The following is a 288,358-nucleotide window of genomic DNA, read 5'->3' on the forward strand; positions in this document are numbered from 1 at the left end:
TCATCACCTGCAACTCCAGGATCCTTTCTTCCCTTGTGGCCACTCCCCACCCCCACCCCCTCCAGGCAGGGATTTGGGGATTAGTAGCAGATTTCCACTCAAACTGTAAAGCAGAAACCTGCCATTTTGGCTCAACGTAAATGAAAATGCTAAAATGTCTGAAATTTAAAAAAATAACATACCTGCCAGGCCCTGAGATGATGATGATTCAGTGGTCCAGATTCAAATGTCAACAGAATAGCAGCTGATGACCTCACAGCAAGAGACACTCAAGGTGCAACATTTAAAACGAGCTTTTGAATGCATCAAGGTCACATTGGTTCACATCAAGAAAGTTTAGGCTGACCCTAGAATCAGACAGGGTTTGCTCTCTTCTCAGTCTGGGAATTGGTGATACAGTTATCTCAGACCCTCCTTATGTCTCATACCTTTTGTATATTTGCCTTCCCAGAATGGAAACACTTGAATCTCTAACTGCACCATAATTAGATTATATAGCACGCTGGCCTATGATGTAGAGTATATCAGAATGGCCTAAGGGACACAATACATCTCATGGTTTGACATGTTTCCATTGAATAAAATCTATAAAAATAAATCCCTTTATTGGATTGCTAGTTTCACAATAATTCAAACCAACAAAATCCTTAGCTACCTTTCCAATGCTTACTTCCCATTCCCTATGATGGAGAGAGGTAAATAATGAGGCAATATTTTACTCTCCAGGTTCTGCCATTGGCAAGTGCTTCAAAATGCATTCTCCAAATTTACGACCCTGGCAGCAGACTTCGATGGCATGCCATGTAATTAATCACTTGGCTTAACAAAGAGGAAAGTTTCACTGGTCTGATTAGCACCAGGTGAAGTAATTATCACAATTAATCAGGTTCTGAGAAGGAGCAAAGCCGGATTCAGGCAGAAAAACTTTTTTTGGAAAGCAACTGTCTCCTGCTCCTATATTTGAAAATATTTCTCTTTATTTCCCTCTAGTATAGTGTCACTTATTTTGCTATAGCCTTCTGCATCATTTGGCAGGAGACTCGTATGCAAAAGCAACTCAAAAAGCAACATTAATGGTCGATGTATGAATTTGTCGTCAATTCTGTGGCTTCCAGTGACATGGAATGAATCCCTATGGAGAAGGGTCATAGAGGGCAGTGGTTTACTAGATGTTCCATGGTTTGGATGTCTTCTTCATATCCACATATACAGCTGTCCTTCATTTTCCATTTGGCAGTAGATAACTGCAGTGCGCATGTAAGGTTCTGATGGGATTTGCTGTGATCTGTATCTTATGTGGCATGGTGAAGCCAGGTGGTTGGTCTGTAGGAACTGTAATCAGGTCATGATTCTTGACTCTGCTCTTTTCCCACAACCTCTGCCACTTGTCTCTTGGTGACAGTCCTGAGTTTGTAAGAGCTTTGGTTGCTAACCAGGAGGGGTCTCTGGACTTAAGGCAGCATCATGTGGCAGGAGACTCAGATGGAAATGTCAGGGTTGATAGGCCCCTAGCTATTGTTCTTGGCAAAGGCCATGTAATTCCTTAGCAATGCATATATTTAATGTATTTCAGTGTTGTTGAGTGTCCTCTCTCTCTTTTTTTTTTTAAATAAAATGCAAGCAGCCCAGTGCTCATGAACAGCCCTGCAATAGCAATCCAGAGTTCCCATGCAGCTAAGGGGACAAACATCTTTTTAAATAACCAGATTCCTTTGTCATGCTTCAAGAAGGCTAAACAGCAATGACAAAAATGTATTTTCAAACTATGAAAAATATCTTGCCTGTTACATCTCATCCCCTGCTCTTTTTACAGTTTTTGGACTTTTTGGAAATGTGTAGGTGCCTGGGTGGGCTTGTGCCATCTACTCAGTTCAAACAATTCCTGCTGATGTATGCTCTGGGGGGCAGACAGGTGAGAGAGCAGTGCACACATCACCTCTAACCCATTCCACAAAAAAATAACCACAACCTTTCTAGGGGTTGGTAAGGAAAGGAATCCCACGGACCAGTCACCGTGAGGTCCCTGGAGAGTGTGATTCTCATTTCTCACCATGTGCTCCCACGTGTCAGATTCCATTTTCTTTCCAACAGCGTTCTCCCAGATAACTTTCTGTCTGCTGTTGAGGGTCTCTCCGTAATCAAAGGCAGGGCCTGTGAGTGCCAGCTGGCTTTGTGGCTGGGTGGAGTGTGAGCACCTCTTCAAAGCGGGCACTGAGGGTAAAATTCACCCAAGTGCAAAGCAAAAGGCCAACTTAAGACCTATGTGCACCTCTTGACTCCCACTTGAGCCCCCAAATCAGCCTTCAGGTCTCATGCTGCTTCTCTGCACCAGAGTGAACGTCCCTCTGGAGGGGGATGGAATCTGTAAGTTGCTGCGTTATGGTCTAAATAAGTTTTATTTCCACTGTTCATTTCTTATCACTGATACTTTGGAACTCAGTAACATTTACAATATTGCCAACATCAACCAAAAAATTATCTCAAAATCCTGAGATATGGCTTACAAATAATAAGATTAAAAAAAAAACCCACCAACATTTGGGGTTATTTGTGTTTGCCTACGAGCTTCTGGGCCTTAGATCACACTTGGGTCATTGTGGCTAGATCCAGAGGCCCCCACTGGAGGCCTCATGGCCCCGCATCACCCTGCCCCAGAATAGAGCAGCGAGAGGTCCTCCAGGCAGCCTAGAGTGGCTGCAGAAGACTGGCCAATCAAAGGGGCTGCTGGAGGGACCAATAAGGGGCCAGAAGAGCCAGTTAAAAGGCAAGCAGCAGAGCCTTCAGTTGCCGTGTGGAGCTTGAGGAGTGCAGACTGGGTGGAAGAGCAGCAGTACTGCGGAGAGCTCACTGCAGACAGGACTGAAGCCCAGGGAAGGCTGCTGAAGACCGGGTGCATGGCTGGAAGGAAGGAAGAGCAGCAGGACCAGTGGAAGGTCAGTGTGGGCAGGCTGAAGCCCAGGGGGATGGGGCACAGACTCTGGCCAGGCCAGCGAGGGTATTGAGATGGGCCCTGATGGTCTGGTTGAAGACTGAGCCCCGGGAGGCCTGCTGAAACACCACCCGTTGTAGGTACTGAGATGGGCCCCAGCTGGGTGGTTGAAGAAGGCAGGCTTCTTCCCAGAGGCACTAAGAGCTGTGACCCTATACCAGGGCTTTGGTAAGAATTTGGGACTGTATATCCTGGAAGTGGGGACAGCATGTGTGGCTTGGCGGGAGGGCTGAGCAGCTGAAGACCAGCCGAGAGAACCAGTGGCTGGCTAGTGAGAGGTAGGTGCCACCCTGATTTAAGACCAAAAAAGAATAGTAGGCTCACACCTAAGCAAGAAAAGGGGGGCCCTCCACGAGAGGTGGATGCTTCTCTCCTGAGAAAGAACTGTGTTTGCAGGCACTATTGGCCAGAGAAAAAAAAAGAATGTTCATGAGAGGTGGGTGCTGACCCCATTACATTCATAGAATCATAATCATGTTTTCAATCTTTTCACCAGGAGGCCTACGAATACTCACTTCTGAATGAAAGTGGAGATTGTCTCATCATCAAGTGACTCCAGGAGATGAGGGTTTAAGAAAAATAGCAAATACCGTAAGAATCATCATAAATCCAGGAAAGATACAGCCTGAGGTTATGAAGGAGGGCACACTCCGTGACTGCAGGGGTCCATTCTCACTTTGGAATCTGTGACTCTATGGTATCGGCAACCTTGCAATTGTGGCAAATGAAAGAAGGGCTGAACTGTGGGTCAGATTTATTTGATGGGTTGATCAGCCACCCTGGCTGTGGAAAACTCTGCAGGTTCCTTGCGTAAGGCTTGGATTGGAATGCAACATTCATGCAGTGTTTTTCAGCACCACTGAATAGCACAGCTGCCCAAGGAGCTAAATGGATGAGGCTAATGAACATGTGCACAGACTGATGGTTCAGGAGCTAAATTGCCTGGGAGCAAGCAAAACAGAATTAGGCAAGCAAAGAACCTGATTATTTTTCAAGTGATAAAAGATTGTCATGAATTACGGGAGCCATTAGAAATGTGGAAGATATGTAGATTTAAATGGATATATTTGTTTCAATTAAGTGAACACGGAGGATGAAAATGCCGGTTCAATGATATCATATACTGTAGTTTTACTCAGACTGCTGGGATAAAAATTAATATGTGCTGCATACTGGGGTGGGAAACTAGTTTCTTTTTGGAAAAAGAACAAAGAAAAGGTGCTGGAGATGATGGGAGGCTGGATCCAAAGCTGGAGTTGTTGACAGACAAGCTATTACAAGGGTCTGGCTGGGTTACCACTTCCTCTGGCAGATCAGAGACCGAGTTGAGTGAAGCAATGCCCACGACATGCCAGCCAGTGTAGGTCCTACAAACTCCAATGAAGAGATCGGCTCCTCTGATGACGATATTGTTTCACACTGTAAAGCATGTTTGAAATTAGTAGCCATTACAAATGGGCCCAGGTCACAGAGTTCAACTTCAAACTTGCCCATGTGTCAGAGGCTTTTGGTTCAGGTTGATTGCCCAGACCGGGGGAGTGTAAACCTATCTCTAGGCTTGGGATGGGGGTGTTCCATGGGGCATCGTAACTGTGTCATTATAGAGCACTGTATTGCAATGCTCCGTGACTGCATAAACGCACGCAACGTTGTGTTTATTGGCCAGCCACATACATGTAGTATCAGGAATAGAACTCAAAACTGGAGCTGGTTAATAAAATGGAAAAAAATTGTTTCTAGTGAAACATTTCAACATTTTGAAGGGTTCAAAATGCACCTGTTTCCTGTGTTGTTGCAAATTTTTCTGTGATATTTTTAGCAAAATTTTAATGGAAAATCTTATCAACTTCAAAATCATCATCATTATCATAGATTTATTTTTTTAATGATAACATTTTTTCATTACAAACTAGTGGGGTTGGGTAATTTACATTTTTCTATAATTTTGAAAATGATTTCAATACAACTTTACTATTTCAGTAAAGGAAACAAACTGCAGAAACCCCCCCAGGAAATTTCCATCTGGAATATTTGTCATGAAAAGTTTAATTTATTTTGGAGACAGGCCATTTTCCAACAAAATAACTGTGTGTGAAAAACTTCGAATATGTCTATTTGCAACCTTTAGCTTCAAAAACACAGGCTTCCTCTTAGTGAGCTGTAGGGACATCTCTTGTGCTGGAAAAGGCAGGAAACACATTACAAATTGGGATACCACCCATCCAGTAGAGGGCAGCAGTCCTACAGGACAGTACCTCACAATTTCTCCCATCAGCCCCATTCTTCTGAATATTGCCTAACAGAAATTAAATATATTATTCGCTGAACCCCAGAGACTTAAAAAAAAAAAACTCAGTTGGCTCTTTTGCACAACTGTTTATTTGGTGGCTTCCATCCTGCTCAGATCTCGAGATAACTATGGCATTGACTGAACAGGACATTCAGAGGGAAAATAAGCCCCCAGAAGATTGTGTGTGTGTGAGAACATAAGAAATATACGGTGTTCATTCACTGCAAATTCCTCCAGGACCATAGTAGCAGGAACAGACGAATTCTTATGAAACAAAGATTCTATTTTCATGCAAATATCCCTCAGTAATAAAATACCACGGGAATAAAAGTGACAGGAAAATATATGATGTACAAGCACAACCATTTGCAAAGCAGTGTATTTTCCATAAGGCTTTAACTGTTCTTTACAATGTATGCCATGTTAGTAGCAATATACAAAACAAGTTCAGACTCACGCTAATGCAGGCAGCATGGTGGGGAAATTGATTGTTGCTGATGTTCAGGCAAGTTCAAGTTATTTGTTTTTGCAACATTCTCTGACTAGAAGCAGCTTCTTCTCTGGTCATGTAGGAAGAACCTTGGTCCAGCTCCCACTGACGATGATGGAAAGACTCCTGTTGACTTTCAGTGGGAGCTGGATCAGCACCATAGTGTTCAAAGCTAATTTTAGCTCCTCAAGAGAGCAGTGAGGAGAGAACAGCTCTTGGGTGAATGACCAGAAGGAGGAAAGGAAGCACTTTGGGGTGTTAGAGTAGAACCCTTTAGAGGAGATTTGCTGTCATGAATATGGCTAGGCAAGCTGAACGGGAGCAAACAACTCTCCCCGCCCCGTGTTCAACAACCTCAACTTTCATACATTTATTAAAACTGGACTTGAACTCCCAAGTTTTGAGTTTCTGCAAAATTAGGATAATTTCTGAGTCCTTTTCAGCATCACAATTGTCCCCCTGGCACCTGGACAATTCTTCTCGGCACCCTGGAAATACTCATGATAGAAAATAACTCAAGAGAAGCTGTTTTCATAGAGTCCCCAGGCAGGACCGGGAGTGAATTCTCCCAAGTGACCTTGTGTTTGCAAAATTCCCAGGCCCAATTTTGTATACTCAGGAGATTCTGAGAAACTTTGGATAAAGATTGCTGTCTTGGTCATTTGTCCTCCCTCACCTCTTCAGCCTGGTTCTGTTTACTATAATATAAGATGACACAGCAAGAGGAGAGAACCATTTTGGGGCATGCATGCTCCTTTTATTATAGGTGTGAACAGTGCCTAGCACGATGAAACATTGATTGCTAATTGGTGCCCCTGGACTCTACTGCAATACAAATCATTATTATTAACAATAAATAGTAATCCCATCTTTTGAGTGCTTATCTTCACACAGACCTTTGGAACTTCACCTTTGTTCATTCTTAGAGGCTCAGAAACAGGCTTCTCTGCTAATAGGAGAGAAAAATATATAGTGTGCTACTAATAGGAATTTAGCATAGACTTGAACAAACTTTCCTTCATATTCATCAGCGGCAGAAAAGAACCCTATGTCCCTCACAAGCTCCCCTGATACATCCTGATGTGCTTTTAAGAGCAGTAAGTTACATCTTTATTTTTACACACTAAAGAAAACACACCGCTGCAGATGATAAAAATCTATTTATCTGCTGTAATCCAGGCTCAGCAATCTTCCCCAATCTCTTGTATCGAGGGAAAAGTGCCCTCACTGTTTTAATATGATCCAGAAAAAGCTGTTCCCTTCCCTAAAGGCAGCTGATAAATTACCAGAATGTGGAACATCCCCTGCTGCCCAAGCTAATGATCACTTTCCAAATGGCATATGCATTCTGGAGGGCGTGAGGTGGACTCGGCGCTGCTGGAGAAAGGGAATAATCACAGCAAACTAAATCTTGAAAAGTGCTGTGGGTATATATCATTTTTATTATAAGGAAGATTAATAGATCCTGTAGTGTTTGTTTTGTTTTAGTGGAAGGAAGTGTTTAAATTGCTAGTTTATGTCAAACTGTTACCATCATCAGGGGCTAATAAATTTAACTGGAGTTCGAGAAACCTTCCATAACCCCAAAGCTTGATTTCTGAGCAGTTAAGAGTTTGCTAATCCCAAATCTTGGGGAAGGAGAACATCAAGCTGGAGCAGAGGGAAATGATCCCATAGTTGGAACCCTGCTTCCAGATGATGTTATGGTATCGTCTCAAAGTGAGGATACCCCTGACAGGGAGGTGACTCCAATTATTAGGAAGAAACTGGTTATAGTAAAATATAGAGGGGTTTGTGATGACCAGGAGAACTACATGGTGAATTGTATGGTGGGTGTGAAGATTGCAGACATCTAGACAGATTTATGTATAGTCCTGGGGAGGAGCTGGTGGTCATGGTGCATGTAGGTATCAGTGACATAGCCAAAGGTAGGTCAGAGGTTCTGGAGGCCAAATGTAGGCTGCTAGGTAAGAGATAAAGTCCAGGACCTCCATAGTAGCATTCTCTGAAATTCTTCCAGTTCCACATGCAGGGCCAATGATATAGGCATGGTCTTAATATGTGGATGAGATGGGGTTGTTGAGAGGAGGAATGAAGGTTTATTGGGAAATGGGAACTATTTTGAGAAAGGAGGAGTCTACACAGGAATGAGGGGCTCCACATAAAACAAAATGGAACCAGATTGCTGGCATGTACAATTGAAAAGGTCAGAGAGGAGTTTTTAAAGTAAGGACTGGGGGAAAGCCAACAGGTACAGAGGAGCACACGGTTTGGACAGACACATTTCTTAGGGCAGGATTCATTAAAGAGGATACTTTATAGCATAGTAAAGAGGAGAGGATAGAAGCTGGCAAAGTATCGGTAGGAACTGAAGAGAAACAGTCAAACAAACAAAGAGTCCCATTCAGCTACGTCACATGAAGGCAGACAACTAGCATGGACCCAGCATGGACAGTCTGATGTTCTAAGCATGGCAAGGACTGTCAGTTTTTACCTCTCTATTCAGTATCTAGCAGCACCACACGATTTTGATTGGGGTTCCTTAGGCGCAAATATCATAGATATAAATAATTACAGTGTTCACCTGCTCCGTCAAGAAACGTCTCAGTTAATTTGAGCTAGTTTGCTGTAATGTGGCAAGCTGCTACTTTTCTTTCCAGGTTGCTATCTTGTGCTCCAGAAATCTAAAGTTTCATTAAAAACAAAAAAACCTCCAATCCATTTCTAATCCAAATATGACCTAAATGACTTTAATGGGACCTATGAAAATCTCTAATTGTAAAGTTCTGCCATTCTAATGTTGTATAAGCAAATTAAAGCATCTTAAAAAGGGGGAAGTGGGTATTTATAGCCCTCACATACCTCAGAGCAGTGAATGGATTTTGCTCAAATGTTCACGAATAGATCATCTCTGGGCTTAGACCAAGCATGAAAAATTTCAGCCTGAAAGGAGAATTTTTCAGGAAGCTGTGAGAATGTGAAACCATGGTTTACAATGATTTCCTTAAGTAATCTTAGCTCTAGCTTTTCCTTTTTTGTGTGTGGATAGACATAATTTTGAGGCTTGCAATGTGGGTCCCCCCCATAAAATTACATCTTTCAATAACATTGTCATTCTATTCCATTAATATATTTTTGACCCTGAATACTGCATAGAGAAGAGTGCATTATCTCAGAGGAAGAAGCAGCAGCCCAGTAATGTATTCTGACTATAATGTAGTCTCATTGACTATGCAAAATGCAGAGTGTTGGAGATGTGAAAAATCAGGCAGACTTATTTAATATTGGGTTTGAAAAACAAGTAAATCAGATGGATAAATTATCCATAATCTTTTAAACCTGCCACTGGCTTATGTTAATTCTTTCTTTTATTTTTTAAGGCTATGTTTGAAAAGATGATTCACTTCTGAATTAAAAGGCCTTTCGGTTGCTACTCAGAGTTAAATATTAAATTCCTTGGAAGGCTTCAGAAAGCAGTCTTGGCTATTTAAAGCTGGATGTTAATCAACTAGGATGTTGCACTCTTGACCCCCTGCCAAACAAATCTCTCTTGCTCAATTAGCAATGGAAACAGGGTACTAGCAACGTGTGAGTCCATAATTGTCAGCTCATAATTTTGAGAGAGAAGGGAGGAAAGTTGCATTCTGAGACTGTACGTCTAACATTTTGCAACATTTATAATCTATGGTATCTTGATAAGGGAAGTATCAGAGGGGTAGCCGTGTTAGTCTGGATCTGTAAAAGCAGCAAAGAGTCCTGTGGCACCTTATAGACTAACAGACGTATTGGAGCATGAGCTTTCATGAGGGAACACCCACTTCGTTGCATCCGACGAAGTGGGTATTCACCCACGAAAGCTCATGCTCCAATACGTTAGTCTATAAGGTGCCACAGGACTCTTTGCTGCTTGATAAGGGAAGGTTTTTTAATTCTTTTTCTTTCAACTCCAGAATGAATGCTGCCTATAATGACATACAAACTTAACTTGTCCCCTTTCCCCAGCACATGATAATGTCACACACATCAGGCATGGGACTTTGTCAAGAACAATTTGTGTTCAGGTTTATCCTCAAGGAATGAATGTATTTAATCAATGAGAGGAATCACGGCATTGGGTGAGTAACTACATAACTCAGCATAAGGGAATTAATTGCCTGGTATTATTTTTCACTCTTGAGACATTTCTTTCCAGGCTGTTGCTTTTCAAGAGGCTGTAATGCGATGCTCTTCTTTCTCGATGTGGGTTTTACTAAGCTCTAGCTCAGAAGCAGGAGTTCTGCCCCCATAGGCCTTCTGACGAGGAATGGAAGTTCACGCTTGTGGCTAGCGCAGTTTGACTGCATTGGCAGTCACAGGGCACAATCTGAACTTCATAGTTTCGAGGAGGGAATGAAGACTGTCCAGTTTGGCTGAAATGAAGATGTCAGTCTCATTACATGGCCTCCGGCACTTAGAGTGAGCACTCCAACAACTAAGATCTGAGTGACATAACTTCACAAGTGGCTCCCTGGAAGTCTTATGAGTCAGTGTTCATATTTAAACTCAATGGGACAGATGTATTCCTTCACTGAAGGTGATGGCTGTTAGCTGTCAGGGTGAGATAGGTGCCTTGGAGGAGAAGCATGGTAGACGCTGGAATTATTTTTTATAAAGTAATTAAAGATATTGAAGAACAAAGTGCTAATTCTGGGCAACCTCTGAGGTTTGTTTAAATTTGTATTATGTATATTATTTAACAGGGGCGGCTCTAGACATTTCGCTGCCTCAAGCACGGCAGCATGCCGGGGGGGCGCTCAGCCGGTCGCCGGTCCCGCGGCTCCAGTGGACCTCCCGCAGGCGTGCCTGTGGAGGGTCAGCTGATCCCACAGTTCCACCGAAGCCGCAGGACCATTGGACCCTCTGCAGGCACGCCTGCGGGAGGTCCACCGGAGCCGCGGGACCATCGGACCCTCTGCAGGCATGCCTGCGGGAGGTCGACCAGAGCCAAGGGACCAGTGGACCCTCCATAGGCAAGCCGCCGAAGGCGGCCTGCCTGCCGCCCTCCCGGCGACCGGCAGAATGCCCCCCGCGGTATGCCGCCCCAAGCACATGCTTGGCGTGCTGGGGCCTGGAGCCACCCCTGTTATTTAAATAACAAAACCAATGGACATTTTAAAAACATTGCACAAAATGTCCTTACCCTTTTCTCAGCTGAGAGAGATTGTTGTGTTAGATGATGAATTTGGGTCCAAAATGCTTAATTCAGTCAGTCTCTCTACACTTACGTTCCTTTTCACTTTGCATCTGTTTCCCTAAGTGCTCTTATATCTTTGCACTTGCCATTAAATCTGTGCAAAACATTTGCAGCCAACAACACAGCATTGAACTTACCTGGTGTTGGGCTGGGGGCTAGTGCTTCTGGGGAGTTTGCCTCATTAGAGTGTGGAAAATGAGATGGCTTCAGTCCTATGAACCAGCCTGGCCCATGTCTAGTAATGATCCAGTGTGAAACAGAGAGATCCCTGGAAGAGAGAGCAGTTCCATTTCATCCAATGTGCTTCAGACAAGTCTCTGCTATAGGCACACAGCCTTTGAGTTAATACCGTCAGCTATTTTAACAGACACATCACTTTAAAGGGAAGTCTGACCCATCTGCTCTTCCCTCTAATTACAAATACAAGAGACAGCAGCTCACTGCCACATGCCAATGAAGTAACCTATGTGACTGTTGTGCATCTCCATCCATGGCTGAATATAGTTGCAGGCATGTGCTCTCGTTTTCTTCAAGTTTCAGATCGTCCTGAAAAAAACTGCTTCTTCCACACCGCACTTGGATTTCCTGATCTAGACTCCTCCTCCCCCTGGCAAAACGGCAATTAGTTGTCTGGAGAATTTATCACATTGTCTCTTGTTCACTGGCTGGCTTGGAATAATGCAGCTTCACCAAGACTTTGCGGGAAACGGGCCCACTTCTGAGTAGGTTCACAAGTGGGGTTTTCTAAAACTACTTTGTGCTCAGAATCAAGCTTCCCTCACTTTCCCCAGGTCTGGATTTGGCCCACACCTCTTCTTTCTGACCCTGTTCCAGCCTTCTGTGTGATTACAGGCCGCTCCCTCGCTCGTTGGCTGCCTGCATGAAGGATCCCTGTTCCTTATTACAGGTTAGTTACCGTAGCCACTGGAGGTAATTACAAACTGTTCCAATGTTAATCAAAGCTCTGTCTGCTGTATCTGGGGCCTTACGAGCATGGTTTTAAACTTTAGATGAAACTAAATTAATCAATTTATAAATTAATTACTAGAAATGTCTTTGCCTCAGAGGCTGTCGTGGGGGAGGAGGGGAATCTGAATGCCGAAATTAAAACCTCAATTATAGTTTGAAAATAATGGATAATTACAAGTTTTACATTCACATTAAATTGTGAGGAAATGTTAGATATTTAACTGACATTTATCACTATAGCCCACAGCAAGATAGGTAGCAGCTACATGCCTTAATGAATGTCACCATTTAAAAATTAATTGCTACACTATCTAACTTGCTGTGGGCTGTCTTGTTAAATATTAATGGGCTGTCTAAAATATGTTATGAGTTGCAAGGATTATTTGGATACAGTATGGCTGGATATAAAGCACCCGCTGCCTGCAGAGGGGAGCCATGTTTAGGCAACATGAATGAATACGACTCTCTCTGGGGAGGCGGTGCTCCCAGAAATATGGCCCAGTGCCAATAGGTTGTCTCCAGCCCTGAGAAGGACACTTCCAAGGTACCAGGTCTGTGGAGGTGTCTGCCTCTTCCTGCACTGGGAAGGTGGGGCAAGTGCCAATAAAGTCATGGTTTCAGGAAGTAGGGGCGAACCACCAGGGCCCATTGGATAAAGATAAACCCCAGGAGGAGACCAATGGAGAAGGAAACTCTCTGAGGTTCCCCTCTCTGAGTTCCTCTATATTCTTCGGGGGAGGAGGACTAGATTTTCACCATGTGCAAGAATCAGGGGCTCTGCTGCTCCCTGAACCCCAAGGATTCCTCATGATCCTTATGGGTTTCAGGTGATCTGCTAGATGTGCAGTGCAATCTGCATGCCTGACCAGTGTCCTCACCCTGGCTCTGGGGCCCAGCAGCACAGATCCTGGGCGGGGGGACGTATGAAATGGGTGTTACGGTCTGTCCACCAGTATTACCCTGCACATGGATTCTCTGCAAGGCTTAAGGTGGGGAACAATGTGTCCAGCCCTAACACACCCCCATCCTCCAGGCTGAGCCAGGGTTAGGGCAGCAGAGTTCAATGTCCTGCTCTGCCACAGACTTTCTGTATGACCTTGGGCAAGTCACTTAGCCTTTCCGTGCCTCAGTTCCCCATTTTACGTATGGGGATAATAGCCTTTCCCTACTTCCTGTGGTGGTGGTGGTGATAAATACATTACAGATTGTGAGGTGCTCAAACACTGGTGACAGAGGCCATCCAAGCATCTTGGATAGATAGTTCGGGGCAGGGCAATGCAATCCCAGAGTGGCAACAGGTGCAGACGCAGGGGAAGGGGCATGTGTAGATAGGGTAGAAATGCAGGTGGAGATCCAAGAGGAAGGATCCCGTCCATGATTATTCTTTTTATTTATTTAGTGTCCAAAGTGTGCTAAGGGCTTGGCAGAGAAAGACGCAGCTCGGAGCACGAGGTGTTTGAAGAGCAGAGGAAGCACTGGGAGCAGATACTCTTTTTCCAGCTCACTGATACAAAGTGAAGGTTTTTTTTTTTTTCTTTTGTGCTAACTCAATATCATCTTGTGAATAATGCATGATGGTCTCCTGGAAACACAGGATAAACAGAAACCGTCCTTGTCCAAGACAAACACAGGCTGCATTACTGTAATGGAGCCTAAAGACTAGTCACATCGACTCTCCCTGTTCTAAGCGAAGAGCTGTGCAATGCGTTCTCCGGTCACTCACCGCTTTATGGCCAATGTTCTGTTAGACCCCGAACCCTAATAAAGTGTTTAAAGTGAGCGAGCGAATGAGAGAGTTTGCACGCAGAGAAAAGGGAGTACCGCTTGGCTATGGAGGGCTTCTTGCCACAAGACTTCCTAGAGATATAGAGCCCTGCAGGAGATTCCCTGGTGAGTTTTGGGAGAGTTGGATGCTTGGTGCAAAAGTTATTTATCTCTAAGGCAAAGGAGAAAGGCCCACGTTTCCCGGCTTCCTCCCAATCTCGCCTGTGGGATGACAGGTGGCCCACTAGAAGAAATCAGCTGATTATGCTCCATGTGCTGGTAGGAGCAGATCATCTCACATTGGTAAATGAGACATGCACCAGATGACCCTAACCGATTTCTCCTTCTCTAATGAGCAGCCATTGGAACAACCCACCGAAGAACTCTCCATCACCTGAAGACTTTGAATCAGGACTGGATCTCACTCTAAAATATATACTATGGCTGAAACACAAGATACAGGCTTGATGCAGAAATTATTGGGTGAGTTATCTGACCTGCGTGATGCAGAAGATTAGACTGCATGATCATAATACCCCTTCTTGCCTCTCCAGCTTAGCACCCATGCTTTGAATGAAAATGCAAGTCCCATATGTAATGCTTATAGGATGTTTATTTCAGCTCACGAGATAACCATTTACAAAGGGGATTGATCTTGGTGAGGTATTTTGAACCATTTCCCCCTTCTTTCCCCGAAGCAAGCCACGGATTGCTATTTCATTCATCCCGTGCGCTGTCCGAAGGATAAGCAAGACTCACTGGTGCAGGATTCAGCAAATACAATTGAAGGCTCCTTAGTACATGCAACAGATTTAATTCGCATTCACAGGAGCTTGAAGTTGTTGAGAAAGTATAGATTTGCATAAAAATAGGTTATATCTGCAGTTTAAAGTGGAATAAAGCAGTACTGTTATGAAGAATTCAATGAGTAGTTGCATAATGTTCTTTATAAACACCAGCCTAGTCAGAAAATTCTATTAGGAGATAAAAACTAGGTTAGTAAATGCAACCAAATACAGCACGGCACAGCCCCGTGGTTATGGTAGTTGTAATTTGCTGGTAATGTCATTCAGTTAATCTGAATGGGAATTGCATGTCTGCAGTGGATGTGAGAAGAACTGAAATGGAAATCCCTTTTGCGTATTATCTCATTTGTGTTAGCAAGAACATTGCTTTCTCAGCTACGCTTGCTATGGGGTGAGGCATCCCTGAGCCATCTTTAGGAAGTGGGGGGAAAACAAGTTAATCTATTGTAAAGCTTCATATCCAGAGGGCCTTTGGCCTGTCTGTATCTAGATTTGAGAACAAAAAGTGTGAAAAAAAATATTTGTGCACACGTGCATGCACACGCAACCTGTGCTCACAAATACTCATTTGCATGTACAACTTTTCCTTCACTATCTTCTTCATTTCTCTTTTCTTTTCCTAGTTAATTATGCACAGGGCCATATGGTATTAACTGTATTCTATTAATCTGCACACCAATACGGTGTTAAACTCACCTTTAAAAATATAGCGTTACTGTCTACTTTGCTTTAATACTATCAAACATTTTGTATCAAATTCATACTTCCTTTTAAAGCTTTCTCCACCCTGTAATGTTGTTTGCTCATATACAGAGAAGTTTCTATGGATAGATACTGTCCAAAACAGCTTGTCTGTAAATTTATATATTGTTGTATGTTTATGAAAAAAGTAAACCTTTTATTTAAAAAAAAATGCATATGCACAAAGCAGAAGACAATGTGGAAAACTATTTATTTTACCCCATTTTCTGTAGTAATAGAAGTATTTAGAGTCAATATCACAAGTGTATTGTGGAACATTGGCAACACATAGTATTGAAATATATTGTATCAGTCAATAGGCTCTATATATTTGGAACATGTGTGCAATGGGGATATTTTGTTTCTCTACGGCATTCAGTGTATGTCATATAATACACATGCTTAAGTCTTTTGACGGAGTAATGGGTGACACCATTAGCTCCAGTTTCCTGTGGTTTTTGTTACCATTTTTTGCAGTCTTGACAGTGGTGCTGGCTTTCAGGATCTGCTGCTTTGGTGAGGGCTGGTTACCTCAAAGTCACCTGGATTTTTATGTGAGGTTAAGAAGAAGTTCATTCAGCCTTGTCTGGCTTGTTAACTATCAGCGGGAAGTGAGTGTGGGGATATACCAAAAGAAGGGAAGCCAAGAATGCATCCAAAAAGACAATGTTCTAAGAACTCCTTATGACCAGATTGTGAGATTCTTGTGCAGGTCCCAAACCAAATAGCTGTTGATAATCTTTGGATAGCTTAGATATGTATCCAGACATAACTTCTAGGCTAGCTTCTTGTCAACTGTTGAGATAGCCCACTTCCACCTTAATTGAATTGGCTCATTAGCACTGACCCGCCACTTGGTAAGGCAACTACCATCTTTTCATATGCTGTGTATTTATACTTCCCTACTGTATGTTCCACTCCATGCATCTGATGAAGTGGGTTTTAGCCCACGAAAGCTTATGCCCAAATAAAAGTGTTAGTCTCTAAGGTGCCACAAGGACTCCTCATTGTTTTTACATATTTTGTGTTTACTTGCTGCAAATATTTTGGTGGCTGAGTTTACAGGCAGACTTGTTTGCCAGAAGAACCCATTTTATGCAACTATTGCATAGTACTCATGGAAAGCAAATTATGAATTTGTACTTCTGTGCACTGGAAATGATTCTAAAAGTTGCATTAATCCAGTTGGAGAAGTCCTCAAACCAGGCAGCTCAAAGAGCTGCTTATGAACAAACTGCGGACCAAGAATTATCAGTAATTTTGGCTACTTTGGCTAATGAATACACTCAAGACAGTCGCAGTCTTTTAGGGAACAGAAAGAGAGGGGGAATTAATCAGATGTGTTATTTATTACAAAGAATTTTCCCAACTCAGGGTAACAGAGTTTTGCCTGAGCTTTCCATTACTTTCCAGGAAAATGCTGCTTATAGGTCACCCCTGGAGAGACACATGTCTGGTGATGTTCTGTCCTACAACACCAGAAGGTTTTTGTATAGAATTCTTGGGAACTATGTCCATTTATATCAGCTGAGGATCTGGCCCTCAATTTTTTGTTCCACTACCACATAAAAGCCTCCGCCTCAGCCCAGCTAAATCAGTTGTAAACATTGTAACCTACTTACAGCCTGGCAATTTGGTTGGCAAAATTTCAGTCTCCAGTGAAATGTAATGACAGAGCTGGGTAGGGTTTCTTTGGAGCACTCAGCATTTCCAGTGTGCACAGTTTTCTCCTTTCTTCAGACACTGATTGCACTGAGAACTCAGATGACGCACAAAGAAATCACAATAGTGACACTTATAGAAAGGTAAAGGCTACACACACCACACCACATGGACTGAAAAGAAACAACCCTTGAACATTAGGTTAAGCTGATAGGAAATCATTTCCTAAACCATTTCTGGGTTTTGTTCTTCTGAACCTTCTCCTGGGTTTTGAATTCTTCTAACTAGTTTCCAGCCAGGAACTTGCCCTAATGTGCCTGTCACTTTAACTATTAGCATTTCCGTGTGATGTGATTCTGCACAAAGACTACAGAAATGTTTCTTACTAGCCTTGATTTCCTGTCCCCTGTTGATACTCACTTTCCATTTCAAGGGCAGAAGGACAACTAACTCTTGCAAAGAACAGTGAAAAGCTTAAAGGCTTTTATGACATTCTGCTACGTGCATCTCGGAAAGGAGCAGTCAGATATTAATTACCCGTAAAAGTGTTTATACTGAAAAACACTCCCCTTGCCAGCGCTAAGAAAAAATTCTTACTTGGAGGAACAGTTGAGTGAAACAAACAGCCAGATGGAGAAACTGGGACAATTTTTCTGTCTCATACAGCAGTGTAAATCTTGAGCTCCGAGGGCCAAATTCTGCTCTATTTCACTATTGCAAATCTAGAGCAGTGGCGTTTTAACCAGTGGAGTTGCTCCAGATTTACACCGGTGTAATGGAGAGCAGAAACGGGCCACTGTGGGTCTGAGCCAAAGCCAACGGAACTTACCAGTGGAGTGACTCCCTGTGTGCACCGTGTGAAAGCAGGATGGCTAGTGTGGCCAGACGGGACAACTTGAATGAATTATGTATTGCTATTATTGGTTCCTATCTGCATTACGGTAGCATCTAGAGGTCCTGACAAGGTCAGGGCCACACTATGCTGGGAGCTGTAGATAGACTGGTTAGAGACAGTCTCTGCCATGAAGAGCTCACTGTCTAAAGAGAAAACATGAAGGATTTTTGTCCATCCCCATTTTACTGATGGGAAGTTGCAGCACAGAGAGATTGTGTAACTTGCCCAAGGTCACACAGGTAATCTGTGGCAGAGCCAGGAAACTAACCCTGCTCTCCAGAGTCCTGGCCCAGTGCTTGAACTCCAAGAGCATTCTTCTCCTCTAAAGACGGCATACTCCCATCTCTGCACAGCCTGCCTACTGACGCACTCCCATTAATGCCTTGACTCTCTGCCGTCATGTTGCCCCAGTCTCCTTCCTTTAGAATCTGGTTCACTGCCCAGTTTCTCTCAAGAAAGACTAATAGAAATGAGTTTGTTTTTCCAATGTGTTGCCTGACTGCCCCCTCAGACTGATATGCAGCTGGGCTGTTATGGGGTGGGGTTGAGAGGGGAAAGTGTTATTTGAATAAATCAACAACATGCTTAATTCGAAGAACAGTAAATAAAGAACTAGCTTTCCCTATAGGGAAAGTGTAAGATGGTTGATGATATAATAGATGTCTGATAAAATATTTGAATGGAATTGCTACCTGCTGCCTCTCGTAACTGATGAATCAAGGTGCTGCAGCTGTTAGTGAGTTTGTGCTCATGTGACATCAGGAACGTCAGTTATTATTTCATACCTCTGGAGGTCACTCTAACAATGGGAGAAAAACACAGCGGCTGGGATTTCAATTGCCCATTCGGCTCTTTGTGTTTGAAGTGACCCTCAGTCTTGGAGAAACAAGGGGAATTCTATTCTCAGACAATGCCGTTTTTAATGTCTCTGGTTTTGTAAGGGTAAGGGCTCGATCCTGTCAGGTGCTGAGCGCCCTGTCCTTGAGCCCTTAACTAAGCCCCTAAGTAACCCCACTGAGTTCACTGGGCCTACCCACATGCTTAAAGTTAAGCACAGATTTAAGTGCTCTGCAGGATTAGGGGCAGAGTGCTCAGCACCTGGCAGGAGGAAGCCCAAATTAGGGCAGACACAGCTAGTGGCTCCCACCCTATAACTGCTAGCGTGTGGCAGACTGGCGTGCCCGCAGGGTGTCCCATGGAGGCCGATGGGGCTCTGCACAGATGCAGCTGTCTTCCCTTGCATTCTCAGGGCCATTGCTACCCCTGTGAACTCTCCTGCCCAGGACGCTGGATTTATAATGCACACATAGAAAGCTGGATTCTCATACACCCCACGGCAGTGTAAACGGGCCTCAGAGTGTTCACAACTTACATTCCCACTCTTCGAAAGACCACTTTACATTGCCAGAGTGGTGTAAATCAGCCGTAGTGCAAATGAGCATTCAGACCTTTGAGAGAGATTGACTGATGTGTTCCCGCTGCTCTGGTGGTGCTAAGCATTGCCGGAGCAGCACAAATCCCCTGGGATGCCCTAGATGACTTTGGCTTGTGTGTCCCCTACATGGCGTGGGAGGTTTAATACTTAGAGCAGGGGTCAGCAACCTTTCAGAAGTGGTGTGCTGAGTCTGCATTTATTCACTCTAATTTAAGGTTTCGCATGCCAGTAATACATTTAACGTTTTTAGAAGGTCTCTTTCTATAAGTCTATAATATATAACTAAACTATTGTTGTATGTAAAGTAAATAAGGTTTTTAAAATGTTTAAGAAGCTTCATTTAAAATTAAATTAAAATGCAGAGCCCCCCCAGACCGGTGGCCAGGACCCGGGCAGCGTGAGTGCCACTGAAAATCAGCTCGCGTGCTGCTTTCGGCACACATGCCATAGGTTGCCTACCCCTGAGTTACAGCATCACTTCAAATCACTTTTCAAGAGCAAAGAAAAACTCACTTCAAACAAAAGTTCTTGTACTGTGTGTACAACCCCCAGCCCAACCCATGGCTCTGTCTTCCAATGCAACCCCTCCTGCTGATTGGACCAGAGGTCCCGGAAAGAGGTGCACATGCTCTTATTAAATCTAAATGCGACTTCCACAGTTGTAGAGATTTTGTGCAGTAACCCTCAGTCCTTAAGTCATCAGTCTCCCAGGACTGTCCCACCCTTGTCAGACCAGAACTGGTTCTATACTTGAGTTTAATTGCTGCTCATAATGTCATCAGCTTGACGTCTAAAGGATGTAGGGCCTGATTCTGCAACCCTAATTCGTGCTGAGTGATACCTTATCCATTAAACAGCCCCACTGACTTCAACAGGACCATTTACAGAGCAAGGGAAGCAGTGTTGAAGAACTGAACTCCTCATCCTTTCAGGCTAGATTCTGTCACCCTTGCACATGCTTGCTGAGTAATACCTTGATCATCAAGCAGGCTCACTGACATACACGGGCCCATCTGAAGACTAAGGCGCTTGCTTTACAAGAAAAAGCCGTTTGGACACGGTGCGCAGCTGGTGTATCTTGTAAAAGTACAGAGCGTGCCCTCTAGGGATCCCAGGGCTTTTTAATAATATCGCTATTTTTAAAACAGTCTCCTTTTTGGTTAAATAAGCCTTTTTCCACCCAAGAAGAAAAAAATGGGAGACACAATCACCGATTCTTTTCATGCTGGAAAAGAAAAAACCTCCAGTTAAAATTTGCACATCCATTACTGCACCTTCCCAGTGTAAAGATTTTTTCCCAATTGTCAAAAATGGAATATCAAGCCTGGCATTTTACATCTGACCCTTTAAAGTTACATATGCATGTGCCTAGCTGAGGCATTCATAGGCACTGAATCCTCCCAGGGGAATTTTGCTAAATAATTATGGCTGAGTATTCCTTACCACGGCCTGCAAGCTGGACCATTAGTGTCTTAAAAGACGTGGTTTTAAAAAGGCAAATTATTAAGGCAAATTAACTCTAGTTAGGAACTAATCAAATCCACAACATATAGTGTTAGCAAGTGAAGTAACAAGTGGAGCATCTTAATAAGCTAATGAAAGAGGCACTGACAAATACCAGCCTAAATTGCAAGTCACTTATCAAGTTTTTTCTGAGGTACAAAGGGTAAATCTGAACTAGGCCTGCTTCGCAGATATGGCTGCAACTTTAAAGATTCTTTCCATTGCTAGTGCTGGGGTGGAAGAGCCTCAGTGAAAATGAGAATGAAGCCCATTGAGTATAGAGGGGGGTAGGTGTCAACATGGTGTATTCCAAAATGGACCCCCTCCTTCATTTTATTGTAAAGGCTCCACAAGTCTTTATTTTATTTTTAACATAATAATATTTCAAAAGCCAAAGCTCCCTGCCCCCCACTAAGGAATGGACAGTGGAATGAAATCATCGTACGGTGATGCAGGGGAAAAATCCACTTAAAACAGAAACAAATAGGACAAAGAACTAGACTGTGCCATTAAGTCCAGGAGCACCAGCCCCTGGGAACGCAAACACCCTGAGATGCATAATTATGTCCTTCACAGGGCCGAGTAGTAATTTGCTACTGGCATCTGCCTTTGCCACTAAAGTGTCAGATCGCAGAGGCTGGGTGGTCTGCACTGGGCCATTCCCTAGTATCAGGTTATAAACACCCCTTGTTTGTTCTGGAGCCCAATGTTCTGTGGGGCTTGACTGCAAAGGAAACTGCCTTTGTAAGAACCCTTCACCTTATGCATGGTAGTATTGGTAATCCTTACCGTGCTTGATCGATAGCATGGCTGCGCAGTGCAGGGGATGGTTCTTATTGACCCTGAGTGTCTTGCATCCTGTAGGATGTCCTGAGGCTGAACTTGGTCTCAAACGTAGGGAAAAGCGAACAAAGGCACATGCACTGTGATATAAATGTATGAACTTGTGCCATGAATAAAACATCATAGGCAGGTATCCCTTAAAATAAGCTTTGTCCTTTTATTTTCTCCACACTCCGGTGGTTGCCTTATTATCTTTCTTAGGGAGACACCTGAATTCATTACAGCTACTCGTGAGCAAAGGGTGGCAGGGAGGAAGTTGTCAATTCATGGGACGTGGGTGTCTTGTTCCATCCCCCTGGAGGCTACTAGATACGAAACATGATAAATGCACTGCATGGAGACATAGCTAAACAAACCAGAAACACCTGGGCTCCGGATGCTTACCAGGGATGTTTTGTCAACATTTGCAACAACAAATACATTTTGAGTTCGTGTGTGCAGGGTGCAAGGGACAGCTGAGAGAAAAGGTGTGTGTCCACAGCCCCAGACTGTTCTAAACCAGTGAATAGACAAAGGGACAATGTAGTGGCTTAGAGGAAGGAGTCTAGTAGTTGCCAAAGGGATTTGAATTAATTAATATTCTCATTAAGGGAGTAAACAGAACTTGAATGACCTCCAGGCTGACATTGCAAAGGGAGGAGTTGCAAATACCAGTGAGGAAGAGCAATAAAAGTAAGGGTCCTGGGGAGATTAGAAGCACGAGTAGGAAAGAAAACACCGAATCTTAGACAAATGAAACTAAAAAAAATGACCACAAAATAATCTCAAATGCAGAGGAAGAAGGGGAGAGGGGAGACTGGTAAGTAATAGAGGCTGAGACATACATGGAGCCACATTTTCAAGAGTTTGTGGCTAGGTTTTCAGGTAGGGCTGGTTGAAAAATATGATTTTTTTTTTTATTTTGTTCAAAAATTGTTGATGATTTTTTTATTTTTCAACAAAATGGTTTTGGGGTTTGGACTTTTCTCTCTTTTCTCCCCCCTTTTACTTAAAAGGGGGGGAAATCAAAATTTTGGCCAAAATGAAAATTTCCATGAACATTTTTTGTTTCCATCAAACAGCCATTTTTTATCAAAAATATTTTGAGGGAAACATTTTGACCAGTTCTGTTTACCAAGTTCTCAGCACCCACCAAAGAAGGCAGATTTCCAAAAGAGCTCAGAGCCAATTTACAGCTACCATGTACCATTTAATCATGGCCCAGATTATTATGATATCATAGGACAATTCTGAGACCTTTATTGTGTCCAGGCCAGTGATGCACAGCATGGCCTTTAACTCCTAGTCGTCTCAAAGAAGGTTCATCTAAACTTTCACATAGATATGGTGAGGTTATAGTACAGAGAAGCAGGATTTCCCATGCTCGGAGGTTACTGCCTGTCCATTGTTATCACCTGGAAAGTATAATGTATATTTCCCGAAACTGACCTGTCAGGGCATACATACTACTCTATGTGTGATGGCTCAGGTTGACTTTTCAATGACTAAAATTTACATTGTTAGTTTTCAATCATGCAAGTTTATTCTTAGGCAAACTTCAAATGAATTTGATCTGTGTTCATGTAGTAATTTCTCAGATGAGTCTCAAAATGTTAGTATTGTTAAACAGACAACATATTTTTCATTTGACTAGACACCGAGCTTACCACAACTGTCTGGATTTCAGAATTATCTGAACAGTTTTCTCGAGTACTGGAAGTTTACCCTTGAATATGACAGGTATCAAATGCCTCTTCTGTATTTGCGGATCTTTCGTTTGAGTAATTGTTCTGTGGCATTACAGCAAGCCTCAATTTCATATTCTGATACTTACAGACTGGATTCTGGGACATCTGTCCTTCCAGAGCATGACTCAATTATCTGCTGTCTACAGGAAACCCAAGGAATAGGATATCCAGTAATAAAAGCCTTTACACAGGATGCCGATGTTCTAATTTGCCTGAGTCTTCAGATCTAATGATCACAAAATGGCCAGGGCTAAAATTGTTTTCAAGGACAGTCAGAGAGCAAGGGAGAAAAGAACTGGCAAAGCTTGCAGCCTTAGTCATGTCACTTAACATCTTTTCTTGAACATGTACATTGATGTTTTAGGTGTTGGTGCTCATCTGGTTAAACGTCTCTGATACTGTGAAGGAATTAGCTCCATAAGAGTGTAAAGTAGATGCACGAGGCCACTGGAGAAGACGGGATAACTCACATTGTTATAAAGCAAAAAAGAAATGGGATAGGATTTTCCTCCCAATTTTTGTTTAAATTACTGAGCAAATCTAAGGCACTGAAATATGAGGGACTCAGAGCACTTGCTAGAGCTGGGCATTGTGTGGCGTGTGTGTTCTGCATTCTTGGTCAGTTTATTCAGAGCAAGACTGTGACAATCCCTAGGCAGGGGAGCAAGGCTCTATTAGTGCTTGACCTGGGGTCTCAGGCCAAGGTCAGGTGTGGAGTGAAGCTGCTGCACTTTAGCTGCTCTGTCCAGCAAGCAAATGAGCAGAGAAACCATGGCTCTCTGCCCTTGTCCCGATGTACTGGCCAGCGGAGTGGGGGAGCAAGCGACACCTTTTGCAGGGCTCTAGCAAAGTACCTCCCGCTGGAGCGAAAAGGGAGCACGTGTAGCTCCCTCTCTGTGACTCTGTTACAGCATGGCCCCGAGGCTCCTCTTGGATCAGTGCTTCCTTCACATCACTCCCATTAGCCAGGGTTGTGCCCAAGGCACCCTCTTGTGCTCCAGAGATTGCATTCAACCAGCAGCAGCATTGACAAAAAAAAGGTTGCCAGATTATTTGATGCAAGATGGTAACATTTGCTGAGTGATTTATTCCCTTACTGATGTGTGACTTACACCAGCCTTTGCCTCACTGCTGTATTTGACCCGGTGTCTCCAAAGATGAAAGGTGAGAACTCTGACCGCCCTGCCTGCTATCTAGCTGTCTGCTTTGTCCTCGATGTCGTGGGCATCTGGGGGCACGCACCCCAGGGCTGGCACCGTGCTGCGTGAGGAGGAAGTGTGATTCTCAGTTGGTGCTAGATTCTGTTTTTATATCAAAGGGTAATTAACAAAAACAATGGCTTGTGTTTGCATTTCCCATGCTGCAATTACAGATGATGGGTGTGTATGACATTGAAAATTTCAGGAAACCCGCTATCATGTTGTGCACTGTACAAGACGCTAATCAAAGGAAAATTTACATGCACTTCTCCTGAGATAATCAGTTCTCTCTCTCTCTCTCTCTAGTTTTATGCCACCCTTCATTCCCCAAAACAGGGAGAGCAACTGATGTTAGGCTCTGTCTTGTTAAAAGTCTAATCAGCTGAATGTCTTTAGTAAGAACCATCAAACTGTGCAGGGTAAACAACATGCATTGTTCTACTTCAGTAGGAGACCTAACTTGTTATGCCTCATGGCTATTAGCTGTAAAGAGGAGAAAAAAGACAAGGCATTAGCAATGATCTGGGCACCTGTGAAATACAAAACGGCTAAATAATAATAATCAAAAAAAGAAATTCTCCAGTCTAGAGATGAATCCTTTTGAAATGAGCATGAAAAGGGAAGGGAAACTCACCAGGAAGTAAAGGAAACGGAACTTTATACACTAGGCAACTCAACGTGGCAAGTCTAACCTCGATTTAAATGAACAGAATCATACAAAGTGCTCTCAACTCTTTATTGGGTTGCTCAGGCGGGCACTTGTTTTAAGTGCTACCATGAAATATTCATTCCAGGATATGGCCCTTTTTTCACTGTCAGTGAAGTGTGGCCATTGCAGCAAGCAGTTCAGATGCATGGTCAGTTCAGCAGAGCGTGACTTTCCAGACGCAAGTGGTGGCGGGGGAAGAGATTTGTAGGAAGCTTGAATGGCAGCTGTCAAATGTGCAACTGAGACCAATGGTTCTTTAATTTGACTCCAGAGATGAGAAATTCCTTGGCGACATTTAGTGATGTCTCTAAAGGTGGTAGAGGTTAGGTTTTTCTGAGACCACTTTTTTGAAGTGCCACAGAATAAGTATTCAATTTCCTTCTCTCCCTGGAGACCTTCGGGATCCTCTTGAAATATCAAGGAGGGAAAAGTGGAGAGACAAAAAATGGTCATTAGAAAATACTGAGAAAGTGGCATTTAATGGCTGGAACTGACATGTCAAATAAAGCTCAGGCCTTAATATTAACTAGTTGTTAATGTATATTTGAACCACTAGCAAATATCATTTTAAAAGATCAGTGATCAGGAATGTAGCAACTCTCCAAATTTGCTAATAGGTTTTATTTGGATGCTCTCTATCACCAGAAAAGCACAGGGAAGATAACATTTCTCTCGTGTTATATTTTAATAGATATAAAGTAGATTATTTAAAGATTAAGAATGGGAACCACAAACAACACAGGGCCCCTCTCAGCATTCTTTACTGAGGCAAAGCTCCCATTGAGTTAGGGAGAGGTTTTCAGAGAGAGAGAGAGAGAGAGAGACGTCAGATAAAGGTTTTTTGGCCTCTTTGGGTTCCATTCATTAGGGGTTCCATGCAGTGTTTGCAGGACATATTTCTCTTAGGACCTGATCCAGAGCTCACTAAACTCAACAAAGTTCTTTCCATTTAACTCAGTGGACTTTGCAGGCAAGCTCTTGGTGCCCCTGTGGGAGCCTCTTGCAGAGAACATTGCTAATGGGAAAAGATGAGCCTCATGCATGAATGAGTGTCTGCAGTCTGCCCCCCACCCCGCCTGGCTGGTCAGGGACAAAAGTTAACCTGCTGCACCAGTGGGAGTGCTGGACAAAATCCTGCTCTCCTATCCCCTGGCAAACTAAAGGAGAGCAGAGCATTGGCATCAGGAGAGCCATGCTGCTGATCAGAGAGGAAGAATTTGCTGTGACAAAAGAGATGTGCTTTCCAACATGGTCAGAAGTTGGGAAAACTTGGGCTCTGAATCCCACAGCTGAGGATTCCAATGGCTGGAAGATAATGTTGGAAAAATTCAGAATGAATATAAAATGCAATTTTTAAAACAATTAGGGTAATTATACCGTGGGAGAGATTATCAAGGGAAGAAGCAAATTCAACATCACATGGAGTCTTCAGATCAAGACTGGATGTCTTTCTGAACCATCTGATCTAGTTTAACCACAAGGGCTTGCCTCAGTAATGTAGCAGGGACGAAGAATTCCCACCACTCCATGTGCAGGAGTCACCAGGTGGAATTCTCTGGCCTGGGCTGTGCAGGAGCATGGGCTGGATGGTCAGAGTGGTGCCTTCTGGCTCTAAAGCCTATGAATTCAGCAGACCATTTAAGTTGTGCTGAAGTTGCACCGAAATGCCTGGGACTTAAGAAAGTGCATAAATGCTCTGTTGGGTCGGGTCTTTATTCTCCTGTAAAAACTCTCACTTCTCAAGAATTCCATTCTAGGAACTGTCAGTAAGATATCCTGCTGCAGGCAGTGATATTCTGTCGTGATGGTGGATAGTGAGAGATACACAGTCTGTCAGGCATCTGATCCTCAGAAGCAAGTTATTTATTGAAGGAGATATCTTAGAATGTCAGGGTTAGAAGGGACCTCAGGAGTTCATCTAGTCTAACCCCCTGCTCAAAGTAGGGCCAATACCCAGACAGACTTTTTTACCCCAGTTCTCTAAATGGCCCCCTCAAGGATTGAGCTCACAACCCTAAGTTTAGCAGGCCAATACTCAAACCACTGAGCTATCCCTCCACCCTATTATAAAATAGCCAGCAATAGCCAGCTAATATAGGAAGTTTTGTGCCATGGGTTCATTCTCCTTTACACACATGTTCAAAATATGGTAGGCTCAGTCGGAACTTTAAAAAAAAATCTGTATACAATTTTGACTTTTTATCAAAAAATTAAAACCTCAATATGGGGAAAAATAATCTCTTTTCAGCAACCTAAAGCTGAAAAATGTTTGGCCAAAAGCTGCTGAATACTGAAAATTGTTCAGGTTTGGGCTGTAATTTAGGGGTTTATGATTTTTCAATGAAATATCAAAAGTTTTCATGGAGAGCAGACACTTCACAAAACTTTTCATTTAGTCAAAATCTCAATTTTCTGTTGAAAAAAAGGTTTCAACAATTTATTTTGTGCTATTAGCCAAGAAAAGCTCGCTAGAGGATTCCGCCCCCCTATCCTCCATGCCTAATGTGACCAAAGTACAGAAGTTTGGGTCTGTGGATATCTGACATCAGAATCCACTTCTCTCCTATAACATATCTAACAGAGGCATTCTTTTTTTTTTCTGTCCAGGAAATATGCTAGAGTCTTCATCAGCCCCACCTTTCAAACTCTTCAGATATAAAAATTATAGAAGAGATATTGCAAAAATGAGAATCCATCAGTTATGTTTCAACTGGCATTTGAAAGGCATCAGCTTCTGCACAGGCTGAAAGTTCCTCTTAGAATAGCCCAAGGAAAAGGCAAGAGAGGAGTTAAACATGAACCCAAGAATTCATTCTAAGAGACTCGGCTTGCAGCAAGATGCTGATCAATGGTGAGCACAGAACAAAACAATGGGAGAGTCCAACAGCTAAGTAGGTCACCAGTTAACAAGACAGAGTGACTCGGAAAGTTTAATATTAAAACAGCAAACCCCATTTTTTTTTTAAAATTATACATGTTTTAAATTTAACTGCAGGTCAAATAAAAATAAAATAGTCTATTTCATGTTTTTTTACTCTAGTGTTTGCAATAATGTTATTATAATCAATTATATAAAGTTTTAATACATGTTATTATTTAAGTCTTAGAGTAAATATATTTTACTGTAATCTCATGCCTCGGTGACTGCTTGGAAGAATGTTATCATTGTTAATTCTTTGTATTACAGTAGTGCCTAGATGTTCCTCTCAGGAATCATGGCCCCAGCGTGCTAGGTGCTTACATGGTATAGCAGGTATTTGATAGGATCTGAATGCTGAAAAAATGTAATTAAGATTAAAAATTATTAAAATTATTTCCCTTATAATTGCTGTTATACATAAATAATATAAATGTTAGCATATGGTTGACAAGCTTTTCTTTTTTTCTTCACGAACAATTCTGCATTCAGCCAAAGTCCAATTAAAATTAAAATCTTTCTGGTGATAATTAGTATTTTATCCCATTGGTTGACAAATAAGATACACAAGGCTGTCTTAATGTCATTTAGCGATAAAACACTGTGCAATACCAGTTGACTTTGTGTTATTTATTAATCATGAGGACATTAGCAGCTCCCTGCTTATTCCTCTCCTCGCATGTCAAAACTGCTTTTGTTTTCTTTTGGGGTGAATCCTATGTGGTGGCATCTAGTCACATGGCTGGCAGCTCTGATGCTCCAGACCTGGCCTGGCTGTGCTGTGTGTAATGCCAGTTTTGCTCTTGGGAATGTTTATTACCATGTTATGACTAACATACAAAAACTCTGTTCCTTCTATTTCTTAAGTGAATTTTGTGTTGGTGAAAGGTGCCACCCAGCTGCCAGGCCCGAGGAGAGAGGTACGTTTAGCCACAGAACAAATGCAGAACAGGCATCAGCACTCCAAGCTTCCTTGTCCATTATTCCATAGCATTTGTGGTCCCCATCTGGGATCAGGACCCCTTTGAACTAATTGCTGTATGATCACATAGTAAGAGACAGTCCCTGTCATTGAGAGCTTACATTCTAAATAGACAGAGAGTGAGTGGGACAGGACACAAAGAGACAGACTGGTTTGCCCACAGCAGGTCCAGAAGAGGGTGGAACCCACATGTGCTGTCAGTTCACTAGACCATATTGTTCTTAAACTGATTTAGTTAAACAGGCGTGGTGATGCTTTGATTTTGGTTTAAGAGTGGCTTATTTTGATTTAGTTTTAAACCTGTTCCCAGTTTCAGCAAAACTGCTAGAAGCCACTCAAACTGAAATACAAGTGATCACCTGGTACAAAAGTTTAACTTTCTTGTGTAGAGAAGCCCTAAATTGCAGGTGAAATCTTGCTATCACATTCTTAGTCCTCTGAGCTTCATTTCTAGGAAGCACTTGAAAAGACAGAAGATTTGAACCCTAGCCAGACACTGCTATAAATGCAAAAGAGACAAAGCATTTGCAGAAGCTCACCACCATGGGAAAGAATGACACTGAAACTAGGTGAGTATTTTAAACACAAGCAGAGCAATCGGTATGAAACGTTTCAAACAGCTCTGCATGTAAGCAATTCCTCATCTCAAACCTTTCCAATCAAGACCATCTGCTCCATATAGTCAGTCCATATGCATATTTCCCATTAACATTCCTGGCTCGCCGAAGTATCAGACTTTCCCAGTGTATTAGTTTATTTTAGTGACATTTTATTGATTGCATTGTTTTCCCCAATCATGCCTATGTGAAGTTCTCGGAGCTGAGTGCCTGCCATTCCCACTGTTGTCAATCAGCCTCAAAAAACGGCAGTGGGATTTACTCATTTCTCATTAACCTCGGCACCAACTGAGACGTTGGGAGTGGAGTGAGTTCAAATCTTGGACTTTTTGAAATTTCAGCAAAGAATTTTATTTTTTTTGCAGATTTTCTTTTGCTGTTTTTCAACCAATTTAGAAGCTGGTTGAAATATTTTTGAAAAGTCAATTTTTTGACAAAAAAATATTAGCACCCCTCCCCCCAAATAAATCCCTTGCTTGTTTATGGGAAGCTCTAGTTGAGAAACTGGGGCTTTGTCTAGACTCTGGGAATTTGGGCCTGTGTAGTTACATCAACATGACCTGGAGTAACTGTGGGAAACCTCTTTAGCACGGACACATTGTGTCTCCAGTTGGGGGATGCACCACTGTGTTGTTCCATAGGTGCAAATTTCCCTAATCTAGACAAAGCCTAATCGAGACAAGTGGTCTGATGCAGTGTCTGAAAGTTCTCCTAGGTGACCTTGGTTTACTTGGGCTGAATTTACCTGTCTTTGGTTGCATCATTGCCTTCCCTCAATAGCCTTTCGAACTTTTTCCAGGTGAGTGTAGCATTGGGATCCCTCTGCTGATCATCCACTAGGGAATGGGCCAAAGCAAAGGATTTATCTGCCAGCTACGGCGTCGTAGGCACAAAGAATCCTCCTTCCCCGGGAGCTACAGCAGCCTTTTGTGGAACCCCCCCGAATACACCATTGACCTCACTCTTTTGGGATAACAGGAAAGGAGAAAGATGCTTCCCACAGCCTATGGCAGGGGAGGACTGGAAGACCTGTGCAGCTATGGATCCTCTGGCCCTGGCCTGCCCTCTTACCTGATATGTGCCCTGGGCCACTGAGTTCCTTACCTGTATGGAGCAGACACCCTCAGTGAGTCTCCCCGACTCCAACCCCACCTCGCATGCAGTGGAACCATGCTGGTTACATCAGGAGAGGGGCTTCCATTGACAGCGAGGGCCCCCAACGCACCTGGAGGTGCAGCAGAATTACAAATGCCTCCCTGAGATTTCTGACACAGCCCGAAACCATTTGTTCCAGGGGAATCGACAAGCTTCCCATGAGGCTGTGGGGCACTCCCTGTTAGCGTAGGGGAAGGATGGCCTTGTGATTAAAGCACTGGCCTGGGACATCTGGGTTCAAATCCTGGATCTGCCCCAGGCTCCCTGTATGACCTTGGGCAAGTCACTTAATCTCTCTGTGCCTCAGGCCCCCATCTCTAGAATGAGTTTAAGAGTCTGTCTAGTCTATGTGGATCGTTAACTCTTTGGGGAAAGGGCTGTCTCTTATTCTGTGTACATCCAGCACAAGGGGATCTTGTTTGAGGCTGCTAGGAACATGGGAAGGAATCTCTTGGTATATGGACTCCAGGCAACCCCGCCATATAATTTTTATTGATGTCAAATAATAATAATATCAACAGGCACCAGGCATGCAACATTCACACTTAGAAATGAGCAAAAGTTCCCAGGGTGGGAGGAATGGGATTATTCCCCCCACCCCCAGCCACTTCTCCCATTACTATATTGCAGCCAGTGTTGTATTAAGCTCTTGGAGAGGTCACGAGACAGGCTGGGAGAGGAGGGGAGAAAGGAGTGGGTGCATTTATCTTCACTTCTGCTAGACATGCTCCCAGGCAGTAGCACAAACTAGTGAAAAACCAAAAACCTTAGAGATCATTTAGGTTCTGGACTAATTAAATGCTAAGGAGTTACAGCTCCTATTTCAACAGATATGAACCCTTATTAACATTTATAGTATCTAAGAAATACGTGGTACCATCCTTTTAAATAGATTTTTGTGGAACATCATTATAACTGTGGGAGATGTTCTGCTCCGTCCCTCTCGGAGTTTAAATAGTAATAATATGGATCTAGTCTTTCAACATTTAGACAAGATTTCTAAAAAAAGCCTCTTTTTAATTACCTTGCCAGTCTATCAGTAAAAGGCAATTTCAGCTGTTAGAAGGTTACATAAACTGCAATCAGAAAACTCAAGGAGTAAAAGTGCCTGTAGGCACCAATCTAATTAAATGCAATACGCCGAGTTTGTAGCTCTGCTCACGGCATGGGTGAGCGTGAAAAAAGTGGGGCTTGGGTTTATTTGGGGAAGGCCCTGTAAGTTCAGAAATGTATCTGGAGTGCCCCTGGACTTCTTGAATCTGAAAAATTGGGCAGGATGCTGTATGCAAACAGGCTGTCTCCACATGTGTGAAATTCACCTCCATGCAAGGTTGCAACGCAAGACCAGTGCACCATTTAAAAACCACATAAGCCCTCAAAATAAGACTTAGCCATTGCATGGGCCAATCACCTGGTCCTCTGGACAAGGTGATTTTCATCCTAAATTTCTGGCACCACTTCACTTGGTTCCAGCTATAGATGCTAAAAGAACAGCCTTTCTCGTGGTTTCTCAGCTCATCTGGTTTTGGCAGCAGTGAGAAAGCAAGTGTGGAATCTCTTCCACCCCCTAGCAAGCTTATTTCAGCATTTCACAACTAAAGCTGTGCGGCTAATTGATTTTTCAGTTTGCTTGTCTTACCAGACCATGTTAAAAAAACATTTGGGGTCAAACGACACATTTCATTTTGAAAATGAAACATTTAATTCTTTTAATTACTATTATTTATTTTTAGTTTTCTTTCAGCTGAAACAATTCGGTAAATTTGACACAAATTGTTTTGGTCGACTGAGTTCAGTATTTTTAAAAAAAATGTTTGTGCATGTGCAAAAAAATAGTTTTTGCTGAAAAATGTCCCCCAGCTCTATTCACCACCTCGTAAAAGCTTAGACTCCCCTTGCAGCTGTAAAACTGGGCAAAGGCTCCACAGAGAATTTTATTGCATCTGGGCTGTTTCGTCTGTTCCTGTTTTGTAACTCAATGGAATCAGGTAAATATCTATCTGATCAAAGGCACCTTTCATCATGGAATCTCGGGGCTGAATGCTGTGACTCACCAGAGCCAGGCACATGCCAGGGGCTTGGAATTAATTCCTTGCTCTACTTCTCAGTGCCAGTGAATAGAAGTCTTCATCCCCATCAACCTCAGCACCTGCTCTATGGACTCTAACTCCTCCAGTGGAAGGGAGGCCTCCAGGAGAGGAGTTAGCGACGACACAGGCATATCATACAAGGTCAGATGAGATGCCCTGTTAGAAATTCTAATCAGAGTGGTTTCTAGCCATCAATTGGGACGGGAAGTGCCACAGGTGGAAATGTCTGCGATGATATCACATTAATCATTTTACAACCAGTGGCTTCTTCATTTAATGCAAAAGACAGCTTGCAGGTTAAAGGCAGATAAGAACTTAGGGCAGTGGCGTCTATGCCAATGGATGGTGGCTTTATAAAAGAGCAAAGCCTATTTGGCTTCATGCCCAGAAACTAGATATGAGGAGGCCATTTAGAAGGGATCAACTTTTTTTCATCATAATATAATAAAAAAAAGTCCTTTTCCTCCCAAGCCCTCCAGGAAGTCTCTCTTTCCTTTTTAGATTAAAAATAAAGCAACAAAAATCTGGGCCTGTTTTAAGAAATTCCTTCTGCACACTTGCATCCAGTGTTTGGTTAACCTTCGCCAAACTCTCTCATCAGCGGTAATTAGGATTCCAAGTCTTTAAAATCTTTTCAATATTCCTTGCTTCAAAGTTAATTTGCTTCCTTTCCTTGCTTGCAGAACAACCCAATTAGAGGTGAAATCACTTTAAATATGCTCAATTCCATACTTACTACTTTATTTGATCATTAGATATTTATAAGCTAGGTGCTTTATTTTCTTTAAAAGGAAAATGTCACCACCCCCCACCCTCCAAGTGTTTCTCCTCAAGCTCTTTGCCATTTCATAGCTGATTATTAGCAATACAAAATGAATGTTATTACACAGTTGTTCAGACCCCGAAATGATTCACAAAGGGACATCATTGAGGCCCATCACTTGCTATTCGAGGTAGAGCTAGAGCACTTAGCAGATTAGTGCAAGAGCAAGTCAGGAGCTAGGGACCCTCTTCAGCAAGATATTTAGGTGTGGGTCTAACTTTAAGTACATGAGTAAAGCTTAAAGTTAGGCACATGCGCATAGCTTGTTGCAGAGGAATGAGGTAGCTGGTTCCAGGCTGGTATCTCTGATGCTATGGAAAAACGGTTCCTTCTTCCAGGCCGCAATCCAACAAAGCACTTTAGCAAATGCTTAACTTTAAGCAGATGAGTAATTCCATCAGCTTCAAGGGTTACGCAAAATCTTTCTGTGACGCCTTTAGCAGCTTTTCTCCCGGTTTTCAGAAGCTATTCTGACTTTAGAAAAAGTTTCAAACACAACAAAAGGGGGGAAGGGGCTTTGGCGTGTTTGAACTTCCTTGCCAATCCCCTCCTGACCCCTTTCAGTTACTCTCCTTGACACCACTGAACATGCTATAAGGCTCAATCATGACTTAATAAATTATTTACCTACTAAAAGTTTGATGAGCGAAGAGGGGAAAGTGAAGAATGCGGCACAGTGAGATGTTGCATTATTGACAAGAGAAAGAAGCTAATCACCTAATCACAGCAATCGCTAGATAAATGTGCCAAACTACTTTCAGGTCTTATTTGGAATATCTCTTTCCTTTAAAAATTAATACAACAAAGAGGGACATGGGGTCTTTAACTCTGGATCAGCTTTTCTTTAGAGGGGGATGTAGTCTTCCATTTCTTGTAAATAAATATATAAGAACTAAGTTTTTGTCCAGGGTGCCTATAGCTTCCAGAGAGGCACCACTTGTTAGATTTATGAATTAAGAAAATAAATAAATGAGAGCTAAATTAATTATACATATATAATATTTCTAGGTGATTCAAAACTGCAGGCAGCATTAACATTCTAATACTGGAATCCCACATAACTAACCCGTAGCAAGAACAGAAACTGGCACAAGTTCAATTTCAATTCATTTTTCTGACTAAGGTTGGAAATAAGAATGGGAAATACCTTCACCTTAATTCATTAGTATTTCACTATGTGAACTGTAATCTTGGAGTTATTCTTTACAACACCTTTAAGGCAACTGTGTTCTCCAGGGAATATTGAATATTTCTATGTATGGAGCAATGCTGGAAATACATGTTAAATATTGGTGCATGCAATACGATTATTAACAACACACAATCTTATTTAAAATCCAGTGGGGCACCTTTATGTGATTTAAGGTGTTTTTTTTTCATTATGCCGCTTGGCAACTGCTAATATTGTCTTTACACAAATGTTTATTAGATTAAACTGTTTGTTTGTTCCATTATGTAATCATAAATATACGCACAGAATGCCCTAGGGATACTATCAGGCCATAAGATAGGATTGCAATGTACTTCATTACCACCAGCTGTGACTGAAATAAAGAGCCTTGGTGGGTAATTTAGAAACCTACTGGACCAAATAAAATGGAATGTCAGGACCCAGTGTATGTGGAAACACAGAAACTTTCCATAAGTTTCCTTGAAACTTTTGCTCCCATCTCTTTAACCCTGATTCAGGAAAGCACATCAGAACCTCATGCTTAAGTCCTATTGACTTAGGTGGGAATGAAGCAAACACTTAAGTGCTGTCCAGAAAAAGATGCTTTCTTGATTTTGGGGCCTAAATCTCTTCTCCACCAGGCACCTTGAGAATCCCAGCCAGCAAATGCATGGGAGCTTTGTTCCTTATTGTTATGGGTTTGACAGTAGCACATAGAGGTTCTGACCAAGATATGGCCCTGTTGTGCGAGGTTCTGCATTACACAGAGTAAGAGGCAGTTTGAATTACAAAGATCAGTTAATTACAATTAGAGATGGTCAAAATGGGAAATGTTTTCATAGACATTTTAGGAAAAAATGTGTCCCCTTTGTCATTGAACATTGTTTCCTACGAGCCCTACCTCCTAGTGCAAGCTAGACAAGAAAGGCCCAGAGTGGAAGAACGGAAGTGTTGCCCAGCTGGGGAACAAAGGCACAGAGAAATTAAATGACTTGCATGCAGAGCCAAGAATTGAACCCCCATCTCTTGAGTCTTAGCCCAGTGCCATATCTACAATACTGTCCTTGAGGAGCAAAAATAGAAATCTAGTTAAGCACTTTCTTCTTCAGCCTGGCAGGAGATTCCAGCTGAGTGACACAAGCAGGCAACAAGGTTTCATAGTGTCCAAAACATCTGCACCTCACACTAACGTAGTTTCATTTTACCGGTTTCACCCTTCTCTTCTCCTCTTGCTGTCACGTTGTTGTTCCTCAGTAGCTGGCCATGCTGGAGAGTAGCAGCCTGCAAATAGTAAAGTTGCAGGAATGGCAGGGGTGCTGCAGGCTGCTCTGCGGACATTACAGAAGTTATCTGCAGAGCATGATGGAACAGGACTCGAGGCCGGTACCTGTCCCTCTCTTGCCATTTTCATCACATTTGACAGTTTTGTCCCAGTCCAATGGGCTGAGACAAGAATCTGACAGTGTGATAAAAAGCACACCCCAGCGTCCAGGACAAATTGCAATGGCAAAGCTGTGGTAATGGAATGCAGAGGGAAAGTAGAATGAATACCCCAGGAAAGCACAGGCAATCCTCATGCTGCTGGTACCATGGTCTGTCCTGCAGAGATCTCAGGGATACACATTCCCGACTCCTGCACCACTGTTCCCACCAACTAGCCTCCCTGGCAACGAAGAAGCTTGCTGTATCTGTAAAGGATCTGTGATGGGTGATATCTGAAATGGCATCAATCTTCATGAGTCAGGAGAGGATGGAGTGGTATAGTCACAACTGAGTTATCCTGTCTCGCCTGACAAATGAAGATAAATGGCATGACATCAGCTATTTATTTATACAGTTTACAGAGTATGCATGAGAGTATGAGTGAGAGAGACAGCATGTGTGTCCTTACATACAGAATACATACTGGTGTGGTCTAACGGCTTTTTATCAGCATGAGCTTTGGAGAGCTATTTCCGAGTAGCTGTCTTCTTCTTTTGTATGCATCCCACGTTGATATCTCGATTGTTCAGCCATCTGGCTGCTGCTGCATCATCCAGAGTAGCAAGGTGTTGCAGTCCCCACCCTCCCACCTTCTAACTGTGCACTCCTCTGCCACACGCACGGCCACCTGCATCACTGCCCTGCAGTCACACTGGGAAGCCTGAGTGAAGCCACATTTCTGCCCTGTGGCAGTTCCTCACACTGTTCCAGTCAGCAGCCTGGTGAGCCTAGGCCAGGATCTGCATCCCAGCTTGCCAACAAGTGCCTGTAAATCAGGGCTTCTGAGCAGAGATGTTCACAAATCAATCCGTGACTCTTGCTAGCATCCTGAAAAGCTTCTGATGGCTAATTCCTAGTTGGTGAGGTTGGGAGGTGAACCCAGAGCTCGGGATGGAAATAAACCTCTGACCTGCAGCATATTGGAAGGCTGGTTCTCCAGTCTATTGGAGAAATTCTTGGCTGTACAGAGGCCAGTACAAGGTCTGTGTGCCCTCTGCACAGGGCTGAATTTAATAGCTGTGGGCATGAAACTACCGTCTTTGGGGTCATTTGCAGAAGCTTCTGAACCGTGCCCATTAGAGCTGGCTGAAAAAATCATATTTTGAAATTTTTTGAATAAAAAGGGGACAGATTTCTCCCAGGAATTTTGGTGGAAAATTCAACCAGCTGGGATGCACCTTGGTCTCTGTTAATGTGCAATTAACCAACCTCTTCGAAAAACAAGGCACATTTTTTAGATATCTACTTTGGTGCCCCTAAAAACTACCTCCTCCATTTCACAGAGACTGCTTGCTACCACATGGGCCTAGTACATTACTTTGGCTTTGGGAGGAAAAACACCCCTCTCTCTCAATGGACAGTCTGTAAACAAGGAGAGGGAATTTATGAATACAGAACAAATATTTGGCTTCTGCCAGAGACAACATCAGTATTTCATCAGCAAGAATTCAGTCTGAGTGACTCCCCCGTGATATTAGAGAGGGGAGTTGCTGTTTGTGCATCCTGCTCCGTATCACTGCATATTCAGTCTAATATTGTGCTATGTCTAAATGATTCAAGACTGGTTCTCTGCCAAGATTTGATATGATGCCCTAGAACAGTATTTTACAACTGTGGGTGGTGGTTAGGGAAAAATCTGCTGTCTGTGCTGGAGTGACAGTCTCATCTGAAATAACTTGGTGGAGCCAAACTGCTACTGTTTGACAACTGAACACAAAGGGAACTTCTTTTTGCAGGTACAGTTTGTACTTCCAAGTAAATTGTAGATGCAAACAACAGCCCTTGTATGCCCTGTTACCTGACTTGCTCAGGCAGCTGGGTAGCTGGGAGTGTCGGCACAAATAGGCAAGTATCGTTTTTTTTAAATCTGGCCCAAAATGTTATTAACCATCCTCTGTGCTACAGCAAACTTCATCCTGCTTTAGTGAGAGCTTTGTCCAGTTCTGCGGTAACATAATGAACTCTAATGAGCCTGATTTGCTACTATTCACTCCTCAGCCTCAGCTGTACCTGGCAAATCCCTAGACTGCCTCCCATTTTCTTTGGTAACCTTGCACTTTGCACACGTGAGCTGATATGCTGCATTCTGCCCACCTGTGACAATTTCAGCAACCTTCCATCCGAAGGCAATGCAGTAAGAAAGCAGTGTTTAGCTGGCGAGCGGATTCCAAATGAGATCTGTCACACAGTACTTGCTCTCTGCTTTTTCTGGAATATTGTTCTAACTTATCTCCTTCAACAATCAGGGACTCCAAAGCCCAGCTGGCTCCACGCACTTCCCTGTGACCTGTGCCTGACACACTCTTGATTTCAGCCTTCATTAAGTCAGGCAATCCACAGTGAAGATCTACAAGCCTCACAATGGACCTACCTTCAGTATTTTGTCTCTCCAGATGGAAGGAGCTATCAATCATGCAGCAGTACCTGACTCTAGGTGCAGCGAAGGCCTCTTACGTGGGCACATCAATCATACTTTGTTGTTTTCTGTATGTCATTTACGATCACCACAGTTAAAGAACAAAAGCAAACAGTTTCTGCTTGATGGTGCATGAGCCATTTAACTATTGTTCCTTGCAGTTTTATTTGCACCAACTGACCCTCCTTTTAGCACTGCTAGCCATTAATCATCTGTTTCCTGTGCCACTCAGGGATTTGAGTCACACCTGGCAGATCACAGAACCTATGGATTCTGTTTGAACAATAATCTATTAGCATCACAGCCGAGCTTCCCAAGAGGGGCATGTTAGCTGTGATGGGGATACCTGACAGGAATTGGCTGAGAGCTCTAAGACAGTACCATTTTCTTTATTGATCGATCAGCTCTAAGATACATACAGCTGTTGAGGATACATTTGTCATTCTGAAGGGATTCATTAGCACTATGATTTTCCAACACTCTCCAGCTCAGTTCATACATAGGCTACTGAGCAGCCATTACATAGTAAATACAGACCTTGGGTGGTTTTCTGGTCAAGGCACTGGATTAGGACTCAGGAAAATTGGATTAAAATCTCAGCTCTGCCACAGGCTTCCTGTGTGACCTTGGGCAAGCCCCTTAATATTGGTGTGGTAGAGAATTTTTTTCATTTTAAAACATTTCAGTGAAACCAACCAAAACCAGCCAAGCAAAACATTCATTTTTGTCAAAATTTTCCTTGGAAATATTTTGGATTTTCATTTAAAAATGTTTGTTGGTGAAAACCCGAAAGCTTTGAATGGAAATATGGTTTTTTTTCCCATAAACATTTCTGTTTAATCAAAAAGTCATTTTTCCGAGCACCTGCTTCTTAATCTCTCTGGGTCTCAGTTTCCCAGGTGTAAAGTGGGGGTAACAATACAACCTTTGTCTGTCTTGTCTCTGAAGCTTGGTCTGTCTCATAAGACAACATCTACTTTGGGAGCTGGGGAAGTGATTCTCTGGCTCTCATGCTCGCACCAGGTCTCACCGAGCTAGCGTGAGTTTAAAGAGACATGTAGCATGGGGGCGGCAGAATGGACAGAAGCAGGGAAATCACACCCCTAACTCACAGTAGCCTTACACGGCAATTATCCCACCTAGTACGGAGGGCCTCGATCTCAGCTGGGGACTCTAGGTCTTCCCTTCTCAGAACAACAGTGGGCTGGATTTGAACCAGTGACTTGAGTTGAAAGGCTCTGAGATCCCTAACCCAGCCAGTCTGAGTCTGATTCCTTAAAAAAGCAAGGCTGGGGAATGTCTACATGCATGAGCGAACTCAGCCTCGCTTCAGCAAAGCAAAGTAAAAACAAATCAAATTATATCTGTTACTGTTCCCAGTCACTGGTTTGGTGAGCAATTGACCTGGTTTGCTTATTATGTAAACCATCAGGAAACCAGGGCTCTGTATTATTTATGCTAATACAAAGCAGTGGGCAATAACAGTAGAATTGGGTTGTTGGCGGAACTGCTGGCGGCGGGTGGTGTTGTGCTGGCTCTGCTCAGGGAGCTGCGTCTTTCACAAACACGTGTCCTGAGTGGCTCCCTGAAGAGTAGGTTCTGTTCCATGGGAGAAAGTTGCAGTCTTCAGCTGAAGTGAGTTACCCGAAGTGCATCTCAGCACTGCTGAGGAAATGGCCTCGAGGTGAAATTCACCCTTGGGCAGTGGGCTTACAAGAAGCGTAGTGGAGGGTAAACACTTCTCATCTGGGGAATGTGGACTTTGGTTTCAGTTTTCTGATCCACTTCTTTTTTCACCATTACACCCCTGGGGGCAGCACAAGAGGTTACAGAGATGAATTTCACAGTTAAAGGGAGAGGACAGTTCTAAAGGTAATGAATCACAATACTTGCGCAGACGATACAGGTACATCGGGACTGTGTCCAGATACTGCCACATCCTGGGATGATTTACTGTAACCGCTCCTTATTTTCAGGAAATAAATATCCAACCTCATTTATATTCGCACTTCCAAAGTGAATCCAATCCAAATCAAATCCAGATATGAGCTGGGCAGAAAGCCAGTTTTCTGCATGGAAAAAAAGATCATAGCTTTGTGCCAGGCCATAAAAGTGAGTGAGTTCTGGATAGTATTGGCTGTTGGTGGTTTTTTTTTCAATCAAAATGATTTTTTCAGAGAAAAATGGCTTTTTGAATGCTCTGAAAATTTCTGCAGAAATGTTTGGTATTGTTTTACATTTTTTGGCTGTTTGATGAAACAAGTCACAACAGAAAAATGTTGATTTGATTCACATGGAATTTACATGGAAATTGTTTGGTTTTCTGGTTTCATGTTTGTTCTCGCCTTTCCTTTTTGCTTACTGGAAGAGGTGGGAATAAAGAAGAAGAGGCTGGAAGAAATAAAAAAAATTCCATGTAGGTTCTAATTGTTCTGTCAAAAATCTTATAATTCTGCAAAAAATTGGAACTTTTTTTTCATTTAGTTAAAAAATGTGGAATAATTCCCTTTCTTGGACCAGACCTGGCCTTGGACCTGGGTTAGGATCGTCTTAAATTGTGAGAGTGCAGATTTTTGTGTTGGTCTGGGTCCGTCTCCCATCCCGTCCAATGTTATAGCTTTTCTGTGTCCTGTGGTACAATTGCCCATCTCTCTGTCATGACATTGCTTGGAAAGGAGTTAAAGCTAATTGCTCGTGTGTGTGTGTCTGCATGCACTGATGATCCTTAGTTATGTTTTGTTTTCATAGAGACAATGGTAACACAGGAAGACTGCAAACTATATTCTGAGAAATCTGGATTCCAGGAACAGAGCAGCTATGTGGCAAGACTCTATCAATATTTAGCAGTGCTCATAGCATACATTTAATTGAAGCAGTCAAGAGGATATAAGGAGCAGAGGGCTGGGGAAGAATTATTCTCCTGGTTTTTATAGATGCAAATTTATATTCAAATTAACCCCCAGCTCAATGGAGTCCCACTAATCCTTTTACAAAGGCTTGATGTGTTAATCCCAGCCCAGCCCTAGTCTAGTGGCTGTTTAAACAGTTACCTAGATTAGTTTTCATATTTACAAATAAATCCTGCCTGAAGTGCAATTTAACTTGGAGCTGACTCCTTGCCACCTTTAAGAAGCAAACCCTTCACCAGGGACGAGAAAAGGGTAAATCCGTGCATTGAACGTCAAGGCACAGCCTTGCTAACAGCCTAGGAATTGCTTAATGAAAACCAGGAAGCAAACTCTGATCTTGGCTCTCCATCCACGGAGCACAACATGGCATTTCACAACCTGGTTTAGTGCCACGCTGCTTACGCAGTCCACCCCCATTACACAGCTCTCCGGTGTAGCACTCTTCCTCTGGCTGCTTATTGTGCTGTCCCTTCACTTTCCAGCAGCATCAATAAAATGTATTTAAAGTATATTTTGTCCCTTTCAAACAAGATTTTAAAATTCTATGGAAGTTGCAGGTATTGTCGGAGGCTGCAGGGTCTATACTGGACTATGAATCTGTGACATGAAGATGGGGGGTTTAAAAAGGGTAGAGCGGATGTGGCTGTGGTAGGAGCTGACCCCTGGGGCCGTTATGCTGACGCCGTCCGCTAGGCCACACAGCCCTGACCCCCGGGGCCGTAATACTGACGCCGTCTGCTAGGCCACACAGCCCCGACCCCCGGGGCCGTTATACCAACGCCGTCTGCTAGGGCCACACAGCCCCGACCCCCGGGGCCGTTATACTGACGCTGTCTGCTAGGCCACACAGCCCCGACCCCTGGGGCCGTTATACTGATGCCGTCTGCTAGGGCCACACAGCCCCGACCCCCGGGGCCGTTATGCCGACGCCGTCTGCTAGGGCCACACATCCCCGACCCCCGGGGCCGTTATACCGACGCCGTCTGCTAGGGCCACACAGCCCCGACCCCCGGGGCCGTTATACCAATGCCATCTGCTAGGGCCACACAGCCCCGACCCCCGGGGCCGTTATGCTGACGACGGCCACTAGGCCACACAGCCCCGACCCCCGGGGCCGTTATGCTGACGCTGGGCTCCAGGCTGTGCTGGTTTCAGCTGAAGGACAGTCTGGTAGACTGTAACCCCAGTGGAATCATACCCTGCCCCACCCCAAAGGAGGACGGGGTGTGCATATCCCACGACGCCCCCTTTTTGCTCAGATGTGGCTGACAGCACCAGGTTCTGGGTGGTAGAAAATCAAGCCCCGAGACTATCATAGATCCAAGAATGCTCCCAGATCTGTTTTTAAAGGGAGCAGGTGTCTTTCTTTATGAAGTGGCTGAGGCTGCCATCACGCCCTCCTGGTGTCTCACTCTCCTTATCAGCCACTGAGCCGTCCAATTCCAGCATAGAAACTTCACAGCCGCCTTGTTTTTGAATTGACTCCAGTATAAACGGCAGATGAGACAAAGTCAGGGCAATGTTTGTAGTGGTTCGGGCGTTGGCTGGGCTGGCCCTGCAGTGCATGACAGCAGATTCATTCTAATACATTCAAGTGGCTACACTGGCAGTTTCCCTGCCCAGCAGTTACATGACAGCCTTCATTCCAAACAGCCTTCTAATAGAAACCTGCAATGGATTCCGCCCCCCCGCTCCCGAAGCCAACCTGCCCATCAGTGTCCCAGTACGTGGATTGCAGGCAGCTTCCACAACTGGAGAAATAAAGAGGGAATTACACTAATAGGTTCTCATACTCTTGGCTCTGGCATATAGCAGCAATAGGGATCAAAGCAAGGGAGAGAGAATGAGAGACGCAGGGGTGTTAGCCAGTAATAGCTAGCAAGTGAAGTGGTGAAAGAGGCGTACAGATAGACTGTGCTTCATCTGTTGATTACCCATTATCTTCCATCAATACATTGCTAAACTGTTATCACTAAATTATCCTGTCTAATACAAGGCTTTCCATCAGACTGGTATGAAATCCATTACTGTCTGTCAAATCACTTGGCTAATGGAAAAAAAACCCTATTATCTCCATTAGATTTTGGTCAGATCCCTTTATCTGTTACTTTTACTAACTCCTTGTAATGGAATCGGACTAATATAAAATGACAAAGAATCAATTAAAGTGACATGCAAATGAGTGAGCTGAATACACCCCTATATCACCCCTTGTTGGGCTTGCTAATGAATATGAACTCTGAATTCTTCAGAGGGGTTGTTTATTATACTTTCAACCACCCATTGATTGTGTTTTTGTTTTAAAGTAGCTTCGTCTTCCAATACTGTTTCCATACATACGTTCAGGAGACCTGAGGTCATTAACCTCCAGACTAGCTTTCCTCTCCCCTTAGGGAAGGAAAACTCCAGCAAGACAAGGCCCTGTGGCACCTCCAGCCACCCCCTGGACTCAGAAAATCGTCTGCTGGAGGCAGCCCTGGGAATGCCCCCAGTGGGGTTTCCATAGTGCTGGGGGGAGGTAGTGGGAAAGAAACAGCAGCCTTTATACAGAGTAAGGTGATGAAAGGGGACAAAATCCAGCCCTGTGCAGAGAAGCTGCATTTCCGTATACGGGTTCTAAATACTAATGTCACGAAGGCAGGCCTGTGCCCAACACCAATAACAGATTGATGGGCCTGTCCCTTGAGCCCTCAGTAGGGTATGGGGGGGTGCCCTAAATTGAGCAGGTAACGTGGCTGAGCAATGTCCTGGGATGATATTGTCATAATTCAGGGGCATGGGATCTATAACAGCAGAGCTTTAGGTAGGCAGCTGCTAGAAAGAAGCAAGGCTAACGAATGCCTTTGTGCATTAGCCACAGCACTATGCTCATTGGCATGGCTGGCGGGTGGACACCCCGTTTGGGGAGGCTGGCCCTGCCCCTTCTGTGAGGCCCTGCACTCCACAGCAGGAGCCCTAAGCCCCTTTCCCCCCTGTGCTCAGAGAAGCCCCAGGCTGGCCAGAACCCTGGGCCACCCCCACTGCCCCCCGCTGCCAGAGGAACCCTGGGCCAGCCTGGCCCCAGTCCCAGGCTGGCCCCAGCCGGCCGCCCAACCCAAGCCCTGGGCTGGCTCAAGCAGCCCCAGCTACACCGGGCAGGCCGGAGAAACGCCAGTCCTGGGCTGGCCTGAGCAGCCCCAGCCCAGCGTCCCACAGCAGCAGCTCCCTGGCCTATTATACCCACTGCCCAGGATAACTGGACTCTTTAATTTCCAGTTTATTGCTGTGATTGTTTCTTTCCTGCAGGAGACAAAAGCCATGAAACCCAATGGGCGTTCTAGCTTCACACATCTCCTCACAGATCCAAATCCAGGCCTCCCAGGCTGTCCCCCTGCCCTATTTCAACTCCAGCAATGTTTGATCTTCTTTGAGCCTCAGATTTCTCTCCTTGGACACTCGTTATGTACTCCAGCAATTCCTGTGGACTGCGGGTTCCTCAGAGAGGGAATGTTACAGCCTTTCCCCCTCTCTTCTCTTTTGCTATTTGCAGAAAAAAGAGACCAAAAAAACCCCCAAAAAAAGAGACGTGGCCAAAAGCCAAAACAAGGATAGCTGTGAGGAACAGTGAATAAGAGAGAGGAAGGCTGTTTCCTAATCACAGAGCTGCTCCTGGGTTTTCACTTCTCATTCTCTTCTGACTTTAATTTCTAAACTTTGTCAGCATTCTGGGGCTGGGCTGATTTGCTTTTTTCTTCTTGTGAATTTCTAAGAAATCTCAGCTTCCCCAGCAGAAACTTAATCCAGATCAAAGTGTGCTCATTGGCTCCACTCCAATGTATGAATAATGGTGGTAACAGTTTAGGATGGAAAGCAAAGAATAGCATAGTCAGTTCGCACTGCAGGAGGAGTCTTTAATTCCCAGTGCATCTTCAGGCTGTCCCACTCCTGACTGTGCCTGTGCTGCTGAAGCCTGAGTCATCCTTTCCTAACGAGCTTTAGGATTAAATATAAATAAGTGAATAAAATGTCTGAGTGTCTCATTGGTAATGGAAGGGTCAGCACAGATCACGCGGGTCAGTTGCGTCTTTCTAAACATCTTTGTCTGGTTTCTCGTTAATCCCCAGACAAGCTGCCAGTGCATTAGCTTCCTCTTTTTTTTTTTTTAACATCCATCTCCCAAGAGGCCAGTGGATTGCCACTGCTGTAACCAGTTGTGTATGCTCTCCCTCTGCAGATATTAATTTTTTGTTTATAGAAAAATCAATAAAGCTTGAGTTATCAAAAGCTGTGTGTGTCAGTGGGAAAGGCACAAAATCAATACTGAAATATTATGTTATTTAATGGCTGCTGTAAATAGTTCTGTTATGATTCTTTAGTAGAGGTAAATTATGAAAGCATTGAGAGGTCAGTTTAACTGTATGTGTTTCTAGCACATACCGTAGCAAGCCTATACCTTAACTGCCCTGCTAGAGATTAGTTGACAGAATTTTGTGAGATCTCAATTTCCTGATATGTTGTCATTTAATTTTGCCACACTTGGGAAAAACAAGCAGGAGTATTGGATATTTTTGACTGGGTATTTCAAGTGACAACCTGCCACTTTTTTATGGTTTATTTATATTTTTATTGCATGTAATTACCCCACTAAAAGGCCTTTCCAAAACATATTTTGCTATTTGGAAAATACTGGCATTTTCGCCACACTCCCAGAATGTCTATCGTGTCTGGGTTGGACGTTACCATGGTAATGCGTCTTTGTTTGCACCAGCATCAGTAATTGTTGTTACCGATGAGAAAAAATAAATCCTGAATTATGGCTGGATTAAAAGTCGTGTGAAGTTAGGAAATTCCTACTGTGAGCACATCCTTGAGGGTCAAACCATGCTCATCTGGAAGCAATATTAATCGATCCGATTACATATGCTAACTTTGGAGTCTGAAGGGCTCATCAGAAACTTATCGGAGTTTTCCCTGAAGTCCTGCGGCAGCTGATCAGATGGTGCATGTGTAGCCTCGGTCAATATTTAACCATAGGTCACTACATCAGAAGTTAATATCTGCTTAATCTTAGCACAGCTCTAGGAATAAAATCTCTTACCTCATTACTCGGGGGAAGGGGTTTCTTTATCATTGAGCTAATGAAGCATGGAGCATCCCAAGTTCTCATCTGGTTTGGAGGAACCACATATGCCACTTGTGTCAAGCTATTAGATATCTATGAGACTGGCTGTCTGCAACCCACAGGAGCAGTTTAGGGTGTGGCAGTCAGAAAACCACTTGCCTTGTGCTAGGTACTGTACAGGTGCATGGTAAGAGATGGACCCTAACTAGACAAGGCAGATAAAGGGTGGGAGGGGAAAGAAAGAGGCACAGCGATCGGCCAGGCATAGAACCCAGGCATCCTGATGCTCAGTTCAGGGCCCTGTCCAACACACCATGCTGCCTTCCTGACACATACCTGTCGGCGTCCTTGACTCTTGCTACTCCACTCCAAGGCTCCCCACTGTCTTTGACCTGAGGGATGCCCTAGAGCCTGATGTAACCCTTGGCCAGTGGCAAGCCAGTCCATTCATCCTTCTGGCTAGCTAGCTTCTTCTCTGGTTCCCTTCTGTGTGTAGCTTCTTCCTGCAGACTCCTCACTGTGGGCAGGAAGTAGCCAATTGAGGGAGTTTTCTTTTTATTATGGTTTTAATATTCATGATACACACAAATTAGCAAAGAGACATTGCCCCAATTAACACCAAGTCATCTCTCCCCCCACATCTCTTCTCATTTGATGTTTCTGCTTCTCTCATAAAAAGTTTACTAGTGAAACTATCTCAGACCTTGAGTTCATGCAAGAGCCCGCTGAGCTGCTGTAATTAAGCTGTGAGTAGCCAGCTATAAATACACTTTCCGAAGCCAGCGTTGCACTCTTAGGGCAACTGGAAGTAATAAAGGGCAGTGATCAGTGAACGCCAAAGTGGTAAAACACTACTGGTGAGGTATAGCCATAGCAGTGAACAGCAAATCAGTTGTAATTCCCATAGCCTGGTTTTTATACACTGTGGTAAATCTAGGAAGTTGCATCAACTTGCTACTGCTACTATTAAAAAAAGTCTCCAGATTCTATTAATGTTGCTGCTTTCAGGCTAAATGATGAGGGAGCATATTGGGGTGGCATCTCTGTGGAGATTCTGCATCACTTGGTTCCTGTGATGGGGTGTGATGAGCGGAGGAATCTGTATGTAAGAACATAAGAGCCGTGGTACTGGGTCAGCCCAAAGGTCCATCTAGCCCAGTATCCTGTCTGCCGACAGTGGCCGGTGCCAGGTGCCCCAGAGGGAATGAACAGAGCAGGGAATCATCAAGTGATCCATCCCCTGTCACCCAGTCCCAGCTTCTGGCAAACAGAGGCCAGGGACACCATCCCTGCCCAGCCTGGCATGTACAATTTATGAATTCTGTGTGCTAATGAGGGCTCTGTATATGTCTCACTCAGAGTGCAGACTCCATTTTGGATGGGGGTGGGGGGGTCTTTACTATTTCTTTTGTGCTGCTCCCTGCTGGGGACAAAAGGGCTAGCAACGGTGGGACATTGTGACACATGAAATGTTCATGAACACACTTACCTCTGGAATTAGATGTTCTGTCAAGTTCGGTTCATGGAGAATTCAAATCAGCTGGTAATTTTTACCTATCGGTGTGTCAAATACACCGCTACCTCGATATAACACCACCCGATATAACACGAATTTGGATATAATGCGGTAAAGCAGTGCTCTGGGGGCTGCGCACTCCAGTGGATCAAAGCAAGTTCAATATAACACGGTTTCACCTATAGCACGGTAAGATTTTTGGCTCCCAAGGAGAGCGTTCTATCGAGGTAGAGGTGTACATTCATTTTATGTGGTTTGTAACTCATTGTTATTTCAGTTTTAAAACACTTCAAGGAAAATGGCTGGGGATTCTCTGGTTAATGGGCTGTTGTTTGAAGAGCTGTCAGAGTGAGAATTTTCCTTTCCCCAGGCTCTCCTTGCTGCATTACTCTTATTTCTGTGTGTGCGCCCAGGGGCCCCAACCATACTGGAGTCCCAGAGTGCTAGGGGCTGTACAGAAATAATGGGTGAAAATCTGACATGGGAGTTCAGTGGGACCAGGATTTCACCCATAGCTAAAGAGCGTCCCTGCCCTAAAGAGCTTCCAAGTTGAGGGCCCTGATCCTACAGGCTCTTATGAAAGTGCCCTTGTGAACAAGTCCGAGTTCAATGGGCTTATTCACATGCTTCAGATTAAGCACAAGCATATGTGTTTGCAGTATCGGGGCCTTAGTTTATGACAAGCCATAACAAGATTGTTGTGGGTGATACACACAAACCAACAAGGGAGGGGGGTGGTTTCGGGGGTGGGGGGGAGTACTAACTGAATGAATTGGAGGAATTTCACTCCCTCATTTTCACCCTTTATCAGTTCACGGTTTTTCCAAAAGTTCCTCCGGTCATAAGGATTTTGTGCCTAGGGCTCAGATATTAAAAGGCCTTTAGGTGTTGAACTCCCCTGGATTTCAAAGGGAGTCAGGTGCTGAAATACCTTTCAAAGCTGGCCCCGAGGTAACCAGGGAAAGGATCCTAAACCCGACCTTCCCTCCCTTGTCATTTTTCTGTGTCTCTTGCTACAAAAATGCAACCAATAATCAAGAGTTTTTTGGTGAGTGTGTAGAGATTGGGTGTTTCTTTACCCCCATAGAGAATATGCACCAATACTGCACAGGGCACCGACTGGACAAGGTCCCTGCCCTAAAGAGGAGGTCAAATGCAGGACGGCAGTTAAGGGACGGGCAGGTGCAGGGATGTTGTCACAGAAGAGATCCTAGTTGACAGGCTTGGCAAAGAGCCGTTGCAGCAGGGTGATGTGAACAAGGAGATGTGGCAATTCAGTGCTGGGGGTGGGAGGTGCAAAGTGGAGCGTGTGGGAGAAGGGGAGAGGCAGTGGAGGAGCCTGGGCATTTTGTAGGAGGAAATGGGAGTTAAGACACGGCAAGGGTGTTGTACAAAGCCCTAGAGCAAGAATGGGGAGGCTGAACTCAACACACGGGGAATGGGTAAGGGAGTCACATAGGGGCAGGGGCACAGAGGCCCCCAAGTGCAGTTCAGGTGCTGTGTTATGCACAGCAGAGGTTGATCATTCCACAACAGCCCACCAGAATGTGGCTGAAGATACCTGTGAACAGCCACACGCCGAGCTGCCAGGGGGCTGTGAATCCATCCCAGATCATCACACTAACGTTTGCTTACGCTTCTACTCCCGGGCTGTGTTGAACTCACTGAAAGCATCAGCAAGTTTTAACTCAAGCTCAGGTTGCTTCAAACTAGAGAAACTCAACCAAGTGCGCGTGCATGTGTGTGTGTGTGTGTGTGTGTGTGTGTGTGTGTGTGTGTGTGTGTGTGTGTGTGTGTGTGTGTAAAAGAACCGAGCAATTCTTCCCTCGCTGCTAATTCTCCATCTGTTTTGTATCGCCATGTTGCCGGCATGTGGCTTTGAGTGGGTGCTTGCACCAGGAAGCTGCATTCAGAACCACCCCACAATTTTCCTTACTAACCGTGGTGCTATTGTTCCGGAATGGTGCTTTTTCTCTAAATCGGTGCCATCATTTCATTTCCAGATATCCCCACTTGTCATTAGGCTGCCTGGACACACTGCACAGATGCGCGAGAAGAAAAGGTAATTTCAGGAGAAGAGCAATAATTTGCTGGACACTTTACTTAAATTGGCTTCTAAAATCTATTATGTCTCCCTGAAATTCTCATTTTTCACCCCATGCTCCATCAATGCAAATGGGGCCTAACCTGCCCCCCGCTATTCCAGTCCTAGCCTCCCCATACACAGACATTTCTAAAATTTTAACGTAAGCAATTTTGTGCCCCTTATTTATTCCTGTTACATGCATTGCTGGAAAGGTTTCTAAGAGTGCCAGTCAGAGAGAAGCCTCTGAGCGTTCACCTTGCCAGGTAATTAGGCTCGGGGTCCTGAGGAAAGATTTGAACCAGCATCTGCCAGATGATGGGCAAGTAAGACATCTGTGCGGCTACCATTGCAGCTGTGGGTTCTTTAGAACAGCTTGTTATGACAGTCTACTTAAAGCTCTACATACCTCAGGGAATTCCCGGTGGCTGCCCAAGGCAGAAAGTCCTCCATTAAGTCAGGCCTGTTTTAAAGTGGGGTCATCTCATTGAAATGTTCCTCACCGTAATGCACGACCTGAGATTCCACCGTGTCCTGTGCTGCCTTATCAAAGCCACAGTCTCCATGGAGCCTCAGCAGCCTTCAAGGAGGAGGAGAAGCTAGGGAAGGGGTTGGTTTGCTTGAGTTTGGTATGGAACGGCCCAGCCACACCCGGAAAAGGGGATCCATAAGTGGCTGCAAACACAGTGCTGTCCCAGTGAAGAAATGTCATTTCCAGCAGCATTTTCTTGGCTAAGCGAACCCAGCACGTTATAGACCGAGAGGCTGGGAAGAGAGGATTTTAATGTTGTAAAAGTGCAAGGCAAATAAAAAGCCAGTCGTGATGTGAGATTCTCTCTCCAGCTCAGCCAATGCATCTAGGTCCTGACTTATGTTACCTCCTGCTGTTCAGCCCTGGATGCTCCTTTGCCTTTGCCGTGGCATCTCACGTGTATTCTGTATCACACCTTGGGATGTCTCACCGCTCCGCCAAATGCACCTGCATCCCGTTCTGCAGCATCCCTTGCAGCACCAGTCTGAGGGTCAGCTCTGTCAGTGCCCCTCAGCTGTGACCTGTGACAACGCCCTCCTGTTTAGTCAAGCTTAGTGACTCTCTCAAACAGAATGAGCCCTGACGACACCCCAGTTTTATCGAGTGTAGTGGTTCGTTGCTTTAATGGGTTTCTGAAATGAAATAGCTGCTGCAGACTGACTGGAGATCACCGAGTTCATGTTCATGGGATCTCAATCCACTTTGAGACATGATCCCCTCCAAATCGAGAAGCTCCTGTAGTCTCACAAGTATTTCTTTAAAACAATTTAGTGCTGATATTTGACTCTGGCTCGATTAATGTTGCTGATGGAGCCTTGTCTCCTCAGAAAGTCTCTTGGACAGTAATGGTACAAGCTCCTCCCAGGCCACAATATGGAGCTACCAGGGGTTGTGGGTAGCCTCGTTTCCATGCCCATGAACCATTGTAGTAAGGGTCAGTGTCTGCGCGTCTCCTTACCAATCCTCTGGGGAGATCAAATCAACAATCTGCTTCAATGGGTCAGAAACACATTGGCCAAGCAGGTCTGTGTCCCTATCTATGGCCAATCCATGAAGTACTTACCACTCCCAGAAGAGCTCTTGGGTCCAATCTCTGCTAGTAACTCAACCAGGGTGGGTCACTGTTCAAGGTTATGGCTGCATTACAAATATGCTTCCTGGAGTATTAACCGATAAAGCTTTGCTGTTAGATATGGGCCCATGCTATATAGTTTGAATCTTAACTTTCCCAGATTGTTCAGATTTGTTTTTCTGTTTGGGGGCCCATCATCTGTTTCCTACATGTGCCACTTAAAATGCCCGTTGTTATTCAAATCCAGTTGTGCATCTATAAGTGCTCCCTGGAGATTTCAAATGGGTCTGATCTGGTTAGAGGATCCATTCTGCAATGAGATGTGAGCATCACATTCATTTAAAGATGAAATATTGATATTTGGTGCTTTTGACTACAGGCAGATGCTGTTTTATCCCATTCCCCAAGCATTACAGCACTCTTACTGACCAGAAACCCATGTAATTGCTGGAAAGCAAGATAAACACACAGATGGATAAGCATGAACACAGCAAGTAGAACATATTTTCAGCTTCTGACAGAATCTGCAACATCCCCATTGCAAGCTGTGAACTCATCAGGTCCCATAAATTAAGCGGGGTTAGGCTGGGTCAACATTGAGATGGGAGAACCTTAAGGAAAACCCTGGTATCAGTGGTTCAATAGGTGGTAGGTACTCTCCCCATCAAATCCCTCTGCTTTTCTAACTACCTGGCCTCACAGGTGTCTAGACACAGCCATAATGCAGAGGCAGCACTGGGCCAATGGTCCTGTGCTCATTGAAGATCCCATGTGACTTTTCACTAGTAGAGGTGATTGAGCATTAACCTTGATGCTCTTGCCAAATTCTGTCACTGGTAAAGTATTTGTTGTTTCACCCCCAAAGGTGGATGCATTTTGTGGGTGATTCCTGCACAGCCTCTATCCCAGTTGAAACGCCCATTAGTAGAGGCTTGACTATGGACAAGAGCAAACAGTTCATAACAAATAATGGTTTTGATTAATTTAGCCTCTCTCGCTGTTCCGAAATTGCATGCCAGCAACCTACAATCTTCTCAAACGCACCAGCTGTTTGAAGTGTGGTACTGAATAGTTTGTGACTAATTCTTTGTCTGTAGCTTGCTCCCACCACCAGATCTTTGTGAGCATTCAGTAAGGGGAATTCAGGTTGTGCTGGCCGGTTTTGATTGTACATGCAGGTCACATGGAATTGTTTCTGTTTCCTGGTTGGATGAGTGTAACCTTAGAATTAGAATTAGGTTTTTCATGCAGATATTCATAAGTGCATGCTCAGAATTCACTTCCCACATATGTCCTCCTAATGTTCCCTTAAAATTTCCTGGGTTTTGTGAATATCTGACAGGATACTCAGATGCTAGAGGATTTATGGGACGTGAACTCAAAAAGAGTGAGAAATCAAGTGATGCAAATGCAACTTTTATTTGGCTAAATAGTGGCAAAACATTTTTTCCAATATTTTCCCTACCTCTCTACCACTTGCACTCATTAGACTAGTCAAATAGCCCACGGTATTCCAACTGAATAGAACCACACCGTTCAGTGGAAGAGGGAAGGTGTCTGAGTTGCTAAAAGCCAGCAAGCTATCGTGATGGTATTTGCCCCAAGAAGAAATCTTGCTAAAATAAACATAGAACCATCAAGGGACTTTGCAAAAGGTGACCTTGCACCTCTGAGGGAATGTTAGAATACAGTATTGCAGGTGAAGGATTTACATTACATTCATCACAGAAACAAAAGAGTCAAATACGAGGTTAGATATAGGTTCTATATAGGGGCCAAATCCAGCCTGTAATAAGGTACAGCTCCCGTACACATCTCAGGACCCAGTTCAGTGGGGGCGGGAGGTAAGTTATTCAGGGGCCCTGCTTTTGAAGCAGTGAGGTGAAGCGAACAGGGCATTAGACTCAGAATGAGGAGATCGGTGTCACTGAGCTGCTTGGTGAGCTTGGCCAAGTCCCTGCGTGTTCTGTCCCACCCTTTGTCTGCCTCATCTGTTTAGATTGTAAAACCATCTTGCTGGGGACTGGCTGTGGAATTTGTGCAGCAATGAGCCCAGTGGGGACCCACACTCAGTCGCGACGGTAACACAAATGATGCCAATCACTCATATCCTTGCAGAACTTGACTCAGTCTGTGTGCATTTTGGAAAACCAGAAGCACTGAGCAATTTCTGTCTCGGCATTCCCTGTCTTAGTACCAGGATCTAGCACTGGTCACCTCACTTTACCACAGTGGCTCCTGGCAATCCAGGCTGTGACTCGTTAGGTGAACATAGATCAAAACAGAACACGTATTTAAAGCACAAAAGATGTCCAAGTGCCCAGTGCTCCTTTGCCATTTTCAGTCACATCACCCCTAGTTTCATTTTCTCAGTCCAGATCCCACCTACCCTAAAATTAGCCCACGTGCCACTTAATTTTCCTTGTCAGATCACAGATTTCAGGAGAGGAATTACTAATTAGGAACTCCAGTCTCATCAAGGAAAGTAATTAGTGAGAATGCATGCAGTTTACAAAAGCTAGTTCAATTAAAAAGAATAACAAGCTTTTTACAGCAACAATGAAACAACTAAGTAGACCTCAGTGAGTAAATAAAGCTGTAATCAGTGTGATTAATTTAAAATCTCAGGAAGGGATGAATTGGATTGATATTCTAAAAAGTCTAATGGATCCTATGGGACAACAGAAGAAATCATTTTACTAAAGAAGAGAATGAGGCCTCATTAATCGTGAATAACGAGAAAAAATATATAAAACTGACAAATGTTCTTTTGCCATAAATTCCTCTTCTTTGTACACACAATGGTTTCTTTCTTTCTCTGAGGCCCATACATAAATCTACATCTATCACCTGGTTAAAATAAAATAATACGAAGGTTTAGGAATAAATTGGCCAGAATTTTATCTGAGCACTTTAAAGAGCTTTTTCTTTTGGGCCTTTAATTTAAAGGAAATTTCACCATAGAGGATATTTTTATCACGAACACAGATGGAATTACAAATGTGTCTCATAACACAAGGCTAAAAATAGGAGTTAATTTTCGATGCATTGTATTGCCACAGGGGAGAAGCATGCATGCATTTGTGTACAGGAAACAAGCCAACTGTTTATGCTGAAAGGATATTTTGGGAATAAAAAAGATACCCAAACAGTAGGGTGCAGTGATGCTTTCTGGGTGTTGCTTTCTGGGTTAGACACTGTATGGTCCCATCACTGCAGTATCTGAGATTCCTTTTATAATCAGCCGCCTTGATACTGGCTGCTGGTAACGCAGCCATGTAGCCCTCTGGAGTTCTCTGCAGCAGAGGATTTAACATACTAACAGAAGCAGTAGCCAGCAACAGGAGACTGCAGAGGTTGCTCCCTCTCTCACATACCTCACAACACTCCTCCACCCTCTGCACGACGGTAGGAGCAGTACTGACAAGTTGCAGATGGAGGAAGTTACAGCCAACTTTCCTCATAGGAAACAGCCATGATAGTATCCCTTGGAGACAAGGAGGAGTGAATTGAGTTGGTTTGTCCTCTTGAGCCTCTGCCTAACTGAGAGACTTACGGAGGAAAAACAGTATATTTTTATTTCACTGTCTTTAGTTTTGATGTTGTCCTGCTTTCTTTCATGTATCTGATGGATTCACTAATCCAGAACTACAGCGAAAAAAGCAGCAATAAAATAAAAACGAAAATTAAATTCATGAAGCTTCTCTTAAATCTGAAATTGCCAGATTGTGTTGTAAACTGAAATGTGGCTCTGCTCCCCTGTATATTTAACCTTGGGCTGTAACATGCTATACAAGAACTTGGATTGTAAATTGTAACTAACTTTTATTTAGCTCATCTTCTGTGGAAAATTGATGATTTTATTGCATTTTATTACACTTCATAATAATTTAAAGTGCAAGTTCAGTACATCAATAAAACCTATTTTGCAATAAGTTGGTTATGGGGTAGAAAATATACATTCATCTGACTTTTGCTTGGATTGTAAAATTAAATAGATAATTAAGAAAAATTGCTCTCTTTTTTGGAGGGTAAGGAAAACAGGTTTCCCCCCTTCCTGGCTTGCTTGCTTTCTTCAGGCACAATTGTTCTGGAGTATCTCTTCCCAGCAATGCGTAGAGGGCAGAGTAAAGACAACTCCAGGCTTTAGTAACTTTAGAACATTTTTTCCCTCAAAGTCATAAAAATGTGCTTCTACACCACAGGCGTCGGTTGACATTCTTTTAATTGAACATTTTTGGGAAAGAAAAATGGGTTTTGAACCAAAACAAAAATGTTCATTTTGGTTAAATATTTGGGGGTGGTGGTTGTTGTTGTTGTTGTTGTTGTTGTTTTTCCCCAACAAACAAAACCAGAAACTTAAAACTATTTTTTTTTCATTTTTATTGATAAAAGAAATAATTTTTGACAATCTTTTTTATTTAGTTAGTTTACTTTTGGGGTATGGATAGGATTTGGGGAAAAGCCACACAAATTTCACAGGAAATTTTTGTAAATGAAAATGTTAATGCAATTTCCCCTTGCAAAATAATTGGCATTTTTTTGCCCAGACCTATATAGCACAAATATCTATCTGGCTATTTATTCAGCCCTCTGTAGACCTGAGCACTTCACAAACATTGTTGGACGTAATCCTCCGAGCATGCCCAGTGACACAGGGAAATATCATTATAACCACTTTACATGTGGGAAACGGAGGCGTAGAGAAACCAAAGGCTCGACCATGCAAATTGCTGAGCACTCTGACCCCGGTCCAGCAAAGCATTTAAGCATGTTGATAAAGTTCCAACAAAAATGGTCTGGCCAGCAGAAGTGGATTTTGATTTGACCAAGTGATCAGTGTCCAGAAATGGCATATTTAGTATGTGTAGATGGGTTGTTTGTTGAAGTTTTTGTTTTGCTAAGCTTGTTAAATAGGCACCTAAGAAATGATGAGTATCTAAGGTTGTAGAAAAAAATAGGATACAATATAGTTATATTTGAAGTCAGAATATGTGATCCCGTGATTAAATCAAATGGGTCAAATTCCCAAGGCTTATCCAAACAGCTCTCCTGAAACTTTTTGCAGTTTGCCTTTTACTCGGCTTGTGTCTGAAGGCTACTCCATGCTTGTGGTTAGCAATCAAATTGCAAAACAGCAGCTCCTCTGTCCTGTAGTTGGGGAAAGATGTGCACAACTCTCCCGCTCAGACACCTTCAGCTAGAAACAGGTCATTCTGTAACCTTGACTTTACATGACAGAAAGCCCAACTGCTTATAAAGATAAGGCCATAAGAAATTACTGTACAAGAAAAAGCCACTGCACTCCAGAAGCCCGTCCTTTTAAAATTAATCTCAGTCCCCACCTCTGCTTTTATCTCGCCTTCCTTAATCCTCTGACTATTCCTCTGCTTCTATTTCTTACCATAAAAATGTCCAGCTGTCTCCTAAACCCATGTCTACTGGCTGTTCTTTGACCTTATCCGGCAGCTTCTTCTAAAGGTTTGTTTCTCTTTTAAGAACCTCCCCCCTCCCCAAACCTCAGGAGTGATTTGCCTGTTTAGGATGGTTTTGATGGTCTCAGCACCTGGAGGGATTCGTTATGTTCCACTTTATTGAACCCATTTGCAACCGTGACCTCTTCCATCTGGTGACTTCAGAATCTTCTCTGTCTTGGTGCAACTAGGTTCAGACGCTGCAATCTGTCCTCGAGAGAAATATCCTTGAAGCAAGGAAATATGCTGTTTGCTGTACAAGATACCCAGTCCAAAGCAATAATATTTATCCGAAGAGAAAGCACACAGTCCTATCTGCTTTAGGGGGCACAATGACCCTTTCACGTCCTTTGATTCATTTGGCACCCTTCTTTCAAAGCATCTCTGCATCCTGGTTATACGAAGAGCACCATGTAAAAAGCTGCACACAGTAAATCATTTGCAGCCTGTCAAAACAGCTTTCATTGTTTCTCACTCTGTTTCCTTCCACTGACCTGAGGAAGAGCTCTGTAGCTCCAAATCTTGTACCTTCCAGCAACAGCAGTAGGTCCAGTAAAAGACATTACCTCACCTACCTTGTCTCTCGCATCTCTTGGGACCAGCCCAGCTACAACAATGCTGCTATTAACATTGCTGTAAAGTCTTGAATGTCGTCCATTGGCGCATCATCTCACTATCTGCGTACATGCAGACATCTCTTTTGCAGGACACGCTTGTAACAATTTACTTTTTAAAATGTTTTTGGTCAGCTCTTATGTGATGTAGATAGCTTGAAGGATTCCTTCACAAGATCCGTATGCTGGACAACTATTCCATTTAATATGTACTCTGTATTTTCCTCCAGATCACTTCATTTGTGTTGGTTTATATTAAATAGACACGGCCAAGATATTTTTCTAAATTTGAAAAAAACAATCACCTCAGTATTGTCTAAACTTTGTCTAGACCCTAAAGTAACACCCCATAGATGGTTGAATACTGATTGATACTGGGTTTTTTTTCAGTCTATTCCCTAAGTCATCATGCAAGAGCACCCTGGTTTGTTCTTGTAGACTCATTCATGAGTGCTGGACCACACATTCTAGCTTGCTATTTTTAGGGTCACTCATGGCTGAGGGGCTATTGTTATTCTTTCATATAGAAAATCAAAAGTGAAGCATTTAACTGAAAACACGCACAAAGAAGAACATTGATTTTACAGAAAAATTTAGAAAAATCTATGCCACAGTTTTGGCTGAGCATCAAAGATGGTAAATAATTGCATTTTAATTTACTACCCTGCCATGGGAAAGGCCTATAGAAAATGAGATCCCTTCTGTAAGATTTTTTTTTAACCAATCTAAAGAATTTTATAAAAAGGGTGATTTTTTCTATTAAATTCTGTAGGACTTTTCCATAAAGGCCATACATAATCCAAAACTTTCTAAATCTTTTCTTTTTTCTTCATTATTTTTCCTGTGTAGTCAATGAAGAATCTTGCATTTGATATTTTTTTAATGAAAAACCCAGACATCTGCCATAAGAATGAAGCCCCCAAAGTGACATATCTCTCAATAAGTGCTCCAGCAACTATTTCCTGATACATGACCTCTTTTCTTAGACATAACAATATATCATGGTACATTTTGGAACAGCTAAGTATACAGATATAATGGCCCATTCTAGTTCCCTTGTCTTGCATGGCAGTGAAATCTTGGAACACATCCAGCGAGTTTGTTAAGCAAAACCTCCCTCTTGCAAATACAAATTGGCCGCCTCTCATCAAATTGTTTCTCAAGGTCTTCCCTCGCTAAGTACCACAAAGCTGTTTCTCAGCTAAACACAGCACATAACCTGCCATTGTATTTTGTGTGTTGTGCTCAGTGCCGGCATCCTAGAGGTCTGTGCAATATGAAACAAGTATCAAAGAAAACAAACCTTAATTAAAATGCAGCTGAATAAACAGAAACCTGATGCAGTACTGAAATCCACTGGTGACACCGTGAAATGAAGCCCCACCTATAGGAGATTCCACAGTCAAAGGACATTACACATTTGCGGGTACCCCAACCGGAGTTCACTTCAGTGCCCATTGGAAAGGCTCTTTTTGTTCAATGAGAATTGGATCAAGACCCAGCCCCCACAAGGAACTCTGTATAAGGCTGCATCATCCTAAAGCATATGAGGCAAACAGCTTGCTAAGGTGAACTGGCCCGAACCCTAAGGAATGCATTGCATGTGCAATTCTGTATTGGCGCAGGAGTGGGCTAGATGCCATTGCACTGGCCACCGTTACCTCCAGGGTGCAAGAACCTTTTCAAGCCTTCATAGACACTGAGGAAAACCTGGTAACCAATGATATTCAACTAAACTCAACTGAATACATCTAAACCACCTAACAGCTGTGTCAGCTAAATTCTGTAAGAGTTGGATACAAGGCAGGGAAGAAATCAGGGTAATAGAGATATATTAATTCCTATAAAGCAAAGCAGAGGAGACCAACACTTGGACTAGAATCTCCAGATCCTGCTAATTAAGTGTTTTATGTCAAAGTGGTGTGTAAAAATCAGCTAATTAATTCTCAAAACACCCCTGGGTGGTGAGTAAGCAAATATTATTATCTCTAGTTACACAGGTAGGGAAAGTGAAACAGGAAGTCCTATGTGACTTGCTCAAGGTCAGACAATGAAACAGTGGCAGAGCTGGGATTAAAACACAGAAGTCTTAGCTGAGTTAAAACCTGTGTGTAGGGCTGGACTCAAAGCCCAGTGAAGTGAATGGGAGTCTTTTCATTGACCTCAGCATGCACTGGATGAATCTCGTATTGCACAAAACCACGTGTCCCTATACTTGCCAACCTTCTAGCCTGCAGTATTTTGACACATCAAAGTTTCAGTGAAGACATCTTTGAGTATCTGCTGTGTGCTTCTCCCAGCACATAGAATTATAGGAATCAGAGATAGGAGAGGCTTATTAAGCTATTTCATCCATCTCCTTTCCAGTTCAGCACTGTGGCATTATAGAGACATCTCTGCAGGGACACAGAAGGATGCTATAGACAGCAACTAAATGTTCATCAGTGAGTAATGTTTTGTATGAAAAAAATTTGTTTAATAGCCTGTTTATCTGGCCCACATCACTGCAATATCTGAGCAGCTCACAATTTTCAATGAACACGGGCTGTAACAGGGTTGAGGGGAGCCCTGGAGTTCACCGTCTGCTTCTAAGCTGATTCTGTAACATGCCAGCCACGTTCTGTGTAACATACACAGTGTAATTGTATCCAGTCAAATATTTAACGCAGCTTGAAATGAAAATTTTAGCTTAGCCTGTTACATGTTTTTTCCCCCCTTGAGCAGCTTGAGAGTTCTTTATTAATGATCTTCCTAATCTAAACATACCATTCTTATAAACCTTGGCTGTGACCCCTTCAGGAACTTGCATCATCATTCTTAAGGGCACAATGAAAATATTCTTTCCCTAAATAAATGCCGAAGTCCAGGGAGAATCTGCAGTGTATAGGAAAACCCAGAAGAGAGAGGACTATTTCAGCAAGTTCAGAATCCAACCAACCTCTTTCCAGCAAAGGGAAATGTTGCATTGTCATCTCTGTGTCCTGTTTATTTCCACTGGAGAAAGATCAAAGTGTTTGCATTAAGTTTCCCAAACTTTTAATAACATAATTTTGCCCGAGAGAATTTTCCAGCAGGATAATATATGGTCCAGTTTTTATGTTACCTAATTCCATTTGCCTGAGATCAGTGTTTTATTGCCATATCAGTGTTTTCAAATTACTCTATATTTTCTTAGCTTGATGGGAATTTACGGCACCCAGAGTGGAATGAAATGGAGCTTCTCGGTGCGACTGGGAAATTATTTTTGTCAATTATTTCTGACTGGAATCTTTACCCTGTTGATTAATTTTGCTAATTAGTTATAAAAGAAGTGGTTACTGCAAATACCCAAATAATTATGGAGGTGATTAAGTGACTAGGAGCCCCCATATTGTCTGTTGGACTTTGCTGTGATTTTTTTTCTTGGGTCAAGAAGAAGCAAATAGATACATAAACAGGGCTGTGCAGAGAGTGGCTACTTGTTAGAACAGCAGAGGGGCACTTTAAGATCTTACAGTTTGCACTGAGCTGAAGGGAGACATGTGGTGCACAGGACTTGTGTTTCTGGCCCTCTGCACAGGGGAGAATTTTATAGTTTACATACGCCCAGTTTCCACCTGTAGGACGCACTGCTGTCCTGTGTCCCCAAAAATAAAATAAAATAAAAATTGGTGAGGCTTGAAATACTGAAAGCATAATCTTGCTAAGAATGACTTTCCCAACCCCTCCTCCTGTTCTGCTTTGGAGCCCTGTGTTTCAGGCTTGCTCCCCCCACCAACTCTGTTCTCACTGGGGTTCAGGTGTGGAATCGTGCAGGGTGATTTCTTTTCCTATACAATGATAATTGTATTTTTGGGAGTTAGGTTGCTCATTTGCTGGCTCCTGGAATTTACGTTTATGTTTCCTTTTCTAGGTTGGTTGGCAGATCTTATAAAGACACCTAGAAACCTTTGGACACATTTCCAAATGTACAATGTGAAATAAAATGTTAACAACTGTTTCCGAGGCACTGGACCTTCATCTGTTAGTGTGGCCTAGTAGGTGGAACACTGGACTGGGAAGCAGGTGACCCTGGCTTCTATTCCCAGCTTTGCTACTGGCCTGCTGGGTGACCTCAGGCAAGTCACTTCAACCCTCTGTTTCTCCATTGGTTAAATGGGGCTAAAGGTACTGTGCTCCTTTCTAAAGTGCTTTGAGATCTACTGATGAAAAGTGCTAAATAAGAGGTAGGTATTATTATTATTTCTGTTTTGGCAATTCCTACAGGAGTTTGCAGCATTCTTCCCTTCTAGATAAGAAGCTGAGAATATTTAAAGAGTGGGTCCTATTGCAAAATGGGCCTGATCCTGCAAACTCTGACTCATATGAAACGAGAGCAACAAGGGTGATGTTGTGGTGGGCATCTGCTATAGACCACCAGACCAGGAGGATGAGGTAGATGCTTTTTTTGGACAACTAACAGGAGTTTCCAGATCACAGGTCCCGGTTCTCATAGGGGATTTCAATCACCCTGACATCTGCTGGGAAAGCAATACAGCAGTGCACAGACAATCCAGGAAGTTTTTGGAGAGTGTTGGGGACAACTTCCTAGTGCAAGTGCTGGAGGAACCAACTAGGGGCCATGCTCCTCTTGACCTGCGGCTCACAAACAGGGGAGAATTGGCAGGGGAAGTAGAAGTGGGTGACAACCTGGGCAGCAGTGACCGTGAGATGGTCAAGTTCAGGATCCTGACAAAAGGAAGAAAGGAGAGTAGCAGAATACGGACCCTGGACTTCAGGAAAGCAGACTTTGACTCCCTCAGGGAACTGATGGGCAGGATCCCCCGGGAGGCTAATATGAGGGGGCAAGGAGTCCAGGAGAGCTGGCTGTATTTTAAAGAAGCCTTATTGAGGGCGCAGGAACAAACCATCCCAATCTGGAGAAAGAATAGCAAATATGTCAGGTGACCAGCTTGGTTTAACAGTGAAATCTTCGGTGAGCTGAAACACAAAAAGTGTTACAAGAAGTAGAAACTTGGACAGATGACTAGGGAGGAGTATAGAAATATTGCTCAAGCATGCAGGGGTGTAATCAAGAAGGCCAAAGCACAATTGGATTTGCAGCTAGCAAGGGATGTGAAGGGTAACAAGAAGGGTTTCTACAGGAATGTTAACAACAACAAGAAGGTCAGAGAAAGTGTGGGACCCTTTCTGAATGAGGGAGGCAACCTAGTGACAACTGATGTGGAAAAAGATGAAGTACTCAATGCTTTTTTTCCCTCAGTCATGACAGACAAGGTCAGCTCCCAGATTGCTGCACTGGTCAGCACAGTATGGGGAGGAGGTGAGCAGCCCTCAGTGGTGAAAGAACAGGTTAAGGACTATTTAGAAAAGCTGGACATGCACAAGTCCATGAGGCCGGATCTAATGCATCTGAGGGTGATGAGGGCATTGACTGATGTGATTGCAGAACTATTGGCCATTATCTTTGAAAACTCGTGGTGATCAGGGGAAGTCCCGGACGATTGGAAAAAGTCAGATATAGTGCCCATCTTTAAAAAAAGGAAGAAGGAGAATCTGGGGAACTACAGAGGGGTCAACCTCACCTCGGTCCCTGGAAAAATCAATGAGCAGGTCCTCAAGGAATCCATTTTGAAGCACTTGTATGATTCTATGAGATTTGTCACAGGAAAGGACTGCTCAGTTGAGAAGATGCAAGGGCAGGGCATGTGATGTTCATCTAAGAGGCAGCAGTGGAACCACTGATTGATTTAGGAAAATACATTTGGGAAGTAAAATGTATAGCAAGAGTATCCCAAGTCTCAAGTCAAAGATGTGCATGGAAACCTACCCTGGAGACAGTGACCAGGCAGAAAGACCAGACTGGCGTGGCCACAACTCTCCCCTAGTGAGGTCAGATAGCTGAAAGTCACTCTCCCTGCAGCTGGACAACCCTCTCATGAGGAGGAATTCTCTCTCTCAATTCAGGAGATCTAGGCTAAATTTTCAGAAGTGACTGGTGATTTAGGGTGCCCAGCATGAATCGCCTTAAAGAGGCCCAAGTTCCAGAGGGCAGATGCTCAGCACTTTTGAAAATCAGACCCTTTTCAGTGTTTAAGTTGGGCATCCAAAATCACGAGTCATTTTGGAATGCCCTATAATATCTTGCAGATAGGGGATGACCCATTCATTTGTGCTGCATCAGGTTTTCCAGTGGTCCCTTATTGAAATATTCCTTTGTAGATATCAGGCTTCTGAGGGGCATTCAGCTCCCATAGAAATCAGTCAAATCCCATTGGCTGATCACTTTCAGGATCAAAGCCTTGAGCAGAAGGTAAGGCTATTCCTGGAATGCTGACCCAAAGCATGTGCAGCCAGCTCAATTAAATGTGCCAGTCTAAGATGAGTACCCATTATAGACTATGTTCTGTGAGCCCTTAGATATATGGGTTCATTTTCTAGGTCATTACCAGAGATAATCACTATACCAGATAATTGCTGCTAATTATTACTGTGTATTGTTTATCACATTTATGTGCAGATAAAGAATAACTTTCTTTCTCTCCTCACCAACTTGAGAGCTATTAAGCCTTTTGTATCGCTTATTATATTGCAGGATGTTTTCAAACCGCACAATTAGTGAAAAATGTAATAATTTGCTCATTGTACTTGATTATAAGTGTATGGGGTTTTGTGAGCTTTTGCCCCTCTGAGTATTTTTATGTCTTATTTCCATATGGTAAATTAGTTCCATTTTACATTCAAGATTTTTCTTTCAACTTGTTAAAGCATTTTTGGAATCCTGGGCCTAGCTTTCTCATTCTCTTCACACTCAGGCAGCCAGGCAGTGCAGTGGGCAGAAACAGCTTCCTGGGAACAATTCTCTGTGTGGGAACCCCCCCTAGCCAGTGTAGAAGTGGATGGGGGGAAAGGGGGGGCCCATGGCACTAAAGCTATTCTCAGTTTATCTAAGCCCAGAGGGTCTCCTGAGGCCTGCACAGTACAGAATTGCCAATCCCAATAATTCATGTGCCAGAACCCAAAGTCATGGGATGGGCTTAAAAAATCATGAGATTTAAAAAAAATAATAATTAAAAACGGGTTCTTCTGGCTTCTGAGATTTTAGGGGTCATGTTTTCAAGCTTTTCTCTGCAGCCATGGGGCTAGAAACTTCTTTTTAATGAAAGCTGTGATCCCTGTGTAATAACAGTCCCTTGGGCTTTAAAAAACAACACCAAATATTAAGAGACTTATGATAAAATCATGGGAACTGGCAACCTCGGGAGCATGAAGACGGCTTAAGGCGACATTGGTCCTTGCTGCAAGCACAGAAATGGAGTGAGTGGGAATCTGACCCACAGTCTTATCACTTCTTTATGCTTGTTCCCACAAAGTGCTGGCCTGTTTATCTCATAGGTACCTAACTGTGTCACCACGGGGGGCTGTTGTGATCTCGCTGCCTGGAGATCTTACAGATGGCACTGCTGCTCTTTCACCATTTGAATCACAACATGACGCTCCCTTGCTGATTTCAGTCATATCACATGAGCCAGCAGTTGCTTGCAGACTCTATTATTTATTACTTTAATTGTACATCGTTTGTAAAATGCCTTAAGATGCCTCCACTCGTCTTTACAACTAATTTCAAATAGGAGCTTTTCTGAGATGCTGGAAGGTTTGAGTAGTTTTTAAAACCAAACCAAACTGCTCGTTGTGCCTGTGGTTGTTCATCAGGATTCTGGCTGTGACCAGAGCTAGAAGTGCTGAGAATCTCCTAGAAAAAAAAAAGGCTGCTCCGGAGAGATTCCCTGCACAGATCTGCAAGGATCAGGGCTGCATCTAGACTTCTGGATGCTGAGCTGAAACAAAGCCAGACTCTAAGGTTTTCTCATCACTAATACATGTATGGTACATAAATTATTTTCAGTTAGCATTTTATGACCTTAAACTTGCTGCCTGCCTGAAAGAAAAATCTCTTTTAAAAATGACTTTAAAGAAACCCCAGGCATCTCTTTGTCCAGCATAGTGATGGACTCCGAAGCAGCCATCAGACAGGTCACTTTTCAATAGCAATATTAAGGGAGATAAAGGGCTCCTCCTTTCTCTTTAGGGGTGATGACAGTTTAAAAAATGCCTTGTCCTGTCTGCACTCTTTTCATTTGGCACAATTTGGTAGTTTATATAATTTGGCAGTGATTCTCTGTCTAACCATGTCCAACATTTTATGCAATAAAGTTAATGGACTTTTCCATCTTTGAACAGCTGAATTCTTTTTGAGCAGCTGCTCTGGGTTATTGATGAACTAATTAGGATGCTGCCTTAGGCATGCCACTAGACTATGAAAGACGTTTTTACATAGTCCAGTTTACACCAGAAGAAAAATGTTTCTAAATGTTCCTGCTTAAAGGAATGTAGCTCCAAATGTTTGGGCTCACCACCCCATGCCCCGGCAGGCAAGGGGAAGTGCATGCAAGCAGCATCATTTGAAAATGTGACCAACCAGTTTCTCACTTACATTAAAACCCTGTTGATTTTTTTGTTTATTTTAACATTTTTTCGAATGAAAAATGAATTTTTGCACAAATTGAAAATTTTAACAGAAAAAAAATCATTTCTGACTCTCGGTTTTGTTCCTCCCTCTCCCCCTTTCTTCTGGTGGTAAATAAAGGGAAACGGAAGAGAAGGGAGGCAGACTCAAAACACTGAAAACCAAACATTTTGCTTTGTTGAAAATCCCCCAAATTTCCAAAAAATTCAACCAAAATGAAAGCAGAAAATATTTATCATTTTCCAGCCAACTCTTCGTACTATCCATTTATTCTTCAGCTTCTTAAATTTATTTTGCTGTCTAGAGATGATCGGCCAGATGCTGAAGTGGTGTAAGTGGGTGAACTACCAAGGATTCAAACTGCAGCTTATGGACCCAATATCCTAAAGGCCTTGGTCATCCAGATCTTGACAGGACCAGGATATGTTGTATGGGTCACCTCTTCATTGAAAGCATTTACTGCAAAGGCAGATGGTGCCGGTGTTGCTCTGTGTTTCTATCTTCACACCACCACTCCAGTTTCATGTGAGGTGTCTATTTTTATTGGAATAGGTCTCAGACAGATGTTGTAATTCCCCTTGTGAAGAGAGAGGTGTTGGGGAGTGTGACGTTGCACTCCATATGCTTTATGAAAATATGCTTATGAATGTGAATATGATGTAACTGGAATATGCTTTATGCAAAAGGTCTCTTGTAAGGTATCATTACAAAGCTTAAAATCTACCAAGTGTGTTCATCCTATTTGTTTCCATGTATTATTTCTATGTCTGGAGTTAGGAGAATAAGATATAAAATTGTATTACTGATGTAAATATATTAAGTAGAAGCCATTAAGGGTGCTCCAGAAACAATCAGTTGTAAATGGCCCTAGTTATTTGAAAGCCTCCCTGTGTATGTGTGGGCCAGCCCAGGGGGAATGGAGACTAGGGCTCTTACAGTGACATGTGACCATGTCACCTGATAATGAAATCATCTTAAATCTGGTACTTTTCCATTTTGAAGGAGGGGTGGGGACCCAAAGAGACAAAAGATTCCCGCCTTGTGCCAAAGCTATAAAAGGGGGTGGAGCAGGACAAAGGGGGCTGCCAGTCCATGAGAAAACCCCTGCCTACCACCTGAGATGTCTACTGGAACTAACAAGGACTCTACCAGGGGAAAGGATTGGACCCAGACTAGGAAGGAGTCTAGTCTGTGAAAGAAGCTTATTGGAACATCTCTGAGGGTGAGTTTACCTGTAATCGGTTTCTTAATGTATTAGGCTTAGACTTGCGTGGTTTTGCTTTATTTTGCTTGGTGACTTACTTTGTTCTGTCTGTTATTACTTGACACTACTTAAATCCTACTTTATAGACTTAATAAAATCACTTTTGTTTATTAATAAACTCAGAGTAAGTGATTAATACCTGGGGGAGAAAACAGCTGTGCATATCTCTATATGAAAATCATAGAGGGCGGACAATTTATGAATTTACCCTGTATAAGCTTTATACAGATTAAAATGGATTTATTTGGGGTTCTGGCTCCCAGAAAGGCTGAACACTGGGTGCTGGGAAAGTTCCTGTTAACTGAGAAGCCCCTGGGCTGAGTGAATCTCAGTTTCAATGAACTGCAGAGAGGCCTGACCCAACCTCTGGGTCTGTGCTGGAGCTGACTGGTGTGTCTAACTCAGCAAGACAGGAGTGGAGGAGCACCTGTTCTGGCAGGAGGGTTGTTCTCCCTGGTATCCCAGCTCATCGAGTGACAGTCTCGAGGGGAGTCTCTGTGGCCGAACCCGTCACAGGGAGGATGTGTGGGTTGCTACTAAACATGGACACCAGCCACTATTATTCCAGCACTGACTAGCAGAATGTTGGTTATATGTGTGGGGTTTTCTTCACATTTTGTGCAGCAAAACAAGGTGAAATTCACTAGAAGTAAGTCTATAATGGGACTTTTATTTTATTTAAAATGCACTCTCAGTATGTACTGGAGGGATTTTAGCTTCAGGATTCTCCATTCTTACAAAGCGGTGGGTATTGGTAGAATCCAAAACCCCATCAAAATCAATTAATTAAAGGGAGCAATAATTATAACTAACTGAGCTCCTGTGCTGATACTGGAACCAAACTGGCTTCCCTGCAGATGTAAGAGAGAAGGGACAGATTCTCCTTTCATTCGCCCAGCGACAGTAACAGTAACAACCAGGTACGGTGGCATAAGTCAGCCCCTCTGAGTCCTAGAGTGTCAGCCTTGCAGAGGTGGCTGAGTCCAGTTCACTGTGGAGGCACCTGGGAAATGATGTTAGGACCCTATCCAAAGCCCTGTGAACTCAGCAAGAATCTGTCCACTGATTTCAATGGGCTTTGGATCGGGCTCTTAGAAGATGTGGCAAGTTAGTATCCTTGCGGAGTCCGTCTGCCCATTCCTGTAAACTTGCTAATAGACTGTGCCCATGTGATGATGTCTGAGGATGTTCTCCTCCATCCTCCCCATGTGGGGCACCCCAGAAGTCTCCCTCCCTAGGTGTCACTTGTTTACAGAAGCTTGAGGGGCACAGTTAGGCATTAGCAGCTTTGGCCAGATTAATTAGCCTTCTAGCCAGTCACATCCATCACACTGCATGCCCATTTGGTGCGCTCTCTGCCCTGCCAACCCACTTTCAGGATCTGTGTCAATGCCCTGGCATGCATGGCCCCCCTTGTTATGCCTGGTGGGATATGTTTTCTGAGTAAATATCAGCTCAGAAGGTAGAGACTGGGCCCACCGCCAACTCTTCCTGTATCATCTGCTTCTGAACACCCTTTGGTTACCTTTGAAAAGGTAAAGGGAGAAAGAAAGTCTTTGTTCCAATCTCTCAGGCAAACGGGGGCTGGCACACCTGCTGGGTATTGCAATCTGGGTTAGCAGGTGGGCACCTTTAGGCAAGGTGGCATAGTACCATACCTCGGCGCTGACAGGGTCTTTGTGATACGCTTGGTTTACTTCCTGGCACATATTTGTCTCACTGCTTATCTTGCAGACAGCGAGAGGAGACTTACAAGGGCAATCATACAGACCATCAAGATCTCTCTTTCTGTGCTGGTGGGGCATTGCATTTTCCAGCCCAAGATGGGCTAGTTCAAGGCAGGGGGTGCCAGTAAACCTCATGCTAAGGAACCTTAGAAGAAATAAAGTCCAAAGTTTATTTTATGTTTCTCCTTTCAGGATTTTAACTGCGCAATGAACTCATGTTGCAGAATTTGTGGTTTCATAATCTGGATACAAACAGGTCAATACCATAATACATGAAATATGGACTCAACTAAATGTTTAATTCTAAATTTTCAAAGAGTTGCACAGGTTTTATTAGCCACCCAACTCACATTAAAGTTAGTGGGAAGGCCCATTAAAATTAACAGGATCATTAAATCAGTGGGACCTAGCGAGTTACATTCCATGAAGATCTGGAAACGTGGGGGAGAATCTTTATTTGAAGACTCACATACAGTTTCTTTGGAGTTTAAATAATATTTAAAGTCTAGATGCAGTTAGAGTCTTGATTTTCTATCTCATATGAAAGACACCTCTGGTTAGCATGATGCTGAGACATTAAAGCCCCGATTCGGGAATGCATCCATACATGCTTCAGTGCTTTCCTGATTTGGGATCTTAAATCATTCCTGACTCAAGGGAAGCCCTCTGAATACTGAGTCAGTAAAGTAACTCCTCTTGCTTTTTAACGTTCTCTTGTTAATTGAGAGAAAGTAACACAGAGCAACACTTTCACTTTTCTAGTGGTGAAATTTTTTTTTAAGGGAGCAAAAGTAGGGTTTTCTCCCCCTCATTTTGTCTCAGTCCCATTCTCCCCATCTGCTATGTCCAGTGGAAATAAGAGGGAAGATTTTAAAAGTATGGAAAAGTCAGATTTTTTTTCTTAACAAAACAAAAGAACGTCTTTTAAAAAATGAAAAAAAATTTAAAATTAATTTTTAATTGAGAAATTTTTTTTGCAAAATAAATTGAATGAAAATAATTTTTAATGAAAAATAACAGACCAGTTTCAACCAGCTTTATCTGAACCAGCTTCATGCAATCAATTGTGCTTTGTGGCGTGTTTCAAAACAGTTCGCCGAGAGTTGTTTCAGTATGAACATTGAAATTTGAACTATTTTTCTTGAACACAGACGTCACATGACACATTTTGTTTCCCTGACTGGATGAGTGTAGCTCTTACAGTGTTGATTCCGGGGTGCATACAAATCCTAAATTTGCTTCCCAGAAGTATCCTGCAGCATTCACTTAAATGATGCTGTTATAGCAAACATTCCTGCTAGTAAACGTGTTTGATGGACTCTTCTAGCTAGCAGCATACTCTGGAAAAAAACCCTGTTTTTGTTTATTTAAAAAAAAGATTAAAGAAAAAATTCCAAAGGTTTCCAAATCTCCTAGTTAAAATCCATGGCCATTAAATAGCTCTGAGTGGCCATGCTTAAAGCTTACAGAACCTGCTTGCAATTTTGTGTGTGAAGCTAAAATAGATGAGAGAGAGTAAGAGATTTATTCAAATAGCATAGAAGAGCCTTGGCCCTCCAAGAAGCCATTTGCTGTACAATGTTTAAGATAATCACTGTTTAGTGTTTGCATAAGATGATGCCAGAGGGCCCCTGTTCCAAACTGCTTTTAAGCCCAGTGAGCCTATGGTATGCACTGTAAATCCCATTCGAAATAAATAAATAAAACCCCAACAAGCAATTCAGCCGTAAGAATTTCAGTAATTTTTGTTTTTGTTATTTTCATTTGCCTGGATAATGGGATTTGTTGGAATTAGGGGTCTGGATAATAACATTTTCTAAACCTCTAGAACACACGAGAGCTGTGGAGAATGTCGATGTAAAGAGAGTGCTATATTGATTGGAATAAACTGGCCCCAGATAGCATCAATTACCCACTTCTGATGGATGTTTGCTTGCTGGCTGCCAGGTTTAGATTGCATAGCATTATCCGCCATTTCTATGTGTTTCTAGTGTTCCGATAGCGTTACCTTAGCTCGAGTTTGCTTGCGTGCGCGGCATATGAAGAACACCCCAGAAGTAGCCAGGAGAGAGGGGCTTTACGAGAGTATTATTAAAACAAGCATTAAGACTTCACAATGGCTGCCTGACAGACCACTATGGACATTCAAGGCCTGAATGACTGTGGCCAGTCTACTTAGCTAATTATTTATCTCCTAATAGCACTTGGGGGGAGGAATAGTTCAATGGTTTGAGCATTGGCCTGGTAAACCCAGCGTTGTGAGTTCAATCCTTGAGGGGGCCACTTAGGGGTCTGGGGATTGGTCCTGTTTTGGACTAGATACCTCCTGAGATCCTTTCCCATGCTGATATTCTATTCTATTCTATGACTACTAAGCACTGGTGCTGGTATGTTGGGTTTATCCCAGCTGATGGTAGCAAGGGCAAGTGGGAAGGATTTGCCCCAGTCAGGGGTGGCTCCAGGCCCCAGCACACCAAGCACATGCTTGGGGCGGCAAGCCACGGGGGGCGCTCTGCTGGCACTGCAGGAGGTCCGCTGAAGCTGCGGGACCAGTGGACCCTGCACAGGCAAACCGCTGGAGGCAGCCTGCCTGCCATGCTTGGGGCAGCAAAATCCCTAGAGCCACCCCTGGCCCCAGTGCAATCAGGGCCACTCACTCTGTCTAAGCCTTCAAGGCACCAAGAAAGTTTCAGATATTTGCTGTAGGTTGTAAATGCTAAGTGCAGATAATAACATACTAGGCTCTCATTTACACTGGTTACACACTGAATCACTCCATTCATTTCAATTAAGATATTCCAGATTTACACAGGAGTAAAGGAGAGCAGACTTTGGCTCCTGGTTAGGATGGAAGCAAGCGGTGGTGGTGGTGGTAGAAATGTTCAGATCCAAACAGGTAAATTAGGAGCTCTGTAAATGCTAAACATTATTCTTAAATCCTTATGCCACATTAGTCCTGTCAGAAGGGGCAGGCAATTGTGGGGAAATGGTGGCGGGTTTAGGTCAGTGGTTCTCAAACTGTGGGTCAGAACCCCAAAGTGGGTTGCATTTAATGGGGTCACCAGGGCTGGCTTAGACTTGCTGGGGCTCAGGGTTGAAGCCTGAGGGCTTCAGCCCCAGGTGGCAGGGCTCAGTTTACAGGCCTCCTGCTTGGGTCTGAAGCCCTGGGGCTTCAGCTTTGCCCCTCCACCTCCCACCCGGGGCAGTGGCACTCAGACTTTGGCTTTGGTTCCCCAACCCAGGGTGGTGGGGTTCAGGCAGCCTCAGGTTTCAGTCCGAGGTCATGTAGTGATTTTTGTTGTCAGATGGGGTCATGGTCGATTGAAGTTTGAGGACTCCTGGTTTAGATAATTTGCCCAAGACAACAGCAGGAGGCAGTGAAGCAGGATTACAGTTCAACCACTCCAGGTGCCCAGGCCTGTGTTCCACCCGCTAGTCCATGCCTTTCTCCTCTGTTGTTCATAAACAGAGGCAGCCCTAGAGAGGTGAGTGCCATCGTTCCTTTACAGGGGCCATATCAGAGCCTTTCTGCAGGGCAGGGAAGAAGGACAAACTTGCAGTTAAGACACTGGTCAATAACTCAGGAGACCTAGGGTCAATCCTCAACTCTACCAGTGACTTGGGCAAGTCACTTGATTCTGAGTGAGTCAGTTTCCCCTTGTGCTTTAGTGTTTTTCTTTATACGTGTGTGAGAGTGCACGCGAGTCACGTGCATATGCCCGTGCAAGAGCGAACGAGCAAGAGAGCAAGAACATAGCTTTGACAAGTGACTTTTGAAACTACCACAGGGTTTATTGAGGCCATGAAGATAGAAACTCTCCTTCATAAAACTCTGCTGCCGCTAAGCGACTTTTAAGAGAAGGTGACAATTTACAAGCGACTGGGTTCAGTATAAGTGTGTCTGTGTGAAACCAACTGGCCTGCAGTACACAGGAGGCCAGACTAGATAATCTCTTGGTCTTAAACTCAGGGACTCTAAGAGGCAGTTGTCCTCCCTGAGTATTTACCTTCCAAGGCCAGTTGATCACACAGTGTGTGTTCTGGGTGAGCAGAGAGAGGCGGACCCTGTTGGGAGACACAGGGGCTCAGCAGGGTGTCGTTGCCACAGCGAACGGTGGCTGGGCTGTTGCTCCCACTAGCAGCCATGTGCAGAGGGTCTGCGATCTCCCCTGAGCTGGGGAACAGCTGCAAAGCCAAGCTGCGTGTGGGACCAGCCCAGAGCGCTCTGCCAGGTTAGCCCCGGGGCACTGTTTGCTTTTGTTAACGCAGTGCTGCACGTGTGCTACAGGGTGTGTCTACCCATCCCTGGCTGGCCTGAGTGAGCTGACTTGGGATCTTGGAGCTCAGGCTGCGGGGCAATCCCATTGCAGTGTAGACCTCTGGGCTCGGCTCTGGGACCTCTCTCCTCGCGGGTTTTATAGCCCTGCGAGCCCGAATGGCGCCAGCTGCAGGTGTTTCATTGCAGTGTAGACATACCCAGAGGGTCTGCCACAGCCAGCCCAGAGGGATTCTTCATTCCAGCAGGGTTTCTGAGACAATGAAGAGACCTTTGCCTACATACCATCTTCTAGGGTCCTCATTGGCTGCAGGAGCCACCGGGCACCGCAGCCCTTTGCTGTCTGGTCTGGCGATGTGAGGGCTGAGCAGCACAAGCGGCAATGCCATGAATATGCATTGCCCGGGGGTACAGATTAAGAGGTAGGAGGGCTCTGGACCTTGCTGACATGGCAGAGGCCACTGTTCATGTGGAAAAATGCAGCAGCTTCTCCCCAGGGGAGATTCCAGGCTGCACAAAGCAGGGAACGGCACAGACCCAGAGACTGAACAGTGTGGAGTCACACGTCCTTTGGAACTCATGCTAGGCTCCCTCACAGAGCAAGCATCTCCTCCCATGCCCCCTGCAGCCCTGCTCCCAGCACTGTCTGGCCTAGCTAAATAACAGTCTGTGGTGCTTCTAGGGGCAATCCGAGCAGGAGGTCTCAGCCTGCTCAGGGAGAGACTTCCCAGCTGGGATGAAATTAGGGGCAGCTGAGCCTGGTTAGGCTCAGAACCATAAGTAGGAGCTGACTCCTCTCAGAGGAGAAAGGAGGGCTGGTGTTTAAAAGCTGGGGAAAGGGAGGGGGGGTTAGTATCAGCAAGTCCTGATTTCTTGCGTAGTTTTGTGTTTGTGGATTGTTTTGTATTTAAAAATTTAAGCTGCATGAAGAGGAAGTGGCCAAAGATGGGGATGAGTTTGTGGGTTTGGTTTTTGTTCTTTTCATTACACAAGGGCCCTCTTTAAAATACATCTGATTTCCTGATCCTGGGCTGCTGTGAAGTCTCCTTCCCTGCTGCTTAGGGTTGCTAACCCTCTAAGATTGGCCTGGGGTCTCCAGGAATTAAAGATCAATCTTTAATTAAAGATTATCATGCAATTAAATCTCCAGGAATACATCCAACCAAAATTCGCAACCCTACTGCTGCTGTTCCAGGCTCCCAATTATTGGGGTTCCTAGTCTGTCTCCCCCCACACCCCCTCTGTGATTCTGCAGCATATCGAACTAGTCACATCCTAAAGCCCAGCAGAAAAGCTTTGAGGCCGCTATGGAGCAGGTGGTGGGACGCAGTCTTTGAGGGTGAACATTGGTTCCAAAACAGAGCTTTCCTGTCAGCACCTCAGCCCTGACTATCAGGCTCGATGCACTGTCTGTAAAATATTAAGATGCTCAGATACCAGGGTGATAGGCCCAGCATAAGGCCCTAGATAGAGAGCACATACAGAGCCATTGTATGGCTACCTGGCATTTAAGGCAACTTGGAACCACAAAATCCCTTACATAAAAGTGAATTGTGGAGAGAGAGAATATAAGCAAAGTGTGTGTGGGGGGGTGTATTTTACAGTACAGAGAGTGGACAGTCATTCAAGCTAAATTACAAAGAAATTTTGACTGAATTATCTGCTGCAGCTGCGTGATCACCAAAGGATGGACTGGGATTAGCGTTTTTATAGCAATGCACCCCCTTAGCATAAAGGCTCCATGCCCCAGACTGTCTAATACTTTCCATGCACTGGGTGGGAGCGAGGGCTTTGGGGATCTGTTCGGCCAGCCCACCCCAGCACGCTGAGCAGGTGAGCCGCTAACGAGGCGGGCACGGTTATGTGGCCTGGTTAGCTCAAGAAGATGTATTTACAGTCCTTCACTGCCGGTTGATAATCTCAAGAGCGAGAGCCTGGCAAGAAATGTTCTAGCTGGGACTCGTATCGCTGTGCGGCCGCTCTGCGGAAGGGAATACATGGCTCATTTACATAAGATAATAGAAACAGCAGCAAAATAATAAAATTGCAAATCCCCCTTTTTTTTAATAATGACAAATGCTTTTTAAACACTTTAATTATGCCTCACGGTGCTACTTCAGCTGGGCTAGAAAAAGGGATAGTAAAATGGCTGAAGTATTCACAACAAAAAGAACTCTCTTCCTACAGTATTAAATTCTCCCCAAACAACATTTTCCATAGTTCCCCAACTCAAGAGCTGTAATGGTTGTGGGCATGCAGGGCTTAGGGGATTGCTAAGGAGATGAGAGAGAGTCCCTCATTTCTAGCTCATTGCCTGGTTCCAGCCCTGACTCAGGGCAGGCTGGGTTGGATGGTAGGATGTAGGACACAGGCTGTTGGTGGGTCATTTCATGGCAGTGGTGAGAGAGTGACTGCTCATGGGACATCATTTCTTTGTCTGGTACCTAGTGGGCAAGTGATATAGTCATTAAAAAAAAGGCAGAGGGGGATTAATTCCCCCGTTCCTTGTGGGTGGTCTGTGCAGAGAAGTAGAAGATTGACTGGGGCATTGGGATTGAACTCCTCTGTCATCCTGAGTGGGGATCCCTTCATCTCCAGATGATGGGGGGAAGTTTGCACAGATGCTGTTCGTACTCTATCTATGTGGAGGGTGAAAATGACTCCACACTGGAGGATGGGGAAAGATAGCACCGGCAATAAAAAATGAAAACAAGAATTCCCCTGCACCACTGTGGTGTCTGAGGTCGTGTTTGTGTACTGGATGCTCCCAAAATATTCTGGGATGCTCTGTGCAAGATTTGGACAGTGATGGATTTTCACTGTCTGTTTCATCAGCCTGGTCTAGTGGAGAGAGTACTGGGCTGGGAGTTGAGCTCTGCCGCTGACTCATTGTCTGCCCTTGACAAGTACTTGCCTCCTTCCCAGCCTTTGTCTGTCTGATCTGTTTAGACTGTAAGATCTTTCGGCCAGCGACTGTCTCTTACCATGTGGCTGTTCAGAGCCCGGCACAGTGGGGCCCTGATCTTGGGTGCTACTGTGATACAAACAGTAAATAAAGTCGTAACAGGGAAGATCCTACACTTCCCTGAGCAATGAACATTGTAATGGGATAGCTGGTGCTTGGCAGCATGCAGTTTTGCAAATGAAATTTAAAAAAATGGATCTTCAGGTCTGCAGAAGATGGGGAAAAAAAGACCATAAAGACAATTGGTGCTTGAGGTCAAAGAAAAAGACAGCTTGTGCTTGGAATTTAGTGCAGCAAATGTTTTGCAATGGTTCATCTGAGCCCTGTAACTGCTACGGTCACCAAGCCCTCCACTGAGCTGCTGAGTAAGTGCTGGAAGTTTGCATTAAAGTGGCACAGGGCAGCTTACGTTCATCAGAATCACAGGGGATTTTAGAAAGGAGAATGTCTGAGAGTTTGCTTTCTGGAGATTCACTCATTCCCTGCCACCTGGTATGGCCGGCCTAGATCATATTATGATACAGACCAAATTCTAGAAAGATGCTGCATGAGTGCCAGTAATAGGAATAACTCGTAGCATGAATACAGCTGTCAAGTAGCTCACCTGCATTATTCAGCTTTCCTGATACCAGTAATTTACAGTAATGACCAGTGAAGAAAAGCCACATGTGGTGAGAGAAACACATTTGAGTTTCACATGGCAACAGCTAAGAGCTATCCTGATGTGACTGAATGTGGAGGCCCGTAGCACCTAGCTTTCATTCCAAGTATGCAGAAAGACCCTCGGCGCTAGGCGAAGTGCAGCTAAGGGAGACTAGAAGTGATGTAAGAGGAATACATTTCTTGAAGACCCTGTTCTGCAGTGCTCAACTTGAGATGGTTTCTGGTGCCTTTAGTCATGGTGAGTTGTACCTCACAGAGCAAACGGCCCTGCTGATGTCCACAGAACCGCTGAAGCAGTGATAAGTATGGTGGAATCAGGCTGTAAGTAATTACAACTGATGCCAGTGTGGTCACACTCAAGCAAACTGTAGCGTTCTCCACGTAGGAAATGTGCAAATCTTGTGGTGCCAAATCAAAGCTGATTCTTTGACACTGATTCTTTGACACTGATTCTTTGACACATATCCTGCTAATTACAGGCTCTATCCCAGTATGATGAAGCATCATTTATCACAAGGTGGGATTTTGTGGATCTGCACCAAGCCAAATCCAGGATCACTGAACTACAAGCATAGGTGCTGGAACAAGGGGTGCAGGGGGGCTGCCGCACCCCCTGGCTTGAAGTGGTTTCCATTATACACAGGGTTTACAGTTTGTTTCAATGGCTCTCAGCACCTCTACTATACAAATTGTTCCAGCACCCCTGGCTACAAGCTCTGTTCGCTCAAGATCCCAGGCCTGATTCCCATTAAGTCTGCTTCCTATTTTGATACTGTGCTTTCAGTCTTTGGAATAGAGGAAAAATATTGCTTTTAGCATGGCGTTCACCCTGTCAAAGGGCAAATCCCCAGGATAGGCAAAGCCTAAGAGAATTATTGTCCTGGCAAAATCCCATTCATTCCAAGTAGAAACTAAGGAAAACGTTCTGTGTTCTCCGCAAGAGATGAAGTCTGTATAGTTCAGTGAACAGAGCAAAGAGACTACAAATCAGGATTGCTCCAGCCTTTGCCACTGATTTTCTATTTCCCCTTCGGCAAGTCATTTAATCTCTTAGTAGCTCAATGTCCTCATCTGTAAAATTAGGGTAGGAATATTTGTCTGCCTCACAAGGCTAGTATGAATACTAACTCTTATTCGCTAAGCACCTTGAGACCTGAGGTGAAAGACATTGGGTAGATACAAAGTATTATTTTTATTGTGGTTCATTTTTACCATTAGTCTTTATTATTAAACATTGATGTGAACTAGCTCATTAGCCGTTGGTGTCAGAATGAAAACAGAAGCCTCTTCCGTCGGGAAGGATCCCTTCTCTCTTTTCATACCCAGAGGACAGTGCTCCCCCTCATTCCCCACGCAGACCAGTCAGCACAAGGCTGGCCTTGCTTTTCTTCTCATGCAGGACTTCTCGGCTGCTGCTGTGCAATGTGAGTTGTATCCCAAAGTCACATTGCTAACCAACCAAAGCTATTCCAAGGCACATTATGCACGGAGCACATATGTTACTCAAGTGCTGCCAAAGGAATTCTTGTTTACTAACATCTTGCTTCACCTTATTTCCAGAGACTGCTAAATGGCCCCATTGACACCTTTTATCCTAAGTGATATTAAAGCACTGGCTGCTGTATATAAACTCCCCTGCAGACAGTGACGCATGTAAAGGCCTGGCTTTCAGAGAGCACAAACACTAACACCGCCAATGGGAGCTCCAGGGGCTCAGCACCTCAGATACATCAGGCCCAAACTTTTTAATAGTCTGGAACACATCTTATCTTGTGGACCCACCTCCTGTCCCATTGGGGTCAGACAGGCCACCCCTCCCCCATGAACATCCCTGGGGCAGCGGCAGCATTGCTCATATGGCCAAGAGTAACATTAAGAATATATTTAATGTGTTTTTAACTTTTCTTACTGCTAGTCAGTGGCTGGAAACAAGGAGGAACGCCAACACCCCTCTGGCCACTGGCATCTAAGCATGTCTTCATAGCCCCCCTCCCCCTCGTCTCTCCTCCCCCTGCAGATACTGGTGTCAGATCCCACCCACTGCTTCCTGTTTATGTAATATTAATGAATGATTCATGCTGTAAACAGCTGGTGCAAGAATGGACCCTCCTGGGGCTGTGAGGAATGGGGATGGAGCCATTTTCTTCCGTTCATGTTTCATTAGCGAGATTGCTTCCCTGGAGCAGCCTGATGTGGCAGATCCCTGCAATGGCAGTGCAGTCCTGGGCCTGATGTGAAATTCAAATTTGCCTTCACACCCCATAAATCTCCCCCTGGTGCTGAGGCTGAGCCTCTCACGAATGGGGAATGGAATCCCGCTGTCTTCCCCACCCCCAGCCTATTCATCAAAACTCGCTTTCATTCGCTTTGCCTTTGAACAGCATGGCATGTGTTTTGGGAGCAGGACCTGGGCGTGGGTCCCTTCTGCCTTCCCAGTTCCCGCTAGGGTCAGAGAACGTATTGCAAACTAGGAGATGATCTACAGAGAGGGAGGGCAGCGTGGCGGCCTGTGTCCCAGCTCTGGAAACCCACCTTCCAGTGCCAGCAGGCTGATTTTGGCCCTGGGTCCACGTGTGCTTCAGGAAGTTGATGGTGTAAAAGCTTCCAGAGGAGAGGTGAATAACCGAGCTCCTGTTGTCCCTGGCTAGACACTGAGTTTTCAAACAGTTGGTGGCCCCCTGAGTATACACTGAAAGGATGAAATTCTCTCCTGGGCAGAGAGCCAGAGCAAGGGCAATGCACCATGTAAATCCAAGGACTCACCATCAGAGAGGCCTCGTGCGAGTGCTCTGCATAGGGGACAATTTCAACAACCATGACGATGCATCCAGAGAGGGTCGTGTTCATTGCAACTGGCCAGAAAAGCAGCCCGGACACACGTCCAGTGAGCCATTTAGCCCTCCTGTGGTTCTGGAGTGGTATGTAGCGCTCCAGTGAGTCCCCACAGGACACAGAGCTTCTGCTCTGCGGTGTCCCAGCTGTTGGCCTGTGGTCCCACCTTCCATCCAGAGACGGCACGATTTAAGTAGTGCACAGGGAGCCATCAGGATGAAAGTTCACTGCCTCAACCTGAGACATTCCTATTATTGAACATTGGGTCCTGGGAAAGCCTGTTTGTGTGCAGCCTGTACTGGGCAGGGAAGAACTCCAAGAAGGGGAAACATTCAGTAGTAAATTATTATTAAATGAAGCTGTTGGTCTTACCTTGTGGGGTGCTGGATGTCAGATTGGCATTGAATGATGAGCCTTGTCTGGCCTCCAGGTTCCTGGCTGGCTCTCACAAAACTGAAAGACAATTTCTCCCAGAAGTGAAAAGGATCAAATTTGACCCAGTATTGAATTTGTGACACTCTGGCTGGAGAATCCCAGATTTCAGAGGTTGCTGCTTCCAGGGCAGAGGAAGTGGATGTACATCGAGGTTCTCGGAGAGCTATGAAAAGCAGGCCCAGACTGCCCAGAATTGTTGTCCCGCATGAAAGAACAGTTTGACATTAGGAATAAGTTAATAAGTAAAAACCAGGATGGCTCCGTCCACAGAGTCCAGACATCCCCTCTATGGATGGGAGTTCAGGGAACAGCTGATGGGAGATGGCTGTGCCCACCAATGTAAAGAAAATGATGCCAGTGCGGCCTGCTTGTATAGACGAGGCCTTGTGGGGTCAAAGGAAGGACTGACGGACTGAGAGGGACTTGGACTAGCGACAGGCATTCAGGTTAGCCAAGGAGTTAATGGGAATTAACTATAAAGCTAGAAATACTTTATGCTGCTGTACTGCAGGAGGGGCCCAGGGAACAAATTCCAGAAGTTTATGTCTTAGCTATTTCAGCTGCTTTCTGCATCGGGAAGAATCCAAAAATCTTGGGGTGTTGCCATCTGCTGGGTTCTAGACACCTACCTGGGACAGTCGCTAGAACTGTTTTTGTAGCTGGACTCCCAGCACCGTCTGGTTACAAACAGGTGTTTAAATATACAAGTCTGGCCTCCTGAGAAGTCTGATATTTCAGCTTCTGGCTGAAAATATCCAGTGCCGAGGCTGATGGGGAATTTGTTAAAAGGAAATGTCACCAAATGTCACCAGCAGATTTGGATTCAGGTTGAGTTGCTAGCAAAGGTGCAGCTCTGTTCTAATTTCATGCAAACTGGTTTGTCCAGGCCAACAAAATTCTGCTCCCTGGAGTTTAGGTCTTAATAATTTTGAGTCATTGGACATTTCGGGCCCAAGTCTGTGCTCACATGGGCAACTCCCTGTGACTAAAGGGAAAATTCATCCTTTTTGCTCCTTTTCCCGTAAGGAGTCCACTGATTGTTCGTCCCCTTGCAGCCAAGTCAGGTCTTGGTCAGTTTGATCTGAAGACCTTCCAGGTAACACGACAGGAAGGGAGGCTGTCTAGTGCTTAACGCAAAGGCCTGGGAGCCTGTAATTCTGCCACTGACCTACCATGTGGCCTGGTCAAGTCACTTGGCCTGAATTTCCTGATCTTTAAAACTGGAGTTAGATGCTCCATGGGCCAAAGTAACTCCTGGTGTAATAGTAAGTCAGTGAATTCACAGTAGAGATGAATTTAGCCCAACAATATTAAACTACCTTGTAGGTCCTCAAATGCAAGGGATTGTACGAGTACAAAGATACTTTAATTGTTATGCATATTTCCAGATCGTTGCTCTGTATCTATTACTCTCTGTATGTAAATGTAATAAACCACCTCTTGCTGCCTTGCCTCACATGCTCTTCCCAAATGAACTGTGGTTTGACCCTACCCCCTCGGGTCTGACTGTCTTCCAGAAAACCAGGCACGTTCTGCTGTGTCAGTCAGAGGTTGGTCAAACCCTTCATAACTGAAGAGGGTTTAGAAGCGAGAAAGAACAGCTCAAAACGTAACATGACAGCAGAGAATGACTGAAAATCCAGCTGCCCTTTTGCCCTGCACAGGTATAATGGCACATGCTGAGCAGTGGCAGAACAGGTGGTGCAGGCAGAGATGTGAGGTGGGATCAGATTTTCCGAGACTCAACATGAGGAAAATACCCTCCCACACCTAGAGACAAACGCCCGGATGCTACCTTCGAAAATGAGACTTGGTTTAAATACATAAACAGGCAGTACAAAAAATTGCTTTCCCTGATCATCTGAAGGAATTTCCAAAGCTTCCTGGTTGAAGAGAGGGAAGTGGGAAGATAGATGAGCAGCTTTAACCCCCTCCCCTGTCCTTCCTTTGTTCCCCCTCTCTCACGCCCTGGGACTAATTGACACTGAAAGGTGATGAATTTTCCCTTTTTGAGAGTGAAAGCTATTGTCAGAGTAATTATTTATGCCTGCCATGATTGGCAGTTTTGAGGTGCCAGGTTCACAGTCGGTGAAAGGTGATTCATTGAATGATAAGGGTAATTGCTCTCCCTCGTTACAGGGCTCCTCTGAGTAACGATTGACAATTTTTCATGTTATTCATGCAGACGTAAGTTTGTGTGGCTGGCTCAGACAAGGTCTGCCTGGCCGAGCCTGACACGTAAAGAGAAACAGCGTCTTCCCTGATGCAACCTACGCCATGCACAAGTGGATTTTGCTATTGTACACAACGCTCTCATGCTAGGTTAGGCAGCGGGAGCCTTGCAAAAACATCTGCTGCTTTCTCCCTTTTTGACATATTCTCTGCATATTGATCAGAGTTCAGAACATAAAAGTGAATCTCTGCCATCCTCTGGCACACTCTTCTGGGCACAAATTTCAAGGATGCCGTTTTCCAGGTGCTGGTAGAGAATGGAAATGAGAGAAATTTATGAGGGTGCCCCTTAAAAATAATTAATATGGAAAGGAATTGTTTGTGCATTTCCAGCGTACAATAAATGAAGGCTTTGTGTGTGTTTGGCGGGGTGGGGGTGGTTAATGCATATACATAAAAAAAACCCCTGTGTGTGTGTGTAAATTGTTGAACTTATGCTCCAAAGAAAACCACTGTGGGTAACATTTTCAAAGGTGTGTAAACAACCTAACAGCCTAAATCCCATTTTCAATAGAGACCTAGAGTGCGCTTGGGCAACTCCCATTGTCTGTCAATGAGCCTTGGGCTCCTGAGAACCTAAGTAACATTTGAAAATGGGACTTAGGCTCCCAAGTCACTTACATGGTTTTGAAAATTTGACCCTGTGCCTACGGTCAGGCCTCTACTCATGACAGAGGAGAGTCTTCCTCGGAGAAACGTCTCCGCAGAGAATTTCTCAAGATTGTGGCCTATCTTTTCAAATGCAGCCATTCATTTTATGTGAGCAATTTGAGACCCTTGGGGCCTGACCTTCATAGGAGAGAAAAATGGCCTTGTAGGAAAGGGCCTCAGGAGGTCTGGATTCCACTGCTGACTTTGCTGCATTTATGCCCCAACTAACTTTGCATAAATGACTGACTTGCTCTGTGCCTCAGTTTACCCACCTGTAAATTGGGGTAATTTTTTTGCCTACCCTTTTGTTTTTCTTGTCTCGTTAGACTGTAGGCTCTTTGGGGCAGGGACTGTCTCCCACTCTCTGTTTGTGAAGTGCCTCGTACAATGGGGCTCAGATCTCAGTTGGAGCCTCTAGGGGTTAATGGAAGTCATAGTAATCTTGCCTCCAATATTCTCTTCAGCCTACACATGCAGGGTTTCCTGTGGCACATTTCACTCAAAATGTCAGAACTGAGATGCAATGTACAGATACGAGAGTAGAATTTTCCCCCTTAAATGCCGAAATCTAAGCTCCCTGGCTTAATATAATAAAGCAGAACTGTAGAGTTCATACTAATAAACATTGGCCTTTTGAGTCCTTTAAGCCTTTATCAAGCTAATAAGATTTTTAATTGCCATTAGACTCATATCAAAGAGGGAAAGATGTAAACAGGTTTTCTAAGACTTGGAGCCCACGGGGAATCTGTGTGCCTTTCCTAGACTCGGTGAATCTAGCATCCGTTCATAATGAAAAGCACAGCTCCAGCCTGAGTGCTGTGTAATACAGGGAGCAAATGTTTACAGGCAGTTCCTTGTGAAGCATCAGGACTTTATTACCTACCCTGCAGAGCACTTTCTCTAAGGAACGGGGGTTAGACCAGGTGTGTCCCGTCACCAGTTCATGTCTCAGCAAACATAGGACAAATGTGGGAGTCTTTCCATTGATTTCAGTGGGTTTTGGAATCAGGCCTGGATGTCCAGTTCTCCAGGCTTTTCATCAGAGCCCAAACCCCTTTGATAACTTGAAGAAGAATCATAAGGAATGTTCACGGGCTGAATTCAAGCTTTTTATGGCAGGGACCGTAGCTGCTTCTGTTTCTTCTGGAGTCCAAAGCACAGTGCTCCGTGCTAAACAAATACTGATATAAAAGTGCAGCGCAGCACAGCCGGTTGGAAAACACTAAATATTATCTATGAAGAACTTCCAAAGAAATACAAAATGTTCCTCTTTTGAGGAAACTTTTTGCTGATTTTTTTTCCTGATTATTAACTAAACAAAAACTGCAGAAAAAAAAAACTGTTTTCAGTTTCCCCTCTCCCTACCTCCTTCTTTTTCTATTGGAAAATGGAGAGTAAGAGGAGAGAGAAAAGTGTTAATTTTGGGGTTTTCATTGAAAAAAAATCAGAAAAATATGGCTGAAATGAAAATGTGTCACTGAAATTTTCATTTCAGGGTAAAAAAGCCATTTTTGGTCCAAAAAAATTTTTTTTGAGGAAATATTTTGACCAGCTCAACTCTGCATCCCCAACCTGCCCACACGTGGCATGTGCATTAGTGGAGAAGGCCTGGGTGGTTTCCCAACTGGCACTAAATGACAACTCTCCTTATTGATGGGAACACTGAACTGCAGAAGTTGCCAAGCGTGTCTTCTCATGCTGTGGCTTTTACCCTTTAGCGTAAAAACTCTGCTTGGGGTGGATTTTGTTTTTGTTTGTTTGTTTGTTACAGGGTTTTTAACTGTGGGTGGGGGAGAAGAGAGGAGGGAGAACTATTTGTCTAGATGGGGAATAGATTAGAGAAGCCATTAACCAACTTAGTTGCTTTTAAGACACAGATTCCAGCAAGGCTAAAGAGGCACCTTTAATACAAACAGGCACAAACTTTTTTTTTCCTAGAAATTATTTTTTATTTAAAATTTAAAACCATATTACCTCATACAGCAAACTGTGCACTTCGATATATCACAGTGTCTTAAAAAGGAAAATAATCAGAATTTTTTTCTTTTTTTTTCTGGAAATTTTATTTACATCAGCCTAGAATGATCAGCAAGTAACACAGTTACTATGAAACCAAAATTGTTACAAAATGTTTACAAAAAACTATATTCATAGAAATTCTGCATGTCCACAAAGGAAAATCCCCTGAATGTCACAGAGACCAGTTTTTTTGAGAAACATGTCAAAGAAAATTATAGACAGCAAAGGGCATTCTACAGCAATGCTCAGCAATCCATGTCCTCCAGGCAGACTGGCTTTAACTTGCAAGGCCCAGTCATAACTTTCCAGAGCAAGGGAGCTGTGATTAAACCTAACAATGTGTTGAGTATGTTTCGACCTGGTCTCTCACAGCAGGTTGGCACATAGCACATGGCTCAACTTTGTGAGATCATGAATGCTGCATAATGACGTCCAGTGCTGGAATTCAGCTGCCAGAACGGCACTGATGGCTGCTATAGGGAGAAATACTGGAGCCCAGACCTGGCAGAAACCTCTACCATGGAAACATACAACAACATTTCTGACCCAACCCCCCCATACCTCTGAGAGAACAACAGCGATCTTGAAACATATTCCCGCCCCCCTTTGCATATTCACTCCGTTGGTGTCTATGTAGGCTGAGTGTTGGGTGCTGGAAATTTACACTAGAAATCAGCCAAAAAAAGAGAAAAAATTAAAAATGATCCAACTTTTACCATAGTGAGAGTTTGGAAGATTTTTATCCATGAAAACCCCCCAAACCAACCCATCCTTGTCTTACTTCATTGGTCTTATAAGAGACTAAAAAGGAGACATCGAATCCTGTAAGAGTGACAGTGAACTGAAACAGCAGCATTTTGTATCCACGTTTTTTCCCATGTCTCCCCCCCACCCCAAATTTGTGTGATTGATTTATATGCAGTGGAAGTTAATTACTTTGTGACATGTATTTAAGAAAAAGGTGTGTGTGCTGTGTGACAAAATGATTTGCAAAGGATCTTTAGTTTGTATTAAATTTTCTACCCATCCCAAAGTTTCCTTTCAAATGTCTGTTTAGCTCCTAGTTCACCACTTCTCCACAATCAGAGACGGCCTGGTGCACACTTTGCCTTTGCTAGCCAGTCCAAAGGCCTGATGCGCCCCAAGGATTAGTGGAGGCAAGGGGATAGGTTCTGATCTCAGGTATCTCAATCAAAGGCAGCACAGCTCGAAAGCCACTTCAGTCCGATTTATACCAGTATAACAGAGAACAGAAATTGTAAGGCCCCAGCCCTACATTTTGGTTGAAATGAACCAATCTAACTGAGGGGACCCCTCCCCGCTCCCTGCCACAAATAAAGGCAACGGGCCAGATCCTCAGCTGGTGTAAATTGGTGCTGTTCTTTGAAGTCAATGGAGTGAGGTTGGTTTACACTGGCTGGGAATCTGGACCAATATCCGTAGCTCAACGAAGGGAATGGGATTAATCGGTAACAATGAGGTGCAGCCAGGACATTCAGAGGAGCTTGAAATCGCAAGCTGCTAAACCGAATGGGTTTGTACGGCCACCTGGGACAAGAGAGGTCACCATCCAGACTCCACAAACTGCCTCCAGCCCTACCCGAGATCCCTCTGTGTCGGGGTGGGCAAGGAGGGTGGAATGACAGGAGACACAGAGACTTCTAACCTGTCCACTCTTACTGTGGATTTTGTAGCTCATTGCCAGATGGCATTAGAAAAATATGATGGCATTCTGCTAATATATACAGATAGTATTTAAAAACCTTTGTATGTGTATCATATACTTTTAACAATATATATTTTTAGGCAGGTGTGCATGTCTGACTCTCTCTATATATGAATGAGAGCAGAGCTTATGGGAAGGTAGTTGCAGTGAGAAGCTGATTGCACAGATGTGGGTGGGTATGGAAGACCTCCACTGCGAGGAAACCTATTTGGCGTTTCAGTAAAGGCCCAGGAGAATCTGCGTTAGAGGCGGGGAACAACCCGTGAGGAGGTGAGGTCTGAACTGCTGCTGCTCGTGCTGTGAATTACGTGAGAGATGTCACCCCCACCTTTCAACAGTTACAGAGTCACTCATCTATAGTGAGTGCCTTCCTCCTGGCTTTGAGCCACCCACACCCACACCGGCCCTTTGCTAGTTACACCGCTGGGTCCATATGCCCCCCCGGCCCCTGCTGGGTACACACACCAGCACCCTTAGGACTCCTTGTGGGTCTGCTGTCCATTCTGTCACTAACCTGTATGCCCATGTGTCTGGCTTCTGGCTAGTTCCTCTACATTCCAGCAGGACTTTCAGCCCTACAGAACAGTTGCTTGCTGCTGAATATGGAGAAAGGTTTAATACTCAAGATTTTAAACATTTAGAAGCATGAAATGGGCTATTCTTTCATGGCCAATTTACTGTAATTGTGGAGATAGAAGAGAAAAGGTTAATCTGCAGGGATTTTTCTTGCTGGTCGCAAGCACTGGTAATTCCACGCGGTCTCCTATAAATTTGGGACAACAGTGACAGAAACTCACTCATCACATTGTGCTAAGTAAATGGTGTTGGTTAAATTTTATGCTTTAAAATAATCTTCTGAGGAGTGAAATGGATGCTATTTTGTACAGACTTGTTACTACTCACCTTGTTGGAGCATTTAAAGAGAGAGAGAGAGAGAGGGCACTTTTTTTTTTTTTTAAAGTCCAGCAGGGTTTTGGCTTTGCTTTCAACTTCCCCATGATTGTGAAATCTATTTCTAAGAGCTTGGAAAGCCCAGAAGAAAGTGTAAAAACTGCCTGTCTGAAATGCTGCCAGACGTGCAAAGAGATGGAGAAGGAAAATAATTAGTTTTGGGAGAGGGAGGTACTTTTTCCACCCCACTTTCTGCTCTTGGTACATTTCTTCACTTATTGTTGTTTTCGTGACAGAGATGATGTTGCTGCTGGGATCCAACCCCTTTGGATCAAACACTGAATTTGAAGTCAGCCAGTTTTTTGGAAGTCAAACAAAAGAGTCTAAATTCAGCTTGAGTGAGGCTGGGGATGGAGACAGATATGCGGGTAGGAGGTGGCAGGGGGAAAAATGGCTAAGTCACCTCCTTGTCACAATTAAAGGGAGTTGCTTTCTGTGAGTCAGCAATCAGATTGGTGCCTATTGCTCTTGGGATGGTGTTTCCCCCCTCTGAAGCCTAGGCCCCACTTACGTCCCACTTCCATCCCATTCTGCCTGGCTTGAGGGCCGAAGAGGTATTTAAGTGGGGTGTGACCCACTGCACTGGGGTGAATTTCACCCTTGGTCACCAAACTCAGAGGAGTCTGATACCCACGGAGAGTTGGCAAGTTTCACCTCTAACTTGTCATGGCGTCTATGAAAAGAAAAGTTGAGAATAGTAGCAAATTCTCTCCCAAATGGCTATTTTTTTATTAGGGTCATATGCAAGAAAAGCTACCATTTTATTTCAGGATAAAACATTGCCTTTTTTCATTGTGAGAAGAAACCAAACCAAAGTACGCTCTCTGGTGAAAAACAGCCACAGTTCTCCCTGGAGCAAATGTGCTAATTCAGCCCAAACTCCACCACCCTAAAAACTAAAACTGAACAAAGAAAAGAAAGAGGACGGGCAAAACTGCAAACGGATTTGTTCCTTTGGGGTCAGGTGAAGTCTCTAAAAATGTTTCTAAATAAGAACATGAAAAATTGGATTAGTTTAGCAGCTGACTCCTGCTGTAGCCATAAAACCTTCCTAAATTCACACTATGTAGGGTGAGATTTACCCCGTGAAGAGACCAAGCACAAGGCATTACTTAAAGCCCTGCTAAAGCCCTCAAAGTAGGACTTAAGTGGTGTATAAGCTTCGTGTTGGCCCTGTATGTGGGAGGGAACATCAGCCTTGAGGATTAGCCTCTGTTCTGGTGGGAGAGAATGGAAGGTGCAGTGAGTCCCTATGGCAGATCTCTAGTGATTTTGCATTAAAAGAGGAAGCTGAGTATCGTTTTCCTCCACACTAAATCCTTCCCATAATCGGGCAGCGTCAAATCCCTGAACTCATTTTTTCAGCACATTCCCCACAACGTTTTAGAAAAGCATCTCTGCACGTTGCAGCCTATCGCTGGTTCTGCAAAGGGCCAGGAAGGAAATGAGCCAGTGAAATGTCACGTTGAACGCTGTTGTGTGATGCTCTCAGGAGGCAGAATGCAAAAAAACCCAACAACAACAAAACAAACCCTACTCAAAGATTACCTCTAAATCAGCTCACACATCTTTGGTAATTCTGACTGAATGCATCTGCAGGACCAGCCTTGTGGGACAAGCAACCTGGGGCGTGGCTGAAAATCCGAGCACCATTCATGGAGAATGTTTTAAATGGGAGTTTCATGTTTGGGTTTTTGGTGGCGTAAAATGGCAATGCAGTTGTGTGGTAGGACAGTGAGTGCACTGGGAGAGCAACAGTGAGTGCCACATTCTGGCTCATCCAGGGTGCTGTTTGACCCAAGACTGGTCCTGTCTATTTGGACCAAGATCTTCTTTGCAAGTTTGGGATGTCCCACAACCCCCCTGCGCCCAAATTAAACATTAATTTTAAATCAGACAAACAACCCGTCTCTCCCTGCCTGTCGAGAGTATGAAACCAACGCAGACATAATTCACCACCATCAAACTTGCTGGAGTGAATAACGTTTGGTGTGTCTACACTGCAATGTAAGCCGAGGGTTTGAACTCAGGCTTCAAGCCTAACCCCTTTCGGTCTACACACAAATCACACTAGCCCGGGGTCCAAGGACCCCATGGAGGTGGAGGGTCCAAGCCTGAGTCAAGCTGGGACCCAGGGCCCAAGCCCTATTGCTCTGCAGTGTAGACGCAGCCCCACTGGACTCGTCCTCTGGAAGTCTGCCAGAAATATCCCACAATCCCATAGGGCAACTTTCTTTGTCCTCTGGACAGTCGAGTTTTCCCAAACTGCACCATGAACAAATGGCTAGAGTGGCTGCATTTTTGGAGGCACTGGGAGGTCTGGGATATGGGTGGTTGGACTTGATCCCACTTAATGCAGTGTAGATGCCGGAGCCCCAGGTTGGGACCCCAGGTTCAACAATTCCGAACCTGGGGTTACAAATGAGTGTAGACACTCAAGCCCTAGCTTAACAAACTTGAATTCTATTAATCCTGGGCTTACGTTGCAGTGTAGACTTACCCATTAGCTTCCCAGAAACAGCTCCCTCACTTTCCCTTCGTGTTAATGCTGAAGTCTATAGATTTTTCTAAGGGGAACGTGACCTTCCCACAGGCTGCGAAGGAGCTGGTGACCTAAAGATCACAATCTCACCCTGGCATTGCAGGGGAAATTGGCACAGGAGGATTTTGTTTTGTGTTTTCAGATGGCAGCAGTTTCTGGTGCACTACCCTAATCCTATGCCCTGTGTCTGGGAGTCCATTAAAGATCACTTGCCCCTTCTTAGCCAGCTGTCTGACTCCGATGTATTTCCACACGCCTTTTGGCATCACACGCACACGTGGACTTCCCGCTCTCGGCGACAAGAAGCCAGCACAGCATTGAGGTAAAAGGTCATGGTGGACTGCTTTGAGAGAAGGCAGCAGCTTTGACAATCATTTTATTTATTTATATGTGTTCCCCTTCCCGGTCATTCTATCCTAAATGTGCTGTGTACGTCAGTTCGGAATAGATGCTCACATGGACTGTCATTCACTCCACATCTGTACTGTACTCACAAAATGTTTCTTTTTTATTGCCATGCTAAAGGAAGCCTGGGGTTTCGGGGGGCTCCTCGTTATCCACTGAAGGTCAGTCCGGCTTGATTCTCGCTTGCCTCCATGTGTGTTCAATATGTAAACATCAGACTCCTGGATGTGTAGTGTGTTTGGACTCCACGAGGCCTGTAGGATCTAAGCCTTTTAAAAAAAATAAAACCAGTTTACAGTCCATGCTTTGAAGTTCCCGTTCCGGCGACCGATGGAGTTGTGTTAAAGGCCTTGTTCTTGAAACTGAACCAAACCAGGATTTTTATTCCTTCCTCGCTAACGGAGAGAACATCCGATCTTATCTCCAGCAAGTCCCTCCCTCCGCCCCGCCCCCGGTTCCCTATGGAAACACGGGCGTCAGCCCAGTACTGCACGTCATGCTGTCCTTCCCCGGTAGCCGTCTGTCGTTGAACGTGTGCATATTGATCACGGCGTCTGTCTTCACCATGATGGGTGGCTGGGCTTTGTGTTTGACCCGCCGCTGGCAGGTGAGCGACAGCCGGATCTCGTCGGCCATGGCGCTGCAGAAGGAGCGCTGGGGAAGAGTGGAGGCAAAGGGTTTTGTTACTCCCAGGAAGGTGTTCCGAGAACTGCTGTGCAGAGGGCCAGCCTGCTTCCTATGTACCACTCTGCACAGGGCTATGGAGGCCATTTGTGGGCCCCTTTGCACACAGGTGAGATTTCCCCTTCAGTCTATTGAGACTGGCTAAAGAAAAAGCCGAGGTTACTGTAGTGAGTGCAGGGGCATTCCCTGTCCCCTGGGAGTCAGAATACTGTGGCATCCTGAGTGTCATAGGACTGCTGCAGCCTGGCCTGGGCTGGCTGCTTTACTGGGTTTTGCTTATGCCAACTTATTTCAGTCTCTGGTTGTAGAAGTTATTCATACACACAATTATGATGTTATGCGTAACATCGCTGTATACGCAGCACAAGGTAAAAGGGGCTGAGGGGCGTAAACCCTCTTCTATCAAGGGCATAAGCCAACCATGAGAGGTGGGCCTGGCCACACGTTCTGCTAAGATTCCATTTATAAATAGTGTATAAAGGGTTAATAAATGAGGAATAGTGCATGGAATACTATGCCAGTTCCCTGGTTTCGCCAAGACAATTGCCATAGCATGGCCAGACAATGTTGGATGGCTCCTTTACCGCTCACGGAATTGCAGCTCACTGAGCCCATTTTGGTGACCGGGTGTCTTGTTTCCCTGGGAGATGCATATTACATTGGCTACAGGGCTGCTCGCTGCAAGTCACAGGCCTTCTCTTTCCCCCCTGTTTTCTGTCCACCTTCTTCAGCACCAGGCCATACCTAGCCCAAGGCAGGTACAGTCCGTCATCCCCTCCCTGGAGGCAACGGCCTTCCAGATGGGGGATTTGGTTAGGGCATCCAAGCTATACAGTATGGGGAGAGGAGCTGTGAGTCCCACCCTATGGCATCTTATTTTATCCCTGCTCTGGGCTGCCAGGACTTCCCCCAGCGGGTGAGGCTGAGCAGAGCTCAGGGCTCTGACTCCGCCAGGGCATGCAGCAGGGGGCAATGCTACCAGCCTTCCAGCAATCCGAGCAGTGTGCGCCCGGAGCACAACTCCCAGACTCCTGCAAGAGGCCAACCGCGGGACCCGAGCCAGGCTCAAAGCCTGCAGGGCAGGGGCTGGGAGACCGACGGTGCCGATACCTGCTCACGCTCCGCTGTTTTGCGCAGCTTGTAGATGAACTCGATCATCGCCACGAAGACCGACAGCACCAAGCCTGCTGCTAGGACAATGAAAATCCCACCAATGTTCTGTATCCCCAGAGCGCTGGCCTCTTTGCTCTCCTCCTCCGGGCAGCCATTCCCTCGCCACCATTTCTCTTTCATTATGTGCAGCTTGTCTTCCTCCTGGAGCTGGAGGATAGCGATGGTGATCTTATCCCGGTACGGCGAACCTGCGGGGCAGCGAGAACGGCTGCCGTTACACACGCAGCGGGCAAGGAGGACAAAAGCCACCAAGTGCAGGCAGCATGTCTCTGTAAACAGGGCTGTGCATCCCTGTTCACCCGGCAGATACTCCTGGGTGTTTTATTCAGAAATACATGGCTGGGAGTGATTAGCTCAATGCCAGCTGTTGTGTTTATGCTAAGCAGCCCCTCTCCAGGCCGTGTACACAAACTGCACCATTGTCACTTACCCATGGGAGTTCCAATCCCATAGCCTTTGGAGTCAATCAGCCCTCCAATCTGGGTCAGGTTGCAGTTCCTTTGTGTGATATATTCAATAGTGGTGGACTCCATTAGGAGGGCGTATTCTGCAGTGAGGGCTCGCTGGATTCCTTCCTCGTTATTTTTAACAAGTGCTGATGGCTTGCTGCTCATGAAAGCCCACATCTTTTCGAAGGTGGAAATTTTGGATTTCTGGAACAACAATAACAAGCCGTCCCCCCACCAGAAATAAATTAGCCTTTTATTCCTTTGCTGCTAAACAGTGTCTGGAAGCTTTCAAATTGTGACAAGGCTACCAATAAAGTTAAAGCCACAAGAGAGAACCAAAATGTACAAGAATGTCAGTGGCGGCTTTGGGAAAGCCCATTGGTTAATGTTGGCATCCTTCTCGTTAAAAGAAAACCAGAGTAACTTTGAGGCTGTCTAACACACCAGATGTAATCACAACTATTACTAACAACTTTGCACTTAATTAATGACTGCATGATAACTGGAGATCCTCAGATGAAAAATGTTATTAACAACCGTTAGCCCCACGAGTGCCCCCAATGCCTCTTTTACCTAATAGGTAAACTGAGGCACAGAGGAGCTAAGTAGTTTTCCCATTTCCTAACTATCAGTATCCTGACCGACACTAACACCACAGGAACTCCCTCGCATTATTTCCCATTTATACTGAGGTAGCACCTGGGAGCCCCAGTCACAGACCAGGACCCTGTTGTGTCAGGTGCTGCACCAAACACACAACAAATACAGCATCCTTGCCCCAAAGAGCTTCCACCTAGGTATAAAAATATATTTGTCCATTTCAACAATGCACAATCGCACCTTGCTTTGATGCCTTGCAGAAGTTGCTATTATGATAGACTCCCAATATGTCTGTAAAATTATTCTGAAGAATAATAACCTGAATTTTGCTTATCCCTTTCTACCCACTGACAGAGGAGAGAAAGTGTTTTAGAGAATATGTTTCACTCTCTCCAACTTTCAAGCACCACAGGCAATCTGTGTCCCTTCTGAGATATGTTTAACTGTCAAACAGGCTTTACATTTTTACATAAACAGATGCAGAGAGACATTAGAGAAGCATCTACTATATTTTGCTATAGCTAAGAAATGGGGACTTTTTTTTTTTTTAACTGTTGGCAGACATTCCACTGGCATGGGGACTACACATTTTCTGGACTGGCATATGATGTGAACTTTTGTCTTCATTTGCTCATTCAAAAATCTGTTAGGATGGAAAGAAGTAGTTTTGTTTTCTTTATAACATGATCCCAACTGGCTTAAGATCGCCTTTTGAAGTGTCTTTTACACATGCTGTAACAAAAATTAGTTACGCTTATGCATTGGTTTAGGAAGGTCCCACAGAAACAGATGCACATACAAGTCCTCTTAAAACCGTTGGTTGGTTAATCTTCATTTCATGGCCAGTTACTTGGTGCAAGGACTAAATTGGAGCCACGAGTGTGTATTTAAAAGGCAGCCACTTCTTCCATGAATGATGAGACCTCACTCAGGGATGTCTGAGTTCACCCATTTGTATGCTTAGTGGAGGCGCTAATTAACCCAACGTATCAAACAGCCACCTTGCCAAATGCTGTAGCAAAAGAAATAGAAATATATGACCTGGCAAAGCCCCAGGGGCAGGCCCTTCGCTTCAGAACTGTTGCAGGGAGTGGACTGTGACGAGTGCCACTGGAGAAGGAGGGTCTGGGGCAGGTTTCAGGGTTGAATTTAGTCTGGTGGGGGACTCAGAAATACAAGCTGAACCAGGTTTCTACCAAACAAACTAGAGTCTCGGCATGTGACACTTGTCTCTTTGCATGTGCCTTACAGAGCTAGTTCCTACACCTCTGGGCTAAGGGAAATTATTCCCCTTGGGGAATGGATCACCGAGCACCGTAGCTCTTTTAATAGTGGAAGGGATTAGGGTGACCAGACAGCAAATGTGAAAAATCGGGATGGGGGTGGAGGGTAATAGGAGGCTATATAAGAAAAAGAGCCAAAAATCGGGACTGTCCCTATAAAATAGGGACATCCGGTCACCCTAGAAGGGACGGGAGGAATCTCCCAAGCTCTCTAAAGTGAGAGCTCTTTTGAAGAGGCATGTAAGGGGGCAGTGCTTGTTCAGTCTTGTCATTTATTTTTTCCATGACAAACAGTTGGAGAATCTCTCTCCTCAATCTCCCTTCCCATATGTTTGCACAAGATAGCAGCATGCATCATCCAGGCAGATACCATCAGCCGAGCAAGAAGGAGCGGATTTGGAGAACACATCACAGGTTCAGTCTGTTTCTTTGATGAAATTTACCATGTGTTGGAGAGGATGGGGATGGAGGGTGTCAAAAGATTGTGTCCTCATGCTGGATGTGACAGGAATATAAATTTGTCAAGCAGACAGCGCATGAAACAAGTCCACAATACTGTTTAAGCCAGACCTGGCTTTTTTGTGCTTCGGGCTCCTCGTTGCACGGGACACATGAGAAGGCCCAGGACTCTGGGACTGAGGAGAAAAAGTTGTGCTTGCGGTACCTGAGCATTCTGTCGCTATACATGTGATCTAAATTCTTCCATTTCTTAGGCCAGCCCCCGATGCCTAGGCAAGGCAGCAGACGTGGGTCTTGGGAAGAGAGGCACAGAAGGGAAGGCAGTGGTGGCTGTGCAATGTGTTCTGAAGTGAAGGGCCTGCCCCTGTGCCTTTGCCAGGTCATATATTTCTATTTCTTTTGCTACAGCATTTGGCAAGGTGGCTGCTTGATGCATTGGGTTAATTAGCGCCTCCACTAAGCATACAAATGGGTGAACTCGGACATCCCTGAGTGAGGTCTCATCATTCACGGAAGAAATGGCTGCTTTTTAAATACACACTTGTGGCTGCAATTTATTCCTTGCACTGAGTACCTGGCCATGAAACCAACCCACTGTTTTAAGAGGATTCGTATGTGCCCCAGAGCCAAGTTCCTCCTATCTATGGGCAACTGAGCACGTCACAGTCTTCAATGTGCTCATCTGCCCAGCACCCCTGCAAGGAAGGGAAACGCCTGCCCTGAGGGAGCCGAGGCAGAGAAAGTCTAAATGACACGGGGATTCCATGGCAGAAGGGGAATTGAACACCTGTCTCCTATCCCCGGACTCGCACCCTAACCCACACGTCTCTCCAGCAAAAGCTCCTGTGAGCAATCCTGTTCCAATGGGCCAGATCCTCAGCGGCTATCGCTCAGCACAGGATTCAGTGGCGGTTTGGCACTTTACACCAGCTGAGGATCAGACCCAGGCCTTGAAGTAGATTTGGGGCAACTACTGGATCTCAAAAAAGCAGCAGAAAATTTAGGCCACCAAAGACTATTAAATATCTGTACATTACAATGCATAAGTGACGTGAATAACACACATTCCTCCCCGACAATGACTTGTTTAACACTGACATAGTTCACATCAGAGACCTTTGAGTTCAGAGCATTCCCTCTCTCTCTGTCTCTGCATTGCCTGCTGACACGGCGCTCTTCAACAACATCAGTGCTCTCCCAGTTTAAAGCACAGAGTGAAGTAAACTGGCAAAAAATCAATCGGCTGCATTTAGGGACACTAATAGGACTTGCATGAGGCAGTCTAGCTCTTCAGGCAACTTAAATTACAGGCGACAAGCCTCTCTTCTACAGAAAAGCCACTTTTCTCCTTTCTCCTCCTCAAATCGCTCCCTTTGACTGAATGAAAAAACCTAAGAGTAGCTTGAAATGCCAGGGCAGCCCATTTCCCCCCCCCCCCCCCCCCAGGCCCATCACACGAGCTCATTTGGCGCAGGGGGGAATGTGTGCAAGAGCAGCACTGTGTCTCCCGGCTCTTCACTCTGCATCGTGAAGTGTGAACCTGGGTCAATAGCAAGTGCTCCCTTCTCTTTAGATCACCCTTTGATGAGTGCACTTCACTCTGCCACAGCTACTTACAGTCACTCATGCATGCCTAATGCACCAACAGAATTAAAGACCCAGCAACACTTGCTGAGCCAATTCAGAGAGCAAATGTGGCAATAGGATCCCCCAAACAGAGCCATGAAATTCATGAACACAAGCTCCTTCTGCCTCTTCTGCTCTCCTCCAATCCATGCTTTTAGTGACCTCACAATGTGCCAAGGCCAAATGCCACTAGTCACATTGGCCGTCTCTTCACTAGGGTAAAAGGTGTGTTCTTACTCGTGTTCGCTAACACCAGGTAACTAAGAGGAGGTAAAATGCTGGAGAAAACAAGGCAGAGTTTAATATAAGGTACCGCCACCTTGTACAGTATTATCTTTTTTTCTAAATAAAAGGAAAAAACAAATCTGTCCGTCTCTAACTAGCTAGTTACTTGCTTGGACCTGTCCAATCACATGGGCCAATGTAAGAGGGAAAAAATAAGGGCACTGGACTGTAAAACGTCAGTGCAAACTGCAAGTGGGATCCACTGCCCCTCCACTGGTCTGCAGTTGCCAGAGGCAGTTAGCATCCTGGCAGATGGGGAGGTGTGAAATCTCGGCCTTCTACTGAAAAGCACCGAGTTCCTGTGAAGACGGTGCTCCCTCCTCCTGCAAGGCTGGAGGAATTTTAAAGGCCCAGCGAAAAACTTTCATGGGCTCGTGCTCTTAATCCTCCCTCCCTGTGACTGAAAAGTCTCCATTCACACTTCAAAGAAACGTGCTCCAGTTAGGATTAGATTGTGATTAGAAGCAAATTAATTCCCACTTAAATTGTTATAGCACCTCAGAGGGTGTATTCTTCGTAATCAAAGAGTTCTTGAACATGCACAATAATTGCCTGGTATGAAACTGACAGTCAGTAAAGAAAGCAGTTAATTGTGCCTGCTTCAGAGGTAACCAGATATTTGTCACCTATTGATTTAAAGGCTAAATGATTATTATAAAAAAAATTACTGGGATTCATCAACTGTGCTAAATGGACGTTTGTAACACAGTGGTTGGATGTTAGTAACACAGTCTTACTAATGAATTGCCATTTAATTTTAATAGGGTGTTTTGTTCAAATTAAAGGAAGTGACTGAATACAGAGTCAATCTGAAGTGATGTCCATCTGCTACCTTGATATTCAGTCCCACTGGTAACATGTACCATCTGGGCAGGTGGGAATAATGGAGGATTTCTGACACGTGGTGTAGCCCCAACCCCCCAGATCAGACCTGCTGCAAAAGGTCAGTGAAGAGAAACTGCTCAGTTGCTTTGGAGTAGTAAGAGCTGATATCAAACGACCATCTTCTGGCTGTGAACTGCCAGAGAACGCTGGATTGTCAGAAATGCCTGACTAGAAAGGCAGGGGTAGTCTATGGTATCTCTAGGTAAACAAACACATTGGCCAGACCACACCAAATGTAGCTCTACTTAAATCAGTGCAGCTACATCGATTTACACCAGTGGGGTAAGCGGATGTGGCTGTTTCTCAGTTTCACCCTACCTTGTGTTCTGAACCAAATGTATTTACAAAAAAGCTGAACGAGAAGCACACTGAATGTAGCAAATGCTGTGAACATTGCAAACGACTCTGACTCTGTTCTTTATAGTCACAGCTCAGGAGCTACCTGTAATAACCAGTGTTTCAAGGCCAGTCACCCAAATAAATTAATGGAATAGCGTAGAGGAGCCAAAATAAAGGTGCCTTGCCAGACATATATGCTTTTTTATCAGTGAAATTGGCAAGAAAATAACTTTCAGGCTTATGCTTTTCAATTCCAGGCCATATAAAGAAATAAATTGATTTTCACCAACTGAAGATACTTAATCTTGAGAATTTAACATTTCTGTACAAGGAAATATATACGAATGCTGCAAAAGGCACATTAAAAGCAGCATTTTTGTTCCGAGAGAGATAGCATCCTTCTTAACACATAACACAGTATTTCTGGTATTTTCTACAAACCCTCATCTTCCAGTTTATCTGACCTGCATTCCATGGCAGTAAATGGCTTCTCATAAGCTCTTTCCACAATGATGAAACCCACCTATGAAGTGAGTTGGCAAGAGAGCAAGGCCCCGTCGGGACTGACTGATTGCAGCATCACTGACCTGAGTCAATGGGACATCGTTCCAGTGTTCCCAGTGGGCTTTTAATCAAGTCCTACAAAAGCTGCCACACACATTTTTCAAGCTATTTAGGCATTGCTGTACTCAGTGTTGACTCAAGTGCCTAAATCCCTTTTGGAGAGAGAAGATTTAGGCTCTTCACTCAATTAGGTGTTACGATGGTGAATGCAGCAACACCTAAAAACCTTTCAAAGTCTGGGCTGATGTCCCCCTGCCTACAGATAGGGACATCAGCTGGCAGGAGGAGGCTTTTGCCTTCCTTTTCTTTCTGCTTCCATTTCCTCCACAAGTGACAGCACCTTGATCGTGCGCTCCTTGCAGCAGCAGATGTTCCTGTCCTGGCCCTCGTCAGCAATTCTCTGTGACATCCCCACAGGCCAGAGACACTGCAAACCAAAGTGACGTGTTGCGTCTTCATAATGCAGTTAGCAAAGGACAACGCTAGCCGCAGCAAACCGGGCAGCAGAGGAGCTGGGAATACAGATTCCCAGGCTGAGTGGCATTTTTAGAGCTAGTCACGGAGAAGGGGAGGGGCGATAATCTCAGGGGGGGATCCCCCATCAATCACTCATGGGGCATTTTTCCTGCAGCGAGCAGGATGCGATGTCTGGTTCCCTTCAAGGCTGGCATGCCATAAAATAGACAACAGAGGCTGCACTTCTCTGTTTGTCCAGAAGATAATCTGTATCACACAACCTGCATACACTTGGTCTCCAGTTGCCCAGGAACTTTGTTACGCAGGACCCTGTGTCTCGCGAACGGCTGACACAGCATCATCCCCAATGAACGGAACCAAGAGTGGGTGTCTTTGCAAACACTGGGGCAGATCCCCAGCTGGTGTTCACAGGCATAGCTGCACTGAAGCCATGGTGGGGGCTGATGAATTACGCCAGCTGAGGGTCTGGGCCAGAGTTTGGGGTGGGAGCGTCTGGATGACAACTAAGGAAACTGAACCACATTTCTCTTTCCAGGAACAACAAACACACAGCATCCCACAGGAGCATTTTGGCTGCTCCAGCAAATAAAGCCCATGTCGGGGGGAACAGACCTGAGAATTCATCTCTTTCCAATTGTAACACAGAAAAATAAAATATATGGTGGAACATAAACAGACTCTGCCAGATGCATGATAGGAACCAAAGAATGGGTGGGATGGAGACGGCTAAGAAGCTATAAAGACACTGTACACACACACACACACACACACACACACTCTTACTTATTTTTATTTCCACATAGAACTCTCATTACAAAGAGTATTTAAAATGCAACAGTGAAAGTGAACCTCCTCCGAATGGGTCTTGTAAGCTTTTATTGCCTATGAAGGTAACACGATACGGCTGTTCATGCTAAAGAGGAGCCTGCATACACAGACTCTGCTGCAAAAAGCAGACTGACACCGAGTGGCTGGAGTTTGAAATTCTATGCAATGTTTGTACTGAAAAAAAAAATCCTATTTCCTTCTGAAGGCACATCTGCTGCCTGTCAAACTAAGCACGGGCTTTGGAAAGTGTAACTGCTGGTCACCATTGTCATAGCCAACAGCAGGCTATGAATCTGCAGGGAACTGCTCTGCTCTTTCTTCTTGTTAAAATTCAGAGCACTAGCTCCATTTAATGAGTCTTGGCTATTAAACTGCTGACTGGCTAATCTAAATGCTATTATATTGCACCCATTCAGCGTCTTACAGTATTCCAGGCACAACCTGGCTTCTAAGATGTGAAGTATTTTGTCACGTTTTGGTCCATATATTTCCAGCTGAATTGAAATGATAGGAAAGTGTAAAGGAGCTGGGGAAAGATACATATCTCACTACTGTTAGCTTGCTAACCAGATCAGAAAAGCAGCCACATTTCCACCATCCAAACAATCAAAGTCCCCATTTCTCTGAATCCTGGCATCTCCCTGCTAGCAGGGAATGCATGGATCACCCACACAGAGCACTCACTCTTTACCTTACATTTAATGTTAACAGTGAGAAAGTGCATTGAGATCCTTGGATGGAAATGTTTAAACAAGTGCAAAATATAATAATGATAATATTTGTCATTCCCTCTTCAAAGCTATAATTCTGTGCTTGGCTATATAAGATCAATCACAAATCTGGTTCTTTGCTACATGGTTTAATCGGCAGCTGCACAGTATTAAAAACACCTACCCCAGAGTAACCCATGCAAATGGTCTGTTATGTGATCGGAACCGGCTGGAGCACTAGACTGGGACTGAGGAGACCTGGTTTAAATTCCCAGGTCAGCTGTGGACTTTCTACATGAACTTGGGCAAGTCATTTCACTTACGCTGGGCCTCAGGTCCCCGCTGTGAAAACGGGGATAGGATTTCCCCACCCGATGGGGGTGTTGTGAGGATAACATTCATTAGTGATGGCAAGGTATTCAAACGTGATAGTAACGGGGGTTTGGTAAGTGTCGGTGTGATCCCAGTGTAGTGATGCTGGATTGGGATCTCCTTTTACACTGGCCACCAGACAGACAGTCATCAGAGCTAACAACTGTCCCTTTCTAAGCTCTGATGTGCTTTGGTGAATCGGAGTCTAACATACCCTCCTGGTTCTGACTGGTACCGGTGGCACAGAGTAAAAACCTGCATTCTCCAGTCTCAATCTTTTCCTTGCAAGGGAATATTAAAAAATCATCCTCAAAACATAAAAAAACAGGTCATGTTCGCAAGGGAGGCTAATTCCTAGATAAGTTCCTCCCCATTTCCCACTCTCCTTTATCGTCTCCCTCGCTCTCATTTTTAACACATACTTTTACAACCCAATTGTGGTTTCAAAGACTTTTTTAAATCTCTTAATTAATTTTCATCTTCTAAGCGGCAGTAAAATGCGACAGCTCTTTGCATGTTCTCTGCTGTGTCGGACAACTTCTAAAAAATTAATTTCCTTTTAAATAGAAGGAATTCATGTAATTTGCCTTCCATGATGTGGTTGCAATGGATTGGTGGCATTGCACTGCATGGACTTTCATAGGTGTGGCCTAAAAGCCTTAACATGGAATTGCCAAGACACAAAGCAGGCATCAGATTCCTTTTCTCTGGTTTGTTTTCTGCTTGGGTTTGTTGTTTTGTTTTCTTCCCCTTTCCTTTGCCATGGGTCTTTTTCTCCAAGGCGCTTAGTGCTTGATAAAATATTAACACAGGTTGCATGTATGTCACAGTAGCTAGTTACTCTCTGAGTCCTACCAGATGCTATTGTTCTATCTGTCTGGATTTGAGAGAGAGTGTGATGGAGACAGTGGAAACCCCAAAGCTCTATTGTTAGGCAGAGTAAAGCCTCTTCCATGCCACTTGGACAATGCTTCTCCAGCAAGTTCAACATGTGCTGAACCTTCTGTTTGTGTCCCAACAACTGTTCTGTTGACTGAAAACTGATTGATGTTTATTCTCCATGGCTTGTGTCCACCCTGTGCCTTTAGCATTAGTATTGGGAACATGATTGGAACAGTGCTGCCAGTCACACACCAGCTAACTTGTAGACTGGGGTTTAAATTTGCATCGTGAGACACCTTCACGGGGCCTGGTTTTCAGAAAGTGTCGAACACCAACACACTGAGAATCAGGCCCCTTTAAGGTGGTGCTCGTCAGTTACCCCAAATCACTAGTCGCACCTGGAAGTTCAGTTCTGGGACAATGAATGGGTCTACATTTGGCATGTTGTATTTCCTTGCTCCTCCAAAACATGCGAGAAGGGTGGGCAGAAAATTGCATTAAATTGTTTTCTGAAGACCATGGTGGAATGATCCTGGAAATATTCTTGCTCCTTGTGACTCCTAAATTCCAGCTCTGCAACCCTGTTGACCTAGTATGGATGAAATATTTGGCCCAATGTATTCAGAGATGGGGGAAGAATAGTGTTATAACAAAAACCTTGTAGCAAGGGAATAACCTGCTTTGTATGTAATAGGCCCAAGGCAGAGATAAGAGTCTTTTACTTACTAGCAGTCCATGAAGTAAGTTTATCTGATGACTTTAATCTCTTTGCGTCTGAAAACATGATTTTCTTGAATTTATTTATGCTGTTTATTCTTATGATTTGTTAAAGATGTAACACCATCAGCAGGTGCCCATCCTGTGCTATACAAGACCCGATAACAACTAAAAATGGACAGTTTCATATTAATATACACTGTAACAAGGAACAGACTACTTATTCCAACCTAGGCAGATAAATAGATACTCAATCCCTACCTAATGCTCTTATGAGTAAATAAAAAAACCTCCTCTGTACAAACCACCACCTCCCTCAGCGCCTGTGAGAAAAATGGGCCACAGAAGGTTAGCAGATCCGAGCCTTCTCCTGAACCACTGTCTGTTCTTCAAAATCATTCACCGTGCTTTGTTTCATTCTATTTGAGCTGTGTTGGTTAGTTGTGGTTGGGTCATATCAGGCATGCGGTCTTATTTCTGTTCCCTGCCTGGGTGAATGTAACTCTCAGGTTTCCAGTCTGAAAGTTCCCAGAAAGTTTGAAATTTGCTATTCGAGAACATTCATGCTAGTAAGACATGATTATGTGAATATTTCAGTGAATGCAAATGGGGCAAGAGACGTTGCTTAAAATGCAAATAAAAAAAAAGGTTGAAAGATGTTTGCAGCATTTGTCTAGCTCTAGTTTTCATTAATCTCTCTCCTCTTGATTCTGAATTCATCTAGAAGCCTATCCGTTTGTTTTCAAGGGCTTCAGGGCATTCTCATTGAGCCGGAGGAGGACAGGGACTAGGGGAGTCATGAAGGTCTGGAAGATGCCTGGGGAAAATAAGACTTTCTGGAGGAGTTTAGTATAAGCTGCACAGAAGCTCTGCTTTGATTTGGGAATACACCTTCCATCTGGCGCATCTGAGCCAGCATCACCCAGTGTCTTTGTAGCTCTGAAGCTGTAAAATCAATGTCATTTAAAATTTCTAACACCAATTAGCATCTGGCAGAAGCGAGCTATGGATGTTCCATAGCCTGGGTGACTTCAAATGGGTGTGGACAAAGTCCTAGCAAAGATGCAAGAGGGAACAACCTTGCGTTAAGAGGACTACGTGATATAACGAGTTTTTCTCTATTCTTACTCCTTCTGGTCTAAAAACATTGCTTTGGTATCATTCCTTGTGCATTTGCATTTCTGCCTCAAGGATGGAATGCATATGTTTGATCTCACCTTAAAGAAGGTCATGGTAGCTCCATCCTTCACAGCTCCATATTCTATTTTCGTTTGCTTTGCCAGATCATCTGCTGAGTCGATGGGGGATTCCATTCTCTCCACAGTCAGGAAGGCGGCAAGGTTGGCTGTGTAGGACGAGATGATGATGAGCGTGAAGAACCACCAGATGCCGCCAATGATCCGTGTAGACAGAGCTTTGGGCATCAGCTCAGATCCTGGGAGAGTAGGAAAAGCAGTTGAAAAGAATTGGAAAATAAAGAGAGAAAAGAAATAAAAAGGAAACAGTACATATTTCAAGCACTAGGTCACATTGCTGAACTGTAACAACTGCACAAATTAAGCCAATTGTTTTTAATGCAAATTACCCAGACGTCTTGCATACAAGGAAATCTGTATTTTTTTTCTGTAGCATTTGCAGAATTTTCTCTCTTTATTGCTGACCTTGGGTACAGAGCACAATTTGCAGGAAACCTTCAAAACTGAAGTAATTAACTAGGCTGCTTTTATGAGATTTAAACAGCAAGCCATTTATGAACTTTTATGAGTGTTTTGCTCTGCCATTTAAAAAGCGCTTTGCTTTTATATGAATTACTTCTCAAAGGCCTCATTCAAGGGGGAGAATTCAAATACACAAGGCTTTAAAAAAATCAAACAGTGCACGAAAGAAATGATCAGGATCCATTACTTTGAATAGCTGCTGGAGGCAGAAAAGTAGGAGATACTATACAGCATGAAAGGTGCAACATGTCTGGAATGACTTTGACTGAAAGGAGATGAAGGACTAAATGGGCTGTGCTATTTTTGCAATCTCGTGAGACACGGATTAAAAATGGGGAAAGCAGTTGGGTTTGAAACAGCTGCAGTCAGGTGACATTTCTGACCTGGAATTTGCATGGAAAGTTGGATTCTGCAAGGCAATTTAAGGAGTGTGGCATTAAAGTGTGGTAGATAATGCAGCATTTTCCCCTCATTAGGTGCCCGAGGAAGAAAGGTTGTCTCACCAAGAACTTATTCCTGCTCCATTCCATCTCATCTTTTGGTGTAGCTGAAGGCGTGGCTTTGAAAACCATTTTTGAATTAGATGTAGAATGGAGTTAAAAGCAACACAGGGGACCTCTAATTTAACTGCATCCAGTAAGGGAATGATTCATCCTGCTACAATGTCTCCCTGGATACTGACCTTGTCCAGCTCTGGGAAGAATCGTGAATAAATGATGCTACAGTGCTGGCAGGGGGACACACCACAATATTTCTTGTGGGTGTCACTGAACTCATGCTTTGGGTTCTTTTAGTTTTCCTGCCATGACTATAAGTGGATCAGGGTGAAATAATTCAGAATTAATCATGTGCGCGATACATTTCATTTCTCCGATCCGGAATTGTCTGCAACCAGATCACAATTTTCTTGAATTTTATTCCTGACTTAAAAATGACTCACCAAACAAATCCTTGCACTGGGACTCCCTTGTGCACAGTTCACTGCGTGTATGCCACCTTTGAAATTCAAACTATTTTGAGTGGCCAGCCCATTCGCATGGTATGTCCTCGTTTGGGCAAGGGTAACTCGTAGGAACAAGCCTCTGGTGTAAATGGTCATGGCTATGAATCCTTTTCAGCTGAGCATGAAGTTTTCTTTCTACAGAAAAGCTGGCAGGGTTTCTAGCCCTAGTAAGTCACACAGCCATCCCTGGCACCTCTCACAATCTGAATCCAGCCACTCCTTTCCCATTTGAGCTCCAGCCTCTCGCAAACAGACTGTTTGCTCCAGTCTGGGCAAACGTTAAAACCAGATGGTGCTTGACAAGCAGCTGAAGAGCCCAAATGGAACAGCAGAAGCTGTAAAGGAGCTGGGACCAGCCGAGTGAGCCGGACCAGGAAAAGCACCTTGCATGGTAACACGTGGGATGGGTGTGAGTTTCCCAGGCTCTTCTAGGGCACCGAGGGCCTGTGGAGCTAGACCTGAGCTGCACCCACTGTGTGCAGGGCAGGGAGCAGTGCAGGATTCAGCAATGCAGATACTGCCCAGCATTGCTCCCACGGGAACAGCCTTTTGTCAATGGAGGTTCAGGGTCTTGAAAAAAGCACTAGACACTTTGTGTACAAACTGACGTCTCTTTTCAGCTTAAAAACCTGGTTGGAAAAACATTTTTTTTTCTCAATCCACAAATGTGTGTCTTTCTTCTCTCTCACTTCTCTCACTGACCCCCACCCCCCCACCTCCACCATCAGGTCTCTTTCTGACAAATGGTCAGATATTGTTCTTCCACTGGTCCAATGTCACTCTCATTCCTGGATATGCAACCAGACAAATGACACCCAAGTAAGGCAGGGTACCGCTGACTGCTGAGCTCCAAACGCTGCTCTGCACAGACACATACCTGGGTATGTCGGAACTCATTTAAGTCATCCCTCTCAAACAGCCCCCATTTCAATCCCAAAGTTCCATGGTGGCCTCTCACTTCGACTGCAGAAAATTATTCACAGCAAAGAATAAAGCATCCTGAGGCTGAGGCTATAAACAGAGTTGGTCACACTAAGGGAAGGGATCCTGCAGCTGTTTGTTTCCTGCATGGGTAAATCTTTTATGTCCCACATTCTGGGTCTCTGCCACATACTGTGCCCCACCGCTGGGCCTTGGCAGATCATCAGGTTGAATTTACTTACTTTTAACGTTTGTCTTTGAAATTTGGAAGACTCTAAGTAAAAGAAGTCTCCTGTTGAGCCTCTGCTCTCCTTGAAACAATTCTGCTCTAGTCCATCCATCCTGTTTCTAAGGTTCCTGTCACCATGGTATCAAAGAACCCCTCAAACATTCACTCATGCAGACAGCATCGAAGGGCGTTTTGGGAAAGCGGCCTCGTAGGTTTTGTCAAATGGTGCACAGCTTCCTCAAGACTGGGACACAGATGGGATGTGGAGAAGACATGTGGGAGAGGAAAGACACTATAGACTGTACTTTCATTATACAGCTCTCCTTAGGTGATGAGCCTTTACACTGCTAGCTAAGGAAACAGGTGTTTGAAGGTCCTTTCAACTGGACTTTATTTAATTGGCAGCTATGGAGTCTATCAAAATGAGTGTTCCAGCAGGAAGCCCTATTACCACCTAGGAGTATTTTATGAATTACCTGTGCCAAGGATCAGTGGATGTGTTTGTAGTTTTTTAACTTCTTCTCAATTCACTGAGCTGAAACCCATCTGATATTTTGGATGAGGTACCTAGTGAATGACCAAAGCCTTACTCAGAGGGTTCTGTTATTTTAGGATCTGTGCATTGTCTGTTCTCCCTTCAGTGCAATGCTAGGATGGAGTAGCCACATGGGAAGAAATATTACACCCTCAGCCACATGCATTGTGTGAGAGCTGATTCTAACAGCGACCAGTGAATGGTGTGAGGCAGGTTAGATCTTCCTGAAAGTAAATGAATTGCTTAAATTATGAAAGCTGTGTCACCAGAGAAAGAGAGATGGGGAGCTTCTGCTCCACCTAGTGAATTGAAGCAGCTGAGATGGCTTGTAACATAATGTATGTACACACACACACACACACACACCCAAATGCACCTCCAGCTGATCCTTTAGGGGTATATTTTCAGATTTCCTATTTCTGACATAGTTTGTGCCTATAAAAACTGCACCCGTATTGTTGGTTTTTTGCATGTGTGGGTAAGTTAAATACTTGTTCCTACAGCCAGGTGCCGCACTGTCTAAATGGGAGATTCCGCATCCACAATAAACTACAGGCACAAAGATAAGTGGGTGCAAAACTTCATTCATACAAAGAGGTGAGGCTGGGGCCTGGCTGAATCTTGGACCCCTAAGGTTTAGTAACTCAGTTTATTTACTTATTTATTCTTTATATCGATTTAGGCCTCCTGGTAACTCCACCCCATGCTCTGGGCATAGGGTGACCAGGTGTCCAGGACTAGTACAGCTTAACATTGCCACCAGACCTTCCCACCAGACCGAAACCTCCCTTGGTCCTGCACCAAGGCCGGCTCAGACAGACGGGCTTTGCGACAAGCCCAGGAGCTCAGCAGGTCCAGGCGATTTCAGAACTTGGAGAGTAGGAAGAACATGGCAATGGAAAAGGGGCTTTTTTATAATGAGAAGGATGAAGCTGGAGGTCTCTGCTGATGGCAGATTGGGCAGCATGGCTCTAACTGATAGTCCTCATGGAAGCGCTTCTTTCATTCTGCGCTAGCTCAGCCTATCCTACTGCAGGGCAGGTGCTTCCCCAAATTAATTACAGCGACTTCTACAGTGGAAACAAGCTCTGTTTTCGATCATTCAGAGCAGGAGGTGAGCACTCTCCTGCTGCCACCCTCATGGGGAGTTAAGATGAAAAAGAACACGCTGGTCTCTGTTGGGTGAGCAAAGAAGAGTCCTCCAGCTCCAGCCTCCTGTGACAGATGAGGAACTGTTCAGTCTTTCTGGAGTGTCTCAGTACCAGTGCCTCAGGCTGAGGCATCTGGATTCATATCTCAGGCTGGGTTAGTTCTTTGCCATACTGGTTTTAACGTCCTTTCTCCCCTATTTCCCGCCAGCTACACAAAGCAGAGAATAGAGTCTACAAACGAAAAGAAAATCACGGCAAATGAATTATGCCCTACATAGTCCCCAGGACCCTCCCGAGCTCCAAGTCATGGCTGGTTTCCATTGAGCAGATTAATTCCACTTAGGCATTTATCTAATTAACCCCTTTCTGACCTTGTTTGCTCTAGGCTGACTGGCACATGTGCAGCTGGATAACGCAAAGCCCTGGGTTGTATACAACACACACAAATCCAACCAGCTCTCCGGAGAGTTGCTTCTATCTGAGTGAGCCACATGTGTATGGTACATCTCAATCAGAAAGAGTAACAGGCGAGACAAATATTTCATCCCACGGTGGATACCATGAGCAGTAAAACTGTCAGCGGAGAGCGATCTCCCAGTTCCTGCAGCTAACTGCCTACCCAGCATGGAGACAAAAAGCCGGTGTTGACAAGCACTTCTGTAATTGTTAAGAGACAAACTCCACAATTTCAGACCCAGTGTCTGTGCTTGTCAGCGTGCAGTGACACAGCTCCTCTCCACAGCTCTAGCGCTGTGTGACAACCAGGGCCCAGGGCTGCCACATTATTCTTTTTGCTACAGTCGGTTGTTTTTAACAAGCACAACTATGTTTTAACTTGCTCCTGTCAAAAACCAGGCACCAAACAAAAGCTCTCTCGCTCACAGAAAATAGGTGTGTGTGTGGGGGGGGGGGGGTCGGGTCAGGAGGAGCCAGACGTACCTTGCTGCATTAGCGCTCCCATTCCAAACCAGAAGCTGTTGAGCAGGGTGAAGTTATTCTCCACAATGTCTGAGCCCGGGTTGCAGGGGTGAGCGTCGTACCACTCGTACGGGCTGAACCTGTGGAAAACAAGAGCGTGTTAGTTGCGAGGTTGCATGAGAAGGGCCTAATGGACTGGGAAAGGCAGAGCTGTCGTGCACATGGAGCTGCTCCAGGGCGCCCGCTGACCCCTGCCATTTCTCTATCTCAAACCTAAGGAGAAGCTTGGCCAAGAATTTCCGATGTGATTAGTAGTTTGGGGAACTTCAAGTTTGGGGAGCCCAACTATAAAGAGGCCTGCATTTCTGACAGCGGGTGCTCAGCACCAGGCCCCTTTACAGCGTCTCAGGTTGGGCCCCCACAATCACCGGCCCCCTTTGAAAAGCATAGCGGAGGACTTTCCAGTCATACACCATCAACAGAAGAATGAGGCACAAACACAGGCGCTTCTCTCGCACCTAGTATGAACAAAGGGCTCTTCTGTGTCCATCGAGCAGACTCTGCAACAATTTTTCAGTGTCATCTCATGCAAAGTGTAGTATTTCCAAGGACGCTGGGGAGCTTCTTGCCCCTGGAGCACAGGAGGATCTGTTTGTGTTTTAATTGCTGTTGGAAGAGGAGTACTTTGCAGTGGGCACAACAGCACATTCAGTGGAACCTGGCACAGCCTCCCAGCGGAGGTAGGGAGCGCCTGCATCTCTCCCGCTGGAGTTATCCCTTTTCCCCCTAGAATAACTTTGCTGTCAAGACTTGCCCATGCTACTGCAATATGCCAGGGTAACTGCTATTGTTCCCCCTAAAGCAATTATAGCACCCAAGCACTAGTACAGATGTGCTCACGCTGGTTTGCAAGTCTGCTAATTGCCATTTGGAGAAGAATACGCTTCACCAGGGTTAAATACTGACTAATTCAGAACTGTTTTCATGCCAATGGGTGGTAGATGAAACTGTTGAACTAGCTGCTGACTCAGTGTCCCACAATGCATCAGTGGCCTTGCAGAATCTCCCAGAATGCTCTGTGTCAGACAGGTAAGAGTATAAGGAATATACAAGATGCACCATTTCGGCGTCTAGCAACCTGGGGAAGTGTAACCCCTCTTCCCTGTCACTGGGGTAGCTCTGCAAAGACTTACTTGCAGCTGAGATGAGCTTAACACAGCAAATACCTGCTGAGCCAGGGGAGGCTCCAGTGGGCTCCTTAACAGAAGCACTGTGTACAGCCCCAACACGCATCACAACCTGCAGCTTGGCTTCAGCAAGGTGCAGACACAGTGCAGGTGGTGAATGGAGGAGTCTGTTAATTGCACAGGTCTGTTCTCGTGCCTAGCCCAACAGTTTACAGACAAAATCAACAGCATGCTGCACTGTCGCTTCTCTGCACAGCAGTCACAGCGGAAAGCCCTGCCTAAGATGGATTGGTAAATACAGCTTTTAATGGAGCTCACTCAGCCAGGATCCTGAGGGGACTCTCGTCAGGAGAGATGCTAATATTTTTAGAGCTGTTTATTCACATTTGCTAAGAGTCCCAAATTTTGCAGTGATTAAATTAAAGACATAATTGGCATAATTGCTTTTGAACCAGACATATTAATTATTATCAGCTTGGCTTCCTTCAGAAATCCCTGTAGCTTCTGCCTCAAATCCTGCAGCCCAGTGTTTGTATTAGGAGAGGTGTTTGAAAATAACTTGTAGGTCTACACCAGGTTCTGTGCTCTTCAGGGAGATGTCCCATTTAGTTTTATTGGGCTTCCTCAACTGGAGAGGGATAGATGTCTTTCAGGGGCTGGGGAGAGGGGAATTCAGACTTTAGGCACTGAAAGGAACCTTATAACAGTGCTTTTGCAGAAAGCGGCACACCTTCACCTTGCACATATAGAACATTAAATATTAAAATTGGAAAATTAAAAACGAGACTGAACAAAGCACTAGAAAATACCCTGTAGGGAACAATCCTGAATTGCCAGGGGTATGGACTAAATGGGGCATCACAGGACTTTGTACTTCACAAAATCTTGCAAATTAATTTTGAGTATATTTGTGCCGTGCGAGGGATCTGATAGATAAATCCATCCATTCCTCCATGTTGGGAAGTTATTTTTTCCCCCGTTAATGACATTTATAGTTTTTGTCAGAACATTTCTTCAACATTTTTGGATATTAACTGAAAATCTGGCAACTGAAAATGAATGATTTCCCCCACCCCCCCCAGTGAAAACCCTTCAAAGATCAATGAAAACTGAATTATTATTATTATTATTACGGGAACATTTGTTTGGTCCGAAATGTCATGATGAAAAGCTTTGTCCATCTCTGTTCCCCATGTGCCCGTCAGTGCAGTACGTGAGTTCCTATCCCAGAGACCACATTCCTTCCTGCATTTTCACTCATATGCACGACTGGCAGCAGCAGTCCAGGCTTCCCCAGCTCTGCCCTACTAAAGTGTCTCAATCCCGACCTGCCAGAGCCACCCTTGGGGGGACATGTATGTTTCCATGACCCATCGAATCGTAGACATCTCTGCTAAGACTGCCAACAAAGGGACAAGTGGGAAAGCCTTGTGACATGGACCCCAAATTACTTCATACACTGTTACTGCACTCTCAGTTGAGAAGATGGAGGATCTTGACTCTGGAGGTCTGTGTTCAATTCCTGGCTCTGCCACAGACCTACTGTGTGACCTTGGGCAAGTTACTTCCTTTCTCTGTGCCTCAGTTTCTTATCTGTCAGATGGGGATAATATTCCATCCTTCCTCTCATTGTTTGCCTGGTCTGTTTAGTTTGTGAGCTCGTTGGGGCAGGGGCTATCTCTTACCAGTGTTTGCACGACACCCAGCACCCTGCTTTGGTTTGAGCAGTACAATGATACTGCTCTGTCTAAGTATTGATTGGTGTACCCCTTTAGCCATCCTTCTGCTTTAAAAAAAATTAGAAAGGAAGAAAAATTTTTACTGAAATCAAAGTCAGCTTGAAATAGTGCCCATTTCTTTAATGGCCTGGGCGCAAGTGTGCCAGTGCTTTAAATTGAGAGTACATAAAATATAGTGAGCAAGCCAGACCTATTGCCTGAAGCCAGAGGAAGAATTAGATAAAAACTTTCTCTGGCTCCCAACTGAAAGAATATAAAATGGAAGAGGAATTGGGAAGATCAAATGAGCCCAACAAGATGACACGCCGGAGAACTTCAAGGTCTCTGAGTGAGAACCTGGTAGTGCTGCTCAAATTACAGAGAAATATTCAGGAGACTGCAAAGCAGGGGCAGTGACTTCAGTGCCTGAAAAGGCTCATGGGACCATGAAAGCAAGAGAGACATAATGAAGGCATTGAGGGGTTCAGTCCTGGCCTTCTCTCTCACTGGAGCCATAATAAATGGGGGCTGCTAAGGATTCATGAGAGCACAGGCTTTTCTCTCCCCTTCCTCCCCTCCTCCATGTGAGGAACAGGTTTCAAGTGAAATGGTTCATGAGAAAATACAATTTTTGTTGGTCTTTCTTTGCAGGGAGAGCGGGGAAGCATTTCAAAGAAGGCTCAAGTAGAAAGCAAGGATCTATCACAAAATACTTTGAGGCTAAATTGCATCTCCAGAGAAGTCTCTCATGGGTGGCACGGCCCTTGTTAGGATTAAAATATTTAAAAACCTCTGTGCCTGATTCCCTGATTAGTAGTAATTTGGGGATCACGTCACTGAGAGCAACAGGTGACAATTAGAAGGGAACAGCCGGCTGCACTGCTGGCCTGGATCATTGTACAAGTGTCACCAGACAAATTACTGCCATGAAGCCGTTCTCTATCTCTAGCGTTTATGGCTCTTTGGGGAGCAGGGCGGTTAGAGGCAGTGGCCCCATCAAGAAGCAGGAAAGACTGATTAAAAGTGGTGATGGATCAAATACATCCTTCGCCTGCCTCTAAATAGTCCCCAAGTCGGTTTTAAGTGTCATTGACCTACGATGATAGCTTCGACAGAGGCCCCCGGTGCCTAGTCTGGGAGGCGCGTGTCTTTGAATTACAGCTTGACTGTTTTGACTGTGTTTTTCTTCAGAGAATAGAACTTCCAGAGGCTTTGTGAGGGTCAGGAGCAGGTGTTGTTTCCATTATGTCTGGAGACCATAAATAAATCCAGCATTTTTCCCATGATATCTCTCGCTCTCCATCCGCGTGCGTTAAAGGATCATTCCTGTACAACTGTAATCACACTGGATGCTAGAAATTCCTTAAAAGGGCACTAGGGCAGAAGAAAATGGCAGAAGCAGAACCTATTATTAGAAAGGGGAGGAAAGATGGAAACTGTACATGCAAAGGGGCCTATAATTATTGCATCCTGTAAGTAACCGGATGGGAAAAATGCCATATTACATTGCAGGCATCATGACGTGACTCAGGCACTGGCTTTGCTACACATCTGTACATTTTATCAGTGCAAACTAGACCGAAGGAAGCTGGATGGAAAGCTAGGGAATAGCAACTGATAAATGACATGGAAGAGATGAATGTTAACCCATTTCAACACCCAGACTTGGGCCATGCAAAGTGAGACCAAACCTGCCACTTCACAATGGGGCCAGGCTTCAAACTTTTCTGGGGCTGAGACCCTCCGCCTGAGGAGATATGGACACTATGACAGTGGACAGCCAGATTCATTGGAGACTTCAAGAGTTCAGGGTGCTCTGGTACAATCCAGTTGGCAGGACGAGCTAAATGGAAGGAGTTCCCTCATCATTCTGGCCCGGGATTTGCAGTGCACCGTGAAGTGCATTTGAGCATCCAGAGAGTCCCCTTTGGAATCATCAGGTAGAATTTAAGAAGAAGCAAATTGCAGCTTGAATTGTGAACGTGCGTCGCTCCTGTAATTTCAACGACCAGACCAGTGACATCAGTCAACGCCGAATAGAGACGTTACTGGAAATGAAGCAGCACTGATGGCCACGTGCTAATTAACTCTGGTAATTAGGATCCTGGTCCTTGCCATTCAGTGATACACGTTGTTATAACATTAATGCAGCAGGAGATGACGGGGCGGTAGGAATAATATTAACAGCAGCCGGGGCTCTTTCATGTATGGGTTCAGTTCTGATGGCAGCCCATTCCAGCCAGAAACCAGCCCCTGGATTGCTCCTGGGGGCTGTTTTAGCTCTTTTCAAAAGCAAAGCTATTTGTATGGGTTCCTGAGACAAAAAGGCACCCCAGCCATTTCCCCCCTAATGGATAAACCACACCCAGCCACCCCTGCAGCTTTCCAGTCACCCAGCCCAATGTACACAGCCCTATTAGCACTCTGCAGCAACCCTACAATAACAAACCGGGGCACTCAAGAGCACCCTTTTATCCAAGGCAGCAAAGAAATGCCGGGTAGTAGCTGAACTTGGCGTAGGGCAGGGTAACACTATGGGGGGTTACACTCTCCCACGTGCTCATTCAGCAGGAGATGCCGCAGGTCATTCTAGCCAAGACCTCCAGAAGCGGTTACTCTGCAATGGGAAGTTTGCCCAGGGAACCGAAGGCAGTCGTCAAAGCTGTTCTTTTCTCCCATTTGTCAAAGAGGCAGAAAAAACAAGAGTTAACGCTGCTAGCCCCTTCCATTGCAGGATCTCAGACTGCGTCACACACACGCTGTTACCATTTGACACCTCTTGCTCTCGGTATTCATATGGTCCTCTCACTTGCAATGCCACACCGGCAAAGCAGGCCTGAGAGGCGCAAGTGGCCTGCCCCAGGTCCCAAAGCAGAGCCACAGAGAACACAGCTCTTCGGAGTCCCCCTCACATGCTCTGGACACAAGCCCCAACAGATCCAAGCGGTCCGATCCTTTCCTATCTATACGTGTCAGAAAATGAGAGAGGACTCCCCACTTTGGAGTGTACATGCGTGTTTGTGTGCAACAGACACTGCAGCCAAAATCCCCCATCCGGGCGGTGAACAATTCCCCCTCTAGTGGCAAGCAGGAGCCAGTGCATGTCACTGGACAATGGAGATCTCAAAACTTTATTCTGCATGGGACTTCTATCAGCCTTTGTAGCAGACAGCTGCTGAATGCGTACGCCCCTGTGGATAACACAGAGGTTCATCAATGTGCATTTGGGTAAGCAGCCCCATCCATTTTACAATACACCATTTGGCCCAGTGCAAGAATCATTCCAAATTTCCTCTTTATAAAGGTCAGTTCCCTAATTCCATTCAACCTGTGGGTGAGCTGGCAGTTCATTTCCAGTGTCCTTTGTGCCTTTCATCACTGTTCATTGAAAAGGTTTTTTTTGTTTTAGGTTTAATCAATACCTTTTAAAATGTCTGGAAAGGAAAATCAGGATGAGCTTTAGGGATGTTTTGGTCCCCACTGTGAAGAAGGAAATGTAAACTCATAAATCTAAAAATGTATTAGAATTCTAATTTCAAACCACACAAGAAATCAAACACAGTCATCATGTCAATAGAGTCCATCTAGCAACGTTCTGCATTGTTAGCAGAGACAGAGAGCAGAGATAATGCTATTACTCATCACAGCGACTACTTCGCTAATCATGATTAGCCTGTGTTCATCTTCCCAGATGAACATCTCATTCCCTGCTAAATGTCTCTCTCTGGCACTGCAAAACTGCTAAGGAGCTGATCCTGCTCCCAGTAGGATCAGTGACAAAACACCCACTGACATCAGGAGGTCCAGGATAGAGCTGCCAAAGCAAAATTCTGCAGCTCTCTAGCACGTTTTTCTGTAGCTCTTCAGCCGTGCCACCCAGTGCAGTGAGGCGGCCAGTTCCCCAAAGCTAAGGACTGAAATGCTTTGGTCTAATTAAAGTCTTTGGGCTCAATGTTAGGGGTATATAGGTGAAAATTAATAGACTGTGATATACAGGAGGTCAGGCTAGATGATCTAATGGTCGCTTCTGGTCTTAAAGTATGAAGCTATAAAAGCACTATTGGTAATTCAGCAGCTAGTGTTCTCTCTCTGGCTCTACCGCCATAGCTCCCCTGCAGTTTCAATTAGACACAGTATTGAATGGAGGATATTCCTGGGAGTGAGTGACTGGTGTGATATGTACAAGAATCCCTGTTGTACAAATGATGTACAGGGATCCTCATCCTCCCATGATTTGCAGCTACCTAGGGGATGAAATTCACCAGCTGTTTATTAATTCTCTAATAGGGATTGGCTCGTAACATCACCTTGGGATCTGGACCCAAATTTTGTGGCTGGGTCCATGTCTGAATTGTAAATTCCTTCAGTATTATTGAGGGCGGATGGCGTTATATAAACGTACAGCCAATATCATTTGTGACCTCCTGGGCAAGATTCCCATTGAAGTCAACTGTGGCTCAACATGTGGAGTTAGCATGGGAGTAGAAGCCAGAAACTACTGAGTCCCGATCCCACCTCGGTCAACCTGTGCGACCTCGGACAGGTCTGGAAAATGGTTGGAAAATGGCATTAAATTTTCATGAAAAAAATGTGAATCTCCATCCCCACCAAAAAAAAATAATCTGAATTTCATTTTTTTAAACCAGCTCTGCCTGTTGCCTCATCTGCAAAATGGGGATAAAGTAATGGATAATTATTACCCTTTGTTATTTGCATTGCAGTAACTCCAGGAGTGTCAGTCATGGACCAGAACCCCAATGTGCTAGATGCTGACCAAAGAGACAATCCCTTTCCTACAGAGCTATAGTTAATGTCTGCAGAGTGATGTGAAGCTGTGAAGGGTTTGAGACACTCTAAGTACTGTCACATGCTAGAGATTCATTGTGAGGACTGGTAAGGAGAACAGTTCTCATTGTAAGACTAAACCCTTTGACTTACTCTCCAAACACTCTGGGCCTAGTTACGTCTTTTGATGTCAGTAGAGTTACTCTTGATTTACACAAGTGTAAGAAAAATCAGCTGCTTCACCAGCCCAGATGTTCCGGAGAGAACAAATATTCTGCCTGCTAAGCAGAGTTTACTTTGACAACTACTGTATGTGTAATTAGGGTATTACACGCTAAACCCAGGTAATCATTTCTAAATGCTGCAGAGAACCCAGGAGGGCTGGAACATCGGGGTTAATGGATTCTGGATACTGCAGTTTGATAATTAATCTCTGCTTTGAATATCTGATTGAAATGTCAGTGGATTAGAGGCAGGCTGCTCGTTTTGAAGGACGCTTTAAGGAAAACACCTTTCCATCCATCCTAGGAAGCAATCGGGCACTCCTGCCCAGAGAGCTGGTGCAGTGCGGGGTGCTGGAGATTTCTCAAGGCACAAATGGCAGTGAGGTACCTAACTCGCAATGGGACTCGGGCACCGAACTGCTATTTGTGCCCATAGGTAAAGCCCATCTCAGGCTGGTCTCTGGGACACAGATGGTCAATAGCTTGCAGAGGAAATGTAGCCCATCAGGATTCTATCGAGAGCTCTTCTAGGTACTGGAATAAAAAACCACAGCAAGCTCCAGCCGCATGGCACCAGGCAGAGTGGCACTTCAAAAGCACAGCCACAATGGAGCAGGCTGCTCTCCACGCTCCCAATTTATGAGCTTTGAAATGATAAACAGCAAAGCGTGGCCATAATAGCTCATTTATGTGCTGCATTAAGCACCCCTGAGGATCCCTTCAGACAACCAAAACAAGGCTGTCTCTGTATCCCATAAATATGGATGAGTGGCAGGCAAAATGGAAGCAAAGCCATTACAAAATGGCTCAATTAAGGATACTAATCAAAAGGCGAGGGAGGGCTAATGGGGGCTAGTGCCTCCGAGAGAGACCTGCCTGTTGCATGGAAGGCCCAAAAGCTTATGTATGGCCCATTGTCCAATGGGAGAGACGAGGACACTTTTGCCTGTGCACATTCTGAAGCGGCCCCAGACTGTGCATCTCATCAAACAAAGACTCTATGAAATTAATAACGCATGCAAATGTATGCAAATGTTGCTGCTTTTAAAGATAGGAATTGGTTTTAAACGTGAAGATTAGCAGCATGTTAATTTTGTAAACAGACACATTGCCCGGTCCATAGCAATAGGCTTCGCAGTGTTTTGCTATCTAGATGGTTTGGGGGATCGCTTGCAGAGGGTTCAGTGAGAGAAGGTGAAAGTGATTGAGGCTCTGGGGCGATCTGTGTCTCGGGAGAGCGGGGCTGGTTAGAGATGAATGAGAGGTGATACGAAAAAGGCATATTCAGTAATGGACGGCACAGAGAAGATAAATCAAGTGCAACCATTGCCCTTCATCCCAACTAGGGCACAGTCAGTGAAATGGAAAGGCAACAGGCTTCACAATGACAAAAGGAAATACTTACAAACAAACAACCCCAAACCACGTAATTGGCCCGGGGAACTCATTGCCACAGCACATCATTGGGGCCAAGAGGTTAATGTGATTCAAAAGAGGCTTACACATGAGAACACCCTCAGCTACTTTTTGTAGGGTAAAAAAAATATCGGAAAGGCTATAAACCAGTCTCTATCTAATGGGGGGGGAGGGAGTAAAGGGAGTAGAAGGAACTTCTGCTATGGGCAGCTAACCCAACATTTTAACTACAAAGTTTCTGGCACCTCCAAGCAGCTGGCACTGGCCAACTGTCGAGACAGGATACTGGGCTAAATGGGCTGATCCATTCTGCCAATTCCTGTGTTCCGTGGCTGTTTATTTCCACTGAGAAAAGCAGCAGCCACTGCTAGGGACCCTACAACAGCAAAGCAATGTGCACAGCATGATACCATTGCTATAAAATCCCATCTTAACTGCGTAGCATGGTCAGCCCTAACGCGGATAGGGCATCATACTGCATAATAACAAACCACCCTGCCTATGAATGACTAACCCTACAGTAACAAACCAGTGGGTAGAGAAGTAATCATCAATCCCACAATAACAAAGCCTGCTTAGCTCAGTGAGTCACTCTACAGTAAATAAATAACTCCCATCTCCCAAACAGCAGACCCAGTTATCATGTCACTCACAGAGTAAACCAGGAGTAAATTCATTGATTTAACTGGAGCTGCCATGGTGTGAAACCAGTTTAAGTGAGATCAGAATCAGGCCCTATGAAGTAACCCAACAGTACGGTAACAAACCATGTTCACTGTCTGAATCACGAGTAGCCCTACAGTAACGAAGGATGCTCAGCCTGGTGCTACAGTTATCCCAAAGCAAGGAAGGGGAAATAGTGCATGAAGTCTGACAATCACGAGCAACCCTACAATAACAACCCAGCCTGGCTCTCTGCAATGGAGGAAATGTAATTGAATTAAGGGAAGAACGGGTTGAAGTTGCAGGCTCTCGGGGGTGGGACACCAAGCAGCAAAATGATTCTGAACTCGGCAGAGGGCAGCAAGCGTGCTGTGCGGTGGCAGGCTGGAGCCGTGGCATCGGAGCGCCCCTTACCTGGCTATGACAAACAGCACACAGCTGACCCCCAAGTAGGCGAGGAGAATGTACATCCAAATGTCAGGAGACAAGGGGTTGAGGAAGGAAAACACACTGGGATTGGTCCCGTTGGGCTTCCGGTACAGAATGCTGACCCCCAATGTCATGAAAGGCTTGGAGAAGTCTATCGCTTTCTCCCGGACGTGGGTGATCGTGAGAGGAGCAACGGCCAGATCAGCTTTCTGTGCGGCAACACAGAGGGAGAGAGAGACAGAGAGAGAGAAGCCATTAGAAACCAAGGCACTTCCATCCCCAGCTAAGCACGCTGCCTCCTTAGGCCGGCCGCCCTCCCGGGAGCCTGGGCGCTCAGGGCAGGGGAGAAGCCCACCCAATGCAGGGAGCAGCAGCAAGTGTTTGGTACATTCCCTCTGATGGTTATTCCAACCTGGGGCAGGCCCGGCCTCACCCAAAGCAGAAACACGCCGGCCCCTCCTCAGCTCCCCGCCCCCAACCTGAAGACGACGACGATACCAGGATCTTAGGAAGCAGTTTGGGTCTCAAAGGGTGGAGTCTGGGCCAGCGCCACAGAAATCGGTTTAGACCAACTGTGGATCAGGCCCAAGGGTTGCAGAGTCAGGGACGTGTCAGAACTGAGCGGACGCGAAACATTGAGAGATTTGTTCTTCACGCTTTGACTCCGTTCACGGTGAAACTCACCAGAGCCAGTCCACAGGATCCCGTGCCCACCCTGCTCAGTGACACACCCCGCGGGGGGGCTCGGACGAGTCACCAGCACTCAGAGCACAGTCAGCCGAAGGGCTCAAGGCTCAGGGCAAGACCAGGTTTGCCTGGTGACAAGGGGGAGAGACGGAAGGTGGAGGCAGCGGGGGGAAGGAGATGGAAGAAAGCACCTAGATGTATGGTGGCGATGCTCTTTCCCCCAGTTCGTGTACACACTGGCCATTAGCTTATTACTATTCATCTGTATTACAGTAGCACCTAGAGGACCTGACTGAAACCAGAGTGAGGGAGAGTCCCTGCCCCCAAGGGTATGCAATATGGGAGGGGAAACTGAGGCACCAAGCGCAGCAGTGACTTGCCCAGGTTGTCACAGAAGGTCGGTGGGAGAGGCAGGAATACAGCCCAGGTCTCCCCACCCCAGCCCAGGCTCTAGCCACCAGACCACACACCCCTTCGGTTAGGGTCACTTGGGTTCGCAGCACAGGTTGCCTGGAGACTAGAGCCTAAAGCTTGCTCGCTCCACAACAAACCAACCCTGGGCCGGCTCCTTCTCCTGGGGTGGGATCCTGTGTGGTGCTGAGCACCGTCCAATCCCACTGCAGTTGCCATGCTGAACTGGGCCTAATCCACAGGCCAAATTCTAATCTTGGCCCCTCAGGAGAGATCAGCTCCAGGATTTTGCTCTTCCTTTGCATGTGGGACCTGTCAGGAGTACGCTGCTGCTGGAGCAAGAGGAGAAATCAGGCCCCCTGGCCTGCTGTCTGGGTGTGTGTCCGTCTATCCAGCACCTACATCTGACCTGGTTCTCACACCAGAGCCCAGGGAGGCCAAGTAGTAAGCATCATGAATAATAATTGCCATAGCCACAGGATCCTTCTGATGCCCTCAAGGCATCTGGGTCTTGCAGTGCCTGGCACTAGTTGGCGCAGCAAGCAGCTCACGCAGAGAGATGGATTTGTGATACAGCTTCAACTTATTATGCTTCTATTAAGCTGAACAAGGCCACAGGGAACTCCTTCCTTTTAATTATTCAGTTTACTCCTTCCCTCCCCCGCACCCCTGCACTCCCTCCCTGGTTCCTGCTTCTTCCTTCAGCCCATTTGTTTCCCCCCTTAGGATGCTAAGAACCAGGGTCTTTAGGGAGGGTCTCGGCTCCCATTAATATGGCACGGGGGAGAAGGGGGCACTGCTGCTCAGAAGCCCCAGTGATCCTGGTTGCACAGCTACTGTCTTCCTCCTCGCTGGGTGTTGGCAGGGCTATGATGCTCCCAGGGTGGCTCGTTATGGCTTCCCTGAGCAGGGTCCCCTCTGAGCCTGCAAAGTGTGTGGGGATGGACATGGGGGCAGAGATAGGGGGCTCCACTTATGCTGGTGCCCCATGAGTTTTAAGACCTCCTAGGGAGCCTCGCTGGGGACGAGATGCTTCCCCAGAATTTATCTGCACCCTGATCTGCATTCAGGGCCTGGGTCAAAGTCCCCTGAAGTCAATGAGATTCCTTCTATCTACAATGAGGTTTGGATCAGGCGTCCAGATCCCAGGCTTGGACCATATGTTAACCATGCAGATCCCAGGGGGCAGGCAGCGGGTGAGGTGGGCAGGTGTTGTGGTAATTATAAATACCTTCCATGGATAAAAAGAAATGCAGTTGGATGGTGCAGAACCTACTTAATGCATTGGGCCAGGGTCTGTATGCGGTGACACTGGTATAAATTCATGACCTTCAAGGAAGTGGCTTCAGATGTACGCCAGCGTAGCGGCAGGCAGAATTTGGTCCACTTTGTTTAATAATTACAGTCTATGACTTTACTGCATTGCTTTTCCGTTGATCCTAGGTATATAAACACTGTGCTTACCAGCGGGAGATGTTCTCTTCTGAGGGGGTTTGACTCAACTGTGATCTGCCCAGGAATGAGTTTGCATTTTTAACAGACTTCATTATAGAGCCAAAGACAATGTATTTTAAAATGTCCTAACCCGTGGCTGTGACCTTGCCTCCTGCAGCAACACTTAACAACCAGAGATTTCAGCGTGCTGCAAATGCCATCCCACATAGAAGGCATATTTTTTGGCCTTCGTTTCAATGTTGCTTCAAGTACAGAATGTCACAGAGGGAGGCCATCCCAGAAATTAAGTAGCAGGAAGTAATATTCTAGCCGCATGAGGTAGAGTGTTCATTTTCTTTCCCCACAGTCGACTGCATGGTGAAACTTGATAGGCTCTCCGTGGACACCCCAGAGAGTCAAAGAAGTAACAGAGCTCTGGGATGCTGGGGGGCGTGTCTCAGTGCTGAGTGTGAATGAAGGTTGGGACGTTTTGTACTGTGCTTTTGTTCCTCACGTCTCATGTCTTACTGCAAACACTCCCAGTGATAGGCTTCTGCTAACTCTGAGTGAAACTCAGAGCACATGGCCTGGCCACCACCTAGTATGTGAGTGGGACCTCACAGGGGTCACATCTCTTCTGCTGGCTTTCTGCACAGAGGGACTTTCACCCGAATATGGGTACTTAGAGTTTCAATGATTGGACAGGCTGGTTTGGCAAAGCCCTAACCTTTTCTATGGTCTGTTTGGGGTAGCATGAGTTACTCCTTGTACGTGTGTTTAGAGTTCAGGCAGGCACATTTAAAACAAATATAAATAACTACAGTTAAGCCAGCTGGCTGAATGGCAGCTAGGGAATGGCAAATCAGTTCAAATCCAATACAAACCAGCCCTGAGGCTCAAACCAAACGGAAATGGAAGCTCTGTCCAGGGCTCAGAGCAGTACCTCATTGATTTATTTTTGATGTCGTCCACCTCCCTCTTTCCCGGTTTTTGACTTGAAGCAGAAATACCAGGATGCCACACAAACGGCCGTTCCTGCGATAGCTCCAGCTTGTCTTAGGCTGCAAGCTTTGTGGGCAGGGCCCCTCTCTATATGTATGTACAGCACCTAACGTAATGGGGCTCCAGAAGGCCTCTAGGCACTACTGTCATACAAATAACAGTAATAAACAAGAGAAGAGAGATTTTCAGAAGTACCTAAGGGGATCGGGAGCACAAATTGCACAGAATAATAGTCTAGCTCGGGGATCGGCAACCTTTGGCACGCGGCCTATCAGGGAAAGCTGCTGGTGGGCCGGAACAGTTTGTTTACGAGCTGTGTCCGCAGGTTCAGCCAATCACAGCTCCCACTGGCCGCAGTTCGCCGTTCCAAGCCAATGGGGGCTGCGAGAAGCAGTGCAGGCCGAGGAACAGCCTGTGCGAGCCGCGATCAGCCGAACCCGCGGACGCTACTGGGAAAAAAACCAGTCCCGGCTCCCCAGCGGCTTTCCCTGACGGGCTGCGTGCCAAGGTTGCCAATTCCTGGTCTCGCTGAAAGGTCAGGAGGTCCCATGGCAAACAGGCCAGCATGGAGCCTGAGAAGTGTTTGGTTCAGCATTTCAAAATTCACCACAACTCTGAACCTGTGGAGGTTTGTCTGTCACAAATTCTCTTCCCTTTGGTCTCCTTTTGTCTCAGCCTCAAAAAGAGGGTGAAGTTTGAAATCTTTGTCCATCCACCAAGACCGAAGATGAAACTATCAAATTCCACCTGCTACTTAAGCATGATCTGAACTCAGGTCCTGGCAGTTTAAGGAAATCTGTTGCCATGTCAACGACCCAGATCACTCAATAGAGGTAATTGCATCATGTGCCCCAGATACACACTCAACCTTTTTCTAGTCTAGTCTATCTAGGTTCCTAGGCCACACTCATCACCCTAGTATCTGAGCCACTAGCGCATCAAGCAACATTGGTAACTTATGTCACACCACTGTGGAAACTCAGGCAGAGCCTCCTCAAAGTGCTGGTGGAACAATCTCCATTCTCTGAAAGGCAGTTTGCTTTCCCGGACACGCTTTATGGTAATTTGTAACAGCTGAAAGCAGGGTTTGTGTCTGAATATAAAATATCATGTAGCCAACATTTCCACAGCTTCTGACAGAGCTCACAAAAATCCAAAGCTTTTACAACCAATGTTTCTGTCATGCACAAAACCGGCTACAACCAGCGGCACATGTAACCCAGGTCACTTAGGCACACAGGATCACATTCTTCCTGAATTTCTTGATTCAATCTGGCATTGCCCTGGATTTTCACTTCTTTTCCCTGTCCGACTGAGTAGGACAGCCCCAATGTGCAGCCTTAAAACCACTGTCCTGCACAGCTTTGCTGACCAGCAATGAACAGGTGCCTGGCAACAAGAAATTCACCCAGCAAGTTTAAGCCCTCCAGGTGGAAACTGCAAAACATTCAGCTGCTCTGGATGACTGACTGAGAGCATTTCAAGGGTGCGCCAGACACCACAATCCTTGCGGCATCTCTGTCATGTGGAAACCGAGCACATACGCTGCTGTAAAACCCACCAGAGGGAAGCACAGCTGTCCTGGGGAGGGAACGTGTTCTACCCTACCTCACTGACCACGTGCTTCAGCTCTAACAGACCACCCTGGGCAGCATCCGGTAAAGAGTCTTACAAATGCAATCACAGATCAGCAGGTGGCTTGGTTTGTATGAATGTTACATCGCCCGTTCCTCAGGGCAAGTGCTGTGTCTCTGACTGGACTTTGGTCTTGTTCGAAGTCGTGCTCACTTGGTGCTTAACACACATAATTGATCCATCTGATTTATTATTTATTCTGTATTTTTTGCCCAGCATTTGCTCTTAGAAATTATGAAACCATATTAACCACTGGAGCAACTTACCTGAGGATGCTGTGGATTCGCCAGCACTTGAAATCTTTAAATCAGTGAGGATGTCTATCTGAGCCAGACTTTATGGGCTAAAAGCAGGCATCACGCGGGGTGGGAGGAGGGTTCTGTGGCCTGTGGTATCAGGAGTTCAGAATAATAATCCCTTCTGGCCTTAAAAAAAATCTATGAAAATTCCCAATGAAATCTTTTAGAAGATGGGGATTTAGGGAATTATTTTCCTCTAGATGGGGACTCCCTCATGATCCTGTATGGAAATAATCAGGTCCCTGCTCCAAACCACAGAGGTGCTAGAGCTTCTCAACAAAACAGTTGTCAGAATTTTTTAACACGGGCAAAATTACGTATTTCCCCTAACCTTGTTATGAGCAATGGCCAAGCCATTTTTGCTGAAGTGTCCCAGACAATGTCAGCCTGAAGCAGACAACCAGCATGGAAATACCTGGTAATACCATGCTGGTAACCGTAGTGCAGAACTGCACTTTGAGATCCTTTCTCATCGATGCAGATTTTCTGGAAGGTGGGTTCTAGTTAAGGATTTGCTTAGCAGGGGCAAAGCTTTCATTGTCGCGTTCTGGGATGACAAACCAGGACGTCACTTACAGCCTCGGAATGTTTCATCCACTCCCCGCAGAATTTTGCATTGCTGAACAGCAAAAAGGCTTTTTAGTATAGCCACAGAATTACTGCGAGTGCCAGCTGCGCGGGGGCCTTGACTCAGCAAAACCACTTCAACACAGGCTCGTGTCTCATTGGGGACTTACGCATCTGCTTAAAGTGAAGCAGATACCTAAGTGCCTTGCTGAATCGGAGCCAAAAGCAGAACTTTATCCAGCAGACTGAACGCCAAATGAGGAAACTTCCCCCACAGTCTTTAAAGGGGTGTGAGTCTGCTCTCCCTTACCCAGATTTCACCCCACTGAGAGCTCAGTGGAGTTAATCCTGGTTTATACCAGTGTAAGTGGATGGAGAACCAAACTCTGAGCAGAGATGTTCGACTCCTATTAAAAACCTTTGGCCCCATGCAGATCTCTCAGCTGTGCAAGGGAATGGGGTCAGAGCAGCTCTCAAACAGCCACTGTCCCTTCGCAAGGGTCAGCGCAGGTAATGCTCATTAGTCCACAGCTGAGGCATGGAGCAGCCATTCACAGCCTGTCTGGCAAACACAGCCCCAAGATACATATTTATTCAGGAAAATAGAACACTTCCATGATTATTTCACCATCCGGAGCTAGGTATTTGCATAAACTAATTATGTGTGCATTGCCTGAGAGCCAGGTAAATAATGCATATTTTATTTAATGAATTAATTGTTCTTTTGGTGCCTGACTGACAATGGCAGAGAGTGCAACTCTCGATTCTTCCTACCAAGAACACACAAAACACAGCCACTACAATGCCTCATCCTCTCCCGCCGCTCTGACCCGGTCACTTCTCTTGCCTGGCTCCATCACTGGCTTCTTCTCCGCTCCCGTGGCAAGCTTGATTTGTGCCTTCCCCATCTGTGCCCTGCCTACATCTCTGACCTAGCTTCCTCTCACACTCCCTTGCTGTCTATGCTGCCCAAAGGCTCCCTCTGTTGCCTCCTTCCTCTCCTGTCTGTTCCTCCACGCTGTCCTGTCTGCTTGGCACCATCTCCTTCCTGCTCTTCCTCCAAAGCCTGCTTCTTCCATGGGGGTGAGAGCCCCTGAAGACACCTGTCCTACTTCAAGAGTGCACCTGTTGCCAGTGCATTAAGTGCCTGGGGCTGATTCATACCATAAATGCCCTGGGCCAGGGACTGCATCTTCTTCTATTATCTAGTGAGCACCAAAAGCATCAAGGGTCGCAGCCTGGGCAGTAGCTGTGTAAGTTACTCACCCCGTGCTCCTCCCTGCCAATGAGATTCAGCTCTGACCTTGGGGAACCAGCCCGAGGGGCGAGTGGAGGGTTCTGGCTCCCCCTGCATGGGCTGATCTCACAGGAGGCCCGTTATGAACAGGACTAAGACAACCAGCTCATTTCACAGAGGCCACCACAGAGCTGAGAGATGATACGCAGGGCTGCAGCCTACTGCCTGGCCAGGGTCATTATGCCTTTGAGCACGCCACTGCCCTGACTGACTGCCCAGTGCAGAGCCCTCTGTGAGCGACTGCTCATTCTGCTTGCCTAATCCCTCAGCGCGAGAGCTAATGTTTGAATAACGGCGAGGTTGTGACCCGAGCCGCCCCGAACGTTTCCCACTCCCTGACATCGTGTGAGACTCTGACCCCTCTGGCTCTTAATGGCTGTTCTTACAGCTTCATTTAGACATTGCTTTTGGCCAGTGAACTTATTTAACCTCAGTGGTGAAGCAAACACAGCCAGGGAGGAACTCGGCTATGTGCTGTACATGGGAAATGAGCATCATCACATCCTACCAGGCTTCTTGCTACTACAATGGCTTCCTGCTTCTCTTTCCTTAATGGACATGGCCTGTTCTGCAGAGTGCTCTCATTGTTTCTAGGGCAGTACGGCCAAGTTCCCCACCTGAGATGAGGGCCACATGGTGCTAGGTGCTGTATACACTTATAGAAAGAGACTGTCCCTCCCCTGGAGAGTTTACAATCTAACTAGGCTTTACGGACAAGGGAACCAGAGGCTCAGAGAGGGGAAGAGCCTTGCATAAAGTCCCACAGCAGCATGGTGCTAGAGGCAGGAACAGAACCTAAGTCTCCAGTCCATAGCCCCATCCACAGGGCCATGCTGCCTTTCCATTGTGTTCACTGGATTTAAAAAGACGAATCCACCTAATTAATGATGCTCCAGCACACACAAAAGGCAGAAGCGCGGTCAGCCAGCTGGAAGCACAGCGTTTCCTCCTATTTTATGCCTTCTCCTTAATGCTGAATCCCTGCAGTGTAGAAATAAATATGAAATACACCTCGGGACCAAACAAATAGGTTCTTTCCATTCCTGAGGCAATGGCTTCCGAATGAATTCCCAGCTAACAGGCACTTGAAATAAACAGCCCCCTGGCACCCCGCGCAAAAGCATTAATCAGAACGTGGCCACGTGGTCATAATATGTAATTCCACCAGAATTTACTGTCAATAAATGTCCATTTATTGTGAAAGTGTTAAATCAACTGTTATAAATCGTCCCTGCAGACAGATATTATGTCTCCACTACACTTACCGGTCAGCAGGAATTTCCATTAGAAACCCTCTTATTTTTCATGCCGTTCTATTTCCCACATGAAATTTCACACCAATTTGGCACTTAGTTTCAGCACAAGAGAAGTTTTATTTTTTTGTATGTGCGTGTGCAAAATTTCAAGAATAACCCATTTTTCTGCTGCTTTTATGTCCTAATAATGCCATGCCCCACACTCTAGCAACAAGAGAGTTCAAGATGCAGTTGTCAGACAGCTTGAATTTTTAAATGAAATGTTATGGATAACGAATCCATAATGTGGTTTAATTGCATTAGTTGTCGTTGGTGTCTGGAGAGAGAGAGAGAGAGAATGTGCATTGCTGGCGAAAGGAGGTGGATTTGACAGCCATAAGGTTCTCTGTTTATCCATAGAACCATGGCACTGAAAGTGTCCACCCCTGCACCATCAGTGCACCCCAAACCTTCCCAAAATGAGCTTTGCTCATGGTTTGAGACCAAGTTCAGTCCCCAGGGGCCAATCCATTCATGGCTTCCCTGCTGAAGCTGCCAACCACGGGGTGCAGCTAGTAGCAATTGTGGTGGTGCTTTAATGTGATGAGAGTCATGTCAGCTTGGAAATGGTCTCAAGGCCACCAAACGCCTTTCACACAGACCATGCTTTTTGTTTTTAGGAGGGATGAAGATCACAGCAAACCCAGCAGGACAGGATGTACAATTTGCACCTCACAGTTGTAGGCTGTTCGCTGCAGACCCACCTCTGGGAGATGGAAGGTAGAGTCATGCCATGAGTCGCTCAGGCTGCTGTTGCTTTTCCTACTTGTGCTTAAGGCCAGACTAGAACCAAGCCAATTTTACAAAGGTTTTCAGACTAAGCCTTTACCACCTCTGGACAGCCCTGTCTGGATCCGGGATTTCACATAGCTCCAAAAGAAACAACAAGAGACCATCAAGTAAACAGCCAGAGCTCTGTCACACCCTGGAGTTTGCACCGCTGCACTGCAGACTGCTGGGGAAATGACACAATGTGTATAAAGCCCAGACGTATCTATAATTACATGACGGGAGCGGGGCTTGTGCACATTCCTTCATTACACATTTACTGCAGCGAGTGTCCTAACCCCTTCTTCTGAGCATCACGGTCTCTGACTGCAGCCCTAGAGGAGCTAATTTCCTCAGTTCCAGTCCTTCCTCTCCTCCCTTCCCTGAATTACCTGGGTCTATTCTAGTCCCCGTACTGTGCTCAGTAGCACAGTATCTGAGCACCTTCCATTAGTGCATTAAGCAACATGACTAACATCTCCCTTCTCCTTGGCTACATTTCACAATGCTCAGACAGGATGTGGCTTCTCCCATGCGCTCTTCCCCAAAACCACACCGGCTGAATCCCGTCTCTCCGCCTCAGACATTCCTAAGGCAACAGCATCTCCCATCAGTCTCAGTCATTCAAGACACTAAACAATCATCATAACATTTCAGCCTCACGTCTCAGGTAGGAGACAATTCGTCCTGTTCAGAGGGGCCGGGCACACAAGTCCCATGTCAGCCTTGCCAGGCCTAGGCACCACTAACGTCCTACTGAAGCCCTGTGCACCACTTCGGGGCTGCACCAGGACATCAGCACAAGACCCGTGTGCCCCATGTCTTCTACACGAGGTGAACGTTACCATGTGCTCAGCACCTCACAGGATCCTATGGTCCTACCTGACTCATGCTTCTCCCTTGATGCGCCCGCTTCACTGAGAAAGAGGTGGAAGTTGGGCCAGTCGAAGCCCAGGTCTCAGAAGCCTTTCAGTGACCATGGACTCCTAACCTCAGGGCCTCCCCCGGTGCCAATCAACTGCTCTTCCTTCTGTGCGTGATTTGCGGATGCTTCTCTGCTGAAGACAGGCCCCATCTGGTTGCACTCAAACAGTTTCCCTGTTTAATGTTTTACATAAACAGTTCTATAAAACGCAACGAGCCAGGGATAAAATAAATAATGGCTTTAGATGGGGTTTGGGTAATCCTGATAAATCACTCCAAGACAAGCACCCGCCAACCCAGGCCTGCTAGAAAGGAGGATTCAAAGAGCCAGCAGTGCTGCAGCTAAAACCTCCCAGAGACCAGCAGCTGTGCTTTGCTTCCCTTCTATGAGTCTTCCAAATGCCTCTTCCCTTGGGCCCAAGGACTTAGTTTAAGGCCTGCCAGGCCATGGGACTACTTAGTAGGAAGAGTGTTGCTCAGTGAATCTCATGCAACAGATTTGGGATTTCCAAATGATCCAAGGGGCTCTTTTCCCTTCACTGTGGGGCCATCTCTGTCAATCATGCAGTGAGGCAGCCTGGATGGTGCAGAAACCCAGAGCTCCTGTGTGCCGGGAGAGGGGGTGCTAAGGCCGGGCTTCCATTCGAACGGTGCCTGCAGTGTCAGTGTCACACAGACCCAAACTGGGCCAGTGCAGCCACACAGACTTAGTGTCTCTTGCTCCTTCCGAGGGAACTATGGGAGCTAGAGTGAGGCAGCAGGACATGCCCACAGCCTAGCCAGCAAAACTCAGATCTCACCAGGAGAATTAATGCTGTGAAAGGAACAGCCAAGAGAAGATGCTCTCCAAGTAGTGCCTGACACGCTCTGTTCTTTATTCAGCCTAGAGGGTCAAGTCTGCATCATTAGGGGAGAGTGGCCACTTATCTTCATGTTCCTGCCTCTTACCCATCTCCAGCACTCTCCCATCGTCACTCTAATGGGATTATACCATTAATTATTGTGTTGTTCTCTTTTACCGGGTCTGCTCCAGGAGGTCCCTGAAGTGAAATCAGCATGAGAGACACTTCAGTGAGTTGGCAATTTAGCATGTCAGATTATTGCATTTTTGGTTTTTGGTGGGGGTATCAAAGGCACGAAGTTACAATATTCCAAAGCATTGCACCACTTTCTGCACACCGTGGAGCAGATTAACGAGTTGATGGCTGAAATAAATTATGAATGGTTATGATCCTATTAATAAAGGCATTGTACCAGGTTTAACCTGACCCTATCTGTATGAATTAATCAAGGCTAACAAGGTCTCCCATATCAGCTCCTATTATAATTATTTATTTGTATTACCACAGGGTCTCAGAGCCTTGGTCAGGCAGTGCCCTCTGCCTTGAGGCTCTCATACTTTCCAAGATGATGATAAAGTCAGTGGTAAAAAAAAGACATTAGCATTGCCTAATAAGAACCAAGAGGAAATTGTGCCTAGTGCAGAGTATGAGAGTGGGAGTCAGGATTCCTACGTCCATTTTCTGACTCTGCCGCACACCTGCTGTGTAACTTTGGGTAAGTCATTTAATGTTTTCATTAAAAGTACCTTGCAGAGATGCTAATTAATGTTTGCATATTTATATACTCCCTTTATCTGAAACTTTCACAGCACTTTAAAAATTGTTATTATTTGCACTTGCCAACAGTGTGTCTAAAAAGTCCAGTCAGATTTTAGTCACACTTCAAAACCATATTGTATAAAGTGAGATGTAATATTCTTCCCATTACACTTGCAACAGAAGTGCAGAGTAGGAGCTGGGGTCCTAATGCTTCAGGAATACTGGAAGATTCAATAATATTTAACATAGCAGGTTTCTATCAATCCTGGGTAACAAAATCGTGTTTAGGAAGCACGTAAGTCTCAGCTGCTTTTGGTTCTTCCCTGTACCCCACAATCCAGCCATGCTCCAGCAAAATCCCCTTTCCTGCATTACAGCACAGCAAAGTTTCCTTTAGCTTGTAGGGATTTGCTAATGCAGGGTCCCAGACACAGAGAAGGAAAACATAGGGAAATGTGGGGCACGGGTTAAAATCTAGGATGGCTAGGACTCCTCCCACATTCCAGTAGACAGAAATGTAGCTTTGGACTGTCTATTCCATGTTCATAGATTCTAAAGCCAGAAGAGACCATTGTGACCATCTAGTCCAGGGGTTCTCAAACTGGGGGTCACGAGGTTATTACATAGGGGATCATGAGCTGTCAGCCTCCACTCCAAATCCCACTTTGCCTCCAGCATATATAATGGTGTTAGATATATTTAAAAAAAAATAATTGATAAAGGGAGGTCGCACTCAGCGGCTTGCTGTGTGAAAGGGGTCACCAGTACAAAAGCTGGAGAATCACTGATCTAGTTCTGTATCTCAATATGCTACATATTCAAATTATGTTTCATTATCCAGCCTCCATTATCTCCTGCCCCACGGCCTGACCTTCTCCTGCAACGTATGTAACATAAAAAAAAGCCTCAGAACACCTGCTCAGCCGTGTGTGTTGCATTTCAGAGACCGAGGTACCAGACAGCTCCATTAGGGGATCATGCAGAACATGCAAAGAGGAAAAGGCTACAGAGCTAGACATCTTGGCTTAGGAGGCACAGACGGAAATAATTGCATAAAAGCGCGAGGAGCTGGGCACGGTTAGAAAGCCAAGACAGGGTCATGTCTTTTCGCAGGTTTTTTGTATTTAAGGGGTTAACTCATCTTGCCAGCTGAAACGAAACAGGATTTTAGTTTCTCTAGCAAAATGAGGACTCTGTAACGTAGCCCGCCCAGCATACGGAGGCTACTGTAATCTCCCACAGCACTAGCCAGATAGGAAACCATCATAACCAGCCAGGGTCACATTTTGTGCTCTGCGGACTTCACGGGGAGCACAAATATGAAGGCAAGATTTGAATCCAAGAGTTTGCTTCTTTCCTGGTAAGCAGTGAGGGGACAGTCCCTACTGCAGCTACCTTGCCATGCCCCTGCTCCACTTTTCACCTCGCCGGTGGAGGCACTGGAAGCACTTTACAAACATTAAGCCTTGTAGCACTTGTGCGAAGCAGGCAATTAGTACCATCTCCATTTTACAGATGGGGGAACTGAAGCACAAACCATGTCAACAAAGTCACCCAGGGAGTCTGAGGCAGATCCAGGAACAGAACCCAGATCTCGACTCTCAATCCTGTGATTAACAACAAGGCAATAGCCTATTAGCTATTCACAGAGAAGCTAATTTACTGACGTGAGTCACCCAGCAACTACATTCCCCTCCCATAAGCCACAAGAGTATTGCAGCGGCTACACAAATTATTTTGCTTAGGCAATGATTTCATATTGGCGCCAGGAACTTCAGAGGCAGTCTAGGAGGCTGAATCACTTGAAAGAGATGCAAAATAGCTGTGATGCCAAGACACCAGGGCTGCTTGTCTCGCTCCCCGCACTGTGAGAAGCTAGACCCCTTTGTCATCACCGCTTCTCCTAGACCCGATTCTGGGAATAAGAGCGTCACAAAAACGCAAGATTTCCTCCGCTGTCCAGCTGGCTGTTGGGATCACAGCATGCACTGAAAGCAACGCATCTCATTAGGAAGTTGAGGGACCTCTGGCCATGAGCTGAGGTCTCAGACAATTTGCCTTTCTGGCTGCGTTGGGACTCAGTAAAGCTGCCACTGGAAATGCACTAGTGTTTAATGGGCTCTTTTAAATGGCAGTGGAAGCAAGAACGCAGCTGCTCTGGTTAGTGACGTGGTTTTTTCCCCCCCTTCTGCGAGTCAGATGATTTTAGAAAATAAGCTGAATTTATAAATAAATTAAATTGTCCCCTGCGCACCTGCTCTCACCCTCTGTTCCACTGAAGGGTCACTCCGTAAAGCATGAGAGCAGATCATTAGGAGCAGGTGATGCCTCTGGGATTCAAGACTAGAGAAGAGCCTAATCATTCACAACTGCCTGTTTGCTACACATGCTAGACAGAGCTGTGATATTGTACAGGATTCATCTGTAGCAGACGTTTGGCAGCTCTCACTCGGAGTCGCACTTATTCACCCCAATGAAACCGCGACGCGTCGCTCAGAGGAGTAAAGCTTGCAGGATTCGGGACCCTTTGCTTTCCTTCCCCACGTTTCCCCCTCAGATCCAGGGGCAACAAAGCCATAATGACGTTCTATAGCCCAAAGCATCTTTCGCTTCAGAAGTCTCCCAGGTGGCTGTGTTACCTGGGGTGCACCAAGCACACAAAGCTCTCTGCAAAGTTTTAGGCTCCACATAAAAATGGACTCTGTGTGGAGTCTGCTGGGAACGCTAATGGTGGGGTGGAGGATTAGCTAGAAAAAGAGCAGAACGTCCTATCTAGCACAATATACGCCCCTCTCGCGATGCAAATACAGACCCCTGTAGCTACCGATCATGCATTTACCCCAATGTTGTTTGTCTTACCAACGTGCCCAGGAACTCCAGCCAGGGACCCTATTGTGCTAGGCCCGGTGAGAACTCAGAACGTAGCCACTGGTCAAGAGCACCCACGGAGTCTCAACCAGCGAATGTAACAGGTTTCAGGGGTGTGTGATCACCCTCTTTTTGGGGGAGGGAGAGTTCAACAGTTTCTGTCTCCTGGGGGCAGGGGGAGGCGGAGACCCTTTGCCGTGGTATATCTCAAGTGCCAACCAACGTTGCATCCAGACACTAATTCCTAAACGAGGGGTCTCAGCTAAGGATGGGACTCAGACCAAACGCCCCCAATGCACATCTGCCCTCAGCCCTGCTCCATGTACAGAGCCCAGTCCAAATCCAACCCTTACTGCTTTTATTCTTTCCCTCATCATCAGCTGTGCTCCTGGGCTGTGGTTGAAGCACTCTCTGGAAAAAGCTGCTGGCGGGGAACTCCCAGTCTGGAGTCCCTGGGATCTCACAAGAAAGCCTGCTCCTGTGAGAATGCAGTGCCACAAGGTCTGGAGATGCAACAGGGCTGGCCCCAAACAGCAACTGTTTCATGGGGCGGGTACCGGACTGATTCAGCTTGCCCGGATGTTGAGGAGCTCCACTGATTTGGCTTATCTACTCCTCTCAGTTGCATTGCAGGCAGAACTCTCTCCACCCTGTGAAACAGGAGCCCCTGCCTCGCTGAGTCTGGATACTGGCAGAGAGCTGGGGTGCCTGCCATTCAGCTAGTACAGACCCTGGCATGGTGCATCACAAGCAATTATGAGGAAAATTCCTCCCGCCACCCAGGTGTGCCTCAGAAAGGGAAGGAGATGTCCTGAGAGTGGCAGCATGCTCTAGTGGATGGGACATTGGACTGGGTTCTGATTGTGCCACTGATGTACCGTGTGCCCATCAGCAAAGTGTTCATGCCTCAATTTCCCTGTCTGTAAACTAAGGACAGGAGCCACTGGGGTGATTTGCAGAAGTGTTGTCATGAAAGCTCGTAGAGCAGTTCGAGACAGTGGGATTAGGTTGCTAGAGAAGTGCTAGATATTATTGTTATATGTTGCGGTAGTGATCGTTCCTTCACCTCGGAGCCAGGGAAAACACAAGGTAGTGCTGCCAATAAATAAGCTTGCCACTAAGCCAGAGAAGTAGGAGATATCATACTTCTGGGCTCACCAGCAATGAAGGAAACAGCCAGTGAAATAATAAAAATAAATCATGCTGATGTCCTGTGGCTCTGGGTCACACATTTAGCTGCATTGAGCTTTAGTGTGAGGTTCACCTGAGTCAAGCCAGATAAGATGATCTGTTTCTGTAGTTCCCCACAGGGGTTTATTTACTGCATCAGTTTTCTGGACTTACTGCTGAGGAGTGGGAGGGAAAATGGGTGATGGAGCCCAGCTGGGTTTTTCCAGAGGGCGCTGGCTGCTCCCTTTAATGGGAGTTGGAAACTTAACTCCTTGCTGCCTCTTTGCAAATCCCAGACAGTGTCTGAACAGCTCCCTGGAGCCTTTCCCGCAGAAGGCTGTGAAGGGTGTAAGAGTGCAGGGTGACCACACACAGGAGTTTAGGATGGGAAGTGAGGCAGAAGAGTATCGAAAATGCCCTCTGTGAAGTTAAATAGCAGAACTGGAATCAGGTCAGGACACTGAGGTTAATGCTTCCCCAGTCTTGCAAAAAAGTGTAGTGGGATTTATTTCATGTCCACAAATGGGCCTATAATTAAGTCTCCTTTGGAAGATAAGATTTAGGAGGAATTTGATTGTTTTCTCTCTTCTGCACGGCTGGGCGGCCTGGCAAACAGTTGTGTGAGAGAGAAAGCGTGCCTTGTATCTAACAATTTCCCATCCTATTACCATGCAATCACACACACACACTCACACCCCTACACAATTATTAATCACCCAGTGGCAGTGCCCCCCATCACCCTGATCACAGGCATGGAAGAGGCCTCATTGTATTAAGACTGATGACTACAGCATCACAGTTGTTAACATGCATTACAGGATTTTCTCCAGGAGCTGTGATCAACTAAGACTTTCAAATTACTGGCAGCAGCACAAGGACAACTGTCGCGGCTTCTGAGTGACAGGAGTGCTGGGTGGAAAAAAACATCTAGGAAAGTTTAGAAGGTATAATCAAAGATTAAAGCAGGCTGAATGGACTCCCTTCTGCTTAATAGCTGGTGGCATGGTCAGCACAGCCAGTTGTGTGTAGTGCTTAGTGAAGGGCAAATCGTTTGCTTGGGATCTTTCAGCCACGGGTTGGAAAAGGGACCAGAGCTTAGACACATTGTTTGTTTCTCAACTAGGCTCTGATGCAGCAAAGCACTTCAGGGTGTGTTAACTTTCGGCACATGCCTGAGTCCCGTTGAAGTCTGTGGGATGGAAGCAAACACTCACAGACAAACATGTGCTCTGTTGAATAGGAGTCCTTGCTAAGCCAGGGCCAGTGATCCCACGCTGTAGGGCAGGCACAGGGGAGGATGGCGGGGGTGTTGCACTGTGTGGCACATAACGAAGCAGGTCTCTGCATAAGGGGATTAGCCTTCTTTGGGACCGTGCTTTTTGCACCCTTTCAGACTCAGCCTGGTTACATGATGGAGCCAAGCATGCAACACGCTTGTCCACGCTATCCCAGGCTGGTGAAACACTGCCCCTGCACCAGGGGCCATCTGCCCAGTTGGTTGGTTGCTGTACATTTGTTAGCCCAGAGGACAGGCACTCGGGAAGGGAATAGCTCCATGTCATCCTGTCAGGAGCAGGTGATATTTCAGAACTGAAGACACCAGGCGTTGTGGCCTACTCCCCACCACATCTTGAAGAACCCTCGGCACCGGGGCTTGAGGTCAGGGTGTCATCAGGGGCTTGGCCAAGTAACAATAAGAAGAGGGAGGGAAAAGGGATGTAGCCAAATATGTCAGACACTGACTGTGCAGAGAGAAACCCAGCAAATGAACTCCTCTCAGGATACAGTCGCAAGGCAGGCTCCACTCAGCTGTGACTAAATACCAGGAGAGGCTGCATGACCGCTCGCTGAGGCAGGTGTACTTAATCCTGCCTTAGCATGGGCAGCGGTTGGACCAGAGGACCTCGTAAGGTTCCTTCCACTCCTATGACTCCCTCCCCTTGGTAAGCACATTTTCTGGGACACACATTTAAATACGCTTGGCCAGAATTCACCTCCCATTCAAACACAACTTTACACTAGACATGGAGGATGAAATGTATGTGAATGGAAGGCTGAGGTTCGATCTGCATCACCCAGAAGTGACAGTATCTCCTGGGAACCCTATTACCCATATAGGGGGCTTCCCGCTCCTCCCACTGACGTTGGTGCACAGCTCAATGGGAGAAGGACAGGACCCTGTTCTGTTCTTCCACACCTCCACAGAGCTCTCCTTGACTCCAGCGGGGGTTGCTGTGCATCCCCAAGGGAGGGACTTGGGCCGCCGTGTATAATGATTATATTTAACAGCACGACGCCTATCCAAGAGCCTCAAGTCTTCTCGGGCTGTGCTTTGTGCAAGACTGAGGGCACAGAATCTAAGGCAGCCGGTTGTCTCCGTTATTCTGTACCCCGGCCTGTCCCCATCCACCCCCCAAGCCCAGGAGCTGCTGAGGGATGCTTCCACCCCAGATGTGACTTGACAGCCACCAGGAGTTTCAGCAGCACTGAGGCAAGAAACAGCCCCATGGGTCATTACGTTGGTCAGTGATGTCCAGGGCATTGCTGCACTCTGGCAAAGCCCCCGGCACTGGGCATGCCCCCAACATGCCCCCTGTGCCAGCAGCTGGAGTTAGAAGGGGCGCTTTAGAGCCAGGTTGTTACCTGGCTGGTCCTACACTGTCGCAAAGGAAGACATCTGTTGGTGGGTTAATTTATTTCTTCTCTCAATGACTGTGGAAAAGCTGGAAGAGGTCCCTGGCAACAATCAAGAATATTTGTACTATAGAGTCCATTCAGTATACACCGGGGAAGATACGGAGCTCTGGGATGCCAGAGCAGGGGGGATGTCAGCCCACTCCTGGTGTCCTGACCCAGAGTTCAGGCTGCAGCATGGCTTATCCCCTAGTTACCGGTAGCTTTACACAAAATGTCTTACTCACGTGGTCAATGAGTTCCTTCATCATGCCGTTCCACTGCCCCTTCTCATCCTGTGCTCCATACTTCCCGTCCTCCACCAGGCGGATCTCGTAGGTAAAGCCCAGGATGTGGGACAGCTCCTTCAGAAGGTCAATGCAGTAACCTTCGAAGCGGTCGTTCCCGAAGAGGGCTGCGTCTGACTTCCGAAACATGACGAAGGGTTCTTCCTGCGCAGACGGGCGAGAGCACAGCAAAGAGCCACAGTTAAGGGCAGGCTGCCAGTCCCATTTCCAGCAGAAAAGCGATGAAAGCAGGTGGCTGTTCCTGCAGGTAACCCTGCGCAATGTGACACGCATTATGCAGGCAAGGTTGGCACCGCGACATGTTGGGAATAAATTAACTTTGCATGGTGCATCAGCTAATTAGCAACCTTGTTTACCCCACTAAATTTAATTTTGTCTCTTCTGAGCAGCCAACTGTTTTCCATTCAGCGGGATTTCAGAGAGAGAGAGACTGAAAATAACCATTTCATGCTCTGCAAATGAAAACAAGGGCGTTGAAAAATAAAAATACAAAGGGGAAAAAAATTCAGCCCCAAATCCCAGGCACGAGAAACACAAATGAACCGATCCCTGGGGACTGTTGTGGACTCAGCACCATCAGGGTTCTTAAGAGCATTTGCGCTGGGTGTCTTGCCAGGACACCATGCGTGGCTAGTGGCCGGTATAAGGTGGCTTTATTTCTTTATGCCCCCGGGATAGGTGACAAAACAAGACAAAACAAAGAATGGGGCAGGGATTCTAGTGCTGGCCAGAGGCAGGTCAAAAGGAGACCAGCGCGTGTCTTAGACCTTTTCCTTTGTACCACACCAGCACCTACTCCCTGAGAGCACAGGTCTGTACTGAGAGGAGGAGGTGCCTAAGAGCCTAACCCGAACCCTAAGCAGGTTTCCTGCGAGCGGTTACAAAGGGCAGGTTTTCCACAAACACCTGGCTCTGATCATGCCCCACAGTATCCCAGGAACATCCCCTCCAGTGCTGACCCACAGCTTGATTCTGGCCATAAGGCAGCCGAACTGACTGGCAGAGGAATTGCCCTGTTCACTGGCCTAGGGCCCAATATGCCCCCACCCCCAATCTGGCTGCCGGTGCAGAGGGCATGCCCAAGAGGTAGGGGGTGCTCTGCCACTGGAGTCAGAGGAGCAGGAATAATTTACAGCAGCTCCAAGGTGGCTCTAACTTATGCTAGCCAGCAGCGGTACTGGTGGCTTTTGGCATCTTTTCCCACTCCCATGTCGCACTGAGATCAGCTCAGATGCGGCCCAGGATCAGGGCCCAGGACTTTTCAATAACCAGGCATCACCCTGGCTGCTCAAGCAACAAACCCGTGGTTCCAACCCTGGGCACCTGTAGTTAGTGTAGGGTAGATGCCCATGCACCGTGGGCATATTGCATGGAGCTGGTAGTTTCTAACAAGCTACGGCACATTACTTCAGGAAGGGCACAGCAAGCTGGCCTAAGTACCCCGCCATGTGATCTTGGGGCCTTCTCCCCCTCCTGAACTGTTCTCATTACTTTTGTATTCAGAAAAGCCTCTGAAAATTTAACAAGCTGCAGCAAAGTGCTGCCTTATTAGCTAGCCGACTGCAGGCAGCGCCAGGAAGGGTTGTAAGTTATAGCACATCTAAAAGGAATGTTCCACAATGAACTTTCTGAAACACTCAGAGGGCTGCTCTCCTCTGAGTCCAAATGATTGCACTTCCGCTAATGCTCAAAAATAGCCACTCTTTTTAGTTTAAAGATGTCCAGCTTGGATGCCTTGAAAGGTTCAGAGATATCAGGCTGATAACCCGGCTCCTGTTGGAATCCAGAATGGGCCATTACTTTTCTGAGAAAATCATGTCCAGATGCAGAAAGCAAACTATGTTTTTTTAATTGATTATTATTATTCCATTCCACACTGAAGCACTGATTAATGTCCAAGATATATGGCACACCAGGAGATCCCAGGTTGCCTGTCAAATACAGAACCACTGTTTATTACGATAATCAAATTGTCTCATTGTTACCTTCTTCTTCTTTTCTTTGCTCCAACTAGTGTCTCTCATCCTACTCTTAGACAGTCAGTTTTTGGGCCAGGACCCTCTTTTCATTATATGTGGGTACAATGCCCAGCACAATGAGGCCTTGAAACATAATATTAGCAGCCCTATAACAGGCTTCTACACAGGAAGGTTCCATCTTTCTTCTCATCGCTTGTGATGAATGAGGTCATCGTATGCCAGTGAAGACAATAAAGTATGCAATGAAAATCATAGCCTCTCACAAAGCAACACATTTGGGCTGTCAGTCATGGCAACCGAAAGGGACCAGGAAGCTGTGGGAATGGCCGGCGAGAGAAGATACGTAAGGGGAGTGCGGAGAAGCTCAAGGTGCGCGATCCAGCAGGTGAGCGCTAGGAGACAAGGGCAGGACAGGAGACTGACCTGAGGAAAAGACTATCGATTAGACTGAACCATTGGATAACGTTTCGCACAATGCTACAGTCCTAGCTTGGAGGTGCCCCAGACCTTGCCCTAGTGCGCTGATGCTTTGCTGGAATTCCAGCAACATCCCTGCCTGTGCCTCCTGCCTTGAGGGATCCACGCTCATCCAGCACCCACAGTGGTCAAACCTAGGCCATTCGCGTATGGCTGTGCAGAAGGCAGTTCGTCCTGCTCTGGGTGTTGGTGGGGAGTGGATGAGAGAGAGCACCTGGGTCTGGGTCTGCTGGATGAGAAACCAAGGCTGACAATGTCATGCCTATGGAGTTAGGGCGGTGCATGCAAGCCCGTTAAACTCCCTCTCTCTCCAGCCCTCTCCCCAGGAATTAGTGTTTTGTTTGTGAACCAGCTGAGTCTACGGATCTTGGTATAAATACACCAACTCCAAAGCAGCCATAAAATGCTATTAATTTTGGGAAGCACTATAGGGATAACATACATATTTAACAGGCAAAGCGCTGAACATTAGGATGCCACTCGCTCCGTAATGTATCTCCTGGTCTCAGACGTTTCCTAGGGGGTAATTCTGATCTCTATGAACCACTTATTCACAGACTATTTCACAATTTATTACTGAGAATGGCCAGACATCCAATTCACAAGCTCCCTCGGCTTGCTAATCGATTTCTCAGTGAAGGTGCCCTCAATTTCATAACTTCACAGTTCTTGTATTGCTCAGGGAGAGTGGCGCTGGCTGCTGGGGTAATATTTCTCTTCCAACAAGTCACCGCAATATGAGCAAAAGGCAGCGGGCGGGTGTGCGGAGGAGAGGGGAGGACAACCTTTCCTGCTTTTCCTTTTAAAGATCCCTCCTCTGGCTTTTCTACTGTCAGTTACACCTACGGAAGAGATGCAAAGGGCAGCAGCAAACGTCAATAAAGTTTAGGGTTGTATTTTACTTCTTAGGGGCCGATTTATGGCAATGCATTTATTGCACACGTCAGTGTGCCAATCCCATCGTGTCCCTCACGTCGGGGTGGCTTTGCATTAGGCCTGCCCACGCCCATTCCAGCCCACAGAGCTGAGCAATGAGAGGGTGGTGATTTCGAATTGGAATGTGAGCATAAAGCTTAGGGACCTTCCTGGCAGTAGAACTGCTAGAGCGGAGAGATTAAAGTTCTGGCTAGAAACGGGCCCCCTAGCTCTGCGGATGCACCTCACTCCTGCCTTGCACCACTCCCACTACAGCAGGGGTTCTCAAACTGGGGGTCGGGACCCCGCAGGGGTCACAAGGTTATTACATGGGGGGGGGAACGAGCTGTCAGCCTCAATCCCAAGCCCGCTTTGCATCCAGCATTTATAATGATGTTAAATATATAAAGAAGTGTTTTTAATTTATAAGGGGGGTCGCACTCAGAGGCTTGCTGTGTGAAAGGGGTCACCAGTACAAAGGTTTGAGATATTCCGGATCCAGACCCCGGCTCAGCTTTACCAATATGTCTCGCTTCTGAGCTGACGTATTCCCTCCTCCAGCATTCCTCAGTCCTGGCCCTGCAGCTCTCACTGCTGCTCCAGACCTCAGCCCCACACACCCGGGCTGGTGCAGCGTTTCAGTATTACCAGCTACCCCCATCCAATAATTTCCCCTTGTGGCACCGCGCTAGGTTTTAATTAGATACAGATGGACAAGGGCAGGGCGGGAATGAGTCTCTGCTCAATCTCTGGAGAGTTGAAAGAACCTCAGATAATTCCCCCACCGCTGATCCCTGGCCTCCACCTAGGGTTCATATCACTGGGCATGGCATTTATTTTGTATTATTCACCCAGCTCTATCTCCCACTTACAGGGACTGGCTCCAGCCCATGTAACCTTGCAGTCTTTCTGCTGGGCCCGATTCAAATTCCTCAGACCAAAACTTTCAGAACAAGCAAAAAAAAAAAATAATAATAATGTAAATTCAAAAGGATAAAAATAAAACAAAAGAGATGCCCCCCGCCCACCCAATGGCCAGAGGTAGCCCTGCAGCACCCTGCCTCTACGCCCCCCCCCCGCCGCTCTTCAGGACCCCTGAAGAACCACACAGTTCACAGCATTTCAGACACACCCCTTCTAGGGTCCAATTTATTCAGGCCTGAGTTCAACACACCAGTTCAGTGTCTCCCTCCCGGGTCCTTCTTCCCTGAGCTGGGTCCAGGTCAAGTCTCTCCCAGGCTTGCCTGGGCTGGAGTTCAGCCTCCTGGCTCTGACTTCTCAGTTCCCCTGTATCAGATTCTTCCCTGCAGGAGCTTTTTTCACTCTCTGCAGTTTCCTGACTTTCCCTCCTCCCCCACAGCTTCCTGCTGCCCTTGATAGGGGAATGAGCTGTGCTCCATCGGGCCCCGTCAGGTCTCGTGGCACGGGCGGGCTGGAGCCATTCCGGCAGTAATGGGGCTTTTCTGCCTGAGGCCTCCAGCCCAAGAGGCCAAAGCCACCCGGTCACACTGCAAAATCTGACCCTGGGCAAGGAGCCTGAGCAGAGATGTCCAGACGCTGAGTGAGCGGGAACTGCCAAAATGCCTCTTGTTCCAGCCTTTCCCCTAAGGCAGTGGTGGGCACCGGCAGCCCATCAGGGTACTCTGCTGCCAGGCTGCCAGACAGTGTTTCCATTGGCAGGGCTGCCCGCAGCTCCCAGTGCCCATGGTTCGCCGTCCCTGGCCACTGGGAGCTGCAGGCGGCCCCGCCCGCGGGCGGTCAATGGAAACACTGTCTCGCGGCCTGACAGCGGATTCCCCCGACGGGCGCTGGTTGCCCACTACTGCCCTAAGGACTCTGCAGTCGCTTCTATCGGGACCATTCTTTTGAACTACTGTAGCCAGTGGGATCCATTGTTGTTGCTCCAGATGCTAATGCAAACTGCACCAGGGTGCTTTATCTGTGCAGAGAGATCTCTACCGAGAGAGAGAAAGAGAGAGAGTGCGCGTGTGCACACACCTCCTGGGATCAGTACAGGATGAAACTCCTGAACAGGGTGCAGGGGAGATAAGAGGAGAAAATGACCATCTATTTTTACTCTGCAGTCTTCCTTGCAAAGCCAGGCATGAAAGCAGCATGGTATGGGCTAAAATAAGACAACCAGAGGCTCCTGCAGCACATTCACACCCAGGCGTTTGAGCAGAGCAACTCAACTGGGGAAAACGTTTTGTGACAACGAGCACAGAGAAGATGGAGCTGCTGTGTGCCAGGTTTGGGTTATTTTGATGCTGGGTGGTGGTTTCATTTTAGGAAGTCAGGCCTCATTACCCAAGTGGTCCATCTAATTCCATTATCCAGCCTCTTAACATGCCAAACCAGATCATTGCTCTGTCAAGTCCAGTATCTCCCATCCTTTCTGCTGCACTGGATCAGGTTACATAGCTACCTTGTCCAGCCTCTGTTGGGAGATGTGATTACACAGGGGTGTTACTGGATAGCAGTGTCACAGCACAAGTGCATCATTGGCAAGATAACGATGGAACAAATGTTTTTAATTGCTACTTTCCTTAGCTTTTATCACTCTTGGAAGGAGAGGGCTATCCCCCAAGCATAGCAAAAGTCAAACATGAAGAACCCCAAATTATCTGTTGTGCCTGGCTCAGAATGATGTTTCAGGGACTGGAATAGCAGGAGCTGCAGGCTGGGAGTGAGGTGCATTGGCAGAGCTGTGGAACTGGAATGAGAAGCGGTTCTTCAGGTGAGGCTCGAGGTGCATGAACAAATTGTTGGGCTGAGGATACATTTCACACTGCTTGTAACATGGCACTGGGACAAACACTTGTCCTTCTCTTTTATACCCAGTTCACATCCACACATTCTTTTAGGAACCCTAGACAATATGTCATAAAAGACGATACTCTCTAAACCCTACATGACCTAGCAATTCTTCCCCATCTCTAACATCCACGATTCTTTGACAGAAGAGGCTCCTTGAAGGCACTGCAAGGAGATTGGCCGGAAAAATTATTGGCATAAACAGAATTTCAAACCTGATCTACGCAACCTGCCCAAGTTTTGTTATCGTTTATTTGTTCTAGGTACTGCGTTATTTCCGGTTGCTGCCGATTGGCACAGCACGACCCAGCATTGCGTAACGCAGCCAAACACAAACCAAGGCGACTAGTCATAATTCATTAGATGTTAAATAAAAATTCATTCTGATCTGCTGCCTGCTATCAAATCCAATGGTGAAGGCGAGAACTAAATACAGTGTGACAGTTGGAGACAGAGAAGAGATCGGTTAAGTATCCATGGTTTGCTGGATAACTCAATTACTTTGGGCTAGGTTGTCACGTACGTAGTTATGAGGGGAAAGAAACCCAAGCGCTGCAGTTACAACCCGTGCGTATAAATGAATTCCGGGCTAGTGAGAAGTGACAGACTGGCAGCGCTGGAGCACGAAGTACCCGCAGAGCAGGTACAACCTAGGCAATGGCAGGACAAGGACCCCGGTGGTACCCACCCCACCTCCTGGCACGGAGCGTCAGCTCTGACCTTGAAGGGCCTCATCTAGAAGCAAGACGGGGGTTCAGTCTCTAAGGCCCATGGTCTCTCTGCTAAGATTGTCAGCAGGGCGGCTAATTTGGGGCTTTTGTGCCTTTGGAGTTATGGGGGCATCTGTCCAATAGAAAATCTGCTGAGACTGACAGGTCACTTCCTAGAGGGCTGCTGAGCAGCCACCTGACGCTAATGGCAATGTGCGACAGAATGTGCCCCTCCTTAGATCAGGGACAGAGAGGAAGCCCCTTCTTAGTCCCCCGAGCCACCAAGGCCCCAGAAGGGAGGATACTGAGGCATGTGTTTGCTCTTATTTTTTTGCTGTAACGAGAATAGTTACATCTGAAGCAGACACCCACCGCTCTCCCCTGCCTCTCCTGCTAGTCAGTCAGGCACTTGCACAGCCTGTGCAGTATGCTAGTTAAGAACCTTTCTTGTGCCCAGTGCAGGCAGCCCCTCGCTGGGCCTTCAGCACGCACCGGGACAGAGAACATACCTGAGATTCAGCACAAGCGTTGACGTGGAGGTTAAGAAATGTGCAGCAGGAACATGGCTACTGGAAGTGTAGTGGCGTCTACCCAGCAACACACAGAATCACTTAGTTGTTTGGCACGTGTGGACAAGGAGCAGCTGTTTCTCGGGAGTGTGGGAACAGCAGGGGATGCTGCAGCTTAGCACCTTACATGTGCACTGGCAGAGCTGTACGGGGGAGTTTGTGCAGCACCTGCTTGTGCCCTGTCTCAGCCCAGCCAGCACGCTCACACTTTCTCTGGGCACCAAATTTCCTCTCCTTCTCGTATTCCTCTTCCTTTCAGTTCCATTGCCCAGATACACAGGTATCGAAATGCCTCCGGGTGCAGTTAGAATAGCCATTCACTCAGCACCGTGTACAGCATTTCTAGAAAGTACCAACTAGCTCCCATAAGTGCTCTGTTCAGTCACAACAGCAAGGAAGTGCCGAAGTTCCCCATGCTTCCCCCCCCCCCCCCCCCGGTTCCTTACATCTTCTTGTCAATTGCTGGAAATGGGCCATTTTCATTACCACTACAAACAGTTATTTTTCTCTCCTGCTGACAACTGCTCAACTTAACTGATTACTCTCCTTAGACTGTGTATGGTAACACCCATTGTTTCGTGTTCTCTGGGGATATATAGATCTTCCTACTGTATTTTCCACTGCATGCATCCGATGAAGTGGGCTGTAGCCCACAAAAGCTTATGCTCAAATAAATTTGTTAGTCTCTAAGGTGCCACAAGTACTCCTGTTTCTTTTTGGAGTGACAATGGTGCCATAAACCCAGGCCTGCCTACCAGGCAATGAAAGCAGGTATCTCCACCAGGTCTTCTGTGTACCTGATTGTCTGGGAAAGTATTCAGTGGGCCAGATTTTCTCTTGGTCTAAATCAGTGCTGCTGCATTGATGTCAATGGCGCCATTTTATACCAAACAGATTGACTCAATATCTTTTATTTTAACCACTAATGCAAAAAAGGATCCTCCGCCCCCAAACTGTGAATTCTAACACCAGTGAAAATATTGCAGGATATTCACTCTTTATAGTGGGCTCTGATACCTCAGAGTCATTGCTCAGCACATCAACTAGCCTTGGCTTCTCTTCAGGTGGCTAAAGTGCCCAGAGCAGCAGGCCCAGCTTGCAGGGAGGAATACATCTGTTACCAGATGCGTTAAATGATCCCCCCAGCACATTCCTGGGAAGGGCCAGGGCTTCTGGGAATGCACTCACCATCTGAGCCTTCATGCCAGCTGCCATGGTGCAGAGCGGGATTGTGGGTAGCTCGTTTGAGATGCTGCCTGAGGGAAAGATCTCCCCAAAGAGTGAAATGGGACAGCAAAGCCATTCAGTTCTCTCTTCGGGGGCCTGGGGCAGAGAGGAGATGGTTCCCTCTGTGCAGCCTTAGGCACCAATGGCACCTTTTCCAGCTCCTTCTCAAACATGGCCTTCAGCTCACCTCCTCTCTCCCCAGCCTCTTTCCTCCAGTGGCCCCCTGCTGTCAGGTTAAAGGGGCAGGGTGGCAGGTGGCCTCTCCACTTCCCCATCCCCTTGTCCCCAACTGGTGGTCAGAGGAGCACGGAGACCCCCAAAGCCAAGTCCTTTGTGCACATTGTTCTTCTGTCTCCATAAGATGAGACACAGCTAGCAGAGCTCTGGTCGATTAACTCAAGACACATGCAGCACTCCCACCCCATCGCCTCACCCAGCCCCATGTTTAGTGTATTATGAGCGGAAACAGAGGGACGGGAGGGAGCCAGTTTGGCATGGCACCTACGGCTGAGGAATGCAAGTTGGGTCACGTGGCAACAGGACAATCACAGGCCTCTTGGGATGTAGCACCTGCCTCTACGCACGCTCAATACAGATCTCCCTCAGACTCTGTCCACCTTCTGCGTCAATTACTGCGAATGAAACATTTGGAACTGTCCTACAGAGCAGCTGCGGGATTCAGGGCTGCTAAAGCCTGCCCTGCCCAGCTGATAAACCAGGAGACACTGTCAGCGTGTGGATATGAGAGAGTGTGGAGCAGATAGCGATATGGATGCAGGTCTCCCCCTCTCTCTAGTCCAACCTCACTTCTATGCAGGCAAGGGCATGTAAGCCACTGTTCAGACAGACTCACCAGCCGGGGCATGGAAAAATAAACACCCCAGCTACAGGTCATTCCACATCCTTTCCTGAAGGCTTGATTTCCAAACTCCAGACAAACCAGCTCAAACTACTGGCTAAAAAGCACCCATGGTCTATCCAGCTCCAGCCAGGTGGGAGGAGAGAGAACACACCTTTTCTCCACGGTAGCCTCCTCTGCACTAGCTCCCCTTCCCTTTTATAACCCCACCCAGATCAGCCATGTGCTAGCAGGTGCCTGGGAGCCATCACACCTTCTCATGGGGCAGGAGGTAAAATGCTGCTAACCAGTAGAGGTTAATTGGTCACCATGAATGAGGCAATATTTGCCAACCATGTGCACCCAGGGCACTGAAATCTCAGTGTCTCTTATCTCTTGTTATCTTAAGTAAAGCGAAGAGCTGAGGTGTCTCAGGTACTGCTGTGTGGCAACTGTTGGTGTCTTATTGGTGACCAGCGCAGGTTTCTGACCTCGCCAATAGCACAGGCAGCTAGGAGAGAGCCCCAAAACATCAGGCCAAAAGCAAAGGGACTGGCAAAGCTACTGCAGCATTGTAAAGCACCGGAGAAGTCGCACATTTCCAGCCATTTATATACGGATGAAAAATACAAGCCAGCAGCCTCCTACCAGAACAGTGGTGACAATAAGAGATCTGTTGGTTAGTGAGTCTGTAACGTTGGGCCCTCGCCCCTTGGAAATCTCCGTGATGTTCAAACCATCAAAAGGATTCCACACTCCAACCTGAAATGAAACAAAGAAACAATTTACTAGACACTTGACATGTGTTGTTCAGTCTCTTCCAGGATCCCACAGGCCTGGCTGAAGAGCAGCTATTTCTGTCCTCTGCTGCACAGGCAAGCAAAGCTGAATCTACCGTGTTGGCTGACCTAAACAGAAGGGAAAGTGACACTAATCCTGCAGTTGCAGACCACTCCAACAGTCACCTATGCAGAGCGGACATTGCAAATATCTAATGCCTTTCCTTTTTGCTGCCCTCTAATGGGGGAAACTGATCCCTGTGGACAAATATGGAGGTCCCTGATGTCTAGAATTTGGGAATTCATTCAACAGTGGACAATAGCGCCATGCAGCACAGGAGCTCAGTGAACTTTGGCCAAACCTCACAGTGATTAGAGCTATTCCTGAATCAAAGATTCCCCAATGCAAATGTCTTAAGCTTTGGTGAACAGCAGGGCTGGCACCAGAAACCCCAGATTCTAACACTTCCAAACTTGTGAAGAGTTAAAAATTTAGATCATAATTTTGCAGCTTGGCCCCATCTCCTATAGGAACCAAAAAGAGGTCATGGGATGTATTCAAACAAAATACAGGCTTTGGCTGCACACAAGGGATGTGTTTAGACAGTATTTAGAGTCATTTGTGTTGGAAGGAGTCTTGTGGGTCATATAGACCAGAGGACAGGGGCTGCAGTCTCGATCATTCGATCCTTCCCGTATTGTTAAATGGGAGGGCATTGCAGCTAGGTGGGAGGAGAATTCTGGTACGGAAAAGGTTGAGAACACAGCTGGCTGGAAAATGGTATTTCTGATGAAACTTTAAAAAAATAAAACATTTTGGGGGTGGTTGCTGGAATTTTTGGGGTTTTAACAAAAAACAGGGGAGGGATAGCTCAGTGGTTTGAGCACTGGCCTGCTAAACCCAGGGTTGTGAGCTCAATTCTTGAGGGGGCCACTTAGGGATCTGGGGCAAAAATTGTCTGGGGATTGGTCCTGCTTTGAGCAGGGGGTTGGACTAGATACCTCCCGAGGTCCCTTCCAACCCTGAAATTCTATGATTAAAAACATTGGTTGGTTTCCATTTTCAAAAGTCTAAAAGTGTTTTCATTGAAAAACCAGCAAGTTTCAAAAGAAATAAAGGATTTCCATGAAAACTTGTGTTTCTTAAAAAAATTAAAAACCACAGCCAAATGTGATCGAAGTTTGCAGTGCCACTGCCCTCGCTGTACCTATTTAGTGGGCATCCTCCTCCTAGGCTTTCCATCTGGCACCTTCTCTGCAGCACTGGACTCATAGGTGCAGGAAATAGGGGTGCCGGTGGTGTTCCAGCACCTCTGACTAGACTTAGAAGTACATGGAATATATGTGACTTGCATCACAACTCATTGTGTCTCCTATGTATTTTCTATCTGTGATCGTGTGAAAAATGTGTCTGGTCATGTCAGGCTCGACCATACACACTAATAGGGAAACTGTAACCTTATGAATTCTCCTGTCTGGTTTGCATTGCAGGATTGCTATTGTTCAATTCCCCCATGGATGGAGCACTCATTTTCTCCAATGGACAGAATAATGTCCCTGGATCTAGCACACAACATGAATGTGAGAGAAGAAATTTACTCAAGTAATTAATTAAGATTTCTCCATTCAAATAATTTTGTCCTAGGTGGGAGTGTTTGATTTCACCCGGAGATCACAGTCTCCTTGCAGAGAGAAGTGCTGAGAGGCACTGGTATTAGAGAGAGAGTTCAGAAATATGAACTCCTGTAATATCCTGTATGTGGGCAGATTCCACATTCCACCAGTTCCACTCAGGGCAACTGCATCGAAGTCCCTGGAGGTACAAAGGGCATAACATTAGTGTCACGGAGTGGACACCAAGCCCATCTGCATTTAATTTAGCTCCAGTTTGCACCACCTTGAAAACTGTTAACATTGGGAAGAATATGAGCTGGACACAAAGCAACCGGCCAGGAACTCCCAGCTACCCACTTCTAGCAAGGGACGATTACCCTACAACTGCCCATCAGGGAGTTCTTGCACCTTCCTCTGAAGCAGCTGGCGCTGGTCCCTGTCAGAGACAGGATCCTGGAGTACATGGACCATGCGTCTGACCCAGTCTGGGAATTCCTACATTCCCTTATAAAGTATCACAAACAGGGGCAAAGTGTTCATTTTAATCAGTTCTCTTCTGCCGAGAGATAGAGGGCCGGGTCTTTAGCTGAGGTAAAATGTCACAGTCTCTTTAGAACCAGGGGCGCTAGGATGATTGACACCAGCTGTGGGACTGGTCCAGCGTCATCACCGGTATTTGGTCCAATTCCCTTTTAAACGAATGCAAACACACATGGCCGGCCTGCCCTCCAGCTGCAGGAATAGATGCGGCATGGGATGTTACAATTCAGCCGTCCTTTCTGTCCAGCCACCATCTATATTTTACTGTTGTTAAAAGCCTTTTAACAGCACGACTGCAAATGCGAAAAAATAAGGCAAAGAGACTTCTTGGAAAGGAAACTCTTTCAGTAAAGCGCCGCGTTTAACATCTGAATGCACTTTCCTCCACCTTCGTGGATATAGCTGGTAACAACAGGTTTACCGTATTATTATGTCTCTTAGGGTGGTGTGTAGCAGCCCTGTAGCACTAGGCGTTCTGGAAACAAAGTGCGAGACAGCCCCTTCCCTGAGGAGCTCACAGTCCAAACAAAACAGACACAGGTGGAGGGGAAGCCAAGGCCGGGAATTACCCATCATCACAGAGGAGCTTAACAGCACAGCTGGGACTAGACTCCAAATCTCCTGGATCCTGATCCAGTGCCCTATCCACTCTACCACACTGCCTCCCGGTTTTAGACCTGACTGATCTTTTGTAGAGTCTTTCATGCCGGGATCTCACACCACTTAACCAATGCTAACGATTGTCTGGTGAGACAGCATTTTACCACTGGGCAAGCTGATGCTCTGGGAGGGGAAAAGCCCGGTGACAGCCACGCAGAGTGCCCCCGGAAGAGTCTGACTCCTGGGCCTACCTGGCATAAAGGACCGCTCCAGTGACGCCATTGTGCTGTGCCCATTTACATCTAAAGATAATCTGGCCCCTCGTCGTCCTGCTGCAACCGCTACTCCGCACTCTCTCCCAGACCTCAAGAATGCGGGTGTAAAATCTCCTGGCATATTCTAACCTTGTGGCTGGTTGTCTAACGCTGCCCCTCTGAGGCTTGTTATGTCCCCAGATAGACAGAGACAGAGACACAGCAAATAGGAACCGCAGAATATCCAGGTCGATTCATCTACGAGGCCACATGAGCGATGGAAACTTGAAAACAGAGTCCACAGACCAATCCCATGGTGGAGCTAGGAGCTCCTGATTATTTATTTATTTATGGTTTTTGTTTCCTTGATTGTTTTTCTTTTCTTTTCTATTTTTTTTTAAATAATTCAACCTCCCCAGCAACCTCTGGCAAGAACCTGGTTTTATTGCATTCACAGAGCGGGTTTTTGAACAATGAATGCTGTTTGGCAAGAACAGTATAAATTTTAAAAGAGTTTTTGTGAACTTTCTGAGAATCTCTAAATATTTTACAAAAGCCAGGCGTTCCTCCATCCTTCCTTCCAATCACGCAGCAGTTAAAATATCAGAAGATTATTATTGTTAGAGGGAAGAGAAGCAATACTATAAAGAGCCTTTGGCAGTGCTACCTACTCCGCTAAGAATCCCTTGCTAAGTTTTCCTTAAGAAAAATGAAATACATGGAACTCAAGTCTGCATTAATTAACTTAAAAATTAAAATAAAGAAAAAATGCAAATATTCCATTAAGAGAACTGTGCAAGTCAGATAGTCAAACAACATGTAATTATGTTTGGGTAATACTGCTTTAATCCTCAGAACAGCCAGGAGGCAGCAGGATCAGAAGCAAATCCTAAAGCTCAACAAATATAAGCTATTATACATAATGCAAAGTACATATTGGGATTCATGCCGTTTGGCATTTCATTAGTTCAGATTAGCTATTAACAGAATCTTAGTGTCCACCGAGATTTGACATCGATACTTTAAAACCTTTCTAAAGTAGACAAAAAGCTTAAGAAAAAAAAAAAGCAGAGCTACAAAATCTTGTGTCTAGATGGAGATTAGACATAAAAGCTGAACATCCCTGAGGAATATGCTTCAGGGTTTGGCAATATCCTGTGAGCATTTTGTGACACACAGTAGTAATAAATACCACCACGGCCAGCAATTCTATCCTACAGCTGAGGAGTAACTACGCTGACTGATAGATATTTTGGCAGTACTTTAACGTTCAGATTCACATGATATCCAAAACGTTTGTCATTTTTGCCTATTACTCTACCGGGATCATTATTGGTAAGCAGTCCACTGGCTCAGGGAGCTGGGTGGGCTGATGTTACCAGTGGCACCAATCCTAGCAACCCACTTTGCAAGGTGTCAGCAACCACCTAAGGGGAAAGCAGCGAAGAATCAGCCCCCAGGGTTTCTCCCATCCCTAAGGTTGAAGGCTCTCTAACCGTGGCTAGCTAGCTCACGGAGACTGTAATGGCACTATCTGCAGCCTGCTTCGAGCACAGCGCATGTGAATAGGTGACTCTTGGTGTGCATTGTCCACGGTGCAGATCTTTGTTCTATTCAGGCAACTTGCTGCTCTGTTCTGTCCACTGAATGAACTGCTCTCCCCTTGAAAATGATGTTTTAGGAGTTTTAATGCTTTGAGTTTTCTTTGTTTTTTAAAGCGGTCCATGAAACAGGAATGAAATCCCCATGAGCACCTGAGAATCAGCCCTGCACTTCAGTGGCATTATATCCCTGTATCCAGCAGGGATCTGTGCTAATTAGGAAGATTCTACATGGTTGTGTTTGTGCAGCTACCTTGCATCCCCAGCAGCAGGATTGCTGCTGCAAACACTCCACATCCAAATGGGACATTTCCAATCAGGCCAGGAAACTAACCTGTCCTCATTTTTTTCGTACCCTCTCTCGGATATCAAAAAACAACAACAAAAAAAACCCCCCATACATTATCATCTCCTCCGAAACTCAGGCTGCAAGAGGGCCAATCAGGGCTGTAACAAACTGGGGATATTTCCAGCCTTAGGCAATTTTCATAGCAGGAGATCACACCGAGAGGGGGGCTTTAAAGAGCTGCTGTGGCTTCCGGGAAAACACTTCATAAACAAACTGTAGCGTGTCGGCAGCACTTGGGTTGGGCTTTTCCCCCTCCCATCATTGGGATGGAAAAAAAAAAAACAGGCTCCTGACTGCTCAGGAAGTTTCTTCTGCTTCTGCGGCTCCACCATTTCCCATGTGTGTTACCACAACAATCTTACATGGCAACTAATTGTGACAACTTGGGCTGAGGGCTGCGGGTTCAGGTGTGTGAATGAGTGTGTGTGTGTGTGTGTACGTCAGGAAACAGGAGCAGAGCAATTCCAGGTCAGCAAATATCCTTATGTCAAATAGGCAGATATAGGAGCTTTGAGGCTGATGCACCATTTTCCAGGGGGCCTGAGTGGATCTTTTGAAGGTTTCATTCACTCTTTAGCTAGCAGGAAGGACAAACTTTACTGACCTTTTCTAGACCATCTTCTTTGAGGCTGATGATGTCCAAGTCAAAATCTGTCCTTAATCCACTGGTTTTGTTGAAGACAATACGCCCCGTTAATCCTTCCCATTGGGCCTGTGGAAGGGAGAGAAGTCAGCACAGCAGTTACTCAGCTTCATAAATCATCGTTTGCTATTGCTGTACAGTGCTTCATTTTAATTACTCCTTACACTGATACTCTCTCCCCGACGAGCATGATTAATTAATAATCACCTCCATCATTGCTCATGCTGCAGCACGGGCTGGAGCATTCCATAAATTCTATTATACTCCTTGCCCTGATTTACATTTGCACCTTTTGTGTACAACATCGATCTCGGGACGTGTCCCTGGCATGCTGGGTCGGTGCAAAACTAGCTGTGTTTCTGCTCGTGTCTTTGCAGCTCTGACAATGTCTGGGGGAGGGTGTGTGTGGGGGGGCTTTCAGCGTTGGACAAAGCCACTCAAACACAAACAAATCCCCCTCACCTGCCTCCATGCCGGGGTAGTCCAATGTTTATTTACCCTTTGCAAGGTGTTTTGGAGTTGAAAAGTGCTGAGTATTTTCACCTCTGTTTTTCAGATGGGGAAAGTGAAGCACAAAGAGGCGAAGACCTGCTCGATGCTTGGAAGTTTGGGGCTGAATGCTCAAAGGAGGTGGGCACCTAAGTTCCAGGGCTGGGGCCACTGCAATGCATAAAACTCCACCTGAAACCGGGCAGGCATCTCAACGCGCTCCATGCTTCAGTTTTTGCAGTAAAAATTCCAGAAGCACGTCTCTCCCTTCAAGGGTTGCTTGGGCCAGAGAACAGCTGCAGAGCCTGGTGGTTTCAGCACTCGCCCAGCACGGGGAGATCCAGGATCCAGTCCCCCTGCTTCAATAGCTCGTTATTTATCCACAGTGCCACATCTTCAACAGGAGGGACTGCAGGACTCCCCCATCAGAATATCCCACAGCTCTCACCTGAAAGGAGGCAGATCCCGGCTCAAATCTTTCCCCCCCTTTCAGATGGGGGAGGGCGGCCTTGAACAGGGCCCAGGGATCTCCCTTCTCCCAGGTGAGTGCCCTAACCACTGGGCTGACTGTTCTGAGGGAGGTTGCTGTCCTTCTCCCACCTTGTCCTGGGCTTCATGCTAAAATGGCATCGGGACCTAACTCCGAAGCGGTGTCCTGGCTGAGAATCGCGCTCCCTGCCACCTGGACTGGCCCCAATCCGGGAGAGGGGTGGCACTTCGCACCTGTCTCCCACTGGCTGGCTTCAGCTTAGCCTGCTGGCTTTTGTGAATCTCAGTTTCGGTGCCTATCTCTGCCCAATCATTGTATAAAAACAACGAGGAGTCCGGTGGCACCTTAAAGACTAACAGATTTATTTGGGCATAAACTTTCATGGGTAAAAACCCCACTGGTTCAGATGAATGGAGTGAAAATGACAGATGCAGGCATAAGTGTATATTGGCACATGAAGAGAAGGGACCTTACAAGTGGAGAACCAATGTTGAAGGCCAATTCAGTCAGGGTGGATGTGGACCACTCCCAGTAATTGATGAGGAGGTGTCCATACCAAGAGAGGGAAAATGGCTTTTGTAGTGAGCCAGCCACTCCCAGTCCCTATTCAAGCCCAAACTGATGGTGTTAAGTTTGCAAATGAATGTTTGAAGTGGGTTGTTTGAATGAAGAAGTGGGTTTTTTACCCACAAAAGCTGATGCCCAAATAAATTGAGGAGTCCGGTGGCACCTTAAAGACTAACAGTTGTTTTTGTGGATATAGACTAACACGGCTACCCCCGGATACTTTGCATTCATTGAATAGGTGCCTAGGCACTTCAATCAGGCAATGTGAATTGCAGTGATCTTCCAGGCGCCTAGAAGTCAGTCGTTATGAGGCTGAGCATCACAGTCCCCAACCCCTTTCGAGCGTTTGGCCCTTTGCCACTTTTACAATGCCAGTGTTTCTAAGGCAGCAACCCTGCACCCCAGGGTAGACTCACATAAAATGCTTAGGAGAGTAACTCTTGTTCCAGTTTGGCAAAGAGAAATAAGCTCTTTTGGTACAAAGCATCTTGTACCAATATAGGAATTTTACCAGCATAACTACGTAAGTGAAACTTCGCAGCCCTAACTAGTTAAACTCCTAAATCTTTTGAAGTGTACCCCAGGCCTCAGTGACTAGTCCAGGGTGGAAATTATCTCCTCCACCCCATCCCAATTTTTCACATTTGCTGCCTGGTCACCCTAATTGGACCTCAGTTGCTCCTGGCTTCCAATCCTGTGCTCAGATAATTTGCATATGTTTTTCTCTGAGACCTGCTGACGGTAGCACCAGCCAAATGAATCATTCGATAACACCATTACAAAACCCAGCAGCAACAAAACCCTCCCACTGCTTCCCACAAACTGCTTATTTCTTCTTTTAAAAAATTAAACATAAATAACTTTTCAGATTCTTTGGACTTGGGAGGTCAGTCTCTGAACTTCTCGGCCCCAGTTCATAAGTCCATCCCTGTTCAGCAAAGCACGTGAGCACATGCTTAAGGGTTTGCACTGGCCGCACGGGCACACAGCTGTCGTGAACTGCAGCCCCATTCTGGGGTGGAGGGAGAGCCCGGCATGGTGGGAAAGGGAGATCTGGCAAGCGGATCTGGAGCCAATCCCACTTTGATGAAATGTGCAATGATATTGGCACTGCCGTTGTGTCTCAGAGCAACTCTCCTGGTGTTTTAATAAACAACAGCACAGAAATGAACCTCCCTGGTTTCAGGGGCAGGAGAGGTCTGAAGAATGGCTGCTGCTCCTGTAGGCTAAGTGGTGATTAATGTCACCGCAGTGTGCAGTGCTGGCCCTGGAACGTCTATGGACACAAGGGCCAATTTTTCTGCTGTTTCTTGTGACATTTCCTTGAATGCAGGACACCCGGATACCATCCTCCCATACACACCAAGTGAAGTACGCTTGCCACGCTCTGAGCTTTAGGCTGGTATTTCCCTGTTCCCTTTCCGAAATGCCAGACTGGTAGCATGCTTTACTGGGTTGACTCATTCCACTTGCAGAGTTCGTCTGCAGCCTGCTCTTCTCTAACAAGTGAATCTCCCTGGCGGGGATGAGCCAGAAATATCCCCTGATGATGAAGGTGGCACAAGCTGGGAGGACGACTGGCAGGCTTCCCAGATCAACCCCCTTCCACTCTCCCCTGGGATACGCCTGGTTCATTCCTGAAGGAATGCTGCCCCCCACCTCACAGGCCTATTGCCCTGGGTGCTCGGGGACGCTGCACGCAATCTGCCAAGTTAAGCATGCAGGTGGGAACTACAGCTGGGAAGTTCTCCAGGACCCAGTGACCACACACAGTGTTTGAAGTACTGAGTCGGAAACAAACACAGGTGTGTATTGAGCGCGTCACCTCCTCGCTGGGGCTCGAACTCTCCTGCTTCGCCCACCGCAGGCAGGTGACGGAGCTGGCAGAGCAGGGAGACGTCACATTAATGCAATGGCACAAGGGAAACGGAGCGCAGGAAGGGGCAGCTAGAGCCAAGGAGAGCCCCCCTCCTTTCCCTGGCAGCTGCAGGCAGTGCTCCCCCACATCTCCCTCCATCTGCTTTACCCCTGAGCCCAGAGACACGTCTCCCTCTGATGAGACACGGCACCTGCCTGTCACCCAGGAGGGTCTGTCTCCCCTTTGCTTTCTCCTTTCCAAAATAAACTTGGACAAGGAAGGGTCAGCTCAGCCGCTTCCCCCACCTCCCCTCCCCAGAGCGCCGACCGGGTTCTCCTACCCTCTGCAGAGCAGGTTGTTCTGAAGCTCATTTGCGTTAAATCTCTCGCTGGTGCTGGCCGCAGGATGCCCTGCGCTCGGGAGGCCCTCCCACTTCTGGAGCCTTAGAGGGGGTCCAGTGTGGTGGCACTGAGAAAGGAGGCCAAGGGAATATCGGCCTCACTTCCCTCTGCCTTGCCCATTGGCAGGGCCGGCTCCAGGCTCCAGCGCAGCAAGCAGGTGCTTGGGGCGGCCAACGGAAAGGGGCGGCACGTCCGGCTCTTTGGCGGCAATTCGGCAGCGGGTCCCTTGGTCCCTCTCGGAGGGGAGGACCTGCCACTGAACTGCCGCCGAAGAATGACGGGGCAGTGGTAGAGCTGCCGCCAGAGTGCCGCCGATCGCGGCTTTTCGTTTTGTTTTGTTTTTGGGGAGGCAAAAATGCTGGCGCCGGCCCTGCCCATTGGTCCTGGCTTCCTGCTCCCCTACGAGACTCTGGTAGGTGATAGCAGCCTGCTAGCCAACGAGGCGACCCGCCTGGCTTCCTCTGCCTACTTCAGCAGGATGCTGAGCTGCCCAGTCTCAACCCCGTGTCCTGTTCGGCTGCTGCGGCAGTGAGAGGAGCCCAAACCACCGCCCAGCCATTCTCAGGGCGACAGTTCCCACACAGGACGGGATGCCCTTGACGAGTGACAACAAGCCAGGCTGTGCCCCTGGCGAATCACAGCTCTGAAAAAATCCTGCTGAAGACAAACCCTCAGTGTGTGTTTGCTGGTGCGGCATGAACAAACATTGGCACAATTCTCTCCGTGAGGAACACGGGGCTAAGGGGCCTGGGCTCTGCAGTGGGACACCCCTCTGCATTTGCTGTTTTGTCCTTTCCGGCACTCAGAGAGCACAGTTATTATGTGTTTTGGCTGCAGTGGAGGAAGCTTATCCCTGCAAGTAGCTGACAGCGTGCCAGGAAGGGGAACAACAGGCGGCCACTGGAGTGGAGGGCTCAGAGTAATTTGCAAAAGGAGGCAACAAATGAAATTATTCAACAGTCTCTTCTGGCAGCCGACAGGAGCAGCTCCTTGCAGAGGGGAACAAACAGAGAGAGAGAACAGAAGATTTTCAGAGCCTGCAAAGTGGCAGTTCAATGTCCCAGTAAAACGGGGATAATCTTTCCTTTCTCCCGCCCTTGGTCTGTCTTGTCTATTTAGATTGTAAGTGCTTCAGGGCAGAGACTTTCTCCCACTCTGTGTGTGTACAGGCCCTCGCACAGGGGGACCCTGATGGGCCCGTAGGCAATACCACAATACAGATAAGAAATAAACAATAAATAATGATCTTTTCATTGACTTTTCTGCCACAGAAAGAAGAGAATTTAGTTTAACCATTGCAAAGCCTTGGAAGAAGAGAGAGAATTATTTCCATGGCTCCAGTAATAGCATAAAATACTATGGCCTGATTATACTACTCCCAAGTTAAAAGGTGCAGCCAGAGCAGTGTAAAGGAGCCTTTGTGTTAATGAGACTCCAGCCCTTAATCCCAAAGCAATCCCAAAGAGTGCTTGCTCCTATCTACTGGCAGGACCACATCCCAGGCCCCCCAACATGCCCTTTGCACAGCACTAGGGAACTGCCACTCACCCCTCACTCTTTGTTAGTGTTTTCAGGCTAGGATTGTCTCCCAGGGAGGTGAGCTACGTTACACTGGCAGGAGCCGAAACACAGCAAGTAAGCAGAGGACAGGCCTGGTAAGAAAATAGCCAGCTGCATCAGGGATTTTTTTTTATACCAGGCCTCAACATGCACAGCTCAAAGCAGCCCACCTCTAGCCCCCTGATGGATGGGGCACCAGACATCTCCAGCTTCAGATGGGGCTGACAGTGTATGTGGGGACATTCAAACAGTGACAGCAGTGGCTGGAGACAAGACAGGCAAAGGGTACAAGCACAGGGTCACACCTGAGCTAGGAATAGAAGTTCCCAGTCCAGGATCCTGTCTACTGGACCATTGTGACTGGTCAGGTTTAGCCCAGCTCTCTCTCCACCAGAGTCAGGGGTGTTTCACCAGGATTCAGGTTAGCGCAGCGATCTCAAGATTCTGGTTATTGGCCTTTATCAGATGAGAGCTGCACAGTCTGTTCTATCACCACATTTACTTTCAAGCGCATCTTATTTGGTCCCAAAGGGGCCATACAAACAATCTGACTCCTGGATCCTTGCTCCCATCCATCTCTGCAAGGGTTGTCTGTAGTGCTCGTAAGTGCGTTGTCTAGCCACTGTGCAGCTCCTAAATCTGGGCTCTGAACGGCTGCTCCCCACCCCCACGTTGCCAACAGAAGGTTTGCAGCAATAGGAAAGAAGCTTTTACCTCTTTTATGAAATTCATAAAGCGGCCCCCGAACCTCCAGGCTTTGTGTCGATGGCACTGCAGGGAGTTAACAGTCATCTGTGGGGCTCGCTGGTAGCACACTGAGACGATGTGAACTGCGTCATACAACAGGGCAGCATCTGTCTAAAATAAAGGGGAACAGCATTTGGGTTGATAACAGTTCCAAAGCAAAAACGCACTAATGCAGCAGAGTGATTTGGTGCCGGGTTCATTTGGAAAACACATGATCCATCTCATGCAAAGCTGCAGAAGCTTCTCTAAATTCTCCCTGGTCACCTCTGGCTTCTCACCTGCATCCTGACATCTTTCCTCCCTGGCGTCGGAAACACAATTGCACACGGCTCCCCTGAGGGCAGGGCTTTCTGCACTGAGGGGCTGCATCCTGCCGGTGGATCAGCCCGATGCTGCTGATCGGTTCGGGAACTGCAGGCCAGGCACCCTCCAGCACACGCACAGTTGCCAGCAGCAGGGGGCTCTGAGCGTTTATGAGGAAGGCCTGGGTACAATGGTTTCAGTGGAGAGCAGATTGATGGGACAGTTGGCACCACTGGTAAAATGGGGGGAGGAGGGTGCTGGATAAATAAAAACCAAAGCCCAAGGCAAGAACCAGCTGACCACTGCAACGACACCTACAGTCACACTGACTCCTGGCTAATTGAGGGATCTAATTGTTCAGCTCTAGATGAGTGTAATCAAAGGCCTCATATCCGGCTCCCATTGAAGTCAAATGTAAAACTCCCATGGACTGAAAGGGAGCAGAACAGAGCCGTATTCTCTACATGGTTACAATGGTGCGCTCAATGAACTTCTAGAGAGTCGTAGGTTTCAAGGTCAGATCACCTAGTCTGACCTCCTGTATAACTCAGGCCATGGGAAACCTTGCTCCATGATTTCTGCATGAAGCCCATAACGTCTGTTTGAGCTATAGCGTATCTTGAAAAAACCCACACTCTAACCAGACAAGCAGGTCCTCAATTCCCCTCAGAGGGGTAGATGTGGAACAGTCCAGTCTTTATCCAAAGAAGAGCTGATCGAAAAAAAGTAATAATGTTTCATGACTCGGTGCGGAGGGAGGGTCAGAGAAGGGGGAGATATTTTCTTTCATTTGGAATTATTCCTGAATTATTTCTGGATTTGGATAAAAAGTTTCTGGATAACATTTTTTGTTTTGAAATTTTTCATTTCATTTTGGTGGGGGGAAATCCCGCTCCGCATTTTTATGTTTTTGTTTCAAAATTGTGAATGAAAACCCACCTTCTCTCACCTTTTTATTCTTCCCTCCACCAGGGTTAAAAAAAACCCACAGTAATAATAACTGGTTGTGAGGGGAATTTCCCCCCTAATTTAAAAACTAAAAAAGTTGTCAAAAATTAAAAACTTTGGTTTAAAATCATTTTTTGTGAAACCCCTTTAAAAAAGACAGAAAAAATTTCAACCACTCTTAACCCTAACACGCTTTCCCATCAGGACAGAAAATATGTCTTCTCAGGCTGAAATTTCAGACTTCAACAGAACTTTGAAATAGCTACAGCTATAGAACAGCAAATGGGTTTGCTTTTGGGGCAGAACTTGTGGCTTTGTTGTTCTTTTCATTTTCTAAATGGATAAATATGTACACAACAAAGAAATTCTTCAGAACAGGAGGTTTTTGCCAGTAGTGTTAGGTTACATTAAAAGGCCATAGTCATCTCTGTAAATCATAGACTACGAGAATGCCATCTCTATATGTATGTCTTTTTTAGGTATCTCTAATGCATCTACCACTGTGCTGTCTACATGTCACAGAGAAAAGATTGCTAGCCCTTTCTAATGATATGTCAGACAAATAGGGGATATAAAAAGGTTTTTTTTAATGTAGCCCGTTTTCTTTGAGGATCTCAAAGCGCTAGCACCGAAAAATAATGGTCTCTCTATTTTATAGATGGGAAAAATGAGGAACAGAAAAGTTAAGTGACCAAGGTCATGCAGCAAGTCAAGCGCAGAACTCTGTTCTCCCGACTCTTAGTCCCTGTTGGAACCACTAAACAACACCGAGAAGTCAGAGCTGCCCTCCTGAGAAAACAAAAGCAAAGCGTCCCCATTTCAAGATGAAATTTCCAGGCAAGGAGTTGGACTCTGAGTAAAAAAATTCCCCCACCACCCTGGTAGTTTTTCTTGGGCACTGGTGCTGTGAAATCTTCACCCAGGTGGCAATGCTTGACAGTCCTGCTTCCATGAAATATCCATGATGAAACTGGGACATTTCAGGCAGTGGGGGCCGGGGGCTATTGCTGTACAATGGGACAGCGAGTGCGGGGGTGTGGGGTGTGATTTGGAATGGCTTTGTGACACTGCACCCCACCTCCAGATACTGACAAAGTTGTGTTTTTCCCCCCACTTCTAAAAGAGGGATGGGGGAAAATCCCACTAGTTAAAAACACATTCCTTGCTGGTTTCACAAAAATGGATGCCAAAGACCCAAGAATAGTAGCCACAGTTGTAAAAAAATCAAACAATAGAGCAAACTACAGAGCAAATATCAAACAGTAGAGAAAATGCTCTGTCCCAGCTTGGCAATCACTCCCATGACCTTATTCCTGCCAAGCGTGAAGAGCAGGAGCCTGGCCTGCATCCTGCTGGCGTCACTTTGCAGCTCTAAGGGACAGGATACTGGGTCTCGTAAGTCTGGGGGACACTGGGACACGTTTAAGCACACAGACGGTGTGTAATTATTATTTGTTTGACGGTGGCGTGTACGGGCTGCAGCTGAGAGTCCATTGTGTTAGACACTTTACAGACACATAGGGAGAGACAGGCCCTATCTCCAAGAGCTAAACAGACAAGAGAGGCATAGGGCGGGAGAGAAACATAGCCACAGATCAGGAAAGAGACTTGGCCAAGGTCCCACTGTAGGTCCCTGGCAGAGCTGGGAAGAAAGCTGGTGCCCTCCCCACTAGGCCAGGCTGCCTTTCTGTTCTGTTGCACTGTGCTGGAATACTGGAGAGGAGTAGGAGACAGCACAATGTTCTACCCCGAGCGGGCAGGGTGAGTTCACAGATACCTACAGCTAATGTGCATTAGCCAGGAATTCTCATGTGGAACCCTCCCGGGCAGTCCATTCCCCAAACCACACTAGCATGGAGAGCGCAGTGTAAGCTAACCAAAAGGTCACCAGCGGTAAAGAACCTACGTTCCAAGAAAGGATTAACGGATCTGGGCTTTGTTGTCATAGGAGAGGAGTGAGCCTCCAGGTGCCGTGGTAGAGGTTCCCAAAATTAGAAAGGCAGAGCCAGGGTGGCTGGGGATAAACTCCCCGCAAAGGCGAGGGGTGTTTCGAAAGCAAAGGGCCAGAACGGGGGGTTCAGTGCTAGCCTCCGATTTTGCAGTCATGGTTTTCCACCTGCGAATAGCGCCTGTACTCAGAGCTGCATGCCTCCGCTGGGTTATACCCACAAATCCGGGGCTGGGAGTTCAGCATCCAAATGCTACCCCATGTGCCTCTGATGATGCAAACTCAGTGAGCAAATTAAGGCATAGCTGAAAATCAGACCCACCATCCAAACTATATTTGGGAGTATAAAGAAATCAGGCAGCACGTAGCCTGCAATAAGCTACCAGAGAAGAGATCGAGTATGAAAGACACCTGACTTAGCTGCTGGAGGAGAGGCTGGAAGGACATGATTCTGAAGCATGAAGGTCGGGTGAACAGCAATTCAGACAGGAGTGGCTCATTAAACCCGTGGCCTCTGCATGCTCCTAAAATGGCTTCTGTTCTTATCATCCACCACTACGGCAGATATTGCAGAGACTCAGTATGCATTTGAGTAGAGCGCAGCATGCCCCAGTATGCTCAGGTAGCTATGGAAGATAGTGCACCCATTGCATAATCTAAAGATTGTTTAAAACAAAGAGGAAGCTCTTAAATCCCCAATGCTAGTATTCTAGGGGGTCATATTTGGTAGGGAGGAAGGACCCTAAAACCGGAGGTCAGAGAGCTTTGTGACCTTGTTATGGAGAAGAGATGGTAAACAACCAAATCTTAGTGTCCACATAACAAAGGGTTCTACTAACTGAGGTCTTGTCAGACATTCAGCGCAATAGTCTCTGCCCGGGGTCATGCGAAGCTAGGGGTATGTGCCGCATATACAAACGAAATAATTGAGAAGATATTTTGGGAGAAGTGTTGGAAGAAGAGGAAATACTCAAAAAAAGTCAGCAAAGAAAGGCAGGAAATAGGGGGAGAGCCCGCTACAAGGAAAATTTCAGCTGCAAGAGAGAGACATTTTTCACTGGGGAGCCATTCCCAGAGTCTAAGGCCAGAAGAGACAATTATGATCATGCAGGCTGAGCTCCTGCTTCACACAGGGCAGAGAACCAGAACCAGCAAACTCCTGGAGTAGAGGGAATTGTTTTTGCAGGGTCCTCCTTCAAATCTCACATGTATGGAGACGGAGTAACACTACTCACAGTTGCCCTGTTTGCGTCCAGAGCTTGGGGTCCCCACTTCTGAAAGCCTGGCCCACCGTTTTGATATTTGGCATTGACCAGAAGACATAAAAAGGGAGAGAATTCTCCTGTGTGTCTGGGTCATTTCTCGGTTTAGTAAGTGCTAACGAATGATGCAGGAGGTGGGGGAAGGGAGGGTTCCGATGTCTTGGGCAGAGATGTCTGATGTTAGAAGGATGCTGCTCTTAGCTGCAGAGAGAAACTTTCAGCTCTGCTGGAAGGAGGCTTTCTAAAGAATTTATTAGAAAGCACACCGCATGCTGGTTCAGTCCTTGCTGGCAAGGAGAGAGGCTGGAAATCACAGCCAGCGTGCGGGCAACACTGCAGAGTAGCATTTTATCATAATGCCCCATATGTGACAAGCAGAGCAGAAGATTAACAAGCCATATTGGGGAGGGGGAAGGTCACGCCAGTGCCTCTGGTTATTTCCAACTGTCTTGCTGCAATGGTAGAAGTGCTGCCGCTGTCCTCGTTTCTGCCAGCTGCCAGGCTGCGGGCTCCACCATTGCCCCAGGTGCTTGGCTCCTGACATGCAGGGGATCCTGGTAGGTGTGAAGAAGCAGGCCAGAAGGAAGCCAGGCAGCACTTATGTGGGGTGAGGCATCCTCCCAGTAATAACTATTGGGAGCGGAGCTGCTACCAACAGCAGCAGCATTCAGGGGCTGCAGGGAACCCCAGCTCCCAACACAAGCGTGTCAACTCTGCTCCCGTTCTCCAGCTCACTCGCTCCAAACTGCAGGCCTTATCCTGCCAGGTCCTGAGCTCCCAGTGAAGTCTGTGGAAGGCAGCGGTGCTGGCAAACCTCCCAGGAGGCATTCAGCATCTTGCAGGATTGTGTCCTGTGAAATATCACACCGCTGTCTTGAATCCAGCCCAACCCTCTGGTGAGCTCTGTGCAAGAGCTTGTCACAGTGGCAGGCACGTCCCTGGTGACGCATCTCACACTGAACAGCATGAGCATCCCGAATTCCCAGTGCCTGTTCTTAGGAGCAGGGTGCTCATGGGCGGTCAGCCCTTGCGGCGCCCGCCTGCCCCAACCTGAAACGCAGCTTGTGCAGCGCAATGAGGAGAGAGTTCCCTCCTCAGCCTGGGAGCACCAGGGTTTGCAGCACATGCATCAGGTACCTTTCCAGTTCAGCGATCACTGTGCATCAGGCCGGCACAGAGAAATCCAGGCGTGGAATACAGTAACTTTCTGATTAAAGAAACAGCTACCGTCCTTTGCCTCTCATTCCCAGCACATACTGTGTGGGGTTTACACTGCACCTAGTCATGGTCACTGCATGGCCCAGCCACGCGACAGCCTGAACTAACAGCTTCTGAGCAGACTACGTGCATCCAGATTTTGTGGCGGAGACATGACAGGATGTTGCACCATTAAGACAAGTCAGATAGCTGCACGGAAGCTGCGGTCCCCAGGCATGCTGGCCAACACAGAGGGACTGTAATAAGAGTGGTGCAGTACTGGGACTGAAGAGGTTAAACCATGGGAGCTTTGTTGTATTTAAAAGGCAATTACAAGAGAGGGCAACTAAGTACAGGAGGAAGGATCCCTGGGATGGGGTGTCTTGGGACAAGTTGGCTGAGATGTGACCCAATGAATCTTTTATTGTATGTTTGTACAGCACCCGCTGGAGCCTCTGGGTGCTAGAGAAAGGCAAAGAATTACTGTTATTAACAAGAAATAATCACAATACCAATAAAACAATTAGAGCTGGTTAAAATGTTTCCAAATTTCAGAATTAAAAACAAAAAAGGAACAACTTTCTTGACATTTCCAGTTTTCTTTCAGAGCAGATATAACGGGAGTGGCGTTTGTGTCAGGGCAGGGACAACACACCCGCATGCCAAAGGGATTTTAAAGTGACCATCGTACCATCATGACCCCGTCAAGCAGGCCCGACTCCGCCCTGGGTGCGGCCTGCAGCCGCTCCATGGACCATTTCTCAGTGATGGCAGACACGTGAGGGTTCTCCACGTTGAGGATCCGGAAGCCAGTCAGGTTCACTCCAGAGTAGCGGTATGGCTCCAGGTCTAGTGCATAAAGATCCTTAAAAGAGAGAAATCAGTTTTAACTTTTTGTGACTTCTTTTATTTGTCTCATTTCCTCTATTTAATGTGGTGTCTTTGTACTAAGCTGGAGAGTTCAGGATTCACAGAAAATGGGATACAAGGTGCTGCCGTACTGAATGCAGCGTGTAGAGCTCCATCCATATCATATTCTGATAGTACCCAATGGAATCAGGGCCCCATGGTGCTACATACATCTAGGAAAAGCCAATCTCCTTTCTAAGACGTTACAATCTAAACACACAGGACAAACAACGAAAAACAACAACAAAACGTTTTGTTCAACCCAAACTGAAATGTCTAGTTTTCAAGGTTTTTTTTAAAATCAAAAGATTAAATTGTTTTGAATTGAAAAATGTTGGGGTTTTTTTTCAAAATATTGAAATGAAACGTTTCCATTTTGTTCTAATTTTTGTTATTTGGCAAATTCAATAAGATTTTGCAAAATGTTTTGGTTGACTCAAAGCTGAATTTTTCAGTGAAAAACATTGACTGAAAAATTTCATCCAACCCTCGCCCTGAGACTGGTGCCTGGCCACTACACCTTGCAGAAAGAGGTGTTAAAAGGCATTGTTTCTGCATTTGAGTTTAATCCTATAAACGTTCCCTAAGGTTTTTCCTGGAGAATTTGCTTTGAGTGCTGAGTCCTGGACGGTACCTTGGATGACAGAATAACTCCAAATTTGGAATGTCAATTTGCAGATCACTATAGAAGAGGAGCTAAGATGAATTTCTTGACATTAGGACCAGTTTACACAGTCTGCAAATGAATGAGCGTGCCCTTTATACAATAAAAAAAGAGAGAGCCAGAGAAGCCAGGCAGTCTTAGCTCCACTGGCAACCCGCCCAAAGCTGTCACTTGGCAGGCAGGGAGAGAGGGGGTATTTGCAGTCCTTTGTTAGCCCACTTCCTTAATGCGTCTCTTGGCTCTGCCACATCTGAATATTAACTTCAGTACAGGGAGGTCGGGAGCTCAAACCTCAGAAACAAATCTGAATGGGTTTGGGATCCGAGACACGCCAGGCACACACCACAGCTGTTCAGCTCGGCAAAAAACAAGAACAGCTCACCCAAGGGGACTGGAAGCTGCCTGGATGATGAAGCTGAACAAGGTTTCCTGGGAGCTCACAAATGAGGGGATCGTGAATGAGCGCGGCAGAGAATGGCAATCAGGAGGGGGCTTCAGTCCTGGAATAATCTGCTTAATGAGTCGCTTTAACCATATTTCATTTTGAACAGTTTCTGCAACTGTTATTGATTTTGTAATCCCAGATCATCCCATTCCTACCATCTCTCTGCTGATTCATTCTCTAAAACAGATGAGAGGCAATAAAAAAGTACTTTGCATGCGACACATTCTCCTGGGCCAAATCCGAGGAAGTGCTGAGTTTCTGTTTTGACTTTTTGTTTCAAAAGGACATTGTTTAGAAATTAAACTAGATTAACTAAAAACCCCCACAAAACGTGATGAAAAACACCCCAAAATGAATTGTCCCAGTCATGGATTGTACACTCCTTGGGGTTGAGACTTGTCTCTGTTCTGTTTGTACAGCACCTTGCGCAACAGGGTCCTGGGACAGGGCTCGGGCTCCTAGGTGCTACTGCAATACAAATCCATTGGCGTCCCTGCCGGATTCGATTATACCCTGATACCGCCGCATCGAAGTCAGGGTTTATCTACCACAGTGATGTCAGGAACCAGACCTGGGGTGAAATGTGAGCCGTGAAAAGGATCCCTGCTGGGAAGTTAGGATCCCGCGGGATTCCTTCCCTTATGGAAAATGACATTTTCTTTAGTGCTGACTGCACCAGGGCAACTCGTCCATGAGGGCTGCAGGGCTGAGGCCAGCCAACCCTGCCTACTGAAGAGGCACCCCCCGTGGGGCCCGGGGCCTCCTTGGAGAGAGCAGTGGGGTGAAGCAGCACACTGGGTCAGAGGAAGAGCTCGGTGTGTGGCCGACTGAACCAGGGCTGGGTAGGAACTTCTGTGTTACGGGTACGGGGTTCCCTCTGGGGTCTCTCGGGGATTGTTTGAACCATAAGGCTTGTTTGAATCATTTCTGTTATTAAACCATCCCCAGGTGGGGGTGCTGTTAGCCACAAGACTGACTGCACTGGAGTTCTCAAAGGGCCTTCAAGAGAAGGCTAACAGGGGGCAGGGCACATGCAAATGACCCCTGGCCTTGAGAGGGGTCAGCTACACTGATGTAAATATAGGGTGACCAGAGGTCCTGATTTTATAGGGACAGTCCTGATATTCAGGGCTTTGTCTTATATAGGCCCCTATTACCCCCCATGCCTGCCCCGATTTTTCACACTTTCTGTCTGGTCGCCCTATGTAAATAGTCTTCAACAGTACAAGCGAGGGGACCCCCACGTTGTGTTGAAGGCAGGGAACTCTGCAATGACATGAGGTGAAGTCCCTAGATCTGCAGGACATGTGCGAGGTGTGTTGATTTAGGCATTTACAAAACCCTACAAGATTAGATGAACAGCCTGGCTGACCCCCAAAGCTAACCCAACAGGCATCTCTTCTTTGTTCAATGTCAAAAAAGTGCAAACTGAGGATGATTTTGACACTAGGCTGGAATTTGGAAAGTATGTTCATCTCCATCCCAGCCAGTCATTCTCTGCCGCGTTGTTTATGCGTACACACCGTATTCACATGCAATGCCCATTGCAGTATTTAGGGAAGATGGCAATGCCTGCTCTACGTAAACTCCACGCACCTTTATCCCACCTAGCATAATGCACCCCCTTCAGCTCTGGGACACAGCACGTCTGTGCCCAGCGGGTTTCCTCACCAGATTGAATGGAGGAGTTTGTCAAAGGAAGTAGCCAAGTCACAGATTAAATCTTGCTCTGTGTCCCAGCAGAGCAGCGCCTGCTGCTTCCCACAAGCACGTGGTCCGACCTGCTCCAGGGCCAGCTGCTACTGCAGCAGGGGGTTCACATAAGCCGCTTAGAGAGCTCCCTGCTGAGTCCATAGTCCAGTTGAGGGTGTGTCTCCTGACCTACAAAGGCCTCCATGGGAAACGCTCTAGCTGCCTGTGGTTGCCTCTCCCTCCATGACAGCTACGATCCCGCACAACGGTGCAGCTCTACACCAATGGGCGAGACCCATGGGTGCAGGGGACCAGATGTCCCCAGGCTATGGAGCTCACCGCCCTGAGAAAGAACTAACACCTGGGATCCAGCCACTCTCAGGCCTCATTTCTTCAGCTTCAGCAGTTTCTTCACGTACCCTGTCCTCTGCACACGTACACAACTCGCCCATGCAAACACAGGGAGCCCGAGGAACTCAGCAAACTATTTCTCTTTCCAGCTGGGAAGGGAGAAAGGGAGCGACTGTTGTTGTCATTTCGCCTCGTAAACCCTCCCTTATCGCTGTGGTGACAGGGGCTGTCTAAGGAGAGGGCATTTCTAGAATGTAGAGTGAATGGCTGTTCACGGGGAATTTCCACCCTATTAATCCCAGCCTCAGTGTCCACCCACACGGGCCAGTGCCTTCTTTTCTGGCAACACTTTGTTATTGTGGGTAGCAATGAGGTCTCCCTGCTATGGCTCACGGGGGCTGAAGCGATAAGGATGGGGATAGGTTTATTGTTCCCAGAAGGGATTTTGAAAAGTTGGGTTATATTTTAACCGTTAATCGATCCCCTGCTGGTGAAGTCTCGTTTTTCTGTCTGATAGTCTCTGGCAGTCCCTGTGTGAGTCATCTGGCCCAGCTTGCTTGTGCAATGAGGCAAGGATCACTGGGTACATGCTCAATGCAGGAGAGAGATGGTCCATGCAATATGCCACTTCAGCCACACAATTCCATTCTGCCCAAGGGGGAGTTAAAGATGTTTCCTGGATTGGCCAGTGTGCCTGTACAGGCAGCATACTGCAAACACACAGCCGCAGCTTGGGAGATTCCTGGGCAATGTTAATAGCACCTGTAGCAATTTGCTGGGATTTCGTTAGCTGTTCAAGAGCAGCACTGGGAAGAGTTAGCGAGGCCAGAACTCTGCCGGGTAAGGAAGCTTTGCCCAAGCATGCATTGAGTTTAGGAATAAGCTTGGCAACTCCTTAAGGGGATTCATCCAGGAGACGACAGGGAATCTCTCAATGAGGAAGCAAGGACTTGAGATATTTATGCCTTTGTGCATCTTAGTGGCGAGACACTTATCTCTCCTGACACCCAACAGGAACCAGCTTCACCATGCAAACGTGGTTTCTGGTGAAGTCACAGGCTGACCCTGATGGCTCACTCTCCCGCAAGCAGAATTTGTAATGTATGGAACAGCTAACAGAGCATTGGCCCCAAATGCAGAATCATAATCAGTGTGTGATGAAACCAGCGAATTCCAGACCTCTATGACTGCACGCTCAGTAGAAGAACTGGGAATCGTTGCAGCTATTGGGCCTTAATAAGCCTTTAGGGCCTGATTTTATTTTTAAATGCTGGCCTCCTATTTTGCACCCTCAAAGTGCACAGCTGATGCCATGTAGATGTTTGCAGGTCCAGTCACCAATCACGCCCACAAAGAACTGCATTATCAATTTTTCACCTGCAACATTTTAGGTAAAAAAACAGAGATTCGGTTAAAGAGCAGGCTGAAAAATCAGACTTGAGTGTCTTCTCATAAATGATGCCAGGTGACTGAACTCAGAGTGTGGATGTTTAATCGCAGCGGGGTTTGGATGGTTAAGATCATCTTTATCTCAGACTATGGGTTTATTAGTCTATTGCTCGACCCCGGGGGAACAGTTTTCGTATTCCTCATTCTTCCAGCAATCAGACTGCATCAGCGTTAAGCCTTAGCCCTCTTCAGAGCAGCCCAATGTGCAGTGGAGATCGTGAGCTCAGCTGGATGAGTGGAGTAAGCAGCAGAACATCAGCCCTCTTCCCCCTTTATTCTAGCTCCTCTGCTGGTGTATGCGCCTACCTGCGATGCTGCCCTGTGCACGTTCTTTCACTCTGAACTCGGTGCACGGATTCTAAGGACACTCATAGTTCGAGTCCCCAGCTTTCCTTACCTACCCTCCAACAGCTGCGTTAGGGAGACGTCTCTTTGTACGGGCGGGCGCCGCACAATCCTACAAGCTGCGGAACCACTTCTAGAGGTGCCAAGTCCCGCTGACCCCAACGGGAGCTGAGGGTGCTGAGCACCTTGCAGGATCAAACCCTAACTCATGTGGCAGCAGGGGCTATGCCTGACACCAGACAACAGCTTCGTGGGGCATCTTGCCGGCTCCCATGTCTGTTAGAAGGAAGATCACGAGGGGGCCCGACAGGTTGAACTCAGCTTTGCTGTTTGGCAAAATGGTGACGCTTTCCAGCCCAGTGTTGGTACGGTGCACTCAGCACTGACTAGGGACCTTTCAGAAACATTCCCTATAACATTAGAGACCAATTCATGGGTCTAGTACGGTCGAAGCTGGAGAATGTGCATTGTAAGCTAGGAAAACATTGCCTTCAGGAACAATAGATTAAAACGTCTTTCCCATGGTATAACTGTTATTTCAGGAAAGTGGCATTAATTGTGATTGCTTATTTATTAATTTATTATCATTTTCCCCCACCTCCAGGCTTTACCTACACACGAGATGTACTATAGGCTGAGCTGGGACTGATTAATAGGAGGTTATCTGGGAACTGCTTAAAGCTGCCTGGAATAGATAATGGCAGTAGGAGTAATTAAAATGTCTTTTGTATTTGAAAAATAAGTTTTGCAAATGTTAAGGGTTAGTTTATTATGTTTCTTTCCTGAAGGGGAAAGATACATGAGTTTTTTTTAGCATCATGCCAAATTCAGGAGAGTCCCAGACAATAACACCCTAAATTAAAACAAACAAACAAACACATGCCAAGAAAAATGCCTCCTGGAGTCGCAGGGGAACTAGCCCATGTTTAATGAGATTGAAGATCATTTCAAGTTGAATTCTTCTCATGCAAAATGATCTGCCGTGTTGAAATATCTACCAGAGCAAGGAGGCTTATGCTGCGGTTCTCAAAAGAGCATCAGGCAGGGAGGTTCCCAACACCTATTGAATTTCAGCACCCACAAATCCCATCCACAATGGCTAAGGCCCTTGTGCACATGCTCAGCTTTCAGCGTGTGAGCAGTCGCACCGAGATCAAAGTTACAGGAGGAAGAGAAGTTGAATAAATAGTGCAGGCCTGATTCTCTTCTTGCCGCCACTCGTGTATATGTGGAGTAACTCCAGAGAAGTAAATGCAGTTACACGGGTGAAAAGCAGCATACGTGAGAGGAGAATCAGCGTGTCTGTTAACATGAACAGCTCCATGATGCTTCAGTGAGAAGGCCGGTTTAAATGAAAAAATAAATGACTTTAGACCAAAGCTAAGTAAAACCTCCTAGTCACTGTTCTGTTAATACAGGTCCACCCCGCCCCTCCAGGGTCCTGGAGCTGTCTGACACACCCAGAAAAAAGCATTCCGTACGGCTCACTAACTACATGCAGCATCCGCTCACATTTCATTCACAGTGAGTGGGACAGTAAAAGGAGTTGCATTGATTTGATACTTTACCAGAGTAGTGAAGATGAAGTGGTAGTATTCCGTCATCATTCCCATTGCCATGGCCTTAAGAAGAGTGGGGGGGAAAGAGGGTTAGCAAGATGTATGGTAAAACTGTCTAGAAGAAACCGTGAAAGAAAAACACCTGATGGGCTGATACATGCAGAGAGAGATGAAACAGGAAACACATTTGGATTCTGGAATGATTCAGCAAAGTGCTTAAGCATGTGCTTAACTTTAAGTTCCTGGGACATAAGCATATGCTTATATGCCTTGCTGAATCAAGGCCTATGACCCTTGTGGCCTGTTTTAAACAGGTACTGAGCACATTCAGATCTCATTGACTTCAGTGGGGCATGGTGCTCCAGAAGTAAGAAAAATCCAGAGATTTTACTACAATACCTGGGCATCCCCACACGTCCTATACCACATGAAATCCCAACACTGACAATCAGCTGACCGCTGCTGGCCTGGCTGGGACAGAGGGAGAAAGATATGGCTGTGTTTACTTCTTGAGGAAGGTCCTCCAGATACCACGGCAATAGGCAACATTATGGAAATCTAGGCAGACAAACAGCCCACCACCAGAGTAATGCTGCCTTGTGTTGATCTTAAAAGGTGAAGTGTAAAGCTTTTTATTCCTTAAATTTGTATTGGCATTGCTGTGTATTTCCATCTGTTGCTGCTAGCGTGGGTCTTTGGTGCCTACCACATTCATACAACTCATTTTAAAAAAATGACAATCAACGGAGGATTATAATTAGCATTTGAGACTCTAATTAGAAATATTTGGGGGTCAGAAAAAGTCCAGGGCGGGAGGAGAATGGAAGGAAGCCACTCAGTCGTTCTGTATTATTCTATCAATGAAGTCAAATCCATTAGTATACATTTAAAACTGCTTGATGGGCTGAAAGGATTGCTCCAGAAATAGTCAGAGCAAAATCTGGCACCCAGGGCAATGTTTACTATTTCCAAGAAGCATTGTAGTAGATCTTAATAGTTGGATGGAATGAAGGGCGAGACAGTTTCTGGCAGGAAGCAGGAGCTGCAGATACCCAGAGAAACAAATAGCTATTTTTTTTCATAGCTGCCTTAGCGCCTTTAGTCTGGGGGAAATAGCATGTCAGCATCTTTGAAGCACAGGGTGTAAAGCAGTGTCCAGTTAATGGATGCAATATTTTAGTGTTTCCTTCTACAGCTAATCTGTGAGATGCAAAAGGGATCAGGGTAGACGAAGAAGCAGGAGTCCATATAAACGCTGACTCCCACACATCATTGCCGGGATGGATATTAATAAAACTAGACTGAATGAATAATTCACTGAATCTTTTGGACGAGAAAGAGCCTGGAGTAAATTACCAAATCCATTCCCCTTGCAACAGGGCATAGCTCTAGTTTATCTAGGAAAGGAATCCTCCTGGAAAGGTTTTCAAATAGAAGGGAGGTTTGGGGTTTTGACCTTGGGGGATGTTTGCTTCTCTCTGCTTTCTGTTTGGTTCTGCTACAATTACTAGGGCAGAGTTTAGCTCAGAGGAAGAGAAGGACAGTTTGAAAAGAAGCGGGGGGTTAGGGAACATGGAGAGGACGGGCCAATCCAGATCGCAGGGCCTAGAAACCCAGAATCCAAAGTTTTCCCTTAATTCCTTTCCTTGACCTGGATGTCTTTAAAAAACATGATGCTAGAAATGCAAAAATAATCAGGTCTTTGGTCTCAGCAGAAGATTTCAACCCCAAAGCAATGAGGCTGTAATTCTCTGAGTCATCCATGATGGCAAATGTTAATGTGCTGGGGCCCAGTCCTGCCATCAGATGCTGGTGTGATGCTTGAGTCTGAAGGCAGAAAATGCCTCTGCTTTTATAAAGAAATAAAGCAAAAAACAACCCGCAGAACGGCAGAGAGGTTATCAACAAACACCAGGAGGAGAAGAGAGTGGGAGCTGTAGGAAAGGTAGAACTGTGCAGAGCAGGAGTTCAGCAATCCAGTCACAGACAGCTGCCAAGGAGGAGGAGAGAGAAAGTTGGAAGTTCAGAGAACACATGTGATTGTAAACTCGTGATCAGAAAGACTGAGACCAGAGACACCTGGCGACAAAGACTTTTCTCAGGTGAACTTATAATGCAAGAGGATAAAACAGTAAATACTTTAACTCCCTGGTGCTACCCCAAGAAACTGCACACCTGCTTCCTGGGAATGGGATGGTCTCCTATGTGCTCTCGGTGGTGCTGAAGCTGTTGGGATAGTCCGTCGTGGGCTAGTGGGGTTTAAAAGGATTGCCCAGGGTAACTATGAGTTGCCTTGATGCCATCATCGCTATGGGGATATTTTTAATGAATGTGTTAAATAGACTGGGACCCAGATTTTCAAATGTGACTCGTGATCCAGGGTGCCCAACCTGGGCCACCTCCGAGGGGCCTGATTTGAAGAGAGCAGGTGCTCAGCACTTTCTGAAAATCAGACTGCGTTAAGGCATCTCACACTGGACACCCAAAAAGCAGGAGTCACTTTTGGAAAACGTGCCCTATATCTATGTTATTTAATGGGGCAGCTTGGCAGGATTCCTCTGCTGCTTTGCATTGCAAATGAGTCCAGTGCAATAGGTGAACTCAGAGCACTTGTCCTGACACGGGATGCAAAAGCTGCAGGTCAGGCTTGCGTGTGGGTTAATTGGCATGTTTGCTAAAGTCTCCCAGAAGGGAATAACACAGGAAAGTTGCTGTTGTTTAACAGAAAGGGTCTGGGTCCCTTTTGCACAAACGTGTGACGTGCGATGCGCTGTTCCTGTGTCTTGCACAGTCTTCTTCCTCTCCCACCGCACTAATTCAAAGTGGGAGCAGAACCCTGCCATTGCAATCTGGTGGGATTTGACAGGCACTTCGCACGGGTGCAAAGGCCTGCAGAAGTTGCAGGGGACGAGCAGATTGGACTCACGGTCTCCATTACCCTTGCAGCAGGGAGCAAGGCTCCATTGCTCCGGTGGGGGTTACCAGTGCAGCCCTAGCTTTGGTGTTCTCTGTGTGCTCTGCACCACAGCATGACCTTGTAGCATAGTTCTTTGTACAAAACCTCTATTTCCAGGTGCAAGAACCAAATGTAGAGGAAGTAGCTTTAACTCTAGCCTCAGAACATTGCCCCAAAGAGCCTAAGCAAAGCATTTGCCACTGCAAAAGTGCCGTATTTATTGTAAAGGACTTTACCTGCAGGGGTACACCACAGATGCCTTAGCTGGATTATCATCATTGCATGAGCATGAATTCCCAGAGGCTTCCCACTTTCCAAAGGACCCCTCCTGCTGCAGCCCTTCCGGAGCTCACCTGTTTGAGGATCTGAGCTGCCATCAAGTGGTTGCAGTCGAAGATGATGCGGAACTCCCGGCCCCTCTTCATCTCCTTCAGCAGGGGCCTGGCGTCCTCCGTGTCGATGGGCAGCTGGCGGATCTTCAGTCGGATGTTGTACCTTGATGGGGCCATGATAAGCTCCTGCAGCCGTATCAGGCCTTAGAGAGCAGCGTTTCAAAAAGACAAAATGCACAGCATTATCAGGACGGGCTGCTCTTGCCAGCAGCGGGTCCCTTCCACATCCACTGGGCTCCAGGCTCCTCCACAAACTTTTACTGGGCAACTGTTAATTTTCATTCACAATTTGATTTCACGAAATCATTCCCCTTCCTCCCTCCACCCCCTAATATTTAGCATTTTTTAAATGTCTACCCAAAACAAAGGATGCAGCTGGGCCATGGTTTTAAATTTCAACCACATCTAGGGCAATTGTTTTCCAACTTTTATCATATCAGAAACCCCATTCCTAATAACCCACCTTCCATCTAACTGAGATCTAACCAAGATGCGCCCTTCCCCCTACCATTTGGCCAGGTGGGATTGGCAGGGCAGTCATGACCCCCTACAACTTTGGGGTCATGCCCCTGCAAATTAAGAGCCCGTGTTTGAGGGAAAAGAGAGCATGACAACCAGCCAGCCAACAACTCAAAAATCTGTTTCATTTACTGTGTATAGATTAAAAAAGAAAAAGAAAGTCCAATTAAATGAGACTTGAGTCAAACTGAGTCTTTAGGGGTAATTAATTCCAATCTGAAGAGAAGAATCTCATCTCTATCATATTATATTACGGCCATAACTGTGGGCAGAAAAAGAAAATAATCGGAGACTTTCTTTCTACCCGTGCACTCATTTCTTTCCTCTGGAGAAAGCACAATGCCATGCCGGCCACAGCTGGTGAAAGTTCGTGGGATCTAGCGTTGCAAGAAGAAACCCAGTAGAAGGCCGTTGCAAAGGGGGAAGAGACAATGGCAAGTGTCCTCGTGCAAAATGGAAGAAGTGCATTTGAACATGTCACGGAGGGGAATATACAGGGAGCCACGTTAGCCAACAGCAGTGTCACACGGCATTCTCCTCAGCACTTCCCCTAAGGAAACTCGCTGGTTTCATGAAATTGTCTTGCACAAGCGACCCAACATGATTTTATCTTTAGAGCAGGTGCTTTGCTGGGCTTTGTTCCACTATCAACAGCTCCGACTACCTGCAAATGTTTGTAAGGTGCATTCTATGGCATGAGCCAGACAACAAGGGCTTTGTAGGCTCAGTTATGCCATTAGTGGGAGCTTTGTGCCCTCAGTGGCAAGACTACCTGCCAAATTCTCTGCTCATGTAAATTGACACTGCGCCGCTGCCTTCAGTGAAGTGGCACCAATTTACACTGGCCGAGAACTTCATCCTTCATCTGGCCCTTGTCGGCAGCCCTGGTGATGAAGGCTAGCTGATTGACAAGTCTGTAAAAGCTTTAGACGTATTCCAAAGAACCCTGTGCACTTCTGCTGTGAGTTCAGGAGGAATTCGGATCTGTCCCTGTCTCACTGCACATAACATGATTTTACTCCACCAGGGCGCATGGGAAAAGTCCCAAAATGGAACCCACAATAGATGAGCTGCTTCGCTCCCCCTTCACCTACCTGTACTGTCATCATAAACAACGGTAGCTGACCTCCATTTCAAATACTGTACAAGGTCCAGAATGGCATGGCTGAGAGAAGCATAGTCGGGGTAAAGGTTGACATAGAAAGTGTCCTTGTTATCCAAAGGGTGATGCTTCCACCGAAGTTGTATATGGGGGACTTCCAGTGCATTGCAAATAGACTGAACTGCATTGGTACAGGAGCCTTGAGAAGGCCCGAATATTGCTACAACCCCCAGGGCGAGCTGGTCACAGGCTGCAATAGAAAGGGATCGAGGCTGTCAATACACCAGACAATATCCCTCCTGGGACTGATTGACACTGGGGGAGACAAGCCCATCCAGAGCGTGTCACTAACCCAGTCATATCCCAAACAGCACAGCGCTGGGGCTTTGTCTTGGCACATGGAGAGAGAGACAGTGGCATGTATGGGGATGGACGGACAGACAGACAGAAGCCTCTGGGGACCAACCAAAATATAAATATTAGAAAAGAAAGGAACAGAGAGGAGAGGCAGAGAGGCAGGTGAGGTTCTATAGACAGACGAGAGATGACAGGTCAGGTTCTAGATCAAGGAATGATTATCCAAGCCTGATACAGCTGAGGGAATGTACAAAGGCTTGAGATTTTCAGGATTTTTTCCTTACACACAAATATTTCATTTTTTAATCCCAGCTCTGCACGGTGATAACACTGACTGCTCTTTAGTTAATGGCACTATCCTATCAACAGCGCTGGGTCACAGAGCCCTCTCCTATCTCATCAAGAGTGACCATAAAGCCAAGCTCCAGTGATGAGACATTCTCCAAGGCCTGACGCTGCCACCTTCACCTGCTCCCAGCAGCCCTTAGCAAGTAGCTCCATTGATCTTTGCAGGATTACTTGCAGGAGTAATTACTACTTAAGGAGACTGAGAACAGAATTAGGCCCTGTATGAGGGTCACTTGGGCAGTGACTGGTATAAATATAGAGCTGGGCAAAAAATTCCCACTGAATTGTTTTGAAAATGAAAAACGGCTTTTTGACAAAACTGAAATTTTCATAAAAAATGTCAATGTTCTTCTAAATTTTGCATTAAAAAAATTGAAAACCTAAGATATGGGAGTTTGGGGTTTGGGATTTTTAAAGACAAACCAGAAATTTTCACAGAAAAAGAAACCACTTATTTCCCAATCAGCTCAGTATGGAAAAGGACTGATTCCTATTTGCATGATAAACAATGTCCATTTTTCTGGGCTCCCTACTGGTTTGAATCCCATGCGACTGAAATTTACCATAGCCATTGGCGGTCTGGAAGCATCTCCCCCACACCTCTCTTTTCATACAAAAATTATCTGTGATGTATTCAATATATTTTCAGTGGCCAGAAAACGGGTGGATGGCTGGTGAGATTTTGGGATTTTGATTTGCAGGTTTCATTTAGTTTACTGTGAATGCATGATTTAAGCTTAAAATCCAGATGTTTTGCAGATGCTTAGCACAGACTGGGGCTTTGACTCTTTCATTACATTAAATAACACACAAATTATTTCATTCTGAAATGCATACAGCAATTCCTTTTTAAAAATAAAATATATTTATCTGTGTCAAGCTCAGCAGTGACCAATGGTTTAGACTGAGAGACTTGCTAACACTTACAGGATTAACCCTCTAGCCCTTACACATGTGAACAGCCCCTTTCTATTGGGATACCAGCTGACACGGAGCTCAGCGAGGCCATCGGAATATCAGGCCCTTGCTTGCATGCTTTGCTGCATGGGGACCGGATTGAGGATTGAGCCCCAGAGCAGGGTATTTTACTCCTCCATGCTGCTCTGCTCAGAGAGTTATCAGATATATGGTGACATCCTGGCCCCACTGAAGCCAGAAAGTTTTGCCACAATGGGGCCAGAAATTCAATCATATTGGGTATGGAAGTGACACCATAGGTCACCAGAGGGGACAGAACTCTAGATCTTCAGTACAAAAACCATAAGGCTCAAAGGACTACGTCTGCTAGCCGTTGGCAGTAGTAGGTTCTTATCCTCTGTGTAGGGAAGCCACTAGATAAATTACCAAATGGAATAAGCTAGCCTTTATTGGCCTGGTCCAGTACTAGCAGCTCAGACAAAAGGCTCTCTGAAGTCAGTGGAAGTTCTCTCTGATGTAATGAGAGCAGGCTTGGGGGGCGAATGAACTGAATGTCATCACCTGTGTTATAAGCATAGAACCGACACTGTGCAGAAGCTTGCATCTTGGGGCGTACAAGCTACATTCCATTTGGCAAGGCAGAAACCACGCCACTTCCTGACAGGTAGGGAGTGTGCGCACATATGGTCACTTGCACACTCACGTATGCACGCGCACGAGTGCCCCTCTATTCGTTCCTGTGTGGTTTAACATCCAGCAAAAAATTAATGCTTCAGTGAAGATAAACATGATACTTACACTTCAGCCTAGCACAGTGCAGGGGTCACAAAACCTAGGGGACCTTCCAAGATAAAACCCCCTGAAAAAAGCAAATATCAGCCTTGATTCCTGGTAGACTCTGTGACAATCAGTTACCAGCTTTGTCTATTGATGCCTCTCTGGTCTGTGAATTCGGACAGAGTCATACTTTTGCTGAGCAGGTTTTCCCCCCGCCCCCGAAGCTAATCCATCACCCTCACAAGCTAACAGGTAAACCACAACCAGAGCACTTGCTGTGCCATCCAGTTTCCCCCTCCCGCCCTCTGGACCTCACTCACTAGCAGCTCAAATCAATTGGCATCCAATAACAATAATGACTTGCAGCGGTGGGGCGAAGGGAGGTGCAATCCCTCTACACTAGAGATATGTGATGGGCAGACAAACTTTTCCATGTTTATCCAATTTCTAAGCTTTTTAGGGTCCACCGTTACTATTCCACACTTCTGTGCTTTTAAAAAGTTCACCAAACCGTCACCTCAAACATGACAGAACATCCACACAAACCACAACAGGCAAGAAGCATTTCATAACGGCACAACCCATCATTTCAATGCTCAAGTTTTACCCTTCTTCTAATGTGTAATGTGGGGTGGGGGAGGGGGGACTCTGTTTCATTGGATACTGTTCCCAGCCTTTACCTAGCAATGCAAATGCACCAGGAAGTGGTACATCAATTAAACATGAAGGAGAGGCTTAAAAACATAACTTTATTTACTTGTCATATTCCATTAATATCATGTCTAAGTGGAGCTGCTCAAGAGCCTTGCAAACTTGAGAGTTGGAAGAGAAATAGGTTAGCTGTGTAGGGTTAGCGGGTGAAGGAGTTGTGTAGTCTAGTGACTGGCATAGGATAAGGAGCTGGGAGGTGCATGGCTGAGCATCCAGTTTACAAGGCTTTTGATCTGGAATTCACTTGACCCCTTGGTGTTTCAGTCAACTCAGCTGTAGAAACAGGCAATAGACCTGCACATACTGGGTGCTACAATGGTCCTGAGAATTCTAGGAAAAGATATTCATCAAATCCAGTAAAGTGGTGGCCACTTTCCACCTGAAGTGGGAGAATCCCGATGAGTGAGAGTCAGGATTATTCTAGTTTCTGCCATCAACACCTTTGGTGGCATCTTGGAATTTCCTATTGCATGAAGTTCAATTAAATGGAAACATCTGCATGAAAATATAGTGGGCTTCAACACCTGTTCCTTTGTGTGTTCGTTTTAATAAAGAAACTATTGCCCAGGCTACAGAAGACGAGGAAGCTCCAGTCTGGCTGGCTTGAGGCTCCTGCAGCTGTCCACCTTTTCTCACTGTGGTCAGGTTATTTAAAAAATATGTGCCTGTGTGTAAGCCCCAATTCAGAGAAAGCAACGTGAGCAGCTCTGAATGCAGTGGTTACTCAGATTCCTCTGGGAGATGCAGGGCCAAGATTTTATGGGGTCCACCTGTATCAGTGGAGCCCTGTGTTGTTAACCTTTGTAGCATTCCAGGTAGGTTCTAATCTCCCTCCCTGCCATGCACACCAAGTGATGTACTTCCAGGAAGGATGCTGCCAAAGATGTCATCCAAGTGGGTATATACATGATGTCTCCAGCAGTGCATTGTTACTGTCGCTGGTCGCAATACTCATATTTATTTTTGCCACATGCATATATCAGTCACTTGTAGGTGATCTGAGCCTTAGCAGCTTCAGCTGACATGGAGTAAAATGGAAATGGGTAGAAGAGATGACATTTTTAAAATAAATAATTAAATAAAGCCATTAAAGACCTTCAGACTCCTGGCTACATGTTCAGCAGGTGAGCAGAGAGCAGTCTGCCTCTGCTCAAGCCAATTCTCCATCAGATGGGGAAACATGATATCTACTTACCTTTCTTAGTGGCTTCAAAGCTGTCATGGAAGTGTATCCTCTGAATGTCATAGGTTAATGTTGTGTTAGGCAACAAAGTTCTATTTCTATTGATAATATTGGCAGAAAATCTAAAGGCTTGCTCCTCGGCACTCATAACCTGGGCGTTGGGGCCATCTGCATACTCGAAAATTCCTCCTGCAAGACAGGACCAAAATAGTTACCAACAACATGAAGGTTCAGGAGCACCCTCTCCCACAGCGTGTCCAGAGACAAACTCCTGGGAAAAGCCGACACATTGCAAAGCTACATTAGGACTACAGCCAGTGGTAAAAAAAGAAGGAGGTAAACTAATCTCCCTTTACCCGCATTTACGCTTATCTACACTACTGGCTACAGCCACGTCTCCCCTGGATTTATCAGCGAGTGGGAACTTCCATGTCTTCCAAACTCAATTTCCCTAGGAAGCTCAGGGGAGTTTGGGAGCCCAGCCGCTCACTGCTGCGTATATGATTGTTCACATTCTGTTTTGACTTGAGCACCCAGCCCAGAGACGGCAGGCAGGGAAGGCAAGTCAGATTATGGAGACACCTAAAATCAAGAAACGGGGCCTCTCTGAGAAGGAAGGTTTCCCTGGTTCCCTTTTTACTGCTGGGGAGATGCTGGTAGCTTATGTTGGGGCTGAAACCAGGGATGCTCAGAGATAGAAACAATTCTGGAAATATTTTTTCATAAGTTTCTCTCTCCCTATCCTGCCCTGTTTTGCCATCCTCCACTTTCTGTCCCCTTCTCCTTCCCCTGACTATTTGAGATTAGATATTAGAGCCTCAATCAACATCAGAGAGAAAGGCTACAGAGGCCAGGATAGAGCGGGTTGAATTTTTTTCCATTTAAACAAAAGGCATTTTGACTACAGAACTGATATTTTCCAACCAGCTGTTGCTAGGAGGATAAGAATAAAGTGGGTGTGGAGCGTAAGGAGAACTGGTCAGGAATTTTCCAACAAAACGTTTTTTCTGCTGGAAAACACCAATTTTTTAAAACCAAAACAGTTCACAGGAAAGGGTCAGTTTCAGTGAATCTCCAAATTTGAAAAAAAAATGAAAAACAAAGTTTCAAAGTCATCAAAATGGGAAATTCTGACATTTAAAAAAATATTTTTTTGCTTTTCAAGTTGTTTTGAAACAACATTTTGTTTTGAAATTTTAGCTAATTTATACTAAACAAGAGTAAACTTTTTTTAAAAGGTCAAAGTTAAACCAAAATGAAATTTTGTTCACATTATTGGTTCACAATTTTTTTTTTTTTTTTTAGATTTTGAATTTTTGTCCCCATTTGGAACAGATTTTTTTTTTTTTAATCTTGAACATTCTCCTGCAGCAGTTAAATGGTTTCCCACGCTGCAGAGTTCTGGGAACACAATCTGGAGCCTTTACATTCTAAGTCACCAACTGGAACATGGTCCAAGTTGACAGTGACCAGGAATTGCTGCCTTGGCTTCTCCTTCTGGGCCCTACCTCCTGCCATGCTGTGATGTCTTATGTTTTAGATTCTCCACCACTGAGGCAATTGGTGTGTTGACTTTCCCCATACACAGTCATTGTGCTGTGTGAATAATGCAGAATTATAATCAATACAAGAATTGGGAGTGAAATCTCCAGCTGCTTTCTGCTCATCCTTAAGTTCCCTCTTTGTCGTTCCTTTTTTTTAAGTTTCCTCTGCCCCATCTTTATTTTTTTCCTCCTTGAATTTGTCTCTCCAAGTCCTTAGTTCAGACAAGCAGAAACTTCTGAGTTTGCCTCCAACTACAGCCTGCACTGCTCAATAATGCACGGCTTGAACGCATGCTTTTCCATGTTTGGAAATTGTTAATGCCATTCCATTTCCCCAACGGCAGCGAGCTCATGTCATGGTGTCGCTAGCTTTCTTGGCTCTGCATTTGTAAGTCTTGTCCTCAATTCCCCACTGGCAGCCTCTCTAATTGAAGTGACTGAGTGAGGGCGTAAATTATGTAATTGTATATCCTTGTCTCAGCGATGTAGGAACAATCTTTTGCCCCTAAAGAGCCCTGGTAAGACACACAAACCTGACTCTGTCTGATAACACGCAAATCAAAACACTTAATGAATGAATGAGCTCCGCAAATGCAGCTGGTAACAGATGGTCTCCAGGTTCATTAGCTGGAAGCAAGCCTTCCTCTTCGATTTAGGAAAGCCTTTGCAATGTTCCGTTAGAGATGGCAGACACCTTATCAGCTCTACTGGTATTTAAGAAACTACCTGCCTCCTCCTTCCAGGTCCAAACCACACTGTCTAGACATGTTCATATTAATTTGGTGCTGGTCAGGAGTGCCAGTCTGATGGCAACTGGGACTGAAGCCCCTAGGAGGATGTATATACAGCAAGTAAACAGCCCCTTAACCTGAGTCCCTTAAGCCGGAGTCAGCAGACACAGGCCAGCCCCGGGTGTTTAATTGCAGTGTAGAGATTCCCTAATTCATCCACAGGCCAGTAACTTAATAGGTCAAACTTCCCCCACACCATGTTGAAAATGGATCAGGGGAAAGATTTTTCTGCACAATATACATTCAGCTTGCGGACATCATGGCCACAAGATGTCACTGAGGCCAAGAGCTTAGTGAGATGAAAAAAAAAGGAACATTTAATGTCCAGAGTTGATATAGCAAGGATTCAAAAAACAAACAAACATTTCCCCCAGTTTTGGAAGGGCTCTTAACTCTCCTGCTTCAGGGCATAACCAGCTTCTAAAGATTGGGGGACAGGAAGGAATTTACTCTAAGGGCAGGTTATCAGTTTCTTATACCCTCCTCTTTGACAGTGGCCAGCACCAGCTGCTAGAGACGGGATACTGAACTAGGTGGGCACATGATTTTATTGAGTTTAGGGCAGATAATTCTTATGTTTTACAGATGGCATAAAATTGGTACCAAGTATCAGAGGGGTAGCTGTGTTAGTCAGTATCCACAAAAACAATGAGGAGTCTGGTGGCACTTTAAAGACTAACAGATTTATTTGGGCATAAGCTTTCGTGGGTAAAACCCCCACTGCTTCAGATGCATGGAGTGCATAAGAAAGAAGCACAACTCTCTGGCAATAACCTCTGGTCACTGCCAACTGGGGACAGGTGCAACCAAGTGATCTTGGAAACGCTATCCGCAGTCCTCAATGCTGTACGGTCCCCTGTTTCTGAATTCCCTGACCCCTAGATCCTTGTCCTCTAGCAGTGCTTGCTACTCTTGTATCTCAGACAATATCGTCAGACTGCTCTGCTCAGCCAGCAAAGGGTGTCCCTTCCCCAACCCAAAGGAGCCTCCACACCATACTGCTGCTTGGAGATCTCCCTCTCGTTCCCTTTTTATCTTGTGAAATATTCATAGGGCCACAGAGCCATTCTCCATCCCAGCAAAAGCTAAACTCCACCTTATTGACATTAATGATTCAGTATCTATCCTCAGGAGTCTCTCTCATTCAATTATCACATTAAAAATACCCTGCTACGAAAACTCTTCTCTCAGAGAGATGCCATCCCATCCCATCTGCTCCGTTGGCCCATCCAGCCAGGCCAAGCACAGGTTTCAACCTACTGATACCAGCTCAGCCTCGCACTGCCACAGCAGCTTGGAAGTCAGACAGGGAACGGCTTGTCGGGGGCTGATCTGACCAGGAAGCAGTACTGAGTGCTTATAGAGAGCTCCTAATGAAGGCACAGCCAGGGACCAGATACTGGGGTGGGGCAGCAGGGGCAGATGTTTGGGGAGCAGCAGGGACAGGAGAGGTGTATGGTGAAAGCGCAAGGGTGGGATACTGATCCTTAGTTATTTATGCCAGTACAAACAACAGAGAACAGCAAATGTGCAGAGGGGAAGGGATGAGGCTCACCAATGGCTTTGTCACTCACTCGCTCTCTGCTCTTGGGCAGGTCATTTTCTTGGCCCTCTTTGTGCCTCAGTTTCCCCATGTTGCACATGGGGATAGTAACACCTTGTATGTACATATATGAGGATCCCAGAAACTGTGCGTACACAAGTGGAGCATTCGAGTATGCAAAGCTACTCCCAGGCATAAGCATTTGCAGGATTGGAGCCTTAATTTGTGCTTCTGAAGGCAGGGACTTACCTTTATAAAAGTCTGCACTGCTCCAAAAGCACAGATATTACTGTAGAAATAATGAACAATAATAAAAATAAAACCCATCGGTGAGGCTCATCCCTTCCCCTTCGCACAAAGGTTTTCAACCCAGCACATTTCAGCAGCAGGATTTTGTTCTCTAGCATTATGCTGAAATGAACTGGCTTCATGTTGCATTGATTAGCAAATGGCTGACATTGTGTTTTCTCCCAGCTCAGAGCTTTCAGAGTTGGTTTTGAGTGTGTCTTACTGTGATAGAATACAGTAGAATTCGGTGTGCAGATTATCAGTGTTTGATCCCAAATAAATTAACACTCCAGACATCCATTTGGATATAATAGGCTTTACTTCGAGAAAGGATTCTCTGTGCAACCACCCAGCAACTTGAATTTAGTGCCAGGCGATGAGAAAGGAGACAGGCACAGGTAATATATTTCTGATTACAGTGCTGGCTGAAGAACGCATTGGGACAGAGGCAATGTGAAATATACCTGCATTTGCTAAGGTGTTAGACAGAGCCAACAGGTAGCAATATATGACAGAATAATCTTTTACACAGAGGCCCTGGAGGAGGAGTGGTGGTGGTGTGTGTGTGGGGGGGAAACAACTGACGACAAATCTCTTCAGTCTAATCAAATGTGCTGAAAAGAACAACTACATCCATTTGGAAATTCCCTGCTGCCTTTTCCCCTGGATTGGCATGGTTTCCTCTCTTAGCTCCTGTGTCTTTTCTTCACATACGTTCTTCACAATCATTACTTACAGAGCCTAATAACTAGCTTGGGAAGGGTTGATTAATGCATAATCTTCATCGTGATTACACAGTGTAATTGGCATTAATTTGGAGAGCCAGCTAATTACGAAAATAATTGTCACAGCTTTTCCATTTTAATGAAATGGGGAAAATGGGCTTGAACTATTGAGAGAAGTGGGGATACAGTAATAGCGTGTGGAGCCCAGGGTTATGGAGATCTGCTTCATTCCATGTATACCCGGCACTTGAGTCGAGTCGGGGCAAAGACAATCTTTCAGGGTTGCAATAAGAAAAACTATCAACAGAAAAGAAATAACCTTAGGAAAATACCCTGAAAATCAACCTCCGCTTGCCATTCCCAGGAGTAACACAGCCATAGTGAGGTGAGCCTCAGTTCAGCAAACAGCTCAGCCACCCTCAGAACAAACAGCTTGTTAATATTTCAAAGCAGAGTTTCCCCCTTGTTCACATTGTGTGAAACAATCCTTCTCACCCCCAGTGAAGCAGTGAGAACTGAGGCTCTCACAAGCGCCCAGAAAAGCCAAACAGTTTTCATTCCTGACCTTGCTGTGATTTTATTTTTAAAAGTAAACAAACAAGGCCGGTGGGGGTGGTGGAAAGGAAGGAGGTACGCACAGTTTTTTCTTTCCCTGAAGATGGATATTTGCCAATTTTGCAGTAAATAACACTAACATATGGAGGACAGATTTGACATTTTTACTCAAAAGTCAGTAAAAATGGTGAAATGCTGCTTGTGAGATGCACATTTGCACATGAAAATATCAGCTTGTGAACATGAATACTCCAGGAGAGTTAATTAGCATGTTCCCGTGGTGCTAGTGCTAACTGCATCGGCCAGACCTAGCTCTCGGCGTGGTCTAAATCCTGATCTCTGTAATAGCTGGTGCTTCATTATTATGTACGCGTACTCCAGTAGTACCTATAGGCTTCAGTTGAGATTAAGGCCCCACGGTGCAAGGAGCTGCACAGACACATAGTAAGAGACAGATTCTGCCTCAAGTTGCTAGTGATATAAGTAGTCATACAGACAATGAGTGAAGGTTATCTCCATGGTGGAGATGCAGAACCAAGACCCTGACACCAACCTCACAGGCAAAGCCTGTGGCAAAGACAGTAACAGAACCCAGCTTGTCTAAGCTCCAGCCCAGTATCTTCAACCCAGGTCACCTTTATCCTGACTTGGTACTTGTAAGCTCTTTGAGGCCGCCCCTACTCAGCACAGTGGGAATGAACAAAGGAACGGCCAGACTGGGGCAGGCCAGTGGCCCGTCTAGCCCAGTAGCCTGTCTTCCGACAGTGGTCGCTGCTAGAGAATGAACGGTGCTATCGGGAGCAAATGGTCAATCATATTAATGGGGCTGAACTCAGTGGGATTGTGCTCCAAAGTCTTTCTGAAATACAGCTCTTGTACTAACACAAATGTAACCATTACCACAAGGTACGGCAGTGTGAGGGGACAGCAATGCAGTCAACTGTCTGCGTTTCCCCTAGGTTTCACGGGGGTGTCCTTCCTGGTCTTTTGACAAGAACTTCACCATGACTTTTCTCAGATGAAAAAAAAATTGAAGTCAATGGACTGTAAAAGAATCAGCAATAAAAAGGTCTCCACTTTTATGGATTGTCTATAAATACATGTCATATGAAACACCAGAACTAAGGGTCCCTTAGTGATGATGAATTTCTCTACAGCATTTCCCACTGCCACCCTATTTTAAAAAGTGTTCGAGATGTCTTGGAGATTAACTGAGTTACTGTTCACTTGATTTAGTGCTAACAGCCTTTTCACAGTGTTACCTCCTTGTCTATTCAGATCACAGCTGCTCATCTGCCCCCTTCCTTTGCCTCCTATGGCTTTACCGGCAGATAAAAGATGGCCGTGCTGAGGTCTCTCACCCACTCAGCTCGATTTCAGGGATGCTTTGCAACATCTTCCTGATAAGCATGAGAGTATTGGCTGCCTAACTGATCCCAGAAGGGACCATGCCATTGCCCTGGGTGGTCAGTGATGCTCACAGATCTCATGCTGCAATGCAATGAATTGGTTCACGTTTATGAAGGTTGAATGGCCGCAGGCACAGAGTGTTTGCAATTCTACTTGTAAGCAGTTTTGAGATAGGGGCCCTCTGTTAGTTCTGTTTGTACTGTGCTTAGCACACTGAGGTCCTGGCTGGAACTCCTGGGCATCACAAGACTACAGATAATAATAGTAAGAACTCTCTTCTGAGGCACAGTACAGTGCTGAACACGCTTCTCCACCCTCAAATCCCATTGCCAGTGAGCATTTGGTAAAATCACACCAGGCTTTGCTGACATTTGTTCTGATCACCAAACCTACACCAGTCTCTGCCCAAGAAAGGCCCAGAGTTAGGCTAGCCAGGGTAAGGACCTGGGGGTGTATTTGCAGCAGGGGTGAACAAAGGGTAGGTAGTTTTGGCTTTGCAAAATATAATCAGTTCGTTTTTTTCCTTTACTAAAGCCGAGGCTCTGGGTGGTTTGAATGCAAAGCTCCAGAGAGAGGAATGGTCCATGTCCTGTGACCAACTCCGGTTCTGCTTCATCTCAATTTCAAAGGAACAAACAATTTTAAGCCAAAAGAGGATGGATTTAGTTCTTTTGCCAAACTGTAGCCAGGCATGTTTTAGCTCTGGGGTTCATTTCACCCACACTCAAAATCCAAGGAGGAGGCAACAGCCCCAGGTCCCTGCCTACCCCATCTCCTTCATTCACTTTCCTTTGACAGCAGGGGCATTGATCCTCCTGTTTCTGACATCCGAACCAAAGCTGTAAAACCACACCACAAGCAGTAAGCCTCACTCATGCACAACTGCATAGAGTCATAGACTGAAAGGTCAGAAGGGACCATTATGATCATCTAGTCTGACCTCCTGCACAACACAGGCCATAGAATCTCACCCACCCACTCCAGTAATAAACCCCTGACTAATGTCTGAGCTATTGAAATCCTCAAATCGTGGTTTAAAGACTTCAAGATGCAGAGAATCCTCCAGCAAGTGACCCGTGCCTCACGCTGCAGAGGAAGGTGAAAAAAAATCCCCAGGGCCTCTGTCAATCTGCCATGGAGGAAAATTCCTTCCCGACTCTAAATATGGCAATCAGCTAAACCCTGAGCATGTGGACAAGACTCATCAGCCAGACACCCAGGAAAGAATTCTCTGTAGCAATTCAGATCTCACCCCATCTAACATCCCATCACAGGCCATTGGGCATTTTTACCGCTAATAGACAAAGATCAATTAATTGCCAAAATTAGGCTATTCCATCGTACCATCCCCTCCGTTCTCTGGCTCATGACAAGACCCACACAACCTCAAAACAGACCAAGCATCCAGTCAGAATGTGGCTATGAACAACCCAGATGGGACTTAAGAAGGCCCAAGTGAATTAAGTACCCAACTCCCATTGACAAAGGCCATACACTAACACAAAGCAAAAAGATCTCGTTAGCAGCTGACAGTGCTCTACAGAATGTCTCTCTGTGCCATTTATTACACAGACGTGTCTTGTCCATATAAAAGAAATTATCTGTATATCTCAGGACAGGACCCTGTTAACCATGCAGGTGTGAGCTGCTTTACATTTGCCAGGTTAAACCTCATTTTCTGTGCTTTCTATCCCACCAGTTTAATTCTTGTCTAGTCAAAACCTGCCAGACAAGTTTTCTGGCCAAATGCCATTTTCCTTAAATGGCTGGTTATTTTTAGCTTCACAGCAGCTAAATGTACAAGAAAGTCAAAGCGTGTCAGGTGTTTTCCAATTTAACAAAACAAACCAGCTTGGGCTAGGAAAGGGAATTTCAGCAGCGCTTAGTCTGTCGTGTAATCACATACCTTTTTCTCCTTATGAAATCACGGTGTTATTTAGCTTCGAAAAACAGCGACATTTGATCACACTTTCCCCTCCCCTGCTGACAGTGTTGCTAACACACTTCGACAGTGTCCCGACAGTCCCCTCCATCGATGGCATTCTGGAACAAGCACTTGTTTTGAAAAAGATCTGACTGAGGATGCAGAGAGCTTTACTTCCTGCAGAGAAAACATGGGGTGCCCCCTGAAGAATTTCTTACACCTCCCATCTACCCTTCAGCACCAGATTGTGTGTGTTCTCTCAAACCTGGGGCCCGTGGCATTTCCTTCCCTTGCCATTGTTTTCTTTCCTTCCCAGGGCTGGGCTGCTTGTTTTGTACCTTTCAGGTTGGTTCTATTTTTGTGGTGAAACTTGCAAAAAAAATTGGCACTGGGACAAATTATTCTGATGAGATTGAGTGGGGAAAATGTCTGTTTTCTATGGCAGGGGTTCTCAACCTTTTTCTTTCTGATACCCTCCCCCCCCGACATGCTATAAAAACTCCACGCCCCCCCCCCCCCGTGCCACAATAACTGGTTTTCTGCATATAAAAGCCAGGGCTGGCGTTAGGGGGCAGCAAGCAGGGAAAGTACCCGGGGTCACAGGGAGCCCCGTGAAGCTACATTCCTCGGCTTCAGCCTCAGGTGGCTGGGTTCAGGACCCTGGACTTCAGCCCCATGCCGGGGGGGCTTCGGCTTTCTGCCCTGGGCCCCAGCGAGTCTAATGCTGGCCCTGCTTGGCGGCCCCCCTGAAACCTGCCCATGGCCCCAAAAGGAGCCCTGGGCCCCTGGTCGAGAATCACTGCTCTATATGACAAACTAACAAAACGAGTCTCCAGAATATAATTTCTCCGAATCCCTCCCTCCGGAATGACTGCCAGAGAGTCACAGAGCTGCAGCCGACCGGGAAACCGAGTGAAGACACCAGAGGCTTTGACTCCCCACCCCTCAGTGCTCAGAATCCAGCAAGGGGTTTTCCCCCAAGGCAGAGATGGGTGGGGCAGTGCTCAGGCGGAGGCAGTGCTCTGTATGGCCCCTGGGAAAGGAAGATAATGCTGCTGTGTCCATGCTCAGGGAAGGTTTTGAAAATTCACACCTGCAAACCGACCAAGTGACTCAGCAGGAAGAAAATCCCTGTGGTCCACAAGGCCGTTAGTTTCCAGTGTGTTGTTAATGGGAACAATGGGAAATAAGTTAGCCTCATCCCATCAGAACATAAAGAGGAATCCCCCCCACCAGGGGGTTTGACCCTGTTCTGAGCCTCTGGGGTTGGAGCTAAACTTCACCAAGAGTTTCCCTCTTAGCTTGTGAAAAATTATTCTTGGAAGTGAAAATATGAAATAAATGTAGTGAAATCAACTCCATCCAAAAGGGAACGAATACACAGATAAGAGAGAAAGAGACTCAGTGATTGATCTACTCAAGAATGGCCTTCTCTCCCGTCTCTGTGCTCCAAACAGCAATTAGTGTATAACCGGGCTGTCATGGTCTGCAAACTATTCATGACACGGGCCCTGAGCTTAAGTGCCAGGTGAGCTGGAGCTCACCAGTCCCTGCACCCCCATGGTAGTGCAATCTGGTGTCTTCCAAAAGTCACACAGCAATTCTGTGGAAGACTCTTTATGAAGCAGGAAGGGAGGATAAAGTCCAGAAGAAGCTGGAAACTCCATCCTACAACTCACATTTTACTGAGGAATCCTTTGTGCTGAGTGGGAATTATTAGCATGCAAAAGATGCACAAAGGGATCCTTTCCCTGCCTAGTGCTCCCTACCCCTCACCCTCAGCCCCATAGCTCACACCTCCTGCCCCAATGGATAGGATGGAAGTAAGACCTCTGCAGTAACACTAACCCAGAGTTTACTTCCTGGGGCAGAGGCAGAGAGATCTGCTCAGCAGCAGCAAAGATCCAGGCTCTTCTTTGTGCAATGACTGGAACTTGCACATTTTAATTCCTCCACGGCAGGAATTGAAAATGATTTCTTAAGGGCATAGATTGGTTTCTTGCTCTGACAGAACAGCAAAGGAACTGAATTCCTGCCCCCTGTACACTTTTAGTGATGATGCATTGGCCCTGTCACGTCAGCTTGGCAGAGCCTAATGTGATGCAACGTGGTCATGTAGCTGATGCAATTTGAGGCTACAAAGGCATGGACTGACTGCAACAGAAACCTGGGGAATCAGCTGCCTCTTACTTACAGGACTGAGCTCTCCGAAGGGGATTCTCCGTGTGAATATTAACTGCTCTCAAACAGCCCCTGCGTCAGAGACTGGCGCTGCAGGGCTGTGTCAGGACTGTAACATTACCGGCAGAGTTCTAGTCAGCGTTTTCCTTCTTTTCTAAAGGAAAAAAGACGGGACCTGGGCCTTTCCTGGGGCAGCCCTACATTCTTCTCCCAGGGCATGTCTTCTGCCACCTCTCCCTGCATTTTCTAAGGGACCAGGGCTCCTTTCCACTACGACTCCTTCATGCCACATCAAGGAAGCCAGGGAGGAATGCAGGTCTGGCCACCTTGGCCTTTCCCCTGCACAAGGGGAATCCTTGAGTGACACAGATCCAGCCATCACCCCTCTGCAGCCCCCCACAGCTCCAGTTACCCCTGGCTGCTGGAAGGGCTGCGTGGGACCATGAGCAACTGGGTGTATTTGGGAGCAGCCCTGAGGCTCCTGGACAGCCTCCAAGTACAGAGTAAATCTCCTCCCTCCTCAGCTCGCTTCCTACCACTGAGCGCAACTCAGCTGGAGCTAAGGGACAGACCTGACGTGCTTTATTTCCCTTTCCCCAATAGCCTGGCTTGAAAAGAGCTGTGCTGACTAGTGTCCTACTGCTTGGCAAGCGTGTGTGGCAGAGAGGGGACGGGAAATCTACTGGTGACCGGGAGGGAGCCGTACATCTCATCTGCCCCTCATGGTCCCTGGGCCCTAGCCTCATGACGCCATGTGCTGAAAAGCAGTGGTGGGCTCATGGGATTGGGATGGGGAACCTTCCGGCCCAATGAAACTCCTCCGGTTCTCCGGCATTCCACGTACCGTTCCACAGCTCCCAAGCTGCACGGGGGGCTCTGTAAATACACGTACCCCAAACAATCAGCATACGGGGCTATCACGTCCTAACCATCGATATACCTCGAACTGGGAGCCTAGCTTTGTCCTGGATTACGTGAACCATAGCCAAGGAGGGGTTAACAGACTGCTTGGGGAAACTACAGAGGACCAGCGCTGCTCACCAAAAACCAACCCCTCGTTGTAAATCCTGGACGCAGGCTCCTGGAAGTAATCTCCAGTCTGGAGGAGAGACACCTTAAACCCCTCTGCCTGGGGCTGGAGGAAGCCCTCAGAGGCTAAGCTCTGTAATATGGGTTCAGGTTTGGTGTGCAGATGGGTACAGCAGAGGCAAACAGACGTGGCCTGTGTCTCCTCACAGCTTTGTGGAACTGGTGTGACTCCCCTGAGGCAGAGAGGTGGGCTGGCCTTGTGGTTAAGGCAGCGGCCTGGGACTCAGGAGGCAGGGTTCAGAGTCTGGCTCTGCCACAGACTCTCTTTGAAACTTTGGGCAAATCACCTCATCTCTTTCCTCCTCTCGGTTCACCATCTGAGGCTAAAACCTCAGAGTGGGGGTTCTGAGTGTGAAATAAACCCTGCTCTGTGAAGCACTCCGATTTAAACATTTTATTAAAGTTAATGTTAAAAAAATTATATAATACACAGGTCGAGAAAAGAGTGTCTGTCCATCTGGCTATAGTGCTTAGATTATCCACAAATACAAAATTTGTTTTAAAAGATACATAACCAGCAATAACCCAAATGTAGGTGAATAAATGTAACAATACAGTTGAGATACACAGTGATGAAGTGGTTTTCAGTGGAGTCACTTCCCAGTTACAGATCCTAATCAGGCCCGTTAGCTATGCGCTGGTTTCCTGTCTGTCTCAGGCCCTTGGCGAGCCCTCGTCACCTCTGAGCACATCACAATCTTTAAGGCATTTTTCCCCACTGTGAGGCAGGGCAGGGCTGTTCTCCCCATTGCCCCGATGGTGAACTGAGGCTCTGAGACACAAAGTGACCTGCACAAGGCCACATGAAGTGTCTGTGAGGGAGCCAGGAAATAAACCCAGGTGTCTCAAGCTCCAGGCTAGCGCCTTACCCTCTGGACCATTCTTCCTCTCTAAACCTTCCTGAATGGAGGATTATTGTGGCATTTTATTGCCAAGGCAGATTTCTCTAGTCTGGGAGGGGGGTTGGAGAGGAAACCAGCAGCATCGGTATTTCACACCCAGCATGTCACTGGGCTTGGGTTCCTTACACCAGTTGGTTTATCCAGAATGCAAGTCGAAAGCCAGAGCACGAGAGCCTGTCTCAAATCATGCTGGCCATTGTGGCCGAAAGGTCGGGGAAGCATCGTGGGATAGGACATGCCCAGCCAGCTTCTGCCTCTCTCTAGTTAGCCCAATGAAAGATTCGTTTCACTTCTGTTCAGCTTGTCCTCCGACCTTGTAACTGTGGGGAAAACACGAGATTGTGTCTGGGCTCCAATCCCAAGTGCACTTAGAAGTGTCAGACTGAAAACCAAATCTTCAATGCTAACAAACAGTCTCTCTCCAAGAAGGAGAAGTGAAGTGCTTGTTGCTGGAAACCCTCTCCTCGGCTCGGAGCATAACATCTCCCAGTATCCTCGTGGTGGGTGCATTTTAAAAGCCTTTCCATGTAAGAGTAAAGTTCAGCACAACACTGAAGATCAGGCTGGCCAGAGAGGTGTTAGCAGCATGACTAAGAGAGTCAGGCAGAGTTGCTGTGGGTCCCGCCGTCCTTGGGGAAAAGTCTCCATTTAGCAGGTGCTGCTTTGCTTCCACACAAGGCCGACCGGAGGAAGGAGAAATCTCCTTAATGGAGTCTCTCATCCCTCGGGGGGTGCAGCGTTTTCCCTTCCCGTGCCAGGGTGTGACATCAAGGCTGTTGCACAGCGGGATGCATCTCATCACTGCTGCCCGTAGCTCCAGGGATGCAGTGAAAAGATGCTGAACGGAAAGGTAAGATTGTGATCACAAACTACAAAATCCCAGGCATTCCCAGCCACAGGCTCCCATTCCGTGCTCAGACTCCCTGGGGCAGAGCCGTGAGGGCCAGGACAGCAGCTCCCTGCTAGGCTTCAGTACAAACGGCCAAAACTTGCAAATGTGGGTAGTTAAAATGGGGACTTAACTCCCAATTTGGGCACAGAAATAAGTGGGCTGATTTCCAGAGGTGCGGAGCAACTGCAGCTCCCCACTGACTTCAGCAGGTTCTGCTCCTCCGCAGCTCGGGTCTCCTGCCCACGTCTGCATTTAAGGAGGCAGATATTTTTAAAGTCAGGCAAACTGATGTTGCTGAATTCACCAGCTAAAAATGAATGAGAAGCGCTGAGAAGAAATTTTCTGCTGCATATAGGCCTGAGGACCACGTGCCACTAAAGTCCTGCGTCAGCCCGATTTTGAGGCTGTGGGACTCCATTGGTACACAGGCCTCTCTTGCTGGACTTCTGCACAGCGTGAATTTCACCCATTGAGTGCAGCTCAGTTCTCAACTGGTCTCAGCACTCTCCAGCTTCCAGCACCTGCCATTATACCTTGGTGAGGTTTCATGGATGCAGCTGAAGCTGGAAAGTTCACCTCATGGAGACCCGGCTTTAACCATGTCTTGCAGCATAACAAAAATGTGCTGAGAAATGCCAAGAAACTGAATCCAAGCAGAAAATGAAGTACAGAAAATGTGTGTCCTTTCTGGAAGGATTTGCTTGGCTGCTAGGAAAGACAAGTCCTTTGCAGTGGTTTTATTCATCCCGTAATACCCGTTCCCAGGAGACAGTATCTTCCTCTTTGTTCATTTTGGCATTAAACATGCAAAATCTTATTCCATTCGCACTGTATTAGATGCTTCATGTCACAGGGGGTGACATTATTCTCCCATGTATAAGCTGTTTAACAGATGAGCAGTCAAGGGGCAAAGAAATACATTATTAATGTTTCTGGTTAAATTAACTGATTAAAAACACCCTGGGTAAAATGTACGTATCAGCGTTTTACACACACTAAATGAGAAACTAATGGAATATGGTGGCTTGTTTTTTAATGAAAAACAGATAGGGAGAGTCTGAAAAGGTGAGACACCTTTAATGGAAATTGCATGTTATGGATAGTAGAACCCATCAGATCAGAAGGTGGGGGGTTGATAATGGATTGGAGGAGTCTCAGGGAGTCTTCTGCACTCATTACGGTCTTTGCTTTCCTGCCTACGTTTTCTGGAGGTGGCTTTGAAGTGATGCCGCTTTTGGCCAACATAACAGCCTAGTTCTATTGGGCTTTTCCTGGCAAAGGGCAGGGGACTTGCTTTCAGGTCAGTAGTTGTTTGGGACTGCAGGCTTGATTCAACAGCACAGGGATTTGGGGTCAAGGTCATCTACAAAAGACACCTGCTCTACGGTGACCTCCCAGCTGGTACCATCTCTATAATCCTCTGCGCCTTTAGCAATATGCTGTTTCTCATGTGCCACCATACATACCATCTCATCGGCTAAGATGCCATGCTGATGAGCGCAGAATGAGCACCTGAAACATCTCATAACTATGGGTCAGACCATATGCTGAGTGGCATAAGGACGATGTAGGGGAAGGGATGAGCTCTAGACTGGCTCTGGGCTTTTCTTGCTATCACTGTGATTGTCTCTGGTCTGTACCTATATGTTTACCATGCTCAGGGGCTGCTCCTGGCAGCATAGTGTTTGTAACAGGCATATCGCAGACCCCAGAGCTCTGCCCCCCCACATGTGCTCAGCACTCAGCCAAGGATGTGACTCCTCATGTGGAGAGAAGTAATTATTAAGCTTCTTCCCGGCATTAACTTGCTACCTTCCCCCAAGAGCAGCTCGGTCAGGACATGGTGTGTCAGGCGGCTTTAGCAGCAGGGGTAAGGCAGGTAAGAGCTGGGAGATACTCCCAACACCCCGACCAACCTCCGGACTCAACAGAATCTCCAATGTCAGAGACGGGAACGGCCCAATAGATCCAGCTCATCTCCCTGGCACTAGACAGATGGACTGACACCATTCTATGGATCGCAGTAACAGCACAGGTGCTGTACATACATAGTAAGAGCTAATCTCTGCCCTGCAAGAGCTTGCAACTTAAATAACCCAGAGAAAGGAAAGGTTATTGCCCCCTTTCCACAGCTGGTGAACGGGGGCACAGATAGACGAAGTGACTTGTCCGTGGTCCCACCGGAGAGCCAGAGCCGCAGAGCCAAAGTCCCTGTCTCAGCCTTAACCACCAGACCATCGTTCATCTCTGGATGTAGGATTGTCTCCTCTCAGACATTACAGCCAAACAGCAACGCTCGTTGTCACAGTCTGATGCTCTGGAACTGCTTGGTATGAAGCCAGCCAGGACTCTGGGTAGCGTGACTCGCCTCAGGGCACGGAGTCTCCTTGGCTATGGCCTTCCTGGGACTGACCTCAGAGCATCTAGCACCCCTGTTCTCAACGTGCACTTCCCATTGGTGAGTCCACCTGGGCGGGACCCCTGGGGAAGCCAGAGGGCCCTGCACCCCAACTCTGCAGTCAGCCGTGACTCTCAGCCAGCGTGTGACACAGAAGGGTTATTAGTCGACAAGAATACAGTGTAGAACAGAACTTGTTAGCACAGAAATCAGTGACTTTCAGCAAAGTCCAACTTAGGGGAACCCCAGGCCGGACGTCCTGGACTCCTCTGTCTCCAAGTCCCCAAGAGCAGACTGCCCAGCTTCCAGCAACCCAACCTCCAACATGCCTTCTGGTCTTTGTCTCACTTCCTGGGCAAAGTGTCACCTGGTCGCATCCCCCTCCTGGGAGCTGGAGCCACCTCACCTGTCCTCGAGGGTCTCAGCAAAAGTCACACACCCAATTCCCACCACTTAGACATTGTGCAATACACAGGGAAATTGAGGCCCACACAGTAAGACTCACATAGGCTCATGTACAACATAATAAGGAGGAAAACCCCACTTTGTCACATCTGTGTGGGTACAGAAATGTCTAATATGCATCTTTATGTTTAAGATCCCAAAGCAGCAACAGAATCTCTGGGCAGATATAAATATTGGAAATGTATTGACATTTTAACTCATACTGTTCCCTCATGGTGAATTCCTGCTCTTCCTCTTACCTGCCAGGAGCTGAGTTCAGGATTCTGTGTTTCTCCACCCTCCCTTTCTGTCTGGCATACGTACAGGGCACTGATCACTGGCACCTAAGCACCAAATGCTGTATTTAAAGTTAGGTTGGCAACTGGAAACAGAAGTCACATCAAATGCTCCAGGAATGCGTCAGGGCACTCGAGTCCTGGGAATCACACTGATGGGACGATGGGCCAGCACTGTCAGACAGACACAGTGGGATGTAATTTGAGCACTGTGGCCAGGGCTTCATCACCACCCTTGGGGACTGGGTAAGTTGGTGCCTCCATAGTGCCCTGGATACCCACTGGGTCTGGGGAGGTCGAGCTGTCATCCCCCTGGAGAACTAGCCTAGGGGGAAGCTGCAGCCATCTCCAGGAGAAGCCAGCTGTCACCTTAGTGTATTGAACTTACTTAAGACCAGAAGATCTTGCTCCCTGCTGACTGGCTGGCATGTCCCTGTGGCTCTCCTATGGTTTCCTGGATGCAGTGCCTGGCTCCGGTCCCTTCCCAGCAAGGTCACCGTCTCCCTGGGGATCTGCTGCCCCCTGCCTAACAGAGAGGGCCAGTCACCAGTAACTTTTCAATTACCGGGAGTTAGGCTGGTATAATACTGGTGTAAGTGAGAACAGACACCGGCCCCTCCTTGGAGTCAATATTTAAACTTTTCCATTGATTTCGGTGCAGTTACTGCTGATTTACCATCAGAGTGGTTCCATTGAGTTAGATAGTGACATGGACATTCCCAGATCACACCCATGGTCCATCCAGTTGAATACCCTGTTTATGGCAATGGACAGCACCAGACACAGCAGAGGAAAGTACATGAAGCCCCCAAGACACATGTGGGATAATCTAACCCCTATGAAAGTCTGATCTGAGCCCTCACCTTAACTCATGGGCGTTACTTCTGATGTGCATTGGGACAGGCGGAGAATCAGGCCAAAGGCTTTTCCCCAGCACTTTGCCAGCTTCTCTACAAGACTTGCCACCCAAATGCTCTAACTGCTGTTCTACAAAGCCACTTGGCTGCATTTTACGTCCTGCTAAACTAACCAGCAGCCCTAGATAAAGATCAGGCTTTGTTGGGGATTAAATCCAGGTGCTGCACAGAAACAAATGAACTGGCCAAATCTCTCAGCTCTCGCTGCGTTTTCCTGACCCAGCCCTCTGGAGGGCATCCAGGCACCAGGCTGGTGGTTCTTAACTCTCCTTCCCGTCTCTCTTCTACCAGCTATTCAGCTCTGCAGCAGCTGCGCTGGCCTGGCACACAGATGAATGTTTGTTGAGTGCCACTCCCACACACAGGACAGATTCCCCAGGGACACAGGGAGATGCCATAGGGCCTATCAGTGCCACTTGAGAGAGGGGGAAATACATGTTATGGAGATATACCTCTCTCATAGAGCTGGAAGGGACCCCAAAAGGTCATTGAGTCCAGCCCCCTACCTCCACTAGCAGGACCAAGTACTGATTTTGCCCCAGATCCCTAAGTGGCCCCTTCAAGAATTGAGCTCACAACCCTGGGTTTAGCAGGCCAAGGCTCAAACCACTGAGCTTTCCTCCCTCAGTGCCCCCCAGCCCTTGCCTGTTGTGCTAATCGGATTAACAACCTCTGTCCTTGCCAGCTGTGAGCAGCGGTTGAGTAGCAGTGGGTGAGGGGGAGAGTTGGGGAAGAGGCAGCCCCAAAGACAGGGCCAGAGCTGGGTCTTTCTATGAATGTTGGCAGGGCCCCGCACCGCGTGGGTGCTACTAGAAGTGAGCAGTACGTACTGGAGAGCATTACTTCCCCCGCTCCTCACCCAAATGTCAGAATCTTGTAAGTCACTAACTTAAGACGGATTTCAGAGTAGCAGCCGTGTTAGTCTGTATCAGCAAAAAGAAGGAGGAGTCCTTGAGGCACCTTAGAGACTAACAAACCACGAAAGCTTATGCTCAAATAAATGTGTTAGTCTCTAAGGTGCCACAAGGACTCCTTGTTCTTTTAACTTAAGACTATTGGTGCAGTCCTCAACGGGGCATAAACTGGCATGGCTCCAAAGACTTCAATGGAGGTGTATCAATTTACATCGGCTGGGAATCTCTCTCTGGTAGTTAACTTTCAGTCGTTTGCACCTCGTGTTTGCGCAGTCTAATTGGCAATGTTTATTGTGCTATTTCTTTGAATGATCCATTCGGATATTATTTTTTTTACGTCTAAGAAAGAGCATCTACTACAAACAGCATGTGCATAACCCTGATCAAGGGAGCAGATCAAAGCACTAATTTGAGATCAAAGGCCTTCAACAGTGCTACAGCAGAAACAAATTAAGTTAGCGACAGATTTCTTCATGATATTTACATTTCTAATTTGCATAAAACATGATTAAAATGAAACAGGCTTTTTTTTTTTTTTAGCATGCTCTATTAATTACAAAAAGAACCACAAGTGCCTGGGAATAGGGCACTATCAAGATAAGGGCAATGAAAATGCCAAGAAACTTTTAATTTACCAGATAAGCAGACTTTAGAACAGTCAAAACTGATCAGGGAGTTTGGAAGTGTCTATTACTGGTTGTTCAGACACCTTAAAGGATCTAGTTTTGAGAAAGTACAGTGCACTCACGTGGGTCAAGAGGGGCTCCCAGAAACTGAGATTCTCAAAATTACTTTGAAAACTCTGGCCTACTTGTTTAAAACGAAACATCTTTAAAGTTTTGAGTAACTCCCTTGTGAGTGGTAACTAGAGGTTCTCTTGAGCTTACTCTGGTTGGTTTAATTACAAACTCAAGTTTTTTCTTATACTGGCTTCCATTGGAGAGGCATTGGAACACGGTATTTGTCCGTCTCCACTTTAGTTCATGCTGCTGGAGAGTGAGCTGGGTTTAATTGTACTCATCCAGCCAGATAGGTTCTGATTCCAGAAGCTGTGGTGCTGGTGGGGCCCACACGTATTAGAATGAGCCCAATTTCATAACCAGACATGAGGCTGAGCTGGCAGCACAGGCAGTGAGAAACTCACCAATAAATAAATAAATAAATAAAAATCTTATTTTGACTTGTGTAAACTCAGCAAATTTACCCTGGAAATTCACTGATGGGAGACTAAATCAGGCACACAGAGGTGTCATTTTTATAGCCATTCTTTGGGACCATAAGCATGCTTTAAACTGTAATGCACGGTAGAAAAAAAAAAGAACGTGTCCGAAAGCTTGAAATTCTTAAGGATCCACAATACCATTTTTAGGCAACATGGCCATCAATAAAACACACTAAAAAATATATTTGTCTGTGCTGAAGTCTTGTATTATACGTGTTGTCCATCTGGTGCACAGTCCACCCAAAATTTGGAGCAGAAAAACAATGCAGCAACTGAAATAAATCCAGGCTTGTGTGTGTGATTGACTGGGCTTGTAACAAAGACTGCAGCATAGTAAAAGTACTTTGTATTTATTATGGATGTTACAAAGCTCAATATTAGCACTAGATTCCCCAGTAAACCTGCTGCTATCTGATTAACATGGCCATTAAATTACACACCTGCAATGGTTTTAAGCACAGGCCGTTGCACTCTGGCCACCAGCCCCTCTCCAGTACAGGTCTGATTCTCCTCTCACTTTTGCCCAGGTAAATCAGGTGGGACTTTGTTTCAGTCAATGCAGTTACGCTGGTAGAAATCCACTGGAAGAATAAGAGGTGGTTGAAAATCATGAACATCTTTTGCAGAGACTTAGGATGGGCCAGTGGTTAGGGTGCTGACCTGGGACGTGGGAGTCCTAAATCCAATTCCCTGCTCTGCCATCAATTTCCTGTGTGACCCTGGGCAAGTCCCTTAGCTTCTCTCTGCCTCAGTTCCCAATCTGTAGAATGTACTGCCTGACCTCACAGGGGTAGTGTGAGGATAAGTATGTCAATGACTGTGAAGTGCTCAAATACTATCGTGGTGGGGTCACATAAATACCGCAGATGGACCGAATTCAGCCCACTAAACAAGTGGAAGGAGGAAAGTCATGGGACTTTCTTTAAAAAAAGCGTAAATAGGAAATGTAGATAAAAATCAGTGTAAATAAAAAGACATTATGAAAAGCCCACTTGTTTTACTCTCAGCAACTGCTGATCCTTCAGATCCTGGCTTCAGAGTTACCAGCTTCACGGTAGTTGTATCCAGTATGTAGCATGCACTGAAAAGAGTTTGAAAAAGTTTCACAGCTATCTTTTCTATTAAAAAAAATGGACTTACACCTCTACCCCGATATAACGCTGTCCTTGGGAGCCAAAAAAATCTTACCACGTTATAGGTGAAACTGCGTTATATCGAACTTGCTTTGATCCACCGGAGTGCACAGCCCCCCTCCCCGGGGGAGCGCTGCTTTACCGCGTTATAGCCGAATTCGTGTTATATCGGGTCGTGTTATATCAGGGTAGAGGTGTATTTAGAAAAATCTGTATTAATTTAAATCAAAATGTGTATTGAAAACACCAAATGTTGTCAAAATAGTTATTAAACAAGGGAACAAAAATGTTTGTTTGCCAAAAGCCAGGTGTTCAGTCAACAAACATTTTCTATACACTTTTAAGAAAGTTCTCAGTACAATTTTGAAAAGAAATGGATCAATCTGGAACCCTTTGAGATTCCAGCATTGTTGGTGAAAGTCGTTTTTCACTTCTTGATCAGCTCTAACACCACATGTCCGGAGCCAGGGCGAGGGAACTGAACGCTGTCTAGGAGCAATAGATAGCATTTCACGCGCTCGGATCCAGCCTGGAATGGAAATGGCCAAAGGTTGTAACCCTCTGGTCATTGTTTGTGTGAGCCTGTGATGCCAGGATGATATCATCCCAGTCCAGTCCCATCAAGTGCCTGTATCCCCAGTAACCATCAGCAACCAACACCCTTATTAGTAGCATGGGCAGAGAAGGCAAGGTCTGAATGTGCATTGGGAATGACCAGCTCTCTCATCTTTAGAGATGGTGCCACCCTCCACCCCTGTTTGGATGGAGACAGATTAGCAAAGGGACGATGTGTCGGAGAACCTTCTACTGCCACTGCCTCTTCTCTCCCTGCTCTCCTGGAGTGGAGCCAGCACACGGGCTCTGTGTTACTTAACCCCATTTAAGCCATTTGGAGCAGAGCCTTTCCATGGACTTCAATGGGCTTTGTACCAGACCTTGTATACACTGGCGACTTTGAAAGGCTCTGGCAGTGCAAAAGCAGCCAGGAAAAGCTCCAGAAGCTCCCAGGTGGTTGGAGCCTTTCACTGTGGTGAACAATAACTCAGGCAGCAGGACACTGCAGTGCTAAAATAGCAGTGCAGACGTGAAGGCGGTGCTTGAGTGTGCAGAGGTCCCTGCAGGGTGTACACCCTAAGGTTCTGGCATGTCTTTACTCCTCTCGCCTAAGCAGTGTCTCACTATCTAAACTGCTATTTATATCTGAGCTGGGGCGGGGAGGCATGCGTCTTATGTACAGTACTCCACATTCTGCCAGAGGTGTAGACATAACGTAAGTCTAGTGGCCTTGTGCCAGCCTTCTGCACTTGGGTGAATTTTTCCTACATGAACAAGAACCTGCAGTCTCCCATACCATCCACGAGCACTCAAATTCCAAAGAGAACTACTTTCCAGGTATGACCCTGAATGGTAATAAAATAAAAAGATTCCATATATGAAAATTCAAATGGAGTGCAAATAAGGATTCTACCTACATTACATTAGAATTATTGTATGTGAATTGAATGCCTGTTAATTATGCATTGCTAAACTTCCGTTAATTAAAATTAATATCCACCTGGTATTTAGCATGCAATATTAGTTTTATGAAGTCTAAATTAAATCACACACTCATAACCAAATACTGGCAGTCAACTGATTTGTTTTTTATTCTTCTGTTGCTGCCTGCAAAAGTCAGGGCTTTAAGTGAGACGATGCATCAAATAGCAAATGCAATTCAACAAATATTATGACATGCTGTTCATCATCTGCCCTAAATATTTAACAGTTCAGCTTTATGTGATTTTGATGCCACATGCTTTGAATTTGCTCTCAATAGATGCTGAATTTTCAAGCTGACTCTGTTTCACCATTTATAAAATGAATACAATGAATTCCACTCAAGAGCTAATGACCCCAAAACTCAGCCTGGTTGGGCCTTTTTATAAGTGTTCTTCTTGTCACATGAAGGTTTCTTTAAAAAGGAAAGAAAGAGAGAGAGAAAAGAAAGCCCCATGGAAAAATTGTTTCTGTTTAATGCTATCCACTCTCTCCAGAATGCCCTTTATGTAGGAAAAGATCAAAGGTCTGTAATAGATTTCAAGAAGTTTCAAAGGACCATGTGGTGTAGACTCCAATGCCTAGTGCTGGGTGAGTGATTAAATTGCTCTGTGCTGCTGCTGCTGCTCAGGGGCAGGTGAAAGACATAATTGGGAAATTTAGAGACCTATTTTAGCCTCCTTAGCACCCATTCTCATGGAGTTAAAAGGGGGTGATGGTACCTGTGCAAAAGTGGGGAGCCAAGCCAAGCCCACAAAGGGGGAGAACATGCTGTGAATGCCATGAGGAGACTAGGCTGCACTCTGCCCTGCTGTGCTCCAGGAGCAGGCCAGAGAATGAGCTGCTGCTCAGACAGTCATGCTTGCTGCCTGCTCTGGGCAGGGAGGAAGTTAGTTCAGCCCTTTCCTAGCACAGTTCACGTTCCCCTCTGCACCCAACCAGCTCCTCTGGCCACTGAGCAGGGAGGGTGCGGCCAGGAAACCTGCCCCTCCGTTGCAATCTGCTGGCAGCAGCAGTACAGGCTGAGCAGCCGCTGCTCTTCCCATCACTGCCAAAGCAACAGGCTGAGCAGGAAAGTCAGGTGGAGCCTCAAACTGCCTGTGTGGCTGAGGGTGAGAAAAGGGGTTTGACTTTTTCAATTAACACCATTTTTCATCAAAATGTCATTTTTTAATAAAACGTCATGGTTCACTGTTTTCAATGGTTTTCAATGGAAACTGGTAAGGAAAAAAATTTCTTTAGCCTCTGTACTCTCTCTTCTTCCCCCCCCCCCCCCACATTGCTCATTTGGACTGTTCAGCATAGTTACACTGGGGGGGGGGGCGCCTTCCCTCACCCTAAAAGTGACAATTTTTTTTAAAAAAGGCAGAAAATTTTGAAAAATGACAAATTGGGGTAAGAAGCCAAAATTCCCAGGACCCTTTTTCTGTTTTTCCACCATCTCCATTTTCAAGCCTATGGAAGTGGGACTCTGCTAAACCCAGAGAAAGTAGCAGGCAGGAAAGCACTGGAAGATGCCCATGTTCAAAGCAGCTGCAACATAAAACTACAAGAGGAATTGACCCAGCTGAGCAAGTTCTTCCTTCAAAAACGTTCTGATCTCTTGTAAAAATGTGACACTTGAGAGAGCAACTCGCAGGGAGCACAAGTCTCCATGGGTCTTAGTGACCTTGGCAGTGATACAGGGTCTTATTCACACTGACGAACAATTTACCCAGTTCATGAATCATTCCTTCAGGTGCTTTGCAGAGCTGCCAGTCCTTTCAGCCTCCCTGCTGGCCCCATTTCATGCCCCTAGCACAGCTCACATGAGGAGCCTTCCAGGGAGGGGAAAATGAAAGCTGCATGCAAGGAGGCAGCTGCAGTGGACAGTTAATGCTTTGCCACAGCTGTACCCTGTAGGATTGATTTTTGGCTGCAAAATGGGCACGGTGCTTTAGCGTGCCCTCATTCACACCCAACCAACTCTGCACAGGGCCTTGCACATATGTAAACAAAGCTGGGATTTGGCTCATGTTGTTTGTGAGCAGAAAGACACTCACTGAGGTCACTGAGTTTGGATCAGGCTCTCGCTCTCTGTTGGGTCAAGAGAGACTTTAGCTGGCTAATAACACAAGGGAGACCGTTAGCTGCAAGATTGACGGTTCACTCAGGGTGAATCTATCCCAGCATAGGAGGCCGGTACGTCACTGATAGCCTTAAACGGAGGCTCATGTGGCCCATCGCTGTGACCTAACCCTTGTGCTGGCCCAATGCACAGGGGGAGGGGGGGACTTTCACAGGGAATTAATGAATCACATAAGGGCAGTGCAAGAGAGGGGGAGAAACAAAGGGGTTGGAAATTGCATGTGGCTCTAGTGAAGAGTCCAGAAATTGTTAATGGAGTGAAGAGCTGAGCCTGCACCAGAAAGGGACCTGGGAGCTTACACCTCCCTAAAGGCTGAGAAACCTATTTCGAGTTTACTGTGCTAGTGTCAACTCTACAGCAAGGTTTGCAGTGGGGCAGCAAGCCTGGAGAACTGAAACAGGGACAGAAAACATCCTCCGAGTGGTCTGAGCAGCCAGTTGCTCTGCACAGGTCTGTGTCAGAGGCAGGTAAAAGGTAGGTTAGAGGGCACCGTCCCCATATCAACCCTGCTACCCCCTTTTGGAAATGAGGTGAGTGACTAACCATGACTACACATGGTTTAAAGAAAAACGCCTCCTTTTCTGAGGAGCGATTGCTAATGTAAAGCTGATGGAACTGACTGCATTTAAATATGAAGTGAACCCAATACATGCTAATGAAGCTGCCCATTCATTCTGAGTAAAGCAAACTAAGAACCAGTCAGGAAATAAAGTGGGTAAATTATTAGTTTGGCAACTCAAAGAGTTGGAAATCCCTAGCACCATTCCAACTACAGGGGAGACCGAGAGGGGAACTTATTAATAGGTTCAAATGCAATGTAAGTGGTTCTACAGGGTGATACAGCTCTAAATCACTTAGGATTTAGATGCAGGAATCTTACCTCCAGCAATGAACTGAACTCTGATCCCTCACACAAGGAAACCTGAGGAACATCAAAATTCTGACCCCCAGGAGAGATTAGACAGTAAAAACCCCACTGCAGCAGAGCTGGTTTCTCTTTTCCTCCCCCCAACTGCTGGGCTGGGAGGTGCTGCACTATTTGTGGCTGGCTGTGTGAGTCCACTTAGGATCAGGTGGAGGCGGCTGAGTGGCCAGAAGCTATTAGGGGTGGTGCTAGGGGACTATAAAACTGGTCTCTAGGCCCCTGTTTCCTACTCTGCTTTAGGAACTCAGATTTTAGATGGAAATCTGCTCCAGCTCTGAGACAGCAGTTGGGGTGGAGGGTTAGCCTAGCTCAGTAGTATATTTCTGGCTGGGAATGTGGCACAGCTCAGAAGCTTGATGTAGATTGGAATTTAATTCTGTTCAGGAGCTTATGCTAGTGTCAGCAATAGGGGGCCTATGCCAGTTTCAGAGGTGCATCACGGGTTAAGAATTCAGCCCAAAGTATGATCTAGAGCTGGTGGGCTTCAGACAGAAACTTATTTACCTTAAAGAGACCTGTTTAAAAAGGATTGTTCATTGTTTCAGAAGCTGCTACCAGGATTTTGTAAAATCTGTTTCCTAGGGGATCTTCAATTAGTCCCTTATTTTATTTTAATGGACTCCTGATTTCCTTTGCACTTTGTGTCTTTGTCTGTACCCACAGTGTGATAGCTACACAATATGGGGTGAAGTGGGAGTTGCAAACTGAGAATGTTGCCATCCAACAAACAATATGAAATTCTCCCTTGTGTAAAGTGCAGCTAAACATACACCTACCACAACTACTTGTGCTAGTGAGGCTCAGTTGGTGGAGTATGTGTGGCTAGTGGTCATGAAAGGGGCTGTGAACACCGCTGCATCGTTTTCTCTCCCTAGAATCCCGGGCTCTGGCTACGAGAGAAAAGGGGGAAAGCCTCCCGAATAGTGATTTCTTTACCATCTTCCTTGTAAAGCCAGGAATCTGGGGTTGAAAATCACCCTCCTCTTTGTGACGTACACAGAGAGCCTGAGCAAATGGGCTGGGTGTGAGTAACCAGACCAGGTTATGGGGCAGAACCCTCTCCCCTAATCCATGGGCAGGATATTAGGTTGCTCTTCAATGGCTAATACTGCGGTTCCTGGGCTAGAATAGGTGCTGCTGGGCTCTGCACAGCTCTTGTGGGTTCGGGGTCTATCATGCAGTACCCCCAAATGGGGGGTGGGGCCTACATGGCTCTTAATATACAATTGTGAATTTCACCCTCGTTGATCACATATTCATGAGGATGTAGAGAAAAGTCCACAGGCCACAGGGAGAACCCAGAGATGCTCTGGGTGGCCCTACTGCGATCAAGGCTGCATTGTGCGGGGGGCTGTATGTACAGATGCTAAGGCAGTTTCCATCCAAGTGATCATGTACTAATAAAACATGTCTGTATTATTGGCATTTAACAGATGGGGGGACTGGGGCACAGAGAGAGGACATGATTTTTCTCCAGAAAGTCTGCGGTAGAACTGGAAACTGACCCCAGCCCACCTGAGTCCCAGCCCATTACCTTACACTGAAGGCCTTCCTCCCTGGTAAGTCCTGCAGAGGTAATTCCTCAGTTAGTAGATCAGGCAAAAGTCACAGCTGATTTAACAGTGGGGTAAAGATCACAGCTCTGCATCTGAGGACAATAGCTCCAAGTCATCTTCTGAGTTAAGAGAGGACAGGTTTATTAGAGGTGAATTGGAGCAATGCCTTCAGCTACAAAGAGCCATGCGAGAAATCACTAGATGCAGGAACAGCTCCTCTGAAAGCGAACTGTAGCGAATATTACAACAATACAGGCTGATATCACCCCAAGCATCTGCTTTGTCCTCAACACTAGTAATAACAGTTCAATATATTTCAAGGCTACTTATGGAAGGCATTGTGGGAATCTCCTATTGGTGCTCATTGGGAATCTCTATTGCAGGGGTCGGCAACCTTTCAGAAGTGCTGTGCCGAGTCTTCATTTATTCACTCTGATTAAGGTTTCGCATGCTGGTAATACATTTTAATGTTTTTAGAAGGGCTCTTTCTACAAGTCTATAATATATAACTAAACTATTGTTGTATGTAAAGTAAATAGGTTTTTTAAATGTTTAAGAAGCTTCTTTTAAAATTAAATTAAAATGCAGAGCCCCCTGGACCAGTGGCCAGGACCTGGGCAGTTTGAGTGCCACTGAAAATCAGCTTGTGTGCCGCCTCCGGCACCCATGACATAGGTTGCCTACCCCTGGTCTATTAGATAATAGCAGGGGCACAGCCAACGATGGAGAATGTGAATTACAGCCATTCAGAATGTTGCCTCGAATGCACCAGACACCTTTTGAATATATGTTATTCCTGGCCAAGAACAACAGGTCTGGGGGACTGAGATCTGCGGGAGGAGGCCTGATCTAACTCCAGAGCCGTGGAGTGATTGAAAAACAACAAACCAAGCCAAACAGTTATACTCTAAGATTGGGATGGATCGATAAGAGGATCGAGTCTGTCTTAGAGACACCGATGCAAGTGCCCCTTGCCGGATGCACCGATAGGGCTGTGTGTCATAACGTAGTCTGAGCGATGCTGGGCCCCGTTGTGCATCAGAAGCACTTGCTTGGGGGGCTGCATGGAGACGTGGGCTCTGGGAATGGTGGTGACTCCAGCAGGTTCCTCCATTCCTGGAGCTGCAGGAAGTATGGCTTTTGCAGTATGATCCCCGCTGCTGGGCTGGCTAGCTAGCAGGCCAGTCCAGGGCTATGGTCCAAACTCCTCTCCACTCCCTTCTGGGTGGCATGTCCCCCATGGAGAAATAAGAGGGAGCAATTCGTATGCTTGGTTTGCTCCTTGTGACTTTCTCTTCTGCACATATTCTCCAGGGCCAGACTTGCATGTGGGGCTCCAGGACTGGACAAGCAAGGGATGCTGTGGTTCAAGACTGAGGCAGATTTGTGTGGAAGTCTAGGAATGCATTAGCAGATGACACTGCAGGCCAGTTGCCAGCTTCCCTTTGAAAAAAAATCTAGCATTCAGTAGCAGTCTTTGGAAACTAGCATTAAAACTCAGCTGCACTCCAAGGAGCAAATGTACTGTGTGCTGCAATGAATTGATTTAATTAAAAAGTCGCTAATTCATACAAATATCTAAGGGCCATAATAATTAAAATATATGACTTTGGTGTTGAAAATCAATAAGAATTCCTTCTGGTTGCACCGGGAGCTTTGCGATTTCAGTGCAGACGCTGCACAGTACCAAAGGCTCTGCATGGAATCCATCCCTAGCTGCAGACGAGATTTTAAGCCAATTTTACAGTGAAGTTACAAGAGTTAATTATAAAGTGTAAATCCTTTGCTGCATGCTGGGAATGGAGTATGGGAAGAAGCTGCCATTCCGGGTGATATTTCACAGCTAATGTGCACATCTGAACCGGCCAGATCCCCAAGCACATGCTAGAAAACTCACTGTCTGCCTCTTCTTTATAAGCCACCACACTACAAACGTGAGAGAACTTCAACTCCTTTCGTTACTATATCCTGGTATTCTAACCCAAGAGTAAATATGTGATTGGGGGGTTAATTAAAAAATCATTTGAAAATTGTTTAAACCCCACCCCCATCCCCACCCATGTAGAATGAGTTTGTCGGAGCTGTTTCTTTATCCTTCCAGTGATGGAAGTGTGGATCTGTGTGGCCAGACCCGTTTGATCTGTGTAGAGTCATCTCAGTCCAGCGCTCCCGGCCCTGTTACCCTCATGCTGTCCCTGCTCCTTAGTAACGTGTAGGCCGCTTACCCCTCACTGTATAGTGCGTCTCATTCATTGCTTGGCCTGGCTGCATTATACCATATTAAATTTGCTGCCTGCTTCCTAAGGGACGACTTTCCAGGGCTAGCATGTCGGTGCTGCTGTTTATTCCAGAGAGGGGCCTGCTTCTATCACGAGCACCTTCCTACTTTGATGAAACCGACATTTTCTCCAGACTGGAATGAAAAATCTCCCAAGAAATAAAGTGAGATCTAAGATTTCTATGTGTGGGTTCCCCCCATTTTCAGTCACACTCTCCCATGGCACTGGAAGATCAGGGGCTGCTCTTTCCTCCCCTTTGCCACTGGTGCCTTACTGGGAGTGGCTAATCTCGGCAGGAAAATAGGGAGGCAGATGGGTTCAGAGCCTCAACATTTGGATCCAGATCTCCACTTCCCCCAGTCTGGCTGTATTTAGGCCTATGGGCTTTGGTCTGGGCCTATCTCAAGCAGTAACTTGCAGGAAAAGTGGCCTCTGTCATGATTTCACTTTTAAAATATCACTTATAAAAACACTGCCTGGAATGACCTCAATTTCAACTCTCCAGATTGCTCCTGGGCTCATATTTTCCAAATCCCTTATTAAGACAATGACTATACATAACCCTGTTTAAGTAAGCCTATTGCTCATCATTTCACCCATGGTAGATTAACTTCCACTGAAGAGACATGCCCTCTTCAGCATAAAGAATATATTGTTATCCAATTAGTATTTAACCAATATTTCATACACATTGGCAGACCCAGGCTTACGGGAAAAGCCGTCACTTCCCCTCTCCCCCCGAAAAGCCTGGTCTTTAGAAACAATCGCTCCTGCTAAGCGAACGCTTGGGGGTCAGCCACAGGCCTTCTAAATCAATGTCTGCTGGCCCCTTGCTGTCAGACCATGAAAATGGCCATCAGATGGGGTGCAGCTGATAGTTCCCCACTCTGCTCCCTCTTTATGTACTCAGGCTGAAATGCTTTCTGGCCCTCCAAGAGACCCCACCAGAGACCAGGCCCCGTAGTGCCAGGCACTGTGTGTACATACGGACATGGACACACCAACTGCCCTGAAGATCTAACCATGTAAATAGAGGAGACAGACAAAGGGGGGAAGGAAAGGGAATTTATCATCTCTATCTGACAGGCAGGGGAATTGAGGGCAAGAGAGACGAAGGGACTTGCCCCAGGTCACTTGGGAGTCTGTGGCAGAGCTGGGAATTGAATCCAGATCTCCCAAGCTGGTTCAGTACTTTAACCACACGACCATCTTCTCTCTGAACGGTCCTTCCTAGCACCTGCCCAGAGCAAAGGCTGAGACCTTGACACTCAGCACAGCAAGTGCTCTGCAGTGCACCTACGCTTCCCCCTGCGCAAGCTGGCATCACGCTCTGCCATCTTGACCTGGGGGCTGTTCCTACCCACGCTGCCAGCTGTCAAGGTGAACGCAAGTTGCAAGGCAGTGTGAGAATCAGGCTCTTTCCTTCCAGGGCAGCGTCTCCAGTCATCCGGTCACCGCATCTGCCTGCTGGTTTGTAAAGCCCTGGTTGCTGGGTCCCTGCACCGCGCTGCCTCTGGCCTCCCCACTCTCCACCGCGGCTGTTTCAAATGGCCATGAAGTGGAAGGCCAGATGTGTTCTACACACCACAGACACTGTGGCCAAACCCAACAGCATGTGGCAGGTGGGCTGAGCCTTACCCGGGCCCCTTCAGCCCATGAGGGAGATAAAACCGGAGATCAGCTCCGAGATGGATGTGACAACTGTCTCCCACTACTTGGAAGGCATCAGCTCCTGTTATGTCAGTGTAGGATAGGAAACTTGTCAGCCACAAGGGCAATTGGGCGGGGACAGCAGCCTCCAAAGGGAAGTGGTGGAATTCCTCATCGCTGGAATGAAACTTGCTCCCATGCAGAGACCCAGCCCCAGGCCTCTGCACGGCTCATCCCTGGTGCTGGCGCGCTGCCGAGGCGGGTTTCAGAGATGTTCTACAGAGAACGATCCCGTGCTGGACAGGAAAAGACACGGTTACAACTGCAGTGCACAGGAAAAGCCTAGCAATCTAATGGAGCTTTGCAGGATCTGCATTCTCAAAATTCCTTCAGAAGTCCCTGGGAGTTCTAGGCAGTGTTAGGCCCATAAACTCGGTCCTATGCTCCATCTCTTTTAGGTCTCATTTTGTGGTGTGCTCTCTCACCCCCTGCCTTGTGAACTGACCTGTGAAGTGCGGATGCTTCCTGTTTTAGCTGCTTGCCAAGCTGGGTCGCCTTGCGGCCTTGTCATCCTCCCCCTGTGCCTACTGCCAGACTCCTCCATTGCTGGCACTTCATGTCTCCAACCACTGGCGATACCCTGTGGCCCTGGATGTATGTGCAGCACTGACAGCGAGGGAGTAGGGGAAGGTACTTGCATCCTCAAATGTAACATGTGCGGATTACTGACACACACACACACACACACACACACACACACACACACACACACACACACACACACACACACACACCCGCCATGCCCATTAATAAAAGAGCAGGCTCCGCTGCCTGCTGACTGTCTCGTATAGCTACCCACGATGTATTTGCTTTTCAGGATGAGCAATGGTGCTGGATAGAAAGTCTGGGCTGGCAAGAAGGCTGCAGCCCAAAGCAAGGAAACAACTGAGATAATTGCAGGAGTGTTTCCTATTGTTGCTCAAGTTCTCTGCTGCATCCTCTCCTCCCTGATCTGGATCTGATCTCTCCTCTCTCTCCCCCTGTGCTAATGAGCCATCAGAACCAGCAGCATCTTCCCGTTAGATCTGCGGTATCCACAGGCAGCACCTGCAGTTCTTCGCAGTCAGTGTCCGTATCACTGAACCCGCCCCCAACTGCCATTGCCAGCTGCAGATGCACTGATGTGCAGGATCCCTCTGATTTCTGCTCGTAGAAGGCAGCCTGCTCCGCTCGTTTTCATCTTGTGCATCATTGCAGCAGAGAACTCCCTGGTAATTAGTGAGGTTGCAGACAGGGCTCTGCCAGACGCATAGTGAGACTAGCAAGCCTTTCTGCCTTGGCCCCGCCAGCTTCCATTGTGCCATTTCCCCCAAAGCTGAGAAGAGGCAGGTTTGGGGATACTTCCCAGAACAAAAAACTCCCACTTTATCCATATGGGGCGGAGAGGAATCCTCATTTTACATTGCAAAAATAAAAGAAATGATATGGTGAAACCATCCCTGAAAAGCTGGCAGAGCAGCTAATACAGATACAGACACATCTTATGCAGAAGGTCAGATTAGATGACCCAAGTGGTCCCTTTTGACCTTAAAAGGAATGATGATCACATCTGTGGCCCTTTGCTACCCAGGAAAGGGCTGGAAGATCGTTTGTCTTTCACCAGAGAGGGGCTCCGAGGAAAAGTCTTGTGAGAGGGCCTGGGCACACATGGAACCAGCATTTCACCACCCCAGAGAGTTGCTTGACTTGTGAAAATGTGCGGGAGCAAAGTCACAAATTTACTCTTTGGGGTTTCTGAATTTTACACACAACTCCTGAATATGGGCGGGAGCTTCTGACACGCACATCCCTGTTCTCCAGAGGAAAGGAGAAATACTCCCACTGTGAAAACTAGTCCCATCCACCTGAGTAATTACATGGTTCTCCTCGCTGCATGATCTGAACACCTTTCCTGTGATCCTGCCTGCATAACACACAAGAGCGTGTGTGAGTCCCTCCAGCTGCTTGAGGAGAAGTTTGCTCGCTGGAGCTGGCCTGCCCAGAGATGCTCTCGCTGCAGTTCCTCACAAGGGGATGTGGCACCTTCGTTAGCAGATTGCAGCTGTTTGATCAGGGGAGAGATGTAGTGGAAGTGTTCTCCAGGATGACAAGAGCAGCGAAGTGGAGAGATTCTCAGCTATAATTGCTTTTCTCAGATAAAACAGCAATGGAATCTGGGAACAAAACTGGTGCCGTGTTAACACATTCAGCGGGGCGGGGGGAATCTCTCCACACTCAGAGTACAGAGCAAGACGTTCCAGGGGCCTTTCCCCTGGCTGTGTGGGAAAAGCTTTCAGTTCTCACAGCCCCCTGAGGACAGCCCTGGCCAAGGGAGAATCTGCAAGCCTGCCTCACTCTAACACAGTTATTTTTAGCTGGCCATTTCTTCCAGTGGATCAGTGCTCTGCAGACATGTCTTACGTTTGAGGCCAAATGGTGGGGGAGGGGAAGGCTGTGCTTCATGTGAGCAGCGCAGCTGAAATGGCATTCGGGGTGGAGATGCCGTTAGAAGGCACCTGAGCTTATGAGCGAGAAGGGGAGCCCATTTGTGTAAAGCAAAGAGCACGCAGACCCTTCACTCAGCAGTCACACCGGGCGGGCCCGCACACCCATCCCCATGCACACCTGTGCTCGCTCTCTCCGTCTCCTATCAGACTGGTTTGGGGGCTTGGAAACGTTCACTTTCTTTTAATAGACAGTTTCCAAACATTGTGCGATACATGGCCTGGAGCCAGATGCAGCCCTGCCAATCCTGCCATCACCTTGTGACATTTAATAAACAGGGCATAGAGCCCCAACATCACACTTGGAGCTGTACAGCACATACAATAAAGGCTCCAGGCGCTGATGAGTTTATTGTCGGACAGGGGCCTAAAACACTGACTGCACTGGAAAATCCCAGGGGCATGGGTGTCTCAGTGGATGCAATGCACTTCTGAAGGGTGTTGCTGAAAATGGGGCGCTAGCAGGGATCAGGCTGGTGGTCTGGTGAATTGGGATACATATTCTACAGCACCTAGATATTGTGCTGATAGATGCTTTTGCAATGCCAACTTGATGGCGGTATAAGCACACTGCCAGGCTCCAGGAGTAAGTAGAAAGGTGTCTTGTTTCCATAACCAGCTTCAGAAAAAGCGCCGGATGTTCGTATTTGGAGGCTCATCCAAACTGAAATCCGGAGTTGGAGATCCAGAGGAGATGCACAATGTGCAAGTTCAGATCCCCTTGTGCTCACTCTGACTCCCTTAGGCCTCCTGCCACCTCTCTAGCCATGTGCACACTAGTCTACGTTGATGTAACCTACCTGTCGAGGCGCTAGGAGCAGGTATCAGTTAAAGCAGAGCCAGGACTGCAGTCTAGTTCCATGCAATCCCATGATGCAATTTCCTATTTTCACATAGCACACGTCTGCTCTCCTCACCCAGAACCTGAGCTCTGTCGAGCAGCTCCCATCACCCCCACATGGCTCTCACTCCTAGCTGGTCATTACTTGATGCATCTGCCAAGCAGCTGCAGAGCTGAATGCCGCAGCTGGAATCCTAATGCATGACGGCTCCAGCTTTCCTCCCTCCTCTTCCTACCCCAGACCTAGATGCAAGAAATAACTCACAACCCCCCTCCTGCCTGTGAAAAGAATTCAGTATCCATGACCCTACGCACTCACGCTCCCTTCAAAGGCATTTAATTGCCATAATCCCTTTCAGCAATACAATAAAAAAAGTTCTTATTTCCATAATAAACTTGAATTCATGTGGCCGCGTGCAAGCCCCACGTGGAGTATTCAGATTTGGGAGGCACTTCCTACAGCATTCATGTTGAACTAACAAATCTTTATTAATGCTCTCAAGTAGAAAGGAATTCCTGCATAATGGAAATGAAGGTGATGTGTTATCTAGACAGCAGGCTCAGTCAGACCAGAAAGCTCCACTGGTCCAACCGCTACCCAGCCTGCACTGTGTAGCTGAGCCGTAATGCAATTAGGATATTGCAATATCCTATCAGAGATGAATATGGAAACCTAAACTGGATTAGCATGCTGAACTCTCATTCAACTGCTTATTCTGCTGAGGTTCTCTGAGCTCACAGTGATCGGGCTGAACTTTATTCATTAATGCGCCATCAAAGCACGTGCACAGAGCTTAGCCAAAATGGGGGCTTGGGTTTTTTCCCTCCAAACACCTGACTGCTTAGTTCTCCCCCTGTCTAGCTGTCCAGAGACAATTATGCAGAGTTCCAGCCTTGTGTCTGCAGCAGCTGGAGCAGGAACACAAACAGTGGCTGAGGTCACAGAGTGGGGGATTCGCTTACACACCCTTGGAATTTTAAACAGATGCTGCAGCTGGGGAGATTCCAGCTTCCAATCAGCAATTTCCCACTCAGCTGGCTTGAGAAGGTTGCTGGGTAATGTTGCTGCTGGTACAGCTGCAAGCATCACTCACTTCTCTGGATACCTTGGTCAGCTTGTCTGTCTTCAGCACTGAGAGCCCCTCCACTATTATTCCACCGGGGCGGCAGAAATCACCACGTGATTTTTTTACCCAACTTACCCACGGGCACTTTTGGCACCTCACTATGATCACCTTTCTGCATTACAATAGTGCCTAGAGATCACAGCCAAGATCAAAGACCCCGTTGTGCAAGGTGCTGTACAAATACATGTGAATCCCTGTCCCGAAGAGCTTACAGTGTGAACAGACAACACAAAAAAGACTAGGAGAAATATAGGATTGCGAGCCCCATTTTACAGATGGCAAACTGAGGTGCAGAGAGATTGTGACTTGGCCACAGTCATCACCTGTTAAAGTTGGGGGAGTGGTAAGTAGTGAAGAGGACAGGTCACTGATTCTGAGGGATCTGGATGGCTTGGTGAACTGGGCGCAAGCAAACACTGTGCGTTTCAATACGACTCAGTGTAAATGTATGTATCTAGGAACAAAGAATGTAGGCTATACATACAGGACGAGGGACTCTGTCTTGGGAAGCAGGGACTCTGGAAAAGATTTGGGGGTTGTGGTGGATAATCAGCTGAACATGAGCTCCCTGTGTGACGCTGTGGCCAAAAAAGCACATGGGATTCTGGGATGGGTATACGGGAATCTCGAGCAGGGGTAGAGAGGTTATTTCACAGCGAGTCCATGGCAGAGGCAGGATTGGAACCCAGATCTCCCGAGTCCAATCTGATGCCTTAATCACCAGACCCTGCTTCTGTTAACCAAAAGTCTTTATCTCTCCTCACCTGTGTTAGCAGCAGCACTACCCGCTGCCACTAGAGTTACAGCATTCACTGTGCACACCTGTGGGGGCACTTTGCTGCTAGTGGGCTCACCTGTTTGAACTAGAGCCGAGCTTTTCCAAAAACAAGCATCATTGCAGGGGCCTTTTCTGGCCTGTGTTATCCAGGAGGGCACACTCTGGCCTTGGAATCTATGAAATGGCTAATCTCTTGTATGGGAACCGATGGCAGAAAGTGCCAACACTTCCCGCTCCGCATTCTAGTAGGGAAATAATAGCTACGCAGCCATGTTTTTGTAACAGGACGAGTATGAACATGTTGGTGGTGTATGTAACAAGCCCAGCTAGCAATCCCTGCCACAGAAGAACATGTTGCTATTATAACTCTGTTTTAATCAAAGTATCGAAGAGCCTCTCTCTAACTCACAGATTTCAAAGGGGCACATTTCTCTTGATGTGGCAACTTTAATGGACTCGCTTGATTTCAAAATAAACACCAGCATAATGACCCTTAGCTACCTGGGCAGGCAGCAAAGAGGGTTTCAGTGCAGAATGCAACATATGCTAAAAAGGGGCTCCACATGGGGACAGGCTCCTCGCTGTCTCCCACCCTTCTCCTGCTGGCTCATCCAGGGGACCCCTCCCATTTGGCCCCCGTGGACAGGGGCGGTTCCCGTTTAAACCTGCCGTGTGCCTCGCACCCCCGGAGCTGGGTGGGGGGCTCTGTCAGTAGGGCATGCGAGGTTGCGTAAAAGCGTGGCCACCAGGTGGTGACATGCCACGCCACACTGGGCTGGGCTCTGGTGAAACTGAATCCTGGAACATGGTCCACGTTGCAGTGATGGGCAGCAAAGAAACGCCAAGCAACATGAATTGTCTAGTCCTATCGGCCAGATTCACCCCACTGGGGCAGGGGGGCATGAAGACTGGTCAGTTCTGCTCCCACAGGGAATTTATACCCACACCCCCTCTCCCCATGCAGGATATCATCAGGGTTGTCACTCCCACCTCCACCCCCCACGGGTGCTGCCACATGAAAGCAGTTTTAAAGCAGTGGCCAGGGCTCTGCAGGAGGCTGTGCAGGAAATGGGCTGGCCAGATGTACTGAGAGAGCCCAGCTCACTGTGGGCCATGGAGCAGAGCGAGGGCCATGATCCCTGCTGCAAGCCCCCCATTCCGCCCCCACCCCACTAGCCAGACTCTCTGCTGCCCACAGCCCGGTATCTGCAGCAGGCTAAGAAAGAACATTCCAGGTGACTCACAGAAAGTTCCCTGGAGCCACAGAGGGAGTCTGTAGATCAGAGAGAGCCCAGATGTTCCAGCTCCCAGGGCCAGGCCCTACCCATGCGCCTGCCTTTCTCCACCCCTGGCGGGGCTAGGGAGGGACTCCAAAGGGAATTGGGCACCACCAAAGACTGTTTGTGTTGGGAACTGAATGTGTGGCCGTCTGAAACAGTCCTTGCTGCCTGCAGCATATTGTCAAGGAGCCAGTCTGCCAGTGGGACGCCCAGCAGTCACCTGGGATACAGGGATACAGCCCTCGGTTACAGCTGCAGCAGCGAGTGACCCATCCCTGCCCGGGACATCTGAGTTCTGCAGTGCACCAAGGGGAGGAAGGGGCACGAATCCTTCCCCCACCCCAAGGCCCTCGTTCCCCAGCACATCGGCACAGCAGCCACAGAGCATGATGCCATCCTAGACCTGACATAACTGGCTAATCCTCCATAGCCCTGCGACGGGAGAGGCCCCATATCCCTGCGCTTACACTGCATTAGGAGGGTGCCTGCTGCACCTCTTTTGAGTCTCAGTAAGGTGCACTCCACTCTGAGATTCCCCCACCCTCGCCTGCCATGCACCTGCCTGTCTCATGTGGGCAGCCTGGCTCGGGTACCATTCACGCTGCTGGCTCCCCCTAGGAGTTAAGGCAGGGCATCGCTTGCACCCTGTATTCACCATTGGATTTAGGCTGCTCCAGTCAGGAATGCCAGTGCAAAGAAATAAATAAAGCACAATACAGTCAATAATGACTATTTATTCTGGCAAATTGCAAGATGAATGCTGCACCATCTGTGCAACCAGCTCTGCTTCCCCCAACACTGAGACATGATCTATCAGGCGCAGCTCTGTGCAGCAGCTGGACACCTCATCAAAAAGTGTCAGCAGGTGAGGAAACCAGCCAGAACCTTCTTTCTCAAATGGGAACAGGGGGGGTTCATTTAAAATAATTGCCTAATGCAGGTGAGTCCCACACTGAGGCCAGTTAAAGTTCTGCTCACCAGATGTCCAGCTCAGAGAGTTCATCATCTCACAGAAAACTCATAAGTTGTGTAGACAGATTCCCCACATCATCACGCCCTTCACCAATGTCTCCTTGTGAGATACAAGAGGAATCTGAAGAGAGACCTTGCGGCAACACCACTGACAACGGCATGTCTTTGGATTAACGGCCGCCCTTGCTCTGTAGTCCTGCAGCTAAAAAACCCTTCTTGCCAAGGACACACTTACCAACGCAGTGAGTGCACTGGAAGCAAGGACAAGAGGGAAATGGAATTAAAGAAAGACATTTCCCAAACCCCACGTGCCTAATTCAGAACCAGCTCAACCCGAGGAAATGAATGTAGGTGAGTGTAGACGAGATCCAGTCACATGACTTTTCAGAAGCAGAAGTGCTTTGTGCTTAGACAATATCCTTCACAAACCTTGACAACAATTAGGCAGCTGTGTGCTGATATCACTGCCTCTCATGTTGACCAATTGTTTTGTGTCATTGTTTCTTTAGGCTACCCCTTCTGTCTGTCTGTATCCACTGAGTCAGATACCCTGATTGCAAGCTTTTTGGTGCAAGGACTGTCTTTGTTATGTGCTTGTAGCTAGCGCCATGGGGTCTTGGTACATGATTTGAGCTTTTAGCTGCTACAGTAATACACATAATTAATAATAAGTATCTTTTAAAAGGATGGATTGATCCACTCTTGGCAAGAGTTCGGTGTGAAGGTGCCAGATTCCATCCCACCAGCATTTAGGAGCAAATCATGTGAATTCACGAATTTCATCCTGAATGAAATCTCACCATTTCTACTAGTGAAGGTGGCTTTGTGTGAAAAGAGGGGTTCTACCAACCTCTTTGTGAATTTGTTCCTGGTGAAAGTTCACTATACTTGACGTGGAATCAGCTTTTCTCACCAAAACAATTTTCCTTTTTCAAAACCAGCTTTTATTTTGCTACTCCCCCTCGCTCCAGCACTTGCACGAAAACTGCTGGTAAATGGGGATTTTTTTGCTCACAGTTTTGTTAGTGAAGATACATTTGTGGTGGTGTGTGTGAAGTTCTAAGGCCACGCTACCGAAAGACACATGAGGCTCTGTGTGTGTGTGTGTGTGTGTGTGTGTGTGTGTGTGTACATACAACACATTGCTTTTCTCTTCCATGCTCAAAGCTCATTCATTCTTGGCTCCCACTGCTTGAAATCTTGAGCCTATGAAAATAGATATTTTATCCTTTTTTTATTGTATCTCACTAGCAAGTCAGTAATAAATCCACATTAGGGCGCGCATGCTCTGTATGCATGCAGCAAACTTGTTGCCTCCTCAACACCAAAAGAAGCCGTGGCTCAAGAGCTCGTCAAAGGACCTTGGTGAATGGGTGAGTCAAAAGCCAAGGCAGTACAAACCCCTACGCCAGCAGGAGAAATGGGAGCTGGAGGAACATAGGGGAGCCAATAGGAGAGCTGTATAAGGAGCTAAGGGGGCAGATAAAAGCGAGAGGTCTGTATTCAGATGTTCTGAACTTTTGGATGCTGCTTCTAACTGACTCTTTCTCCCTCTTGATGCTCACCGATCGTTAATGGAAAGAATGTTTTCTTAATAAGCCAACAAAGAGAAGAACCTTTCCCCTGCCGTGTACTGGGTCCTGCTTTCTGGATCTGTTTCAGTGCGGGGCTGCCACACCCAAGGAGTCACAAGAATGTGTCTCTACTGGGCCAAAGGAAAGGAAAGTTGCTTGTTTCACAGTAACTAAAGGAGTCAAAATGCTCGTCTGATGGCAAAGTGCTGTCTCTGTGAGAAGAGCTTTCTGTGGAAACGGGCACACATCTCTCCTTTTCTCTTTGTTCTGTGAAGAGTTAATATACAAGCACTGTGAAAAATCAAACAAGAGTGTTAGGCCTATTTTACATGTCTTATTTATTCCCTGACAGTAAAATGTAATATTTTAGAATAGATCTTTCCAAATCTTAGACATATAAATGAGGGCCTGCGTATATATACCGCCCCCCCAATCCATATGTATGCATATGGATAGATATCCAATCTGATTTCTAATTTTTGGAGAAGTACTCGGATGCTAATTAAGCAAAGCCTTTTTCTGAGTTAATAATGTGGCATTCAGGTCATCTCTTTCCTATGTCAAAAGATGCATTAGACTCTACTTAGAGCACCAAATAACTCTCCAGGTTTTCTGGTGACCTTTGCAGTCTGCGCTGAGACACAATTTGTATAAATTGGCTAAAACAATATTGAAGGACGGAGCTTCCTTCAGTGCAATAACAAAAAGGGCTTTCCGAAAACAAACACGGGAACTGCGTGTGGAAAGGTCAGGACATTGAAAGTCAAGTACCAGCCACTAAGAGCCTGATATTTAAAACCCTGGGTCCCTGCATGTGGCTGTGGGAGTATTCTTTTTGGAAGAGGAAACAAGGACATGTGCCCAACCACAACTGCATATATATATATATCTGGCAGCTACATTTATGCTGACGAATCACCCCCTATAATTATCTGCAAGTGCAAACAGGGGAGGTCAGATTAAAGGCCCCTTTTAAAATGTTTGTAGAACAGTGCAAAGTTCTACTTAATGGCATTTTTTCAGATTTCAGTTAACCAGCTGTACAAAGTAAACTAGCAAAACTTCAAGGTTCCTTCCGCCATCTGGATGGCTAATATACCCCAGAGTGGACCTGGACAGTGTGTCACAAACCAAGACACCCTTAGCTCTACTTCAGCATCGCTTTTGTCCTACTTATGCCATGGCTGCATATGTGCTGCTCACACAGATTAATGAGAGGTGTTTTCGGGCACAGCATTAGGGACCTGCTTAATCTCCACGTTACAAGTTCTTTAAGTCTAAATTGACTTTATTTCCACACTCCTCCCATTTCCCAAACATAGATACACCACCATGCAACAATGCAGAGCTCTAATGGTTTCTCTAATAATCTGCAGGAGCTTCATCTACTGATTGGAACGAAGGGCAGAGGTGATTACGTTGTGTGCTAGTGTGTTATAAGAAGCACACTGGTCCCTCCTTCAGTATTTCTGTGGGGCAGAAGGCATTGTTCAGAGGGGTAAATACAGATATAAAAGCATCATCACATCACACAGCTCAATGACAAGGTATTGTCTAATTATGGAAACCACAAAGACATCTGCAGCTACACATAAAGCGGAAATGCAGCTCTAAGAATGGCTCCCAAGAAAAGTCCCAAAGACAGTGGGAGAGGAAAATAAACCTCAATTTGCTGAAGAGAAAGGAGACCTGAGCAAATTCAAACAGAAGAAGATTGGAAAATGGGGGACTTCTGGGTAACTAACCAGGAAACAGGCAAAACTACACACCAAAAGGTGTGAAAATGAGCTAATAAATCTCTAACTCCATGAAAGAAAACACAGTTCTACAGGAAAAATACAAACCTTAACATTCTGGAACACAACCGAGTGGCATTTACACCCTAATTAAACATGCACATCTAAAAAACCAATCCCTACAGTGACAAGTGGAGGGAGGAAAGTACAGATGAAGGGAGAAAGGCAGTTGGAAAATGCCAGGGAAGAATCAAAAAGAAGGACTGAATGAGCAATGACTTAATTAGATCTCTTGCCCTTTAATATCTGCATGTCAGATCCTCAGCTGGTTGGTGTAACTCTGTTGACTCCAAGGGAGTGGGACCATCTGACCCAAGTGGAGGGGCTGGCCCGGGCTCTCCAGGCCACACCTGTACAGCTGCAGAGCACGGGGGAAGTGTCATCCCTGTTGCGTGGATACACAGAATTACCCATTTCCAGAGGCTAATGAGCCACATACAACAGATCTCAGGATTTGTTATGTGCAGGCTGGCATTCAAGAGAGAGTGTTACTTTGAATATTGAAATAAGAGAGATCTGAAGGATGTTTGCATCGGGGCAGAAAGCGAGTTTGGTTTCACTTGAGCATTAAATAGTTGGTGGTAGTTATTTCAGCTGCTTGGGAAACACCTTTTGTTCCCATGACGTTTCAATGAAAACCAAGGAGGTTTTGTTTTAATTTTTTTCTCCAAACATGGGGTGTGTTTTTGTTTTGTTTTGATAAAAACTAAACAAATATTTCCTCTGAAAATACCTATTTTGATGGGGAAAATTGTCAACCCCTCTCCCCCCCACACACACATTAGCCGCCATGTATCTACTGCAGTAATTCTTTTTCCGTACCAGGACCCTCCAGCCATGGCAGCCTCATGGACCTTCTCAGGTGCTTAAAGTTAAGCATGTGCTTGAGTTCTGATTTGGATCAGAACCCTACCTAGGATGTACCTAGGAACCCCCTGCCCCCCATTCACCAGTATGGGAAGGGCAGGGTGGTCATGACACCTGCTTGCAACCCTCATGAGGTCTTGTGTCTCACCAGATATTTCTGAGCACAGATCTGTGCTTGGTTACCTGGGTTGTGCTCTCCAGATACTTTGAATGCATATGCACATCTTCGTGTGCATGTCAACTATTCATGCTGTACACACATCCTCTGTTAGGATGTGTAGCCACGTGCCTGTGATTTTAAACCTGCAAAGTTTAACAGTAATGTGTTGGAGACAATATTGGACACTGGAGGCAGGATGGAGGCTTGCTCGAGCAGTAGCACCTGCCAGAGAAGCTATGACATGACGTAAGATTTGGGATGTTATCCTCTGCCCATAGAGACCTGGCAGCATAACTAATCTCATGGGGGAATTGCTGGCTGGTGTATTCTCAGACCTTCCTCTCTCAAATGAGCCATACAGATGCCAGAGAGAAAGAGAGAGCCCCCGCCTGGCAGAAAAGTGCTTCAATGGAAAATAAAAGAAAATTCATGCATCCATGGTGAAGGGGAAAGGAAATGGCAAACACCATTATTACCACAAATGCCTTTGAAACACACTGAGCAGCCTTTACATGAACAACAAAAGCCGGGCGAGCAGCACGGGCCATCTGGAGCTCCCTGTGGGAATTTGATAAAGTTCTTCAAGTTGCACTGGACATTTTTCTTGACTCATTTCAGTGCCGAGTTCGGTGATGCACCGTTTCCTGGTCGGATGCTGCTTGTCACTTCAGCTCTGTGCCAGCATGTTACCCTCTGGCTTCAAATCTTTAATTTCCTTCCTGATGCCAGGTTTTTACACTGAAGTTGTGGGAGCCTGGACACCCAGCACCATATGGGCTCAGCACAGACGTGGCCAACTGCCACTGCCCTTGTGTCCTGTAGACACAGCAGGCCCCACCTGTATTTCCTTAATAAAACATGCTTTGGTTTCATGCAAGTCAGAGAAACAGGGCCAAGGGGTGTCAGAGAGAACAAGCAGTAGCTGCTTAGCAGTTAGGAAGTAGCTCTCTCTGACAACATCTTGCTCTGCGCAGCAGTGACTACAGACTTACACACAGATGTGGGCTAGAACATTAGCTGCAATGATGCACCAACTCCAAGTGTTTCAAGGCACCTCTAGGAACTTAGGCACCTTCTAGCTAATGGCATCACGACCTCCCTAAGGACACAATAAGGAGAAACCCAACATCATGTAGACATGCACTCTGAACTACTAATGTAGGCAGCCGGGGGCTCAGACTCAGCTGTGAGGTGCAGAGCATGACCAGCTGAGGCTGGAAGAGCTAGCGGGCTACCTAGCCTGGGAGACGGGTAAAGGATTCAGCAGTGGGAATGAGACAGGAGTTACCCAGTGGGGCTGGGAAGAAAAGCAAGTCTGGTGATGGGGACAGAAGTGAGAGGACACAATTGGTAGGTCCATGCTCAGTTGAGCCCTGATCATCCCGGTGCTTGTCAAAGACACTGGTCTAGCAACCCCGGAGGCTGGAGTCCTCTGTTTATCCCGGGGGGTGGATGGGGGCATGTCTCCTCACTGCCATGCTGTGTTTGAACAGCCAGGACTGCCAACAAGGGAGTTCACTTGTGAGGGTGGATGTCTGACAACAAGAAACCAGGCCATGCCCACCTGCTCGGTCACTGCCCAGCTGGGCTGGGTTTGAAGCAGTGGCCTGGGGGTGAAAAGGTGTGTGTCCTATTAGCCCCCCAGCCAGGTCCCACATTCTCTACTCTTTTCACTGGGCAGCACCCTGTGACTGGAGACCAGTGCCAACTCAGAGCATTTCAACCTAGGACAAGCTACTGCCCAAGTACCAGTCTGACCCTTTCGTGAGCTCACCTCCCTCCAGCAAAATCCTCCAGAGTTTCCTTTGAGAATGACAGGATTTGAGGCCATTCTCTTTAGGGATTTTGCTTTCCTCTGTTTTTCCCATGCAGAAAACAGATTTCATGGAAAATTAGAAGCCACCATGGTGCCAGGAGTCTTTGAGGTTGATAGGTAAGTAGGTGGAGAAAGAGAAAGAAACAGGATTAAGCTGTTCGCTCCTTCCCTTCATTTGAAATTGAATTGCTGTATTTTTATAAAGCACTTCCACACTCCAGTTCCAGAACAGCTCCGATCATGCTGCAATGCAGATGATGGTGCCAGCAGCAACAGCTGGTAACCATGTTTTTATCTGTCTGCTGCTTATCAGGAGTCGAGCCACAGACTTTCCACACTCCAGCAGTGAATTATGATATAAAAAATAAGCATAGACCTGATTATTGGCTCTTTGTCTGCTTTTTGCAAACAGATGCTCCATTGTTTGCTAAGCTTGTTCACTCAATCCGCTGACATGTATACAGTACGTGCTATTTGGGTTGGGAGGTACTGCTTTGTATCTTAATTCTTGAAGTGCACACTAAGAAAAATGCCTGATAGTTGTATCTGGGGTATCGTTTCCTCTCCAACATGGCTCCCTTCAACATCTCATGTCTTCCAAGCAGTCTACAAAGGAAGATACAGTCTATCTAGCAGCTTGCCAAGTTGAGGAGACCTTTGTGTATAGACTCTATTTAAAAAATAATCCAGCCCTGGGCTGGATGCGAAGAAAAAAAAACTATCACAGGCTTCTACCATGGAAGCTGAATTGACCAATGCTTTTATAGGAAGGAGTAACTCAAGATTTGTTACATTGGGCCTGACCCCAGGCTCATATCATCTGCTCTCCATCTTTTGGACAAGACATAAAATATGATGAGGTCCTGCCCACTCTTAATCCCTAATGGTTTTGTCACGTGAGGTGTGCAGAGCCAGGAACTCCATCAGGAGTGTGTGTACTCGGAGCCTCACCGGATTGGAAGAGGCTGGATGAGCACTTCTGGCACCAATGCTCACATGGTGGTGCTCAAAAGTCAGTTTCTGTCGAATATAGGTGCTCATGAGAGTGAAATTAGCTTGCTTCAAAAATTCATCACAATAAAACTCCTTCAGTCTTTCTGTATTTGCAGGACGTGAACACACAAACGGGCTGAGTGGATTCATTTAAAAATCCAAACAAGTATACCCAGTGTACTTTGTGCAAGCGACACAACAAAGAGGAATGGGTTTTGGCTGCTCATGGTATGACATCTTTAAATCCTATCTCTGACCTCTGCTGGTCACCTACAGGATGTTTTAGATCAACTAAGGAGAAATTAAAATGAAAATCTAATTGAGATCAAGAAGCAAGAGACAAGGTTGTGTAATGTCACTGGCTTTATTCAACATTTCTAGCAAATGTTTGTTTGAAGTTAATCAAAGAAACAGAATATAGTATTTAGATGTATGGAAAATAAGTGAATAACATTTGCTATGCAGATGACACAGTGTTATTGACTGCTTTAGACGGTGTCATGAAGTTATTGGCAAAAAGAACAGGAGACCTTGTGGCACCTTAGAGACTAACAAATTTATTTGAGCATAAGCTTTCGTGGGCTACAGCCCACTTCATCGGACACACCACGAAAGCTTATGCTCAAATAAATTTGTTAGTCTCTAAGGTGCCACAAGGACTCCTGTTCTTTTTGCGGATACAGACTAACACGGCTGCTACTCTGAAACATGACGTTATTGGAGATTATTTATGAATATGCAAAGTATACGCTCTGGAGTTGAATTTGGACAAGAGAAAAACTAGGGTACGCAAGGATCCTGGGGAAACATTTAAGATTCCAGCAAACAACACAGCTGTACAGTAAGTGAGAAATTATTGCTACTTAGGCAGCACTATTATGGAAGATGGAAGATCAGATACTGAAGTCAGCATCAGAATAGCCAGAACGAAAGAGAGATTCTGTAAGAATCAACTTCTGATGAGAAAGAACATAAATCTGAAGACCAAACCCTGATTCTTAAAGATGTATATTTTGCCTGTGTTACATTATGGCTGTCAAACATGGACATTCAAACAATTGATAATAACGAAAGTACAATCCTTCAAATGATGGTGTTATAGAAGAACTCTTCTATATCATGGCTAGCTTGTGTGAGCAACAAAAATGTATTGAAGATGATTAGAGCTCAGCAAATACTCATTAAAGATCTTACCAAAAGAGACCTTTGGTTTGCAGGGCACATTCTACGAGGCTCAGCGGGCAATGCATGTCTATGGGTACCGGGGGCGAAAGTTGATGGCAGAAAAACACAAGGCAGAAAAAGAAAATCTTGGCTGGATGAAGTGGTCTCCTGGGTGGATCAAAGGGACTATCCGTCCACAAAGAGATTAGCAGAGGACCATGCTGAATGGGCTATCATGGAGACAAAAGGAACAGAGATACAACACAAGGAGAAAATGAAGCTGAAATGAATTACTCAAAGTCACACTGTGACTCAGTAAAAGAACCCAAGAGTCCTGACTCCAGCTTCCCAGCTTTAACCAGGACGTGCTAATCCATTCATCATGCGGTCACGCTTTCAGTTCTATCCAGTAAAACTCACTTGTCAATGATCACCCACTTTTGTAAAATGGTGGGCAAATAATAAGAGAGAGAGGGAGATTTCTCAGCAACAAAGACCTTCCTCCAGGCCATTTAGCATCAAAATCTTCCTAGGTCCAATTCTTGGTACGTTCTCTAGGCACTAAGTTCTCTAGGGTAGAATAACTTAAAATAGTCCATCTGCCATGTTTTGGAACACACCAGAAATCAGTTAGAGCAGCAATAAGTTTATAACTAGGCCTTGCATCTTTGTGTGCAGTTAGTAAATGGGGTTCTTTGGACCCAACTGCACATGCGATTTGTTCATATGGTTAAATAAACGAGCAAAAGACTCATCATCTGGCAACAAGGATGAGATCACTACTCTGTACACAGGCTTCAAAGCATGTGCTTCGTCATAATCTAACTTTAACGAGGCTTCTTTTAAATGGATCCATGCTATTATTCTCCAGCCTATCCAGAACAATACTGTATCTCAGTTCAGATATTTGGTTCTAGTGTCTGAAAGCTACACGATGGTCTCAAAAAATCATAATTAGAACTGGTTGAAAAATCCCAGTTTATTGCAGTGACATTTCAAACAATTCCACAAAATAATTCTAAATTCTTTCAACTGAAAATCCAAATTTTTTTTCAGAAAAATCAAACTTTTTTTACCCAAAGCATTTGTGAATTTGACCAAACTGCATTTTTCAATGGAAAAAAGTGTTGGTTGAAAAAGGTTAACCATCTCTGATTATGTTGCATTTTTCTAATGCTATTGCAAACTGCAGAAATGCAGGTTGGAACCGCCTAATCTGAGGGTTTAAGTGATGCACAGACCTGGTGCTGTCCTTCAGCACAGGGGTGAATTTTGCCCATAGAAAGCAAGAGGGAATAAATTCATTCTCAGGCTGGAAAGTTATTAACTGTTAGAGTTGGGGAACAGGCCCCACAAAGTGGAATATCTCTGGCTTCCCCAAGCAGAAATAAATCAGTAGTGACATTGCAGCCTTTTGTCGCTTTTGGTAGCCAGAAAATCTCCCTTGTCAATACAAACTCAATGGAGCCTAAAGTTTGGGAGTCACACACTAGATTTACGTTGTGGAAAAGCACATAAAGCAAAGTAACCTTTATTGAATGTCCCTACACAGAGAATTCATGTGACTAATCCAATTGGAAATAATACTTTAAAAACCAGGATGCATCTTTCCTCACATTCCCTAATGAAATTATTTAGTGTCTGACAATTATACAGCTAGAAGATAGAAGATCCACTAGAAGATAAAAATGACAGACAATTGATTGGCGTGAAGAAAGGAGCTGGTGTGCAGTACAAGAGATAACCTAAGTGGCTCTGCTGTACACTTACAAATTTATATAAACATCTGTTTATAGCAGAATAATGTGCAGTGTTCTGTTTTTTTGCAGTTATAGCTGGCAAGTCCCTATTTCTTTTCATTCAAGAACACATAGAAGGTGTTAATTTCTACTGAAGATTTAAACACATTAAAAGACACAGTGGGGAGAGAAAGAGAGAGGGGAAGAGAGAAAGACCAAAGCAAACTAACTACAGTTGAAAAAATAACCATTCATACCATTGCTTTGTACCAAGAATGCAATTCTTATGCTCATAAATTCATTGGCCAAGGATTTTAAAAAGTATTTAATATCAAAGTGAGGAGACTTTTCCACTCAAATCATGCATGTAAACCCGATTACAACCCTTGGAGAGCAAGAGAATGCCCACTCTCCTCAAGGTATTTTTAAATTTGCTTTTATTTCTTTTATTGCAAAGAGAACTGGAAGTGTCCACTCCACCTCCAGCACACAACACCTACCCCCTGTGAAAATCCTCCAGACCCAATGCACCAACTATTCATGTATTTATCTTTCCCCCAAGTTCCTTGCCTGTTCATTATTTCATTCCCTTTCTTTCTGCTCCACAAACAGTAGATGTGCTTCTTCCACTCATACACACCCTCTGTCTTTATCATTCAGTATTGGGTTATAGTGGTTGTTCCATTCCATTCCAATGAGACTAAACGGTGGGAGAGAGAGGGGGGGGGTGGCCTTTTATGCTATGCACCAAGTTAGTTTCCTTTGTTGACATGTTTTTTTCTGTGGCCTATGATCCCCTCCACATTTCAGCTCCAGTAATATGCTGGGTTTCAAAGTCAATCCAAGGACAGATTCAGCTGACTAAACTTATGTGATACATAAGCAAGAATGGCTAGTTTACAGGAGCCAAGAGTATGTTGGGCCATGTTATCTCCCCTCTGCATTTGTCTGTGTTTAAATGCATTTTATTTGAATGGGCCCAAAGCAATCCAGTCCCAATCACTCCATATGACTGATCTGTCCTCATCCTTATTTACCATTCTGCCAATCTATGTGTCAGCAGTGATTTTACATCTGCTTCCAGATCACTGATTAAATTGCTGAAGAGTGTTGGGCCCAGGGAACACCCTGCAGAACGACATTGGAAACACTGACATTTCATGACAATTCCCCATTAATGATATCTTTTGTGATCTGTCAGTTAGTCAGTTCTTAATCCATTTAATATGTGCTCTATTGATATGATATAGTGCTACTGGTTTAATCAGAATGTTTCCTGGTACTGAGTCCCATGCCATGCAAAACTCTTAGTATATTATGTCTATGCACTGACCTTTATCACCCAAACATGTAATCTCATCACAGAACGAAATCAGGTTGTTTGACAAGACCTATTTTCAATAAAACCCATGCTGACTGACATTGACTATATTCCTTTCATTTTATTCTTTATTAATTAAATCCTGTATCAGCTTATCATTCTTTTGCCCAGGACTGATGTCTGGCTCCACTGGTTTATAGTAACCCCGGTCATCCCGCTTGCCCTTTCTGAACATTGGCACATTTACACTCTTCCAGTCTCCTGGAATTTCCCCAGTATTCCAAGATTTATTAAAAATTAACATCAGTGAGCCAGAGATCTCCCCAGCTACCTCTTTTTAGGATTCATGGGTGCAAGTTATCTGGGGCTGCTGATTTCAAAATGTTTATCCCTAGTAGATATTGTAAAACCCCCTCCTTGGTTATTAATGGGGTAGAAAGTACTTCATCATCCTCAAGTACATAATTCTGCTTCTTTCCAAATTCAGAGCAGAAGTATTTATGGAATATGTCTGCCTTTTCTGCCTCATTATGAACAGTTCTACCATCTCCATCTGATAATGGGCCTATGTCATTATAGGAATTTCTTTTGTTCCTAAGATACTAAAAAACCTCCTGTGTTGTTCATTGTCCTGACAGCCATGGATTTTCCCCTGAAGTCTTTAGCTTCCCTTATCATTTTTATATATTTCATAACTTCTGATTTATATGGATTACTTCCTATTTCCCCTTTTTCCATCTTATATATAAAATATACTCTAATTGCTACTTTCTTGATTGTGGAATCGTGGCTCTTTGGCCATCTAATAAACTCTTCTTGGACTCCCAATTTTCATTCATATTCTTCTGTCTTAATTTTTCATCCCAGTCAATTGCACTCATAATTTTCCTCAGCTTTGGGAAATTAGCCTTTCCGAGGCACCAAGTGTGTATTATATATATAATTATTATTATATATGTATGTATGTATATTACTGGCTGGGACGGTCCTCTGTCTGCCAATATAGAAGGATCAGCAAGAGATATATGAGAGCATCCTGTTCTTAGATTCAGAGCTGGATGCCAATGCTGTGTAAGCAGAGGTCCAGAACAGGAAAGTTACTTAGAGAGATTAAATGACTCAGTGCCCAGCATCTCAGCCACACTAATTCAAATGACTTAGAGTCTCAGTTGTGAAACAACTATGTTTTAAATGGACAGACTCCCAAATGCTGCACTTCAGTGAAGTGATTTCACGCCTCCTGGGGCAGTTCTTCGAGGCAATTCACTCTCCTTAACTCCACAGACCCAGGGCAGCTTGGGGAGGGGGTAATGCACCTCGAGAAGGACAGTCCCTTGGTAATGTCTAAATCTAAAGGGAACTTGATCCAGTGGCTTTCCAACCTTTTGAGGGAACTATTCTGTTACCAGGCTAAGACCTCAGCCGAGCCAGCTAACTCCCAGCTCTTGTGGGTTCTCTAAGCAGCAAGGCGCAAATCCCGGTCTTGCCTGCGATAATGCTCACACGTTACATTTATCTCAGGCCGGGAGTGGGGCCTGCAGCACCCCAGGACCACAGCGCAGAGGCTTGTTCTAAATCAGGGAGTGGGAAACTAGCACAACTGTTATACGACTCTTGGGCCTGGTGACCAGGCTGGAGTGGGGAGCACCGGCTGGCAGCCACAGCGCTCAGACATCAGCAGACGCCTTCCTCCCGCCAGTTGGTCTAAAGCTGCTCCTTGCTGATGGAAATGACTAAAACCACAGGGCCGTCTGCAGTGCCCAGGAGGTGAAATCGAGCCAGAGAGCAGCCCGCCCTCACCCATTCCAGCACTGGGAGATCTCCTGCAGTCATCCAGGAGAGCACCGGAGGCGGCAGCCGAGAACCTAGGAACAGGGGACTGAGCTGTTGAGTGCAGGGTGACTATGGGGAAGTCATTGCACCTCTCTGTGCTGTTCTCAGGATCCTGAGGAAGGATCTATGTGAGAGGCTGCACCTCCACAGTCTCAGGCTATGTCTCTGCTATCGCTGCCCAGCCATGGCACTGCAGCTGTGCCATTGTAGTGCCAAAGCGTAGACACTTGCTAAAGCCACAGACAGGCTTTTTCCATCACTCTGGTTAATCTGGCTCTCTGAGAGCCAGGAGCTAGGTGGACGGAAGAATTCTTCCCTCTGCCCAGTGGTGCCTACACTGGACTTAGGTTGGCTTAACCGATGGAGGTTAGGTCCATCAATGGCTGTTAGGCAGCATGGGCAGGGGTGGTGTCCCTAGCTTCTGTTTGCCAGAAGCTGGGAATGGGCGACAGGGGATGGATCACTGGATGATTCCCTGTTCTGTTCATTCCCTCTGGGGCACCTGGCACTGGCCACTGTCGGCAGACAGGATACTGGGCTAGATGGACCTTTGGTCTGACCCAGTGTGTACGTTCTTATGTTCTTAACTATGTCTCTTAGGGGTGTGAATTTTTCTTATTGCTGAGAGAAGTAGCAATGTCAACCTACATTTTAGGTGTAGTCCAGGCCTCAGAATATATAGCGTTCATGTCAGCACACCTGAAGCCAGCAGCAGCACTTTATTTAACAACCTGTGAGCCTCTATACAGGACCTAGGGGCATATTCAGAACTCAGGCCAGATAGAGATCCACTTACAGCACCAACTCAGGAACCGTTTCCACTTCCTGGAGTCTCCTGGACATAGACTCAGTGGTGTTGCTTGCTGACCAGATGGCAGTGTGCTCACAAGAGTGATGTGTCCCCACTGGGCAATTGTATCAGGACTGCTGCTTTTCACACTGGGCTCTGGCATGGAAGGTTTGAACCTGAGATGCTGAACACTTGCATTATCCTGAACAGGATCTTCAAGATCTGGTCCTGAGTCAGCAGAAGCAGCTCAGAAATCTAAATCTAGACATGGTGCATCCAATGAGACTCCATAATATGCTCAGAGACATCCCCCGTTCCTCTCTTCTAAACTTCCACAAAGACCCCAGCAATATTTGGTGTGGATTATTGTGAGCTGTGGGGAGCAGTTCATCAATCAGCCAAGGTGCATTCACAGCACCTGTGACCGTGTCGGGGTTCTGGGGATTCTGAAGGGTACAAAGGCCAGCAGCCATGTGTACCTTTCAGCGTCTTCCTGAGAGAAGCCCCTGCTTTCCCTGCTCTCCCACAAGTCCACTCCAATGGTGCTGTTTGAGTTACATGTCTTCAGCCGCTTCTGAGCATCTAAGGCACAGCCTGAGACTGCAATCTTTTAAAAACATACTGAGCCAGGGGTAATTTCCCCAGCCTCCCTGCAATCTTTGTCACTGAGGAGGCATTTTGTGCAATTTTCAGTTCTAACTATAATCTTGCTCCCAAAGATGATTCTGGACGATTGTATTGCTTGGGATCCTGTGAATCCAGCTGTGCTTTGGCCCTCCCAAGTGGAGGAAAGAAAAAGTGACTATAACTATATAAAGCAACAAAGAGTCCTGTGGCACCTTAAAGACTAACAGATGTATTGGAGCATGAGCTTTCATGAGTGAATACCCACTTCGTCAGACACTTATGCTCCAATACATCTGTTAGTCTTTAAGGTGCCACAGGACTCATTGTTGCTTCTTACAGATCCAGACTAACACAGCTACCCCTCTAATACTATAACTATATAGGTACTGTCTCCAGCTATACTGATCCAGATATAGAGCACACGCCTTCAGAATACACTGCATGTAACCTAGGCAAAATCTGGTCCAGGAGTGAGTATTGAATCCTTATGAGTGAGATGAAAAGCTGTGGAGGTTTCAGCAAATAGAACAAGACGTGAGTGAAACCCTTAAATGTGTTACCGCACAGAACATATGTCCTGTGAAAGGGTCACTGGCAGGTCCCTGGAGACATATTATACTGTGGTCTGTCATTTTTCTGCAGTGTTGTCACTTCAGGGGAACAAAAATCCACAGCACTGAAGTGTTGAGTCGTCATATTAATTGTGCCGGGATTAATTGCTATTGGGTGGAAAGGAACAAAAAGTTCACATACTGTCCAATACATTAACACTCAGAAAAGCTGATGGGGCTGGGAAAAGCTCTTTGAATAAGGGAATTGTGCCACTCGCTCTGGCTGTACAGGATTCAATGACGTCAGAGATAGAGGTGGCAGGATAATGGGGGCTACGGGCCACAGGGATTTATGTTGTCCAGTCAGAACAGGGAAGGTGGAGCTCAGACACTGGATTATTCACTAACTGGCCAGATGGTTCCAGCTCTGGACCCAGGAGCTGGGCGAGTATAGAATTATAAAGCTGCCTGCCCAGGGTATTTCCCGAATGCAATAGTTCAATTCTTGCAGTCCTGGCTTGGTCATCAGGAGAAAACTCCAATTGACTTGAATGGAATTCATGCCTGAGTGGCAACTGAGCCAGGACGGCTGGATCTGGCTTCACCTTTACCTGTGGCATCACCACCACCAGCAGGATGGAGCCATCTCTTTATTCCGGGTTTGTTCAGGGCCCAGCACTATGGCTCCCTGGCCCATGACTGGGACTCCTAGGCCCTCCCTTGGTGCCACTGGCTAAGGAAAGATGTCCTCCCAAAAGAGGTAACGGCGGAGGTGGTACTGGCCACAGCTGCAAGTGAGCAGTAATTGCTAATCGCAGGGATGCACTTTGTACGACAGGCTCAAGGGCCAGTATTCAGAGATGATCTACTCCAGAGTGGTTCCAAAGTCAGTTACGAGGTCCCAGTAACCTACACAAAAGGCCTCCACCGCAGTTCAGTCAGAGGGGCAGGTTTGGCCGACCCTTTAGTGCAATACATAGTGGGAACTCGCTGTATGGGATTATGCATTATTATTAAAACCTACATAGCACATTTCATCTTCCAAGGGATGTACAGACAGAAAGGTCTACACAGCATCAGGACTTCAGGTCTGGCATTCTGGCTTTCCCAGTGGCTGATGCAGGCTGTCTCAGGAGATGTGTGTTTCAGGTTTGTATGTTACCCTGAGCTGAGCTATCCCATATCAGTGGTGGACGTTCTGACTGACCCCAGCTAGCGATAAACTCATGGCCTTCAACAGGAGGGTTGTAGCCTCTGCAATTGTATCCCAGCGACTGTAACAGTGGGTGTTGCTGTTAATCCTAGCATGGCCTATGTTCCCGTTATTGTCTCCATCGGGGTGGGGAACTGAAAGGCCCAGAGCTCCTGGAGGAGGGTTGGAAAGGGTTGTATGGCTGGGAATCCAGCTAAACGGTACAAGTAGCATTTGTTCCCCTCACTCAGCTGCCTCTCTCCATCTCTTTGGCCACTGCAATGGAATCTGGTTCCACAGGCCAAGGGGAGGCCAGGGAGAGAGGAAGGTGTCAAGGGCACTGTCAGGGTTCTCTCCCTACTCTGAACTCTGGGGTTCAGATATGGGGACCCGCATGAAAGACCCCCAAGCTTATTTCTACCAGCTTAGGTTAAAACTCCCCAAGGCACAAATCCTTTCCTTCTCCTTGGAAGGTATTGCTGCCACCACCAAGTGATCTAGATAAACATCCAGGAAAAAGGGCCACCTGGAGTCCCTGTTTCCCCAAAATATTCCCCCAAGACCCTTCACCCCCTTTCCTGGGGAGGGTTGATAACAATATCCTCACCAATTGGTACAATGTGAGCACAGACCAAACCCCTGGGTTTTTAGGACACTGAAAATCAATCAGGTTCTTAAAAGAAGAATTTTTTTTTTAAGTTAAAGAATCACACCTGCAAAATCAGGATGGAAGGTAACTTTACAAGATAAATAAAAAGATTTAAAACACAGAGGATTCCCCTCTAGGCTTAGCTTCAAAGTTACAAAAAACAGGAATAAAACTCCCTCTTAGCATAGGGAAAATTCACAAGCTAAAACAAAAGATAAGCTAATGCATTTCCTTGCTATTACTTACAATTTTTGTAATCTTAGATGCTCATTTCAGGTAGGTTTTTAGGAGATGTTTTCTCCTGCCTGGTCCCTCTCTCGTCCAGCGAGAAAACAAACAAAGAGAGCACAAGCAAACCTCCCACTCCCCGTGCCCCCGATTTGAAAGTATCTTTTCTTATTGGTCCTTTTGGTCAGGTGCTAACCAGGTTATTTGAGCTGCTTAACCCGTTACAGGTAAAGGAGGGATTTTATGCTACCCTTAGCTGTACGTTTATGACAGGAACACCTTATCTGCACAGCCTGGCCTGTGGGCAGGGCACAGCATTCGAGCTGCTGGAGGCAGCAGGGGTCCCCTTCCACAACTGTGCCTGGCCACACAGATTTTGTGCACAGCAAGAGGCCTGGTGTTCCAGGAGGCGATGCTGCAGGGATCTGGGACATGAACTGGAGAGCGCTGGAAGGATTAAGGAGCTAATGTCTGAATATGCTGCGCCCTGGGTACGTGCTAAGTATTATGAACAGGCTGGCATTTCCAACAGCAGCTCTTTATCTGGAGAGCTCCCAGCAGTTAGACTGGTTGAAATGAGCTCCATCTACTGACCCAGCAGCGCAGCGCTGCTCTGTTATACAATCAAGGGCAGGACTTGCTTCAAGGAGGTTGTGTTTCACTCTCCAAATGGATTGTACCAGATGAGTGGCTGCACAGAGGGGCAGCATTAAATGGCACTGCCAGGCCCTATAATGCTCTTATCGGAGCAGCTGATGGAGGGGAAGTGCAAAGTTGTGTTAGCAGCAAAATGGAACAGAAAAATCTGGGCAATGCAGCCTCCACAGTGCTCATAAAATAAAAAAGTGCCTCTTGTGCTACATGCCAGAAGCTATTATCCAGAAAGCAAATCATCCGCAGGAAGGGATGTGACCAGAGCACGGCTCGCAGACACAGAGGCCTGCAGCAGCTAATATACAATCATTCACTTAAGCAGAATGCCTGTGTCACAGACAGGCCCACTGTCTCATGTGTGTTTGGGGCATCAGGATTTGGAAATACATTTGCAGGCTGGAGAATGCAAACAAGCCTTAATGCTCAATCAGAGGATGCCGGAGACGTTGAGGGAAAACAGAAATGAACATGTCAAACCAGTTAAGCTTTGGAACACATTCCCTAGAAGATGGGCAGAGTGGACTCTGGGAGGTTGTTTAAAAATAGAAGCAAGAGAGAAATCACTTTCCTTTTAGTGATATTCTGATGCTGATACACTGTTGGGGGACTTTTCACTTTGCTTTTTATAGAATACACTAGAGAAAAGCACATTCATGTTTCCTACATTTCAAACCCACTCAAATTTCAGGGGTTCAAGATTGACTTAATCCATTATTGAATTTGTGTCCCAGCTGCGAGGGTCTACGAATAGAGGAGCAGAGAGAGGGTGGGGGAGAGATCCTAACGAAAGGGGAAATACGGAGCCTGATTCGCAACTGCTTATTGCCTGGTGTCGTCGTCACATACATCTGTGTGAAAGGAGGTGAACTATTCTCCCCTCAGAATGGAAACATTTTGCATCTACTTTGAAGTCTGTCTGCCCATGTGTAAATCGCCAGCTGAAGTTCAAGGCCGGGCAGAATCAGCCCCTCGGTCTCTATCCTGTATCTATGGCGCTACTCATGCTTGGAGGCCTTCTCCTATTTTAAGGCTGAGAATAAGCTAGAAAACACGTAGTTGTTTAAAACTGAATCACCTTTGTGTTTGTTATATGGGGGAGGAAGGGGGTAATTTCAAAAATTAAATTACCCTGCCCCCATCCCATTAGTACAGAGTGTGGCTACTGCCTTCCCCATCCCTCCCACCCACCCCCACCTCCCGAAAGCTGCATGCCAATGGTGCTGTATTGATGTGATTTATGAGCTGCTTTGGGACAACAGGTGCTGTATAGATGTAAAATATTATGCCCAGTGGTTTCTCTTGTGAATGGGCACCATGTGTCCGAGAGGCAGCGAAAGTTAACAATCCATATTTCACCCAACTTGTTCCAATCAGTGCACATGTTATGCTACACGTAATTCAGCCTTTTTCCCCATTAGGAAAGGCACAGGGAGTATTAGTCTCACTTTCAAGGGCAGAATAAGCTTTTTCTCATTTGTGCTATTATCATTTGTATGGAGCCCTCTGAGTTTTACTCTCCCGGAGTGGGTGACAGCAGGGCTAAAAAAACTGTGGTAAAAAAAGGACACAGCAAAAGAAAGTGGATAATGGAAAAGGAGATTGATTCTCCACTCCCTGCATTTTGCACCAGTGTAACTCTGCTGACCTCAAGGGACTTGCTCCTGATTTACACCACCGGAGGTGAACAGAGGACTGGGCCCAGGATATCAAGTGCTAGCCTCACTCCACACCAGGAATTCCTGCACTTATTTTATTACCAAAATCTAATTATTGTTGTGCGCCAAGGCACCATTTGGCAGGGCTCTGTCTGAAAGTTCTGCCAAGACATCTCTGGCAAACCCAGTATTGACTCATTCACAGAACAGATATCGGATACACAATATGGCCTAGGACAGACAGTCGGCAAACAAACCACTGTGCCCACAAGCTTCTCCTCAGCTCGCTATTTGTTCCTCCCACCCTCTTACCCGGTCTCTGCAGCTTGGGAGGGGCCTTTTGCTTCATGGTATTATGAATAGCCTGGAACAAGCAATGAACTTGGTTCTGACTTAAGCTGCCTCCTGTATCAATTCCCTGGCTGCCTCCTTTATCAATTCTTCATCTTTGAAACCTGCTGCAAAACATCAAAGCCTTCCTGGATGGCCAGGAATGTACAAGTGAAGGAGAGGAGCCTGTAACAAACGTTCTAGGGAATGGACCCAGCGAAGAGACGCTGGGCAGTGCATGGACGTGATGTCTGACTGGAGGAGGCTGGGGGGCTGAGTCTTCTCTCTCTTACGCTGGTGTCAAGCAGGAGTAGCTGCTGCAGTTAGTGGTGTTACACCAGTGAAATACTGGTGTACATGAGAAGTGAGTCAGGCCCTATTCCCTTATTCTAGTGGAGCATTTATTCAGCAGTCTCTGAGGCAGCGCGGGCACACCTTGGCATGCTCTCTCCTGCAGAACGACCTGCTTGTGCGGCTGTGCTCTTCTGGGGGAAGTGCTGCCTGGCCTCCTTCCATTTTCCTCAGTGACCACACACCCCCTTCCAGGGGATGAGGGCTGAGCTCTGCTTCCTCTAGCCCAGCAACATGGGGCATTTCCCTCCCCCTCTAGCTGAGCATGCTGCCTCAACAGCACTAGGGCAATGGTACAACACAGTCACAAGCTGTCTGTTTAAATCCAGCAGGCCCAATGGCATTTCCTGGGCACTACAGGAGAGAATTTCATTTTACTGCATTTTCTATGGTTATCAAGATTCCCCATTGGCCGCAACTGCAGAACGACTTGTTCTAGGTGTACAAACATACAAACATTTCACCTGATGCATTTTCCTTCTTGCCTGGGGGAAGGCCAACATACTTGCATCATTAGAGCTGCAAAGTGACTTAGCAACCATAGGCCAATGTACTGCAATGTTCTATTATATGGTGAGATAGATGAATGTACAAGAGAACCCCGGTCACTGCCAAGGAATCTCGAGTAGGATGGGAGGTCCTATTCCCTCTGTACTTGGCACTGGTGTGGCTGCTACTGGAATCCTGTGCCCAGTTCTGGCGTCCACAGTTCAAGAAGGACGTTGATAAAATGGCGAGCTGGGAGAATGATTAAAGGATTGGGAACCACGCCTTGTAGTGATAACTCAAGGAGCCCAATCTATTCCTTTTCTCAAAGGAAAGGTTAAGGGGTGACAAGATCACAGTCTCTGAGTACCGACACGGGGCACAGAAATTGGATAATAAAGGGCTCTTCAGTCTAGCAGAGAAAGGTAGAACAAGATTGAGTGGCTAAAAGTTAAAGCAAGACAAAGTCAGACTAGAAATAAGGGGCACATTTTTAATAGGGAGGATACTGACTTGAGATTGGCTGTTCAGATCTGCTCCAGTTCAAATACAGCTATTGCTTTGAGACAGGAATTAATTCAGGGAAGTCATATGGTGTGTGTTGTACAGGAGGTCAGACTAGACAATCACAATGGTCCCTCTGGCCTGGGAATGTTTGGCTCCATGACCTTGTGACCATGAGCAGCCCCTCTCATGTCTAAGGGGATAGCTGGAATGGGCTTAGTACGTTAAAGGTAAAAGAGCCAGAAGAATCATGGGCTTGGGGACTCATGAGACCTGCATTCAATTCCCAGTTCCAGCACAGGCGACTTGTGTGATCTTGGTCAAATCCCTTGGTCATTCTCAGCCTCAGTGGGCCATCTGCAAAATAGGAATAATAATCCTTCCTTCCTTCCTCCCATCTATCTATCTCGTCTGTCTAGATCATGGGCCCTTTATAGCAGACACCATCCTTTGCCACATGTTTGTACAGCACAACAGGGCCCTCCCTAAGGCTGGTTGAGCCTTTAGTGTGGTACAGAAATGATAATCCGATGTCACTGGGTCAGGAGCGTTTCCCTAAGCAGCGCAGGTACAGGTGAGCAGCCCCATTGTATAGATGCTCCTTCATCTCCCTCCCCTGAAGTATCCCATCTTTGCTCAGCATCGGTGACATTCCGATAGGAGAAAGCTGCAAGCCGCAGCACATGGTGTACGCAGCAAATGGAATCTGAAACGAGACTGGAGGAGCTAAACCTGAAGAATATAGAGGGCAAGGCAAAAAATTATTAAGCCTCGGATCCAGAGATTCAGGTCTAAGATGACAAAACATGAGCAGCCCCCCAGTGCCTGTAAATGAATTACAATTCAGTAGCCAGGCTAGCGGAGCTGACGGGAAGAATCATTCTTCTCTTATCATTTCAATTACCTGCTGAAAAGTGGATCTCACAAAGACAGCAGAAGAGTCACAGGCCTTGTAATATAAAAAGACCAGCTGTCCCTTTACTCAGAAAAGGTGAGGAACAAAGACTAAGCTTGCAGGCTCTCTGAACACAGATCAACTCCCATGGTATTATTGATTGTTCTGTTATTTCAAGGAGGGTGGGAGAGAATACGTTACGTTGCTTTACACCAATGTCACCCTGTCAAATATGGACTTTTCTGCCTTGATGCAGTTGGCTTTATGCATACATAGGACTGTCCCCAAAGCAACGGAGTCACTAGCTCCATGGTACAATCAACACATGCATTGTGGCCATTATACAAAGGAAAAAATAATGTACAAGTAGGGATGGCGTCATTGGAGTTGCTTCTATGCTGCCTTTGGAAGGAAAATAAGCCCAGACTGCATGCAATATATTGAGCCAAGGCAATGCTCTGCGTTTGAGCCTGCGGTAGCACACAGAGTCTGGGGTCAGATGAAGAGCACCCTCCAAGAGAGGTGAATTCCCTCATTCCCCACCCCATAGGGAAAGCTTTGGACTCCAAAATTATCACACCCAGATCTTTGAGGCCTGCAGGGAGTAGGAAGGGGTTAGGAGAAGGGGAAGAGGGAAATGAAAGGACTCCAGAGGAGGAAATTCCTCACTAATTAAAATAAAATAAATGTCATGACTCTTATTTTTATTTTACAAAAGCTGTGAAGTTAGCAATTTATAGGGAAAAAACACAATTCATTTTCAAATTTACAGGCGATAATGCATGATTTAGGACCCTGTCTACTTTCTGTATAGACTGCACTATAATTTAAAGGACAATAAAGTTTGAGGCCATAATACCATTGCCACAATAAATTAAACATGGCTATCGCTACTCAGAACAGAAATTATTATTCTGTGTTCCTAACGAGATGCCTGCAGATTGCTTATTTTAGCTGTTTATGCAACCAGCTGAGATAGCACTTTCCCCCTCCCCTTAGTATTTTTTTACTTTTGTAATGAAATACTTTCTGCTCCTGCCAAAGGGGCATCTATTATCCAATATAGATGGGGGTAGCATCATGGGCTGTGCAGACAAACCATTCTAATAGCAGGATACAACTTGACTGCATACCACTGAACTGTGAATGTCTAGGCTGCCCTCAGCAAGGAGCGTACTAACTCGTGACTGGGTTCATGCACACACAAAAAAAAAAGGATACTGCACTGGGAGCAACCAGGGGACTGTGCTGCCCAGAGAGCTCGCTCCTCGGGGGCCAGACAGCATTAGCTCCAGCCTGACGTGCTGGTCACTTGGTCACTGTGCTGTGACATCTTCCTCTTTCATACGGAGCCCAGAACCACTCTTGAAGTCTCACTGACTCGTTGGGAGTTGGATGCTTCTTTCCCCCGATGGACCCTGGCCAAGAGCCGCCTGCACTGTACAGCCAGCAGAACCTGATTTCCTGACCTCTGCTCCCACTGTCTGGATAGCTGCCCCCACACTCCCTGCCCGCTCTGGGACCTGTGCTGCCCCGCCCCCAGATTCTCTGTGCTAAATCCACTGCCTGTCTGGGAGCACGAGAAGGCAGATCCAGGAGGGAGGCACACTTCACAGAGGATCCATATGGGAATGAGCCTCAGGAAGTTATTATTTAAACACACACACACGTCAATGTACATAACATGGAGAGAGGCGCAGACTGGAATAAACCTCAAATCAGGGGAGTGAGATCTCTGGAAGCCTAGCGGAAGTTTCCAACACATTGCTGGAAAGGACAGCTGCTTGGATACTAGTGGGATCTTGGGCTTTAAACAGGATTAGGGTCCAGATTTATAGAGGTATTTAGGTGCCTAAATAGATCAATAAATAGGCACTTACTCAGGTGCTTTTGTCATCCCAGCAAGTCAGGCCCCTGGTTCCCACTGAAATCAATGTCAGTTGGGTGCCTAAGCAGTTTAGGTGCTATTGTAATCCAGTAGGTGCCTATAAGCACTGAAATACCTTTGTAAATCTGGCCTCAGTTAGTTAAACATAGAGCCTCTCTCCCCCCACCAACTGCTTTCCAAGTCTGGGGTCAGGCAGGAAGTTAACAAGGGAGTTCAATACACGCATGGCACTTCCTGTGATCAGGAAAGATACAGAGGCTGGAACATAGACTGGAATAGATGTTTTGAAATGATATTGATGTTCTCACTTTTCTACTTACATTTCTCAAATGAAACCCAAGTCTCATTAAAATTCCTTGACTACGTAACCTCAGATGTATTCACTGCTCCTCTCTCTATTCCATTAGCACCTTATGTTCTTCTGAACACCATGACCACTCTGTGTTCACTCAGCCAACTTCACGTTCTCATGAAAGTATCCACAGACAGAGGCAGCCCTGATGGAAATAAGGCATTTAAATCGCCACAGAACCATAAAGTTAATGGCAGCAACCCCACATTTATTAACATTCTACCCATTTCTCAGCAGGCTCAAAATCTGTTTCCCTGTGGTGTCAGCAATGCTGGTAATTATTGAATTACAGGAAGACATCCTCCAAACGTCTTTGTTTTGTATTTCTTTGCCCTTTTATCCTTTTACTTCCTTTCCTGGATACTAGAAATGTGAAGACTCTTCTCTGAGAGAGCTGACTATTACAAGTTTGTATTTGCTGAGGCAGTATTACATCTGATTTTTTTTAAAGTGGATGTTATACGCTGAATGAGTCCCTCTTTCTCACACAGAATACAATATGATAAATGCCTGCAACACAAGAAGTATCCTTCAGATTTCAAGAGGTCAGTAAACCAATGACAAAGCCCTCACTAGAATTATATATTGACACAATCTCAATTTGCAGAGTAGCTAGTGGGGCCTTAAAGAGATATTGTTAAATGAAAATTCACATCTTTTTTAAAAAAATAGTTTTTACATGCATTACTTATCATTTCAATTTTTAACAATCTTCAGCTTTTATTAATCTAACTTAATTTTAATCACTTATACTGATTGAAAATAGAGATGGTAAAAAATAGACACAAACATTTGCAGGAATTTGGACAAATTCAAAAGTAGCTTTTATCTAACTGTGTTTCGCAGTGGTCTGAAATGTCATTTTCTGCCATTTTTGCTGAATTAATCAAATGTTTTTGAAAACCAAACTTCCGTTTTTAAAAAACACACCATTGAATTGACCAAATCAAAATCAGGCATTCAGAAAAATAAAAAAAAGTTTCTAAAGCAGGAAACTTTAAAAAAAGATGGCCAATGTAGACACACTTTTTTTGTTGCTGTTGTTCAAAAAATGACAACCAGCTCTATTTGCACTGGATTCAGCTACAGTCCAGCATTTAACTTAGTGGGCACATTGCAGCTCTGCCGGGCAAAGCATCTCCTCCAGCTGCCTCCCCACTTCAGCTTGCAACAATTAAGTCCCAAGAACTTATTTATTTTCACTGTATTTCATCTTCAGGTCAATTAGCCTATTTTACAATCTGAGATGTGGGTACTTCTTGCTCATGGTTGGGCACCAAAATGAGGATTCTCACAGAATTTGGGTGCTTCTGTTCCCTGACTACCCTGGCATCATGCAGTGCGAAGGGAAATGAAAGCGTGAGTGCGTATGGAGGGGGTAACAATCCATTTTTGATCTTTAAGAAGAGGGTCCACTTCAAGCACTGAGTGAAGGTTCTGCGGGTTTCCGCATCCTTGGCTTTATATGGATACACCTCCAGAAGTCGCTTTTGGCAATTGTGCTGCAAACCCAATGCAATGAAGTTGCCATAGGAAATTCCCAGGCTTTCCTGCCTGGTTTCAAAAAAGGTGGAAAATTCTCTGAGAACGACTCCGCCACAGGAAATTCAGGCTTATGTTTCTGACTCTACCTGAAAATCATGAACTAAGGGCTCAGCAAGAAAACTGAAACCAAAAAAAGCCTTTTTGAACCTCATAGAACTGTCCATGCATGGTTCAAATTTGGGGTGAAGTTTTGGGCCAGTTTCTGTCCCCGTTTATATGTGTGAATATTATACAGGCTCTCTAATGTCACTGTCTGCTCCGTCCATCATCATTTTAGAATACCTCTTGCAAGACCTTAACGTCTATGAGTCTAATGTTTTCCAGCAAAAGGTCAACGTAGGTGCGTGGTGACTGTTGGTAAATACTGTATTGCCTTTTCTGAATAGTGACAGCCACAGGTCATCTGAAAATTGCTTTGAAAAGTAGAATAAACCCAGTGGGTTTGACAATGCAGATTCCTGACACCCACGTCAGCCAGAATGAGATTAAGGGAGCTCAATGTATCTGAGAATTCTGTCCAATACCCTTCTTGTGACTCGAAGGTAAACTTGTGGCTGAAATCCTATCAGCATCTCAATGATTTGGGTGGGGGAAAGAGGTTTGATTCTTTGCTAGTGCTACAGATTTTGCATGGAGGGTGCCCAGGTGCTACGAAGATGGGCCCAGTATAAAACCCACAGATAGATATGAGAATCCAAGTCCCTAATAGACTTCATATAGTCAAAAGAACGAGGAGTACTTGTGGCACCTTAGAGACTCTGGCTCTGCTTGTGGGAGGGGTTGTGGGTCTGATTTTTTGTTTGTTTGTTTTGGGTTGATTTGTTTCTGGGGGGTTTATTCTATTATTTTTTGGCAGCAGAGGCTGTCAGTGTTGTGAGTGTCCATATGGCAGAAAGGTATGTTGGAAGAGCAAGGTGTGTCCTTTGTAACAAGCTCAGCCAGGCTTTGGATGTACTGATCGGGCAGACAACTTCGGTGGCCCCAGTTTCCTAACTATAGGGGAGAGCATCGCAGAGAGCTAAGAACCAGCAGTGTGTGTCCCAGGAACTGATGCAATTGTCTTGGCAGGGCTGCTGCCAAGCAGGCCCATTATCATTTTCTGATTATTGTTTGACAGTCCACGATTTGAGCAAATAGAGTGATTCATCCCAAGTCCCAACAGCAAGACTGAGACTTTTCAATTTCCTCCCCTTGGGACAGCAACTAATTAAGTTTACTAGTTTATTATCCCATGCTGAAGTCAGACACTGTTCACATGCCCTGCTTGCTCTTGAAAAGGTAGCGAGATTAATATCACCACAAATGTCACCCTTTCTTTTTGTAAAATCGTAATTATCGCTGGGAATTTCTCCATCACTCCCGATTCATGTTACATGCACACACAAAACACTTTCAAAAGAGCATGCATGAAGCAGAGTAACCTTTCTGCAGTTCTTTTCCAGTTTAATTCCATAACATTTCCTTTCCTCCACGTGCCAGATCGTTCACCTTTATTCTGGTGTAATGAAGGGAGTGGAGGAAAGTGAAGTTTCCAAGGTGAGTGGTGGCCTGGGGGTGGGAAGTTTTATCACTACAGAGGGATTGCACGTTCTTCCTTTCGTTAAGCCAGAGCAGCCGCTCCTCTTTCTTTAATTAGTTTACTTCTGAAGCTCCAACAGATCGGCAGCCATGTTTGGAAGGAATAAGAACTGTCAGGAATCTCAGCCCACTGAGAGCAGCAATGTCCATTTTTGGCCTTTGACTCCCCCTACCCGCAGTAAACTCCCCCTCCCTGACCAGCAAGAGCCTTCTGCTTTAGCCAAACTCTCTCCTATGATCTCAGTACGTCAGAGAGTCTCCTCTGAGCCAGAGGCTGTCTCCAAACCTCATCCACTTGGGCGCTGTCCATGGATTAAGGAGCAGGTTCAATGTATTTTGGACCATGCCTGGTCTTCGGACACCATTGCCAACCCTAAACGTTTAAAAATTGTGAGTTGGGCTCCCAAAATATCACTAGGTTGGCTTAAAAATCATGAGTATTTAAACTAATAAATTTCAGGCTATTCTTATTAGACTTTATGAGGAGGTTGTGTTTTCCAGATTCTCTCTGTAAACACAGTGGCTAGAAACATACCAAAAAAACAAAAAAAACAACCCCCCCCCCCTGAGATTCTCAAGTAACCACAGGACTCTGTGAGCTGAGGCTTTAAGAAAAACACCAAATATTGTGGGCCCCACTTTATAGATAGCTCTGAATCAATGTGATTCCATTAGAACAGTTGGCCAGGCCCCAGGAAATAAAACACAATTTGTTATTCCTATTAGGTGAATAGTATAGATGGCATTTGTAAACTCTCAGAGAGAGCTGCATGTTGTGTCTCAAGTGCAGGACACACACCTGTGTACATACAATGATATCCATTCAACACTGACTAGTCCCATCTGCTGTTAGCTTTCCCCTTTCATGCTAACTGCTAAATATATCTGAATGGGAATAAATTACTGAATTTTTAAAAAGCAGGAACGATAGCTCAGTGGACACCAGCACTTTCTTTTGTAGTTGCAATAATCCTAATGTATCCTGAGTTAAACAGATTCTTTTCTGTCTTTGGCATAACCATGCCCATGTGTTCTGCATGCTGATTTTGAGCTATTTATGGAATGGATGAAATATGTACAGACTGCTGAGTTCACTGTAACTCCAGGGCTCACAACACACGTGCAGAGACACACTTGCCAATAGAAATGGGTTGGATGAATTCCGATACCAGGGTATCCAGCAGCTGCCAGGAGAGTGACGGGAGCTCAGCCACCCCTGGTCAGTGGAATACCAGAGATTTGGAATTAGCAGGCCCTTTTGCTTCCGAAACCTCCTCCCTGCAACAAGTCCCTTAGCGCCGTCCTGGTTCTTGGCAGCCACTTTAGTTCCCTTTTCTCTCTCAGATTGGTAACCAAGACCCCCAGCTACATAAATACATTCAGATTGCTTTATTTGCAAGCAAAGTAAGGGACACTGGTCTGCTTTCAGAGAACCCACCTCGCCAGCCAGTTTTAGGTCAGTCCCGTTGCTTAGGACCTGTCTTGCCTATTCAATTACTCTGCACTCCTAGTAGCAAATCACTGGGGATGAGGGAAAGATTCAGGACCATGCTGAAACACGCTACAGTAAGTGGAATTTGCCAGTCTACTTGCAACTTGGCCTCTGCAGCAAGTTTTATTGTCTCTTGATCGGACCAAACACACCAATGGTGTAATTCCATTTGGCCCATGGTCTGCAAACGCTGGCTCAGCAAATAGCCAACATTTTCTGTTCTCTGGCTGCCTGCAAAGTACATTCCCCAGCTCTCCTAGGCACACTGGGGCAAACTGCCCCAGGGTTCAGTTTCACCAGGCTTAAATCTGGCCTGATGAATGACAGGTTTCACATTGCGAGATCACAACAAAGCTCCCTCCCCAATAGCAGTCTGGCCTGGCTGTGCCCATTGGGCTCTTGTCTCTTCCCATTTCTACTCTACAGCTAAGCAACTCCCACTCCCCTCCCCAATGAAGATGAAACGCCACATGCCGGATACGTACAGCTGTATGGGTTGTCTAGCACAGCGGAGTCATTTCTAAAGCCTGGATCAAGAGAACTGTCAGGGTTGGCTGGGATTCGTTTCATTTATCTCGGAGAATTTCAGTTGTCTCTAAGATTTATTCAACCAGTGCCCCAGCAAACTGTCATTGGAAAATTCCAAATTATTTTCATCCTGCCACCTCTTTTGTAAAGTGAGTCCCCACCCTCATTGGATTGTACTGCTGAAAAAGCATCTTCAGGAGTAAATGGAATAGAGGATAAAACACATGGATTGGACTCATCATACCAAGTGCTCTGCTGGTGAATAAACTGCACAGGGAAACCAATGGATGTTACTAGCTAATCCCATTTAGATTCTAAACCTTTAAATGCAGGGATCCGGTATTCTTAAGTTTTCTCTGCAGTGCCTAACTTACTTCTGAAGCTACAAAACAACATCCATACACATGTACCAAGCTTCTACCCAGTACTTGCATGGTTCCCATCCCTGCCCTCAGAGTGGTTCTAAACAATTTAGGGCTTTATCCTCATGCAGGGAAGTATCATCCCTGTTTTACAGATGGGGAAATAGAAGTACAGAGAACATGAGAGATTCGCCCAAGGAACCTTAAGGAGTCTCTGGGAGAGCTGGGAATTGAAGCCAACATCTCCTGAGTTTAGTGTCCAGCCCCTGACCCACCAGACAATCCTGTCTCTGGAAAATAGCTCAAAACAAACTTACTCTAGACTTAAAATGTAAAAACGCATCGTACAGAATAAGTGACCCAGCAGCAGTTACAGGATGTTACGTCATGCGCAGCTACAGGAAAAAATGGCCACTATAGTAGAAGGTAAAAAGGGTGTTTTCTTGGCAAAATGATGAGTGACAAATGTCTGAAAATGTTGCTAAGTGGAGAGAGGAAAGAGAATAATCTTCTGAACCAATGCTAAGGACACAAACTGGGGTGAAGGGGTTTGTTCTCAAGACTTTGGTGCTACTTTCCGTTTTGTAAACGAAGATCATTCAGGATATGTATAAAAGCTCCTGTACTGTCTATCACTTGTAAGGAGCCAAGTGTGTCGTAATTAACCATCTCCCTATTGTAATGATGGTGTTAGTGTTGCACTGTAACACAAAGTGTTAACAAGCTATAGAGCACAGTGACAGGATCAGGTAATTGTGCCTCTTACTAGTGGAAGCAAATAGGGCCCTGATATTGCGAAGCGCTGGAGCATTGTTAAAGTAACACATATTGCAAGGTAAAGTAGAAAAAAATCTGTTACCATAAATTACATTTCAAATTCCTTATTGCCAGTTAGAATAAGAAAGTCAGACATGCTGGGGCATTTGTGAATAGCTTTTAATAAAAGCACTTTTATTGTTAAAAATAATGTTTGAGAAAGAGAGAGAGCTGTTTAATCATTTCCTTCACTGTTTTGACTAGGAAACATATAGGTGCTTATGTGCTGGCTAATACAAAGGTTTCCTGGTACGCTGAAGGTTTCCTTGGTGAACATGTAGTGTCAAGTGCTGGCTCTCTGTCTCTGCTGTACTCAGCTAGAGAAGAGTGTGCACCCTTCCTTTTGAGATTAGGACTCTTATCTGAGGATGAAGAAAGTGGAGAGGGCTGGGTGCCACAGTACGAAGACCCGTGTTGGTGTCAAATGCCTTTTCATTACTCACCATGAGAGAAGTGAGGGTTAACACTCAGCAAGGAGTTAAGATGGACACACAGACACACACAATCCTGCTGAGTGAGCTTTGTGTCTCTTCAGTGCCTCGAGAAGTACATGTGCCTGGCATAACAGGAGTTCCTCCTAAGCATGCCAGATACGCACCCTGCCTCCCCCGGAATCTTTATCAGCCACTCAGAAATGGCCACCGTATCTCAGTCCTGTTTCTGGCTTAGTCCCTCCATACACACAGCGAATCTTGTCTTGAAAGCCCACCTCTCTGTTAAGCAACCACTGAGTGCGTCTCCCTGGAATGGTCACTCAAGTGGCATGGAATCGTACTCAACAAGTTGGGGGACACTTTGGGGTGCCCTTATGTATAGCTTCAGGGGCACAGGAGGAAAATCCGTCAACCAAATGCTGGGTAGCTGCACTCCCTGGAATCCCTGTCTAGGCAGGGCGGTTGCATACAGTGAAATTCTGGGCACATTTTGCAGAGTAGATTTAATGTTTGCTTTTGTTTTTAGTGGGCAGAAAACCTCTTATGGGAAATCTAATAGAAAACCCATAACTTTTCTATAGGGTTTTTAAAACAAATTGACAGACTTCTATAAAGAGGATATAATGCTCTGCAAAAGGTGGGGGAGATGGATACACATGACAGGATGGCTTAAAAATTCCATCTAAAGGACATCATACTCTGGCTGGTGTAAGTCTCATCGATTTCCTTCCTATCTGCTCCATGGCCATTTTCCAAAAAAGAACAGCAAATGCCAAACATCAGGATGAGGAAAAGTGCATTGTGATTGAGTTGACTCGTCCTTCCATCATTCTGGATGTGAATAAAGTGAACTCCATGCACACAGTTTGCTGTAAAGGAGACTTTCAAATGAGATCTTAAAATGAGAACAGCCTGTGAATTCCTCACAGAAACTGCAGGGCTGGTAGCCTTGTTTGGGAGACTCTGCTTTTGCCCCTGTGCCCTGGACAAAAAGTTTCCTCCCTTCTCTGTTCTTTAGCCTGCTGGCTGCAGTTCCTGATGTAGAGGTGGAGGCTTTTCAGTGCTGCTGGATGTCAGCAATGCGTTTGAAATGCTTTGGGATTCTTCAGCAGGAAAGGTGCATATGTACGACTGATCCTCTTCGGTTCTCATTTGGGTCACGATGGAGCTAAAACTTTTTTTCTCTAAGGCAGGAATTTTTTATTTCCTCTCACATCTGTTTCCCCCAATTAGATCCGAGCAATAATGGAATTAGCGCACAGAATGACTCAGAATGCTTTCAACCGTCCTTTTCAAGAGATTCAGCTCTGTCCCTTTCAATTAGCTTTTCAGTTTTCTCTAAGTTAATTGTGAAGTTGTTAGCCTGGCAATGTTGTAAAAACGAAGAAAGAAAAGAATGAGGCAGAAGCCAAAGCATGTAAATTATTCGGGATGCTGCACATGTCTACAGGGAACCCAGGAGACAGCTGTTAACATCCAAGAACTTGGGACCCAGAGAAAACTTTGGAGTAAATTCAAACCCAGCCTAATTCTCACAAATCCTGGTCACATCCTCTTAACTCCAGATCCCTCCTCGTTCCTGCCCCAGCCTGCATGTTCATAATCTACCATAGCATTCTAGCAATCAGGGCCAGCTCAGAAATGGTCCCAAAGTTCCCTTTCCCTCTCTCGCTCACCCTTCTCTCAATCCCAGGGCATCTGCCTCCCCTCCCCACACCCACTGTTTTATTAATCCCTTCCCTTCCCACAGACCCTCCCCAAATCCATTTCCCTCACCCCTCCTGGCTCCCAGCAGGGCCTGCCAACACCGTACTAGGATATGTTAGGTCCCGTCCTCTCTCTCCTCAGTTCTGGCCATTTGCTCTGTTGGAATCTAACCTACTCCAGGGATTCCCCCAGGTCAGTGGGCACTGACCCAGCAGAGAGTTGTGAAGTCTGAAGGCATCAGTGGCTAGTTCCCAAGATGAAATTCAGCAGAGATGAATGAGTCATGCAGGAGGAAGAGGGGAAAGCTAATTAATCAAATGGTTTCAAACCCAATAATTGGGGTTTGGGTTCAGTTATCACTACAGGAGCACTTTGCTATTCTTTATACAAACAGCAAGAGACAATCTCTGCCCTCCAAACCGCTTCAAACCTACAAGACAGGCAGAGAAAGAAGCATGCTAAGCTCTCCTGGGTCCCACAGGAGATCACCCGCAGGATTAGAACCCAGCTCTTGCACCTCACACTCCTACACTACACCACTCCCAGCTGGAGAGATGAGCTGTTCTTTGGGCCACGCGTTAACTGACTAAGCAGTTCTTAGTGAGCAAGTCGCAGAAGTGTCTAATGGAAAGGATTCACAGCATTTTTCTATCCTGATAGACTGATCATTTAGAAAAGCAAAACAACTAACAGATCCAATAGCCCATCCTGGAAAGTGAGGGGAAGGCAGCACAGAGGTGAGGGTGAGACACAGAAAGGCAGTTTGAGGTTAATCGCTCCACATTGCAGCAGCTAGGAAAATGAAAACGGCCATACTGGGTCAGACCAATGGTCCATTTAGCTGAGTGTCCTGCCTCTGACAGTGGCTAGTCCCAGAGCTTGAGGGGGAGACTACAGAACAAGGCACTTGGAGTGATCCACCCGTATCTTCCCCTCGCGGTTTCTGGCAGTCAGAAATTTAGGGTCACCCTGAGTGTGAGGTTGCCTCCCTGATCATCTTGGCTAATAATCATTGATGGACCTGTCCTCCCATGAACTTATCTTGTTCTTTTTTTAAACCAGTTATATTTTGGCCTTCACAACATCCTCTGGCAATGATTTCCACAGATTAGTTGTGTGTTGTGTGGAAAAGTACTTCCTCTTGTTTCTATTACACCTGCTGCCTATTAATTTCATCAGGTGACCCCTGATTTTTGTTGTGTGGGAAAGGGTAAATAACACTTCTCCAGTAACTTTTCCATGCCATTCATGATTTTATAGACCTCTGTAATATCCCATCCTTAACTGTCTCTTTTCTAAGCTGAACAACCCTAATCTTTTTAGTCTTTCCTTGTATGGAAGCTGTTCCATACCCTTGAACATCTTTGTTGCCCTTCTCTGAACCTTTTCCACTTCTACTATATCCTTTTTGAGATGGGGTGACCAAAACTAGACACAGTAGTCAAGCTGCGGGAGCACCAAGGATTTACGTAGTGATATTTTCTGTCTTATTTTCTATCCCTTTCCTAAATTTCCAACATTCTGTTCATCTTTTGGACACAGCTACGCACTGAGCTGAAGTTTTCAGAGAACTATCCATGGTGATGGGAGAACTCTCTAGCCCTCTATCCTTTACGGGTCACCTGATTAAGCGACTGTATGGCAGTGTTCCCTATTATAGCATAAACTAATGCATTATGTCTTTGTTATGTTAATGTCATACCACTGCACAATTTAAATAGCACTTCCAGAAAAATTAAGTATGTTCATTGACACAATGAAATGTTTTCACCCTCCATGTAACCTTCACAGTTTCTGTACAAAATCTATCAGTCAGTAAACTATTCATCTGCGAATGCTTACCAATTATTATGCTAATGCATTACAATACATTACAGTGAATTCTTTTTAAATGCCAGGAAATGCAGCTGTCTGGCAATCTACCTCACCATATTATGGAGCTATCAATAAACAACATAATATTTGCAACTGGATTTTGACTGCACTGTTAGAGTTATGCAGATTTTTTTTATCATTTGATATTATGAAGTAGTCCGGAAACTAAAGCAGCACAATATATTCTCCATACACAAGAAACAAGACAGATATCGACATGCAAAGTACAGTAAGCATTGTCACAGGGGACTTCGTTGTGAATGTGTAGCATAGTGTACCATATGAAGGGTATTATGTATCTATATGAATACACACAAACACACCTGCGCAATACATGACAAATCACCTTTATGGAATTGGATGATACCAAGTCTTAGCTGTTATTTCCCACTGGATACAGGCTATAAGCCCAGAGAACCATCTTAACTGTGCTTTATAAAATATCAATAGCTCAGACTAATGAGATTCCTTACACAAAGCACCAGGATTGCTTCCAGCTATAAAAAGGGACCATCTATTTTATCATTTGTTTTAGGAGGTGCTTGGTGTTCATATGATTTTTGTTATACCATATGTAATTGGATAATGAGATTGAAAACTGGTTAATTATCGAGAATTAATATTTTTGGTTGGGGACAAAGGATTGCTGAATCCAAATATTTTGAATTTGAGTGGATTGTTAATAAATTGACTCTAAGGGGAAGATTCACCACATCCTAAATATCTACAAATGTTTAAATATACTATGCAGATTTTATGAGCAGCGTACCTGTGTCTGTGCACAGACGCATAACACCTCACAGCTACACACAGATATACTCACTTGTAGTTTACATAAATTTACATACAGTTAGATATTTTTAAACATTTGCAGCTGCACAATACTTCATTGAATCCATTTATTCCCCTGTAGCATGGTGCAGAATATAGAAAAGACACTATGCATACATTAGAGCTGCAGTGAGCCACTCAGCCCCCAGGAAAACTTTGACAGTCACAAAGCTGGGCCATTTCCCGTGGATCTGTTCGGCACACTTGCTCTTTCCCACAGGCCTGGCTGAACACAGGGCAAGGGCCATGTGGCAAACATATAAAACAAAAAAGCCCACCCCTGAAGCAAAGGAAAATGCCAACGTCTCAAAGGAGGGAATGCCCAGGGCCGGACCATGGTACCATCATAGCACTGGGCACTCAGGAATCGAAGTTGGTGAATTGTAAATTTCCTAAAATTTCAAAACAAAATGTGCTGACTTTTTCAACAAAGCTTCTATTTCAATAATCCTGAAACTTTTTTTACCCCTTTTATAACTTTTTTACTATATTTTTTTGAGCTGGGTCTTTCATGAACTATGTGGGGGGGTTTTTTCAGCAAAAACTTTTCATCAGAAGATTCACAACCAGCTCTCTCCACTGCTTACCCCTCAGCTTCTTGCAGCTCTGCCACCCGTCTCTCCTGTGGCCTTCCCAACCTTTCAAACTAAGGCGGGTTTTCCTAACACTCATTGTTGCAGATTTTTTATAAAAAGATGCAAGAGTGCAATTGTGTGTCCTCCCAGGTGCTCTCTTGTGATGTGGTGTGGGGCTGCAGTGGCTCTGCCTCTGTTTCCCTCTTAGTTTTCCATGAACCCATCCGGCCTCCAACACTTTCCTGGGTGAAGTGACTTTGCCACTGGCTAGATCATGCCAGAGTTCCAGCCCTCACTGGGTGCCCAAAGTCCAACATAAATATCAAGAGACATAAACTCCTCCTCCTGTCCAGGGCACAGTCCTTGGCAGACTCTCTGCCCCTTCCAGGCTCCTCAACATGCCAAGAAAACAAACTCTTCCACCCTGTCTGGGCTTAGCTGAAGTTGTCAGTCAGCAGCAACCAAACAAGGCCAGGCCAGGCCAGGCCAACCTGCCCTCAGGGAGGCTCTGACTGGCAGCAGGCTTCCTCGGTTCCTGACCTCAGCCTGCCACCTGCTGAGCAGGGCTCTCCTCTTTGAGCTCCCCCTCAAAGCCTGACACCTGCTTCCAGTATCTCTGGGTGGGGCTGACTGGCCCCCAATAGCTCACAACCATTTCCTGACTCATGTGGGGTTTGCACACCGCATCACAAGGAGACCAACAGATGCATCCAAGTCATCCCTCAGAGCTTGTCTGGTTCTGTATTTTCCTTTTCTTGGACGTTAACATGCATGAATTTGCTTATTAGAGCCATAGTTATAATTAGAGTATTAAATGAAATAATTATCACTTGTGATTAATCCTGGCCACGGCAGATATGTCTGGGAGTCTGGAAGGCATGTTTCAATGAGTTCTGAATTATGAATGTTTAATTCGAGTTAACAAGCACAATAGCTAGAGGTGAAGACACTGGAGAACAGGAGGGTTTCCAGCAAACACTGGGCCTTTTCATGCCTGTTTCTTCCCATAACTGGCCTTATGGGCCAAATTCTCAGCTGATATAAATCCTGTGACTCCAGTGGAGAATTTGGCCCAATCTTTGAAGCGCGTGCGCTGTTCACAGCAGCGATGCTGAGTCAGTTGCTGGCCCCTCACTGCAGCTCCCAGGCCCCAGCGCTACATTAGTGCTGGAAATGCTTCTCACACAGCTCATTGCACTTTGCACAAGCGCACTGGAGTGGGACTCAGTCTTCTGGCCAAATTCCAGCTCCAGGAAATGTACATCCTGCCAGCCTGTATTTCCCTCGCCGTTCCCGCTATCCTGGCAGCAGCTCGCACGCTGGGGCCAGAGGACTAGCCGTGGTGAGCTCAGCACTTGCTGATGTCTATATCTGGTCACGGGAGGCCTGCTCCTCTTCCGTGTTCCCAGCTGCCAAATCACATTAAAGGAAGCTAAAAATGCTTCAAATACTTAATCGTGCCCTGGAAGCAGTTGCTCTTTGTAGCCATGGGGATGTATTGTAAAATCACAAAGGGGAGAGGAGAGGCTGCCCGTGAGAATCTCTCTGAAGATGTGATCTGCGCTGTAAAAACCTGGCTGCGCCCTGACCTTCGGCATCCTTCACTTCCTGACCTAAACGGCTGCGAAGCACTGTTACCCCAGACAACTTAATCCTGCCCTGAGTGCAGGGGGCTGCACTAGGAGTGGCCCCTTCCAGTCCTAGGAGTCTGTGCTTTGTTAAGACGCAGCTGAATTTCACCCCAGAAGTGGCTAAATTTCAAAGGTGGATGAAGTGATTCGCCATTCCCACCCAGGTGCTGGGGCTTCGTCAATTTGTAAATAATGTTACGTTTATATTGCGCACTTCATCCGAAGATCTCAAAGTATAATAACAATGCCCATAATGACAGGATGCCGGTCACAGAAGGTGCTGATATCGCGGCCTACTGACAGAAGGCTACATGAGTTTTGGACTTTCACATAGATCCATGTGTTTGTAAATAGATTTCTTCACTGGCACAATCACCCCACATCCTCAAGCTCTAATGATTGTTCTGTATGGCATTTTTTCCTGTGAAGATTACAAGCGCTCTAGGGCAAAGACCTTGTCTTCTGTGTTCTGTAAAGTGCCGTGTAGCTCTGGAGCTCAACATAGACACTAGAGGTGAGGCTGAGCTGGAAAATTTGTATCCAGGTCCTCACCAAAGGTCTGGTGATGCCTGAGTCTGGAGTTCTGATTAGTCCATACTACAGACATGCAGAAGGCCACAAAATTCAGCTCCAGCTTCTCATGCATATACCCACCTGCCCTCAAACTTTGGGGAGCTCAGCTTCACAGACTCTCTCTCTCTCACACACACACACACACACACACACACACACACACACACACACACACACACACACACACACACACACACACACACACACACACACCCCGTAACATTCATACACAGGAAGAAGAAACATTTGGACAAGGTCTGTCTATGTGACTGACACGATCCATCCAGGCAAACAGCTCTGAGCTTTATAAAGCGGCGTTTCTATAAGGCAGGAGATTACAATGGCGTTTAACATCCCAAGTCAAAGAGCCATAGATACAGGCACTCCACAGGCTCTGATACGGTCTGCAAACAGATCTTGACACAATGCGTGTCAGTAACAGACACAAACAAAAAGAGCAGGTAGAGAAGCCATGTCTGCACATTGTTCCATGATCTTTAGCCATTACCATAATTAATCATCAGGGACTCTCAATCCAGCCTCTATAGGTCCAAAGCAAACACTTTCATCATCTTTTCTCTTTACGTATAAAAGTTATGAGCTGCAGAAGGTAGCCTGTCAAGTTCAGGAATTATGCGTTAGCTCCTGACTTCTCTGTGCATCTATCAACATAAGTACTGGTCACTCAGCTAAAATATAAAATGAGGCTCTCACCTGACAAAAAGTGGAGTCTTTGGTTGTATGTGCGCTGAAAGATTGTGAGCAAGAGAAATACAAATCTCTTTATACTACACTTCATCGCACAGAGCTATTTTTGCAGCCTCTGCATTTCCTTCACTACAACAGTCGGCCTTAAAAAAACAAACCAAACCAAACCAGGAGACTTAAGGTGAGTGTTCAGATCTGATTCCTACTGAGGATGTACAAATCTCTTTGAATGAAGAAACATCCATTATGAACCTCCTTAACCCAATACCCAAATCAAAGCATTTTGGAGGTCAAAGTTTTCTGAGGCTCATGACACAAAACTTTTACAAGAAATAGGCCTGGACTTACTGCCACAAGAGAGAACAACCATGGATCTTAGAGAACTAACTTCAAAACTAATTTCTTCACCCTAGCTTCAATCATTTTTTACACACGCACACACAACTAACAGCTTCCGGCTGCAAAAGAAGAAAGCGAGATTACTATTTCTATTTTTAAATTCTTTGGAGGCACTCAGTTCCCATAGTGATGGGAGTCATCAACCGATGGATAGATTGAATTAGATTAGACAGAAGAATCTGCCAGACAACATGAATACTTTTCAGGAGAGTGTACAGGACTGATCCAAGACAGAATGTCACAATATCTGAAAGTTGAAATGTTGACAAAAATGTGGAAATATGCTGTGTTACAACAGGGGGTCATACGACTGTTTTTATTTCAATGTGAATTTAGTGAAAAGAGTATAGCGTAAAGAAAAAATATTGCACCAGCAATGAAATGGTGCTGAAGATGAAAATAAGTGGCAAAATGTAAACGTGATAATTGAGAGAGCTTCCCTTGTGTACAGAAAGAGAGAAGGAAATCTGTTTTCATGATTACCACAGCTCCCCAAAAGGTCGCTTTGGGACCTTTATTGCAGACTCAGCACCCTTTGCACTGGAGAGAGACACAGTATGTAATGTACAAAGCAAATGATCTGCGTGGCGACTGTAACAAACCCAGTTGCCAGGCTGTACTCAGAGAGCAAGGGTCTGTCTAGCAAAACAAGGAGTTAGAGGGGCTAACTACAGCCCAGGCAAAATTGAGGAGATTTGCAGCTTCCACAAAGCAAAGAGTGTCTCATGTTGGCCCTATATCTTCGGGCTGAATCAAGCTACAGTGGAAGAGATAACAGCTCAAAGACACTATGTCCGGGTGAAGAAAACCATAGAGTGTATAGGATAAGAAGCAGGAATCTTGGAGAACATACATGAAGGGCACGTACAGCTGGCAACTTCCACTGATGAAACTAGGACATAAAGTAAGAGTCTGGAGCCCTTGTTTCTATTTAATCGATCGAGCAATTCAGAATTAGTGAAAACAGCTGGGGGCCTGGGAAAGACTGAGAGGCACTTATGGAATTTCCTTGTCCCCTGCTCCTGAAAAAAAGCTCGTGGTTACTCGGTGACTGCTCTGAATCAAGGAGCCTCTGCACTCTAGCAGGTTGGCGGAGGTCTGCAGGAGAACTCATGCCCCACATCTGACTGTGGATGCCATTTGCCAGTCCCACTCCCTTTTAAGGCCTAAATATGATGGAGCAGCATGTATCTAACCCTGCCACAGTCTCTGTAGACACTGATGAATAGGAAGCTGCCGCAAGTCATGCTTGTTACCCTGAGGTGTCCTCAGACAGCCAATGGTCTGCCATTCCTCGGGCTCGTTTCCTCGTTATCCCACGTCACAGGCTGATCAGACTCACAGCAGTGTCAAGACAGACTTTTTCCCAACCTGACTGGGACTGAGCTGTGCTTGGGTTCCTCTCTCTTGTGAGCTGTTGCCGACAGCCCATGGCAGCTGGAGAAATTGCTTATGGAAGTGACCATTTGGCTATAAATCCTTCCTTTGTCTCATGAGATGAGCATCTTGTCTCCCTGAGATAAATACCTTTAGGGGCCTGTTCCAAACCAATTCCTCCTTTGTAGGATTTCCCCCGTGCTCAGTCCCAGTCAGGGACTCTCTTGTGGGCTGCTGCCTCCAACGATGAGCTGAAGAATGGGGAGACTTTCTGAGCAGGCAGGATGACTGCCTCCTGATTAATAGGGAAAGAACCACCAGGGGCCCTAAGGAACCCCAGAGGTGTGCGGCAGCAGATGTGATCTCATTTCTCTTTCCCATAGGCACAGCTGGAGAAGTAGCAGCAGGCATACATTAGAAGAGGAAGAGGCCTTGTGCTGAGAGTTTCTCCTGCTTTCCTCTTTGAATTGGGATGCATATCCAAACAAGGATTCCATCCATGCAGCTATACGGTGGCTTTATGTGGTCAAAAGTAGCAGCCAAATCCCATGACGAAGTCCCATTTGGGATCTCCTGTCTCAGAGCTGCAGAAACGCTGTGAAGAATCCAGGATGCAAGGCCAGTTGGAGGCAGTAGCTGTTCCCTTAGAAGGTCCACTTTGTCATAGTCTTGCATGCTGGCAGAGGCCTGCCATCTTCTCAGATGCAACACCTCAGCCTCCCTCAAGTCACAGACCTCCCGCCATATATGCCAAGAAGGGCATAAGGCAGCTGGCTCCCAAGATTTTTTCTTTTAGCCTGGAGCTATAGCAAAGCCTGCAGCACAAGGGAAGGGATGATGCATGCAGCTCCAGTAGCACACACAGGGAGCTACTCTGTCCTCTTCCTGGATGTAACCTGTCTGTCTATGCAGCTCTGAGCCCCACTCCAAGGCAAAGTTAAAGAAATGCCACCCAGAGACAAAAGGGGAGAAATCTTCACCAGTCCGATTGTGCTACAAGGGGGGTAGGGTTGCCAACCCTCCAAGATTGGCCTGGAATTTCCCTGAATCAGCATGAAGCTGCTGGTGACTAGTGAAAGAAATCCAGCTTTTAACAGGATATTTTTAGAAAATGACATTAGGTCATGTTGGGGGGGAATCTCCCGGAATAGCTTCAGTCAGAGTTGGCAACCCTACTCTTGGGGGTTGGGGAATGGGCCATGTGCTAATTGCCAGCAGCAACAGAAAACACAAACACTCTTAGACTGTGTGAGTGTCGGGCACAGAGCATTCAGATCCTTCCAGCAACCAGTCCCCGCTTGGCTGTTTCTACCCTATTTGATTGATAGTGTCACTGGCTTCACAGCAACATGAGCCCCTTTGACAGAGCAGTGACTATCATTAAAGCCAGGACAAGCCCCCTCTCTTTCATTTTAGTAGCCATTTATCCATTCCCAAGATGGCAGGTGGTTTTAATTGGGGGGGGGGAATAATATAGCAACATTCTCCTAAGAGAAAGTGGCAAATGAATGGTGAGAAAGCAGCATCTATGACAGGTTACCACAACCCAAGCTGGAAGTGGTCAGTATTAATACTTGATCAACAATCAATGACAGGACTTTTTCAAAAGATTTTTTTTTAAAAAAGCATCAGTGACAATGTGCTAAGAATTTGTTTGATAACAGATCTAATTCTGCTGGAGGAACACTAGATAGGTAGGTAGGTAGATATAGCCATAGAAACATTCCTGAAGTGTTTGAAGTATTGCTTTTATTGCAACGCACTTTTCTGCTACAAAGTGAAACTCAATACATGCAGGACAACAGAAAATGCAGAGATCCTCAGCACATGGAATAATGTGGCAATAAAACCCAACTATAAAGTTAAATAATTTACCATAAATATCTAAAGCTCTTAAATTATTCCCTACATTAACTGCCTATGTTTAAAATGATCTTTGCATTCACTATGTCACAGATGGCAACATCAGACAAGAGAGTCCTTGACAAAATCTAGCTGTAATTATTCCTTCCACAGCTGCAGTTATTTTAATGCCTTTTCAGTTGAACTGAAAGGGATGCACGCATTTTATAAATAAGGGCTTTTAGCCAGTTTGACAATGAAGCATTTGAAATGTACAGAAAAAACCCCACAAACTTTCCTTACATTCTGAAACCCGGACGAGCGTGTGCACACAAACACATGCACACACAGAGTAGCAAGACAACTAGTCTAGAGCAACATTTAGCAATTAAAGCTAAAGTGATACTGACTGTAATGGCATTAGAGGATTGTAAGCAGTGGCTTTCTGAGTGGCAGAGACACAGTCTAATAATTGCTCTTATTTTGGTGACCAGCTGAAGAGTTATGCCTGTGCTTAGAAGCTGCCCTTAGAAGTCTGTTGGAGACTGACTTCCAGGAGAAAAGTAGTGCTTCAATGTGCTCAAGGCGAGACTGCTCAGAGTATTCAGCTGAAATCGGAGGGTTATTTTTAATTGCTTCATTATCACTGAGACAAGTGAAGCCCTTGTTAAAGAATAAACTCACCCACCACAAGGATGACTGATGAGCTTCCAGCTTGGTAATAGTTACCAGTGCACTATATTCCCAAAGCCTGTCAACTGCACACACGTCACCTCTGGCCCAAGAAATCTGAGTCAGAGGATGTGTAAGAGAATCTAATCCAGAGTCACTTCCCCACTCCTAGACACACGCTGCTCCTAGAATTATTTGTATCACAGTGGCACCTAGAGGACACAGCTACGTGCAGGGTCCCCGTGCACATGCACAGGAAGTGAGAGTCCCTGCTCCAGAGAGTTTACCATCGAAATGAGCGGGAAGCACAACCAGGGTAAATTGACTTGCCGAAGATCATCCAGCGGAGCCGGGGATAGAACTTCCATCTCCCTGCCCAATACCTATCCCCTCGACCGCACTGTCCCCCATCTTCTTAGAGACTCCCTTAGCGTATGTACATCAACCAGCTTGTGAGCATGTAATGCTGGGTACCACTTTACTCCACGGCTGGTTCTATTCATCTTAATGGGATTACTCATGCAGTGAAGTGCTATTCAGCATGAGTGAGGGCCCTCTGGCTCTCCGAGACTCACCCGCTTTGCACATTTTGTCTCCATCCTTCTCTGAGCCTTTGCACTGAAATAAGCTTTGCCTCTCCTGTGACACCATGTTTAAAAATAACTTCAGGAAGCTCTGCAAGAACTCAGCACTTTGACTACGCAACCTTTATTTTCCTGCCTTATTTAAGCCTTTTAAGGTTGTCAAGGCTCCTTCAAAATGGGTGTCTATGTACAGGTCCTTGATAGGCTAGTCTTTAAGGAACTGATTGTTCACAGCTGGGGCTTTAATCTCGCTTCCAGAGATGCCACAGGAAGAATGCATGGCTATTCTGAGCAGAAGTTACACTACATGCATGCCAGTCACTTTGGTCCTGGTGGATGATGAAGCCAGTACCGCACCCCGAACAAGCTGTTTCTCAGATCACATGAATGCTGACACAGGATTGTAAAAATGCTGTTTGTTGACTTGAGAGATCATCTCATGATTTAGGACCTGGAGTGCTCTATCAGTCTGTATTTACATGACTATCTGAATACAAATTAGAGCTGTGACAATAAAGATACAATAGAAAACATTCTAAAAGTAGGCTTGGTGGATAAGATTATCTGTAAATGTTGGTGAACATCAATTGCACGATACGCACACACACATGCCAATGAAAAAATATTTCCATGGACAATAATCAAAATTTACAGATAGGCAATGTAAGAAAAATGCTGCTTGAGAATTTATTAGAGAAAAAATTCCAGTGATCTTTAGAATAAAGCTTGTTACAAATGAGCTGGCGAATGAATAGCAAAAATAAGTAGGATTTGATTTAAGGATATTTACTTTCTATATTCTCAAATGTGATGCTGACAATTTGTATTTTAATGGTTTATAAAGCTTTAACTTTTTTGAATCTCAATGTCTACTATTTAATAACTATCTGACGCCCCCTATAATTCCCACAACTGTGAAAAATTACACCAGTAAAAATTTAAAAAGCTTAAAAATAAACATCGATATCTGACAAAATTATTTTAAAAAATTGGATTCTGCCAGCCCTCTCTAAAACCAATTGCCATTTTTTTAAAAAATGGCAAGAATAGCAGACAAGTCCTGGGGTAGTTTCTATGCTTTATCCTTATGTACCTCAAAATACCAAACTCTGTTATATAAGGTTCATTTCCAAACCCGCATGCCCAAAATGAGGTTCCTAACTCCATCTGTAGGTACCAAAATAAAAGTGGTCCTTGTGTTTCAAAGACTGTGCAGCTGGAGCTCTCCTCAGTCTGTGTGATCTCTTGGTGGCAAGCACCTCTGAAATCCAGCCACTTTCATTTAGGTGCCGGTAGGTGGATGAAGAACTTGACGTTAGGATCCTAAAGTTAGAGCACTTCTGAGAATCAACCCTAAGAACCCAAGGGACTTAAAAGCAGAATTCCCATTGACCTTCAGTGGGACTGGTGCTTCTAAACCCATTAGGCACCCATTGAAAAATCTCCCCCCTAAATTCATATTTTAGGCTTCTGGATAAATGGCCTGATTTTTAAAACGACTGGGTGCCCAGCAGCTCTATTTCAGTCAAAAGGGGTAATGTTTTCTGAACCATCCAAGTGACACAGGAACCTAATTGAAAGTGACTCAGGCACGTCTGGAAATGTTACCCAGAGTGGGCTGCTCTTCTCAGTTACAAAGGAGGCTAACTTTAGGATCCTAATTTTGAAAATCTCAGGCCTAGAATTAGAAATAAATGAAGTTTGATCCCCTCTAAGTGGAGCCCTTTCACATCAAGTTTCAGCTCAATGTGAACACAGCCGTGACACAAGCTAAAAGACTGCAGTACCAGGAGGCACTTTAAACAAAACAAATACAATTCAAAGAATGGGGGCTCAACTGAAGGATTTTCAAAGTGGAATTCCTAGCAGGCTTTGGCACCCAAGGAAGACACCATGGTCCCAGATGCTCACAAACTAGAGGGGGCTGATTAATGAAGGTTATTGTGGGGAAACCTGGCTTTCACGGATAACACTGAAAGGCACCCGCCCTCCAAGTGTTCGGTGCCACACAGTAACAGACTGTGTGCAGTTAGCCTTAGCAAACAAATGCGCTCTCTCTTACATAAGATTACGGAGCATCCATCACTAGCCAGCATTAAATAACAGAAAACACAAGAGTGCATAATTAGCAGCACATGAAATCTAAACAATGAAATGGCAGCTGTGTTTTATGGGGGCTGGGGTAAAGTGTTTCCATTTTTTTCCTTCAAAGCACTTCCCCCCCACCATCTTTTACTCTTCTCCCCTAAACACAGTGTTATTATCCAGCCAACGGATGTCTCTGAGCTCAGACAATCTGGCACTCGGCTACATCACTTTGGGAAAGTGGTTTTGAATTTTGGCTTGTTTCTCTCTCAAATCTCTGCAGCCCTCACTTTGCTGGGCTAAAGGAGTGCAGCCGTTTTGATTCCCCACTCCCAGAACTAGAAAAGGCTCTTCTGCCAAGATCTACGCTGATCCTCTGATTAGATTTAGACTGTAAATGAAATGTAACTGTAGCGCTGAAATGGGGAAAACAGGATTTTTATAAGATACTGTATGTATTATGGTAATGGGCTGCTCAGAAACCACTGCTTGCCGTACAATCCTCTGCAAAATCCAAGTAGCTGCTACATCACAGAGCTGTGCTTAGTTTTATTTGCCTACCAAAGGAAAGAACATCCATTGCCTTTTGGAAAACTGACACTGCATTTGTAAATCCATTTGGTTTGTTCTGTAATTCACTACCACTGAGCAACTGCAACAAATCGAAAACAGAGGTATCCAGATACTGACTTGGGGAAGCCGTGTTAGACCAGGGACTGGCACATAGACCATTTCACAAGGCCCTGCTGAGGGGATCGCTTCTGAGGCAGGTTGCTGCAGTCCAAGTAACTCCTTTTCTCTCGGAATCGAAGGTCCTTTCAGTTACACCAGTGCCACTGCAATGCAGTGACTTCAGAGGGGTTACCCTGAGGAGCCATACGTTTTATTTGCTCTTGCAAGTGAACCAGTTGCATATGTTCATTTGTCATTTTACATGTCCCAGATTCCATGCAGTGCGAGGGTTGCCCTTGCAACTGGTTCACTTGCAAGGGCAAATAAAACGTATGGCTCCCCCATTTGACATGCAAGATTTTGACCTCCTGTGTGGCCCCTTTGCACAGGGGCAGCTCCAGACCGCAGCACGCCAAGCGGGGCAGCATGCCACGGGGGGCGCTCCGCCGGTCGCCGGGAGGGCGGCAGGCGGCTCCAGTGGACCTCCCGCAGGCGTGCCTGCAGAGGGTCCGCTGGTCCCACGTGGCTTCGGTGGAGCCGTGGGACCAGCGGACCCTCCGCAAGCACGCCTGCAGGAGGTCCACCGGAGCCGCGGGACCAGCGACCGGCAGAGCGCCTCCCGTGGCATGCCGCCCTTCTTGGGGCGGCAAAATGACTAGAGCCGCCCCTGCCTTTGCACCCATTACAAAGGGCTGCACAGCTGTGAGAGAACGCCTTTGGGAAATGGCCTTACCCACCCTCCGATCAGAACCTCAGCACAGCAGCACGCCCGGGGCACTGACCAACCCTAACCCTAACAAGCACCAGAGTCTGCTCCACACCTGGGGACCTCTAGAATTTGGAAGGTGTAAAGTAGCAGGAAGCACCTGGCCACCCCCTCCACCGGCGGTTCCTCAGCTGAGTTCAGCTCTCCCAGAACCAAACAGTGGGGCCTGGGTAGCTTCCTGCTGAGGAAAATGCGAGCACACATTCTCATCAGATACACCAGAGTTGTGTCGACTGGAAGAAAATCTCCCTGTAATATCACAGCACAAAAGCCCTGATTAAAAACCAAGCCGTAATGTAGTAATATATTCGATATATGCTGCCTCGGTATGATAGTAACAAACGTGCAGCGCGGTAGAGATAGATCAGGGGGATCTGACTAGAAAGGTAAATTCTCTGGAGCTTATTATAGTCACTTTTTTAATTAAGTGTCTCAAATAGGGATTTAATTGGGATATAATAGAAGACACTATTGTATGGTAGTTAAATACCAAGGGATTATTAAGAGCATATTTTTAAGGTTTTATAGACCGGCGTCTAGTACGCAGTTGTTCAATCTCAGTAAATACCCCTGAAAATCGAAATTAAATATGCAGTTAAGTATATTTAAGGCACTTGATTCTCAAAATGCTTGTAGCCAAAGCATCTTGGGGTGTAAACTCAATGTCTCACTGGTTTAACAGGTGGCTACCGAAGGTAGTTGTATGGCCTCCACCACTCTAGGATCTGAGCCCCTCAATATGTTTAATGTATTTGTTCTCAAACCACCCTGTCCAGTAGGACAGTGCCATTATCCCCATTACACAGACAGGGAAGTAAAGCACTGAGGGTACGTCTACACAGCCCACAGTGGCGAGCCTCTCAGCTCAGGTCCACAGACTCGAGCTTGCAGGGCGCATGAGGCAGCAAGGGCTGGAGCTCAGGGCAGAAGCCTAGAGAGGGGTGTGCATCAGAGCCCCAGCTCTGGCCCATGCCACAGCTTAAAAGCACTGTCTACACAGCTGTTTTTAGCACAATAGCATGAGCCCAAGTCTGTCGGGCTCGCTGCCGCCACATGCTGTGTAGATGCACTGAGAGAGACTAAGTAACTTGCCCAAGGTCCCAGGGAATCTGTGGCAGAGCTGGGAGTGGAATCCAGGAAAGGTCGGAAAGTACTTTTAAACAAAGTTACATTTAGAAGGAAAGAGACATACAAGGCAGAGACAGTAGGAACAAATTGTAACATTACTCTGACAGAAAACTCCATTGACTGACTAATCCTCTGCTGGTTCTAGCTAAGGCATTAGCTATTGATACACCAGTGGCCCAGAATTCCTCCCAAATGTAATGAACACTTAGAAGCATTTGTCTCTTGCATTCAGCAAGCCACAAGAAAGGAGCCCATGACCCCAGGAAGGGCAGGGATTAGCTGAGCTGCCATCAGGATCCAGAAAGGCAGCTCTCACCTGCATCTCAGCTGGGAGGGGTTTTGCAAGGTGGCACTTGGAGAACAACAAGCAGAATGGTAACCATGACAATGAATAATTTAGGAACCACTTAACCTTTCTGTTAAGGTCGATCTGAGCTGCCTGCTGTTTACTGAAACCATGGGCTTATTTCAAAGAGTGAGCATCCTGCCCTGGAAATCCCCCACCCCCACTGATGGTTTAAGGTGCATTTGCTACCCAGAGACCCAGCAAGGATGGGCAAAGTTCAGAGAGGAAAACAATGAGAGGGCTCTGCAAAGGCAGGGGCAAGCCAACGGGGAAGATTTTGATACCTGCCCTTCTGAGTCCAGCTGCTCGCAGTCCATGAAGGAAAGAGCATGTGCACGACAGCTCATTTGGCGCAAATGAGCACCTGCCCCCTTGTCCTGTTCAGGATGGAGTCCCACAAAACACACCAAGGAAGGGGACCGAATGACACTCCCTTGTATCTGTAAAGCCTGGTTTGTATAGCACAAGCTGGGTTGTGTTGCTGGGGCTGGAACAAGCACAGACAGGTGGCATAATGCGCACACTGACCAGTGGGCTGCGTCACCCTAGCAAGCACTGATAGAGCCTTCTGAGCTGGGCCTACGTAGAACTGACGCCCTGCGACTGGAATAATCCATTCCAAGAATCCAGGCAATTCAAGGAAAAAATGCAAATAGTTTTCATTTTCTGCTGGGAGGGAAAGCAGAGACTAAAAGCCTTTAAATTCTAGCACACGCATCTCTCTGACTCCTCCTAAATGGTACTGCCCATCATTTACATGCACTCTCTCCAGTATGAAAAGATCCACAGGTAATTTCAAAGGGCATTCTATTATTAACTTATATTTGGCTGTGACATGCATAATTACGTCTGGGAGAGTGCCACCATGCCGCACCTCTACAAACAATTTCATGGAAAATTCAATTTGCAGAAATACAGTAACTGTGACATTTCGGGGGGAGCTCACCCTGAGCTATTTTGCTTGCCAGACTGGCTCCCATCACGGCTGAGCCATTCAGCTGAACGGGAAAGATTAGGGAAAGCAGCTGAGCTTAGAATCCAGGCCTGCTTCGGGCAGCCTTTTCACACGCTTTCTGTCCTTTGCAAAATCGCATGCAGGCTGGCAGCAAGAGCTGCAGGGTTCTGGGGACAGGCCCCAGTGGAGTGAGGGCCCGTGAGGAAGGGTCAGGCCCTCCAAAAGCACTTGCATGTAACCAGAAGCGACGTAAAGCAGGCGAGACACAGTCCCAACCCACGGGCTCCACTTCAGGACACATCCTGTTCTAGTCTCATTAGATTCCAATTCCCATCGCTTTAGTCTGTCAGCTCCCACAAACTCCTGCAATGCTTTGCCTCTGGACACAGGACGCTGAGCCTGTGTTCTCGCCAGATAAGCAGACTCCATTCTTGACTTTCCTAATGATTATTTATTTGTATCACAGCAACATCTCGAGCCCTCGTGCCAGGCACTGTTCAGTCACATAGTAAGAGACCATCCCTGCCCTGCCCCTCTTAGTCTAAGTAGGTCAGAGAGATGAAGGGTGGGAAGAGTAGAAGGTTGTAATGCCCGCAGTCTGGATGGACAAAGACAGACTAGGGGATTTTCTCAGGGCCGCGTGGGGATTCAGAGGTAGACCTGGGACTTGAACAGGATCACCTGAGCCCCAGTCTAGCGTATCGACCTCGTGCCCGACCCTCCTCCGGTCATTGCTCTCTTCTATTCATAGGTCGTGATTTCCTTGCCCTGCTTTGGGTTCTCAGCACCTCTGCAGAGCGACTCCCCCAAGGGCCCAATCCAAAGTGCCACGGCCCAGCCATGCAGCCAAACGCATCATCCAACAGAGAAGTGCTGAAATGTGAGACTTTTAGGTTCCATCTTGAGCTAACTAGAAAACAGCACCAAGTCTTATGACCGCATTCAAAAGCCAGCCAGAGAAAAAGTCATTGCTGGACTTCCCAAAGTTCCTTCTATCCCCTCATTAAAAAAATGAATCAGCCCAGCGAATCTGCTCAGCTGCATTATTTGGCAAGTAATGCTAGTAAAGAAACTCAGAAATCTGACCCTGCAGCATCCAGTAATGCTGTAAAATTAATGAGAAAGTGTTTAGGAACATGAATAATCAGTGTTCTCCATTAGAGTCAGTAAGCAGCAGTCATTGCTGCTTAAGGAAAAACTGCACACAGGCCCCCAGCTATCATCCCTTTGAAATGAGTCATTGCTAATGTCCAGCTTTTGTCAACTGAAAACCCAGAGCGGTTAACCCTTTAACATACTGATTGTTCTCCATAATAATGACTGATTTAGAAGTAATTATTGCTACTATAAATTGAATATAATGGTATATATCAGCCATAAAAATGTGAAAAAAACTCTCAAGTGGCATGGGCTGCAGAGGAAAAATCGTTAGTTCCCTAGTGAGTTTACAAGTAATTTGCAACCAATAAAAATGCAAAACCACATTTTGTTGGGTAATAATCATAAATAATCCTTGGGCAAGAAATTTTTCCAAGACTCAGAAGTCCACTCCCTTGATGGCAAGGTTTATTACCCTGGTTTCTCTGTGTTTCCTTTCAAAATGCAGCTGTCGTAACAATTTATGAATTACAGTCCTATTGGCATAAACATTCATTATTCATATGGAAATAGGTTTCCCACCAACACTCGCAAGGCACAAAAAGCCATCTAGCCACACAAAGTGACCTTAATAATAATGCAGTCAAAAATATATATCAAACCAGTGGGCAAACACAAAATATAGATGGTCAAACTGTTGGTGGGGGAGAGGAAACAACCCAAGCCAAATCTATCTGAGAGGCAGGTAGGTGTATTTTATGCTGTGTAGCCAACATGGCACTGTTTTAAAATGATTAGTAGTCTCGTCCAAACTGAAGTGACCTTCGGAGTTCTTTAAAATACAAGGAAACCTACTAACTGCTTTGCTTCCCAACACCAGCTACAGGGGAGCGATGCACAGAAAAGCCAGAAGGAAGGAGGCACTTGAGGTCAGACATTTTAGTGGCTTTGGTGAGAATTAATTTGTTTAAAAATAGCAAAGATCTCTGTCCATTTCAGGCATGATAGCAACTCTGCCATGCATGTGTGCAAAGGACTGCAGCCTCTCAAAAAACAACACTGGCCTCTTGACACTCGCATCAAGGTCAAAATGAAAGGTGTATTTGCGAGGAATTTTACAACTGAAAACTGGCCAAAAAAACGTGTGTTATAGTGCTAGCGCAGCGCACCAGCCTGCCTGTCAGCCCCACTGAGTCCCTCCTGTCTGGTACAGAACATCTTGTCTAATTCCTGTTCTTTACCTTCGGGGCCAGAGCCCTGGAGGGTTCCCACAGATGACACTCCCACCGAAGATATGTGAGCAGTGCTGGGTTTCAGATGGCCTGCTTGCTAAATATGTCTAGTAATAATTAATGGATTTTTCTCACCCATCTCTATTTCTAAGAGTGAGATTTATCCTACTTAGAGTTAGTTGAAAAAAATTGTGAATTATTATGGAACCTGTTCACAAAAATGTCTCTGCTGTTTTTCAACCAACTAGAGTAGTCAAGGGCTTTTTTTTGAAAATTTAAAATTTCAAAACATTTCTTGTGAAACTTTTTCCTGCAATTTCTAAAAAGCCCAGTTTTCTCCCATATATTATATGCTGTGACCCAGGAACTATGTCTCAACATTAAACATGTTATATGTATAGATGCCAGAATAACAGGCACTTCAGTGCCACGGATAGATGAATTGATAGATAATTTAATACATGTACAGAATGGGGCCAAAATGGATACATGGTGCCCCTTTTAGAGTTGTCTACATTAGGGAACTTTTCATTGATGTACTTGTACTGATGCATTATATGGCCACAAACCATTAATGCAGATGCATGTGGATTTATATAAAACCCTTGTTAATTACCCTTTCTGCACTGGTGCAGTACACTCTGGTAAGTTACCCACTTTGCACTAGTGCGACACACTAGTAAATTACTGATTTTGCACTACTACAGCACATCCACGTTAGGGGTTTGGACTGGTGTAGTGCCAACAAAGGAGGAACAGCAGACAAGCCCTTTTCCCTGCGGATTCCCATCAAGCATCATGCCAGATAATTCACTTGGGTAAAAGGGCTGGCTGTCCCCAGCCCCTGAAACTAGTGACAGCCCCTAGCATCAGAGCTCACGAAAACTGAAGATCATAGCCAGGGATACTGGAGGATTGTCATTTACTACTGTCCATGGTGCTGACCAGTCCTACTGCTAATCAAAACCAGCGTTCTATTGTACAGGTTGGTAGAGTGATTAGAGACACTGCTTTGTATTAGTGATCTCCTGAAGAAAAATGATCTTATACATCATGCATTGTCATCTCCATTCTTTGCACTCACAGCACTGATAACTGACATTGCAAAAATTAGCCCAGTTCTTGCCCATGTTAGTTGCTGTCTTTTGAGAAAATAGTGATACTCTATCAACATGGCTACTTTTAAGCCTATTCTACTTGGCCTGCATCTATGAACAAAAATCTTGACCAGCTGCTAAGAAAGCAAATGGATCCAATTTATTCTTTCAAACAGGAAAAAGGAGAGATTGCCCAAGACTTAAGCTATATTAATTTCTTCTCTCTACTTTTGAGGCATGAGGTTGACGAATAGAGTTTGGGTAATTTGCAAAATGAGGATCTGAGTGGATGGCATTCGGGGAATTATAGTGGAAGCAAAGTGAGACTAATATTTAAGCAAGACTAAATGGCAAACCACATCTGCCAAGACTTAAATCCCAACAACTGTCGCGTGGCTTTCCTGTGGCTCATTTGTGTGGCTCAGCTGTTGTCTCAAGCAGGAAGGGGGGAAAGTGTCAGATTCTTGGAGAAAGAAAGAAATTTAATTAGGTTAGAATTGCCTCCAAAAAGTACTAAAATTAAATGTGAATTCATAATGTAAAGCATTATGGATAATGATATGCAAATCGGGTTGGGTTAGAGATTTTAGTATGCTATTGCTCTCTCCCTAATTGGGAGAAATAGATCCAGCCCCAGAAGCCTCGGCACTCAAAATGTAAAATAGTTTTGCAGAAAAGAAAGTATTTCAAGTTCCTCCACTCCACACTCAAATAACCAACATTACATCAATATTTCAAAAGTAAAACAAATATTGAGTTTATTTTAACTAATCATCAACCGAACAGTATATAAATTAATGAGCATGTGTACAAAACTAATGTTGCCTAACGAGAAGCATCATTGGGAAGGAATTCCAGGGAGGACAGAGGAATGCTGAGATGACAGATTCTGTTTGGGATTTTTATTTATAATTCCCTTTAATTTAAAGGGCAAGTGAGATCTGACAGTTCATCAACTACATCATCATCTGAGATCCTAATCCCCTGTTTGGATGACATTCATCCCAAGCAGAGGGTCAGCAAAACTCTTAATTTGAGTGTTTACATGGTACTTGGGGTCATATTTGGGGTCGGGAAGGAATTTTCCTCCAGGGTAGATTGGCAGTGGCCCTGGAGGTTTTTCGCCTTCCTCCGAAGCATGGGGCAGGGGTCGCTTGCTTAAGGAGTGGGTGGATCAGCTTATGTGGCCTGCATCTTGCAGGAGGTCAGACTAGGTGATCATAATGGTCCCTTCTGATCTCGAATTCTATGATTCTATGATTCTATGATACTACAGAGGTTCATAGATTTGGTTCTGGCCCCCTGCCCAGGGGTGAATTTTACCTTTCTGAGACATTGTGGTCCTTTCCATTGCAATGAACTATGATGTCACAAGCAGAGGATTCGGCTTCAGGTGCGGGATAAGCACCGGAATACTAAAAGAAACAAAACATCCTATTTCCATTCAAATATTTATGGAGCCTTCCTAAATCTTGGAGCCTTCCTCAAGCAAAATGCCCACTGATCTCATTTGGAGTTTTGTCAAACTAAGCCCTGCAGGATTTGGTCTTACAGAAATAAATTATGTTGGAAAGGGAATACAGAAAATATGGTGGAGGGAATTAAAATGGCCTCTACTTTCCCTGTGAGGCACAAATGGGTCTTTGAGGATATGGAGTGCCGCTAGCAGTGTGTGTCTGCATGCAAGGGAGACTGGGCGAGATCATATGCAGCCAACACATAATTCATAAAGCTTCAAAGTTTCTAAGAACAGGGAACATCTTTAACCGATTTGAAGAATTAATATGAAGAGTGAAACATGTTGCTGCCCATAGAGAGCAGATTTCACTTGCATTTAAATACACTACAGCCGTACAGTGCCTTTAAAGGGACTCTCGTAGCAGGAGGAGAGGGTTTGAATAACTATTTTGATTTGTATTGTGGTAGTTCCTAGGAGCCCCAAGAAGAGCACAATGGCAACTTGGTCTAGGTGTTGTACAGACACCGAACACAGAGATGGTCCCTGCCCCAAAGAGCTTACATGATACCAGCTGGCTGGAGCCCACCAAGGAGCTGCAGGAAGTCCTGTTGGTGACTAAGGAGATGTTGTTCTCGCCTCCCTGTTCACCATACAATTGAGGCAATGTCTTAGCCAGGTGCTAGGGGGCTCTGTACAAGGTGAAGTCCTTTGAATTAAACATAAATCTGAGGCCTTGCCTAGCATGACTGCAAGCACTTGAAAGCAGAATTCATTCAGGTCCCCCAAGAGGGCAATATTCTTGCAAGCGTTTCTAAACCAACTCTAACCCCAAGCCCAGCTGATGTCAGGTGCTTTTGTGTCCTCACGCCCTGCTTCCACAGAGTCTCCTGCTCCTGCTTGGATTTAGAACCGGCCATCTTGCCCTTTCCATCAGTGGGCTTGTTTTTTGAAGCCTATAGAAATATACAGGGAAAAGGAGAAGCACTCAAGCCTTGACCAAGCCTTGGGGTGGCCACTGTTCCCACACTGGTTACACTGGGCACTAATAGAGAGTCCTGCTGCCCTGACAGGAGTGTGGGTTTGGGGCCATTAGAACAATGGAGACACAGCTTCAGACACCTTCATGCTCTACACATCTGTGCTGGCCTGCAGGGTTCCAGGAGACTCGCATTTTCTACCTGAGTCCCTGATGCGTTCATCTCACCCTTCTGGAAGGGGTTATGTCCCGTGTGTGTTTGCACAAGAGTTGGGGAGATATTCAGGAAATAGCATATAGAGTATTTTCCCCTCTTAAAAGACGTAAAATGGGGTTCATGGACTGGCATCCTCTATTGCATGTACGTACTCTTTTCAGAAATGAATCTCTGTCAGTAACACTTCTGAGCTAATGGGTCCTGAACTATGCCCCTGAAATTACATTGCCACCCTCAGGCCATCCAGCACTGGAAGGCTCAGAGGTTAACAAATCATCCAACCCATCTGAAGCATTAAGGATGGAAGAGAGGAATAATGGTCCAGTGGTTAGAGTGCTAGCCTGGGCCGCAGCCGCCCTGGGTTAAATTCCCTGCTCTGCCACAGACTTCCTGGGGGATCCTGGGCAAGTCCCGTAAGGTAAGATTTACAAAGGTATTTTGGAGCCTAAAGATGCAGATAGGTACCTAGTGGGATTACACAAACATCTAAGTAGGTTAAGCGCCTAACTCCCATTGAGTTCAATCTTTAGGTGCCTAAATACCTTTGTAAATCTGTCCCATAGTCTCTCAGTGCCTCAATTCCCCATCTGCACAATGGGATAGCAACACAGCCCTGCTTCAGAGCGGGTGGTGAGGATAAACATGCTAAAGATCGTGAGGTGTTCAGTTACTATAGTTATGGAGGCCTTTGAATACCTAAGGTAGATGACATCCTGCCCCTGTTGAAGTCAATGGGAGTTTTGTCAATTGGCCAGGATTCCACCTGAAAGCTCTACCTAGGCTCAGAGTGCGATTCTCTTGGAATACACCGAATTCTACTTCACTTGTCCCCTCTAAGCGGAGTGCATTCTCCTGGGTGATGCTTTTAATTATGGGTGTGAAAAATGAATATTTGTTTGTCCCTCTGCCTGAGGATGTTGGAAAATTAAAAAGTGGCAATTCTGCTGGGTTTTCCAATTAAAAAAAGGTACAAAAGAGAACAAAATACACATCCCGTGGATGGGTCCAATCTGCTGCAGGGAGTTTCGCTCTACAGAGAGCTTCTACTTTTAAGTTTTAATCAGGTTCTGACAAAAAAGAAGAATGTTTCCAATTGCATTTGGCAAAAATAAATACTATTCTGTGCCAGTAATTCTTAGCATTTATATCGTGCTTTGCATTTTTCAAGGCACGGTATGAATCTGAGTTCATCCCCAAAGGAGCGGCATGAGAGAGGCTGTGTGGCTCAGTGCAGCGGCTGCTGGCTTGGTAGTCGGCAGACCTGGGTTGTTCTATTCCTCGCCCTGACCTGCCGTGGGACCTTGGACAAGTCCTTTCCTCTGGCTTGCCTGTTTAGACTGTAATTTCTTTTGGGGCAAGGATTCTCTTACTACGCCCAGCACAACCGTGCCTCAAAACCCCGCAGTTGTGCAAATAAACAATCAAGCCCTCTTGGGAGGTAGTGTCCCTGTTTTGTTCATAGGAAAATGGAGACACAAGGGACGTTAAGTGCCTCGCCCAAGGACACTACCCGGTGAGTGGCAGCGGTGGGATTAGAAACGAGAATCCGCCGTGCGGGCCAGTGTTCAGTTCACTGCACTAGAACATGCTGTCTCTGCAATCAGCCACGCAAACGACCTGGTCCCCTCGCACTGCATGGAATCTGGGACATGTAAAATGACAAATGAACATATGCAACTGCAAAGCCATTGCTGTTCGGCCAGCTCTCAAAGCAGGAAGAAATACGGGGTGGCCACCGGCAATGCAGCAGCGTAGATGAACCCCAGGCTCTGGAGGGTTTTCTAACAGGCATGAACTAGAATCCCAGCTGCAGACAAGCTTGAACTTGAGAAGAATTTGCATCCTACCTCCATTCTGATCAAACCCACCCCTCGGTTCTTCCCTTCCCCTCTTTCTTTGAAAGCTTCACTCTTTTTGCCTCCTCCCATGGTTCATTCTCTTGATTCCCCCTTTCCTTAGACACAGGGAACCAGGCCGTCTTTATCCATAAAAGTCCCAGGAGGCCTCTCCTGCTGAAGAAGCAGGTCAGTTCCTGTCCACTGGCTGCAATCACAGGCTTAGGCAAGACCTAGTCACCCCCTAAGTGGTGTGGAATTGTGGTAGCCCTTCTGCACAGGGGTGAATTCTGCGCACTCTGAGCACATGGTATAGAAGACTCTCTGGAGAACAGGATAAGATGCCAGGGCAGAGGACACCGGTCAGGCAAAGAAAAATGTAACTGGCCCAGAATGCAAAGCAGATTCAGAGAGTGCAGCTGAGTGACCTGGAGCATGAGTTACACCAAATATCTTCTCTCTCCATAAACAGGAATGACACCTGGGGATGGTAATCTGCCTAGATTTATCTCCATACCTTCCTGTGTACCCTTCTGTGTTTAAGAATGTCTCGCTGCCCTTTGCATTATAGCATTGCCCTTTATATTCATACTGCATAAACCTCTCCTGCCCTGTAAAACTTGTAAGGCGTAATAGAACATCGGGATGTTCCTTTATGCACCATAAACAAAACCCATAGGGGGAAAAAAGGAATAACATGAAAATGAAAACTTCGTTTGCCCTGACAAAGATACACCAAGGCACACAGGACAAACACACACACACACACTCACAGGCTAGATTGATTATCTGGCACTGATAGATTGCTTCAAAGTATTAGGTAGATAAGGAAATTGATTATTCAATAAATCATTGTCTATACTAAGAATCCAGTGTTTTTTTTAAAAAGAGAAGGAGAAAAATATTACAAATCTGTACTGGGGCTTGTCTACACTCGAAATGCTACAGTGGCACAGCTGCAGTGTGTTCTCCAATCAGCATCAGTAATCTACCTCCTCAAGGTCAGTGAAAGAATTCCTCCATTGACCTTGCACTATCTACACCAGGCATTAGGTCGGCTTAACTACACCGCTTCCCTGAGTGACATAGCTGGGCTGTCCCTCTGTGCTGTTGGAGCTGTGTTGGTCCCAGGATATGAGAGTGACAAGGTAGGTGAGGCAATATCTTTTATGGGACCAGCTTCTGTTAATGAAAGGTACAAGTTTTTAAGCTACACCGAGCTCTCCTTCAGATCTGGGGAAGGGAGTCACTGTCTTAGGCAAGCAAGGAAAAGTCTCAGCTTATAAGGTTAATGGTTATGTATCGTTTGCTACGTGTCCAACGGATGAATACTACCTTGGGTCTCTGCAGTGTTAAGTCTCCTTCCTGAAGCTGTGTGGCCGGCGGAGGTGTCTCAGTGGAATAACCTTATTGGCAGGCACCTGGTTACACAGATACTGCTCGGTCATTGCACAGGAAGGGTGTCAGAGTCACGGAGGCTGAAACCCGGGGTCTCCAGTCAGGACTCCGTGCTGCAGCACTTCCCAGCCTCAGAGGCCTGGTCCATCCCAGGGAGGTCAGAGAGGAGCAATGAGGACACACAAAGCTGCATGGCCCCAGGCCTATCCTGCTTCCAGCAGGAAATGTGACACTGCAGAGGGCCTGATCCGCAGCCCACTGAAGCCAATGGAGAGCACTGGATGCCTCCTGGGAAGGATTGCACGGCAGAGGCCCCAGGCTCTCACAGGACTCAGCTAGGCGAATGTACCCGGCCTGGGCACCGACGAGCCCGAATGACAGCCCACCCAGGGGCATGTAGCCCTTCAACAAGGAATGCGGGGGGAGGGCAGCGAACAGCAAGAGCAGCAGCGAAAAAAGGCAAAACCCAGGCAAGACAGAGAGAAGATGGGCGCCTGGTGAGTGGAGCCGGGGTAGGAAACCCACCTGCTGATCTATCAGTAAGGGGGGGTCCAGCCTCTCCCTTGCTCACTCCCTGCCCCATGTCTCCATCCAGCTTCCTGCTCTCTAATATTTACTGCATCCACCCTCCTCGCCATCACTGGCTGTCAGCAATGAGCTCGCTTCTGCCTCTCCAGGTATGGGGCGGGTAGAAAGGCCTTTAAACAAACCAAGCAAGGAATGGCTGCATTTTAAGAACTCTCTGGGAATGCAAATGCCTGATAACAGGTTTAATAAATGAGAGCAAAGGCCAAGGTAGTAGGTATATTTTAGAGAGGAAATATCTAACGGGGGGATGTTTTTTTCCCATTAAAGCCAATGGAAGAATCTCTGTTGACTTCAGTCAGCCCAGGAAATGGCCCAGTTCTACCCATTTTGGCTGTGACTGAAAACAATTGCCATGTGTTGTCTGCTCTGGTGCCCTGTGTGAAATGAGATTGTGGTCACCTCAGCCCAGTTCTTCAAGGCTGTCACTCTCCCAACTAGCTGCCTTGTTTGAAGCCTCAGCAGAACAGCAGAGGGGAAAACAGATGAAGGACACAATGGCCATGGACACTAAACTCTTTTATTCCCAGGGTGGTCCCCTGGTGAGGCCACACCTGGAGTATTGCGTCCAGTTTTGGTCCGCCCACTACAGAAGGGATGTGGACAAATTGGAGAGAGTCCACTGGAGGGCAACAAAAATGATTAGGGGGCGTTTTTAGAATGACACATTCCTGCGCACCTCAGTGTTGGCTGGCTCAGAGGACTAGGCCTTTCATCTCTAAGTCCCATGTTGGATAAAGGCCAGGCTGTAGTGAGCAAATGTCATTACCACCCAAGGACCAGCCAATACTCCAAGACACTCTCAGTCCCGTTCTTATTGGACATCACAAACCACCATCATGGCAAGAACTGACATTCTTCTATTCAGGCTGAGCAGTTATCCAGGACTGAAGGCTCATTCCGGCTGATCAGTCTCAACAAGCATTTGTGATGTGCCTGGTACCACTGCATATCAGGAGACCGGCCAGCCCTAAAGGTGGTTCATCCAGGCATGCTCGGTAGTTAGATCCCATAGCACTGAGTGGAATATAAATCCCAGATTCAGGAAAGCACATAAGCAAATGCTTGAAATTAGATAAGTACATAAGTTCCATTGATTTCCGGTGGGTTGAGCATGTGTTAAGATGGGGAGGTTTTCCTGAATCAGAGCTTAAATAACTAGAAGAGAAGAGAAGTGAATAAAGCTAAGTATGTTGCCCGCAGGCAGAGACACCACGTGGGAGCTGGACCTGTTCTGAGAGTGCGCAGAGGGCCTCTGTCTCCAGGGCCAATAACCGGGCACTTTTCGCTAGCAATAAATTAACTTCTACAAATATTTTTCACCCAGCTAATCCAAGATGCAAATATCCCGTGTTTGGTGTTGGAGTGAATCAGCTGGGCGCAGGCAGGCAGGAGACAGCCTCTACCCACAAGACTTTTTCAAGCGGCCTATTTTCATTTTGGGGGGTTGTTCGGGGGTTGGTTGGTTTTTGTTTCGTGTTCATTGTGATACCAAATCATCACAGCAGAGATAAAATTGGGATTAATGCATCTCAAGAGAAAAGCATCCGCCTCTTTGGAGCTGATTAACAGCTGGTTTGACAAACCTTCCTGTTTGTTAGACCATAAAAAAAAGAAGTAAGTTTGTAATAAGTAATGGCCTAGATTCTTTTCCTGATCTAATGAGCTAGAGTGCACGGCCCTGCTGCCAGACAGTGACATCGCCTTTCCCCCATAAAGGAGTTACATGAAGATGATCCTCATAAACCACTAGGAATACCAGCAAGGAGAGGCTGTGTGAAGCCCATTTGGCTTTGCCCTCTCTAGTTTCACACATCAGATCTGTATCTAGTAAAGCAAAGTCTGCAACAAATCCTGTGGCACCTCTAAGACAAACAAAGCAGCATGAGCATGAGCTTCTTTCTTTGTGTTTCTTGCACTGCAAGAAAGAGGTATTCACCCACGAAAGCTCATGCTGCAAAACGTCTGTTAGTCTATAAGGTGCCACAGGATTCTTTGTTGCTTTTATAGTTTCACACAGCATTTCTTCAAGCAAATTATTCTGAACTAGTGATATCGCAGCTGTGCCCAGATGCCCCAGGTGGGATCAGGGCCCCATTGTTCTAGGGGCCGTATGAGCATGTTGGAAAACATGGTCCCTGCTCTAAAACGCTCACAGTCTAGGAATATTCTTCAGTCTCCATTTTTTAGCCCTGTGCGGGGTCCAGTGTCTGCCCCACTGAGTTTCCTTCAGAACTGTATATTGTTATTTAAATAACCAGGTGACTGGAGCCTTATGAATCTGTGGGTTAGATTCCTCAGTGAATCGCCGATAAATCCTCCCCATCTAGATCTTAAAGTGAAAAAAGTAGACTGAGGACCTGCCACTGTCTAAATCAGTAGGGACAAGAACAGGGGCTAGATTCTGAGCTGCGGCTCTCAGGAGACACGGCCAAGCAGAGTTGGGGGCTACAGGAACTTTAACCACCTCTGGGTCTGGTGGAGGGGGATGGCCGGAGCCCCCGGGGCTGCTGTACTTTACACCTGCTTTAGACAACCAGAATAGCCAAAGTGCAAAGCACCATGGCTGTAGGGTTGCCAACCCTCCAGGATTGGCCTGGAGTCTCCCAGAATCAGCATCGATCTCCCAGTGACTACTGAAAGCAATCCAGGAGATTTTAATAGGATATTTTAAGAAAATGACATTATGTCATGTTGGGGGAAAAAAATCTCCCAGAATAGCTTCAGTCAGAGTTGGCAACCCTACATGGCTGTACCCCCTCTCAGCTCCAACTACCCACCTCCTGTCCCCAGCCACATGCTTCCCCTGGAGCCATTCACACCATCATTACACTGGCTGGGGGAGTGTTCCGTTCCCCGGGGCTGTCCCTGCCAGCCATCTGCCCCCTGGATGCTCCTGGGAACCAGAGTCCAGGTTTCTCCAGCTTTTCTGTGTAACAAAGATCGTTGTGGCTTTTCTCAATTGTGCTGCCCCTTCACCTTAGCTCGCGTGGTCTTTTCAACTCTGCAGTCACTTTACAGTCGGCTCTTTTATAATGCCAGACGACATCGCCTCCCACTCATTGGGAACCTCTATTCAGGCAGCCAGGAATCTTGTCTCTTCCTCCTTTTCTTTTACTTTAGCTCGATTAAGCATTGTGCCAACGGCTTCAGAATTTCATCCACCACTCCCACAGGAGCCCTCTCCAGCTCATTATTTTAAACTGTATGATCACCAGGGGGACATTCTCTTCCCATGCTTTTCCCATAGCCTCATTACCTGACAGTTCTCTGAACAGAACTGCACAAATCTCTCACCTGCCCTGTGCTCAGAGTCTCCCCAGCCCTTTCAGAATGACTCTCCCCCACCCCCACCCCTTTGTGGTTTTTTAGCATTCTCAGCAAGTTTGATTCCCCCTTCTCTCCCTCCCCGCATCTGAGCACTCCCCTGCCAGGTGCCCGGATTCCCATGTGACGGTAGAAAGCAATTCAATAAAGCTCAGGAACTGATAGGCTTCCAGCATCAGGCACCAGATAAAAGATTCCAGGTGAATTAACATAATCCCAATTTTCCATTTAAAATCAGAAAGCACTCGGATGTGAACTGTGCATCCGTAATGCGTAATAATTCATCTGTAATGTGACTCTCAGAAGTATTCTGTGACAATGGCCTACAGGATAATATATATAGTAATGTATGACTAATATTATAGATCATAGCACTTTTCCACTGCAGATCTCAAAGCACTTTATAAAGGAGGTCAGTATCATTATCCCTGTTTTACAAATGGGGAAACTGAGTCACGAAGCACCTTGCTCAAGGTCACTCAGTGGCAAAGCCAAGTACTGAATGCAGGTCTCCTGAGCTAAAGTCTAGTGCCCTATCCATTACGCGACGCTGCCTCCCTGAATGTTCAAAATCAAATGAACAAAGCCTTAAGCAACTACTGAAAAACTTTGCTTTCCCACTTTGTAACTCCAGATTCTGATGTAATTTCAGGGATTCAGAGGCATATTTTCTTTAGAGTGGCGGGGGCCTGTGGGCAGAGTAGAAAGGTCCAGTTGCCCAGGAAGACTGAAATAAATGTTCACAAGCCCTTTGCAACTAAAGCACAAACACTTTAACCCGGCAAGAACACACGGGTCTCACTCTTGCCACTAGCAGAATGGATATGGGGTGAAATTATTCACCCCAGGCACAAGATCTAGGCACAACTTCAGCCGTCAGGACTGAAGGGGGAACTACCTGGTGTCTGAAGCCTCGTGCTAGCACTCACCCAGGAGGAGTAAGATCCCTTTACCAACTTTATTTTCCCAGCAATACCAACCAGGAGATAGAGAATGAGGAAGCTTCAGCCCAGCAAGAAGCTCAAGGTGTTCCTGTGTGGCTTCGCATCACAAGTAAATGATGTATTCCGTGTGTGCTGCCGTTCCCGGTGTCAGGCGAAAGGAGCGAGAGGACAATGCTCAGAACAGATGCATGGAGGTGGTCAGTCAAAGGGAAGTAGATAAATGCCACTGGATAAATGGCACAGACTGGAAAGGAACTGCTGGAGGGAAGTCTAACAGCCTTGTGCTGCACAGTGGCTGCATTGGAATGTCACCGTGAACTGAAGAACAAAGGGGGACAGTTATTCTCTGCGCCGTGTGCTGTGCCTGAGGGCCTAGTCTTCACTCCATATGTGATATGAACTAAGGAAGCCTCTCTCTTCGCATGGCATTCAGATCCCAGACAGGTTCTGCCTCACTAAACACAAGAACCTGGGAGTCGCCAGACTGGACCAACACAGGGGCAGGGCTCCATCTCGTGCAGAATCCTGTCTTTGACGGTGGCCAACACCAGCTGCTTCAGAGGAAGGTGCAGGAAACTGAGACCCCACCGTAGCTGTTCTGGGATAATCTGCTCCTCAGAGGAGTGCCTTCCTGATCCCCTTACTTAACAGGTGGCTCATACTCTGAAGCCGGAGAGTTTATGGCACTTCCAAAACTTGTTGCTCTCTTTGTAGCCCTTGCTTGGTTGGCACTCCAGCATTTGGAAGCACTAGAAAAGAGACTTGTGACTGTAAGCTCTTTGGGGCAGCGAGCGTGGCTTTGTGTGTGTACAGGGCTCTGCACTATAGGACCCTGATCCTGACTGGGGCATACGAGTGTTAGTGTAATAGACGTGTTTAATAATGCCATGGTGGTGTAGCCTTTTATCACTGCTAATTGCTGTTTGCTTTGGTAGCTCTTTAAATTATATTTCAAAGGAAGAACAATTGGGCATATCCTTAGAGAAAATCTGAGCTGAGTCATGGAATTATTCATGCCACAGCTCTATTACACAACGTGTGAAAATCCTGCATTTTATTGATCACAGCCACCTTCTCTCCTTGTCGGAACAAACCAGCTATGTCCATGGCAATATATTTGTGCCGTAAAATTATCAAGTTGTAGCAGAATATATAGTGTCTCCCTGGGCCTGAGGATTTCAATGCACCAGAGATGATTAAACATCTCAGGTTACACTTGGCATGTGAAACTTCCCTGTCTGCAATGAAAGCTAAAGAAAGAAAATTGTAATGTAAAGGAGAATAGTTCCTAGCTTCACCGTGTTGTGTGCGGAGGCTCTGGATGCTGCTGACATGTGACTTAAGTGGTGACTGTTGCACATAAACAGGGAGGACTGGGGGTTTGGAATAACATCCCAAGTAGAATGAATGCAGGATGCTGCCATCAGAATAAAGATGCAGTACAGAGCCTACCCCATGCGTAAAGCTCTCCTGATTGTGATGTCACCTTTGGATTCGATTTAATGTTCAGACTAACAAATACCCTCTCACTGTTATTACTAAACATTGCAGTCCCATCAGGCCAGGGCTCTAGTGTGGCATGT

The 288,358-nt window shown here is 45.9% G+C and overlaps 1 protein-coding gene and 1 long non-coding RNA gene across 12 annotated transcripts; one reads left to right on the forward strand and one right to left on the reverse strand.

The window, feature by feature from the left end:
* Positions 1-91,765: 91,765 nt before the first annotated feature.
* Positions 91,766-209,778, reverse strand: GRIK3 (glutamate ionotropic receptor kainate type subunit 3). 11 transcript variants are annotated; one of them, XM_039511556.1, is made up of 19 exons: positions 209,641-209,778; positions 204,404-204,544; positions 201,299-201,436; positions 200,875-200,958; positions 183,941-184,117; positions 179,627-179,884; positions 177,975-178,156; positions 174,675-174,728; positions 167,943-168,116; positions 161,561-161,704; positions 155,443-155,550; positions 149,750-149,863; positions 139,513-139,716; positions 120,619-120,842; positions 110,233-110,351; positions 104,954-105,171; positions 93,691-93,913; positions 93,198-93,448; positions 91,768-92,057 (listed from the first exon to the last, which is right to left on the reverse strand). In XM_039511556.1, the coding sequence occupies exons 5-19, from the start codon at positions 184,074-184,076 to the stop codon at positions 91,863-91,865; spliced, it is 2,604 nt and encodes an 867-aa protein (XP_039367490.1). In that variant the 5' UTR covers positions 184,077-184,117; positions 200,875-200,958; positions 201,299-201,436; positions 204,404-204,544; positions 209,641-209,778; the 3' UTR covers positions 91,768-91,862. The 11 variants fall into 11 exon arrangements, with proteins under 11 accessions (XP_039367487.1, XP_039367486.1, XP_039367490.1 ...); XM_039511557.1 differs by lacking the exons at positions 200,875-200,958; positions 201,299-201,436 and adding an exon at positions 192,691-192,827; XM_039511558.1 differs by lacking the exon at positions 201,299-201,436.
* Positions 209,779-209,931: 153 nt separating this feature from the next.
* LOC120389191 lies at positions 209,932-212,816 on the forward strand. The gene is made up of 3 exons (XR_005590807.1): positions 209,932-210,709; positions 211,119-211,244; positions 212,556-212,816. It is a non-coding gene; the product is annotated as an uncharacterized LOC120389191 (long non-coding RNA).
* The last annotated feature ends 75,542 nt before the right edge of the window (positions 212,817-288,358 follow it).

The sequence above is a fragment of the Mauremys reevesii genome, linkage group 23 (genome assembly GCF_016161935.1).
Source record: "Mauremys reevesii isolate NIE-2019 linkage group 23, ASM1616193v1, whole genome shotgun sequence".
Classification (NCBI taxonomy): domain Eukaryota; kingdom Metazoa; phylum Chordata; order Testudines; family Geoemydidae; genus Mauremys; species Mauremys reevesii.

Bases quoted from the DNA above. Each gene is read 5' to 3' on its own strand.
- GRIK3 (XM_039511552.1), bottom strand. The intron at 168,117-174,674 runs GTAAAGTATCAA...CTCTCTTTTAAG, and splicing joins ACTTCATCTTCACTACTCTG to GATCTTTATGCACTAGACCT. The intron at 149,864-155,442 runs GTCAGTAAAGTT...GTTTCATTTCAG, and splicing joins AAGAAGATGGTCTAGAAAAG to GTTGGAGTGTGGAATCCTTT.